The following is a 262248-nucleotide window of genomic DNA, read 5'->3' as shown; positions in this document are numbered from 1 at the left end:
ACAAAATTCTATCAATTCGGTATCACTTCTAAACCGCATGCATGGGATGTCACAAAGAACTAAAGAAATAAAATACAAATAAGAAAATAAATTAAATAAAGAGGGTTTTTTTTTTTTTATAATGAACGTTGATTATGCGGTAGTCAGAGAGTTAATGATTCTGAATGGATCAGTATAATATCAGTATAATAGTGGAGGCAGGTGATTTTTGTTTTTTCTACATGGGTCTCTTTTTCATATTTTGTTATGATTTGACCACTGTTACGGGTTAATCACCAATGGCACAATGTTTATTTATCTTCTTTGAATTTGTAATTTCACTGTAGAGCCCATATTGTCAATTGAATGCATGCTTATTTAAATAAATAAACATTATTTTCTGAAATTATACAGATTGAGAGTTGATCATAAAATATGAATGAAATGAACTGGTGATTTGCTGATCTGTTCCTTTGATGTTTTGAGGGCTTCTAAAGTTAGAAAATCTCATAGATAGTATTGCAAACAGGTGGTTCATTGAAAAATCCCAGGTCTGGAGAATACCTCGTCCATGGTTGGACACTGTATAGTCCTTTCCACTGGAGATATGCTGCATGCATGCTTTAAGTCACATTATTGTTGGGCTAATGATGACGTCTATTCAAATTCAGTGTCTCCAGAGTGATTCTGAATGAAAGAGGCAAACAAAGGAGGTAAAATGGGACCTGCTAATAATTTGGCCTGTAATGAGAAGATGAGGTCTATAATAAAGAAAACAGAAGCACAAGCACCGCACGAACCAACTGGGGAAAGGGTCAGCAGTGTCACAGACAAACTGAGCTTCCACCTTAGACTGAAATGTGTCAAAAGTAGCTATAGAACAAGGTGGGTACCTGATCATTTAATTATAATTTTTTTAAAATGATTTCTGGTTTTATTTTTTAAACGAATGTTATGGGTTATTTACAAATTACATGCACTAGCTTCTAGCTTTGAACATGTCCGCAAGTGAAAACTGGGGCAGCCTTTCAGTGTGTGTCCATTACACATATGTTTGAGCAAGTCTTAAGCGGCTCAATGACAGATGAGAGCAGTGAGGGAGAGATTAGAAGTGACAAGATAGATAGAGAAGTGTGAATACAGCAGCAGTGAGAAGTTAATCACAAGCGCAGTGTGAAGGCAAACAGCTGAACTTTGGCCAGCAGCTGCAGGGGGATCCTCACTTCTTCCCTGGACTGCTATCCCGAGTCTGCCACTATATGAATAGAGATGTTGCCAGAGTCTGTCATACCAGCATGCCATTAGTGACCTGACCATAGTACCAAGCATTCACAAAAGACTAGTTTCAAACGAATAAATATAATGTAGCTAGTTAATGCAGTTTCAACCATTTTGCATTTGTGCACATAATAGAATAGTATCATCTGTGAATTCTCATATTTAGCAGTAATCATCTATGCACGACAGAATGCACAATGGCTAATAAGCTCTAAATAGCTTTCATTATTTGAATGCATTTCATTGAAGCATGCCCCCCCAGGTTTTAAGAGAACACTTTCTCATGTGCATAAGAACTATTTAGGCTGCTAGTGTGTCACATCTGCACCTCAGTGCCATCTGCGATCAATTTCTTGATGTGGAGTTAAAATCAAGCGAGCTACAATGCTAATATAACAGAAAATGTTATATTCAAATGTATCTGGATTAATGTAGACGTAGCCTAAACCCAGTCATTCTACACCCATGAAACAAAACATTGATCATTTGTTTCTTAATCAGTCATTAAAAGTATAAAATTCAAGATCCAGTCAGGACTGGACAGGTGACGCCAGACCACATCATTCTGTCCACTGCATTCTGACAACATTACCAATTTCATGCAAAATGCTCCTCTCAGAAGAAACATCAGATTGTTTTTCATCAGCGGGTAAAGGCTCTTTGAAAACAGCCCAGAGGAAAGCAAAATACATCCAGAGAACAAATCTAATTGTAAATGCGCTGTACTCCCTCAGGAAAGAGAGTAAAATGAAGTTTGATCTGCACTCTCTGTAAAACCATTCCAGGGATATTTACATGATGAACCAAAACACTGCAGCATCAAACAGAATACTCACAAAGGGTCAAGCCTCCTGAAAAAAAAAAGAACATTGCTGAAATAGAGTGGATGAATCTAAACTACCAAATCGTGACATTGCCCCAGGGATTGGCTTGGTCTGAACAATGCAGATTCACAAAGAAACAGAAGTAATAATAAAAAAAAGGAAGCTGGAGGAACAGAAATGCTCATGAGGACAATAACAATCTCAAGCAAACAATAAAGCAGTATAGTGAAGGCTGAACATTGAAAATGAAAGCGAAGAGTGGTGAAAAGCCTCCTTAAAACAACATCCATCCACTGCTGGAAACGGGAGAACCATGTAAATATAACAATGTATAAATGCATATCATTAGGCATAAAAGATTGTCTTAATAAACACATTCACGTCTTTTGACTTCTAATGTGAATGGCCTGTTGCTGCTCTGCTTTTCATTTAGAAGCAATTGCGTCCCGCTCCATTAGTTTGATGTTTTTAGCCTGAATTAGATCTAGCAGCAGGTGAGACCCTCCTGATCATCAACATCAATCAGGATGAGTTATGTGTCAGACTGTCTCATTTACTTTTCAGTCATTAGCAACAGTGGGTGGATAATTGGTTTTCTCTTGATGGGTTTCTATGTCAAAGGACAAACAGAAGAGTACAATGCATCGATATTACAGAGAGACGTTCATTGCCAGCATGCCAAAAGAAAATGTATTTTCCCTTTTTTGAACAGGCCAGGTTTCTCATTTTTTATGTGTGCTGTTAGGGTACAAATTATATAGTGACTTCAGAGAAATGGATTTGGCTTTTTAAAAGCAATTTTAAATGCATTATGGTTGATTACATGTAAATGTAAATACAAATTTCACAAGGTAATCTTTTGAGGTTTGTCTTACTTGTTATATTATTGTGTTACTCAGTTTGTCTTATACTTGCTATGATCTCCTATATACTGACATTACTTGCTGTTCCAAATGCAAAAATGTGAAAAGGATCTATGGAAAGCATGTGAGCAGAGTTACTATGGTATAGCTCCTCTGGCAACTGTGACTTTTGTTGGTTTGCATCTATTTGACAACAGGTGAAATATTCTTACAAATATTCCTTTGGTAAATAGAGCACTGAGCTTTCAAACTTGGACTCTGAACTCAGTAGATAAAGCAAATGATATAAATCCAGCAGAGAACAAGAGTGAATAAAAGCATGCCTGCTTAAAGTTCACCAGCTGAACATGCTGACAATGTCAGAGCAATATGAGATTACATAGTCTAACAGCCTGGATTGTGGGGTGTAATATTTGAGTAATATTTGCAGAGCAATCAATAGCATGATGGTTTAAAAAAAAATCACATTGGGGATTAAAATACTGCTGAGACAGCAGTCCTAGTGATTTTATAAAATAAAAAAAACAGTGCACAATGACAAATGAAATTGATTTTCAAGGAGGCCATGTAGGATATCTCTCTCAAGTCCAGCTGTGTTCTCCATTCTGGGTTTAGCATGTTTAATTTGTATAAGAGATAAAAAACAAGAACGGTCCCATATCTTGATTTCTGGAGATATCTGACTTGTAAACGTCAGTGGGATTAAAAAAGAAAAAAACTTTATTTAGAGTGTTGCATGAAAAGGATCAAATGTTTAAACCTATATTTCAGTTTAACTTAATTCGTTTTCCTCCTAATTATATTTTCTCGACTCGGGCCCTTGATTTCTATTCCTACTGCGTTTGTTAAACAAACCAAAAAAAAAACATTGGACCAAAGTATCGTGATTCATGCAGATTACATCAAACATTGATGAGGACTGATTGTAGACGTTAAAATCGTATGTTACTTGACAAATTCCACAGGTTCCACAGGGCAAAACATAACAAGCATGGTGAATAACAAGCATGGTAAAGTACAAAATTTCTGTTACCAGGGTTTGAAAATGATTGCGGTCTGGGGTGGGGTTAAGAATTGTTCTATTATAACCCCTACAAATACAGCTCATTATATACATGATCATGAACTACTACCAGGACATGGGGTCTGGCTGCCTGTAGGTCAGAGGCTCCCGCCCCTAAGGAGCTATATGGACGCCATTACCTGCCTGCTACGAACTGTCCCATGTACAACCAGGCCACTTAAGAGGTTGGATAAGCTTATCACCTTGGCCAGAATGAAGTTCAAGCTATAGAAGTCAAGGAGCTTCTCATTGCGAAAGGGGAAGAGAAATGACAGAGTCACCTTCACCATCAGCGGGGAACATATCCCCCACATCGTGGATCAGCCCATCCGAAGCCTGGGAATATTTTATACATCTTGTCTCTCAGACAAGGATATGGGGAAAATCATCCTTCAGCAGCTGTCAGAAGGCCTGTCTAAGATTGACGCAAACCAGCTACCTGGAAATACAAGGTGTGGTGTTACCACTTTACTTTAAGAGCAAACTCTTTCATCCGCAAATGGCTCGGCCTACCACCGTGCTTCTCAGCTGCTGGTATGTATGGATGGAATTCACTCCAGCTACCCCTGAAATCCATCACATTGGGCAATAGGCAGGAGAAGGCAAGGCTGGAGATGGAATTAAGGGATTCCTCTGACAGGGCAGTGGCTGATGCAAATGCCAAGAGTTGAGACTGGAAGTAAATCGAGGGATTGGGAGGAGGTGCAGAAGGTGATGGGAAGACTGCAACATCAACAAATTGTGGGCATGGTCCAGATAAGGCGGGCAGGCCTTGGATTGAGCGATCCACCAATCGTATTGTCCAAGGTAAGTAGGAAGGAGAAGATGACCTAGTTGCTGCAGAGGTCACCAGGATTGAGCAGGAGGAGCTCAGAGTAAGGTCTGTGGCACAGGGGCAGCTGGGGCGACAACTTGGGAGGGTGTCGTGAGCCGAGCAATCAGCTCAGTTTCCTCATTAGGGCAACATACATCAACCTCCCAAGCCTTAAAAACCTCCACCAATGGATTGGAACAGAGCAATCCTGTCACCTCTATGGGACGATCAATGCATCATTCAGACCTGGAAAGGCAGCTCCAGTTCTCACAGGAGATTTGCAGCACCACATTAAGACCAGACGTGGTGCTGTGGTCTGCAGCTGTGAAGTCAGTGATACTGATCGAACTGACAGTGCCATGGGAGGAGTGACTGGAAGCTGCCAACGGGAGAAAGAAGGTGAAGTATGGGACTACGGGAAGCCACACTGAGCAGATCCACCAAAGAGCTCTCTGAGGAAGCGGAGAAAGCAAGCCACTGGCTCTGGCTGAAATGACGAGACAAGGCTTGGGGAGTAACATCTAATTAGGTTTTGCTGCAGGGGGTGTCAGGGAGACGGCCTTGTTCACTGCCCCACCACCAGGAGACGTTCTAGGTTAACGGCAAAATGTCAGTGAGCGGTGGTCCCCAACTGAAGAACCTGCAGCAAAACCACTTGATATGCGGTCAGACATAAGCCTGCCTCAGGCAAGAGGACGCCCCTGTCCAGCAGAAAGACCACATCGCTGTAATGAATAACACTAAACACTTTAAAAGAAACAGACATGTACAGTAGATGTTTGTGAAAGATTTCTTTCTCTGTTTTTGAGGGATAAACATTGTTAAATTGTACCATATTTATTGAAACAAAATTGGTTGATACATTACAATAGGGTTGGGGTGGATCATTTTATTAGTAGTTACTGATAGTTACTACTGATAGTTTTCATTAATAACCATCGCTATAGATGATAACTTTGTCTAGTTAGCCTCTTAGCCTCTTATGGATGTTTTTAGCATGACTTTGTGAAAATTTCACTACTATTCCAAATAGCAGACACTAGAGTTTGCATATTCAACTTCATTCTGTAACCTACTTGTTCTACAGATCTGTGTACTAGTGTTAAATGCTGCGTTGGATGATGGTGTTGATAACGCTTCTGACAAATAAATGTTAACAATTGAAAATGTGATTTCATTGGATAGTCTACCTATTTCAATTAAAATGTAATGCATTGCGTTAAGAAATGGTTACAACCAAGAGTTTCAATAACCATTCATTTATTTTAATATTATTTAATATTCTGCAGTGAAAACACATCCTCATGGTTTCCGCGTTCTAGTGAAATTAACTGAACATAATGCATTTATGTTGGCCTACATAGGTAGAAATAATCACTATTACCCAGGCCTGCATTTCATTTCATGTTAACATATTAGGATTGTAAATCATTCCCAGAAGTGACAGAGAACATGATTACAACTGTCTTGTATTTAGTAGGACAAATGGGTAAATGTTTGACACCTATAGCTGGAAAGCTAATCACAGTTTGCTTCTGATGGAAGTTTAGATTCAGAACATATACTAATTGCCTCAAAAATGTAATCACAGACATGTTATTAAATCTTTCTCCCACATTAACAGCCCAGCATGTCTGTTCCTCCCTCTCCCATCAGCTTATCACAGAAAACCAGGCTTATGAGGAAAAGTGTGTGTAAACTGTTAAATTAGTATGATCCAAACAGATGTGGGAGGTATATGAGGAAATTTATATACTGTTTTAAAGGACTATAGAGTGTGTAATATTAAAGACTTAATTTAGTTTTCTTCCCATGCTATTGTCACTAAGGTGAAGGTAACCATTATGAATACCAAAGCTGTAAAACCCAGACCAAGAAGAGCAGTTTTATAATGTCATGAAATAAAGCCAAAAGATTGTCGACAACAGCTCTGCATTTCACACAGTTCCAGAACAGTTGGTGTCTTCATGCTGGGTTCTGAATCTTAAGTTCAGTCACAGCTCAGCAGCTAGAGGAAATCTCTGCAGCTCACCAACTGTTCTCTTGCTCTGCATTCAGATATCTGAGGTTCATAGCTGTAAGTGGATATTCATATAAAATTACCATTTGAAGTAGACACAAAAAGACACAAGTAGTCTAGTTATAAAGAAATATTTTTTGAATGCCCATGGGACTCTGGGTTACTTTTTAACCCTATAATAAATAATAGGCTATTTTTTTTTCCTTGCTCTGTTTTAAGTGACTCTTATTGTGAGATACATGGATTCGCCATTAAGTTGGCGGTAAGTGGCTGCAATTAAAGAGCGAATCAGTTAACCATTTATTCAACCGATTTGTTTACAAACACTGAATCTTTCAGGAATGAAACATCACTTCTGTGAGATCCTCGGATACACAGCGGTTGTTCCTGCTTTAGCTTCGTTTGGATATTGGAATAAAACATGCAGAATATTGTGCCTGAAATGTATGTTACCTAAAATTGCCTTGTTTACTGAACTATAAAAGCAATCAATTTTGTCCAACCTAAATGGCCATCTCTCATACGGTATAGTTCTGGACAGTCTGATTCATTCTAGTGAAATGGTTTGTTAGCACAGTACATTCTAATGAATAATAAAAAATAACTAAGTAAGATTTACTGATTCTACTCTTACGTAACATTCCCTGTCTGTTTAATCTTGAGCCAGAAATTATGCTCCAAGTGTGTGTCCACGGTGTGTTTGTTTGTGTTCACTCACTGCTGTGTGTGTGCACTTCGATGGGTGAAATGCAGAGGATAAATTCATTTCTTAGAAAATATGGTTTTGTTTAGTATTATAATTTAAATTGATATAATTGGATTGTAATATATTTAAAAAGCTTCAGTCTAGCTGTGTATATATCCTGGACGAGCCCCCATCTCCTGACGATTTGGTTATTATTTACATTTGTTTTGTATTAAAAAAAAACTAGATAACTTTAAAAGGATGATATACCATCTTTAAGAAAATAGTATAAAAGTTCCTTAACAAAAACTCCTGTCCTGCCTTGATAATTGGTATTTGCATTATGGTAATCAGTCTTACTTATGCTGACAACTATGGGTAAACAAGAGAACTGTAACATTTCTACCTTATACAATTCATCTCCCCAACTTAAATATATTTACTAACTAATAAAACATTCCTGCTGCAGGAAATTACAATTAAGAAGACACATTGCACCTGTCTACAGCTATCTTCAGTGTTTCCAGTAAGCTTTAGAATGGGATGTACTGTATAAGTATAAAAGTTTTTGCTGATGCCATTGTGCTACAGCTTATTAAAGTAGCAGGTGTGAAATGCATGAGTGTGGATCTGATGTGTGAAGACAATTCAGAGCTCTAAACACATCCCTGTGTGGTTCTTAGTGTCTTAAGTCATCGGCTTTGACTCATGATGCTATTTACTGTGACAAGGTCTATCCAGACAGGAGAGGAATGGTTTGCTGAACTATTCATCTGTCAGCCATGTTCACGGGTTCACTGTCAATGAATGAGTATTATGTCTCAGTGATATTTAATTAAATGTCCTAAATGTTAAAACCTAAGAGAAAAGGAGAAAACCACCTTTACTAACTGAATTAGCTTGTAAATGTAATCATTTTTAAACTAAGCAGTTCACTTTTGCTGATATTCAGACTGGCACTTGTTAAGATGTTTCACACCATTGATGTACTGACACTAAAGGTCTATTGGTTCTCGCATTTGTTGCAAATAAACTGTATATCCAGAATCTCAAATAACATTTGAGGAAGATATACTTCTTAACCATTGATGTACTGTTTTCTTTAGGTTTAAAGGTGTGCAGTTTTTAACTTTTGGAATCTGACAGCTCTTTAGCTCCTGCGGCATAATGGGATGGAAAAGTGTCTGCTGTTTTCAGAATCTCAGCAGAAGCATTAGGTTATCTGGGATTATTGCTTACTGCATCATGAATACTGCATATTCATTTACTCATCCTTTGACTTAAATTATATGCAGGTATAATGGGATATTTATGGTGCTGTATGTGTGAAGGAGCAAATACTATCCCAGCTGTTCATCAACTGTGAGTTTCCCAAAACATCATATTTGTATTTAATTGAGACTTCTTCAAATTAGGCTGAATTGCAGGAGCAGCAATTCAGTTTGAGTTGAATCTTTCTGTTGGCTGACTGCCAGCACCGTTCTCCTATTCAACTGCTCTCTGAGTTGCTATGGAAACTGCTCTCCTCTCTTTCCCCCATTTCTATCCCTCTTGCCTTCTTTTTTGTTCCATTATGGTATCTTTTTACCAACATCTTCCTCTTAAAAAGGGCAAAGAAAAGAAAATTAATTGGGACTGGCGACATAGGCTGTGGACAGAACAGGAAGAGTGGAATGAATCTCTCTATGCCTGTTCTAAAGGCCATGTCATTGGCCTGACTGCTCTGAGCTCTGACATTTCTGCACACAATCACCAGACTAGTGCTGGAAATGTCCTTTCACCCCACACAATGGAAAACTCTTGACATTTTGTATTTACATTCTGCATGATCTATCTAAAGTCAGTTCTGTCAGACCCAGCAATGCAGTTAAAATGACAAAGAGAGTCAGAATACAAGTGATCTTTTGTCACCTTGCATTTTGTTATGCAAAAAATCTGCATGATCCATAGAAATAACTAGACATACTTGTTTATTTTGTTTTTTGTTTTCAGGACTTTTCCATATGATGCTTACGCCAGTTGTAAATGTAACTAGTTTGTAAATAACCCCACACTATTTGTGACACAGACATATGTTTGTAATGTTTACAACTGTATATTTATCTTAAATCTTCTGCTAGTCCACAAACAGTCGAGATGCAAGACAAACACTACTACAATATTAGCAATAAGCTACTGCAGGGGTGTCCAATCTTGCTCCTGGTGGGCCATCATCCTGCAGACTTTGGTTCCAATCTGCCAAAAAAGTTCCAAGAGCCAAGAAGCGGTGAAGTGGTCTAAATCTAAATCAACTATTCCACAGCCCTTCTAAGTGGTCATAACTATGAATTTCACATTTATACCTGTTCTTCAAATTTTTGTGGACAAAGTCCAGTGTATTTCAATAAAGATTTTTGATGAATGTTGCTGGAATTTTGCTCAAATAGAATTGTTCACACGTTTTTTTCCGAAATCTGAGCACACTTATAAAATATTATAAAACAAACATCTAAAGGTCTTGTGTTTTAAGGCTTTAAAACATTTCCTTTAGATTTTTAAAGAGTTTTTCAAAAGATTTTATGAAAGGTTTTCTTCTTAAGGTTTTTTACATAATTAAGGTAAAGAACAATAAACTGTTAAAGTAATTTCATGCTAAATGTTTACTCTCAATCTATAACTAGCTTTATGAAAATGAATGGGTGATACACCCCTCTCTCCTTTCTCACCTACAGCTCAACGAATGCTGTGAGCTGAATTTATCTCAGAGGACTCTTCAGCTTCACACATTTAGTTTTTCCTGGATGATTGTTAATTCGTTTTATTTATTTATTTTAATGAAAGTGCAATTGTATGTTATTTGTACATTCTTGTGTTTCTGAAACAGAGACAAACTAATAAACAACAACCTCAATATTAAATTGCAACTGTAAATATCAGGCCAATATAAAGTCAGCTAAATTTCTAAAGTGGAATCGTTGTAGAGTAGAAGTATGCTTGATTCATCATACAAGTTACATATTATGTTGAAATACAGAAATATTCTCCTTTTCCTGCTTGTACTTTAAGACCTTTTACAGCATGTGTAATATGGTCTTCTGTTTGTTTGTCTCTACATCCTGCAACCACGTCTTTTTCATTAATTCACTCCACAAATAGAACAAAAACATCTCAAGACAAACATTAACAAATATATACACTGTGGTAAAAAGTATGTGCCCCCCATATTTACCAGTGCTATGCATCCAGAGTAAATAAAGTGATGCATAACTTTTTTTCTTCTTCAGCAGACAAAGCCCCTTTGCATTTTCGACAGCTTTCTTGGTTATAACAGGCGAGTTGTTACTGAAATAAGATCTCATGGGTAAGGTGCTGAGGTACTGTGTGATAATGTTCCACAGCACCATCTGTCACACCGCTCACTTGGTTTTAAAATGTTTGCGATATTTAGATGACAAAGTGAACTTGTTAGGTTGTTTCATGGAATAAGGAAGCAAATGTTGCCATATTGTCTTTAAATGCAAACACTTTGATATGGCATTTTCCTTGTCAAAAAAAGAAATGATAAAAAGTCATGCAGTACATATATCAAAGCACGAGAGAATGACATCGAATTCTTAATAGCAATGAACCCAATCGAGATGGTTTAGGGGTGAGCTGGACCGCAGACAGAAGGCAAAAGGGCCAACAAGTGCTAAGCATCTCTCGGGGAACTCCTTCAAGACTGTTGGAAGACCATTTCAGGTGACTACCTCTTGAAGCTTATCAAGAGAATGCAGAGAGTGTGCAAAGCAGTAATCAAAGCAAAAGGTGGCTACTTTGAAGAACCTAGAATATTGCATATTTTCAGTAGTTTCACACTTTTTTGTTATGTATATAATTCCATATATAATTCCACATGTGTTAATTCATAGTTTTGATGCATTCAGTGTGAATCTACAATATTCATAGTCATGAAAATAAAGAAAACTCTTTGAATGAGAAGGTGTGTCCAAACTTTTGGTCTGTACTGTATGTTCTAAAAGGGAGCATCAAAATAAAGTGTAACCCTTTTTAGCAAATCAAAAACAGTGTAGTCCAAATCATCAAAAAGAAATTACTGTTATGAGCTGGTTCCCTAGGATAAACAAAAATGAACTGAAATATGCCCAAATGAATCAGAATTTAATCAAATAGTAAATTCGTAGTAAAAAGAAAAAACAAACAGCAACATTAAGATCAGTAGAAAAGCTCTCAATGGCATGGTACTCTTTCAAAAGGTACTAGTATGTATACATTTAGGATAGGCCTAATATTTTACCCCTTTATTTACCCCTATGGGTAAATAAGAAATAAAGGTGTAACTTTTGGAAGAATAGTACCCCAGGGACAGCTTTTTTAAACCCTTTTCTCTTGGAGTGTAATCCAAATCTAATCAAGAGTATTGGCAATCTGAGGTAAGGCAAAAATAAAAAAATATATATACTTACATCTGTTCAAACTTTCAACACATAAAATACATGTAGATGCCCAATAGAATTCATTAAAACATCACCAGCTTTCCCATGGGATTATTTCTTATGCCTGTCTATGTGTGCACTGCTTAGTCCCTCTTGTTTAATTAAAAATGGTTCAGTGGACATCCATCTTGTCTTTATTTTTCTTTCAGTATCTAATCTTTATTTATGCCCTAGCTCTCTCAATAGGAAGTTTCAAGTTTTGTGATCGGTAATTGTCTTTTATAGCAGATTCTCAACACTCAACTCTAAAGTGAGCTGTGAAAGTCAGGCCACAAGAGATTTGGACTGAAACCAGTTTGGCAGGATAGGTTTATCTTGATGAGCAATTCAGCTCTGACTCTAAAGGCAGACCTGAGGGAATAAGCATGATAATAGTGTACCTTCACTATGCCTGCAGTGCCAACAACACAAACTCAAGGAAAATGCCGCAACAAGAACAACAGATGAACTTATGGTTATGATTTATGATCATGCTGAATGAATTACAACACTGATGAAGCTTTGATCAGACAACATGATTTTGAATGTACATTTCTTGAAACACATTAAAGAAAATAATATCAATATTTGGGACCTAATAAGGGCATGAGCCAAACTTTTATTTTTGTGGGATGTTCAGTGACTTTCAGACATATGTTGGATGAAGTTTGTCCTTGTTTGTTTTATAATATAGTGATTCTTTATATATTTGGGCTATATTTACATTTTCCAAATGACCTCATGTTCGTCTATAGGCTTTACAAAAGCCCATTTCAAACTGTGCCATAGACCAATATTTACCTTAAATTGTATTTAATGTGCACTTTATTGTATTTTTTAAAACTTCTCAACTATCTATTAACTTAATTTTTAAGCAGTAGTGCTATTTTAGTGTATGTCATACTAAATTAGTATTTTTATTTTATGCATTTGATATTTTTATTTTCAACACACCCAAACGACCTGTCATGTGATGCTTTCATATTTTAAGCTTCTAGATGATCTCTCAAATGTATTTTACTAATTTCTCTCACATATATAATAACTTTTAGGGTATATCAATAGCGAGGAGACATGAGGTGTGTAATTCCACCATAAGATTTAATGAAGCACCATTGTGACACAGATGGGCTTCTTCTTCACAGCTGTCCACCATCATTTGGCACATATGCTGCTCTGTCATTTCAATCTATTACACTGTTACAAAACATAAAGCGGTCTTTAGACTTCGAGCTATATTCAAAAGACAAGCACAGAATTGCACTGTTTGAGGTCAAATATTAGAAGAATTTAATTGTGGAACTATAATCTGTTTCTTAGACTATTATCTGTTTTTAGTGCATTTACCCCTAAATGCTACTACATACCTAAAACTACACATTAGCACTAATATTCATATTATATATTATAGCACTTTATGTTCGTAAAGGGTACAGCCACAGTGACAGTTTTGTACCTTTTCTGTAATTCTCACAGCAGTTTGCAACCATTTTCTATGAGTTATGTGTATGGAGCCGCGGGGGGGTGGGGTGGGGGGGAAATCTTCTTAATGTCTCCAAATTGTTTGCACACCAACTGTGAGATTTATGCATCACACTTTAATGTAGAGAACTGGAAGTGATAATTATTTTATTTTCTCAGAAACATTCTGTGTACGTTTATGTATATAATATACACACACATCATTTTTTAATCCACAGTCTACACTTGAATAAAATCTCATACTGGTTGTACATTCTGTGCTTTGCATAGTTAAGAAAATATAAATATAAAAGTATCTCTTGTTTTATGAACTTTTAAAAAGCCTTAAAATGTATTCCTGAATCTGTGTAATAAATATTGAAGAATATTGGATTTAAATTGTATATAACTGTGTAGTAGCCACATGGGGGCAGCACCCATATGACGCATCCTTAATTCAATCTTTGGGTCTATGAGAGAGGTGATCAAAGTCAATTCCCACTCTTTCAGTCCCATTCCCTGAGCATTAAAGTTTTGTATTGTGCATAGCAGTTGCTGCAGAATTATAACAATAAAACCTGTAAAGTGAAATGATTGCATTATCAGGGAGTGTATGTTGTTTAATCCTTATACAAGAGGGCACTGATAGAACATGTCAGGTCAAGCTCTCCTGAGACCCTGAGCATCAAAAGTGGTGATAATCTCATTACAGCAAAGTCTAATGAATTTATCCCTCTAGGTCACCAGACTATTTTGCATCACAGAGGAAGGTAATCTGATATAAGAACTATCCACTCTTATTTAATAAAACATCACAGGGTGACATGTATTCATATATTTTCATCTGTGATCTTTTTATTCATCCATACCCACAGTCCAAAGGCTATGTACCAAATGCTGTGGCAGGCTCAATCTTTGTGCCTATGTATTAGGTAGGCTACTTATAGTGATGCAATTTAGTAAAATATTTGAATATTTAAATGTTTTAGAGTACCTTTATTAATGTATTGCCAGTGTATTTTGTTAAACAAAAAATAAAGATAAATGTTCCTTATATATTTCAATATGCCAATGAGAAGCTTTATTTTTTTAAGAATGAGTACTACCCTTCTTGCTTCAGACTATCACTTCAAGTGCTCTGTAGGGAACAGTGATGCTCACTTTCTAATCGATTTTGTCCCAGATTTTAAATTACTATCACAAATGAATATTTTGTTATGTGCAATTTTAGTTGCAATCTATAATTCTGCTGTAATGGAAGAGGTCTGACACAACAGGTTAGTGTCTACTATAACGTTTATTTAGGTCACGGGTGTAGGATCCTGATATGGTGAGAATATAGTTTGTAGAACAGTTCAAAGGACATGACGAGTGGAATAATCCAAGTCCTTGCCTTTACAGGAGCTGGAATGCACACAGGAGGAGCACACACACACACACACACACACACACACACACACACACACACACACACACACACACACACACACACACACACACACACCAGCTACCTGGGAGCAACAGTAGGAGAAACAAGAGACACTAGGAGGAACACAGATGTTAAGTATTCAAATGGCAGCAGTAGCAAAGTCAGCAAGTCCTCTACATGTATACAAGACCAGACAATGAGAGTGTCTGAGGTGTGTGCTTTTATACAGGCTGCTTGATGAGGTGCTTGAGTGGTGACAGGTGCAGGTGATCAGTACTCCAGTGATAGGGATCGCTGTGACTGGTGGTGGAGCCTGGCCATTCTGTTACACCTGCCAATTACAAATTAATTAATAACGTAGACAAATGTGCCTGTTTTGGACACTACTAAAATATAATTAAAGATTACTGAACTTAAACATTTTTGAAATATTTTCAATATTTAAGTCAAGGTATTCCGATGCTGCAGGCACAGATTTCAGACACATTCACTCTGTGATGCTTTCTAACATGATGATGAGCACCCATATTTTCCCCCAAGTTCGTTTGACTAAATGTGAATAAAACATTATTGAGCACATCAGGCATAAGGCTACAGAATTTCCATAGCTAATGATTGCGAGCATTCTCCCATACAATTATAAATACTTTTCTTACTAATAATTACTCCAATGTCTTCATTATAGAGGCCAGAGGGAATAATAGTGGGTTTTCAGGGTTTTTCTTTTTAATCTTTTCCCCTTATGTGCAGTGGTCTATCAAAATCAAGTCTGAAAAACCCAAACGCCTGTCTTTTGAATTGACTATACAGCGTCGTTCTTCAGGGCAGCTGAAACTGAGCATATTAAGAAGATGTGATTTTCCCTGCATTCCCCGTAATGGTCTCCTTGAATGATAGTAGAGAGCAGCACAAAACATGCACCTAGGGCACTCCACTGTGTGAAACAATCCCTTGTGACAATAAAACATCACAAAGGCCTTGCCACTCACCGCATGATATACAAAGCACCAGAAAAAGAGGTAATGCTGCCTCTGGAGACCAATTTGAGCTTTCTGTATGTGTCAACACATACAGTAATAATCATCAACACATTTTTCTGCAATGGTAATTCTAGCCAGACTGACCAGACATGCCTGTTTGGAGAGGTGTTCAGGTAATGAGAATTGCTGGTTGGCTGAACATGTTGAAATATTTCAGAGTGGTTTAGGTTTTAATTCAGAGATCCCATTGAGGGACATTTCTCTGTGGAAGCGTAGCAACAATATAGGGGTCAGTAAGTCTTCCCTGTGGGGACTGAGGACCTGTTTTCCCTGTTTGATGAATCAAGGTCTTATATAGGCCTCAAAACGCTTCTCTTTTCCAGTTACCCAGTGAACGTACAATAGGAATGAACCGTTGCATCACATTACAAGTATTATTGTTAATTTAATCTATAAATAATAAAAAAAAAAAACATTTTGTAATTAAAATTAAGCTGAAATGTAAAATTAGATAAAACTGGAATAAAATAATGCTGAAAATAAATATATATATAAAAAAATGACAGCACATAACAGAGTTACAAAAATAAAGTCTGAAAATGAAATAAAATAAAAACTGAAATATAAATATAAAAATATAAATATACTGTAATAGCTAATTTAAAACATTAATATATATACACTATAATAATGTATAAATAATACTAAAACAACACTTTCTACTAAGATTGAGGTCAAGGTTTAGAGGAAGGAAAAAAGGAAAAATACATATACATATACTGTATATATTTTAATGCATAAATACCATTCAGTATGTGAAAATACTCTATGTGTGAATGATGTGGTAAAACAGCTCAGTGCTGAGACGGGCCAAATAAAATTCCATCAGTATCCGGGTGGCTGCTAACATTGGAAAATGCTAACTAGCATTGTTTTGCTTCTTTGATAACATCTGCCGGAATAACTGGCAAAGACTTGAGTTGCGTTTGCCATTGACTGCTATAACATATAATTGAATTTGGTGTACCCGGTGTGTTTTTCAATTACAACAATACATTTAGCCCCAAATCAGAAAAGCCATAGTTGAGTTTGCATTTTTCACTGCCAATTGTCACGTCAAAGTAACAATTATTAAGATAACTGCTAAAAAGCAACTTTTCTATTGACATCTTTGCATGTCACAAAGTGGCTTTCATCACAAATTGATGATCATGCACTGTGTTTTCAAGTGATAATAGTCTAGATTGAATCTGTTCAGCTGTCAGAAATAACAGAGGAACACAGAGAGACAAAAACAGAAGAACAGAGAGGCAGTTTAATTATAAGTCATTGGCAGTCTTTAGGCTTAGGAGGATCATGTCAATCCAAACTGGTAGGAAAAATAGTTTAAAATGTAAATAATCATATAATTAAGAAAACAAAATAAATTGACTTATCAGTTGGATATACCTGCTTCTCTTTCATGTATTTTATTATTACACTACATATTTGCATAGTTGCAAGTTACAAATGTTATTTTGTAGCATTTTAATGTGTAATTGGTACCCCAGATGTGAAATGAAAGACATTTAAGTTACTCTGGCAAGTTTTACTCAGTTCGTTTAATGGAATAGTTAAAACAATGGACTCCCCCTCAGGTCATCCAAAATGTAGATGAGTTTGTTACACCATCAGAACAGATTTGGAGAAATTTTGCATTATATTACATGCTCACCAATGAAGCCTCTGTAGTGAATGTGTGCCGTCAGAATGAGTTTAAACAGCTGATAAAAACATCACAGTAATCCACAAGACTCCTGTCCATTAGTTCAGGTTTTGTGGAGTGATAAGATGCATGTTTGTAAGAAACGTCCATCATTACAACTTTTAACTTTAAACCATTGCTTCTCTCCAAAATATGAATCCATTATTCATAATAACACGTCCAAACAAGTTGCCCTCTCACATCAAAATCCACTGACATATTTTTTTAGAACTGTTTTGGACTGTTTTCACTTATAAATGGTACTTAATCTGTTCATATTTCTCTTCTGATTTAGACAAGATGACTTCATGGAAGTCATATAGATAGATGACTCATATTTTGGCTGGAAGCAACTCCAGAGTAATCTTTTTTTTTTTTGCAATAAATGTAAAGTCTTTGTCCTGATGCTAAACTAGTTGACAGTATGTTTGTGTTTTATGAGATTTAGGCAAGCATACAGTGATTGCAGGGACTGATTGCCCTGTGGCGCAAAGTCACTCAGGAGCTCTGACTCTGGGGCACACACAATGTCACTCTTTCTGCCATTCACATGCTACCATTGGCCAGAAAAAGAATATCCCCCGAGGATACCAAATATCCTCTGTCCATCACGCGCACAATGTCTGAAATGTGCATTAAAAAGCAGCTGCCTTTCAGTTGTCAAATTGATGTATAATAATTTCTAACACAGTGTCCTTAGTAAAAAGTAACAGTTTGACATTTAACCAAATTCAGTGATGGCAAAATAAGCTGATACATTTTAGCATTTAAGACAGAAAAATACATGCAGTCATGTGATCATTGTTTGTGTGTGTATGTGTGTATGTCTGTGTGTGAATTAGTAGATTTATCTTTTATCTGAGTCAGCTGCCTTCATGCCTTTAAATATTTTTAAAGACTCAGACTATAAATGGACATTGAGAAGTGACTGAATGAATTCTAGACTGAATGAATGGATTCAATTTACAAAATCCAATTAGCTCAAGTGCATCCCACCAATCATCAGCTACAGAAATCAATGCAGTAATTCAAAGGCACTAATGTATAAGGTGTAGACAAATCCCATTTAAATTTACTTTCATTGCAAACCTTAAGTCAGCTTTCTTATATTGGACTACAAATGCACCTTGCTATCTCAATAAAATGTATATTTGTGATATTTACCTCCCATTACAACCATTAGTGGTATTACAACCATTCATTTTATTTGATTATTTTATTTGTATCTAATTAAGCAATTATAAAAAAAAATACAAAATGACAATTTAGTATACATAGTAAGTAAGAAAGTAAATAAATGAAGGATCAGATTTGGATGATATGGTTGCAATGAGATTTCTAATTTATAGGCCATCTAATTATTATTATTAGCCTATTATTACTACTACTACTATTATTATTATTATTCCTTTGAGTGATTTTTATGCATACCATGCTTAAGGCTTTAGTAATATTGCACGTACAACAATCATGGCAATAAAGCATTTTGAATTCGAATTAAATTTTTAGATAAAAATAACATCTCTTTTAATCACTTTTTCGTATATTTTTATTATTACATGAATATAGTGTAGGCTACATTACTATATTGACGTATAGTCAGACTAGTAAATTAAAGGTTTCAAAAAGCTGTTTAATTTGATTAACGCTTCGCATTTAGCACCATTAAGAAACTGTCAGTTTGGCTTACAGTCTAAGAAGCCTAGTCGTCATTTTGGTTCAAACAGTAGTGCTGGGTTATGCAGGAATACAAAAGTCCTGTCGGAGCCATTATGGCGTTAAGGCAATCCAGTTTCATAACCTTGAGTGGGAGGAGTCTGGTTTTTCTGGAAGCTGGGAGCAGCAGCGCTGGAGTCAGGGGGGACTGGAGCAACGGCAGCCAGCGTGAACGAGCAAAGGGAAAAGCCTCGCGCGTTTCAGTGAAGCCCTGCGCGTGGGAAGAATGAGTAGAATCAACTGAACTGCGCACTTTAATAGCATCCTACGTGTTTTTTAAATCCCAGAAACTGTGTGTAGTTATTTTTTGGACTCGATAGAAATAGTTAGTTAGTTAGTTTAGCGTTTAGAAGACTTAACCTACTTGTTTCCGTGACTTCAACAGCGATTATTTTGGAGTTGTTTTTAACGTTTGAATTACCCTAGCATCGAGTGGCGGGATTAAGGGGGCCGGGAGAGAGGGAAGAGAAGGTGGGGCAGAGTGAGTCAAACGGACCGAGCGCTCACTCCTGTCCACCCGCTTCAACTGAACCACCAACGGATATTTTCTTCCCCTTAAAACCGAAAGGAAATCAATAATTATTTGTTTATCGGAATTTGGAGAGCGATAACTTCGGTTGTCAGCGTTTCTTTTCGCCGCACATTCCAGGTACTCTAATCTACGTTACACTGTAAATCCTCTGATATTTACCGTTTGGACGGATTTTGTTTGGAGGGGAGTGTAAATTCCCCGGTCTTGTTGGACCATGGCCGACGACGACGTGCTCTTTGAAGATGTTTACGAGCTGTGCGAGGTCATTGGCAAGTAAGTGTCACGGTTTGATCACTTTTATTATGACACACGGGTAAATGCCCGTCTGTAACTCGAGCTGCGTCTTTTGCATGTTGTGTCCAGTGTCAGATGAGCGTCATAGTTGTCACTGCATTTTAGGATGTCATGGTGCAGTGCCAGTGCTGCTGTCGAACACATGACAGCTCCATTCATTCGTAACTTCAAAAACTGCATGTTGTCTGAAGCAGGAGATATGGGAGTGGCGTGTAAGAGATGAGAGAAGTCTGTACTTTGAGAATTCATGCAGGTAGATGCCATTCACAACTAGTGTACAAGACTGGGGCATTTTTGCATAGACACATTAATTGCTGTTAGCGCTGATATCCGCAAAGGATTGGGATGAATAAACTGTGTCATTATCAAGGTATTATCGAGGTATTATCAATAAATATGATTAGGTTTGTGCTAGCAGTCATGCCCGTTTGTGATTATGTTATTGGTTATTGTTAATGGCCACTGCATGTCTTTAACATTGAGTTGTCGTTGTTGGATGCCCTTTGAGTTCTGGTTATTATAATTAGTTGTTTGATTTCAATATATTACCATAATGGCCCTAAATGGATGTTTCACCGAATGAGGTGATATTTGTTCCTACATTCATTAGAGATGGACCAATATTTTTCTTATATTACAGATATGATGCAGATTGTTTTTAAGTGTCATAAAATTATATGCAAAAACCAATCTTATTACTATACCTCATTATTGTACCACAAAATAATAAATATTATTCATAAACTTGTTGCTAGTGACGTTCTCATTCTTAATAAAAGATGTTTTATAGTGATATGTAGTTCAACCACATCATTGCAAGAGTAGTACAATTGTAGTCAGGCTTAAAGTAATACGAATGGAACCTTTTAGGAATAAAGCTATAGAGATGTAACACCATAGAGATTAAAGTTGTTTCTGATTGAATGCTTTGTTAAGCCACGTTACGAGTTTGGTGACTTTTTGCTGTGGTGAAGGGTACAGCCCTCACATGTATCAGCAGGCATGGAGCCTTTCATATTAAACTGAAACAGAGTTAGTTATCTTACTATTTTCAGGTTGTAGTTTTACTCATGGGACTATTGTTGTTTTGAGACAATCTTTGTGTTATACAAACAGGTTTTGCTCCAACTATGTTTGCTTGAATTTCAATGTTAAGACAATGGTGAATGTATATTTCAAATTCCATGTAATTAGAGCTCCCAACATGGTACTCATTAGAGTTCTCAATTAGAAGCGTTTTGGTACATGTAGCTGTCTTATAATCAAAAACAACATATAGTTAGCATACACACTTGTGGTGGATTTTACTTATCTATGTTTAGGGCATATTATACATATTATATAAATTTGGGTGTGAAATATTCAGCTAATCAAAGTATGTCAATGCAATTTTTTTTTATAAATAGTGAACAGTTTTGACCTGTAGTACTGTAAGTTTTGTTTACAGGGCCTATATTTTGTTCTGCCATAGACTGGTTCATTTAATTTCAAAGTGATGCACACACACAACACGACACAAACACAAAATTGAAATCCTTTTTGTCTGTCTCTGTGGCTTGTTGCTGTCTGTGATCTGTTTTCTTGTTTTGTGGCCAACTTAAGGCATCATGCTGGTGTTTGGAGGTAAAGAGGATGCTGTCCATTAAGCAAATACACTCCCACTGACACTGCTTTTCTCCTCAGGCCAAGTTCTGTGAGCTCAATAAAAGATATGTGTGTGTGTGTGTGAGCGTGCTGTATTTATGTCTGTTATTATAAATGGCACAGATTGCTAATGTAGCACAGGACAAAGGGTCAAGATAGATGACCAAGCCAGTCTGCAGTGCCATATTTCACTGTTATATTTTGTCTGGCCTCTCGGTGTGTTTGTAAAACACTGAAAGCTGCTACCCTCCTGGCTGCCATTTATATTGTGTTATTCAAAGCAGAACTGACAAATTTATGTTCGTTTTTTTTGTTCTCGTGTTCAGGACAGATGTTATGGAGAATAAAAACTGGAAATCTATTCATTGTTTGAGTTTCTTACAGCCATGGCAGATGGCTTTGCAAATTATTAGACATGGGCACTAGTAGTATGCCAAACTGCAGGGCTGGATTTAGTGGCTGAATTTGGCTCTATATATATTGTTACTGGTCATCTACAGTAGTATTACTCCAATTGGTGGGCTTTAAGTGTAGAGTGAGTGTGTTGTTTTAAACAGTCACTAGTGCTTTAGTAGTCTCAGAATGGTGCCATAGCATCCTAGCAGTCTGATTGAGAATTGCTGATGCATGAAACCGTCATCAAGCAGCCTGAACAAGAGTTTCAGACTACAATGTGCTGCACAGCAGATTTAGCTCTGTTAGACCTGGCAGTGCAGCCTAGCAAAACAAAATTCAAGTGTTTAAAGACTCTTGTGTGATTGTGCCCTGGTTTTCCCCCCCCCCACAAATCCAGGTATTTGATATAACATATTCATCCTCAAAAAACATGTTCATACAGCTTTGTTTTGCCCACTGACAGCTATAGCTATATAACTCTGTCATGGTTTCCTGAAGGTTAGTCCCCACAGAGCTCAAATTAAACCTACCTTCATAAAACCCACAGAATTTTGGATCCTGTTGTAAAAGCACGATAAACCAGCAGTGACTGACCTTCATTTCTCCTCACCTGCAAGAAAAAAGATTGTTGTAACAAAAGGCAAGCTCCCCCTACACTTCACCTCAACCCCACAAATGTGTTAACGTACATTGACAGCATGCTAACCATGTTCTCTTTTATAGTTTTTTTTTTTTTTTTATGAGCGTGGGAGTGTGGTAATGAGGTCATTAAGAGTGTGTGTCACTGCCTTTGATTCAAGTCTCACTGACACACTGACCCAGATGAGAGGGTAAGATCACCAAACCACCTTGTTTGAGCATCTTTGAGCGAAAGGTTGGAAATGTAATTAAGTTTGACAGTGTTGTGACTTCCTTCAGCTTTGTGTTGTTATGAGTTGAATTTTGGCAGTCTGTGCTGTGGTGGAAAGGGCCAACAGGTTATTATTTTAGTGAAAGCATTGTCCCTCAGGTTGTACAAAATATTACAGTGTTTCCCATACATTCATTTATTTGTGGCGGCCTGCCACAACATTGACCGCCACAAATATCCACCACCCTTGCCATCAGCTCCTGCATCTCACACACAAGCTCGACTTTAGCAATATATTTAGCAACTATTAGTGACTTTCTTCCATAAAAGGTAGATACTGACAAGGGGTGTCCATGACTAAGGATTTTCATAGTCGAATCGTAATTTTCAAATCTTGCCGATATTAGACTGATAATCAAATCATATGTTTGAGGGTGGGACAAAATTAATTGAGTCAAGTCAGACGTTCGACAGCCATAATTACTGATGTTAACACAGAGGGAAAATGTGTAACAAACGCCTTGCAAATACAAATGGAGTTAATAATGTTTTATGTTTTGATTAAAACACTAAAGACAGCGAAACCCTAATAATTCACAAGTAGTTTTTTACAGTATTGCTCTCATTGTAACATTAGCATATCGATAGTTATTAATGTTCTGCATTTCTGTTTTGAGCTGCGCGCGGTGAAGATGAACATTAGAGTGAATTTGAAAGCAAGTTTTTAATATGTGACTAAATATTCACTCTGGATGACTAAATGATGTCAATTATTAGCCAATGGCTAATAAATTCTAAGATTTTTTTTCTCACCAGTGTGTGATTTGAAGTATAAGTTTAGCACATATATTTTCACTTGCAAAACACTGACTGAGCACTTCAGAGTTTCACTCTCTGTCATGTCTGACCACAGAAGCCAGACAAAACAAAACAAAAATAGCTTTTCAGCAGCAAACCCAACAGATGGGTTTAGTACAAACACAGATAAAAAGTACCCCATGTACAGGGTTAAATATACTACTGGATCTTTAATGTTGTGGGCCTACTTTACTGCGGGAGATCCTGGACGTCATATTTTGCATGAAGAAATGGTCTCTGATTTGTTATCAGGTGTTCTCCAAACTCTTAAAGTATTATAAGAGAAAACTCAGAGCTGTTATCTTGGAAAAAGGATTTTGCTATAATTGGGTGCCAATAATCGTGGCCAACATAAACTAGAGAAAACATTTATTTCACAATGAGATTTTCCCTCCACTTAATTATTTTTTACTTTAATGAAAGTTTAGAATTTTTAGATTTATTTAATGAAAGATCAAAAGGATAAACAATGCAGATTTATTTTCACGGCTGCCTTTTCTCAAATTTATCGAGGGTGCCAGTAATAGTGGAGGGCACTGTAATGACTGATTATATGATTTATACAAGCTTTTTACGTGATGCGTTGCGTATAGTGCCACATAAACATAAAACCATGTCTGGAGAAACCACAAACAATATGAGCTACTCTATACCGCTCACAACTTGAGTGATGAAGTTTGAATTGCAAATTCTTTAAATCCAAAAAACGTAATTTACAGGCTGTGAGTCAGAAGAGCCAGACTGTTCTTGCAAAGTTGGAACTGAGAAACAGATGGCGGCCTAGAATGAGGAGTAGCTGGAATTTATTTCTAAGTATATATGTACTGAAGATTCTATATATTTAACCCCTTACTAGTAACCCCCCTTTTTTGGCATGGAGACCGAAATTACATACCCAAAATAAAAAGGTTTCTGCTCATGATTCCTTCTGACTAGATACATAATCAACCTTTGTTCACAAAGCTGACACTTTAAAGTTTACTGTTCAGGAATCAGAATCACTCAGACTGTTATGATAATAGAGATATATAAGCTCAAACATAAAAACAAAAATAAAAATATTAAAAACATATGTTTTAAATGTATTTAAAAAAATGTTGATGTAGGAAATGAGTTTGAAAACACAGTGTAGCTAAGGCCACAAGTCTTCCAAGACTTCATAAAAAATTTCATAATCGAATCTGTAAAACTGTGAATTTTATGAAATATTTTCTAAGGCCATGTCATGTGTGTTTTTAGAGAAGGCTAATCAGATTGATTTATGGCCCTTGTCATCTCTGTAAGATCTCACATGTAAACTTTCCTGTGCTCTTTGTGTATGTTTCACTGTTGAAAACTGCCCGAATCATGATTGTATTGTTCTCACCAAACGGTTCTTTCACACCTCCGCCAAGTATGACACATTATCCGCATTATTCTTTTATCATTATTCTTTTGTTTTTATTCCACCTTTATTAGCCTTGATTGTGGTTTTTCAGGCTTTACAAAGCAACAAAGCGGCGATCTCACTTCAGTCTCTCTTTGCATTTAGCCCTTATTTATCAAAAGTCTTACTATAAAAATACAACAAAACATTTTCTTACGACCTTACGTGAATTATTGAGACAAAAATGCATTATGAAGAAGAAAAGCACCTGCTATTAGTAGCATTGGTGCTAACGTTAGCATCAAGCTACATCAGACAATTTATGAAATTATTAGTACACTTTTACTCAAAACTCACTTTAAACCCCGATCGAGTGTTTATAATAACTTCCTTTAGCGATCAGGGGTGGAATTTGGTCGTTTACTGTTGTAAAAATATGTTATTTGTAGCCTTTTTCATCGCTGCACAAGTTAGCATTTCCGATGTACATTTTCGATTTTTTTTATAAAAACGCCCCAGATCTCAAGAAATTCTCATACCAAGCTTTACTATCGTAATCGCGGGTTTATTATTCGGATATTTTGTGTGTACAGATGTGTTTCAGTGTTGTTTTGGCCAGATAACTACCAGGAAGTGTGCAGGAAGCATGTGACACGATGGGGCGGTGTCCAGATATGAAACTCTAAGATTGACGTTTGAAAGACCCAATCAGAGTCTGAGTCACACACCGCACGAGCTGTGACTACTGCACGCACACAGAGATCGCTGGGAGAGGCTGTTTATCATCTGATCGCGTAAATCCGTGGAAAATGAATAGAAATGACGATTCTGTCTGAAGAAATATGAAGTAAACATCAGTAAATATATCCATATATCTCCGCAGATATGCATCTTTGGTCTGTAAATCCTTATTGACGCTGTTCAGTGAGTCTATGTGAACACAAATAAACCGCTCTTGACGTGACTGAATATGAGTGAGTTGTGAATTTCTATTCAAAATGTGGCATAATACGGATTTATTATTTTGCACTCCTGACATAAATCACTAAATATCTGTCACTGCAACAATGTTTTATCAAAATATTGGTCAAATATCGAAGCTTGAGTCTTTAAACTTTCCATTGATGCACAGTTTGTCCAGATGAAGTAAGACAGTGATGTTTAATGTGCTGTGAAAGTGAAACAATAATAAACTGGGGCCGTCAGCGATGTTTGCACGCAAAGGGGTTAACAATGTAAAAGGGATGTGCATTTTAAGCAAAAGTAAAAACCGATAATCGCTGGGTATTATTCGATTAGTATTCGAAAATCGCACCCCTCCCATGCATGCATAAACACACACCCATAAAAAGAGAGAGAGGGAGAGAGACTGTTCAGGCTTTCAGTCTGTATGATAACAAACAGTTTAATTCATTAGAGAATAGTTTATCCCAACCCAAGCCAATTTATGGTTGTGTGATTGCTGAAACATATTTATATAACATAACCGAATGACAGCACTTTTTAACATAACAGTCTGTCGATTATCAACTGCTCACAAGGCTGTAGGAGCCTAGGACATTTCTTTTCTAAAAAAAGACCATGAACATTAATTTAATTAAAAAAAAAAGTTTACAGATTAATTGAGATTAGAACAGATTAATCCAGTCATGAATATTAGGCTTAAAACACATTACGCGCTAAAACAGAATATCATTCTTTAAACACAGTAGGCCTACGCGCAAAAACATATTGTGAACAGCCTGAATGATGGCACTTATGTGAACATTAATTTTAACGTCTGTATTTATAACAAAAACCTATTTCATATTTAGATTTTTTTTTAAAATGAGCATGTCCACATGTTTGGGAAGAAGACGGGAGCACAATCTGTTCACAATTAGTCCGGCCGCAAAGAACACCCATTCTGATGGCTCAGACGTCGCAGGCACACACAAGTAATCATTTGCTGATTTTGCCAGTCGGCGGTATTTGTGGTCGTTGGTTTTCCACCAGTCCATGGGGTTGATGTGGATGGGTGGGCACGTGTCCTGTCAATACTGATTTAATTTGGTTGTGTCTGTGATTTCTGCTTTATAGTCCTCACCAAACAAGACCACGATTACAGATGTAGACATATAGTTTAGTTTTGGTTTTTAATGGCAAAGTGGTCATATTTCGTTTCGATTCTTTATTAATTTAATTGCTTTTTAAATAGCCTACAAAGCTGCCAGTGCAAGACAGGGAGTTGAGAATTTTTGATCAGTTTATCCTTCTCCAAAAAAAATTAAAAATAAAATAAGATTAGCATCATAATATTTTAGGAATAAAGTCATTATTACGATAATAAAATCATGTTACATTGCATAAAGTAAAATATATTACACCTGTATATACTCCGCCATGTTACATTGCATAAAGTAAAATATATTACACCTGTATATACTCCGCCAAAAAATTTATTTAAAAAAAAGTATGTGGTACCTGTCATTCTTCACATTTAACACAAAAACGGCTTACTGACGATTTTTAAACTCAAATTGATTTATTTCATGAGACACTCCTTTGTATTAAATTGTTCTGTACCCAAATATAATATTTATTAGTTTTTATTTTGTGCTGCAAATATTAAACAGGAAAATATAATTGATTTACATGCCGCTTGAAATGAGGCGAATATCTCACTACAGATTAAAGAGTGTAAAAAACATTTATTGTTTGTATTTTATCTTAAAAAGGCGGAGATGTTGTGTTATAATAAAAAGTAAATCACTTATTGCAATTAAATCATTACATATTATTTCCAAGCATTTATACTAGAGCTGCAACTAACGATTATTTTTTCTGTCAACTAATCTAACGATTATTTTTATTACAATAAATAATTAATCTAATGTTCTTTTTTTAATTAACTAATGAATCATTTGGATAACTTTACAAAAAAAATATAAGTACAACTTCTAATATAATATTTCAACCTTTATTCATTTTCAACCAATGTGGTTGAAGTTTTTACAGTATAAAATAATAAAGAGGCAAAGAAAATTATTTTACTATGGTAAATATGAGTTTATTATAGCGTTTATAATTAAACGACAGTAGCCATAAATTTACAGTTGTCTGAGACGTCATGAAATGTTCTTTAGCATTACAAACCATAAAATGTAGTCAGAGTTCTGCTATGGTTTAGCATGGTTTCCAGAGATCTAGAGCTGATTCGGGGTAGCTCGGTGGTTTGTGACTGTTGTCTCACGGCGCGCTGTCTTTTAAGGGGCCGTTCATATCACGTCTTTTGCGCGCTCAAGTCCGTTATTTCCAATGTAGTCGCGCAATAAGTGCGCTCATAATGGAAGCGACGCGGTTGCGACGCGCACGCGGATGAGACGCACTCGTTTTTTCAAGGTGTGTCGGCACCGCATCGAGTTAAAAACATCTCAACTGTTCAGAATGCCGCAAGCGAAAGAATATCAGACCTGAACCAGGAAGTTGGTTACCAGATCACACGGTAACCAGTTAAACCGTAACACCGGAGAGCGCCAAGATGTTTTCCTCTGTGCTCGCGCATCGCAGTTGTGCTGCCGTGGTCCACCATATCGGTTTTGCAAAGGGAACAAAGGGCCATTTTATTTGTCCTCTTTTTAAAGTATTCCCATACTTTTGATAACCGTGGTCTCTGTTTTTGTGATAGAATGCAACTTTCTCCATTCCCAGTATGCCATTACGCGAGATGTAAACAAACAGTGTGACGCTTCGACGCATTTCACGCATGTCGACGTATTTTTGTAGTCGTCGTAATCGATGACGTCGATGCGTTGTTGCAGCACTAATTTATACCATAATTAAAAGCTTGTGAACAGTCAGATATCGTTATTTACTTCAGAAAAATTTTCATAAAAGTCAATTTTTTTTTATATATGGGTGGCAAATGTTTATGGGTATCCACCGGTGGAATATTACATTTTATTCTTTCAACAAATAACAAAAATTTTTAATGCAGCTAGCTCATATTCACGACTTAATACGCGGGAAACAGGAAGTTTCTCGCTCAGCACAGTGAAGTGCATCGTTTTGTTAACTTTGTGGTTCATTATTTTGTGTCGGTTGGAATGCGGTGACACAGAAGACCCTCTCACAACATATTGATTTATAGATTGCATTTGCCGCTCAGAAGTGTTCATGTAATCATGCTGCACGTATCAATATTTCCCTGCTCCGGCGCGGTTAGCACTCACACTGCAAGCGTACCGCACCCTAATTAAACTGAACTGCGCTCTGGCTCACCTCTTCCAACCAAACGGGTCCGAGCACGAGTCAACCAAACCGGGTTTTGGGGGTCAGATGCACTTGTGCATGGTTCACATCCTTAAAAAAATAATCGCATAGCCTAATCGATATTCTGTAATTAAATCGACTAATCGAATATTTGAAAATCTTGATCCATCCCTACAATGTAATAATATTTAGTTTTTTCACATGTAGCTGGAATTTTGTTAAAATTTGTACTACTGTCTGTTCAAAATAAATGAAAAGAAACCGAGCGTAGTAGATTTGACACATTTTCAACTAAAAGAAAACTTTAAGATATAACACATTGTTGTGTATAATGTCTAATCATTAACTTCTTCAGAAATGGTGACACAAATTTGATTATTAAAAAATAACATATTTCTCGTTAAACGTAATTTAAATGAAAGAACATTTGAATATTTGTTTTTTACGAGCTCAAATATTCAAATAGTTTTTGTACAATGTCCAACTTTAGTTCTTAGATATAGTGTATTATACAAGGTATTTTCAGAGTAACCAATCATTAAAACATCTCTCTGTGCATGTCTTTGTAATTGTGTGCCTGTGCTCATGTTTATTTTTTTCTGTTGCATTGCTTAATTGGCCTTAGAAAACCTCATGATCAATGTTGTGACTTGGCTTTGATATTCTTGATATACATTTCTATTTGATTATATCATCTCCAACTGAAAAGACAAAGCCATTCCTATTATATTACTAAACAGGATATTTCTAGCTCATCTTTGAGGCCCATAGTCTCTCTCTTGATTAGAGTCTGCTTTAGACACATTCTTCCCCGTCAATCACTGCTGTGTCTACTGCTCCTGAAGCTGCTCTCTGATGGACACCAGCCCTTATCTCAATCTGGATGATACACACGACACTTACCTTATTGACTCTACATAGACAGGCCAAATTAAACCACTGGATTTGCTGAGGCAGACACTACCATTTTCAGCTTTTATAAACATCTTTTCCTTTTTTCCCTTTCCCTCTTTCATGGTGGGCCTTTTGAACTGAAGTCATTTCCTGCTGCTTTGCCAAGATACACAGCAGCTGGGCTGGCAGCTCAAAAATGGCTGGCTTAAATTGAACTATATTTCCTAGGTAACCACTCAGCCCTATTTTAGTGCAGTGAGTCAGAGGCAAAGTGAATACAGTAGTCCCTGACCTGAAGTGGTGCTTGCTTTGAACATTAATGTGAAACATGTCAACTGCAGGGCATCTATAATGGGAATTGTTCTTTAAGAGGGTAACACTTGATGTTCACACATTACAAGGAAACTGAAAGTGTTTTGGTCTTTGTCCTGCATACGTATGAATCATATTATTAGAGTTACAACTTCTCTCTGAACAATGATAAGAGGAAGCACATTAATGCTGTGCCCTTTGGCCAGCCACAGCTAAGAGGAAGTTAGCAATGTCACAATGTAGTGTTCAATATTAAACCAGTATGATGTGAATCAAATATATACATACCCCACACTTTTGCGTGAGAAAGTTAAAAATGCTAGGTTGTTCATGTGATGTTTAATTCATATAGTGTTCAATTGGGGGAATCATAAAGGACAGAAGATTTAGCAGGGTGTGCAGACTTGACAGTTTATTGTGTTTATTTGCATGTTTATTGTGATTATCATTTATTAATGTCTTCTAAATGACAAGATAACTCGTCAATGGTGTGGAAAGAGTTAAGAAATGTTTTATGCATTCAAATAATTAGACATGCTAAAACACTGAATTTGGTAAAAATAAAAAATGTGGTGAGAAAAAAAAAAAATTTGATAGGGCCCTAAAGATTGATTTATACTTCTGCATCAAACCTACGCCATAGCCTTATACTTTTGCATCATTGTCCGCATCGATGTGCAGTACACAGGAGGGGTTCTAGTAGACAAATCACAGCGTTTGCAGTCCTTGTAGAATTGGGGTGCTGTTACATTTTTGGAGAGGTGCACGTCAGGCTACGCCGTACTACACATAGCCTATGGCGTATCAATGGCATAGTTTTGATGCAGAAGTATGAATTGGGCTTAAACTAGGGCTGTGAATCTTTGGCAAGGCAGCGATTCAATACGATTACGATTCATAGGTTTTCGATTCGATTCAAGAACGATTTTTGCAAATTTAGACCGATTCGATTCGATTCACAATTAAATTAGATTCGATTCGATTATAACGATCCGATTCTGCATTCTTTAAGTGCATTCACGGGATTATTTAAATGCTTCTACTAAATTCTTTAAATGCTTAGTCAGGGGGCAAATTATTATTAGTAGCATTTATGGTTAGAGAACCATAGGTTAGAAAAAAAAAAAAACTTTTGTCCATTGTTAAATGCTAGTTTAATGATGCAACATGGCATACGTAAAAATTTATGTAAGCCAAGTTTAAAAAAAAAGAATAATTTTTATTATTATTATTTTTTACAAGGAATTATCTTCTTTTTAAATTACTTTTAATTAACTGTAATAAATCAAATACACTGCTGGACAATAATCAATCATTTGTAATCGATATTTTTTTCCTAATGGCAATTTTATGATTGTTTCATATACTAGGCTACATTTAATTAGCAATTATTTAAATTTTCTGCACAGAATAAGGTAGAAAATATACTTTATAGTTTCTGTACTGTAATAAATGTCAATTAGCACTGCATCATTCATAAATTGTTTGTGGGTTTTTTTTTTTAGTTTAATCAGTTCATTCTGCTTTTATTCAGTTTAGCTGTAGATATAGCCTGGCACGTCTATGAGAGCGAAATCGCTTTTCTTTCAGTGTGAAAACATCTTCATCTCTATTTAACTTTTCCTCTCCATCACCGAATGATTCTGAGAGAAAATGCGCCAGATGTCTGTTTGCTAATGAAACAAACGCTACTTTCATGTATCTGATTATCAGATAAATCTTGCGCTCTTATTTCAAGGTCGTTGTTAATGCGGTGGTTAATTTTAAAAGTTTCCTTGGTATATTCGGTTCATCCGCATTGTTTAAAAACATTTATCATTCAATGGATCTGTGCGTATGATTTAGACACTTACATTTCTGCTCCGTCCATGCAATAAATACAGCTGTCGACGGCTCCGGCACTGGCCACGAGTCCTATAGATCACACGTCAGCTGTGTCAGAGACGAATGGAGCGCGAGCGCAATTCTGTGACAGTCTCAGGCGGTAAACAGTGGAGCGCGTGAAGGACAGATAAGAGGCACGATTCACGAACACTCTTCAAGGTCTCCATTAATTCGTGCGTGTAGTAATTTAATGTGTATACATTTTGAAAGCATTGAATCGCTATAGAAATCGCGATTCATTCGTTTCTTAGCATTTTGAATCGATTGCTGTTCAAGATCGGGCGATTCACGATTCAAAAATCATGTTTCATGATCGATGCATATGAATCGACAGGGTTTGTAATCGATGCATCGAGAAAACGAGTGAATTTTTTTTCATTTTTGTGAAAATGTTTCGTGGAAATGTTTCATGATTTTAATTCATTAGACATGCTAAATTTAACTATTAAAAAGTAGTCAAAACATTTAAATGGAAAAAAAAATAATAATCGGAATCCAGAAAAATTAAAACGGAATTTGGAGAAAAAAAATTATGGAATTTAGTAAAAAATTTAACTGATTTCATAGGACCCTATATTAGGACACTTAAAAATACCATATGACCTGATCTTTAAGAGCCAAGGGATGTACACTTTTGAACAGGATGATGTTTACATTTTTCTTATATTGTTTTAAAGATCATATTTTTTTCATTTAGTTCTGTTTCCCAGAAGACAAAATTAGGACAATTAACCCTGATAATCCAATTAAAAAAGTTTACAATATCATAAAGGGTTAACCCTTTAATGCATAGTGTTGCCTTCTTGCACATCAGTAAATATTTTCACCTTTTGTAATTGTTATGTATGAGTTTCTCAGTTGTCCTCAAAGTGAAAAGATGGATCTAATGGATCATGCAGTCACTGTTGGAAAGGGTTCAGATATGCAGAAGATGCTGGAAAACCAAAGAATGTGCAGGAGTTAGAAGATTTTTCAGAAGAACAGAGGGCAGTTTAACTGTTTAGGACAAACAAGGGACCCGCGAACAACTAACACAAAATATAAAAACAGTTGCGGGTCATCCAGGAAATGTAAGGGTATGTAAACAGGGTGATTTTTACAAATTTAGTTATTCTTTTTTTCATGTGGAGTATATATGTTATGTGAAATGGTTTATTCAAGACAATACTAAATAAAAAAAATTAAACGCAATTTTCACGATCCCTCTTATTTTGTTAAAATTCTGAACATTTTGCATATTCAGCAAGCAGTATGTAAACTTATGTGCACTACTACAGGCTTAGGTTATAAAGTATATTGCCTGGCTGAAAGTGTCAAATGTTTATCTTTCATATACAGTGGCTTGAAATTCTTGAAATTGCTCTTAAACAGATGACTCTACCTAAAGGTTTGTAGGTTTATATTGCAGTTCTTCATTTTTTTTCCTCTCCTGTGTCCTCTTTTCAAGGAGATTTGTCCAGACTTCATGATAATTGTGAAGTACTGATGCCATGTGATGATAAACAGCTTACTCTGACAATGAAAAATGTGACTTCAGTTCGGTAAAGAGCTGATTAAAATATTCAGTCGGTTAGGAACTGCTTCTTTGAACTCTGAAAGTCAGATAAAGGATGTTTGGATTGACATCAAGTTGCATTATATTGTGTGTTTTGTCTTTCTGTGAATCTGTTAGAATACTCTGTGACCTGCGAGTTGTATTTTCCCTTGAATATAAGTATAAAAATAATATTACAAAACATTCTGTAATTGTACAGTAATTGTGAATACCATTAGCACCTGCAGTAAGACACCAGTTGCACTCTTCAGGGAAAATCCTACAGCTTTTTGTTTATGAATGACTATTTTCATTTTTATATCTTTCTGTCTGTGTAGCACATCCATCTGAGCGCTTTGATCACGCTGAGTTTTCTTTTTTTGTTACCCAATCATGTTATTTTTGGGTTGTTTTGACTGATTCACAGGCTGTTATCCCAAGCAAACTGAATCATGCAGTGAGCAGTGTATTATGGAGAAGTCAATTTGATATAAAAGACCAATTTTAAATACAGTAGTATTTTAAATCTTTAAAGGGGTCATGTGATGCTACATGCACTATTTCAAGTAACACCTTTGCTAACACTTCCTAAAACAGTTCTAAGAGCCCTAACCAAACTGTTTTGAAGTCGCCTTTTATCCTCTCCCCTCTCTGTTAATATGGCTTATTTAGTTGTATTTATCTATTTATAGTGAAAGTGCCCACTGAAATAACTTTAGATCCTCTTACGGGGAGAGTGGACTAAAATGATTTAACACTCATTTCCTGGGCACTTTATTCCTGCCTGAAATAGTGATTCTTCAGGAAAAATGGGCTATAATCTCCTGCTTTACTATCGCCACAATCAGAGCTCAGCCTGAGAGCAGATACTCTAGGACTCACCATCAACTGACTGAAGAATGCTAATAAGAAATTGTGAACTCTTGATTAGTCTAAGATTGTGCCATTTTCCTCAAAAATAATGCAAGCTGATGGCTGACAGAGGTGATTAGCATATTGTAAATTATTATATCACAATGCAATACATACAGCATATTTGTAATGAGACTCATTTATACTAATTTAGACTATTCAAAAAATGCAGTTTTTGTGCTGTTTAATGTTGAGTGACAGATCAATCTGGTGCATCTGAATCCGTAAATATTGTATTATTATTTGCTATTGACAGTTCAAATGTGGAATTTGGTGAAGGTGTAGTATCCTTTGTTTCTATGCTTATAACTGGCGGCAGAAAGATGACAAATGTGTTCTGTTTCACACTATTCATTCAAGCAGAGCTAAAGTAGCACATGCCTGTTGTGATTTCACAGTGCAGGTTTACCACTCTGATATGTTCCACTCAAGTGGTGCTTGCAAAGTTGTTCCTGAACGATCAGCTTGGTCATCTGCATTGTCAGAACTAACTGTTCTCATAATTGCTTTGGAAGTTGAATCTCGTGGCTGCACGTTTCTTTTAGACTTACACTCTTTTTGTGGCAGCATGTATATGCAAATTCATTCTCTGCCAGCAGAAGGCACTAATAGCTGGAGAAATAGAGGTTTCCCTGGTAACGGCTGTACACAAAGCAGTGCTCCACTCACAACCGCTGCTTTATGAGACATTACATGCAAAATGAAATGAAAATTACATCCAACATTTTCTGAAGACAGTCGGTTTCCTTCAGAAATACTGTGATATGAAAACACCCGCACCGGGTTTCAATTTTGAAATGTGCAGTGCTCATGTTTATTCAACGAATTCAAAGCCTTTTGGAAAATCTATTTGTGGCAGTCAGTTTGATATTGTGCCACAAATAAATCAATGTATGAGAAGCACATAATAATAATCATAATAAAAATGATTGAATATGCCACTTTAAAAAAAAAAAAAAAAATTTCCTTTCACTTTGTACAGCACTTTAGCTCTGTGTTTGGTATAAATATGGAGTAGAGGATGTAATGAGACGCCTCCGTCATCCATCTGTTTAACACAATAGTGTGTAGGATGTGAAAGGTCAGACACCAGAGCTTAATAATCCTGAACATGACAGGAAGTGGCGTGACCTCAGTAAAATCATTGTCCTTAGTAGATGCAATAAAAGCAGTTCATATCATAAAGCATTCACTGCTATAAATAAATAAATAAATAAATAAATTAAGGGAAAATGTTCTGGTCATTTTGGCCAGGACATTGTTCAGGATTGTTTATGGAGATTTCTTTTAACCCTAAAATACAACACAATGAAGATTAAAGTTCAAAAGATGGGTAAAGACCTGTAAAAGAATTCTCAATTTTAATACAGTACATTGTGCCCTATTTTTACAGATTTTTTCTTCTTTTTACAGTTTTGTTTTCTAAATGCAGAAAAAAAAGCTGAGCTTAACTTGAAGATAATGCTCCCTCTCATGCAAATATCAGCTCTCCTCTGAACATCTGCATATCAGTTTCATTCATGGACCTTATGCAAATGAAGACTCAATAAAAAAACAACAACAACTACCACATCACATTGGTGAATACATACTTCCTCGTCAGCATTATAGTATTTACATGTCTCCATCAAATATTTGCAGTCTCCTCTCCCTTTGCAGATAGAGAGACAATCTGTTTACAAACAGTATTGAGAGAAGACGAGAGCCAGTGTGCTCCTCATTTTCAAATCACTTACTCCTTCTCTTTCTCTGTCTCTTGTATTGAGACCTAGAAAAAACATGGTGTTTAGATTTATCAGTCAAGATTGAGCTTCTGCAGTCAGTTGCTTCAGGCCTTATTAACCAGCAGATGAACAGGCATAGGGCTGTCTTTAGGTTCGCTGGTTACAGAAAAGGTGAAGGGAAATCATACCCAGCACGGACACTTTAATATTGGAAGTTTGTATGCAAACTTGTAAAGGTTATGTAATCATTAAAATACATTTACCCTTTACAGAAAGCTGTAAAGGATGCTAAAGCAGCCTATTTTTCTAATATAAAAAAAAAAAAACTAAAAACATTAGGTCTGTCTGAAGAATATTAATGTCATCGCTTTTGATTAACTTGATCTGGTTTCATCTACCGATATTAGTCATATTATTGCTTAGTTGAAACGTCCAACTTTCTACAGGTATTTTTCCATCATGTCTTAAGCAAGCAGCCGTTCAGCCCCTTCTCAAGAAGTCTTCTCTGGACCCTTTGGTTTTCACAAATTACGAGCCAATTTCAAAGCTGCCTTGTATTTCAAAAATATTGGAGATATTATATGGAGATCTCAGCTGGGCTCTTTTTTGGCTAATAATGATATGCTAGATGCTTTTCAGTCTGGTTTCAGTGCAGGACATAGCACTGAATCAGCCTCATTATGAGTTTCCAATGATTTGTTACTCATTGCAGACTTTGGTAGTCGAGGAGCTTTAATTATGCTCGACCTTAATGTAGCCTTTGATCTAATAGATCATGATATCCTTATTAAACGTTTAGAGCATGTTGTTGGTCTGAGAGGGACTGTTTTAAAATGGTTTTCTTCCTATTTGAAGGGAAGATCCATTTCACTGAGGGTTGGGGATTTTTCTTCCTCTTCAATTTCTATTGATTGTGTAGTTCCTGAGGGCTCATTTTTGGGGGGCCTATCCCGTTTTCACAATTTTTGCTGCATTTTACGCCTTATTTAAAAAAACAACATAGTATTTCTTATCATCTTTTATGTTGATGCTATTCAGATTATTAGATCTAGACGATCAACTTCTCATTCATCTTTGATATCATGTCTTGAGGAAGTGAATGTCACATCATTATTAGCCAAAAAAGAACCCAGCTGAGATCTCCATATAATATCTCCAATATTTTTGAAGTACAAGGCAGCAAGAAAGCAAGGCACGGTAAACACACATGAAACAACGCTCTCACAAACACAAGATGTGAGACAAGCCATTATATAGGGAGAGTAATGAGTGACAGCTGCTGCTGATGACAATTAACAGAGACGCCCACAAGCTAATCAGTTCTGATGCGTAACACACAGACTTCACCCACAAAGTGCAAAACCCAGAGATAACGGTTTACCAACCGTGACAGTGAAGGGCTGGTTTTACCTTGCCTACAGCTAAATGTGATTAATCTGAAGGTATAATTTTTTGGCCAAACAAGGCTGACAGTGACATAAATTATGTTTTAAGTAGGCCTATGTGGACAACAAATGTGCAGTCCCAAAAAGGGAATCTGGGTGTATTTTTTGACTCAGTTCTAACATTTGATCATCAGATTAGATGTGTGGTGGAAAGTTGCATCTTTCAGTTGAGGGCTATTGAAAACATGAAAGCATTTTTGTCGGTTGCTGACCTTGAGATAGTGATTCATGCATTTATGACTGTTGTACTGCACTTTGTTTGGGAGTAAGCCAATCTCTTATTCCAAAATTGCAATTGGTCCAGAATACAGTTGTAAGGCCCCTTACTAGTACAAAGAAAAGGAAGCATATTACTCCAGTTTTGGAAAAGCTGCATTGATTTCCAGTTAAATATCGGATTCAGTATAAAGTGTTACTGTACGTTTAAAAAGCTGTCCATGGTATGGCCCCAGAGTATATATCAGACTTGATTCATATGAACTCTGGTAGATCAGGGCTGCACACTCACTGGTCGCTCATTTGCGACTAACTTTCTCAGTTGGTGGCACGAGCACATGTTTTGGTCAAATTATTTTTCGTAGCCTATTAACTTTGTGAACGGCAGTTTCTCTTTTGCATTATAAGCTGGGCTTTGGGTGCTTTCACTTTCGAATTAGCAATCTTGTCACTTTTTACAAGAAAAGATAATTGTCTATTTTGCTTACATATACCTTCCACTTTTTAAGACTAAAAAAAAGATAGATTCGTAGTTTTAGTTATTCTTAATTAAAAAGCAAAAAAACAATAAAACCGTAAGATGAAAATGACAAACTAACTTAAAAAACCTTTATTAACAAAAATAAATTGCATACACCACATGCTGTATTATATACCGACTAATAAATTACAAAACGTTAAGCAAACAATGAGGAAATAAATTAAAATAAAAAAAATAAGAGAAACTCTAAAGCTCTCAGTCAGAGTGTTCAGCGAGTGAAAATATGTATGAGTTAAACATATTTAGCCTCCAACTCAGAAACTTGCGAGTCAAATCTGAGAATTTATTAGCCATTGGCTAATATAAGACATCATTTAGTCGCTCAGACTGAAGATTTAGTCGCATATGCGAGTGATTTACTCGCAATGTAGGTGCTAGTAGGTGTTTGCTCATTTCAGTATGTAAGCTAATGTGCACGCAAACAGAGCCAACTCGGAGAGAAATAAATTGCACAGAAATTATTTAACGGCAAACCGAACAACCACAATTCGTAAGTGTTTATTGAACCATAGATCACGTACTGAACGGTTTAATTTAATTATGAGAACTGTGGCATCCCTAGTATACAAATACTTGCAACTGGTGATTTATATGTTTGAATGAATATTCAGACCAACAGTTCAATGGTTTTAAAAGACAGTATTTGCTTTTTTTTTTTAAATCCTAAACCCAAAGTTTGACTTAAGCATGTTTTGCTGGACTATCCTGCTTTTAGTGTTATAGGCTAATGTTTTATTCAGAAATTTCATTTTTTCATCAATTTCATAAAGTTTTTTAAAAAGGTATCGCCTTGTAATATGTAATTTGTCAAATATTTTAATGAAGTTTTTATTTTATTTTATATAGCTGTTTAGAAATTGAATTATATTATTTTCCATCCACCAGTCAATTTTCCGCTGCTTTTCCAGGGCTAGGTCACGGTGGAATCAGACTAAGCAAAGAAGCCCACACTTTCTTTTCCCTGACCAATTCCTCCAGCTTTTCCATATTAATTTGTATATTTGATTTATTTATTTGTTGTTATTTCAACTTTGGTGTTGATATGCTGTTTTAAAAAAAAGTCTTCTGCAAATGTGGGAACAAGCATAACCTTGGTCTGAACCCAAAACTAAGAGTATTACTTGCCTCATGATTTCCATATGTTTTTGTTGTCCAATTTGATTCCAGCATAAGCATAAAATAAGTAGAATAAAATCATCAGTATTTGATATGCACTGTTTGCTATCCCACCATCTGCAGGAATTTTAAACCACTAAACTGCTCAGCATTACACCAAGGTCAGGGAGTGTTTCAGTGCCGTTATGTGGCATCTCTTTACTTAAAGGATACATCCTTGACTTGTTTATTCATGAAGACAAACAGTTCTCTGTTCTTCCAGAGAGTCAAACAGGCGTCGTTGTCTGTGTTTAGGTCGTTTACAGTGAAGGTGGTTTGAGGCTCTCTGGGGTTGCTGTTGAACGACTGATGTTTTGGTTACTCAAATGTTACAGAATCTTCAACATTTCATTTGCATTGCTAAACACAACAGGCTACACATCCCCATCTCCCACCGGGCTCTCTGCATGTGTGTGTGTTTGCGCCTATGTTAGTGTTGCACCACTGCCTGAGATTCATGATGTGGATTCTGCTTATCAGTGGTAATTTAACCTCTCTCGTCCTTACCTGACTTTGTGGAGCAAGCGGTATTATTACCCACAGCTTGTTGTGCACCCATTGACTTTTAAATGGGATTGTTTGAAAAAATATTAAATACTACCTTGCGTTGATCAGATGGATTACATATGGTGCTCTAGGTTGCCCTGTGGAGTCGACCTACACTACAAAAGTGCAAGCTTCAGGTCACATTCACTATACATTAGTTAGTAGGATATCATGTTTTAGTTGAATCATAGTTAGAGCTTATAGCGTGATTGTGATAATCATACAGTTAAAATAATGGGGATGCTTTAAATTGATCAATAGTGACATTTATAATGTTAGAAAAGATTTCTAAAATAAATGATTTTTTTAGGACTTTTATTCATCAATGAATCCTAAAAATTTTTTATCAAGGTTTCCACATGGTTTTCACAAACTTATCAACATTGATAAAAATTTTTTTTCTTGAGCTCCAGATCAGCATATTACAATGATTTCTGAAGGATCATTTGGTCGAAGTTATGGCTGCTGAAAATGCAGCTTTGTCATTAAGGAATAAACTGCATTTTAAAATATATTAAAATAGAAACAGTTATTTAAAATTTTTATACTATTTAATGTTTTTACTAGTTTACTAATTTCAAACATAATTTTATTAAATAAATGTAGACTGGTCATAAGAGACTTATTTTAAAACATGTTTTAGAATATTACTCGGCCCAAACTTTTGAACAGTAGTTTAAATATGTTCAGTGTGACCACAACTGCTAAACACCATAAAAAGTCTATATGACTTGTTTTATATCTTTTTTTGAAAAGCTGCAAGTTTTCAAATACTCATTTAATAATTTTTTTTCCTTTTTAGCTTGACAGACAGTAATTTTATTGGATATTCACAGAAGCTAGCGATGATCTGTGTCCGTTATGAATGTAAATAAGAGGTGAGGATGTGTGAGGTATTTGGTTGTTTGTGCATGATCTGCAGGTCCAGAGCCTTGGAGACCTCTCCTCAAGCCTGCAAGCAGATGTTGTCATGGTGCCTTCACATAGTCTGATTGGCTGTCAAACACCTGTCAGAGCACATCATAGGAGTGAGAACACAGCTAAACATAAAGGAACTGACACCTTCCTGTTAGGGATGCACTGAAATGCAAATTCTTGAGCGAAGCCGAACTAAATGAAACACTGGGCCGAAGGCTGAATACCGAAAACGTTTTTTCAAATGTAAAAATATTTACTTAACACTGAATTTTTTAAAACATTCTAGCAGACATTCCTTTTATTTTGGTGGAAACCTGCAGGAAGACCTCAGGTTGGTACCTTATGTATAATGTGTTGAATATTTCAATGTGTGCTGTAAATATTTTATGAATCTTGTCAGAGTGATAATTGGGCCTTCGTTGATGTGTTCCTTTTCATTGTGAAAGAATTTGTGAACATGATTTTTGAGATGTGAAGGCTTTTCACAGTTCCCTTCACAGTGCCCAGATGTGTGACTGTCAACTATTTTGTCATTATTGAATGAATAATAAACCGTAACTCTAAAAATCTAAGTGAATTCAAATCAAATGTAGCATAGTCTTAAGTAATACATTTGTAATGATACCGCAATACAAGTGAGCCAAAATCATCACAATTAAAAGAACCAAAGACTTAAACTACTTCAGTCTGTGTGCATTGAATTTATTTAATACACAAGTTTCACAATTTGAGTTGAATTACTGAAATAAATAAACTTTTACACGACATTCTAATTTATTGAGATGTACCTGTATATGATGTTTGGTAACTATGAGTTCATATTTTCATGATCTAAATGAGAGTGTATATTTTATGTTGATACCTATGCAACACATTAGTTTTATAAGAATCTTAAAGATTCTTTTCTTGAACCCCCCAATCTAATTTCATATGCAACACACCATACTAAAAACTTCCCTCCAAAAGATACCATTACTCAATGGCTCACTCAAATCCTGAGGGTCTGACATTTTCATATAGAACACTGATCACCAGATCTGGGGTGCGTTTCCCAAAACCATAGTTGCTAACCTGTTATAATACTGTTACACCATATTGTTTAGGTCCGCCCACAGCTGCTGACTAACAGTCCTGCATTACTTTAGTTTCCGTCTTTAGCGAGTTGTGTTGGTTGTATGCTGTCCTCCATTTTCTCTGCGCTCGAGCATCTATGTCTCATAAGCAATCCTGGTGTTTTATGTTTGAATGTAAGCCTGAACATAAGAGTCTTCATTTTCTACCATCATCTGAGTCACTGAGGACACAGTGGATTACTTTTATTTTTGAAGGTAATGCACTTAAAAATCATGTCATTATAGTGACTAGCTAATGTTTTAACCGTATTTGTGTGCGTGAGTTGTTTTGTTAAAGCACATCTTCGTTATCGTAGTATTTGTGTGTACGTGTTGCTCAATTAAAAAAAAAAAAAAATCCTTGGATGGAAAACTGGCTACTGATTTGCTCTGAGAAAGCGACTGGGCATCAATCTTTTTCAGCCAGAGTTGACTTTTTCCACTGAGCTGAGTTGAGAAAAATGAAAAAAAAAAAAATGGTAGTGCAGTGATTCACTGCTTGATAAAGCTGGATACCATGACAGATTAGTATATCCTACTAGAAATCAACAGCATAGTATTGTCAGCAACCTCCAGTGATTTAACCAACATCTGCATGAATGTGACTTTATATATAAATAAGACAAGTAAATGATGGCAAAAAGGACTTAAATATGTTGTTAAATGAAGACTTTACTTGATTTTTACTACACGTTCACAGTAATATAGGAAACAAAATGTTTGTAATTGGCTAATATCTCAGTCTACTTTGTAAACTATGGAATTATGATGACCCATTTTTCCAAGTAATTAACATAAAATATCTAGTAAACATTTATGTAAAAGTATATGTCCATAACGTTCAGTTATTTAAAATAATTATTATTTATATTATTTATAGTTATTATAAATTTTTTTTGTTTTGTTTTACTGTTGGAGTAAATGAGAACACAAAAATAATATTTGCTATAGTTTCCAGTCTACCTTTATAGAATTTTGCTAGAAATGACTAGATGTTTTGAGATAAACATCAGTAAAGCCTTGTTCTGTGATTAGCAGTAAATCTCCACCACCTGCTTTCAGATGAAGTGGCATTTACTGCATAGAGCCGTAGTTCTCCAACAAGCTACAAAAACAATTGCAACCATTATAATTGTACAATTATGAAATCGAAGAAATCGTTTGCGATAATGACAGCTGTTTGCATAGCTTCTCAGTGACCTACGGCTCTGTTTAGTAAATGCTGCTCCATCTGAAAACATGTGAAAATACCACATTAAATAACATGTTTTTACTCCAAACTCGCTTCATAACGTCAGCCGAGTGTTTGAAATAAATCCTTCTGATTAGTGATCGACCGATGTATCTGTTTACCGATATTTTTCCCGATATTTAAGCATTTTTCCATAATCGGGTATCGGTTTTGTAATATCGGATTCGCCGATTTGCGGCGCCATCTTGTGGCCGTTTTGAGATTTCCGCCATTGCAGCCCGGGTGTCTGAGGAGATCAGTCAACAACAACTCAGTGCACAGGTAAATATATGTTCTACTTGGTTTGCTTTAATTAATCAACTTTATTTAACATAACAGACATGCACAAATGAGATCTGAGACATAAATTCCTGATATAGTTAATTTATGCAGCTTGTTTCTAAACAATTGAGACGAACTCATTGAGTCACGTAGTGTAATTCATCATGTCCTGCCCCAATAAAGACGTATCTTTACATGAATTAAATAAAACAGACATGAATGAGTGCATGTTGAAAATAAAAGCGTTGAATTTAATTCTCTATCTGTTGTATTTGCTCACCATTAGTCTAGAAGAGAAAGTTTGTTCATATTGCTTAGCAACTGACGGATGATCTGGAGGCTTAAGCACGGCGACTGAATGAAACTTTTGACAAGATTATCTTGTTTAAACACCCTAGATTATATTATCATTTACTACATAACAATTATTTCGCTAATACACATATAAATATAGCCTACCGCTTTGTGGAAATTAATTATTTATTATCTCCATGCGCGATTGCGGTTGATTAAGTTATAGTCAAACAGCACTTTGTCAGTTGGCATTTCATGATTTAACGTTAGATTAAATTTAGATCATAAAATGCCAACTGACAAGTGCTGTTTAACTTTATATAGTCTCGGGAAAAAAAGTTTGTTCATATTGCTCAGCACCTGACTGGGTTGATGATCAGGAAGCCTCAAGCAATGCCACTGAATGAAACTTTTGACAAGATTATCTTGTTTAAACACCCTAGATTATATTATCATTTACTACATAACAATTATTTCGCTAATACACATATAGGCTACATATACCGCTTTGTGGAAATTAATTATTTATTATCTCCATGCGCGATCGCGGTTGATTAAATTATAGTCAAACAGCACTTTGTCAGTTGGCATTTCATGATCTAACGTTAGATTGAATCTAGATCATAAAATGCCAACTGACAAGTGCTGTTTAACTTTATATAGTCTCGGGAAAAAAAGTTCGTTCATATTGCTCAGCACCTGACTGGGTTGATGATCAGGAAGCCTCAAGCACGGCCACTGCATGACATTTTTGAAGGAAGCAGGCTTACAGGGCAGAATGCTGAAAGACTCTGTTTTCTACACTAAAACCTAGTTCTGCTTAACTGGAAGTAAATAGCTATGCACTCCTAAATAGCCCTCCCGCCCCCACCAATATGTTAGAATCATTTTTGTGCTTTATTTTTTTACCTGTTTTTATTTTTTTACCTCATCAAAGCTTTTATTTTAAAACAAAGACACTTAGTAACAGTGCGCTTAAATTTTTTGGACTCAGACCCCTCTATTTATTTGTGTATAAATATAATGTTTTTTTTTTTTTGTATGCAAGGGGGGAGTGATTGTTATAAATAAAAAAAATTTTCAGCTCATTTGTGTTGTAATAATTGTCAGAAACAGAAGTATAACAGTAAATAAATATCGGTTCTGCGTATCGGTTATCGGGTACATAAACATACAAATAATCGGTATCGGTATCGGTTATAAAAAACCAATATCGGTCGATCACTACTTCTGATGGTGTGGCTTGTTACACAGAATAAGGCACGCAACATATTTCACTGTATTCGAAGCATTGATGAAGGCTATGTCAATTAGCAATGCATTATATATATATATATATACTTTGTTATAATGAAAATCATAAGAAGAAGAACTCAGATAAACCATATATTGCTATAGTAGTGTGATTATTTGTCATGAATCAATGAAAGCATTTAAATCTTGTTTATTCAGCAACCGCTAGTATTTCCTGTGTTTCTTCTGTGGGGCGTATTTGGACTTTCCGTATGAGAGCGCCCTTTGGCCTTCAGATGGAGATTTACTACTGATCACAGAACCGTGCTTCACTGAAAGATGCGCTTGACAATCGCAGATCTGTCTACCTGCGATTTCGATTTCATTTCGATTTATCATGCAGCCCTAGCTGAAAGTGTATCTTTTCATATCCTTTGTGCCAAACTGTTTGACATTTCACCTAAGAAAACAAAAGAGACGTTGTCTTTGATCTGTAGCAGGAAGCTGAGTATTGTGCCAGGGTTCCCTTGGCGTTTCATTAAAAGTCGTGGTTATGGTTGAGGCCATCCTGATTCACCGTGGTGTGACCCATCTGTTGTATATGTGGGCTAATCTTAGCTTTAGTCAGTCAACAGGGATCGAAGAGAAATAAGTAAGCCTCTGCTTCGCCACTGCTCTAGGACTGCAGGCGCTGTACAGCACTGCTTCCTGCCTTTCCAGACTAATTTTTTACTTTTTACATCTACACTTACCTTGGCTTGCACTTCTGTGACTTTACTCTTAGTGCCACAGTTTGTACACAGTGGATTTTTAAAAAAGCCACACAGAGAACTCCCTGTAAATTTGACAAGTCTGTAAAAAATCAATCTTGAGGAATTTGTTTCAACAGAAATGCATTGCGTTTCGCTGCGTGCGTAATGACCATGATCACCTAAGTAACCTTTGACCTTTATCCAACCAGGGACTAAATCCACGGGTCTATATTTGTGTAAACATGCATAAAGCAGGATTAGTCCACTGCACATGTTGGCATATACCTCTGCCACTAGCTTTAGATGACGAAATGGTTCTGGAGTGTAACAGTTAAATCTCATGTTATTGTTTTACTTCAGTCAGTTTATAATATCTAAATATTTTATATTGAGATATATTCTAGTCATAATAAATTACATTTACTTCCTTTTCATTTTGTAGTTTACTATTAATATTAGTTACATTGTTAATATTAATTGCCTGATATGTGCTTATAATACTGCATTTTTAAGGGGCGTGTTTAGATCTTTTAATTTTGTGATAAATGGCAAACCTTTACATGGAGCCTCAATCAAGAGATTTCTATAGTGACTTGGAGTAGAGCAGCAGTATGCAAACTGAACATCAGCTAGACAGCTACTCTTAGTGGTGACTAAGTAGTTTAAATTATACACGCCTTATAACTAATTATTATTTGACTCCAGCCCGGTGAAGACGGGCACAGAGCTTAGCCTTTCATATTCACCTTTAACAGCATGTGTGCATGCTTGTCTTCTCCATAATTAAAATGTGATCTGTTAATTTGAGTGTCAAGTTGAGAATCAGGAGGTTAATATCAGCTGGTTCAGATAAGTGTTGAATCGTTTGGACTTAGAAAAATATAATACGCACAGTTGCATATATATATATATATATATATATATATATATATATATATATATATATTAGGGGTGTAATGATACGCGTATTCGTATTGAACCGTTCGGTACGAGGCTTTCGGTTCGGTACGCGGTACGCATTATGTATACCGAACGGTTCGTTGGACTAATTAATTATATTTGAAAAAAAAAAAAAAGAGAAATAATGATATGCGTTCAACAAGGTAGCCCAATAACCCAAACGACGTAACAGGCAACGCCCCTGACACTCCCGAAGAGGAAAAAAACACCAACTTATATGTTTATGTTAGGCTACACAGTCAGGCGATCGCTCACTCAGTATCTTTTACTGTCTATGCTCAGTATGCGCTGAAGGCTCGTTGCAAAATGGTCAATGCGTTTAACAGACCAGAAATAGAAGATCCTCCAATAACCAACAGGTCTGGTGTTTGGGTGCACTTTGGATTTCCTGTAAGCTATAATGGTGATGGCAAGAGAGTGGTGGATAAAAACAACAACGGTATGTCGCATCTGCTACATGACAATAGGGTACACCAGCGGGAATACAAAAAAAAAAACACCAGCGGGAATACTTGAAACATGTCAACTCATTTACACCGACATCACCTTATTGTGTCAGGATCTGGGAAAAGATGAAAAAAAGGAGAAACATACATGCAACAAACTATCCCCGCAGCATTTAGACACCGGTACACCATTATAGTTTACAGGGAATCCAAAGTGCACCCAAACACCAGACCTGTTGGGTATTGGAGGATCTTCTATTTCTGGTCTGTTAAATGCATTAGACATTTTGCAACGAGCCTTCAGCGCATACTGAGTGAGCGAGCGCCTTAGGGGCCGTTCACATATCGTGCCTAAAAACGCGTGGAAAACGCTAGTCGTGCCGCTTTTTCTCCTCCTTTCCAAAGCGCTCGGGCAGATCGCTCATGAGGCGTCTGTCTTTGCTAAGCAACAATGACGTGCTCTCTCCATGAGAGGCGGAAATTTCAGCAAAGGATAAATGGATTTGCAGCTCTAAAAATCGCTTGCAGTAGCTCTGCTACTAAATTTATTTCAAAATTGCAATCCATATACAACTATGATCAGCTGTTCCTTCATCTTGGCTGAGCTTTCAACGTTGTTACGGGAAAGGATGAAGCAGATTGGTTAGTTCTTGTCACATGACCCGCGGTGCGCTTGCGGCATTCTGAAAAGTTGAGATGTTTTCACATTTTGCTGTATCTAAAACGTACCGAACCGAACCGTGACATCAGTGTATCGTATCGAACCGTGAATTTTGTGAACCGTTACACCCCTAATATATATATATATATATATATATATATATATATATATATATATATATATATATATATATATATATACACTGTATATATACACACACAAACATATGCACACAGTATACAGACATTTGGCAGATGTACTGCACGTTACAGTGGTAGATACTGTACACAGACTTTGTGGTCACAATTATGAATGTGGCACTACTTGGTATAAACGTCTTGTATTTTATATGTATAATAAGCAGAATAATTGCAACATAAAGTGAAGATAAGGGTAGAAAGCATGAAAGCTCACAGTGTCAGAATGCCAGTCTGTCAGTCATGTCTGAATCAAGAATCAACCCATAACAATGTGTTATAACAACAACATCTCTAATGACAGATACAAGTAAATGATAAATGAATGAGTGATTGTTACAAAAGTGGGCATCAAAAAGACTGAACATGGAACTCAACGTGTGTGACATGCTAGAACAGATCTCAATGTTTTTCCCATGTCATAATTGCACATTTGACTGATTTGAGCGTCTTTTTCTTTTACCAGCGTTTGGCAAACCTTTGTCGATCCTCCTGATCTGTTTGTTCTTCTTTCTCCATGTTTCTTTGACAAATGGCAGTGTGTCAGTCTCACACATGCTGTGCGTGAGATAACCATGGCCACTTATTTACATGTCACGGTATACACAGAATAACAAAAATATATACCGATATATACCATCATACCGCCTAGCCCCAGACATGACAATCATGTGCTGTACTGTTCACTTTAACTACTTCTTTACTTTAGTATTCTGCTCAAGGCAAGGTGAAGAAGTGCTGCTTCTGGGTATAAGGAGTAATCCAGTGGTTCAGGGCTATTGTTTTAGGTGAGCTGTGTTGTACCTGTGTGGCTGCACACGGAAATACCGTGTCTTTGCTTCGTTACACTCTTCTCTCTGATAGGGATCGGAGAGCAATGTCCTGCTGCTTTATTGCTGTGGGGCAGAGTTACAGAGTTCCTCTTCTGGCCTCACAGAGTTCATTATTTATGAAGTTTGTAAAGGTGGCTGGAAGTGAGCCTTCCTTCCTTCCTTCCACACAGTTTGGGCGACCTCAGAAGAAAAAGACAGCTTGGTCTTGGAAAAGTTCTTTTGTTAGCACAGTCAGTGATATTGTGCCTCTCCTCGCTGTAGTCTGGAACCTCTTTTGTTGCTCTTGTTCTCATATTCTCATTTGTCTCATTTTCACTTGCTCTTTGTCTCCTTCTCCTTTTTTCGTTGCTGCATTTGTCTGATTAGCCAGGGGACTGCTCTGTGCCTAAACAAAATGGCCTTTATGTGAGAGGAAAGGCACTTCTTCAGTAGCCCATATTGACACAGAACCAGTTTCTGTGCTTTTTGTTAATGGACTGCATTGACCCCCTGAAGAGTGTGATTTATCTTACCAGCTCCTGTGGGAGCTGAGCTTGAGCTTCATGCATAATTTTAGATCAGTAGATTTGAGTCTTTGATTTGGATGTCAAACCCATGACATTTAAAGAGTTACTTAACTCTGAATCAGATTACATGTGCTTCTAGGTTCTTTAGGGATTAGGTCGTACAGGGTTGTTGTGGTTGTGGGAAATGGCCTGGAAAAGTAATGGAACCAATGTTCAAATTAATTATTAAAAATAGTTTTTTCCACAATATCCAGTAATCATGAACAAATGGAGAAGTCATGAAAAAAAATTTGTGGAAATTCACTGGAAACCAATGGATATTTTCAATGGAAAACGCAGCAGCTGCACATCTTGTGGCTTCAACTGGATAGACTAATAAAACTATGAAATTCAACAATAACACTTACATCATCATTACCACATCTTGTGTGCCACTGATAGCGTTCCCTGATGCACACCCAAAATTTTTATACATCGTTTTTGCATTATAGTGCAAATATTTATTTTAAATTCAACTAATATTCCTTTTTTTGATTAACAGTCTCCTCATCTCAGGCAGTCACATCAAGGCACTTATTTCAGCGTATGTTTGTGTGTTCTGTTGAGTGTCTGCTTGTAACTCATAATGTTCCTTTGAAGATGAAATATCATGAAAATCGGACTTTATGCTGTAATGCTGTAGCTCAGGGGCCTCTTGTTATCTCAAGGCGTCCCCTGAATGCTACACACTTTTATAACCAAATGCTATCGGTCAGCCACTCACAGCCTGACCCTTTTGAAGATTTTAAGCCTCTCTCTCCACCACCAAGAGGTGAGACTGATAACTGATCATTTTTGCACCTCAAGTGCATTTTGCACTCCTGTGTCAATGTGACAGTCCAAACTCATGCCAAGCATCTTCCTTTTCTGTATGTGTTTACACAGTCCTCAAAGAGAACATTTAATTAGCATTCTCCCAGAGGAAGCCTGGTCAAGGGACCGGTGCTGTCCCTGGCTGAATCAGTATGAAGACATACAGCATAAGGCATGACTCATTGTGTGACTCCACTGAGAGGGCTGAAAGTGGGCGACCATGACATTACATGTATGCTCTGGTCACATGGATGGTTACTGTGCATCTTGCTAATTTTAGTGCTTTCATCTGCTAGAGCTCATCTCCCTGTAGGACATGAGCTTGATAAGGAATATAACAGTACAAAAAGCAGCTTTAGTTTTAAGTTTTAAGTTTATTTGCTTAATTTAATGTGAAAATTAGTTAGAAATTTGACCTCACCTCTCATCGTTTTGTGTTCTACTACTGAGCCAAAAAATCTCTTAGCCTTGCAGTACAAATTATTATTTATCTTACAGTTGTTGTTTCTTGCTTTGGTCTTCAGGTCTTTAATTATATTCACAGGTATTGTGCACAACTGTAATCTTTCGTGCACATTCTGCATTCACAATGCATAAAATCTAGCTCACATTTAATAGCTACAACCTACAACATGTAGGTGAGAATTATTAAGATATATACGGAGAAGTCGTGGCCTAGTGGTAAGAGAGTTTGACTCCTAACCCTAGGGTTGTGGGTTCGAGTCTCGGGCTGACAATACCACGACTTATGCAAACCTTTGTCGATCCTTCTGAGAATAATTAAAATATATACGGAGAAGTCGTGGCCTAGTGGTAAGAGAGTTTGACTCCTAACCCTAGGGTTTTGGGTTCGAGTCTCGGGCTGGCAATACCACGACTTATGCAAACCTTTGTCGATCCTTCTGATCTGTTTGTTCTTCTTTCTCCATGTTTCTTTGACAAATGGCAGCGTCTCAGTCTCATGCCCGCTGCACGTGAGATAACCATGGCCACTTATTTACATGTCACAGTATACACAGAATAACAAAAATATATACCGATATATACCATCATACCGCCTAGCCCCAGACATGACAATCATGTGCTGTACTGTTCACTTTAACTACTTCTTTACTACTTCTTTAATTATATTCACAGGTATTTTGCACAACTGTAATCTTTCGCACACATTCTACATTCACAATGCATAAATTCTAGCTCACATTTAATAGCTACAACCTACAACATGTAGGTGAGAATTATTTAAATATATACGGAGAAGTCGTGGCATAGTGGTAAGAGAGTTTGACTCCTAACCCTAGGGTTTATTAAACCTGTCATTATATCCTGACAGTAGAATATGAGACAGATAATCTGTGAAAAAAATCAAGCTCCTCTGGCTCCTCCCAGTGGTCCTATTGCCATTTGCAGAAAGTCATGCGCTCCCGGTAAAAAACAACCAATCAGAGCTGCGGTCCGTAACTTTGTTTGTGTTCAAAATGTAGAAAAATTAAGATAATAAGCGAGTACACCATGAATCCATTTTCCAAACTGTGTTTTTAGCTTGTCCTGAATCACTAGGGTACACCTATAATAAGTGTTTATATTCTGACTATTTTAGATCGCTTCGGGAGTACCGCGGCGGAGTAACCCAGTACCTTTGTGATTCTTCATAGACATAAACAGAGAGAAGTAGTTCCGGCTACAATGTTCTTCCGCAAGACGCAAGCAGTTCTGTTTATTAACCGCTAGAGCGTCAAAAGTTCCCTACCGCAGCTTTAATGATTCGTAAAAAAAAGAAAAAAAAAGAAAAAAGGATTCTTTTTCTCATAATTTATCTTTATTCCACACCACTCTGTTCCTTCTCTAAAAAACACGCTGATCATTTCCTTCTTTTATGAAGCCGCTCCCTCAGAAATAGGCGATGGGCTCTGATTGGTTAGCTAGCCCACTATGATGTGATTGGTTAAACCGCCTCTAAACGTCACGCCCTTCACCTCAGCTGCATGTGCTCTGGTTGTCTTGTAAACATGGGCATTGTTAATGTGGAACTTGATTTAGAAGCAGAGTATTATTGAAGATTATTGTGGAGAACCTGTGCAAGCCCAGCTTTTAATGGTAGGCCTATGTTTTTTTGTTTGTTGTTGTCTGATACTTTTATATACACTGTTATTTGTAAATGCTACTTCCTATGTTAGCTTTTCATGTACGGTTTTATCCTGATGAAAGCTTTAATACAGTAGGGCAAATGCATATGCGTCCATGTTTAAGGCTTCTCATAAATATGTGAAAATAATTTTATATTTGGAACAATTCATGATAGGAGCTGAGAGAGGGAGATGCAGAGCATGTGCAGAGAATGGGGATGGGAGGAACAGTATTAAGAACCTTTGCTTTAGAACATTGATTTTTGAAACTTGTGAATCCATTAGAATCGTTAGAAGACAGAATCACGATTCATATATGAATAGATTTTTACGAGCACCTCTAGTTTTCTCTTCCTCTTCTTTAAAGCAGCGCAGCATGGCCACGCCCCTTTTCTGCTTTTTACCGGGGGTGGGGATTATCTTGGTTTGTTATGTCACAAACCCGTGAAGTAGCTTGTTGTAGTCCCTACCAGTCGTTTTTTAGTCATAAAAATGTGATAATTTTGAAAGACGATATCTCTGTTTGCAATGAACTTTCAGCTTCATAACTTTGCAGATATTGTTCAAACAGCAACATTACACACTAACTAACGTTAAAAAAACTGAAATCGCAATGAACCACCACTTTAAGGCTCTGGCTGACACGCTGTTGGATGTTGCTCTTTGAAATCAAAGTGACTGTGGTATAATATGAATGTATTGTGATCGCTTTCTCTTTAGGCAGACCCTGCACCCCCTCCTCTTCCTGATGTTTCCCCTCTCCCTCTAACAGCACACTCATATTAGCATTTGTGACAATTACGGCATCCATTCCTGTCAGCAAAAGAGAGCAAGGGAGAATATATATTATATTGTATTTAGTTTTAATATCTGGATCGTTTTTCCTTCAGCCTTGTTCCTGCCCTATTTAAAACTTTTAAACTCCCTTTCAAAAGGAGGAGTGCGGAGCCCATTGTAATGGTGGTGTTATTGCTGACAAATGAGAAGGGACTGACAAAGACATAATTACTCTCATAAATAAGATTAGAAAGGTTAAGAGAGAGAAAAGTGTGAAGGAAATAGATGTTAGCAATACAAATAAATATTTAGACATTAGAGGGAGTTTCTAGTGCAAACAGAATGTGTGCTGAATCAGTAACGTTTCATCAATAGTTTGGTGTGTAAGATCTTGTATCATAGCAGCAGATAGTACCACCTGTTGGAAATGAGCTCAGCCTAGTTAGATCAGACATCCTTGTCCTGTCAGCACTTTCTTTACTTATTAATTAACAGATCTGGAATTAATTAACTAAGCCCTGAAGCTTCTGTTCTTATTAACCCCTACATGTCACAGAGCTCCAGACTAAAGCCCCTTTCACGCTGTGATTACGGAAGGTAATGTGTCCCAGCTAGTAGGGCTGGGTATTGTTCAAAATCTTTCGATCTGGTGCCAATTTTGATACCTCAGTTTCGATACCGTTCCTAACGATACTTTTCTCGATACCATATGTTTTAAAATCCATTTCAACATCAACACAAATACATTAAACATAAAAAAATTATTTTTCACCTTAATTAAAACAAATTCTGCTAACACTTCCCACTCAGGATAAAAGAAAGTAAATAAAAAAATAAATAAAAAAAAAGAAGAGCAGCTGTTGATTAAGCGACTCATAGTGAGCGATACATGCTCATCAAGACACAAACATTCTTCTAGAACTCACACTTTGCATTCAGTTAGCAGATCCATTCAAATCATGCATGAAATAGAAGTTTATAAACTCAAACGATAGCTTTATGTGGTTTACAAATGAACTTGAAGTCTTTATTCATTCGAGATGTTAAATAATAGATCATTAGAACGATTATTCTTTTGAGTCAATCTTTTAAAATAATCGTTTATTTTGTATAACGAAACCAGTGTTTCACAAACTGGATGGGTCTGAGGTGCAGGGCTCGCAAAATCGTTAGCCTCACGTCCCGGGGCTATTGTGTTTTCCATTCAGATGGGCTATTGTGAATAGTGATGTAAAATTCCTAACTTGGTTCGCGTTGTTCACTCGCTTGAAGGGGTGAAACGGATCGTAGTTGATCGTTTGCGCTTGTTTCTTAAATCTTTCTGATTCAAGCGTTTTAAACAATTCGCGCACGTTCGGAGCTTGCGCTCACTCATTGAAAGCACGCGCTGTGAGTAGCATTTCAGACAATGCGCGTACAGAGAATGAATTCATCTTTAGCGTATCGTAACTTCTGAATGAGCACATACACACAATTATATCAAAATAAATGTCTCTGTGTGTAAACACAATTGGTTATGTTTTAAGTGAGCGTATACAGTGGCCTGCTGCTCAGAGAAACTCACTGTACCGGAAAAATTTGTCTCTCTCTCTGTTATTTAGACGACGTGAAAGGGGGCGTGTTTCAAGATACGCAATGGAGTAGACCAAACTAAACAGGGAGGGAGGGAAAAACACTCATCCAAACAAATGCTTCATTAAATTGGTGGTATTGCCGGCTTTGGTTGCAATGCTCTTATGCATATGTTGCACTTTGCTGACTCGGCATCCACTTTAATTAAGTGTAACCACACTTTAGACCTCTTTGGCATTGTAAAACGGAAACGTTTTGAGAAAAAACAACTACACTTGTGTTGTGTGACTGCGAGTAATCCTCCCCGTCACGTCACGTGGTGGTGGACAGCCAGTCACGGCGAATTTAGGTCCTTACATGCACGTAGGCTAAAAGCTCACACTGACACAGCCGCTTGGCAAAAAAAAAAAAAAAACGGACGCTTGGCTTTTGGAACCGAAATTTGCCACTGAAAGATAAATATTTTTTCGATATTCATAGTATCGAAGTTTTTCGTTCGATACCATAAAGGCATCGAAGTTTGGTACCAGCCCTACCAGCTAGGGATGTAAAATATCGATTAATTCCATGATTGATTGTCATTTAAATTAACGATCAATTAATCGATTGATCATTAACCATAATGCTGCAAAATGCATCTATTGCAGTGGTAATTTGATGTTGTTTTTTTATTTTTAATAAGTGTTTGTTTACCACAAAGTCAATATTGGTCATCCCATTAAAATTTTATTTTTAATTAGATACATTTGGAGCTTTAAAATGCTGTAAATTGTGTGATAAACTTAAATGTTAGGGGTCTAACGATATTCAAAACGAACCAAAAAACTTTGCTACATCACCCACGATGCATACCGCGGTACTATTGGTATCTATTGCGTTTACCCCAACACACCCCTCAGCCCTGGTCAACTTGAGAGGTTGACCCCACTTGCACCATGGCTCATCTCAAATCTGATGATGAATGTAGAATAAGGGCTGTCACTAACGATTATTTTGATAATCAAGTAATCGGTTGATTATTCTGACGATTAATCAGGTAATCAGATAATTAAAGTGAATTCTGTGTGAATGGCACCTGCTGATACATACTTATGGTCTTTCACAGATCGTGTCACATGCAAGTGGTTAATCATGTTCTTTTCGCTTTACTGTTAACTAGGGGTGTGCCGGTTTCAGAATTGGTGATGACGGTTCATAACATAGCCGGGGGTGGGGTGTTGGTTTGGAGGAGCGGATAGCCCGTTTCATTTTGTTTCATATTGTCTCGCCACATGCTAGTGGATCTGCCGTAGAGTCAATTGACTGATCTTGGAGATAGCAGGTTAACTCCGTGTCAGCGCGCGCTACGATCGGTTAAGGGGCAGAGATTTCAGACCTCCGTTTATTAAGGAGATCTCTCACAAAACTCATCATCCGCGCCAAAGTTTTTGGAGCAAATTTCAAAGCCGCACCCGCCCGCCATCCGCAAAAAAGCCATTGTCTGTTCTAGAAAGAATGCAGCAAAGATATTTCATGCTAATGTATGAGGCGTAGGCCTACGCTGAGTTTCATTTACGATGAGATGCGCTCTAGTTCACAGTGCAGTGCAAGTGAACGCGGCGCGCTGGTGCTTCCATGTCACGGTTATCATTGTCTGCTATATTTGCTTTTTATTTATTAAAATACATGCAATTGGTTGATGAAACATTTATTAAAATTAAGATAAAATTTGTTCAAAACGAAATTCGTTTTTAAGAAAGGTTTTCTACAAAGCAAAATTTAATGAAGTGGTAAATATCATGTTTTACAAAACTTCATTAAGTGGTAAAAACCATGTCTTCCGATATATATTGCGCATCTTAAGATCCTATCTAAAAAATGAAAATAATTTTTGATAAAAAATGTTTGTAAAAAATATTTTAATGACACTGTTTTGGCGGTTATAGAGTTCTAATGACGGTGTTCAACTATAACCGCCGGTCTCACGGTTATTTACTAACCGTCACACCCCTACTGTTAACATTTACATATTGTCAAAGTGTCTAATTCTAGCGTTTGGTAATATTTCGATTAAAAATTGTGATTCCTTGATTTGTAGCAAATAAAATCATGACAAAACATGGCAAATTAATCTGTAAAATCAGAAAAGTCACCCAGCCCTTGTCCTTTATGAACCCTTGGCCAGCACTGTCTTCTGCCTGTGACTCACAAGTGAGTTATGTAACTGGATTGACATGATAGCAGAACCAATGGGCTTAGTGTTTTTTTCCCCACTCTGAATTCAAGCAGTCATGAAGCAATGTTTGAGTGTAGGCATGTTCATGTGTGGCACAGATGTGACAGGCACATACATTTACCGCTCATTCAAGCAAATCTGAGTCTGATTGCTTTTCTGCTTCATTAGATTTAATAATGAAATTGAGCTAATAAGTTTTCTCTTTTTTGGTGCAGCTGGTCTTCTTAAGCACAGAGCTCATTAAATCGCACATTAACAATGCTTTAATATGTATTTAGTACTTTCTATATTTATGAGACACACTTAGCTTTTTATTTGTAGGTCTCAATTTTGTGGTACACAATAAGTCCATAGCTTTCACACTCTGTTTGGAGTTTCTCATTTCCCAAGCTTCCCTTACTCTAAGCCTAATAAATGTTTTTACAAATTTAATTATCTGGGTCATTGTTTAATTGAAAACCACACATCTACTGTATCTCTGTCAGTTATTTATATTTTTTTGCTGTAGTGTGTCAGAAAATATCAGTTTACATTTTCAAACATTCATTTTGCCATTAGTTTTAAAAGTCGTCTAGTGAGATTTTTGAATGCACAAGCATATCTCTGTGTGGAGCACCGGCTGTTGTCAGCCTGCTTGTGCATTAAAAAACTCACTAGATGATTATTCAAATTAATGGCAAAATGAATGTTTGGAAATGTAAACTGATATTTTCTACTGACACACTACAGCAAAAGATATAAATAACTGGCTGAACACCATTCTTTGGGGTGAAAATACTAACGTGCCTATGACTTTTTTGCACAGCAGTGTATGTATAAAGTACGTATAATTAGTATAGTATATTTAAATAAGTGTAATTAAAGTATGCGTTCATATGTGTTAAGGGCTAGATTTTCGCTGAAGGAAACAGCTGTGGTGTGATGTGCGGTGAAGAGAGTGGAAACTTTACAGTAGATGAGAAACCGACTGCTCCCTCGTAACCTTTTGTAAACTGTATTTATGACAAAGAACTGCACCGATACAGATATTCTTATTCTACTTCTTTTTCTGTTTGAGACCACTCACGCTGCTCTGCCGCAGAGTGCGCTGAAAGTCGGAGAGAAGACATGTAATGAAATGACATGAAATTTAAGGGGACGGACTCGAAGGCGATCGCAAATTTGTGTACAGTTTATGGAGCTAAATGCTATAGCCCCACTTAAAAATCCTAGTGACGCCCATGCTTCTTGTGTACATTTCGGCGAACCAGGAATTTTTTTTTCAATCGATCGCTCAGGCATTTAAGAGATACCGAAATGAAGCACCGAAATCTGCATTCTTATTCAGTTTGGTGCATACCATATTGGTACCGGGTTTCGGTACCCAACCCTAACTATAAGCAGAAACTATGAACATATGAACATCATTTACACTAGTGCAATGGACAGTAAAAAAGTGCATCGAAAAATATTCCAGTGTGCAAACTGATTATTCGGTATTCTGGATTAACAGACAGTAGTGCAAGCAATAACAAGTGAATTGTTTTTTGTTTGTTTGTTATTAAACCATATGTAGTGTTGAGGAGGGGTGAGAAGTGTGTATGTTTGGTGTGTGTGTATGTAGGAAGTTTTCAGAGGGCAGAGTTCAGCACGGAGACAGCTGTAGGGAAAGAGCTGTTCCTGACTCTGCTGGTCCTTGGAGGGCATGAGGTAAAACAGTCTATGGTCAGGGTGAGAGGAGTCCTTAAGAATGCTGCGAGCTCGACGTGGACAGCAGTTTTCACCACTCTCTGCAGTGCCTTGCGGTCAGCAACGGAGCAGTTCCCACCAGACTGTGATGCAACTGTCAGGATGCTCTCATTCGCACACCGGTAAAAGTTTACCAGGATGGCTGAAGACAGCTGGTTTTTCTTCAGTGTCCTGAGGAAGAAGAGGCACTGATGAGCCTTCTTGACCAGGCTGGAGGTTTGTGGTCCAGGACAGGTCCTCCGAGATGATGGTTCCCATGAAAAAAGGTTATCTGGAAAAGGTTTTCTACATAAAACGTGGTGAATTGATTTCATTGAGTAGCATTAGTACTTTTTGAACAGCATCCTGTGGACTAAACATGAGATAATGTGTATGTGTTCTTAGAATGAACACAAAACGACAAACTTTGATGTTTATGGAAACTCACCCCGTAAGAAACAGAAAAGTATTCTTGCAGATCGCTTTCATCGTCGATCAGATCGTCTTCAGAAACAGTGAGAGCTTGTTCATAGGCATCCGGCTTGTCGAAGAAGTACTTCAAAACATTTTCGGTGTAACGGCTACATTTCAGCTTGTCTGCGATAAGCTTTGTAGCGTCCATCTTCATTGAATTCAGCTAGAGCCGTCAAGAGCGCTGTATAATAAGTAGCCACGCTTCCCTTGGAGGGCGGGGGCAATAACAAAAGAAACAAAAGGCATGCTTATCCAGTATGGAAATACACTCAGACAATGACACTCCCCTACTGCGTGCTAGAATCTTCGAAAAACAAGCCGATTTCAACCTCAAAATGTAAGCTTTTAAATATACGAAATATACTGCTATCTCAAACACTGCTATCTCTTCGTGATCTCAACTAACAGATAAAAAAAAAAAAAACCCCCGCTTCTTTTCTCATTTTGCTCAAAAATTGTGCTGCCGACCTGTGTCACTGGTTTCCTTGACAGGTCACATATTCAGAATATGACTAATGATTTTTTTTCCCATTATTACATTATCGTCATTATTCACTTCTAAATTTCTAAATGCGTTGTTTATGATCACCACATTAAACCTTGTGTGCATTTTAGTAACTCTGCTTGTACTATATTTTTATTCCCCCTTTTTACACTGCTAATGTGTCAGAAAGCATGCCTTTGTTTATGGTCGCCTCTCTTCTTTTATACAAATCTCTTGTAAAGGCCAAAGCGAAAAAACAAGTGTAGCGCCACGGGGGGAAATGCCTTCAGTTGTGTTGTTAGCATGTATTGCTGTGTTGCCAGAAGACAGCTGCTTCATAATGTCAGAATAATGAAGCAATTAGGCCTGCAAATCTGGCAGCAGTCTTGTTGGCTAAAGGCGTCCCTAGATAATTTTGAGTCATACATGTTAGAATCGCATCAATGATGCACGCACATGGCACGCTTTTTTGCAATATAATGAAGTGGCTTTTATGTTTAATATGCTCATTTATGCATTTAAAATCTGTTATAGGTCTAGAAACCTGATGGAAAGGATGGTAAAATAGCTGAAATGATGATGCATAAGACTAAGCTGCCATTATTAATAGAATGGCACTGGCTTAAAATGGGTCTTGAAAATTTTAGGGACTCACTTTGGTTTACAGAATTGTTTCAAAAATGAAAATGTTCTAATTAAGAGAATTAATTTGTGTTACACTGTTGGCCTGTTAACACTGAAGAAAGGAAATCATACAGGTTTGGAGCAAGATGAGGGTGTGTAAATGACAGAATTTTCATTTTTGGGACTATCCCTTTTGTGAAAAGAACTTTTTAACACGTCTAACAGCTGTATTTTTCTGCTGTGTGATTGTAGTCACAGAGTCCTTCCCCTGAGACACTGTAAACTAATTTCTCTCTCTGCTGCTGTTACCACACATGCCCCCCCCGCCTGACGATATCACAGGGAACAAGCGGGAGATGCTACAAGACAGATGATGTGCTCTTCAGTGCTTTGTTAATAGGATCCCATTAGCGAGCTCCTGCTTTATGTATTCATCTCAGTGGACCTCAGATTCAATTGCCTGAAAAGAATTAAACTGAAAGATGTTGCTCAGTTGTTTAGCAACCATGTTACATAACAGCAAATGCTAGTGCTTTTAAAAGGGTCGTATCTGACATTGCTAAAAAGAACATTATTTTGTGTATTTGGTGTAATGCAATGTGTTTATGTGATTTAAGGTTAAAAAAAACACATTATTTTCCACATAATGTACATTATTGTTTCTCCTCTATGCCCCGCCTTCTTGAAATACGTAGATTTTTTACAAAGCTCATCGTTCTGAAAGTGAGGAGTATGCTGATTGGCCAGCTATCCAGTGTGTTGTGATTGGCAAAGAGTGAAAGAGCGTGAAAGAGCGTGACGGAAATGTTATGCCCCCTTAACACTTTGATGCCGTGTCTCTTACACGATGAGACAAAACCATTCAAACCCATTGCAAACAAGGCATTTGTTGCATCCAGTGGGAACATAATTACTGATTATAATTAGTGGTGGACCGATATATATCGCCAAGGCCAATATATCAACTGATATTTCGGCATCGGTCAATAAGTTTTTCTGCTTGGGCTGATGTGTTCGATTCAGGATTTTTATTTAGTCGACGCTGAGAACGACAGCAGCGCCTGAGCAAACAGTGCTCACATTCTCTCTCTTGTTTACTGTCGTTGTTAAAGTGCAACTAAACCCCTGGTCAGAGCCTGACTCCACCCACTGACAATATTTGAAAAATGCTGAAAAGTGGGCAGATCACAGCGGAGATAGAGGGGACGAACCTAGGGCAGGGCTGAGCGAGTGCGGCGTGAACCTGAGACCCGCAGTGACGGATTGATTGACAGATGCTGTCAGAGTCGCTAAAATGGAGAGTGACTATAATGAAGGAAGTAGCTTTGCAACTGAGCGATCATTTGAAGTAGAGGACTTTTCTCACCTACCTTAACCTGAAGTGGAGGATGTCGAGGTGTCTGTTAATATCAATTCGAGCGACTGGCTCAAACTGCGGTCTTAACTCCTGCATCGCGTCGCTTTTCAGCACAAGCTGTGTGGAGAAGCCCATCTCCAACTCCATTGCGTTGGAGAAGCAATCCCGTTCAAAATGCAGTTTGCACACTCCAGCTCTAGGCGGGAAATCACGGTCTTCCAGGCCAAGTGCATGCAATCACTGACGCCTAATTTTAATGTCTGCTGGAAAACTATGCAACACACCTCCGTACCATCCTGACCACTGTACTAAATACAGATAAATCTACGCTAACTTGAAGATCTAAATAACTATATAATTGATATGCTAAATAGATGCTATAATAGTCTTTCCTGATCGTTTTCAATACTCGCAATTCCAACTCCTGACTCACTACATTGATTTTGATGGAACAAGATGGTTTTATAATGCCAGGGGCGTGGTAGCTCATACCAAGGGGCGTGGTGAGCTGGAAACTGCTTACGTCACTTGCCACCGCAACATCCAATAGGAAAAATCAACTGCAGTAGCCACCGTTCAACCTGAACAGGGCAGCACACGTTTTTACACCATATATTGTAGAATTAAAACACTTTATACTCAAATGTCAAAAAAGTTACTCTAAACAATGAACAGCACTAATAAAGCCCCATTCTTATAGATCATTAACTAAAAAAAGTTGGTTTAGGGTTTAGTTACTCTTTAACAGTTCTTTGTAATATAGATAGAAACCGATAAAATGGTTAAAGTTGCAGTATGTAACTTTTTTTTTAGTTAAAATTGATCCAAAATCTATATTTGAGCCAGTACATAACCAGCATTTATTGCCTTACTTTAGCCCGATTCGCAACGGTTAATTTATAATAATGTTTTCTAATAGGAGTGGTTCGGTTAGGTTTTTTGTGGGAAATTCGAGCATGGCACTGTGTCATGTCACGTCTGTAAACATAAAGACGTGCTCCCGGTTATTAGGCTATCGCAACCGCATGTGAGTGGCGGCAACAGCGAGAATAAAAGTTACACCGCCTTTATTTGTGTGAACATTTTGGGCAGCATTATGCAAATCCTCCCACATCGTGACATAGACATGTGGGGGCATGTTAGAATGATGTGTTTTATGTAGGAGTGGTTGACTCTTAACTTTTATAAAGAATATCTCTTTGGATTTGCAACTTTACAGATCATCTTTATGAACCAGGAGCTGGTAACACTCCAAAGAGAAAATATACATTTTAATCGCATTATATGACCCCTTTAAAGCAAGGGCCCCAAAAATGTCACACTATATAACTTATATAAAAGGTACTAGCTAAAAGTTTTACACATTACTCTCAGCTTTGTACAATCCTTGTGGTCTTCACTCAGCTGGTCTGTAACAGTATTTTAATATGACTGATAACAGTCTATTTCTGAATCAGTTTGTGCTGAAAGTTCACTTTAGTAGATGTTGTTGCCGCTATGTCATGGAGACTCTTTGTGTTTCTATGTGAAAGCAAAAGTCATTTTTTTTACTTTCCGAAAGTAGACTCAATTAGGAGTCATATACAACCCTGTTCCAGAACAGTACAACCCAAATGTTCAAGTGTGTGCAGCAAAGCTTCCAAGCACAAGGCTGATGTGCAGAAAGGCTGTTTCTAAAAAATGGGGCATTACAAACTTTGCTAGGACAATCTGGCGCTTCTGAATCAGAGCCCGTAAGTATGTTTTATAATTTGCTATTGAGTGTTCAAATGAGGAGTTTGGTGAAGTGTAGAGTAACACATATTGTTTGTCGTTCCTTCTATCACAAGTACAGATGGAGATGGATTTATGTTTACAAATGTAGTATCCTGTGTTCTTTGGTTATAACTTGTGGCAAAAAGATGACAAACATGATTCACTACGTGTTCCGCTTCACATTGGATGCTCAAGTAGAGAAAAAGCAGGACGCGCATTATGATATAGTTGATAATAACTGTTCTTATAATTTCTTTAGAAGCTAAAGCTCATGATTATGGTAAGGGGCATTACATTTCCGACATATGCTTGAGATGTTCAGCCAATCACAATGCACTGGGTCAGCTGGCCAATCAGAGAACACTGCACATTTTGAAAGAGGGGCATTTTAGAAGTTGATGCATTTTAGAAAGACTATGCATAGAGGATCTGTAATAATGAAAAATATTTGGAAATAATATACAATAATAAAATGTATTTTTTGAACAATAAAGCATGCTAACTTATTCTAATACACCCAATACACAAAATATTGCGCTTTGAAAATAGAAAAATGTTAGTTTTTTATCACAAGTTTTTCTTTATACTCTGTAATCGAACTTTGACAGAAAATGTTTTGGCTACTTTGTTTCTGAAGATGGCTGTTGATGTGCACTTCAAGTAAAATGTAGGCTTGGAGCCATATTCACATTTTCTAATGTTTTGTGGCATCAGAAATGCAACACACTATTTTACTACTAAGCTGAACAGCATGTCACCTCTCACTTATTGTTTCTTCCCTGTGGGAGCTTGTGCACTGCTCATGCTGCCTGTCACTCCATATTCTGTTTCACGATTTACGAATATCTTTTGTTTGACTTGACTTGTTCTGCCCTTTACCTTTAAACACCAAAAAATGTAGAATGATTTGTACATGTCTGAATAGACATAGAATTGTATTTATTGTATTTATTTATTTATTGTTTGATTGATTGATTGTCTAAATGCATTTTCATATTATATTAATTCATTACATTTTTTATATTTCATGTTTATTTTTATTTTAGTAATATTGTGTAGATATTCCAATATATTCCAATATAATAAACATTGAGTATATAATTTATGCAATTTATTCAATTGGTAACACTTTATTTTAAAAAACAATTCTCACTATTATCTAGGTGCTTATTAGCCTTCATGTTACTATTATATTGACAGTTTTTTAGTACTTATAAGGCACATATTAATGCTTTATTCTGCATGACCATATTCTAGATCCCTTAACCTGACCCAATACCTAAACTTAACAATTATCCTACCTTCTTAACTATTAATAAGCATTAAATTAGGAGTTTGTTGAGGGCAAACTCTTAGTTAATAGCGAATGTGTCCCCTAATCTTAAGTGTTAACATTCAATTTAAAATACAAAAAAAATATTGTTTGATTATGTATTGTGTATTTATTTTACTTAATGTTAACATGTTATATAGAAGGATCAGAGTGCCTAGTAGTTTTTTTTTTTTCACCTAACATTGGAGGTCATCGGCAAAGAAACTGAGTGTGTTTTTTCTTATTTATCTAAAGGGAGTTGCCATCAGTTTGCCATATGGCTCTTTACACATTATCCACCCAGGGAGAGAAAATGGCACAAGGCTTGCAGAGCTCCTCGACCTCTGATATCCGTTTCATGACCCCCTGTATGTTAATTCACAGCTGCCTGTCATAGGATACCACCCACATAATCTGTCTTGAGTAGAGTGTTCTGGATGCCTGCCCTGCATCACTGTCACTCCTCTGACCTAAGTAGTAGTAAATCAAGCTTGTCTACCTGTTTGAAAAATTATTATCAGTCCCATCAATCCTTTGACCTATGCTCTGAATGTGATTGAATGGTAAAACCAGGGCCTTAATAGGTCAAAATGAGGTTCGTTTATACTTCTAGGTTGCATGTTAAACGAGAAAGAGGCTGAAATGCTCTGATCTACAGTGACATGATTGGAAGGACTGAGTCATCGGAGTCAATCTGTGTGTTGACAGCTGCTCTGTGTTATAACACTCAGTGCACGATGCTGCTATTTTCACCACTATAGAGAGTCTGGAACTGAGGGAAGCTTCTAAATCCACACTGAATGCTAAATTAAACCTGAGTAGCAGTGCATAAACATTGTTTTAAAGGGATAGTTCACCTAAAATTGAAAATGGTCAGTTTCTCATCCTTACTGCATTCTATTTGCATGACTGGATTTCTTCTGTTGAACACAAAAGGAGATATTTTGAAATGGGATCAAGTGTTGTTTTAGACCCCATTGTTTTTATCTTATGGACGAAAACGGTTCTAAAGAGTATTTTGTGTTCCACAGTAGTAGAAAAAGCATACAGGTTTAGGACTGAATGACAGAAGGTTAATTTTTGGATGGTTCACCTGCCAATTAATGTAAGGGGATTGATTCTGCAGGAATGAGCAGCATTTGTAGATGCGGAAGAATCTTATTAGTACAGGATGTCTGTCCGAAGGCCAGCATGCGGGCAAATTAATGGCCAGCAGCTCTGTCACATTCCATGGGCTTTAGGTTGAACCACTGAAGTGTTTTTTTTTCTCTCTCTGAAAGGGCACACAAAAGCATAAGACTTCTTTCTGAAGCAATAGTTAAGAAATTCTGTTTCAACAGTATTAATAATACTCTGAGGACATCAGCTGGAGTTTAGGCCAACGTTTTTAGCTGATAGTATTAAACTTTTAGTATATATTATTTGTAAATCTAAAGAAACATTAATGGTAAACAATCTGTTAATTCTCATATAATTTAGCTTGAAATTAAGTAATGTAAGCTATAATTAAGTTTTTGAATGTTGACTCATTAAAATAGCTCCCATCATCGGCTGTTAACATACAGTAAATGGCATGGCAAGGCATCGTATTTATACTTGGTTTTCCAGGTGGATTCTCTAATCACAACAAAGCAAGCTCCCTTACATCTGTGACAGGCATCTGTGAACATTCACATGTTCCGCTGTGAAGCAAAGAAGGTGGCATCCTGGATTTGGTCTGACTTAGACACTGAATTTAGATATTTCTTAAATTTGTGAATTAAAAATTGTAGAAACTGTAAAATAGTGCTACTGTTATAAGTATGTATGGCGGTCTGGTTGGAAACATTACATTTAGAAGAGATAGAGAGAAATCAAAATGGAGAGAAGTGCAGGAATGTTCATCTAAATCCCAGAAAATCACTGTTTAATTAAAACTTCTTGTTAATGTGTAGAAAGGCTTGATTAATGATATCCCCTTTTTCAAAAAACAAAAACACTTAAGATTTAGCCAGTGTCTCATTGCTTAACTAATAGAGCAATGTTTAAAGTGCCAGTGTTGACACTTTTCAGGAAGTCATATTAAACTGGGATAGTATTTTAACATTGAGAAAACCACACACTTCACCTTTAAAAAGCTGTCTTTATGTCTCAATTTTCTTTTTCCCTCTTGCACACTCTCTCTCCTCGGATCAGGATCGAGTTTGCATTATTAATGCCTGGCGGAAGACAAAGACAACCAGCCCATAAATCAAGAGCTTCTTCTTCTCTGACTGTATGATTATGAAGGAAAAGAGGAAGTCCTTGTAAAACCATAAAGAATAGACTGTCTACCTTGTATACAATTCACAGTGACTTACAGGAGATAATATAAAAAGATGGCCAGATGGCCACTATCGATAACATAAAGACACCTATGCTGTTTGGTTTTTATAGTTAAGCAGATCTATACATTTTCTAAAGAAAAGGTGATTTGTGCTTGACTGTGTAAACTATGCTAGGGAGTGCTAGAGAAATGTTATGTCCGCATTATTTATATACTATTATAGCATTTTCTAATATTTTGAACTGACTTTTATTTTTGAATTCTCCGTTTTCATTTATGTGCATCACCGATGGCTGATAGACATCACAATGTTGCGCCGGCATCGTGATTCCCTCACACTCCTCCCTCCTTTGGAATGCACAATCGCTTTTAAGTTTCACTGTCACTTTCGAGATTTGCAATCGCACGTACTGTTTATGCTATGGAGCGGCAGTACTTAACACACATTTGACAAGATTATATGTTTGTCAGTGGTAATGAGGATGTGCAGATCATTCGCCATTGTCCTCAGTCATCTCTCCTTACACCGTGTCTACACCGGACAGGACAGTTGTCGTGTGGCGCTGCACCGTATCAGCTAAAGACTGTCTACACTGTATGCCACAAAGCAACTATTGAAAATCATTTGAAATTTCTGTCAGCACGTCATAAATAGAACATGGCAGCAATTGACTGTCAGGGATTTGTGGTGGCATCCAGTGTATACAGCATCACTTATTATAATGAGTTCTATTGCTTTATCTATAATGAATCTCCATTATAGACCAGTGGTTCTATAGTATTTTGTCATGCTGTGCCGCTCGCATCCAGTGTAGACACAGTTTTAGGAATCATTAGTTGTTTTCCCTTATTAGGATTCACGCTTCGGGCACCCCGCACCCCCCATGATGACATCATCCTTCATGATGTTTTACTGTAGACATCGCCCAACCCTAGTCATAATTGTACTAATTTTAGTACTTCAGTGTAAACATTATATGTATTAGTTGCTTTGTCAACTGTTCTAAAAAAATTTTTTTATCTACTATTTATATTTTCATCTGTTTGAAACAGATGATACAAGTGTACAGTTTTGATACAGTTTTGTTGTATTTATCATGTCCATTGTTACTGAGCTCCTCTCAGATGGGCAATATCTAAAGGACAGGATTTCAAAGAAATCCCTAAAGCCATTGCTTCCAGGAGGATGCAGTTTAGCATTCTTTATCTGAGCATGAAAACAAACATTTTCTTTTTTCTCTCTTTCTCTTTCTATTTCTCTTTCTCTTTCTCTCCACTCCCTGTGGCTCTTCGTAGTCTTTTCTAGATTATATTGTGCCTTTTAGAGAAAAATAAAGTGGTATTGTCTAGAGTCTAGTATTGTTGGAAGTAGAATTTGAAATGAAAGCTACTTACTTCAGTGGCCGTTTGTTGCATTGTTCATTTATTAGATTCACATGCTGTTGAATGAGATGTCATACTTACAGTGAGGCAGCACAACACTTGTCCTCTGTGTCTTTCTGCCTCTCTGTAAAAAACAAAAAAATGGGACTTGACCAGCTCAGAAATGTAGACGTAAAGCAGCACTGAGGCAAACTATGTTTCTCTGTTAGCAAGATCAGCACTGTAATCAGAGCGGTTCCATTCAAGCGTTTAGCATTGTAAAAGTGCCATTCTAACCATGTACTTAAATAAGTGATCTTAAGTGAATGTAAACAGTTGGGGGAATATTGAATGTGTGTCAGTATAATGCACCCGTGCATTAGTTGCTGTTGTAAGTGTCGTTAATGTTAATCAAGCAAAAAAAGAAAAAGATAGAGTCTCTCACTGCTCTTGACTGAATGACTTTAGTAATCTAAGTTTATTTATATATATAAATATATATGCTTGAAAGAATGAAGAATGTGGTAAGTTGTTATAAAGAATGCTTATTATATAACTATTGGTATTTCATTGAATCTTAAATCTAAGTGTCTATGTTGCATGATAAAACCTTAACATCATACCTATATAATGAATTCTTTTTATAAATGCTTAAAGGGGTCATATGATGCTTTTTAAAGATCATTATTTATGTATGTATATGTATATGTGTATATGTATATATGTATTTAATGTATACATGTGTATATATATATATATATATATATATATATATATATATATATACATATACATATATTATATGTATATATATATATATATATATATATATATATATATATATATATATATATATATGTATGTATATATATATATATATGTATATAATATATGTATTTGGTGTAACAGAATATGCTGAAATGCTTTAATGTTCGAAAAACACATTATTTTTCAAATACTGTTTATTATTGTAGGTCCAACTGATTGGCCAACTGACCCAGTGCATTTTGATTGGCCGATAACCACAAGTATTTGTCGGAAAGGTAACACCCCTTTCCATAATCGTGAGCTTCATCTTTAAAAAATAACTGTAAAGACAGTTAATAATGTCCTTATTTTTACCATCAGTTCAAGCTCGAAAGTGTAACAGAGTGGCGTGACACACAGTGATGAAGCTCGTATGTGTTTGCAGTCCATAAGCCATGGATGGTTAAGACATTTGACAAGTCAGTAACACTAACTGCGGTTACTGAAACCACGCCTTTTTTCTTTGCGCATTTGGGCAACATTATGCAAATATTTCCACAAAGTGACGTAGAGATGTGGAGGCGTTCTTGAATGAGGCATTTTAGGAGGACATGGCAGTTTTAACTTTTATAATGAATATCTCTTTAGATTTGAGACTTTAGTCTTTGCAACTTCACAGATCTTTTTTATGAACCAAGTTAAATGTTATTTTAATCAAAATAATATGACTAAGACTAAATCGAAATTTCCTGAAAAAAAACAACAACAAAAAACAACGAAATATGCGCATTTTGGAATGCTCAGGTAAGATAGAAATGTAAAATTAACCTCTGTGTGCACTCTTGACAATTTGACATTTGCTTACTTTTATCACTTTCACTTTTCTTCTCATGCTGGTTCCCTAAGCTGGACAACCAATCAGAGTGATGTGTCTCACCAGCTGCCCAACTCTAATTGAACATGCTCACAGCGCCCCCTACAGGGTCCAAATTGTGTTGGCGACATGGAACACGCCGCTAAACCTGAAGAGAGCCTGATATTTGCAGACACTCAGCGTTGGTTTGCTGTGTCACAGCCTTTATTTTAGACCTCATTTGACTTCCAATGTAATAAAAATAATCTTAAAAATGTATTCTATTATAGTAAACACTTTTGTTAGTAAGAAACCACACAGAAAATGCCCTGGCAACTGCCCACAACACCTTAGCATTATTTTTTATTTTGTATGCTCAAGTACCGCTTTTCTAAAGAACATTTTGCTTCATTCATTATGACATTGCATGCTATTTGCTTCACATAAACATGTAATTATAATGTTGGCAATGCAAAAACACAGGGATTTTATTAAGTCTTTATTTTCATTTGCATTTTAGCAGGCAGCTGAATTGATCTTGTGTTGATTGTTAAGTTAATAAGCAGAGTGTCTTGAAGGGATGTTTTCTGCGTCTGAGTGCAGTATTCTCTGCTACACTAATGCTGTTTGCTCAGGTCATTGATGCCCAGCCATGCACAGAGCAGAACCACAGGAAATAACAAGGCACTTCTGCCGCCAGCGCTGCTTGATTCGATGTGTGGCGACAGCCATTTGAAAAACAGTGAGTTCATAGGGATTCATTCTTTTTGCTTAATTGAATAATTATAGAATATGTGCCAGCCTACTTTTCATGTCTCAGTGGCTGACTGGAATTCAGGAGACCCTCATGGAAGATTTGTGTGTTCACTAACCCTCTCAGGCCCTGTGTGGCACAATAATGAACAGTGTCTAAAGTTTGAGGGGGCTTTTTGTGAGAACAAGGGTTCAGAGAGGTTCATTTTTTCACCCAAAAAGGAACATTTTGTCATAATTTAGTCACCCTCGTGTTCTTTTAAACCTGTATAAGATTTAAAAGTTATTAATAAACTTGTACTAATAAAATGCGGTTTTTAATAAACATTTTAAAATGCATTTTAAAAGCACACACGCACAGAAAAAAAATAGCCATTTGCCTTGTTTCTGTATTTGCCATAAGCAACAATCAACATTAGTCATTTCTCGAGAAATGACTAATGTTGATTGTGCAGTACACGGTGCAGCAGTGAAACTGATATGAAACATCTCTGCTAGGCAGATGGAAGCATGCCACATTGGCTTTATTGTGAGATTTCAGGTGAGGTCCTGCTCTTATCTCTGGTTCTCTTGTTCTCCTCCCGTTTCATTTCAGTTTCTAATGTTTGGAGATGTTAGCAATAGGGCAGCTGGTGTACAGTGCTGAAGTGCCTCGGGCCACCTTGCTTGGGAAAATTAAGGCAAAGCTAAATTAATAGGTCACACACAGTCGATCGATGTTGGCAGTGGGGAGTTCATGCATGGCTGTCCAACCTAAGCCATGTCACTTTGTCATTATTTGTTTGTATTTCTTTCTGCTTAAAGAGTGTTTGATATGGCACTGTTTTTTTCTTGTGTAAGCATATTAGAATAATTTCTGAATGATTGTGGGACTGAAGAAATGGCTGCTGAAGATTGGTTTATGAGATCAAACTTCCCCAAGCCATTACTGGCCGATACCGATCGGTAGCCAATAAATCGGAGCACCCTTAGTATTCATTTTTCTCACTTGACTGTATTAATAATACATAAATAATGTAGCTTTTGTAAGTATACAAGAGTTCTTTGAATATAAGTGTTACTTTGCAACCCTCTACACACACCTTGGCAATCCAATCGCCATTGCCCCATACATTTTTTAGTTTACTCGCCAGACTGATATACTATTTTACACACATACACACACACACACACACAAACACACACACATGATTCCAATTAGCTTATCTTTTTAAATTGGCACAGCTTCTTAAATCTTAGCTTCTTAGTCAATCAAGCATTATATAATGGTATTATGATAACTAAGCACAATTTAATGATAGAACTAATGATTATAACTAAAACTTGGTAACCATGTAAAAATGCATATTTTTCATTTTAACTGATGGTGATGCTCAAGATATTGTTAGTCCTTCAGGGTTTCTGTAAAAAAATAAAATATTAGTTATTATTAAAAGATGATACTACTACTAATTCTACTACCATACTAACAGTGTTGGGCAAGCTACTTGGAAAATGTAGTGAGCTAAGCTACCAGTTACTCTACAGTAAATGAAGCTTCACTACACTGAAGCTACCCCCCTGGGAAATGTAGCAAGCTAAGCTACATCAACAGTAGCTTGCTACATCTAAGCTACTTTTAAAATTAAATTTTTATGTTGAACATGTATTATTACAAGTCAATGCTATCTCAGTGCTCAAAACTGTCAGTTAAACAGATAGGCAGGTGTAATTGTTTAGTTTAATTGTTTTTGGTGTTCCATATCAATTTGGCAACAAAAACTATCAAAATACATGTAATTAACAATGTGCGCTCAAGTAAGTGTATGCACCTGTTGTATGGGCATGCTTAATATACTGTAGGCCTTTGCAGAACAAAATGCAAGACCTCCAAACAGTACCAAAAAAACAAACAAACAAAAAAACGAATGTGTACGAGATTATTACACGTAGGATATGGCCAGGCTGGACCCTGTTAATTTTTACAAGCAGCATCTAAAAAAATATTTTCTCTCTGTTATCTCGGTCAGTGTCATGTACTTGTCGAGGTACGGCCACGGCGACTCACTCCTCGGGATTAACTGTTCTCCGACCTCATCCTATGCCATCATTTCATCAAATAATTTTTTGCGTGACTGGCCAAGGAGTGGTACCATCCGGAGCAGAAGGTGGCGGTAATGCATCATAAAGATGGTTGGTTGCTATCCACCATGAACACGAACAAGATGAAGTGGCGCCGTCGCGTCAATACTGAGCAAGGATCAGCGATCTTAGCAGTTGTATTTGAGTTTGAGCTTCAGAAATGCTTGGGAAAATGTAGCTTGTGTGGAAGCTACCACACTACTTGGTAAAAAAAAGAGCTTCGCTACTGAAAAGCTATTTGATTCAGAAAGCAGAAAAGCTACGACCAAACTACTGAGAAATGTAGTTAAACTAGTAGCTTCGCTGCTTGTAGCGACGCTACTGCCCAACACTGTATACTAACAATACTAACAATATACAATGCATTACGGATTGAAGGGGCCGCTGGGTTCCTGAATATTAATCATGTTGTCTGTGTTTGGTCAAACGGATTTGCTGAAATCAAAACAGGGATGGAAATAGATGAGCGCCAGCCAATGAAATTTACATTTGTGCATTAGTTCCGCCCCCTACAGGAGAAACTGACATGTATTCTGTTTGCTCTAAAAAGCTGAATAATTCTGAATGAACTTCATTATTTTGACAAGAAAACACAACAAAGAATATAGGTTACATGTAGCACGTAGATTTAGCGTGGTAAACCCTCTCTCTCTCTCTTTGCATGTTTGAGAGACAGCACTATCAGCAAAGCGATGGCAAGTCGTGCGCCTTCATACAGAGTTTACAGAGCGTCAAATACAGGTGTGCTGTGCATCCATTGAGATGAATTGAAAAAGTACATATCGGAGAGCTATAGAGAACTCTGAAGCGTTCAGTCAGTGTTCAACGAGTGAAAATATATATGTGCTAAACATATAATAGCCTCGAACACACCCACTGGCGATTAAAATCTAAGAATTTATTAGCCAATGGCTAACGATAGACATCATTTAGGTGCCCAGAGTAAAAATTTTGTCGCAATGTAGAGGGTTCTATAATAGAAACTCATTTCTACTATTTATAGTTTATAATATACTGTAAATTGGTATCTGTAACCCTCTAAACATACATGTTTACATGAATGTGACGAATACATTCATTGAAAAGAAAGTGTCTTGTTATAAATCCAGGGGTTTGTAATCTATCTCTATTTTGAATACTCATTGAGGAAAATTGTGCAAAAGTCTTCTGGGAGTCGAGAATGACCGGAGGGTGTCATGACTCTCTTAAAGCCGTCACACATACTGCATCATTGATTTGATCTGTGTCATTCACTCGCACTCACACACAGACAAATATGCATGTGTATTAAAGGAGGACAGAACTAATGGTATTTGTAAGGTTACAGATTAATACAAGATAGCAGTAAAAAAGATGAACATGCGGTAAAAGTGCAGAGTCAAACATCCGTCTCGTGCTGATAACTGAGCCTGTTTGAAGCACAGGTCTCCACACAGGATGAAATACTGTTCCTCTGGCCTTCTTCCAATGAAGAAAGAAAACAGGTTTGCAGTGAAGAGCGGTAAGGTGGTAGAGGGCTGGAAATGTGATTAGACTGTCAGCAGGGCGGTGAGCAGACGGATGGTAATGCTTAAAATGGAGCCCTCATGTTTCCTAAATATTCTTTGGGAGAGGCTTTATGGGGTAATAAAAACTGCTTGTTTGTGCCATAACTATTCAGGTCACACATGCACATGCTTACATGATATTCATTTTAACACATATACTTATTCTTTATTATTGCTAAATTTTAGATTCTGTGTGAATTTTATGCTTCTGTTCTTCTACATTTACAGGTGCTGGTCATATAATTAGAATATCATCAAAAAGTTGATTTATTTCACTAATTCCATTCAAAAAGTGAAACATATTTCAAATGTAAAATATATTTCAAATGTTTATTTCTTTTAATTTTGATGATTATAACTGACAACTAAGGAAAATCACAAATTCAGTATCTCAGAAAATTAGAATATAACAAAGGAAGGATTTTTAGAAATCTTGGCCAAGTAAAAAAGTATGAAAATGAAAAGTATGAGCATGTACAGCACTCGAAACTTGGAAACTTGGGGCTCCTTTTGTCTGAATTACTGCAGCAATGCGGCGTTGGATGGAGTCGATCAGTCTGTGGCACTGCTTAGGTTATGAAAGCCCAGGTTGCTCTGATAGTGCTCTGATAGATTTTCTATGGGGTTAAGGTCAGGCGTGTTTGCTGGCAAATTAAGAACAGGGATACCATGGTCCTTAAACCTGTTACTGGAAGCTTTGGTACTGTGTGCTGGTGCTAATTCCTGTTGGAAGATGAAATCTGCATCTCCATAAAGTTTGTCGGCAGCAGGAAGCATGAAGTGCTCTAAAACTTCCTGGTATACAGCTGGACCAACACCAGCAGATGACAAAGCATTACTTTAATCAGAGCACATAACTTTGGACCACTCAGCAGCAGTCCAGTCCTTTTTGAAGTGAGACGCTTTTGACGCTGTCTGTTGTTCAAGAGTGGCTTGACACAAGAAATGCGACAGCTGAAACCCATGTCTTGCATACATCTGTGCAAAGTGGTTCTTGAAGCACTGACTCCAGCAGCAGTCCACTCTTTGTGAATCTCCCCCACATTTTTGAATGGGTTTTGTTTCACAATCCTCTCCAGGGTGCAGTTATCCCTATTGCTTGTACACTTTTTTTCTACCACATCTTTTCCTTCCCTTCGCCCCTCTATTTTATGTGCTTGGACACAGGGCTCTGTGAACACCCAGCCTTTTTTGCAATGACCTTTTGTGTCTTGCCCTCCTTGTGCAAGGTGTCAGTGGTCGTCTTTTGGACAGCTGTCAACTCAGCAGTCTTCCCCATGATTCTGTAGCCTACAGAACTAGACTGAGAGACCATTTAAAGGCTTTTGCAGGTGTTTTGAGTTAATTAGCTGATTAGAGAGGGGCACCAGGTGTCTTCAATATTGAACCTTTTCACAATATTCTAATTTTCTGAGATACTGAATTCTTGATTTTCCATAGTTGTCAGTTATTAACATCAAAATTAAAGAAATAAACATTTGAAATATATCAGTCTGTGTGTAATGAATGAATATAATATACAAGTTTCACTTTTTAAATAATAAATCAACCTTTTGATGATATTCTAATTATATGACCAGCACCTGTATACTGCAACAATACAGACACACAGAGTTGCCTGTCCTCATGTCTTAATGTAAAGCAGGGGCAGCTGTGAGGCTGGACAACTGATGAAGTATTGTACTGTAATTTAAGTCTTGCTTATTGTCACAGTACAGGGTTAACAGTAGTAAGTTCTCATTTTCTCTCTTAGTTACAGTGCAAGAGTTAGTTGAAGTGAAATTAGATGTCATGGAGTGGTCAATCAGCCTCCTGGTAAGCTGATAAGCACTTTGAGCCTTTGGTTCTTACCCAGACGTGACCTATAATAGTAGGTATAATGAAGCTGTAAAGTGTTACTGCTTTGCCTTCAAGTTAGTAGATGCTGGTTTGAGTTCTTATTTATTTTACTGTAACACACAATTATTTGTCAATTCATCCTGATACCAATAGAAATTCTGAGGGAAAAAAAAAACATTTTATTTATTTATTATTATTATTTTTCTTTTTTTCTTCATCTTATCTTTGTGGCCAATGAATCACACTTGAGTGTTGGGAAGTAGGAGTTTTTAACCATAACTATACAAAAGCATATTTTTGTTAGCTAACATTTTTCAGGTGTGAGTAGAGTGTCTTACTTTCACCTTTTGTGTGGCAATAGTAGCTACACACACTGCATAATTACAGGTGCTGTGTGATATTATCAAATGTGTGGTACTAAAACAACTTCAGCATTTCACTTTTTAGTACCATGGTTATTGTCAATACTGGTATATTGTGACATCCCCGTTGCAAAGTGTGTATGTATATATATATATATATATATATATATATATATATATATATATATATAATATACTTTTTATTTTTTTATTATAGTGATATATAATGTTCTCAAGTTTTTTAAACCCTGAAGAGAGTGAGCATTCTGCTTGCTCTGAAGCGTTGTGATGTCTTAATGTTTAATCCATGCTGACTGCAGCAGGAGATCGAGAAGTGAAAGTTTGAGTCTGATTACAGTGAGGAGGGTTGAGACAGATTACCTGTCTCTGATTGCCAGTGGAGTGGGGTGTCTCTCTTTCTCCCGCTTCCTGTTCCCTTGAAATTTGTTACGCTGGCACAAAAACCTGGACAGACTTAGTGCACATCCCCCACAGTGCTTGCCATGAGACTTCCTTTGTGTAAAAGACTAAATAGAGGACGATAATTGAATTCTTTCTCATTTCGATTATATTCATTCAAAATATTTATATATTTTTGGAGGACTTTTAAACCTAATCTGCTGCTTTTCTCCATTAGCTTTACTGATGTGTATTGTTGAACCAGTCCATACTTGGGTGTCAGTAATCTATAACCCAGCACTGGGGTTGTTGTTGCCAGCTGGAGGTTCTACTGATCTTGTGTGCTCTGCCCACTGCCGAGAGGAGCACAGCAGGCATTGCATTGGGCTGCCTGGGGCTCCTTGCTGCACCGGCAACAGATTTCTCCACGCCTGCTCCATCTAGTTTTGTCCTGGCAGCAGTGCTTTCTGATTAGCTGTGGCAGCTGTGGACAACAGGGAGGTTCGCCCAGCTGGCACAGGTACCTGATGTAGCAGCTGCTCTCAATAAAGAGCTGCTGACACCAGCTGGCCACTAGAGGACAGTGGGAGAGACAGTATCATCACATAGCCTTACACACATGTTGGTTTTGAGTTTGTTTATAGAGCAGGATGACCTCACTGATAATTGTTTTTGAATATACAAAATACAAAGTAGATGTGCACTGGGCTCATGTGCAGGACAAAAAAAGATTCAGATTAATTCAATGCAAACTGAACATCTCTTCTAGTGCCTTTCTGCTTTTTGTTGTCCCTGGAAATTAAGTTTGAAAATGTTCACTCTCTTATACTGTATGTATCATCTTCAGTTATTTGCTGTGGTAAGTGCTTTCTGCAGTACGAGCAGTCGTGTATGTGTATGTGTATGTGTTTGTGTGTGTGTGCATTGGCCAGCGCTGACAGGAAATCATTAGTGCTCTCTGGGAGGAAAGGTGCAGAGTGACGCAGTTCTAATGGAAGCTAAGGTTGTTGTCTTCTCTGCCACAGACCCCAGGGGAGCGCCTGGAGCGTCCATTCGCCTGTCTGTCTGTTGTCCCCTGCTCTCTGCCTGTCTCCCTGTCTCCTGCTCCCTCACACTTAGTCTGTCCCTTGCTTATTTTAATGCACATCTACTCTAGAGCTCAACCACCATGACTTACGCCCTTTGCTTTCTCTAGTTTAGCGACTCGTCACTCTGATCTCACATCAGTTTGGCTTTGCTCACCTTGATGCAACCCTCACAAGTTCATAGATTTTCTGCTTTTGGATTAGATGCTTTTGGTGTTGGATGTCTTGAGGCAGTGCTGTCTAGTTTACAAAGCTTCATCTGACCTTAGATCAGGTCTTCCCCTCCATCTGGAAGCTGCACAGTCATATAGGACAGGTCTTTCCCCTACTGTGAGCTAAACAGGTGTTTGGTTATTGCTCTGTACCTCTGTGGTTTGACGGTTTATTATTGTGCGTTAGCGTGGTAGAGCACGTGCTTGAAGCCTTGAACAATTGCCTCTTCCTGTGATGTTGCCAACAAATAGTTTTTCTTAAACCGCCAATAAAAGGAGATTGGCAGAACAGAGCAGAACAAAGAGATGAGCAAAAAGGCACATTACCTTTGAACAATCGCTCACAGTCAGGCCATATGTTGAGAATAGATCCTTATAGACATCTTTAATATTTACTTTTTTAGCTTTTTCTCCAGAAAATTCAACTCATATATTGAGAATTGTCTCTTTGAGACTGCATGACATTGCATTATTTGATTTTTAAATCAGACTGTGGGTTATTAAAGTCTTGTTATTAAGTGTCAAGCGGATGGCTTAGCCTGTCAGGATGTTTGACAAAGTCCCTGCAAACACATGATGCCCACTTAAAACTAGCAGAGAGATTTACATGAACTGCATGATTTGTCGTCTTCTGTGTGAAATTTGAGATCATATTAAAGGGGGGGTGAAATGCTCGTTTTCACTCAATATCCTGTTAATCTCGAGTACCTATAGAGTAGTACTGCATCCTTCATAACTCCAAAAAGTCTTTAGTTTTATTATATTCATAAGAGAAAGATAGTCTGTACCGATTTTTCCCGGAAAAACACGAGTGGCTGGAGGCGTGATGTGTGGGCGGAGCTAAAGAATCACGAGCGCAAGTAGGCTTTTGCGTTGAGCGCGTCTGGAAGCTGTGACACCGTGAGGACAAAACCAACCAAAACAAACCATGGCTAACAGTCAGATTCAGCGTATATTTATGATCCAGAATCAGATCCAGAGGCTGAAATTTAACAAGAGCAGCATCAGCAACAATGTCTCTATGTGGTATGTACTGAAACTGTATATTTTTGCTTAGCGGTTTTGGAAAATGACTAAGTTCCACTTTGTCGTCTTTTTTTTTTTTTTTTAAGCTGTAACGTTACATGTGGAAAGTGCAGTTTGATGACAACATCGCTTGTTGTTTACTTGATGTGCTTACACAAACACTTGCATAACTCTGTTGATGCTCTGTAAAAATACACTCCATCCACTGGTCCCTTAATGCTGTTTCTCTTTTGATAATCTGTGCAGGGTTGTCTTGCCCTGGCAACCAAAAACACACTCCTTTTGTGACATTTCGCGGCGCTCTCGCTCTGATCAGTGAAGTCTGTTGTGCTCTCATTGCTCTGCTATACGGGAGCGCGCGCTCTTCCGGGAGAAGTGCCCTTAGCACCCATATAAGGAAATTCCGCTCCAACTAACGTCACCCAGAGCCATACTCGAAAAAAACTTTCCGAAACTTGTGACAAACCGGAAGGAGTATTTTTGGAACAGAAATACTCCTTCAAACTTACAACTTAATTTTTGAAACTCTGTCCATGTTTAGCATGGGAATCCAACTCTTTAACAGTGTAAAAAACTCAGTATGCATGAAATAGCATTTCACCCCCCCTAGCATTTCACCCCCCCTAAATCCTATTGTATCGTATTTGAAATATACATTTCTAAGGCTTCTAAATTATCAACATGATCAAAACTGCCCAAAACCTCAGTCTTCTGTCATCTGATTTATACTTTCTTTGAGCAGGTAAAAGGCCTTTTAGTGTAATTATAAAAATGTATCTAAAAATAATTTATAACTAGTAAGATAATCACTTTCTGGACTGAAGCTAGTTTTTGTATTATTTCTTTATAATCCATACATCAGATTATCATGCTTATGTGTATATCTCTCAGTCATTATTGTATGACATTTCATTATATGTTTTCCTTCCGACTAGGCATTTTAATATCTGCTTAGTGATAAATATTATTGGGAAATATTGAGTGAGAATATGATACTCAAAATCAATACATAAATAAACTGTTCTATTTCAAAAAATGTCTGACTATTATTTAGTATGTCAGGTTTTACAGGGTAGAGCTTATGAATAATTCTGAATAGATGAACCACTGTTATCAAAGTGTCAGATTGCTACACTCGGTCAACCATAACCAGTCATAGATAAGGCTAATGAATTACTGTACATTAATTGGCAGCAGTGTTTTTTATTATTTATTTGTTAAATGAGATTGCTGTTGCTACCTATAAAAGCATTAAGCTTACAATTGATTTTATAGACACTTTAGATTTATATGGTGCGATGTAAAAGTCTTCATGGTTAAGTAGAAAAATGAGTCTGTTACAAGAATAAGAGACTAGAGACAGCAGTTATATACTCAGCTAAGCCTGTTTTGTGCAAGACACATTGACTAAGATAAAAAACTGACTGCAAAAGCATTTTCTTCTAAGATCAGAAAGGTCCACTCAACGTCTCACTCATACTGATAAGTCGAAGAACATATTAGGCAGAAAGAGCTGTGTGTGGTGAGGTTCAGTAGCTGTGTGAGATGGAGATGTGGGGCTGTTCTAATGGCTTGAGGTCAGTTAGAGTGTTAAGATGAAATGAAGGTAATGATGTGAACTTGATACAGATTCTCAAACCAGTTATGCTCACTGACACAGGAGCATGAATTATATAGTTTGTGAGTATTTTTGGATGCCTTAGCAGTATTTTTTTCATTTTACAGTCTTTCACCTACTCATAGTTTTGTGACAGATAAGTACTGCTTTAAATGCAAAAAAAAAAAACCCTGTCTAATCATCAAAAATGTATTATGTTTCCACAAAAATATTAAACAACACAACTCTTTTCTACTGTTATAATAACAAATGTTACCCGAGTGACAAATCAGCATGTTACAATGATTTTTGAAGGATCATGTGACACTGAAAAATGAAGTAATGGCTGCTGACAATTCAGGAATAAATTACACTTTAAATTATATTAAAATAGAAAACGGTTATTTGAAATTACAATTGTATTTTACAATATTGAAGTTTTACAGTATCACAGTACAGCCTTGAGCATAAGAGACTTCTTGAACTGTATTTCTAGCATTCCAACAATGCCCATCTGTCTCAGAAGAATGTTCTTGATTAGGGTGGGAACTGTAAAATCTGTGGTGGTCTTATACTGTTGTGTATTCAGTGAACAGAATTTCCATTTGTCCGGAAGGATAAGAAATAAATCAAATCCTTTGTACCACTGACTTTTGATCTGATGCCATGTAATCTAACACAAACTGTAGTAGGTGGTCTTCTTTTGCCTTTAACAACTGTTGGAGTGGTGCAGATTTTGAATACCCTTCTGTTTGTTTTCATGCCATTATAACAGTATGATGAGCTGATGCATGTGTTTGTATGGAGCACCTGTCCCACGATGCACGTGATATCCCCTTTTTTTTTTTGTTGTCATAGAGCTGCGTGTGTGTGCTGTGAGTGCCTTTGCTCAACAGACTGACGATAAGACACTGAGGGGAGGAGAAGTGAAATAAGCTGCTTTATTCTACTGAAAATATGCTAATGAAATTCACTTAAGCGTCATTTCCCAAATGTTTGCACTCTTCTCTGAAGTAACGTTCGATTAGATTTTTTCCCCCCTTCCTCTGAGGTAACTTTCCTTTTATTTTTCTTTAGCTGCAGGGTTTTTGACTGCGACTGACATCAACTAATGTTTTTGTCCACCGTTCGAAGAGAGTCTAAATTTGTGTGTCAGCATACCGGAATTTAATGAGGTCAGAACTGCCTTTTTTATTAGTTTGTTCTATTCTCTGAGGTCCACAATGTTTTCAAGACTTTTACATAAAAACATCATTATAGGCTAGTTTCTGTCCTGTTTTGACCCTATTATTTGTTCGCTCTGTTTGAATAGGTGTGGCAGATTGTAGATTCTGAAGTAAACACCCGCTGCTATGATTGGCTAACAGTTGTGTATGTTTGACAGCCTACATCCTTCATAGATGGCTGCTGTGATTTAACTTAAAAACACATGAATACTCAGTACATATCAAACTATCTGTAATAACAGATAAAGCAATAGTGACCAGTTGCCAATATAATTGCCACAGCATCGTCTTTTAGTTTCAGTCTTTCTGAAAACTTGCATTGAATTGTGCTTTGTTTTGAAACAAATCTGTGGTAAAATTAAGTGAGTTCGTACTGACGCCATCTGGATCTTCATTAAAAATAGTACATTTACTCTCTCCTTAGGATCAGAAGGAAGGCAATGCAAAGTTGTTTTTCCACAACTTGGCACTGCATAGTGTCTTGTTTTTGGAGGCATCTGTATCATTTGTTTTCTGCATGGACCTGCATTTGGCTCTCTCATTATTTATACTACATGTGTGAAACGGTGGGCGATAGAGTGGAATGGCCTTTTCTTTTTTGCGACATTAGGGAAATAGAACTAGGGTCTAATTTTATCGATTTGGTTAACCTCTTATATTCCTTCTTCAATTCCATCAATTCATTCAAACAGCTGATTCATTCATATAAATGAAGCAACTCTCTGTCTTTATTAATGGCTAAATGAATAATTGACATTGATTCATTGAAAAATGCTGAATCATTCATTTACGAAACACTGTTGTGTTTTGCTTGGAGATGTGAGACTTTTCTTTGGATTTGCTTAGAACTATTTTCATTAGCGAAATTGAGCAGAAATGGGCAAAAACGTGTCTAAAATGTAGATCAGTTAATATTAAGTACTGTTGTATAAAATCAGTGTCACGTTTTCAATTATCTTGGTCGTGTGATGTTGCTTACCTATATCATATATTATATAGAATATTAATCTTTTTTTTTCTACTTTAGCATGTTCGTTCATGTTTGTTTCTTTGTGTGTGCTGTTACGCTTAATAGTTTTGATTTCTCTGCGCGTCGGACAGGCTGTGCAAGCCTCAACTGACGCGACTGTCAATACATTAGCCGTTATCAGTCACCATTTACATTGAAAGTAATAAAATCAGAATCATTCTCTCCTAAGTTTCGGTCCTGCTTTAGTTATAATTTGTCATTGATGCTTTAATCAGGTTGTTTTTTTCAGTCAGGCATGATATGCATTGCTATGGACTTTATTTGGACATCTTTACAGGCGTTGCAGGGCGGATCAAGAAGCCACACAGTTCAGGGAGCCATGGCAGATCAGGGAACTCAGGAGGCCATGATTAGGGCTGTCACTTTTAGTTAGAAAATCAATTGCACAATCGATCGGACCAACCAAAAAAAGGTTCGAAAATGAAAATAGGAAATCGACTATAACTACACTATTAATTTTTAAATAAATAAACAATTAAAAAATATAAATGTAACAAAATTCACAAACAAGCAGAAAAAGAAAATAAAGAATTCCGAAAGCTAGACAGAAAATACTCACCTATAAGACCCAGTGACGCCGAAAGCGACCTCTTATGCTGTTGTTCACACCAAAAGCGAATAGAGCGTCTGGCGCGAATTATTTCAATGTTAAGTTAATGTAAAGATGTGTTTACGCGCGTCTGGAAGTCTCGTGGCGTGGTAGAGGCGAATTCACCTCACTCGCGCATCTAGTTACAGGAGATTCTGAGTTATGAAAAGGACCATTGCAAGCTGACAGCGACAGGTAATACCCCCAACTTGCGCAGCTGTACCCGAGTGTCCCTGGGACCCTCTGCATATATATTTTTTGCGAGAATGTTGCACTCCTGTTGCTGTTTGCTATTCTGCACGAAACTTAATGCCAATAAATAAGAAATATTGCTGACTTGTGCATTTCCAGCGCTCTCTTTACGTTCGTCCGTTATTTGATGTTGAAAAAGGAAACGTCTTTTTTTAGACATGGAAAATCGATTTTACAATCGATTCAATGAACACTTATGTCTTAAAAATCGAAAATGTTTTTTTCACAAAAGTGACAGCCCTAGCCTAGCTCTAGCCCTACTCTGTGGCCTTAGCTGAACCCCCCCCACACACGGTGATGGGCGCTCTGGAGTAGCTGGCACTTGAGGGTGCTCTGGAGGAGCAGACGCTGGAGCAAGCTTTGGGGCTGGACTCAGGATCAGAAGCCCTTCCTGGGCTGGACTCAGGATCAGGAACCCCTCCCAGGCTGAATATGGGAACAGGAGCTCACCCTGGGCCCAGCTCAGAAACAGGAGCCCTTCCTGGGTGGAGCTGGGGATCAGGGTACTGCTTACGTGGCTACGTGGTCCTATGTTGGTTATAGGGCTGCCTTAGAAGGTATTTGTTTACAGTATGTTGACAGTGGCACAGCTCTCTTGAAACTGAGCCACTCAGTCTCTGACTCTTTGTACCAGCAGCATAAATAAAGCAGTCAGCAAAAGTAGTCTCCACAGCCCCTCGAGTTCTCCAGCGTGTATTTTTTTACTTAATTTTTTTTGCTGGAGGAAAGTGTGTGGTATGTGAGTATTGATTTGTAATGTTTTGTCAGAGATGCAGGGGGCAGAAATATCGCAGTTTGTCCCCTCACAGGCCGCCAGTTTCTCCACTTTACTGAAGCCTATTATATCCACTCACTGGGCCATGGACAAGCCTGTTGTAAAACACATGACATTTACAGTACTGAGTCTGACCTCCCTTTGTGATTAATTCCTTTTGTAAGGGCACGGAGGGTCGTTTTTAAATCACATTCCTGAGATGGATGGGGATTCTGAACTGAGAGTCTTTTATTTGGGCTGGACTGACAGGGGTATGTGATGCACATAACTCACCTGCTACAGCGTGCCTGTCTCTAAAGGCCTTTCTCACACATGTGGGTTAACTCAGCTGCTTGTATCCAGGCTGACATTGTGATTTTGATTTGTTACGGCTGAGTATTAAGGGCTTTTGTTCCCTGTAGGCCTCTCATGATTACATAATCGACTGCTTGTGATTGTTTGGTGCACTTTAAATGCTAATCATGTATTTTAATCAATACATGATACGTGATTTTTATTTACAAAAAAAAAAAAGATGTAAAAGTTAAATATCATTTTTTGTTGAATGAATAATTTAGCTTAACACATTTTTTTATGCATGGATTATTTGTATTAATTATCATTTATTTATTTATTCAAATAAACAGACCTCGAGATATGTAGTGTTCTGTTTTCCTGCTTGTCAAGTTCAAAATCTTTCGACTTTTAAAAGTGCTATTGTTCATAGAGCAATCTATGATTGCGGCACACTGGTTGCTCTGTCATGCAGCTGCACTCCTCCAAGGTTTCCTGAATGTGCCGGGGAGAGCCAGAGCAGTGACATTTCTTTCTGAGGCCTCCTTTACACCCTCTGCATCCCTCCACCACTGATCATCCGGTCTTCATTGTGGCCTGCAATCTTTATGAAATGAGCTTCTGAGATGTGATTTCCTTTTCTTTTTGTTATATTTCCTTTTTGAATTAGTCACTTGAGCGGGCTTTTATTCTAAGACCACTTTTTCCTTGATGGCAAGCGATTTAAGAGATGATTTTCAGTCTACAGCAGCTGAAATTCAAGTGTTGGAATGATGTTAGCATCTTTGTCATCTAGATTTACATTGCATTCTAATGAAATCTCTACTGCCCTGTCAGTGAAAACAATCAGTCAACCCCTTTGTTGAGTTATGGTTAAATATCAGCCAATTCTGCCATATAGTACAGGAGAGAGCTCTTCCCTTGTTAATGATGTGCCGTTTTTGCGCAGTACCCTTTATTAAAGAAAGCACAAGGAATTGGACAATTTATATATTTAAACATTTTAATTTTTTAAACTCTGTACTCTGAGGCCACACGCATGAATGGTTTTGTGACACTAAAGCACATTTAATGCAATTAGTCAACTAATTCTTAACATTATTGTTGGATCAGGTGTTTCTGTTAAAAAATGATCAAAATGGAATGAAAACAACAAATTGTTTGATAACACTCAGTAACATTATCGAAACTACCAGAAATACCGTATTTTTCGGACTAGAAGTCGCACCTGAGTATCAAGTCACATCAGTCCAAAAATACGTCATGCTGAGGAAAAAAAAAATCTAGAAGTCGCATTTATTTAGAACCAAGAACCAGGAGAAAACATTACCGTCTACTGCCGCGAGAGGGCGCTCTATGCTGCTTAGTGTAGGCTACAGGAGCAATGAGCAGCATAGAGCGCCCTCTCGTGGCTGTAGACGGTAATGTTTTCTCTTGGTTCATGCCTCTTAGTTCATTTCTCTTGGTTCATGTCAAATTAATTTTGATAAATAAGTCGCACATGACTATAAGTTGCAAGACCAACCAAACTTTGAAAAAAAAGGGCAACTTATAGTCTGGAAAATACGGTACTTTTACAGTATTTCGCTAAAAATACATTAAATTCTTTTAATTTTACTTTTTTATTTTATTGAACAGTTTAGATTCATTTATGCAAGACTATACACTCCCACGTCCAGCTGAGCATATTTTCCCCCTATCTTTTGTCCTCTGTTTTACTACCTATAATTACTTCTCACTTTGAAACAATACGAGTTGACTCGGCTTGGTGCATTTTTTTTGCTGTTTGTTTTAAGTGGCTAATGTGAACATTAATCAAGCCCTAAACAAGCTTTTAAGATTCTTTATTTTCCTGCCACATTGCTTGTTACTGAAGTGAGGTCATTACATTTGTCCATCTGTTTTATGCATTGACCTTAGTTACACATATTGACACAGTACATGCACTAATTCATGTAAACACACCTGTGTACACACAAAAACCTTTGCCTAATGTATAATGAATGCTATTCTTTCTTGACATCCTGTGTTCTTGAAGTGGCAACGAGTCTCTTTAACATGGGCAGCAGTGCAATGCCCATTCATATTGAAGGGTTGCACGATTGTCATTGAAAGATTTCACAATTCCAAAATATTGTCAGTGCTGTGAACAAGTCAGCGTTTTGAGTTTGAAATAAAGAGATAGACCAGTCAACTGGCCATCAATTTTATTTAAATTTTTTAACTTGCTGTCATTTCCCCAAATGTAATTTATGTGGAAATATTATAAAGATTGTAAAAAGGACGCTAATGGTAAATGCTAAAGATGTATATCGTTATTGATAACAGAACATTACACCTGTTATAAATTTGTGAGTGTATGTATATATACATACATATATATATATATATATATATATATATATATATATAAAGGGGTGTAAAAGTAAACGGATTTGTACCAAAACTAACCGTCATTTTTACTATTCCACCCCCTTTCCAGGGGTGCGCATTCGTAATAAAAGTCTAAATTCACATGCAAATCAGTAAGATCATGTGACTTTTGCAAAATGGGACGTGCTTGTTTTTTAAAGTTGATTAGGAAAAGCATGTTATTTGTGCTGTTCCTCAGGAGGATTTACTTTTTACGTGTGTAACAGTAAATTGGATCCATGTATTTCTTGTATTACTGACAGTTTAATGGGTTTCAAAAATTTGTGAAGACCCCCCTTTTTTACAACTAATGATCAACATATTGCAGTGGCATTGGTCCATTAGATCATTTTAATACGTCAAATAGCTTTGATATAAGTTATAACTGCATCTGTCTTAGATGTAGACTGCTGAAGAATTACTTTAATATTGATCCCACGCATTAACCAAGTCTGGGGTGAGTTTCCTAAAAGCATTGTTACTCAACTGTGGTCGCAAGTTCTTTCGTTACCAACATGTTTGGACGATTCTGTGTTTCTGGAAACTATAGTTCAAACAAACATTCGCAAACAACGTCACAAACTTATGTGATTGGAAATACAGCTCTGGACCTGTGGTAAGAAGCATAGTTTCTTGTTAGTAAGACATACTTTATTGGCTTAAATAAATATGCTTTTGTGCACAATAAGCAATCTAACATGCAGTATGATCTATTCTATTTAAATATAAATGCATTTTAATCTATATATTTTTGTGCGTCCTCTATAAGTGCCGTTTTTGAAGCGTGCACATGTGCATAAATACCTAAGGAAACCCTGGAGTGTAATAAATCAAACATCAAATAAAAAAAAAAATGACAGGGAACGAAACATAGTAAATTAGTCATGTTCAATACAGCAGCATCTTATATATGTCCAATCGGTTTAATAGCAAAATTATTTGTCACAAGCATAAGCACGTCAAAAACAAAAAAACAAACTGCATGGGTGCCTTATAGACATGATAAATATATCTACAGAATCTTGAATTGTCTACTTTTAAACAATTTTTTATATATTTTTATTACAATTTTGCTTATACTTTGTGGCAAACTTTATGTGTGTGCTTGTGCTCATAATGGATTTGCCTATTATTTTAATGTAATATAGTTAAATGTGTAATTAGTTGAATAATGGTTTAAATGAAAGGCTTTAGTTAAATCTTTAGTGGGGGTAACCCTATTAAATACCCACTAGCATCTATTTTAAAGTTTTTGAAGTATTTTATACACGTTTCCATAGTCTGGAAATTCTGCTTTTAGATTGTCAAGTCCGTAATGGTGAGATGTCACTTCTGTAACACTGATTTTTCAAAATGAAAATTGAAATGTAAAATATATTTTATGTTTTGGGAATAGCCAACCCTTCTCCATTAGACAGATATTGTTGCTTCTGTTTTGTGCATTGTAAATCGCAGAAAATACTAAATATGTTGTCTCCCAAAAACTTGAGTCTTCTTTTGTCACGTCCATAATGCATGTGTCTTTCCCTTATCTAAAATATGAAACACGTTTATAGACTGAAACTTTTCTAATGTCTGGACTCTATTGTCAGGGGTTTATATATACATATATGTAGCTATATATTAGTTATAAATATAAACAAATATATAGAGATAGTTAAATGTATTGGTAATGAATACATTTTTTGAGAATTTATATTTCAAGTTTTGACTGCAAATGTCATGTGCATAACACTGGAATAGCCCTGGTCATGGCAACCTTTATTTAAAGAAAATATATAGATTTAGATTTAGATATAGATTTTACTGGTATGCACTCATTTTCATAACTTTACAATTTAAACATATGTATGTATTTATTTATATTGAAAAGTGCAATGTTGAACATTTCTCTGTGCGGTGTAGCCATGTTTGTTTCACTGACATGCAACCCTGAGCTGTCAGGTGTCCTGAAGGTACCCACGCACACATGCCGTCTGAGGAGTTATCTTCCACAGGAGAAACCCTACACCTACGCCATCATCTCTTGCTCACTGTAACAGATACCAGCTGTCACAAAACACCAGCGTTCTTCCCCTGCCAGCTACTCCACTGTCTGACCGATTCTCTCATTCACCACTGTGTCATTTTCTGTACTTCTCTCTCATCTTTCTGTGTCATGTCTCTCTCTCTCTGCTTTTTTTCCTGTTTTTCACTTTGCATTTTCTTTCTCACCTCATATTTCTGCCTGCCAGCACATCTTCCCCCTTCATGCACTGCTGCAGAGGACATCTTCTCCATCATTATTTATGATCCTTACGTTCAGCACTCTTTCTCAGAAAGACACTTCAAAGAAATATTCACTTACTCAACTTGCTTTAAAGTTATTTACCCAGACTTGTTTATCCTGTGTGTGTGACCAGAACCCCCTTTTCTTTTTCTCATGTCTGTATGGGTCTTAGCTAATCTGCTTGGTTCTTTCTGGCACCAAACACAGCATCCCTGCTGTGTGCTACAGCTTGTCGCTGCTTGTTCTTGTCATCTATAGCAGCTGCTGGGAGCGTAGGGCCGATGTACACTTACTGCACCATTTCGGTTTGCAAAGCCACTCACAATGCTATAATAAATCAGCACAGTAGGGCACCTCACAGGATTCTCTCTGTACTGGTTTTATCTGATGCAGAATTTGCATTATTGACTATCCCTTTGAAGTGGAAGTGAAGCAGTCAGTTAAGTTAACACTATTTAGTAAAGTGATTTCCACTTTGATAAAAAAATATATAACAAACGTGATTACGTGATAACGTGATAATTTATGTTGCATTTTATTGTTATAGCAGACCATTAAGACATGCATTACATTGATTGGTTCACCAGTTGTATATATCGTATTTTATGTTCACCTGCGAATACAATTAGCTTTCCAGCTTCTACGATGTGATAGACCATTTTTTGAAAGAGATATAAATGCGTTACTCAAACACACGAAGCCACAGCTCGGCTCGGACAGCACGTGCGTAGGCTACCAAATTGAGCTTTCTTTCGCACCTTCATGAGCAAATGCACACAAAACATGTCGGAATGACAGTCTTGAGGAGTATCCACAAAAACGACTATTGTTTCCGACCCGCATCTTTACCCCAAACCAGCAGGTTCATGACTTCTTCAACACCTAATAGGTCCTACTGCTCGGCCCCATCGTTGTATATGCTCTAATGCATAACCAATTGCACAACCAATTGCACTTATTGTGGACTTAACAGTGCTTTCAAGGTCATCTTCCTCCATTTCATAACAAGCGTGTGTTCAAATGGTAAAGAAATGTTTATATTACAAACACTGTTGTGTTAATCGATATATAAATAAAGGTGAGTTGACTAAGATATCTCCATTTATTTGTCAGTCCGCTGACTTAAATAAAATGAAACAATGTAACGATTCACTGAACTGACGATGCGATACGTTTCATGACACTGATTTCACAAAACAATTTTTTGTTTTGTTTTATCAAAACAAAGCAAGTTTTTTTTAGGGATGCACGCTATTGGATTTTTGCCAATATCTAGTAATTCTTGACTCTATCGCACACCAGAAGCCTAATTCTGTACTTGCTTTTTCTTATTAAATGCTCAATACTGTGAATTTATTTAAATGCTCAAATCTGTGCATTTATTTGATTGCAAATAAATGCACAGACACTATTAAACTGAACAGAGATGACATCACTGAATTCAGTGATGAACTGCCTTTAACTATCATTTTGCATTATTGACACACTGTTTTACTAATGAATGTTGTTCAGTTGCTTTGATGCAATGTATTTTGCTTAAAGCACTATATAAATAAAGGTGACTTGACTTGACTTGAATGTAATCACTGTTCAGACAAATGTTGCTTAAAGAATGACCACACTGCTGACATGGTCTTATTCATGAGCACATGTGAGTTACTCATTTTATCGGCTAGGCATATCGACATAATTTTTCATATTGGGCTAATGCCGATATTTGTATTTTAAGACATTATCTTCCAATTTCAATAACAGTCTGATAATATCATGCACCACTATTTTTTTTTAGTTTTGTTTTTAACAAAATAAAATTTAATTAAAATTATTGCAGATAAATGGATACCACCTGATGTCTTGAATAGACAGCTCAGCGAAACTAATTGTTTTTTACATTTGTGGTTTATGTTAATACATAATGTCATTTATTCTATATAATTTTTAGGGAACCTTTATGCCAAAAACAACATGAGGACCAACATGAGTAGATAAAGCCCATTCAGATGTTATGGTTATGTATCCACAGTTGCAGCAGTTTAGCATGGCCGAGTCCAGCTCTGAGCCATGTGTGGCTACACCTCGGCTCTCTGCCAGTAAGCAGCTTTGTGCTCCACGCCATCTGCTCTGGCAGTTTGTGTTGGGGAAAACACAGCCCCTCTAGTACCCATATTAGCAAGATACAGTGATAATAATAAGCTCTCAACCACTTCTTCATTTTGCATTCTTTCTTCAGTTTGCCAGCATTATGTTTTTAAAGCTGATTCAGAATAGCCTTGTGCTTTAAATCTCTTTATTTATTAAGAAGTGTCTTGAAGGTCACCAGACTAGCATAAGTCACAAAGGACATAAGGTTATATTTTCTTTAGGTTAGTCATTGAGTGTGTTTACATGCAGTCTTAAACCAATTATACTTAATAATATAACAACATGTAAGGTCATGTTAACACCTTAAAACCACATTGTTTTATAATGTTAACACTGATTTTCTTTTTTTTCCAGCTCCCTGCTTTTATTGGCTTATTGGTGGATTGTTCAGTGTGTCCATGTCTGTGTAGATGCATCAAAATGATGATTTCTATATTTCATGTGATGTGGGTTTTTATAATGAGCCAATTTTTGATTTAGGTTATTTCTCTTCATCGCTTGGTGGAGATTTGTATTGTTACTGTTATGATGGATGGTCTTGTTGTTGTTTTTTAAAAGCTATAAGCTGCAAGATTGATGGTGTACCCATTCATTCTGACATGTCAGACAAGGCCTTTAACCTTGTGGCGTATTGCTTTTGTAAATCTCAGCAAATGCTCTGTTTAAAAACTAATTTACACGTGACTCTTAAGACAGAACTCAAAAACAGTGTGTGTATGTGTGCTTTTTGAATTTCAAGTGTGTAAATTTGAGTGAATGAGAGAGGCCTGATCTGTGCATTTAGCTAGAGCTATGAATGGTTTATGCATGGCTCTCACTTTAACCCTGGATATGTTGAATTTACTTAAAAAAGCAAAAAAATGAGGAAATTGGTTCCCTTAAAAAATTTAACATTTAAATATCGTAAACGTAAACAAACTTTTTAATTTAATTTAAGATGTTTTGTAATATCAGTCACAAAGTTAAATTAATTTAACTCAAAATGTTTTGAAATATCAATTAATTTGCAGTTATTACACCTACTATATTTACGTTTACTTCCAAGTTAAATCTATATCAGTTATTTTTTACATTTTTTAAACTAAAAAAATTACGAATAAAGCAAACAAATAAAGAAACGTTCATGCAATCTTCTGTTTTATTTCAAGTCCAAATGTTAAATTGAAAACGCAGCAAAACATGCATTTTTTATATCCTGAAAACATTTGCCCATAAAACATGAAAGAACTAGTTAAATAAATTAACTTATTGTTAAGCACAAAAACAGTTTATCTCAGAATCACAACAAACAGCATCAAAACTATATAGTTAGTTTCCACTCTGAATTCACAATATTTGCAGTACTGATTTTTAGGTGCCAGCTCACCTTGATCCGAGGTTAAGCATTACCTGCTGAATAAAATATAAAGTGCTTTTTCATAAACTTTTCATAGTCCAGGTGCAGGGAATAAATAACTCTGAAAAAATGGACATAAAACACTGAGGTTGGTCAGTTTATCCATTATAAGTTTTCTTTCAAGATGATTCCCACTCTTGATGGGTTTAGATGTGGACTTGTTTGATCAGCGCTGCGGATCCTTACTGGGGATTCTTACAGAGACCATCATGCAGATCATGGCATACTTAGAGCACAAAAAACTAAATTTCCAGATTCTCATTAATATCATCATATTTGATTTCACACACAATAACAAATACAAAATGGCGTTGTTGACTTGCAGCACCAGTGTGGGAGAAGCGTGGTCAAGAGATAAACTAAATATGAGTTAATTTAACTTAAATTTATTCACAGGTTCAAATATGTAGAATCTACTTGTATCTTATGTATAAGTAATGCAGCCAAACTTACATATTTAAGTATATTTTAAATGAATTGTTTAATTAGATTCGAAATCCGGGCTTACAGTTCTGTCCTTTGCTGGCAGCATAAATATATGTTCATAAGATTTGGTCAAGATTGTTTTTTTTTTATTTTGTTTTTTTTTAAATAAATTAATAGTTTTATTCAGCAAGAGTGCATTAAATTGACTTAAAGTGAAAGTAAAGACATTTTTTCCATCTGCAGTTTGGTCACAGTGTAACACTGCTGCTCTCCAAAACATTCCTCCCTTATACTCTGTCCTCCACATGTTCACTGCACCTGCAGTACATTAACAGTTCAGCCTGAGAAGTTGGATGACTGGAAGACAGCAGCCAGCCTGAAAGTCTTCTCTGTGGAGCTCTTGACCTGGGAACTGTACAGAGAGATTCTGACAACACATATTTCATAAAATCTGTCTATTTTTATATCTGGATGTCTGTGGGTCAGAGTGAACTGGGTCGTCTGTAATGAAATGTAACTTGCGTACCTGAGGAGGAGGCTGAACATTTCTTTTTGACTTGCCAGAAGTAATATAGAGAATAAATGTCAAGACTAAAAATATGGCCACGCTGAGCTTGATATTAACATTTGGATAAAGTTACTATGTTACTATATTACTAAAATTTAATAATTTGTGTAAGATTTATTATATTTGTATATTATGATAATTAAAATGTTCCTCTCTTTTTAATTAAATGTTTCATTTTCATGTCCATTTATGTATTATTTGTTAATTATGCATATATAAATGGGATAATGTACAGCCAGACTAACTGTTTTTTGTTGTTGTTGTTTTTTTTGGAGGGGGGGGGGGTAATCACCGACTGTAGACTGTTCATCATCTTAACCTGTAGCACAGAACAAAAACAGACCTGCTGACACCAACCCACTGCACACAAACAAGTTAAATTTGCTCCAGAGGTCTCTCTGCTGCCATCTTTCTTCAGGCCTGCAGAAACACTCATGCTCACACAGAAAAGGGTTCAAGTCATGTTGAGATTGGTTAAAGGCTTTGGAAAATCAGATCATAGTTGTTCACAGAAAGCCAGCCTCTCTAACTCCTCACTGTTCCTTAAACACTCGGTCCGCACAAAACATTCCCATCAATCTCACTGAATATGTGAGCAATCCTTCATTTCTAGAAGGAGGCAAGGCTTTTACTTTAGCTGCTGATTCTCAACTTGTGGTTATTGAGTCATGTATGGTTCTAATCTCACTTCCCCCCCAAAAAAAGTTTCCATATGAGGCAGGCATGTATCAGTTGTCACAATTGTATAAATTAATATTGGGTACTTTTTCTAGCTACAAATCACCATCAGTGTGGAGGTCAAGGCGTGTGTGTTGTTAAGTTCAATTGTGATTTTTGTCCTGTTGGGAAAAGGTTTGGATTTTAACTGACAATTATCGTTTTTTGCCCACTTGTACACTAGGTTGTTTATTGCTGCTGGCCTCATTGACTGATAAATCAGACTAAATACTCAACCAGCATTTGAACTTTGTAGGGATCATCACCGTTGTTATGAACCCTAAACATGCTACCTGTTTTATTTCATTTTTTATTTCGATATAATATATAAAGTAAGTGTTTATTTCAACAATTTAAAGATTTTTACATCTCACTTACCATCATTAGTTAGCAACATATGTCAGCATTATATTGGCCATTGTTCATCCTGTCTTTATCGATTTCAGCTTTAGCCACTGAAAAACCCAACTTGTGCAGGACTCTAATGTAACTCTTTGTTTCCTTTCCAGGGGGCCGTTTAGTGTGGTACGAAGATGCATCAACAGGGAGACAGGCCAACAGTCTGCTGTGAAGATTGTGGATGTGGCCAAATTCACCTCCAGCCCTGGCCTCAGCACAGAAGGTAAAATGATCATTTTCCTCTTTAGGTAATGATTGTGTAGATGAATGATTGTGTAGAAAATTAATCACTTCTGGCCTTTCCAGAGCTTAGAATACATGTTCAGCATTTTCTCACGAGTAAGCATTGAATTCATTACATACAGCTTGAAATGAACCAAACCGAATGTCTGCGATTATGTTGATTTAATCGACCACTCTCTAATCGGGACCTTTGAAGAGGAAATCTTATATGTTCTAATGCAAAAAACCCCGTCTAAAGTACACCATCAGCTCACCTCCTAAACATTTGTGGTTACACAATAACTAATGCAGCTGATACAAATTTGTTGATACAAAAATAGAACAACTGCTACTTAGCTGTAAGATATGTACATAATGCCATGAGTGGGCAGCATATGTGTTTTGCTGAGATTGTGGATCGGCCTGCTGATCATACAGTAAAGTACATTACAGTGTGATAGAGTAACCCTGAAGACCTGACTTTTTGTAATGTGCTCTGTGTGATCACATATTTCAACTTAAATGGCAGCATAGGGAGGCTTTAATAGCAGTATGCTAGTGTTTTCAATGTGTGTCTTGATTTGCGTGTGTAGCTTAAGCTAGATGTTTCTCAAAGCATCTACCTGACCAGACATGCATTTTTTTTTAATTTTTATAATGATATAATGATGCAGATTTCTATTTTTGATGAGTGATGACTGCTGAAAATTTAGCTTTGCCATGTTTTTATATATATATATAAGTTTTTATCAATTTTCATCTTATTTTTCGAGAAATTGGTGCAATGCTGTATTAGTGCTAGTCCCACTAGTCGACTCAAAACAGCTGTGTGTAGAGGATGTCATACCTGAGGACTGTTTCCTTCTTTATAATGTCATCCTCTTCTGTGCGGATTGCACTGACTGATTTAGATCTGACTAAACTACTTTCACTCACGTTTTCCTGTCACATTTCAACTTCCTGTTTTGGCAACAGATTATCGAGAAGCTTATCTTAATAAGGACAGGAGTAGCACACAAACATAAATAGACTGAAACTGTACTGAGGTTGGAGTCAGTTTCGCTGTACTTCCTCTGCACTTCCTCAGTGAGGGTGTGTGTAAGAATGGAAACATACAGTAGCAGAACAGTTTCAGTGTCAGTTCTCTGAAGAGACAGAATTTCTTGGGTAGGATGTTAAGTAAATGTGCATGTGAGAAAGACATCTTTGCCCAGGGCTTTGTTACCTCAGTCCACTGCTAAACCTCTGTCTCATCTCTCCTGAGTTTCACAGTCTCGGCAAACACTCTGCCCACCTCCCATCTGTCTTTCTCCTATGTGGGAGAGAATACACTCATGCTGGTATTTGAGAATCTACTGTGCAACTCATGAGACTCTGTGATTAAAATGCTACAGTATCTCTGACTTTTGTCTCTGTATTACCTTTCAAATGTCTATTCCTCTCTGAGCTCAGGAAAGAATCAACTCAATGAACTTTTGCATTGTATTTTATTTGCAGTCCCACACACACACACACACACACACACACACACACACACACACACACACACACACACACTGCTTTATCAGTGTTGAAAATAATTGTGCCGTTTAATGTTTTCGTAGAAAACGTTATACATTTAATTTTTTTTTTATTTGAAAGAAAGAAAAAAAAAACTGAATTTATTTGAAATTTAAATCTTCTGTAATACCGAAAATTTTGTTACGTCATTTTTGATCAATAATAAAATAAAATAAATGTAGTTCCCTTTTTTCTGTTTTTAAGGTTTTGAATGATTGTGTACATAGTTTTTGCATTTTTTATTATATATATATCATATATTTTTTTTGATTGTTTAAGATATGGTGTAAGAAAGGCAGCGTTTCCCAGAAATCTTTCATTTTTATGTTTTTGATGCTTTTTTACCATTGAATAACCTTGGCTTTCATTATCATAACAATCATTACATCCAGACCTGTGGAATCTCAGTATAATCTGAAAAATCAGCAGGAGCGCACAGCCTGGTAATGAGCCTTGTAGACAAGTAACACTACCCATAATTAAGTCACATTACTGACTCTTGCTCTGCGTGGCACTTCAGCTAGAGATTCTGCTCTAAGATTTAAGATACTGGCCATTCAATAATGAAATAAACCAGTATGAGGGTTTTGTGGGAGTGGGGTTTTGTTGAGGTGCTGTTGTTTTCTCTGTAGTATCACCTGTATACATAAATCTGTATTAAATGCTGTACTACTGTTGGCACATCCCAAAGCTGATCATTTTGTGTCATCTAGCCATCATTTGGGGGAAACTACACCTTAAGTTCATCGTGCCAGCTGCCAGCCATCTGTGACAAATCCTATCCAAAACTCTATAAAACCCATTCTGTGTTTAGGGCTTTTTGTTTGTGCAAGGCCAGTGTTTTATTATAGCCGCACTTAGGACATCGATACACTGAAGTACGGATGCTTCACGTAACATTGTAGCACTTACCGTAAAGCACAACGCTTATGAAAGTCCATAAGGGTCACTTAGCTTAGATGAGACAGATTTTCTGTTCCTGATGGACAGAATTTAACCTAAAGATTATATTCAGTGTGGTTTTAGTTTCTGAAAGACAGATTGAGGTTGTCTTAATATGAAAGCAGTGCTTAAGTGTGTGAATGAATATGTTGAAAAGCATTTACATACATAGTGGTTATTTATGGCTAATGCGATTCATTACAGCAAGACTAAGCTTGAAATCTGATTGTTTTATAAGTTGATAAGGATGTTGATTCAGAATAAATTCTTGCTTGACAAGTCGCCTTGTGGCATCACAAAAATGATGAATGTTATGAAAAAAATTAATGTGCCTGGCATATATTCAATCTATCATTTTAAATTACTACTCTGCTGTTTGATTTGAAACTCATAGCTAAAGGGTATGCTTCCCTATGACACATACTTTCTTCATTTAGCTTTTTGAATAGTTTATAACAATATAATAGTATATTATAAATCTATTAAAAAAAGAACATTTGCAAATATTTCACACTGTAGTGTATTTAAAAAATATTTTGTAATTTAACAATATATGTTATATTGATATTTTTTATAATCTTGCAATTTGGAAAAGAAAAAAAAAATGTTTTTGTACTTTATTCCTTGAAAAAGAAAATCCATCCCTCAAAACACCAAGCATTCTTACATCTTCGTCGACTCATGCTTATTCGGTCTACTTCAGGACTGAATGAAATGTCCTTCATCCTCCAGCTTCAGAATCATAGATGAAACCTCACATTTAAGAGTGGTGGCTGAACAACTCTCTCTGTAGGAATTGTGGCCAATCTGTAACCCTGTGTGGTAATCTAGAGGGCCACAATCAAACTTTAGTGTGGTCCTAAAAAGAAGAGATCTGTCAGAGAGATGGACTCTCTTATTGTGTTCATTGTGAGAGGTTGAAGTCTCCACCATAGCACATGCACACAGCCGAATGTTAAATGTTGTAACCATTATCATCATCATTACCGCCACTGCAGGGCTCCAGCCGTGTCTTTTGCAACAAGAGGTTGTTTTGAGGTTACTGCTACCTTTTCATTTAACCACGCAATTTATTTAATGCTATTTTTGGAAAAGAGGGTGTTTTGTGTTTGTTTTTCATGCAGTTCCATTCAGGACATTTACAGAGAGGAAAGCCTCCAAACAGCCTGTGGGAAATCCACAATTATAATTTGAAAGTCTCCCTTGCTTTTCATGTTTGCTTCTTCTCAACATTTGTATAACGTCACCAAATCATGACATGATTCACTCAGAAAGCTGCAGTTGCAGAGGTTGTTATCATGGTTGAACTGTTTTCCTCTATATCGGATCAGTATGGCTTATTTTTCCCTTCTTTGTCTTCAGAAGGATTTAGCAACTTTTAAAAGTAGACTTTAGACAGACATGTTATGCAAAGATCTCTTCAAGGTAGTTTATGCATACATCATTTACATCCTGGTTGGTGTCACATTCTAGGGCAGGTCAGATGTTCCTGCTTCTGTTGAAAAACTAAATACTCTTTGGAACATTCTCAAATAATGATCATTCCCTCCACAAGTGTGTCTGTATATTTATATAGTTGGACCATAAAAGTGCAGGACTGAAGTGGATATATCTGTAGTACAGGGTGCTAAAGCCATGCATCTGTATGTAACCCATGTCAGTGGTGAGGTGGACTTTAATTATTACAACACTTAGAGCACAATTAGACTGTTCAACAGCCTGCTGAAATCAGCCAACCTGCCATTGAAGAATGAGAGATAGAGCCAGAGGATACGGCAGTGAGGTAAGGAACACTTTCTAGGCCTCTGCTGGTGATCATTTATTATGCCTTAAAGATTAGGCCATATGTAGCTGCATCCTAACTGGTTTGTAATTGGATATTCTCAGTTTAGCCTCTGTCTCATTGACGTTACATTATTACAGTACATATTGATCATTCTCTTGCTGTCCTATAGACTTATGACCCCTTTACAAAACCTGTGAGTCTACTCAGAGCTGAGTCAGCCATCAACACAACCCTGGAACTGAGCCGCCCACCTCTTTACTGTATGTAGCCTACTCAGATATTATTCGGAAGCTTGGCACCCGACAAAGAAATGTAAAATATGGATTTTCATTTTCATTCTTTAATAACTACAAAATAAAATCCAACAAAGAAGATACTGTATTGATTTTTTGGTCTCCTGTGCCTTTCAAATCATAAATTGAGACAGAACCTATGGTAAATGGCTGTGTTAAAATGTAATATCTTGTCTTGTAATATAAATGTAATATACTGTAGCTGTACCTCAGCATCTTCAACTTGCTGCTGTTTGCCTCCCTATCATGACACTCACCAGAGACTGAGAGATCACGGGAGGTGTGTGTTTACTGAATGTGTGTCAGCAGCTGTGTTTGGTGCCATGTGAGCCGTGAAGGCCACACTGAGTGTGTAGATGCAGCTTGGTGGGGAAACACAGTGTGTCCCAGCCGTCTATCAGCACCTCTGAATCACATGCCGACTGCAGCTTTCTCTCTCTCTCTATAAAAAAACTGGGTGAGTTTTAACAGCCTCTTCATAATTTGTCTCTGGAAGTCATGTGAAATCCATGCCAGTGTGTGAACTCACATGATGAACGCACAGGTTGAGCTTGTGAGTAAGAAATCATCAGTGATGCAAACAGCTCTTTTCTTCAACTACAGCCTCGTATATGTGTCGGGGGTTGATTTTGACTGAAACTAATCAGTTTTTTTTTTTATATTAATAAACACATTACTACATGTCTGTTAGGATTGAAGCCATCTGTTGTGTATACAAATGAATTTCGAACACAAAGCTGAACATTAACAGATTAATAATATATATTTATAAAGATTATGATTGACATCAAATATAACACATGCAAGTGCCCAAAAGTGTTATTTCCACCACAGAAGACTAAACACAATACATGAAATGACAAAATTCTCCTGGAATGCACGCACATACACTGTTAGAAGATAAAATACACTAGTTAACAGTGAGATCTGTTTTTTTTTTTTTTTGTTTTTTTTTTTTTTCTCTAAAAGTTCAGAGGGCTGTGCATGCTACTAGTTGAAGAAACACTAACTGGATGTGCTGTCAAAATGTGGCAGTGCTCTCCACACCGTGTGGCTTTGAGTGTGTAGGCTATCATTTAGAAATAAGCTTTAAATGATTTCCATACATTTGAGAAAAGGCTGTTATTCAGAAAGACATTAACTTGGACCTTCAAACTCCTCTTTTTCAGAAAGACACATGTTCCTCTTCTTTTTAAGAGGGCATAGAAATAGCTGGGTGTTAAGCAGAAGAGCTCCTTCTGCCTTCTTCCTCAGCGATAGCATCAGTTTAACTTATTGTTTCATTTCTCTCTACCTACCCCATCACTGATTTGTGCTCCTGTCCTTGACTGACTGTTCTGAGTGTTGGTTTGAGGTATTTGACAGAGTAGGACATGTGCAGAGTGACTCTAAAGCTTTGCTTGGGGCCTGTGCTTTGGTTTTTGTGGGGTTGAGATGGATGTAATTTTATAAATGCCTCATGTGTCAATCAGGCTGGTTAGTGGAACTCAGTGTCAGGTGGCTCTCTGATACTCTGTTTGATGGATCACTGTTTACTCAGGTTAGTGACAGTGCTGTGTGATAGAGAGAGGCCACATATGCAGGAGTCATGGCCCAGCATAATATTAGCTTGGAATTATTCTCCACCGTGGTCAGCAGACTCATCAGACCTCCTGCGGTCCGGCTGCAGTTTCAGTCCAACTGGCTGAATACACAATTTCCAAGAATGCAATGAACATTTCTAAGAAATAACTCATTAGTGGATTTGGAAAAATGTGAGCGGTTCGTGGAATCAGATCCTGTTTAGTGCACTGCAATGCATTATTTCCTCTTTTTTCCCCCTGAGGTGTATGCATGGTGATGGGTCCATGTGTTTGCATTGAAATGAGTTGCCTATGCTTAAGGGAAATTTGACTTGCAAATGAAGGATTAGGATTTATGGGTAGGGTTATGAAGTGACACTTGTTAAACAGTTTCTGACTGGCATAAGTGCAATGATTTTGCTGCTGTGAAATTAAAAAGCAATACAATTAAATATAATTTTCATTGTAGTCAGAAGACAGGTTAGAAAATGAAAGTACCTTGATTATTTTTAATTCAACAAGTTTGATTTATATTGTGTTGGTAAGCATTTTGATTCTATATAAATGTATAGATTCCATACTTTGCCCAGCCAGTGTTCAGTGCCAAACATACATTGACAGAAACTTATGTTCAACATGTTAATCTGTGGTCCATCACTAGGGCAAACAGCTCTTTTGTGTGTTGTGTTTCTGAGGATTATTTCTGTGAGAACTCCTTTGATTATGTTAAATATCTTTGGGTCCTGATAGAAAGGAAAGCTCTGTCATTACAACATTTACATAAAAAAAAAAAACAGTAAACAACAGTGTCTGGTGATGGTGTGCCAGCCTGAGCAAACAGTGGTATTTCATTCATCTCATTGTCTGTAATTATCTTTGCTGTGTTTTTTCCACTTTGTATCTTCAGGTTCAACAGAACCGTCCACCTTAAGGGCTTTTTAATGTAATTTTTATGGCTGCCTGGAAGACGTTGAAGCTATAAAAGCACGCTGGGACTTAGCAGTTGTATGTTCTTTGGCAGAAATGATCTATCTGTATCTCTCTCTTTCTCTATGAATCTATACATCTGGTACACTTTGGTTGTATTCATTGTTTGATTTGGCTCCAGAATTATGATACTCTTATAGTGACAAAATATGTACACTCATTAGATATTTTATATGAATATGTGTGTGTGTGTGTGTGTATTGTGATGCAATCTAGAATTTTTATTTTTATCCAGATACTAAAATACTTCTGATTTATGAGCCATAATGCAAATAATTGAATCATCAATTCAGTTAAACAGTCTGAATTGATTCACAGAAATTAAACAAAATTACCAATTCTAATGACTATTCTGCTACTGAAATTTCAATCAGAAAATCTGTCTTTATCTCATTGCAAAGGATCACAAAAGTCTTAAAATTAATTACAAAATAAAAGCACATAAAAATCAAAACAGTATTAATGTTGCTTAATTTTATATTGGCAGCAGTGTATTACATACAGTACTGTATATATCAAGAGTGCAAAGTTACATTATCTCTGAACTGTGTTTAGTCACTGTTAATTAAAAAGCTCAAAACTAAACTTTTGTCTCAGTTCATCCTAAATTTCACCTGATTGATGTTTATTTCCTTTTCAATTGATATGGAAGTGCTCATCCTGAGGTGTAGGTCAGAGCACTCATGCACTCTCTGCAACCTTCAAAACTCTCGTCTGCTTTCAAAGAGATTGCCATTCATTTCATTCTTAATAGAGCCAGAGAGAAGGAGAGAGAGAGGCTTTATGGTTGCCATTGAATTGAAGGTCTTTCTTCCATGATTGTGAGAATATTTAACCCATTTATTAGTTATGGTGCTGTGTGAGTGATGGTCCTCAATCTTCATCAGGGACCCCTTCTTTTCCCAGACTATTGTAATTCTGTGTGCATTCTGTTTGATTTGCCTGCTTGTTTTCATAGTGTGCTATATACATCCTCAATAAATCCCAGAATGTTTATCTTAGATTAACAAAAAATATTTATTACATGTAACCAATGTGAAGAAAGAGGAAATAGTCACAATGAAATATTACTTCAATTTATGATATACAATTAATTCCTAATGAATCTCAAATCAGCAACAGTTTAGTCAGTTCAAACAGGAAAGTCACTAATATGGAAATGACCAGGTATATTTACTCATTGGGGCTCTTTATCATTGGTGGACACTTGATATGGCATCAGGTTGGCAACAATGTAGTGTATTTTGATTCAATTGTATTACTCATGAATCCATGTTAATCTGACTTAGCAACAGTCACTAAGTGATTTCCCCGTAGGAATCCCTCCTTGCCACTATGTCAGCCCTGATGAAGGCAGTAAGAATTGCTTTTCCACAATGAACAGTTCAGCTCGGAATTAAAAAAACTACAAAAACGTCAGACTTAACCACAAAGCATTTACTATTTAACAGTTATACTTGTCCTGCACTTGCTGACTACCTGTATGAACCATTATTGAACGATCACAGTCTGTCTCTCAAACGGGGAATGTCCTCATTGGCTAAAATAAATCTTGAGTATGTTACATACACACACACACACGCACGCACGCACACACACACACACACACACACATATATATATATATATATATATATATATATTCTTTTTATCATGGGCACTTCTAAATACCATGAATAATTATGTATTTCAAATTTTTCAGAATTTGCGATGCATTTTATGAATACTTTTCCCATCAACTGGTCAAAATGCATAACATTCACTCTCTGACAGCAGATGGCGCTAAACTGCAGAAAATGCAGCCGTTGTTCTGGAAACCCCATGAATAAAGCATTTGCTACTTCGCTACTTTCTAAAATGTATTTTAATAGATTTAAATAGTCATGGGCAATTCCATGCAAAGATCATCCTTACCATGAAAAAACAAGTTTGGCATACACAAACAGACCCGTTCTTAAAATGTACAAGACGGTATATATTTTATTGTATGTAAACACTCTCATTGAATTTTACACATATTTGTGGTTTTGTCACATCATATACAAGGTGTGTGCCCAATACAAGCTGCATTTTTAAAAAGGCTGTGTTTCTACTGTTTTCAAGAAGGTGAACTGATAGATTCAATGTTTCAGTAAAATGTTATCACTAGGCAATTTCCTGATTAAGAAGGGAATGATAATGCATTATGTACATTACAACCTGTTTGCACATTCTCCTCTTGTACATTCCTGCTCATCAAGTCTACAGTATACTGTCCTGCACATTTTTTTTTTTTACAAGCATATTACCATGTATGTGACAAATAAAACTCTTGAATCTTGAATCTCAGGGGAGTGTCTGTTTTATGGTTTATCAGTAAAAGCATCTGGGCTGGTCAGTCTGATTGATGTTCGCTCTCTTGGATAGACTACTATTACTTTTTGTTCTGGCTGACGGAGAGGAGATTTCCTCAACTCAGCAGATGTTGATTTAAATGTTTGCAGTGGGGTTTTTTTTGCATCGCAACAAGCCAACTTCATGCATCAGACCATATTGTACTCCAGTCTGTGTAGCTTCTCTGTAATCTGTAATATATACGTTAAAAGGCGGTATTTTTCCACACTTGATAACTGGCTCACAGCTAATGAAACAAGTCAGAGAAGGGGGGAGGATTTTACGCTATTGGGGGAAATTTGTAAGTTTTAAAAGAATGGAGAGGAGTTTTAGAAAAGTGTGAAGTACTTGTATATGCATGAACATGTTGTGATGCTTATTGTTATTCCGAGTCATGGCCTTGTGGTTAGCATACATCCGACACTGAGGTGCACACTTCCTGTTCTATCTGATCTGTCTCTATCTGACAAAATTTTGTGTGAAACTTAAGAAGTCGTAGAAGTGTGACCGTTCTGTGGACTGTGGTACGTAGAAGCCCATGCCATGGTAAAACCAGTGTGGTTCACACATGCAGAATACTTATTTATACTTTTTTTTTTTTTCTTCGGCCAGACTCGAATGGATTAACAGATCACATCTGGTTTGTTAAACGACTGTTTTTACTGTCTTCTTAGGGCTGTGTGATTCTTGAATGCCAGCTGTTTTAATTACAGATGAGAAGTGCAGCAGTGTGTGTGTGTGTGGGGGGGGGGGGGGGGGGGGTCGTCTACTAGGGCTGCACAATATTGGAAAAAAATGACATTGCGATATTTTATTTTTCTGCTATACATATTGTGATATGAAATCTAATCTAATTTTTTCTTACAAACAAAAATGTAATGAGCAAACTTACATTCTCAGAGTATTATTTAAATTGGAGTCAATTATTTGTTTGTAACTTTAGGATATGGTTTGATTGTTAACATATTAACTAACATGAACTTACCACGAGCAATACTTTTGTTATTATATTTATTAATCTTTGTTTATCTTAGTTTATAAAAACACAGCTGTCCATTGTTTGGTAATGTTACTTCACAGTGCATTAACTATGTTAACAAATACTGTACAACTTTTGATTTCAACAATGAAGGCTATAGCCTAAATGTTGAAATTAACAATGTTGTAGAAGTGCAGTTTAGTAATAGTACATGTCAAATAATGTAGTTAAATGGTTTAATAAATAAAACATTATTGTAAAGTGATTTTTTTATACATCAATTCAGACGTCTTGTGAGTTCAGTGTTGGACAGGTCAGTTGTTTAAACCATTCATTAAATTGAATCGGTTCAAAGGAATCATTAGTTTGCGAATCAGACGTGTTGTGTAATTATCTCTGCAGTTTAGGATATCGCACAAGATTTGACAACACAGAAAAAATTACATCACTGGTCACTTATTTTTTTTTTTTTTTTTTTTTTACACCATCGTGTCAATTGATTTTGATTAATATGTGGGAGGGAGAGAGATCAAGACAGCGGTTGTGTTGTTTGAAGATGGATCAACTACGACAGCTTACATCCCACATCCTGCGATGTGACTATCGTGGATTCCTACATCGCGATATCGATGCTTAAACGACACATCGTGCAGCCCTATCATCTACACAGATTTGTGCAAAAACCTGCATATAAAAAATAGTTTTAGCAGTGAAATATGCAGATGAGATGTATGTGCTGAGTTTGGCTTTTTGAGATAATTTAGGACAGTGGTTCCCAAACTTGTCCTGGAGTACCCCCAACACTGCACGTTTTCTTTATCTCCCTAATTAAACACATCTGATTCAACTCATCAGCTTATTAACCCATGTGATAATGAGCTGATGAGTTGAATCAGATGTGTTTAATTAGGGAGATAAAGAAAACGTGCAGTGTTGGGGGTACTCCAGGACAGGTTTGGGAACCACTGATTTAGGTTATAACAGACAATTGGCCTCATTCATGAAACCCGAACAGAACAAATTTTTTTGTAAATCATTGGGAGTGTCGTGCTGACGTAAATTTCCGGATTCAGGAAAATATTTGTATTTTGAAAATGTTAGTTCGTACAAAATAAGTGTACACCTGCTCCCTACCATGTGTAAATGGTGCATAAAACATTTACACATTCTGTATTCTTTTAGACAAACTGATGACATTGTATTATAATGTTATTTAACAAGGTCATTTGCCTAGGTGATTTTTTTGGGTAAAACAAAGAGCTTGTCACTGTCTCTTTTACAGAACCATCCAATCACAGTGGAGGAGGGACAAACACTACATTGACCAATCGTCGTAATTGTAAAACACAACAATGAAGAAGTTAATATTGCTGGTCACTGAATTTTTACACTCAGTAATATTCTTCAAAATAAGATACTCGTAACGTTACTGCTGTAAATGTATTTTAGCAAACAACACGTCACTCCAGAAAATTAATGATTGAAATTCATTAACATACACACGTTTAACTATCAAATCTGACCTTTACGAAGTATTTGTGAATCTGGAGGAGAGTTATGCTTAAATTACTCAGAATTTGGTCATATATTTATGAATGTTTCATGAAAAGGTCCCTATAAGCATCTAAACAAAATGACATCATTCCTTATGCTTGAATTTAGCATTGTTATAAAATCTTTGCATACAAGTGTTTTTTTGTTATGTGTTATAACAAATAATGTTATGTTGCTAAAAATAATACATCGTTTTGTACAAAATTTAATTAAACTGAAAATATTCTTTGGTCCTTTATTAAGAATAGTAATTCTCAGTGACTTCAAGGATGAAGCCAAGGATGAAGAGTGATCTTAAACTTGTCTTGTTTTGAAACTTTAGATATGCCTTTTTGTCTTTCTGTAGATCTGAAGAGGGAAGCGAGCATCTGCCACATGCTGAAACATCCTCACATAGTGGAGCTTCTGGAGACCTACAGCTCTGATGGGATGCTCTACATGGTGTTTGAGTTGTAAGTCTTTTATTCTGAGCAAATCTTACAATACACTTTTGTTTTATCATTTCATGGCCTGAATTTTGTTTGATAGAAAATGGGGACTTCCCCCATTAGGTGACTCATGTTTTTTTTTTTTTTTTTTTTTTTTGAGTGGGGAGTTTTTTTTTAGAAGTTTTTTAGACATATTTTTAAACTAAATGTTTTGTCACCCTGTGTATTTGTGTTTTAATTATATTGTGAGGAAGATACTTCAAATTGTAAGACTTAAAGGCATGTGCAAATTATATATTCTGTCATCTGTCACAAGTGTTTTTCACGCTGAAATATTTGCGGGAATTTCCAGCATTACAAGAGCGTTATTTGGTCAACTTGCTGTTGTCTATCCTTAGTAGCCTGTGTCTGTTTCTCTCTCAGTAGGGCTGTAGCTATCGAATATTTTAGTAATTCGAGTATTCTACCAAAAATTCCATCGATTAATCAAGTAATCGGATAAAATTTGTTTTTGCTTAATTAAAGTGCAATATTAATTATACAAGAGAAAATAAGACTCCTGGGTCTCTTAAAATGAACAACTAAGTTTCCTTTTTTTTGAAAAAAAAAATATTTACATTTTTTAAATGCATAGAATGCAATGCATACATCAAAAACAGACATTTCATTATTACCCATTGTTTCTCTGTCTGTACTTGTACTGTGAACAATGAAAATAAGGTTGACAGATGAATTAAGTGGATTTAAGTGCCATTCAATTGGGGTTTTAAATAAAGCATTTTCTGAGATGCACATTAAACATTTATTGAATTTATCTTTTAATTATTGAAAATTAACTTAACGTTTTGGTAAACAAAGGAGATTTACTATTAAAAATAAAACATGGAAGAAATATTGTGTGATTAAACCTTAAAAAAAAAAGTTAGCATTTTTTTTTTTTTTTTTTTTTTTTTGTAGTAGGCTACGTACATTCTGCTGAACAATAGTTTTTAACCTGACTTTTATTTTGACGGGTTGAAGTACCTTTACAGTTCTGTGTATGCAATAGTTTTACTCAAATCTAATGGTCAAATGCTCTTGAAGTGACTGTTAGAGCAGTTCTGGAGATGTTGTTCATGTGTTCACGTCCTTATTTAGTGAGACAGCAGACGCTGAAATCACCGCGAGCGTCACACGGGCTTCAGTGTGTTTAATGAATGAAGACGCGCTTCTGCTCCATTCATTAACAGAGACACACAGAACATGCAGGATTCATATTTAAATAGACTGTTCCGGCTTAATATTTACAGATACCAGTCCATATCGTGATTTGATGTAAGTGCAATGACCTATTTTTGATTAATTCATTCAAAATTTGGCAAATTCCGTGCCATTCCGCGTAAAACTGTAAATTCCATTTTTAAGACTGGATTCCGCGATTCCCTCCGCGTTTTCTGCATCGCGGAAATCATAGTTGTGGTAGTATATGCCAGCTCTATCTTGCAGTGAACACACACCACGGCCCATGCCCTCAAATCAAAACACTGCTGACCCCTTGCAGTATGCGATTTCAGACTCAGCGCCTGTGTCTCCTTCCGCTTTGTGGGTGACGTAAACGCATTTAGAATTTATGTTATGTTGTTATTTAAACAGATTAAAATTCTGAAAAAAGTTAATGGATATTCTGCTACATGTTCATCCTCCACAACACTTTTTAAGGTTTACACCACAATTTTTTTATTTTAAAATAAAATTAATTTTGAATTAAGCAACATATGACAGAATCTTCAAAATAGCAACAAGGTAGGCAGATCTCTTTATCTCTTTCCAGTTAAAAATTATCTTGTTAGACCATGTACACAACAAATTGATTATAATTACTGAAACAGGTAGTTTTCCATATTTAGAAAAATATTAGATGAACAACTTCATTAATGTCTGGTTGTGTACATTGAGTAAAAAAATGGCTAAATCATCATGGCTTCTCAGTTGTTAGCAAAACATGTTAAGGCACCTCATCCTCCGCAACACCATTCTCACTCAGGTCCGTTGTAATAGAGAGAACATCTTTTTGCAGTAATTAGAATTTAATCATACAGACATAATTTTTTAAGTATATAATGAGATATTAACTTAAATGTTATTTAATAACTGTTGATATTTTTGATATGTCCTATTTCATTGTTGATAGTAAGCAAGTGAGGCTAGGGTGACAAATTTCAGAGAAAAAAGTTCTCACCGACTCCAGGAAGGAGATAGAGCTTATGTAGTCTCAGCCTCAGACATCACGCCCACTAACCGTTGGCTGAACCTCTGATGCATATGGGCCAAAAAAGTGGAAACACTTCAAGGGTGTCGAAGTCGTCATCAGATGGTTTAATTATACAGGATTTCCAGTAAACAAAAATGCTGTGGTGCCGAACCACTTCTCGAAAAAAGGAAGCCATCGAGTTTACCACTGTGACATCGAGCGCTTATCAGGATCAACTAAACGCTGGATATTCAAAAGTATGTCAAATATTTAAAGTTTGCGTTTAAAGTTTACGTCTGAGAGTTTTACTCACTGGTCTGTTATTGTGGCGACATTTCCACAGCCCAAAATGTGACGCTGAACAAAACAAACTGTGATTGGTTGTTTAACATGGCAGTCAAATGGCCTCATGGGCAGGCTTGGCCAGTGAAAGCTGCCATAGATTCCAGACCTTCAGCCATCAGACTGAAGGTCTGGCAATGTGGGACAGGAGCATATGGGTTCGAAGTTAATGACTGATATTTTCCCCAAAACACAGCCCTTACAGAAAGCCATTTTAATTAATTTTTTTTTTAAAAACACTGCATGTTAATATAGCCGTTTAATTTACGGGGACAGCTGGAAGAGTGGCTGAATTAAGTGATGGAAATAGCGGATGATGGGCGCAGAACAGTAAGAAAAGTCTGAGACCTTTATTCACAGTTGTAGTAGTGTGCAAACTGTTCTTTTAATGTTTATTTAATAAATAGAAAATGTTTTAATTTTAAATATATGTGCAGATTCTATATATGATGTTGTTTCAGGTTTGCCACATCATTTTGAAAATATGTCAGTCTTCAATAAAATAGTAAAAACATTAGGTTGCAAATTGCAGAACGTGTTGTGGTAAATAACTGAAAATTAAATAAATGTTAATTTTAAAATATATTTTATTTCAGAGTTTCAGGTAACTGCATGACTGTTAATGATCATAAACTATTAATAATCCATAAAAATGTATTAGTTTTCCTAATGGCATTGATGTTTTCAGACTGTTATAGTAATGAGATCTTTGAAGACTTGTTTTGGAGAACTTTACAATTTATGCTCACCAACATTCCAGACCTTGCTCTTAATGCTTGAAAAGGAAATTTGTTGATACAAACATTTAAAAAAAGAATAATATTTTAATTCTTTGTAACTTAAATTTCATGAGAATCACCCATGTAGATTTGGCTCATATCTTAGATTTGTAATTATTTCTTGTAAAGTTCAGTTAGAATTAGATTTTAAAACTGATTGTACCAGTATTTTAACTTTATATTGCTGATGAGTTTCCTGTCTTGTTCTGTCTTTCAGCATGGATGGAGCAGATCTCTGCTTTGAGATTGTGAAGAGAGCAGACGCTGGTTTTGTTTACAGTGAGGCAGTAGCCAGGTAAAGCCTGAGGACAATTTAATAGTTTACCCCAAAATTCGAAAATTATTCACCATTAGGAATGCAACGATTATAGAATTTGTTTGTACTATTACATTCTGAAGAATAATCACTATTTCACAGTTATCACGATTATTATTTAACACTACACATGTATAAAATCACATGAACACCTGTTATTTATTGCTGCCTTTTGAAACAGAAATAACACTGCAATTAAATGGCACAGCACAAAATAATAATAAAGACAAAAAAGTCCATCTCTTCCATTAAAAAAAAAAAGATGAAAAAAAGAAAGCTCTCTAAACATCCATGTAGTGTAACCAAAACAAAATGAGCATTTGAAAATTTGAAGTTAATATGGGTTTCTCTCTTTCTCATTCTCCCTGCTCTCCTTCTGTTTTAGTCACTACATGAGACAGATCCTTGAGGCCTTGCGGTACTGCCATGACAACAACATCATTCACCGGGACGTAAAGGTACTGTAGCCTCAGTGGTGTCTTAGTGATTCAGATGAATGTAAGGTTTTCCAAACTCTAGTATCACATAGCCAGACCTTTATACTGATAGCATTAGGTTTGGGAACCTAAGAGCCCACATGACTGACAGGTAAAGTAACTAATCATGTTTCGTTTTGTACCACATCATGTTTAGGGCCGTGGAAATGTCCCAACAATAACAGACCAGTGTGTAAATTTCTTGGACATATTTTGAAGAGAACGCAGCAAACACATTTCCCAGAAATCTTGTATACTTCAACCAAACATGAAAAAAACTTTTTTTTTTTTTTTTTTACACGTTTACATGTCTTAGCAGTTTTCACACTTTTGCAACTTACACCTTCTATCATATGGTGCAAGCCTACCATCACACTGCAAGAGTAAACTGCGCCAATTTCTCATGAATATCCTTCAGCTGTCGGTAGAAGGGAAACTAATATAAAGTGCTGACAATTGCTTAAAAGCTGAACTAACCTATAACTCAACCTATAACTACAGAACTATAGAAAACATGTCTCCCAAAAATCGCCGATGTTTACAGGAAATAATCTTCATATATTCTGCTATGCTAATGCAATTTATTATCAAGCCAGGACATTTGGTTTACTTATATTAATATATAGGTTTCTTTTTTTTTTTAAGAAATCTTTATTTACAGTATTTGAATACAAACCTCAAACATATACAGCAACAACACTTCAAAAATAAATGTGACAATTAAAAAAGTTAAACATGAAAATAAAATGTTGCTACATTTATTTTTACAGCTCAAAATATGTTTCACTACCAATAATATTTGCCATTGATCAGACATAACAATCGCTGGTTTAATTAATAATTACATTCTGTGTATCACTGAACTGTCATCAATAAATGCAAACACAAACTTTGGTGAAAATTTAGACAAAGTGTGTAATGAGCAGTATCAGCACTGTAGATTTTACTTGTGTTACTTTACTTATGTATGTATCTGGCTTTATACTATATATGTGATTTGAAAGAGAAAATTAGGTATTTGCAACTTCAGTGTGTGATGCCTCTGAAATGCAAATCTACCATCACCATTTATAATACTCATATTTACCATTGATCTTTGTGAACTGCTTTGTAAGTTTAGTATATGCACCATTAATTTGATACTACACAAAGCAAATGGTTTCCTTTTAGCTTTTAAGTTTTCTGTCTGGATACAATGAGACTAAGCTTTGCCTTTTATATCACTGACTATATTCTGACAAAATGGCTTTATAGAGCTAGCTACAGTTGCAATCAAAATTACTCAACCCCTCAGAGACTGCAGTACTTCAAAAATACAAGCTTTTCTGAAGATCCAGGTTTAAAAAAAATTGCATCTATAACAGTTCGTTGGCATATTAAAAGTGATATTGTCAATATATAATGTAATATTGTTGAGTCATAAGATTTTTTAATAATACTGCTATGTCTCAATTATTCAACACCTATTCAACCTTGCTGTTTTTAAATCACTTATTTGCATGGTGGGGAATTAAAACAGTCTCAAAACACAAGCCTTTAGAAACTCTATTAAAAACAGGGTAACACTTTAGAATAAGGTTCCATTAGTTAATGTTAGTTAATGTATTAATTAACAAGAACAAATGAATAATACATTTATTACTGTATTTATTAATCTGCGTTAATGTTAGTTAATGAAAATACAGTTATTCATTGTTAGTTCATGGTAATTCACAGTGCATTAACTATTGTTAACAAGCACAACTTTTGATTTAAATAATGCATTAGTAAATGTTGAAATTAACATGAACTAAGACTTATAAATGCTGTAGAAGGATTGTTCTTGCTTAGTTCATGTTAACGAAAGTAGTTAACTAACATTAACTAATCAAACCTTATTCTAAAGTGTTACCAAAAACAGAATTAGCTTGAGCTGTTACACATACAGTTTAGTAGCAAAAATGTCAACAGAGATCTCACAAAAGCTAAAGAGAATACATATTGTACTACTTTAGAAAGTCTAAGGCTATATGAAGATTTCCAAGACATTGAAAGATCCTAGAGACACAGCTCTCAGCCTTATTCCTAAACTTAAGTGTTCCTAAGTGTGTTTTACCAGAAAACCTTTGAGGGTGCTGAAGAAAAAGCACAATATCATAAAATGTTTAATCAGAGCAACTGAGAAGAACCTGCAATGTACAGCCAAATACTTGCAAGGTGACCCGATGAAAGGAGGAAAACCATTTCAATGCAGTGTGTAAGAAGAACACTAGACAAGTATGACCTTCATGTTGAGACATGACTGTATGAAGGACATCATGGATTCTTTGAAGTATCAGGCCATTTTGACAATATAGGTAACTATAATCTTGCTATTTTATAGGAATATGGATGCAGACGTTGAAGCTCCTGATAGACTCTAACATTTACTGTCTGTACAGTAATGGCCTTTAATGCTGCTGTCATTAGAAACATAGATGGATACCTACTCCATCATGCATCTTTACCTGTGACATATAAGTGTGCTGCAGAAAAGTAAAAGCACCATTTGCAAGCACTCTTGTTAACAAAGCTAGTACAGAAATTATAAGGCCATTACATTTACCACAGTAACCAGCATGCGAATAGAAACAGGAAAGTGAGTAAATGTAATGTAACAAAAAAGGAAACAAGCTGTCCTGCATGTACAACGACCTGTAACAGTAACATATGTTTGAAAAACAGCCTGACATGTCAGTACAATATTTAAAAGTAAAAATGTGGCATGCTGTAAATATGTGAAAAAACACGTCAAAGGTACACTGTAGTTCAAAAAAATATATTTTTTCATTCTGTTATAATTTACCCCCATGTCATTCCAAATGTGTATGACTTTCTGAAGTTGTGATGAAACATAAGTAGCAAAAAAATACATCCAAATGAAAAATCTGATCAAAGAAGGAAAAATTTATTACAGGTACTTAGTTCAAATAGTTGGTTTGTGATTGGATGCAAACTGACTGCAAGTTTCTTGTCAGTTGTAAGAAAGAGAGGTTTTAGGTGGAATAAATGATTGGAGAATTTGTGAATTTCCATTTCATGCTGACTTTATTGACAAAAAAAAAAAAAACCACTGAGACAAAAGAAGAGGGAAAGCCATTAATGTTTAGATTGACAAAAATGATGACAGAAATTTCAGGTCTTGGTGTCGTAAAATCAGATTTCAAAATGATTTCTCAAGCGCTGAGTGAAACCACAGAGTTGACTATAGTGCTGTACAAACAAAAACATAAATAGGAAGGGAAAACATTTAAAAACCATAACCAAATATCTACAAAAAAAAAACATATATATATATAAAAGGCTAAATATATCCTAAATAAGGACAAAAATACTTATTTAACCCTTTAGCAACCTTCACACATATCTCTGATCGAACGCTACCATAAAAAAGGTTTTTTAAACTCAAGTGTTGGTACATCCCTAATATATAGCGCAAGCTGTTCCATAGTTTAGAGGCGCGACTGCAAAGGTGCAATCCCCTCTAGATTTCATTTTTGACTGAGGGACAACTAGAAGTTTCTGTGACTGAGATCATAAGATTTCCGTTGGCTTTTGTTCCTGAATTGGATCTGAAATATACGATAGAGCTATACCATAGAGGTTTAAAAATAAGAAATAGGATTTTAAAATTAATCCTCCAAAAGGAACCAGCAACCAATGCAATTATCTTAACACCGGGTTATATGATCTAATTTACAAGTGCCTGTGACCATTCTTGCAGCTGCATTTTGGACCATCTGCAATCTATCTAAAATTTGATTTGGCGCACCATAATATAATGAGTTGCAGTAATGTAGTCTCGAAAAGATAAACGCATGAATAATAAAAAAGGCTTAAGATCTAATTCAATTTGAAAAATCTCATTCTGACGATTTACTTTACCTTTTTGTAAAATTTTAGCTTGCTATCGTAAATCACACTGTGTCTCCAGGTTCAGAAGGACCAAAGAGAATCAATTCTGTTTTCGATTCATTTAGGTTCCAAAAATTTGTAGACAACCATGCTTTGACTTAATTAAAACAGGTCAACAATTTTTCCTAGGTGGTGGAGTCATTTGGTTTGAATGGTACATACAATTGCATATCGTCTGCATAGCAATGAAATGACACATTGTATTTATTCCAAATCGGACCTAGCTGGAGCATATAAAGAGAAAAGCAAAGTGGTGCTAAAACAGAACCTTGAGGAATGCCACATCATAAAAGTGCTGAAGCTGATGTACACTTCCCCATACGAACAGCAAAACTTCTATTTAAAAGGTACAACTTAATACAATTTATGGCATTTCCAGAAATGCCAGCACGTTTCAAGACGGGAGATCAGTTGTATGAAACATTGCCATTAGATCTAAAAGCAAAAGTATCATCACATTACTAGCATCCATTGGCAAAAAAAATCACTATTTCTGTACTATGGTGATTTTTAAAACCTGATTAAATACTTCACAGATATCATTTTTCTCAATTAATGACTCCAGTTAAGTAAGAACTAAATATTTTGAACAGAAAAGGAAAGTCTGAGATTGATAAACTATGTCTTTAAAGCTACATAAAGTACTCCAGTGATTCAAACCAGTGTGGGAGCGGAAGCACAAGTCTGATTTGTGTCAGTTTCTCCCTGAACCAGAGCTAAATATTTAGGGATCACCGCTCACAGTGAGACTCCTTTATGTCCGTGTATAGTATCTACTCAAGTAATGTCTAAAGACACCCACTTGTTACCAGAGATAACGGTCCCATATTAGACTTTGATGACTGACTGTCTTTTGCACTAACGTGTAATCTCAGCAGGCTAAGCGCATGGTTACGAAACATCTTGTCCAGCAGGAAGTACATGATGGGGTCTGTGCTACACCGCAGAGTTGCTAAACAGAGCAGGATGTTCTTCAACTCCACATACATGGATAGTGGATGACAAGCGTCATTTGGTGGTGATGCAGACCCAGACTGCTCGTTTATGATATGAATGAAGATTGCTTTATAAATGTGGTGCGGCAGGAGACAGACCACCAGCACCACCATAATGACAATAATATTCCGAAACACTCTTGCATATACTCGCTGGTTGTCTGAAATGACTGTGCTTCTTCTGGACCTCCAGATGTGCCTGATCACGGCCATGTAAGTGCATAAGACCAACAGGAAGAAGACAAAGAACATTGAAACAGCCACTAATGCGAAGACGTGAGATCCTTCCCCACCAACCTCCACTGCTATGCTGTAACACGTTTCATTGCTCTCTTTCACACTGATCGAGTACAGCACCACAAAGGAAATGACCACTATGGTTACGATGGTCCAGGTGACCAGGCACAGAGCATAGGCCAGTTTCACTTGTCGTTTTCGACAGAGGAAGGCACCTGGTATAATTTTTAGCCACCGGCTTGGACGGTCAGCATGGGAATGTTGAATCAATGAGGCGAAGCGACTGAGTGCCACCCAGCTCAATATCATCACGCCAATGCAGATATTGATGTGGATCACTGGAGTTAGACCATTTATTGCCATCTGGCACATGGTGTTGTGCTGGTGCCATTTGGTCCCAAGTGAGTAGTATATGGCCTGGAATGGCATGGTGAGGCAGAGTAGCAAGTTTGAGATTCCTAGATTTATCAGGTATATGTGAGTAGACGTTTTGACCGCAATTTTGCGCATGAACACCCAGAGAGAAATAGCATTCCCTGGCAGGCCAGTGATAGACATAATGGTGTAGATAATGGGCAGGACTACGCTTGTAGTGGACGTTTGGCACAGGTAAGATTCAGCATGTGAATCGTTTGCCATTGAGAGCTCAGAAAAAGAGATCCCCAGTAGCTAAGGGTAGAAAAAATGTAAATAGTTATATTACTGTTAAAATGAGTTAAGGATACAACAATTTAACTTAATCTTAAGGGTTTACTGTTAGTACATACTGTAAGTGAAAATTACATGCTAATAAAAAAACTGTGCTTCCTGTTTCCTGTATTTACAGAAGTAACTAAGAATATTTACAGAAATGTAAACGATATTCAAAGCCAATTGCAGAAGCTGATAAACCACTTTCACAATAAGTCAGGGTTTTTTTTAGCATGCAGACATGCACTATTATCAGGAAAACAGGAGATTATTAAGCTATTTGAAAAATATTAAGATATAATTCTATATATAATGTATATAAAGTCGTTAATCCAGCAGTTTTCTCAGCAGTAAAGTGTGCTTGAGTTTTTACAGCATTTCACAGCAGCAACAACAGCAAAAGTTTTGCCGTTTTATTTACTTGGTTTTTGTTTTTGTCTTTTTCTTATCTTTATCCTAGTATTTGATCCATAAATTTAATAGGTGGACTTTTCATTAAAAAAAATACTGTCGAATATTTACTTGAGTTTCCAAGATAAATAGACTTTTAGATTTTTATAATAAAGAAATCGGTAGTTGAAACTAATATTTTAGTGTTTTGGTTTTAATTCTAAATGACTAAACATTTCTAAATAACAATATAAGAGTAAGAATATAATGCATAATAAATACAATATAATACACTTACCTCTCCAAATGCAGTCACTGATATGTTTAACAGGCATCTGTTAAGTAGCTGCTGTATGTTCTGGACCCCCTCCCTTGACTGGCTGTCTAAAGGAAGTGACAGTCTGAGCGTGAGTGTCTTTTGCGAGGCTCCTGATTGTAGACTACTGTGAAACTGTAAAATATGATGCTTCATAAATTAGCTTATAAACAAATGTTTTATAGAATTGTTAAAATAATTGGTACATGGAGGAAAACCTAGGGTATTTTTTGGACAAGTCATTTGAGTATCATCTAGACTTTTTGTAAAACTTCAAGTCACATCTGCTCTTGAATACCTTTGAAGGATTTTTAATGGTCTCCTCATGACCTCTTATGAAGGACCTCTTAATGAAAGGACTATACAAAACAAATGTTAAAATCACATTGATGCTTATATTGATTTATTTTATGAATGCATTTTTTTTTAAGAAACATAATTTATTGTAGTTTTAGCACACAACAATACCTGAATGTAGATTACAGAGCTGGTTTCCCCTATTTGTATATATATATATATATATATATATATATATAAACACAAATATATATGCTGGGTGGTTACGAGTTAACATCCCAGTGACATTGAAAACAAAACAACAACAACAAAAGAAAAAATGTGTGTACGCATAATCTGAGTAACAGTACATCTACTGTAATGCACCAATACATTCATCAGATTTACCTGTTAGATTAGTAAATGATACTTAAAAAGACATGCTCTTTCTTTTCCTTAATAAAACAAATCCCTTCCAAATGCAAAACCTTGCCCAAATCCATGATCCACATATCAAAACTTGCCACTGCCTCGGCAGGGCTCCAGACTAACATTTGAGAGCACATAGTTCTACATAGGGTTGCACCAAGAGCATTATTTGGTAGGTCTGGAGGTATTAAAAATAAAGATTATTTATCATAAAATGAAAGTCGTTTTGCATTCATAACTGCACTTTCTAATAATATTACACACATTTATTTCTTGTTACATTATGGGGCTGTGGAATGCTTGAATCTGATTGGCTGACGAACGTTTTAAGATCTGTGATTATTTTCAGGGAAATGCACGGTTAACGTAGTTTCAGTCAGGTCTTGATCGCATTACATGGCCATATCACTTCACCAAATTATTTAAGTTATTTCAAAGGTCTTTACAGCCTACAACAGCAAAATGACTAAAACCCACAATGATACTGGCCAAGCAAATAAATATTATAAACAACAATACGTTTATTCTATTATTATCCATTCACATGCCTATTCTCTCTCTCTCTCTAATAACTTTATTATTAACTGCATTAGTCTGCATCAACGGCTCATGTCTCTGTTACTACTGTAGGTTTAAAATGACGTTTTGGAATGCAGGCGTTGGATGAGATGCATAAGGAATTAACTCTACACTCAAGGGTTTTTAGGACAAAAAACGGAGGAATGCCTTAAAATATATCAGTTAAACGGTGTCCTTAGGTGTGTAACCATAGTATAAATGCAATAATTAACTCCGGCCCATACATCTCGGGTGTGCATTATTACTCCTTATGTAATACACATTGTGTCTGGGGGTATTTTATTATATAAATTATTATTGTTTTGCATTAATAACTGCATTTTCTAATAATATGAATGTATCATTATTCGTCTATAGCATTATACGGAACTGACTGACAGCTTAAGTTATTATAAAAGGAGTACTCTTGCTTTATGTGTGATTCTTATTCTAAGTTTGTTTTTCAAGGCATTTTGTGACTTCATAGACAAATGTGTGCAAAATTTTGAAGAAATTAGTGACTTTATAATATCAAATTATAAAGCAAAAAGTAGAAATGAACAACCAATAAATGTTCCTCTGCTTCCATCTGCTGGTTATTGTGGTAATTTGATGCATTTTTGTTTTTGTTATTATTTTACACAAGTGTTTGTTTACCACAATAACTAAAAATTACATTTAAAATGATTTTATTTTTAGAGCTTTAAAGTACTGGCTAGTTGTGTGAAATACTTGAAAGTCACAGAAAATTACTTGAATTTTCCTCCTTAAAAAGGTTGTACAAACTCTGAAATGAGTAATGCAGTTAATAACATCTGACTGTTTCTGCCACAGCACCATGTGGGTTACTACTTCTGTTTTTCTGAATTACCTCAGTGCTGTTTGATCTTTTCATAACAGAGAATTCTGTGCAGAATTTGAATGTATCTCAGCTCTGTTGTAAAATCAGACATTTTGCAAGTAACATGCTGAGGGGTTCCTCTTGTACTACTTTGTTCAGACCCACTGGCACCGCAACAAACAATGCATTGATAGGATCAGCCTTTGTAACTCTTTTAAAATACCCCAGAAAGATGACCAAAATATAATTTGTGACATGTGAGGAACTGATGGTTACTGATGGTTAAGCCTCACCTCTGCTTCTGGACATTTTAAGTGTCGGTTATATCTCTGGAGAAAATTTAGACAACCTACTTTGAGAAAAATGGTTTCTGTGAATAACATTAAATTGTACTGAATGCAATTTGCCTATGCAAAGTATATATTGTGTGCCTGTAATATTTAATACATAAATTAATAAATACAAAAGCAGATAGCACAATATCAACACAAAGCCTTACTGAAATAATAGTTTAGTTGCCATTAATACAGAAAACGTTGCTTCAAGGTAGTCAGTTAGGACTGTTGTTGTATAGTATGTACTGTATATTGAAAAAAAGTACTAAAAAGTAACTTAATATGCTGAGGTACCATGCTATCATGTAAATTGGCCAAAACGTTTGCTTCTGCCGAAGAGTAATGATTGCAAAACACATTTCCCTGAGGTTAGCGTGTTTCACAGATCACCGCATGCATCACACAGGAAAAGCAAAGTTGCAAAGCATTTTTTTTTCTCTCTCTCTCATTCTTCAGTTTGTTTGCAGCTTCGTTCAGTTGAATTTCTTTTTGCCTCTTCAATGTGTTCTGTCACATTTAAAGTATGTATCTGAGGTGTGTCCAGGCTCTTGGAGTAGTCAGGTTTGGGTTTGGCCCTGTTGTTGCGATTGGCCCGACAGCAGCGGGAACGGAACACCAGCTGGAGGACAGGATGCAGGCAACAGCTGAGAGCTGCTATGAAGATGGTACACCTTTTAATCCTGAACTCTGCCTGACAGTTTTCATGCTCTGATATTAATAAGTTGATCCTTTGCACGTGGTAGGGTAGGAAGCAGAGTACAAACATTATGACCGAAGCCAGGATCTTCCTACGAACCTTTAGACCTCCCCCGGGCCCATATCCAGCACCGACTAGACTTCCTCCCCTTACTTTCTGCAGATGGAAGACCAGCAGGCTATAGCTGACCAACATCAAGCACAAGATGAAGAAGAATGCTGACGTACCTAAGCAGTGGATAGTATTAAACCTATTTTTATAGAAAATGTAACTATTGACAACTTGGTCAAAGCAGGTCCCATTCATTTGTAGCCTCAGTTTAACCCCCATACTAGCCCCCACAACTGTGATGACAATCAACCAGGTTAAAAAGCAGAGGATCCAACAAGACTGTGTATGTTTAAAGACCTTAAATAAGGCGTAGCCTGGTTTTACCACTGTGGTATAGCGATTAATGCTGGTCCACAAAAGAAAGCCCATGTTGCAATAAAGGTTTATGTAGAAGCAAGAGAAAATGATCAGTTCTGCTGCTTTGCATGCTGGAGTTCCAGACTGCCAGTTGGTGTTTTCTTTGTAGTAGGCTATTCTGATGAAAAAACTGAAGCACATCAGCAGGTCTGATATGATTATGTTCAAAGTGAAGATGATAGTGGGTGTCCTCTCTGATCTCCAAAGATCCACCAAGACTATTCCATTGGTTGGAAGGCCCAGGACGGCCAACGCGAGATAGAGCCAAGGCAAGATGATTTTATGGCTTTCATCAGGTTTTATCATGCATGTGCTACAGAAATAAAAAAAGAAGGAAATGAAAATGAGAAACCCACAGCTTCACATCTCTGTATAGAAATAAGCCATTTTTTTGTGTATCCTGATGTGATGAGTGGGGCGGGGCGAGACTGAGAGCCGTGGGAACGGAGCGAGGCCGGTGGAGTGATTTGGAAAAGAGCGACACCGGCTCCACTCACTGGTCTACGACAGTGAAGGACGAGAGAGGACCAGGCCTGTTTTGTGGTTATTTTATTTCAATTCAAAGGACACTTTAAAAATAAAATAAACGCAAAACAGCGCGACAGCCCCTCACAGACAACTGCCATGCACAAAAAAATAAAATAAAACCCAGGCCTGGTCCTCTCTCGTCCTTCACTGCCGTCGCTCCTCTTTTGTATCCTTCCAATCTCCTCCGTGGGACTCGAGACCGGTGGGTCAAGCAGGTGTCGCTCATTTCCAAATTACTCCACCCCCCTCGCTCAGTTCCCACAGCTCTCGGCCCCGAGATTTTTTTATTGTTTTTTAAGTTTCTTACCCTCACCAAACATGCATTTATTTGAATAAAATAAATATATTGTGATTATATTAAATTATATCATTAAAAATAACTAATTATTTATAATGTAAACAACATGAATATATGGTATATTTTAAATGTATTTTAATGGTATGTTTATACTAAATTGCCTATTAATGAAGACCAGTATCACTGATATCAACGCTGCTGCTGATGTCTATTAAATGCCTTTTCCCTCATTTATTTGCCATTAATTATAGCCATTCAATTTTACAGTATAATTTAAAGCTATTATTTGTAACATTTAAAGCTGCAGTAGGGAACTTTTGACGCTCTAGCGGTTAATAAACAGAACTGCTTGCGTCTTGCGGAAGAACATTGTAGCCGGAACTACTTCTCTCTGTTTATGTCTATGAAGAATCACAAAGGTACTGGGTTACTCCGCCGCGGTACCCCGAAGCAATCTAAAATAGTCTGAGTATAAATACTTATTATAGGTGTACCCTAGTGATTCAGGACAAGCTAAAAACACGGTTTGGAAAATGGATTCATGGTGTACTCGCTTATTATGTTCATTTTTCTACATTTTGAACACAAAAAAAAGTTACGGACCGCAGCTCTGATTGGTTGTTTTTTACCGGGAGCGCATGACTTTCTGCAAATGGCAATAGGACCACTGGGAGGAGCCAGAGGAGCTTGATTTTTTTCACAGATTATCTGTCTCATATTCTACTGTCAGGACATAATGGCAGGTTTAATAAATATGTAAAAAATATTTTTTTTTTCAAAAGTTCCCTACAGCACCTTTAATAGTCTTTGAAAAATATAACAACTTTTAAAGTGAACTTAAAACATACATAAACTAAATTGTACTGCATGTAAATAAACTTTAAATTGAATATAGATGAATCTTTATTCAAGCTATAAAAGTCAATCAGTCAGCAGAGCAGTGATGGATTTCTGTGTTTCTTTTTTTTCTTTGATTTACGTAGACTTGCAGCAGGTTTCACAATACAATTCATTGAAGAACAAAAGAGAACTCAGTATGCACACTGTCTGAATCAACTTTCTGTGTGCGGGTGCCAGATGCCCATGTTCACAGAGAGCTGCTTCACAGGCTGCACTCTAGTACCAAATGAACTTCTCTTTTGTCTCTTATCATGCTTGATAGCACGTTTATGTAGTCTACTGTAACTGTAGCCAAAGGATGGCAGGAAAAAAATGGATGCAACATTAATTGAATTAAATATTTTAATGTTTTTATTAAAAAAATGAATAAATATTTGCTTAATACTTCAGTCTTCAGTAGCACATGATCCTTCATAAATCATTCTAATATGCTGATTTTGTTGCTGAAGTAGCATTTCTTTGTTCACTATGTCATCTTCACAATGTTTAAACCAATTTTTGCTGCTTAATATTATTGTGGAAAACATCATACTTAATTAAAAAGTTTTGGGTAAGAAGAAAAAATTAAACTTTCATGAAGCAAGATGCAGTAAATTGAAGAAAATGGCATGTATAATGATAAAAGCACATTTCTGTTTCAAATAGATGTTATTTTAAAATTTCGATTCATTAAACAATCCTAAAAACATTGCTATAACCGTAGCCCAATTTTTTGGTGTTTTATGAACAACAGCCTTTATAATTATGATCATGGACACAAAACATTGCAAGACTGCATCAGCAAAGAATAGAGCATCACAGTCCTGCCCACAGCCCGAGAGAGCTTTGGTGCCGGAAATAAATTTCCCATTCATTTCTCATATTGACTTTTGGAAAAATCTGTATCTAAAGAGTTTTAGAGCATGTCTGAGGATAATCAGCTACGGCTCAACTCATAAGCATACAACGTATCACTTCGAGTGAAAAAAGTAAGAGAAAAATCCAAAAAAAGTCAAAGGTACAAGACTGTGTACATATTTTCATTTTGAGCGAAGGAACTACTCATTCCATAAACCACCGCGCCTCACTGAATTCGACTGAAGCCCACAACCGTGAACCTTTGTACCTGACTGCAATCACCGCTCAGTCGTCAACACGTCATTGCCATTACACAAATGTTCAGTAAATGCTCAAAATGCCTAGGCTAAATATTGTTTTGACAGTGGCATCATAAAATGCTTGATATGACTCATACCATATGAAGGCTACAGTAGCCTAGCTAAAGTGGACGATAATGCTAACTAACGTTACCAACCTCCCGGCAAAACTCACCAAAACTTTGTAGGTCTTGTCCCTCATGCTGGCCCTTACAAAACCCACAAGCTGACCGAAGGACACGCTACACTCAACTAACATTACATGACCCTATCTAAAGTGGTTTTCACCCCCTTGAACACTTGTTTTCCTCTTTGAAAAAAGCCATCATGGCAGCCAATGAGCTCATGATTGCACTGATAAGTCTACTGTGCAAAAACGCAACACAGGTTTTAATTTAATTTAATTTTTTTATTAATGATCTTCAGTCGTCACGGACCTTTGCGGGGTTTAACCAGACAGTTCCACGAGTTCCACCAATCAGATGCATTACTGTGGGATTGTGGGATTGTTCAGGGTTGTGGGTAATGAAGTACTTATCCAAGACATCACGAATAAAAGGAATTTATTTCAAAACAAGGTTAGTGCCCCATGAACTTTTGGCATTTATATGAGCATATACTATCGCTTAGTACAGCCGTAGCTGGTTTTAAGTCTACCATGTATGGCTATGTTTTTATGGCTTATTTCCCAAATGTCAATGCAGAAATTGTATTGAATTTTTACTTCCGGCACTGGCTGTGGGTGGGACTGTGATGCTCTATAGTGGGTGAATGTTAGGGACCATCAAGCACTAAGAAGGATTGTATTAAACAACATGCTAATAACGCAAAATGACACTAAACCCCAATATTCACCTTGAAGACCACATTGACTAAGCCACCACCCATTAAAGAGCTGCAACTGACAAAACTAATCCCACACATCACTTCTAAAACGATATTATCAACCAACTGTTTTGGAGAGAAGAGTGAGAAACTGATTCCCTTCTCCAATATTGCTGAAGCAACTAGCCGATGTTGAAATAGCTGTCACTTGCTTTATGAACAGTAACTTAAATAACACTCGTACTCTTTTTGCCACTGTTGAGAGACTGACAACCCCCCCAAGTCAGATTACAAGTGAAATGCTCTCAGACAACAAAAGCAATCAGTTTGCATCCTTCATTCTGAGAAAATCATTAATATCAGGAAGGCGATTTGCACATCCTCAAGTAATGCAGAGGTCAGAAATATTTGCCTACAATATCAAAAAGATACTATGTCTATTTTTGAAGCCATTGATAGCAAAATTCTGGAAGTCATAGTGCAGCATCTAAAATCGTCAAACTGCTATCTTGACAAACTTCCCACATTTTTTCTTTCAAAAGTGTGCTTAACGGTTTAGAAGCAGATCTTTCAGAAGTAGTGAATGCCTCACTTCTTTCTGGGACATTTCCAAACTCCCTGAAAACTGCAGTTGTTAAGCCCCTCCTGAAAAAGAGCAATTTTGATAACACTATTTTGAGCATTTTTAGACCAATATCTAATCTTCCTTTCATAGGCAAAATTATAGAAAAGGTCGTTTTTAATCAGCTGAACAAATACCTAAACTCAAATGGATACTTGGACAATTTTCAATCTGGTTTTAGACCACATCACAGCACAGAGACAGCACTCATTAAGATAATAAATGATATTCGTTTAAATTGTGACTCTGGCAAAATATCGGTGCTGGTATTGCTAGATCTCAGTGCTGCGTTTTACACGGTCGATCATAACATACTACTAAAGAGACTGGAAAACTGGGTCTGGCTTTCTGCGATGGTACTCAAATGGTTCAGGTCATACTTAGAAGGCAGAGGCTATTATGTGAGTCTAGGAGAGCATAAGTGGACGTCCATGACATGCGGAGTCCCACAAGGCCCAATACTTGCACCACTCTTGTTTAGCCTGTATATGCTTCCACTAAGTCAAATAATGAGGAAGAACCAAATTACCTATCAAAGTTATGCTGATGATACCCTGATTTACCTAGCCTTATCTCCAAATGACTACAGCCACATTGACTCCCTCTGCCAATGCATTGATTAAATTAATATTTGGATGTGCCAGAATTTTCTTCAGTTAAACAAAGAAAAAACGGAAGTCATTGCATTTTGAAACAAAGATGAAGTTTTCAAGGTGAATGCATACCTTGACTCTAAGGGTCAAACAACAAAAAATCAAGTCAGGAATCTTGGTGTGATTCTGGAGACGGACCTCAGTTTCAGTAGTCATGTCAAAGCAGTAACTAAATCAGCATACTATCATTTAAAAAACATTGCAAGAATTAGATATTTTGTTTCCAGCCAAGACTTGGAGAAACTTTTTCATGCCTTTATCACCAGCAGGGTGGACTATTGTAATGGGCTCCTCACCGGCCTTCCCAAAAAGACCATTAGACAGCTGCAGCTCATCCAGAACGCTGCTGCAAGGATTCTGACTAGAACCAGGAAATCTGAGCATATCACCCCAGTCCTCAGGTCCTTACACTGGCTTCCAGTTACATTTAAGATTGATTTTAAAGTACTTTTACTCGTATATAAGTCACTAAAATTAACTGTGCATTTATTGAATGAGCACTGTGCGATGTCCGAACTGATTGCACTGTATTTTCACTGTTTTTAATTTATTTATGGAAAATCATTTTCTGTTTCGAACTGTTTTTAAATTCATTTTAAATAAGTAAATATTTAAATCATTTTAAAAGTTAAAAAATTGCTTGTTTTATTTTTGTTATTATTTTTCTTCATAATTATTTTACTTTGTTGTATGTAAGGCACTTTGAATTACCATTGTGTACGAAATGTGCTATATAAATAAACTTGCATTGCCTCGCCTTTAGTACTCATTTATCAATGTAAGAAAATTCAGGCATTTTTGTTTTTGCAAGTGTTCTGACAACTTATTTGTTGAACATGTACTGTAGTTGTAATTGTAGTTGCCATTTGCATTATCTTTGTGCGTATATGATTGAAAAACAAAATCTTAACCCCTACGGTGAGAAAGTGTAAGATGCAAATCAGTGTACCTTTGATTACTGTCTGTATTGTTGACTCCTGAGGAATAGATTGAGAAGTTCCCTTGCACAGACATGATGCTGATTCCTCTCCTCGTTGTCTTCTGATACTCATGTTCATTATTTCATTTGTAGAATCTTGTGTGTGTGTGTAAGTGTTTGTGGGTGGGGTGTCTGTATGTTCACTTGTGACCACATCCTGATAGCATTTCATTTTTAGTGGCAGTTCCCACAAAACTCAAGCGTTTCTTTTCTTTCGTTTAATAGTATAATTTTTTATCTATTTTTTATAATTATTTAATCAGTTAACAATTCATTTAAAAAAGATATAACTAGAATAAGACTGACATAAAAATTGTTAATCTTTTTGTGTATGCATTTAAATATTTTTCTGTTGACAGTGAATAAGCATTTTTGAATGAGCACTAGTTATTTTTTCATCACATATTAATCCATCTTATTGTAAAGCATTTCGTTCCCTCTTACTGTGCCCTACTCATGTGAATGGGAAGGTGTTTTTACCACTAGGGGGCACCCAAAGTGATGTGCTGCTTTTTCTGCCTGTTAACGCCCTTTGATTTTCTCAAGGTACTGTAAGGTGTAAAAGATCGTATCAGTAGAATCAGTTGAGTTGCTGTTAAATCACTGTCAGTTGGTATGAATTTATTAGGTTTCTCCTATTTTTACACAGTATGCACAGAGGATGCAGTCCATTACAAATGATCCTAGCTGTTATTGCAGTACATAGAATATGTGTTTGTTCATAGACGCATTAAGTACTCTTTAAATAGTAATACAACGTAACAATTAAATTACATGCTTATTTTATTTGCAATACTAGGTGTTGATGGCGCAGTGGATAAGACCCATGCCTTTGGTGTTAGAGACCCAGGTTTGAATCCACTGTGAGAATGTGTCCCTGAGCAAGACACTTAACTCCTAGTTGTTCCAGAGAAGTGTGACCTCTGACATATATAGTAATTGTAAGTTGCTTTGGATAAAAGCATCAGCTAAATGTAAATGTACTATGTATAGAAGCAATGCAAACACAGCTACCACATTGTAAATGAAATGGTGTAATGTTAACTAACACTTTACAATAAGGTTCAGTTCGTTAACATTAGCTGATCCCTTAGATGTACTAACAGTAAACAATTATTTTACTGCATATAATAATACTGGTTAATGTTAGTTTTTTATATATATATATATTCTAATACATTTTTAACATTTGAAGCTGTATAAATTAAAATGAGTTAATGTGTAATAAACAAACATGAATTAACAATGAACAATAATACTTATAAATATATATTTTTTATTTATCATGTTTTTAAATTATTTAATTAACATATCAATACATGCTTTGAAATTTTTTTGTTCTTTGTTAGTTCATGATGCAGTAAGGGCATGTAAATATTTTTTATATGATTATTCTGTAAAATGTATGAACGTAACTTTTATTGAAAGTTTTAAAAAAGTGATTACCGAAAGTAAATGCACAGATATACTCAGCACAGTTCACAACACAATAGTGCATTTCCTTTAACGTTCCATTGACTTTGATGTGCACATGTAAATATAGTCACATTCTATACTTGCATAATAATAATAAAAATAATAAAAATAAACTTTCCTCTACCTTTGGACATGGTTTATATTTTTTAAGAGCAGTCATAGCCCCACTTTATCTGTCTCTGGTGTGTGTGTTTGTCATAGGCACAACTGTACTGATATTTTGCAGCTCTTGTGGAGTGTCACTAGAATTCTTCAGTCCTCTTGCATTTTGTTATGACAGATTATCTTCAGAGTCACTTTGCGAATAGAACTACAGAACAAAAAGTACATGACTGGATCCAGACAGCTGTTAAAGACAGACAGTAGCTGAACTTGAACTTCAGATAACGATCTATACTAATGAAGCCTAGTAAGACTATACTCATGTACATGTTCATGTAAAAGATAATGCCCACCATCGTGCACAATATTGGCGGCAGCACCCACCGTTCATTGTTTGAATGGTACACCACTCGGAAAGGCAGGCAGATCACAAGGAGTAAGTCAGCCAGAGCCAGGTTGATGAGGAAAATGCGAACAGAGTTTTTCTTTTGATGTACTCGTAGAAACACCCAGATAGCCAGCAGGTTCCCAAACAACCCGAACAGGAAGAAGAGTGCATAGAAAATAGCCAGCAGGACCTGCAAGCTGGTGTTGTCCGTCTGGCAGTTTTGTTGGGGAATTTTTGATGTGGTGTTCAGCGACGCAATGGGGACAATTTGAGTGTTGTTTTTTGTCATTGTATGTGTATATATATCAGACCTTAGGAAAAAATGCTGATGTCATTAAAATGCTTACCAAAGACATTAAGTTTTAATACCTTGAAATGCAATGGAATGTCTGATGCACACTTAGGTATTGGAGAGTTACTTACCTTGTGACTTCTGTCCTTCAGAGTACTTCTCTGTTGTGTTTCTTTTTGAATGTCTCTGTCTAATCTCAGTTTAGCTCTGTCTTTGCAAACTTCCTTTTTGAAGAAGCTCTTCCTTTTTTAGGTTATCTAAAATCAGGCTTACCTCAAGGCACAGCTGTGCACCAGTTAGCATTAAAACAAAGTGTGCAGGCACTTTTAAAGGGTCAGAACCGGATTTCGACACCACCTTACATCACGTGATTACTGAAACTGATAGATGAGAGCAGTTGAACAATTAAAACAATGAATAAATTGAGCGTCAGCGTCAGTTCTGGCAGGCCAGGTAGTCAAGACGCTGCTAATGCTATTTATCAATAACACTGTCCTGTCAGCTGATCTGCTCCAGCTGGTTAACTCCCCTCGCTGCTCAATGGCCAAAGCTCAAACAAGGCGCCCTATTTAAAGCACATTCAGTTGCTCACACAGGCTGCTGCTGCTTCTGCTGTCCTCTGACTCTCTGCTATTTCATGGTGCTCATGAAAGGTCAGAGGACTCCCTGAACAGAGCCATACCGCCAAATTTCAATTCAGGAATATCAACTGTTTGCAATCTATTCAATAAAATTCTAAATTTATTTTTGTTGTCTGTGTTCTCTTGACTTAATGGACCTGACAGAAATATTGTTTCTAGATTTTATGTTTAAGTTAAAATCAAATTGATAAAGAGGAGTATTTCTTCATTGTTTATTGAAATGGGAACACACACAAACACACACACACCTACACACACACACCAGGGCTCTAGAGTGCGACCAATTTGGTCGCACATGCAACCTAATATCTTATTGGAGAAAAAAAATAAATGAATAAAAATAGCCGTTCGAGGGTGTAAAAAAGTCTTTGCGACTCTGAAAGTCTCCCTTTGGTTCAACAACAGGCATTAGAGCCCTGCATTTCAGCCCGAGTCTGAAGGTTGTTACTGCAATGGAGGATATGAGCCATGAGATGTTCAGTTTGAAGCCCTTAAAACATTTAAATAAAATTTTATTTTTATTTTATTTATGTTCAGAAGTTTATTTTCAGCTCAGCGAAGCACTTTAAGCACCAACTCTTTTTCAGTAAGTTACCTTTCTAGTAGAATTGTGCTTCAAATAAATACTTGTATGTTGACCAGATTGTTAGTTAATCATTTAGGCTACAAGTCAATATTGCCTATATGGACAGTGATAAAAAAAAAATAGTGAACTTGTAAAATGCCATGCGGTCGGAAATTGGGTACACCTAACTTTTGTGCACCAGTGCAAAAAGTTAGAGCCCTGCACACACACACACACACACATATATATATATATATGTGTGTGTGTGTGTGTGTATATATATATATATATATGTGTGTGTGTGTGTGTGTGTGTGTGTGTGTTTCACTTCTCTAATGTCAATTCCAGTGTGGTCTGTACAGCAGAGTAACTTGTCTTTTTTTTGTTTTGTTTTTTGCAGCCTCATTGTGTGTTGCTGGCATCAAAGGAGAACTCTGCTCCGGTGAAACTTGGTGGCTTTGGTGTGGCTATACAGCTGGGAGAGTCCGGATTAGTGGCTGGAGGTACTTGGAAAAATCCTGTTATAGGTTAAACTTTTATCATACAATACATGGACATTTCCTATGTATCTGCACTGCATGCTAAGGGCTTCAATTAGAGCCCTGCATGGGCATCAAATTTAAGCCAGAGGCCAGCCCTGGCCCTAGATGCTCAGGCCTGAGCCCAGCCCATTTCCGACAGCTTATTAGAATTACTGGCCCGAGCCCAAACCAAGCCCGCCTTTTTCCCCCACTTCTCCCAAAACTGTTTATACTACTGTTTCAGCTATATTTTAAATAGTTCAGTTTTGTATGTAATGGCAAAGTGATTATATTTTGTTTCTTCGATTCCTTGTAAAATCATCACGACTTGCCTAAAATTAAGTTTATAGATATACTAAAACAGTTCAAGCATATAACAATGTTTAAACGTTAAACCTAGATAAATTTGCTCTATATATAATAGTTGAGAGAGGAAGCTGGGCTCTTTGCAGGACATGGAGGCGCCAGCAATCAATAGCATGTTTTCCTCAGATACGATGTCATTTTTGCCCACAAGGTAAGATTAATTCATCATTCGTGACTGTAAAGGGTCTAATTTTATTTTTGTTCACTCACAATATCAACAAAACATTGTGCTTTTATAAAATAAATTTAAAAAACATGATACGCTTTCTTCTGTCTGGTCTTGAATAGGAGTGCTTCACAAAAATGAACCAAAACTCAGCGAATACATGATAGACAAAGACATGATAAATATTTCTGTAGAAAGCTTTAAATTAGTACTTAGCTAAATTCAATTCAATTCTAGTTTATTTGTATAGTGCTTTTTAGACGATGAACACTATTAATAGCAATTATTATATGATGCAATCACACTTGTAACAATATTTGTTAGTTCTGTATGTTATTACAGGGTTAGCATCATCTGAGGTCTTCTGAGGGGTTGGCAATCATCTTTTCTCAGGTGTTCTGGATCCAGACTGATGCTTGTGTAAATCCTAGTTACAGTACCACGGGATTTAAATCAAATAAAGACATAATTAGCGTAGCTGCTGTTCCAACAAAGTAAAATTAATTAGTTTAACCCAAGCTAAAGAATAATAATGCGCGTTTGATCAGATACAACTGCAGGTAAAGCCTGCCCTTGAATACTTATATAATTTTCTAATCGATCTATGTCATGATCTATGGTGATCTATGAACGCAGCACTAAGATCAAGTAAAACTAGCAATGAGATGCAGCCTTGATCTTATGCAAGAAGCAAGTAATTCGTAATTTCAACAAGTGCAGTTTCTGTGCTATGGTGGGGCCTGAAACCTGACTGAAATTCTTCATTTAGATTTTTTTGCAGAAAGGAGCACAATTGAGCAGACGCAAGTTTTTCAAACATTTTAGACATAAATGGAAGATTTGAAATGGGCCTATAATTTGCTAGTTCACTGGGATCTAGTTGTGAACTAGCAAATAGAACTACCGTATTTTCTGGACTATAAGTCACACTTTTTTTCATAGTTTGGCTGGTCCTGCAACTTATAGTTAGGTGCGACTTATCAAAATTAATTTGAGATGAACCGAGAGAAATGAACCAAGAGAAAACATTACCGCGAGAGGGTGCTCTAATGCTGCTCAGTGCTCCTGTAGTCTAACCCTGAAATCATAGAGCGCCCTCTCGTGGCTGTAGACGGTAATGTTTTATCTTGGTTCTTGGTTATAAATAAATGCGACTTATAGTCCAGTGTGACTTATATATGTTTTTTTCCTTGTCATGACGTATTTTTAGACTGATGCGACTTATACTCAGGTGCGACTTATAGTCCGAAAAATACGGTGATTGTGATACCTGTATCAGTATTGGTGCATCCTATCGGTGTTAGTGCATCCCTACTAATCATGCTTTCAGTTCCTTATTTTATGCATAGGACGTAACTCTCTCTCTCAGTATCACTCATAAATCGAGTCTTGAATCATTCAGGCAATGATTTTGTTTTGATTAATGAGCTCTTTGTCACTAATGCTGTTTGTGATTGGCTGTGTATGCATGATTGTGTTTAATTGTTCAGAACTTTTATCATCAACAGCTTTTTTTTATGTATTTGAATGGATGCTCCCATGTGACATGTTGTCTGTGCTGCAGGACGTGTGGGTACTCCGCACTTCATGGCACCTGAGGTGGTGAAAAGAGAGCCCTACGGGAAACCTGTGGATGTTTGGGGCTGCGGAGTCATCCTCTTCATTCTTCTGAGTGGCTGCCTGCCCTTCTATGGCACCAAAGAGCGCCTGTTTGAAGCAATCATAAAAGGGAAATATAAGGTAAAAGTTTAATAGCAAGATAACTGTAAATAAAGCCATGCTGGAAATTTCCTCAATGTGTGGTGAAAGTGGCAGTATATACTGATTTGTTGGTTACACTTTATTTTGATAGTCCACTTTAGACATTCTACTGACTATAAGTAACTTTGTAACTACATATCAACTAAATCTCAGAAATTTGCAACTACATGTCTACTAACTCTCAGAGTAGATGGTTAGGGTAGGTTTAGGGTTAGTGTTAGGGGTAGGTTTAGGCTTAGTTTAAGTTGACAAAGAAAGTGTTAGAAGATGTTTAGCAGACAGTCTACTAATCCTCTTTTAACTGCTAGTTGACATGTAGTTGCAAAGTTACTTACTGTTAGTAGAGTGTCTAAAGTGGACTATCAAAATAAAGTGTTACCGATTTGTTTAAGGGCTGAAGATAGACACCTTAAGACACATAAAGCACTTTCCATTTCCTTTGTCTAATCTGCTATCATCAAATTATTCTCATCACATAAACTGTTCAAAAAACAACTTCAACAAGTTCTGATTCTCTAATTTGGTCAGAGTTAAAGACAATTGATAGTTTTTTTTTTTTTTTGATGAGTTTAGATTAAGATTGAAGTTTTAGATTGTAAACGTATCATAAAATTGGAGAGTTCTAGACCAACATCCCAAGTCTTCTGAGTCCATATGTTGAGCTTTGTGTGAAAAAACAAAATGTATTAAGTACTAAGCATTGGTGCTAGTGCCAGAATCATTGTGTTGCTGGTATCAGAGGATCTGGGTTTATCCTTAAATGTATGTGTTTGCTGTAAAGTTGAATCCTCGGCTTTGGGGCCAAATCTCAGAGAGTGCCAAAGACCTGGTGCGCCGTATGCTGATGCTGGACCCTGCAGAGAGGATCACAGTGTATGAAGCTCTTAACCACCCCTGGCTCAAGGTATCGACAGCACTCAAGAAACACTGATCTTAATCATGTTTTTCATGTATTAATCTGTTTTCTATACAGTATTGTTCAAAATAATAGCAGTACAATGTGACTAACCAGAATAATCAAGGTTTTTCGTATTTTTTTTATTGCTACGTGGCAAACAAGTTACCAGTAGGTTCAGTAGATTCTCAGAAAACAAATGAGACCCAGCATTCATGATATGCACGCTCTTAAGGCTGTGCAATTGGGCAATTAGTTGAATTAGTTGAAAGGGGTGTGTTCAAAAAAATAGCAGTGTGGCATTCCATCACTGAGGTCATCAATTTTGTGAAGAAACTGGTGTAAATCAGGTGGCCCCTATTTAAGGATGAAGCCAACACTTGTTGAACATGCATTTGAAAGCTGAGGAAAATGGGTCGTTCAAGACATTGTTCAGAAGAACAGCGTACTTTGATTAAAAAGTTGATTAGAGAGGGGAAAACCTATAAAGAGGTGCAAAAAATGATAGGCTGTTCAGCTAAAATGATCTCCAATGCCTTAAAATGGAGAGCAAAACCAGAGAGACGTGGAAGAAAACGGAAGACAACCATCAAAATGGATAGAAGAATAACCAGAATGGCAAAGGCTCATCCAATGATCACCTCCAGGATGATCAAAGACAGTCTGGAGTTACCTGTAAGTACTGTGACAGTTAGAAGACGTCTGTGTGAAGCTAATCTATTTTCAAGAATCCCCCGCAAAGTCCCTCTGTTAAAAAAAAGGCATGTGCAGAAGAGGTTACAATTTGCCAAAGAACACATCAGCTGGCCTAAAGAGAAATGGAGGAACATTTTGTGGACTGATGAGAGTAAAATTGTTCTTTTTGGGTCCAAGGGCCACAGGCAGTTTGTGAGACAACCCCCAAACTCTGAATTCAAGCCACAGTACACAGTGAAAACAGTGAAGCATGGAGGTGCAAGCATCATGATATGGGCATGTTTCTCCTACTATGGTGTTGGGCCTATTTATCGCATACCAGGGATCATGGATCAGTTTGCATATGTTAAAATACTTGAAGAGGTCATGTTGCCCTATGCTGAAGAGGACATGCCCTTGAAATGGTTGTTTCAACAAGACAATGACCCAAAACACACTAGTAAACGGGCAAAGTCTTGGTTCCAAACCAACAAAATTAATGTTATGGAGTGGCCTGCCCAATCTCCAGACCTTAATCCAATTGAGAACTTGTGGGGTGATATCAAAAATGCTGTTTCTGAAGCAAAACCAAGAAATGTGAATGAATTGTGGAATGTTGTTAAAGAATCATGGAGTGGAATAACAGCTGAGAGGTGCCACAAGTTGGTTGACTCCATGCCACACAGATGTCAAGCAGTTTTAAAAAACTGTGGTCATACAACTAAATATTAGTTTAGTGATTCACAGGATTGCTAAATCCCAGAAAAAAAAAATGTTTGTACAAAATAGTTTTGAGTTTGTACAGTCAAAGGTAGACACTGCTATTTTTTTGAACACACCCCTTTCAACTAATTGCCCAATTGCACAGCCTTAAGAGCGTGCATATCATGAATGCTGGGTCTTGTTTGTTTTCTGACAATCTACTGAACCTACTGGTAACTTGTTTGCCACGTAGCAATAAAAAATATACTAAAAACCTTGATTATTCTGGTTAGTCACATTGTACTGCTATTATTTTGAACAATACTGTATGTAAATTAAATTTTATAGACAGACTGTTTCGCTAATTGGATATTATTTTCCAGCTTTAAAGTTTTTATGGACTTAAGATATCATTCCTTAATGAGAATAAGCACCATTTGGAGTGTGTTTCCTTTTAGGAGAGAGACCGCTATGCCTACAAGATCCACCTTCCTGAGACTGTGGAGCAGCTGAGGAAGTTCAATGCCAGGAGGAAGCTAAAAGTGAGCCATCAGCACTTTACAGTCTTTGCATATTGCTTTAACAGCTGTTTCACACACGATTCATGTGGATGTTCTGGAGTGTAAAATAAAGACCACGAATAAAAGTTAGAGCACCCACAGGAAATTGCAGGACATGAGTTGATTAATATATGTATGGTTTGACAGGGCGCAGTGCTCGCTGCAGTATCCAGTCACAAGTTCAACTCTTTCTATGGCGACCCACCAGAAGAACTGCCTGACTTCTCTGAGGACCCTACTTCATCAGGTACTACAGCAGAGTTGCAACATCAGCTGCCAGTCACTCTGTCTTCCTGAAGAGATGTTTTTTGTGATTTGTAATCTCTCATCAAACAAGAGAATCTGGTTAATGTTTCCTGTTTAGTTCTCATATCATCTTTTGTAACTTTCCCTTTTTTTCTGCAACACTTAAAATTGTGTCACAAATTTTAATAAAAGTTTCACAAACATATCCTTAAAGATATGCAGTGCTGTCACTGGGGTTGTACCCGAAGGAACAAAAGCTGAAAGATACATCTTTGTTACTTATTTACCCCTAACTGGTACAAATTAGTACCTTAAAGGTAACACCCCAGTGACAGTTTTGTATTATTATTTTTTTTTTGGTAGTGTAATATATTTTGAATGTGCATTTTTAAATTATTATTAACAAACTTCTCTAACTGATTGTTTTAAGAGTGTGGGTGAAACCTATCTCTATTCACATTACAATCAACTTTCTATTGTTAAATACTGCCTGTTGCTTGTTTCTATGCTGACCACCCTGCAGGACTACTAGCAGCAGAAAGTAGGTGTCACCATCTGTGTCCTTACAAAGTGCTACTTTCAAATCAAGTTAATGCTTTTCATGAGTATTTAAAGGACAGTTGTGTTTGTGTGTACATGTCAAGGGGCTGTGTCACAAGTGCTAGACAGTTTGGAGGAAATCCATGCACTGACTGACTGCAGTGAGAAAGACCTGGACTTTCTACACAGCGTCTTCCAGGACCATCACCTCCACACATTGCTTGAAGTAAGAGACTGTAGCATACAGGCAGACACTAACATATACTCACCAATACAATACTTCCTTTAGTAAACCACAGAATCTGATGTCTTGAGATTCTGTTAAAGCTTGCATTGATAATCTTGATTTGAAAATGTCACATCATGTGATGTATGCCACTAGTTTTTAGCCAAATCATCTTCCAGTAAACTCATTGCCGTCACACTCCACAAGAACCGATTTGATGGTAATTGCACACCAGTAGTAATTCAGAATTGATCTTGGTGACCTGCACAGTGAGCTCCATGCTAAAGATATTGATCTACTTGAAATAATTATCCATAGCTAACTTGAAGGTTTTTTTTTTTTCTTATCTGGGTACCTCAACTGATTCATTCACAAATGTCAGTAGACGAATTTCAGAATTTTCAGTGACATCATTTTTGTTTATTTGAGAACTCAATGGAAATATTCATTCATTGTTCTTTGTTCATTCATCGCATCTTTCACTGCGTGTCCAAGCACACGTCAAACGAGTCTTTCAGTATCATGGATTTTTGCTGTTTTTGTCTGTGTGAATAAGTGCAGCTGTGGACTCTCCCTGCTTTTTCTATGTTTGCGTGTGTGTACCAAGGCCTCTATAGAGAGCCGTACAGCTCTGTGTAATCCAGTGTGGATGATAGGGCCTGTCTCCATAGCTACAGGCCAGAGATAAGCAGAGAGAAGGGGAAACGCCTCTTATGCTAGTGCTCTGTGGGTAAGATTATCACCAGGAGGCTGTGAATGCACGTTGTCCCATTGAGAACTCAACTGAAACAATAGCACCTATTGTCAGCCTCCATAATTTTTTACTGTTGCAGCTCCAGCAGTATCTGTCTATTAGAAGAGCTGCTCCAGGCATTAAGACTTTGCCATCCTCTCTATTCAAGCTCTGTGTGTAACTCTACTTTCGTGAATTCTACCTATCTGGACCTACTTTGTTTGAAGTTTAAATTTTGGATGGTTCTTCTTTTGATGTGGTGAGTAACATGGTGTATTTTCTTAACCAAACACTTTCTTTCTTTGTTGCTGGAGATATAGCAATTTTTCACCCTGAGAGTTATGTTCTGTGTGTTATGTTGTGAAATGCAGATTAAGATGTATAAACAACTGATACCCTCTGTACATCACTTATAAATAGCATACCATGCATGTGTGTGGTATTTTTTTGTGACCTATTTTGTCCTATGAGGGTTGGTACCAAGTCTCTGAAGAGTCACGTATTAACGGATGTGGTTTGCAAGAACATTTATTTTCAAGTAACTCACAACATGCTGAAGCTGACTGATGTGCAGAAGAAAGCGCCTGCAGAACACTGGATACATGGAAAACATCTGTTAATATAAAGAGCACTGTGTGTAGATGACAAAGGGTTCAATTCTTATTTATTCTCTTCAGTAATATAACATATTACCCAACATGTTTTGTTATTAAACATTGATTATATTCAATATTGTTTTGAACAAGCATGGGTTTTAAAGGATCCTGATCTGTCCTCGCATGCTGCAATAAATCTTGTGATTGTTCATTTATCCATTCTCTCTTTTTCAGCTGTATGACAAGATAAACACCAAGTCTTCACAACAAATTAGGAATCCTACAAGTGACGCAGTTCAGAGAGCCAAAGAGGTGAGTGCAGGCTACAGTTACAGAAAGATGCCTTTGTAATTGTACAATTATTAGGGCCTATTAAGTTCCTAGCACAAGTTTAATTGAACTTGATCATAGTGTTCAATTTAAACGTTGATTTAAAAGAAAAATTAATAATTATTTTTTCTACTGGTCCAAACATTCTCTAATTTTGAAATGTAATGTCTCTTTTCAATATCTTCAACGAGAAAGTTTGTTAATGTGACTCAGAATTGAATGGAACAATGTTTAATTGGTTTGTCTTATTTCTGCTATCTCGGATGTGTTAATTCAGAATTACATTATACGTATGATAAATAGAATTGTTGGTGTACGTTCTCATTTTTAAAGGGGTCATTTGATGCTTTTTTTAAAGATAACTATTTTGTGTATTTGGTGTAACAGAATATGTTATGCTTTAATATTCATTATTACACATAATATTTTATATATTTTATTGTAGTTCCTTTATGCCCCGCCTCTCTCAAATGTGTCGTTTCCTACAAAGTTAGTCTGCTCTGATTGGCCAACTGACCCAGTGCATCGTGATTGGCTGAACACTGCAAGCACTCGTCGGAAATATAACACCCCTTTACATAATCGTGAGCTTCATCTTTCAAAATAAATGTTAAGACAGTTAATAATGTCCTTAGTTTACCATCAGTTCAAGCCCGAAAGGGGAACAGAGTGGTGTGACAGACACAGTGATGAAGCTTGGTACACAAGCCACTGACGGTTAAGACAGCTGACTCCACTGTGTGACCGTCTCTCTCACACACACATATTTATAGAAGCAGATTCAGAGGCACAAGATTGTCATAGCAAAGTCAGAATTACCCTTCTCTCCTAGGTTCATGAAATGGTCATCCATAAAATGCATTGCTGTTCTGTTGTAAGTAAAAAGATTCCTAAATGCATCAACTTTCGGAAAACCAAATAAAGTGCTTTTACTTTCGCCTAGATACACACAGCATGTCCCTGACATGGCTGCTTCAACACTAACTGCAGTTACGGAAACCACGCCTTCTTTCTTTGCGTCAACATTTGGGCAGCATTACGCAAATATTTCCACAAAGTGATGTAGACATGTGGGGGAGTGTTTGAATGAGTTGTTTTAGGGGGTGTGGCATCTTTGGAAAGGAAAACTTGAAATCGCATCATATGACCCCTTTAATATTCTGTCTATTCTGTGTTTGAATTTTAATACAGCTCATCAGGATGTTCAGAAAAGACTCACTGCATGACCTACTCACTCCTTCGCTTTCCTATAAACAGAATTTCCTCACTGCATATTTCTGTCTTGTTTTTTTTTTTCACTTCTGCTCTGACTGTAGTTTAGTGCAAACAGTCATTTTAAGAATTAAGCCGCCTTTCCACTGCACACGACATTCGGACACGATTGTCGCATTTCTCCCTCTAGCGGCAGTCGCGCAGAACTTTCAAACTGGTCATGCAGCAACCGTCACCTTGGCATATTCACCATGGTAAAATTAATCATTTTAATGAACATAGTTAATTTATGAATGCATCGTCACAAATCAGGTGACCCCCAAAATAAAAACAGGTTTTATGGGGCTAATCAACGTAAATAATTGTTTAATAATTATTAAATAATTATTTCTGCCATAAGTATTATAAACCACCATTTTACAGAAATAGTGTTTAAAGGATAATGTTAATGTTAACAAAATATTGGCAATTCTGACCTCGCACCGATAGTTTTGATTAGAATACATCACATCCGGTCGGGCGTTCGCATACGGTCTAGTCACAGAAGTTCAAATATTTGACCGTATCCGAAGCTCAAATCGGATTCGAAATTATCGCGTACGCATGTGATCGGAACTCCACGCAGCTCCCGCATTACTTTCCATTGAAAATGAATGACTTCCGGTCTGTCGCTTGTCGTTCGTCGGAGACAGTGGAAAGGCGGCTTTAGTATCTATAAAACAGGAAATTTGCTAAATTGTCATTACTAAAAGCTAATTAAATGCAACAAAAAGACAATTTCTTTGTTAACAAAAAAAGTATCTTACAAATGTCACGGTGCAGGGTGCCGTCTCAGCTTCCCCTGCAGTCTGACAACAAATGATGGTCTCAAAAATGTTAGCTTTTCAGATAGCAAATCATATGGTTTTATCATCACGATATCATGTCTTTTCATATCTATTTTTCTTTTCTCAAAAACAGAAGTTCATGATTTTATATAGTTTAAAAGAAAAGCTCAAACAGAGGTCTGATTTGTACTCCATGCCTCTAAGAATTTTAAGCTTGAGTGTATGATTTATGTGAAATTTACAGATCTCTAGTGGTCTATTGCTCGTATAAAAACATAGCTGTTTTCTTCCTGGTGAATTATAATACATTTGAACCAGCTGCAGTTAGAAATCCACAATAACAAATGAATGTCTTTGCTTGCTTTTACCGAAATAGTAGATTAGAAAAAAATATAAATAACAAAATAATGATTGTGTGGTGTTTGACAAAGCAGCTTTAACACCGTTCATACATAAATGTGGAAGGTTGATGAGAGTAGACTGACATGACACTTCTCAAATTACATGAAAGTCAGTTTGAGAGTGAAAATGCATTTAGTTTGGTGACTGTCTGTGTGCTTGCCTCAATGTTGGCTGAAGCGTTTTGCTCTCTTCATTTGCACAGAAACCAGTTAAAATCATCACTTACAACACAAACGGTGAATAGAATATGGAAATGGTTCTGTTTTGTCCATAACGCACTAAATGAAAATATAGGCGCAAGCTATCGAACAAGTTTTCCTCCACAAGTCCCCCATATAGTACAACTTTTTCTGAAGTTGTTGCTTAAAGTTGATGCTTAAAGTTGATGATCCAAACTGATGATGACTTATCATATAGTAGAGTTGCGTCAACAGAAGCATTCAGAGTATTTTGAACATATGTAAACAAATCCTAAATTGGTGCTTCAGATAAGCTTGATCTAACAAAAGTTCCCAGAGAAGTAACATAATGTCATTTTGAAAAGTTCAAACCATCTGCATACTCTTAAGATAAAAAAATAATTAGATTCAAGCTAGTCTTGATGGTTGCTTTTGGTCTCAAACTTCCTCAGTGGTCCTCTTGGTCCTGACCCCTCTAAAACAAGTCTGTCTCAGTCACAGGTCACACAAACTATAAAGCTCAACCATTTCCTTTGCTGATTAAATAGCTGTGCTCCCGAATAACCCTTCTTGGCCTCTTGCTTGTGATCACTGGCAATGGTGAAATGCTTAAGGATTATCCTCTTTGTATTGCTTAGAGGCAGCGGGTGGAAACTAACCAATCACCTCTCACTGATTACCCTGAGAGACTAAAACTTGCAGAGACGACATGGTGCCTACATCTAAAAATCCAGCCTTCGACTCTGCTGCTTCTTTTACACAGACTATATGTATCACATGTTATAAAACTTTCCTGTGTGTGTGTCTCTCATGCTAAGACCTACGCCGAAGACGGGTCGAGCACGGCTTTGAAACATCTGGAATATGTAAGATGCAGACATTTTCCAAATCTTATGTCCACTTATTTTTACCACTTTTGTAGAACATGGACGTTCTTTTAGGGTTCTAGGATTCTTTTAAATGTCTGAGCTTTACATTAAGTGATGTTGACTGGCAGTGAGGAGCTGGCCAGGTGGATTTGAACATTGATTAGAGCTCATTAGAGATGATTAGTGTGGTTCAAAAGACGTTCTGGATCCGGCGCTCAGCAGCATTCAGCAGGGAGTTATGACATATCTGCAGTACTCTGCCAAATCACCCCCTCCCGCCTGGACCGTCCCACCCTGCCAATGGAAGGACCAAATGAGACCAGACAGCAGTGCTGATTGGTCACATGGGGTCTAAGGGTCATGCCAGAAGTGTTTGCGTGTGTGTGTCTTTCCTGATATATGATGTGTGGGGTCTCAGCAGTCCAGCTCAAAGTTGTGTTGCAGTGTACAAGATTAAGAAGCAACATCTTAACTTGCATCAAGAAATATATGTTGTGGAGATGACACCTTGAGGAAAAGCCTGAAGACTCTGTCTGTCTGTAGGTACTTGAGGAGATTTCATGCTACTCGGAGAATGCAGACGCTAAAGAACTGAGACGGATTTTAACCCAACCCCATTTCATGGTGAGTCTCACAGTGCTGATTCTTTTGTGAATCTCTTTACAATACACCTTAAAGTCAACATGAAATCAAAATAAACTCTGTTTGCTTAATGCACATCCTTGTCTTGTTGTGAATAATTAATTTGTGCATGTTGTTCTTTGTAAAATTTTATCAAAATGTTACACCTTGTTTTTCCTCTTAATCTTTAATGCTGGTGTCACTTGCATTGGCTTTTGCATAAAATAGTAGCCAATAGCCAAATCTCTTTAGTCATTGTTTGAGCAAACTCACATTTGCGTCTGGTTACATTAGGGTACAAAATACCCTCTTTTCACCATCTAATCAATTCCCACCCTAACTTTTAGTATGTTGTTGGAAATACACTTCATTAAACATTGTTTTATTAATTTGATTTATTTTTATTAATACTTTTATTCAGCTGCGACATAATAAACCGACTTAAAATGAAAGTAATTCAATTTATATATTGTTTTATTTTATTTTTATAAATGCTGTTCTTTTGAAGTTCCTATTCATCAAGGCATCCTTGTGTATCATGGTTTCCACAAAAGCATTAAGCAGCACAGCTGTTTTTAACTCTTTCAGCTGTTCAACAGAAGTAAATGGTTTGTTAGAGGAAATTCAAATCGAATTTAAGGATCTCAAAGTGATTCTCATTATCACTTCAGTGTATGACAACACTGCTAACATCAGGAAGTACAGTCAAACAACAAAAGTGGAGTCTTCAAGCTTGATTACATTTCTGTCAGCAAAACTATCTTTGAGAGCTTAACTAGAGCACTTGTACTTAGTCTTGATGAGTTGGAGCTGTTTAATCGAAGTGTTGTCAGGAGCGTTTCACCATCTCAGATTTTGCATTCCTTTTCTGTAATCCTTTTCTATAATCAATGAGCTGTTTGTTAGTCATTGGCGTTCATAGCATTATTTCTGTGTTCTTATCAATTGGACAAGTAACCTCATGATAGATGAAGCAAAGAGTTTGCCCTTCGCTCCACACTAACTGTTTGTTAATAAGGTTCATCTAGAGCAGGGGTCCTCAACTAAACATGCCTGAAGTCCAGTAATGAACCCTACTCACCAGCCACGGTCTGGACTATTAACTGGACTATTTATTAAATGTCTGCAGGACATTTATGCTCACATTTAAGACTTTTTTAAGACCTGCACAAACAAAATTAAGATGACTGTAAAAAGCATGATTTAAAGTTCAGTTAGAAGTTTTCACAAAATCAAAGCTTTTTTTAAATGATTAACTTCACATCTCAGGGTTGGACTTTATTTTACAGTACGTGTACTAACATGTACTTATAGTATACTTGCAGTGTATTTATCTAAGAAAGTTCTGGTAACACAAGGTAACTACATGGGGTAGGGTTAGGTTTAGGGGTAGGTTCAGTCTTAGTACCTAGTTATTACATAGTGTTTGTAATTACTATAATAAGTACATAGTATGTTCATGAGGAACAGGACTGTAAAATTAAGTGCTACCCATTTCAGCCTTTAAACAATTTTTTAAGAAAATTGAGGCAAAAGTATCTATTATTAGATTAATTTAAACAATTCTCATACATTATTATAGCTTTTTTAATTAAACATTTAAATATATATTATAGTGTCTTAATTGTTCAAATTTTTATAGTGAATCATCTGCGTGTAGATCTACTAGTTCACATTTACAACTCTATGTGTTTGCTACATAAAAACATGGGTTGATTTTCAAATTGGTCTGAACAAAAATAACAGAAGATTACAATTATTTTCTTATGGGAGTCCCCCGGCGTTTCACACTCATAATAAAGTTTATTTAGCAACAAATCAGCATATTAGAATGATTTCTGAAGGCTCATGTGTCACTGAAGACTGGAATAATAGCTGCTGAAAATTCACCTTTGCTATCACAGGAATAAATTACATTTTAAAATGACTGCATTTTTTTATCAAATAAATGCAGCACTGGTAAGAATAAGAGACTTTTTCAAAAACATGAAAAATCTTATCGCAGCCTACCTTTTCCATAATAGTGTACGTACATTTCCTCAAGATAACATGAGGGTGTGTGCACTGTGATTGCTAATGTGATGTGAGTTGATTTATGTTAGTGTTACTCGCTCAGGTCTATAATTTGATATTATTATTATTGTGTGTGTGTGTGAGTGTGGGATCTCACTCTGTATCACTTTCTTTCAGGCCTTACTTCAGACTCATGATGTTGTGGCGCATGAGGTGTACAGTGACGAGGCACTGAGGGTCACCCCACCCCCCACATCACCATATCTCAACGGAGACTCACCTGTGAGCATGAACGGAGACATGGACATAGAGAATGTTACACGAGTGCGCCTAGTTCAGTTCCAGAAGAACACGGATGAACCAATGGTATGAGTTACAACTTTACTGAACATTTACACACAAATATATAGAACCTAAAGACTTAAATGCATAGCATGAACATGACATTAGTTTCAAGTGGTTATGATACCCCACTTTTTCAAAGTGTGCAAATGCTAGCGCTGCAAATCATATATCCTGTGTTGTGAGGCTTGGCACACATCTTGTCACCTTTAGATGATGGTGTTGTTGATTTAAGAACTTGTAGCGGTTAAAATCTATTTCCACATGTTAGTCAAACTTCCTGAAAGCTTCGTTCTCATCACTGTGGCTTTTAATAAGTTTGTTGTCACTGTTTCAGGGCATCACACTGAAAATGAACGACTTGAACCATTGCATCGTGGCAAGAATAATGCATGGAGGAATGATCCACAAACAAGGTACATGCACCAGATAAGTTTTGTCTTCAAAATCTGTTATTTTCACCCAACACTGCTATATTGAGATCCACTATCCTTCCTTATCTCCATAAACACATCTCAACCCATGACTGGGAGCAGTGTGACACTGACGTACAAGCCACCCACATCCCACACACACATGCCATCATCAAGTATCTCCTACTTGCATCCTGCTTGCGGGACAAGCTTATATTAATTAAGATCTCATGCAGTTAATGTAGTTAAGTTTTCAATTTTTGAAGGTTATAAGACTAACGACATTTATTGTCACATTTAACATATTGCTTTGTAACAAATCAGGAACTTTGCATGTTGGAGACGAGATCCGGGAGATCAATGGCATAAGTGTAGCAAATCAAACGGTGGAGCAGCTTCAGAAGATGCTTGTGAGTAAGAACTTAGCGTATTTCCAGCTGTGCCTAAAATAGTTTAAATTTTGTTGCCCTTTAATCATCCTTATGCTGTGTTAATTATGATTTTTATTCTTTCATGGAGATACCTGGCAAAATGTCCAGACTCACAGACCGCAACTTGTAGCAGGTGTCTACAAGTTGTGTTCCATTTAAACATTAGTGCCCTGCAAAGTGGACTTCGCAGGGCATTCCAACAGCTGTAAAGTGTAGTGTGTGAGACACGACTGTTACAATGGAGCTATCATCATAACAGTTAAATAAGACAAAAGACACATCTAAAAAAAACAAATAATGTCAATTTTCATATAATAAATTATCACAGATATTTATCACTCTGATTAATGCAGAATAACACAGAGAGAATCTTTTTATTGTCTACTTTTTACATTTGTATTCCTTGAAAGAACGAACATGAGTAGATGTCAAAATTTCAGGAATTAAACTTTTACTACCATTATGCAGACATAACCCTGTAAAAATTCATTTTATTTTTCTTTTGACAGCGGGAAATGAGAGGCAGCATCACCTTTAAGATTGTGCCAAGCTACCGCATACAGCAGTCGTCCTGTGAGGTAATGGTCCTGTGCTCTGTCTCTTCCAGTCTCCTCTCTCTGCAGTGCTGTGGTTTGTGTCCCTGGCCTATCCTGGCCTTCTGTGGTGGGGTTTGATTGCTGTGGATTCCTGTGTGACTAACTGCCTGCCTGATGGCTGCGTGTTAACGCTTTTCTCCCCAAAAGCCTTCATCCTGCTGGACCAAAAGGCCTGGCTCAGACATTACCGCACACCAATTTCACAACCAAGATACCGGAACCCTTGCTTTCATATTTCCAGTGTTGAGGGCAGCTTAGATGTACGATGTTGGAATGTTTTACAGGCTGTTCATAAACGGTGTTGCAGCATTAATCGCAATTTAACAATGAATCTGTACCATGTTTATTACAGAAATACATTTTCATAACACTCACCTTCCACATCACACTACTTAAGAGGATGTTGGCATTAAAGTGACTAGTTTATACTTGGAGTTCCTTCACACAGTAAATCTTCGAAGGAAGATGTTTAGATGTAGACAGTTGTGTCGGCTCCCTCTTTTGGTGTGAAGCTGCAATGCTGTCTGATGATCAAAATGTTCCCTTTCACAACAGTAATCTTGCCATACTATAAAAATATATTTTTAATAACTGTAATCTCAAGCAAATCTTTAGGTTTCCCTTAAAAGATGTCCCCAATTTTTTGTTGGCTAGTGTCCGTTTGCTCTGCTGTTTCGCTGACCTCTGTATCTTATTACAGAAAGAATCCCCCCCCACTTCCAGACAGTCCCCCGCTAATGGCAATTGCAGCATTAACAGTTCTATCTTGGTAAGGATCCCATGAAACCCTCAAATAACGACCCCCCTCCCACCACCCAACAGTCTCATAATGTTGTTTGTGATTATCTCACCCCTGTTCTTGCAATCATATGCTCTTAATTTGCACCATATGCTATTACATGTTGTTTTGTTTGTCCAATTTGTTTTTATATATATTACACTAGAATATTTTAATCTCAATACACAAATAACATAAATGCAAAGACTGAACAAGACAGAGTTCCCAAGTTTCCGTTATCTCAGGTCACAAATTGGTGTGCTCTGTGCTGCTGTATCTTACTCACTCTGACTGCCCGTGTGATTACAGTGGACGTGGGATCTACCGTTGTACTTTGTAATTAAGTATTGCTCTTTTTTAGTAAAAGTTATGTATTGTGGCTGACAGTGAGCACAATGAAACTCAATGGAGGCATCCATAGTATTCTCAGCTTAAATAAAAACATGCATACTTCTAACAAAATGCAGTGAGATCAACATTAGTGCTGCATATGAATTAGGGATGGGCGATACAGAAGTTGACTTGATAAATCAATGGGGATTTGTCAAATAATATACATTTTGAGTTGTGTGCTTTGCATTGGCCACTGCATGGCCAAGAATGGGACTCTGCTTAGCCCTGTCCCTTTTTAGTTAAACTTTCCTACTAGTTCTTATCTTATTCCACTGCTGGTAAACAAGGAGAAAAGACTGCATCAAATTTGGAAAAAAAACTAATAATCCTATACATAATTTTATATATATATATATATATATATATATATATATATATATAAAATATATATATTCTTTCAATATGTTCTAAGCAGATTTTTTTCATGTTAAAATGTTAATTTTTTAATTTTAATTTTTACAAATTAATTAGGTAAATATAATATATTTTATATATTTATTAAAATATTCCTTTTATATATCAACATAGAGTACTGTAATACATAATAATTATTAATAAATATTTGCTCAAATTATTTTATTGAAATGTTCTTGCAAAAAAACAGTTATTTAAATGTAAGATAAGCTGATTATACCTGTTTTTAAGTCTTTATATTCTGTAATTCTTTTTTTTGTGTGTGTGTGTTTGTCTTCAGTAATATTTGAATAAATTCAGGAAATATATATTATCACTGGCCAAAATTTTAAATAATAACATTTGCTAATATCGCCCACCCCTGATATGGACCCAGTGGGACCCTCTAAGAGGAGGGTTAGTCTCCATCTCATGAACATGCTTGAATGGAGGGTGGTGCTGAAGCTGCTTGCTTGCTCCTTACTTTCCTGTGTGATGCTGTTCAGAAATGTATCCTCAACAGTCCTTCTTTTCTTTTAACACATGCATACACATACAATGAAGTAACATTTGTGCTCCTCCCTTGTGGAGATAGCATTGACCCCAGTGGTTTTAAACTGAATTTTTTTTATGTTTTTTTTTTTTTTAAATGTATGTATATTACTTTTAATTGTTTTTTAGTTGTTTCATGAGTCAAAGTCTGCCTTTCCTTTGTAAATGGTCAGTCTCTCCTTCATTGCTGGGTTTTGCTTTACAGGACTTGCCGTCAACCATCCAGCCAAAAGGACGCCAGGTGAATAGAGCATCCATCTATTGACTAGAGCTTTTCCATACTGCTTTTGTGCTTGAGATTGAATGTACAAGTTAGTGATTCACCGCTATTAACATCCCGCTTTCTCAGACAGTTCTTCCATTAACACTATTCACCATCTGACATTGTGATTTTTACATTAGTGATCGTGTTTAGCTGCTCTACAGGCAGACTGACTTGGAGGGTGTAGTGTTATTGCGTTACAAAACAAGAAGACTCTAAATGTAAAGGACTGGTTATTAATGCCTTTGTGCAATTACTAAAAAAGTGTAAGTAAATTTCAAGGGCGTTATCATTTTGACATTGATTTTTTTAACTTACAGATGAGTTTTTCTATGCGTTGAACCAGTTGAGAAAATATCAAATACAAGCTTTGATTTTTGAATTGAATGTAACTATTTAGTAGCATTTTACCTCTATTCCATTTTAAAATAAACAAGTTAATTAAATAAGTTATTTTATTAATTGAATTATTATTTCATATATATTTATTAATGATGATGATTATTATTATTATTATTATTAATAATAATTGTGATTCACAGACAGTAGATAACACTAAAGACTATAACAGCTAAGACATGAAGTTACAGAAAGACAGTTTTCTCAAAAATACCCATTTGAACCAACTTTTTAGACAGTATATCAACTCTTAGACTTTTTTATTTTTTTACTTTTTTTAATGCTTTATTCAACATAAACCATAAAACTGTTGGCAAATAATGTCATAACTATTATTGGCACACTGTTAGACTTTTAGCTTCTTTAAAGAATGGATCAGGTATTCCAGATTGGTTGCTCTTTCTTATCTTTACCCCATGCAGTCTCATGCGCTTTTCTACTGGCCCTGGGCTACAGAGTGGTGTGTGTTTCCTTTAACATCCCACCTAGATTACCCTGCAAATCAACAAAGCTGACAACATGAGGGATCAAATCAGAATTTGTTTTCGTAATCTCTACTCCTTGCCTTGAAGCATTGTGTCCTGATAGGATGAACAGTAGAAAGGGAGACAGGCAATCAGCAGAGGGCACCATCTGCCAGCACACATGGCTGAAGTACGTCACTGAGTGCTGGAAATGATCTACTGTAACAAGTGATGATAACACAGTGATGTGACTGACTTCACCACCCTGCTTTGTTCCTTTTTATCAACCCATAACTTTTCCAGATATTAGCCTATATAGATGCATTCTTCATCTCACCAACCCCTCTCACACTGCTGTACTAATTGCCGCCGCAGTGCCGTGATATTGCATGATGTTTTTAATACTCTCATGCCCTAGATCGCCAGACCTCCAATCAAGGATACATATTCCGTCAAGGTAAGATTTTGAAGAATCAGCCCAATCCACTGAACTGAAAAACTGTTGAAAGTGAAGTGACATGTGGCCAAGTATCGTGTCTCATACTCAGAATTTGTGCTCACCATTTAACCGTCCAAGTGCACACACACAGCCGTGAACACACACACACACACACACCCGGAGCAGTGGGCAGCCAATGCTGTGGCACCCGGGGAACAGTTGGGGGTTCGGTGCATTGCTCAAGGGTCTCACCTCAGTCAAGGTATTGAAGGTGGAGAGAGCTCTGTACATGCACTCCCCTGACCGACAATCCCGCGACCTTCGGGTCATAAGTCCAACTCTCTATCCAGAAGCCTACGAATGCCCCACAAATAAAACCATTTAAGTCTAAATGTAGCAAGTACTCAAAAACAATTACATCTTCTGTGTGGTTCTTTAAAAATTTAATGTTAGGCTTTAGTTTACAGTGTTTGTACTTAAAAGCCCCTTTTAATCACTTCTATGTCATTTATTTTTAATCCGGGAGTCACACACCACTCTACCCTCAGGCTGCCGTTCAGTACTCTACTGCACTAAATGATAACCGAGGACTGCGTCACATAACTCACTCTCCTACATGCTTACATGCATCATCTGTGTGCAGCCATGCTGTTTTCATAGCGTGCTGCTTCAGCCAAGCATGCTTCTCATTGCAACCAAAACTTGTACCCTGTACACTTGTACCCTGACCTCCTCTTTTAGTCAGTCCTTTGCTTTTGTGATGTCTGTCTGTGTAGGGCTTTTCTGACTTCCACTGCCCATGTCTCTTCTCAGATCTTTGTACGGGCACAGTTTGAGTATGATCCGATGAAAGATGACCTCATCCCATGTAAAGAGGCGGGGATTCGCTTCAGGGTGGGTGACATAATCCAGATTATCAGCAAAGATGATCATAACTGGTGGCAAGGCAAGCTGGAAAACACCAAGAATGGCACGGCGGGACTGATTCCCTCACCTGAACTTCAGGAATGGTGAGTTTAGTTCTTTCCTAAAGCAGAATGACCACTTGAATCATTCCTTTTATTTGTATGATGGAAACCTGAAGATTGTGATTGGCTGCTGCTGAGGGTAGAGAGAAAGAAGATACAGTACTTGCAAATGGCTCTCTATATAATTTTAAAGTACTCGAAGATGTACTATCATTAAGGCTAACAAATATATGCTTCACGCTAACCACATGTTCATTAAATAATTGATCTTTTGTTTGTTTTGTTCTAGGAGGGTGGCCTGTATAGCCATGGAGAAAACCAAGCAAGAACAGCAGGCAAGCTGCACTTGGTTTGGCAAGAAAAAAAAGCAGTACAAAGACAAATACCTAGCAAAGCACAACGCAGGTAGAGTTTCCGATGGGTTTTCTGCGCCTTTCCTCTCTGTTCATACAGGCAACGGCTACATATACTGGTCAATCAGCTCAAAAAAGTAATTGTTTCTCATGGGGACTCTTTTTAACATTTACCTGGGTTAGTATGGGATTTTATTGCCATCCAAATCCATATGCAACACAGGTATGCAATACAATGTTAAAATATGTATTATATACAGTTAAATGCATAAAATATAAACCTCGCAGCTTTATGTTTACCTTATGCAAAGAATTTTAATGCTGAGGTGGCATGTACATTTATTTTTTACACACATCCACAGTAGAAACAGCAACTGTCCAAATAGGGCTTTTGTTGATGATCTAATACTACATTTTCTGATTTATATTTTTCTACATAATTACTGTTGTCAGATATTCAGAAACAGTATATGATAAGAAGCACAAGAGAACACTATGTTGTGATGGCCATTGCTAACTCAGTCCAGGAGGAACACTGTCAGGAAGAATGCATGTATGTGACAGTCTATGATTAATATTATGTTTATATTGGTTCCTGGTTTTCAGTGAAAGCAGTCTCATGGGAAGGTTGTTAGCAGTTGTTGCAAGAAACAACTTCACTGAATGTTTCAGACTGTAGTTGAGAGGCTGTAGGGAGTCTCTGCGTGTCTAGTGGTAGGTATGGGCAGGTAACAGGGTCCTGTGCTGTCTAGCTCAAATAACCCAAGGTCCTGACTGCAGCATTTCCACAAATAGCAGGGTGACTTGTGCTATGTGTCTGATTCTGCTTGCTCTCCCTGTCCAAACAGTCTAATAAGAGTGCACCAGAGTCTTTCATTTTGCTTCAAGTACCAAAGGGGCTCATTAAAGCCAGCTACAGGGGAAACCTGGGTCGTTATCGCTGATGAGCACACCTGCATATGTATATCACTATGCAACAAGTGTGTTTATGCATGTGTCCTCACGGGAAATGCACAGGCTGTAAGTGAGATGCCCATGTTTTCAGTAAGAGTTTGTGGCTTCTGGTAAAAGGCCGGGAGAAAAAGAGTGTGTCTTTGCTGTGAGGAACTCATATGTCAGTTTATGTGAATGGATGAAGTTCATGACTTCATCATGGCTTTAGTTCCAAACCAACACACAGACCTCCACTGAAGATGCACTCCTGTGAAGTTGTACTCTTGCTGCTCTCAGATATACTGTGACTCTACGCAAATTTTACAACCTCTATATAAATCGATCCTGACATTATGAATGGCAGCCATTATATGACCTCATTCATTTGAAAGTATGGTGAAGCCCACCGCATATAACATCTTATATAAGCAAGTCATTTAGGTCCTGGATTCTACATTATTAGCTCCTGAGAAAACTAGATTGTTGCTGGAAGAGGTGCTAGTCAGGCCAGCAGGGGGTGCTCACCTGTGGTCTGTGTGGGTCCTAGCGCCCCAGTGTAGCGATGGGGACACTATACTGTCAACAAGCACCGTCCTTTGGATAAACTGACTATGTAAAGTGCTTTGAGTGCTCAGAAAAGCATTATATAAATGTAAGGAATTATTATTATTATTATAGTTATTGCACGTTACGCCCATATATATATTTATAGTGAGAAAGTTGTCAAAACTGGCAACAGTGTGTCAAAAATGTGTTGGCCCCACATTTAAATCTGCGTTTTCCTGCTTGCATAAAGTGTTTCTGGCCTAAGTAGGCCCGACCGTAGATCTGATCAGATCTGGGCTGCTGGAATCACAGTGTACTCTGAGCACCCAATCATTTAGGTGATCAAATAGGCTGCTGTGTTGAGCATAGCCCCCTCAGCCATCAGCGGCAGGGAACGCAGATCAGACATAATCCCTCCTGAGCCCTGTGCCCCACTTTAGTGAGTCTGATTTGAGCTCACTCAGCCAGAGAGGCAGGAAATGGGATTCTTCAGGATATTACGGCCTTTTTTCAGTTCTTGTCCAAATTCCTCTAGGATTGTTTAATTCTGTAAAACGTTCTGATTATGTAGGGTTTGTCTAAGGCAAGGGGCTTTGTTAGAGTTTTGCTTTGGGCATTTCCAGCTATAATGCACAGGTTCAGATCAGGTTAGGAAGGGAAATAGGAAGCATATGATGGGGGATTTTTCAATAGGAAGCAGTTGTTAAGGACTTGTCCTTCACAAGGAGAATTTCATCTTTGGGAGACTGGGGACACAAAAACAACAACAACGTTACAGCAACAGGTTTATTAGGAAAATAGACCTCTATTTAAAGACGTGTGTATCTACAGGTCAGGGAGTTCTTCTCTCAGTTATTTGTGAAAGCAGAAGGGGGTCATTGGTGGCTTAGCTCAGTGTGTGTACAATTTTAAAGTCCTAATAGCCCTACCTTTTACTCTGTTTCATCCTAGTCATTTCAGCATTGACACACATGATCTAAATCCACTTTTCATTGTATCATTAAAAACCTGCTAGATTATGTTTGTTTTTATTTTGTATTGTTTGTTCATGCTGCCAGCCTGCACAGTTTGTGCTACATACATGAATGATACATAAAAATCATGAGGAAAGCATTGCGGAGTGATTGGATTTATATTTTCATAAAAATTAAGATAAAAATTAAACTGTTTAAAAAAACAAAACAGAACATACTTACTCTTTCAAAGGTTTGGGATCAGTAAGGATTTATTTTAAAAGAAAATAATTTAATGTTTTTATTCATCAAGAGTAATTTAAAATGATTAGCCCTTAAAATTTAACCCATACCTTTGTGACAGAGAGCCCTATTTTAACGATCTAAACGCAAGTGTAAAGTGCACGGCGCAGGTGCACTCAGGGCGTGTCCAAATCCACTTTTTGCTATTTTAATGACGGAAAAAAGGTTGGCACGCCCGGGCACATGATCTAAACGGGTTGTCCCTATACTCTTAATGAGTAATGGGTGTTTTTTGGGCGTAACGTGCAATAAACCAATCAGAGTCTCATCTTCCATTCCCTTTAAGAGCCAGTTGCGCTCGTGTCATGAAGGATTTGCTATTTACACGGTGAAATTTGGCAAGTGCAAAGACAGAACGTGTCTCCAAGATAAAACGGAGCTGCTCGTGTGCGAGCAAATAGATAGCCTAAATTCTGATACATGTGATTACTATCCATTATGACATGTAGGCATATATATATATATATATATATATATATATATATATATATATATATATATATATATATAATTATCCTACAAAAAAATATTATGCATTGCAATCCTTTAATTTTTTATATTTGGCATGTTTGTGTGCTGCTGTGCGTACCTGTGTTTAAAAAGGCATCGTGTACGCGCGTTGTGGACCCGCCTATACTAACACGCTCTTTAAATAACAAAGAAAAAACATCGCAACAGACTTTAGACCAGGTTTGAGTTGATCTATGGCGCAGTCTGTTTCCAGCTCCTTAAAATAGTAATGTGCCTGAACACACCTCTTTTGCTAATTAAACGACGTGTCACTGGATGGGAAGATGCGAACGGTGCCGGACTGAAACTAGCAGACACACTTGTGCTGCGCCTTGCGTTGCATTGCGCCTGGTGTATGATATGGCCCAAAATCTTAACGTATATGTCAAAATATTATTGTACATGATATCCGCTAAGGGAAAACTAAGTTTGGTACAGAAAATTCCAACAAAATTATTCTTTATTTAGAGAAATAAATAAAGTAAAAGTTAAAAACAATTATAAATTATGTAAAAAAAGAGGTACTAAGCTTGTTTCTTGAGCACCAAATTGGTTTAATAAAATGATTACTAAAGGATCATGTGGCACTGGAGTAGTGACTTCTGAAAATTCAGCTTTGCTGTCACAGAAATTAGTTCTATTTTAAAATAAAGTAGCAAGCAGTTTGTTTAAACTGTAATATTTCAGAATAGTTTTTTTTCTGCATTTTTTATACATAAATGTAGACTTGGTGAGCATAAAAAACTTTTTCAAAAAATTTAAAGTGAATTAGATACCCCAAATTTTGGAATGATAGTGTATATACACAGAAATAATAAAGGATGTGGGTTTAATGGTTGACCCTTGAATTGGCATTTTAAGAAAACACCTAACAACATTCTAGCAGCCGTATAGCAAGGGGAGACCTAATGGCACAGTGCAATGGTAGAAATGTGTCAGACAATAGAGATTTTGCTAGTGCATTGCTGTGATTGTCAGAGGCATGTTTCATTGTTCAGAGCAGCGATGTCTCTCACGCTCTGAAAGCACCCCATCCAGAGCAGCCCGAGCTCACGGATGGCCATCATGTCTCTGTGCTCCGAGCATCACAACTTTGGGCTTGCTTGTTGTTGTATTTGTTTACTGATGTTCTGTTAACTGAGCCATAACTCAATGACCCCCTCCCCTGTTCATTTTACATGCTGTCTATCTACCAATGGCTTCTGTGCATGTAAGTAACTGTTGCTGTGGCATACAGCCTCTTTGCTTAATTCTCTCTTTTTCTGTCTTTCTCTCTTTCTCACTCAACGCCTTTGTTGTGTTGATTTTATTGACCCTGAAACCATCTTTGCCTATTAGCAGTGTTGGGGAGTAACTAGTAAAATTTAACTACTACTTAAGTACAAAATATATGATACTGTAATCTGTTTAATTAAACTACAGTTACTTATGAAAATGTTAACAATTACAAAGGGTGTTACATTTCTTTCCCGAATTACATTGACTGCTATAAAATATGAGACCAATGTTTCAGGAGTTTAGGACGTCACATGCTTATTTGATAACTGTTTTATTTCCTATTTGGGTTTATCCATAAACTTTATTTTTTGATAAAATAAATATGTTCCTGTCGCCATGCAAAGGATTAATTTCAAAAACAGTAGCATAGCTATTAAACTATCTTATGATTTTACATCAGTATTTAAACCTCAGAATGACCTCAAAGAAAAAAAAGCTGCTAAAATCAGATTTTAAGGTGGCTGTGCTTTATAATTGAATAATAAGTGATGAAGGATTCTGGAAGTCTGACATTAATCAGTGTTGAGTACTACTGTAAGGTCAACCCTGCTTGGTTTAAATGTTTCCAAATGATTAATAGTTCGAATGTAATCAGTTACATTACTTTAATAAAGTAATTGAAATAGTTACACTACTTACTACATTTTAAATAGGTTAAATTGTAATCTGTAACCTATTACATTTCCAAAGTAACCTTACCAACACTGCCTATTAGCAACCTCCATTTTTTTTTTTTAATCAACAGAACAAAGATTTTATGCAGTGTGTGTTTGAATGTTTGTGTGGTATTCATGCTGTATTTTGTTGTGTTGTACTTTTTTGTTTTTAGTTTATTTTTAAGTCTGTGCTCGCTGAACACTGTGCACCGATATCCACTGATCCACAGCACGACGTGAGGCTTCTCTGTGTGCAAATCCATTAAACATCCTACATATATAGAGCTGCATACACAAGGTCATGTGAAAGAGGTGTATATGAATCATTTAAGGCATCTATTCAGAGAGGGAGATGAGTACTGGAATCAAATTTCACGTGGAAATTACACAGATGGCTCACGTTTCCCACAGCCAAGTCAACTCTTAGTCTCCTGCAAACACAAATGCTATCTCCCTCAACACACCCTCGCATGCACACTGCAGCCAGTTTTACTCATTATGCAACCATAGCACTGAGTTAGAAAAGACTTTGTGGAAGTTCACAATAGCAATCATACTTCGTTCTTCAGTGCAGTCAAATTTCAGAGGAATCATCATTTTTAGCCCAATGAAATTTAACAGTTGTCTGTTGCATTTTTGTCTGATGCAATCATGTTCAATTGTTATAATATTCCACATTTGTTAGTGTGGTTACTGTATCTGTATACAAATGAATTCAGTTTAATTCAATTTAAGAAACATTCCCAAATCACTAACAGGCCATGTGATTGGCTACTGCTGAACTGATAACCACCAACTCTCTGCCCCGACAGACACAACCAGACCTCCAAAGAAAGATGAAGAGAACGGCAAGAATTATTTCTTTGTATCCCATGACCAAATGATGCAGGACATCTCCAACAATGATTACCTGGAGTACGGCAGCCATGAGGATGCAATGTACGGCACGCGGTTGGAGACAATACGCAAGATCCATGAGCAGGGACTCGTAGCCATACTGGACGTAGAGCCACAGGTGACCGTTTAACTGTCCTCTGCATCTAATAATGAGAGAAGATCATCATCATTTTATTGCTTTGCAGCCTGAAATGAAGATGGACACAGTTTTTGTTTTATCCAGCTGCTGTATTTACTCAGTGCAACTAATGACATCAAAGTGAAAGATATAACACCAACATGTCAAAAAAAAAAAAAAAATACAACCCAGAATCACAGAGTTGGAAAAAAGACCATCCCCTTGTGTCAGTATTTTGTTGAACCAACTTTTTTTTTTAACTACAGCTTTTAGTCTGTTGGGATCTGTCTCTGTCTCTACTAACTTTGCACATCTAGACATTGCTATATTTTCCCACTCTTCTTTACAGAACTGCTCAAGTTCAGTTAGATCTGATGGTGACCGTCTGTGGACTCCAGTCTTCAAGTTATTCCACAGATTTTCATGGGGTTGATTCTCTAACTAGGCCATGCAAAGACATTCACCTTTTTCTCCGTCAACCAATGTGTGCTCAGTTTTGCTGTGTGTTTGGTTCATTGTCATGTTGGAAAGTAAACTTTCTTCCCCACTAACAACTTTCTGGCAGAGGGCAGCAGATTTTCCTCAAGAATTTGACAATATTTTGCTCCATCCAATTTTCCTTCTATCCTGACAAGGTCTCCAGTCCCTGCTGCAGAGAAACACCCCCAGAACAGGATATGACCACCTCCATGCTTTACTGGAGGAATGCTGTCATTTGGATGGTGAGCTCTATCGGATTTTCACCAGACATATAGTTTTTAGTTGAGGCCAAATAATTCAAATTAAGCTCAGCAAAGCTCAGTCGTGGATGCATGTGGAATTGAGAAGTGACCATTTTCTTGCAACCCTCCCATACAAGCCACATCTGTGGAGAATTTGTGTTCTTGTTGTCACATACACACAGTGACCACTCTTTGACATAAATCCCTGATGTAGGCCTCTTGGTCGTCTCTCTGTTCAGTTTCCTCCGGGCTCTTTCATCCAGTTTAGAACTAGTCCTGATCCAGGGAGGGTCTGTGTTGTACCAAATATCTTTCACTTAATACTTCACAGTGCCTCTAGGCATTGATAAAGCCTTTGAATTTTTTTTGTTTTTTATCCATATCCTGACTTGTGCCTGTCCACAACTTTATCCCGGAGATCTTTTGACTGCCTTACCACACCCACAGCTGATTGTTTGCTTCAGTTACACAACCAATGACTAAAATGCTCCAGGAAATCTCTTTTCATGCTGAGTTAATCAAAATGATCACAGCTGATATGACAGTCAGATGGTTTTGTGTGCTATTGAGAAGATGATTAGATACTCCTGACTGAGTAAAGTCATTCTAAGGAAGGGGGTGCTCCTTTTTCCAACTCAGTGACTCTGAATCTTTTTTTTTTTTTTTTCTCTGACATGTTGATGTTATATCTTTCACTTGGATGTTATATGTTGCACTGGGAAAATACAGCTGGATAATACAAAAACTGTGTCTTAATATCAGGCTGCAAAGGAACAAAATGTGATTTATTTTAAAGGGGGGTAATTCTTTTTTCTTTACTCACTGTATGATGGGGGCATAAAAATGAACTGCAATAACTTAATCTTGTTGTGTTCAAATATTCTCAGGCTCTGAAGGTTTTACGGACAGCTGAATTTGCTCCCTATGTGGTTTTCATTGCTGCACCAACTATCACTCCCGGCATGAATGAGGTGAGATCAGGATCCAAAACATGGAGTTCTCAGTATGCCATAGCAAAAGAGTGATCTGCTTTTCAAATGACAAATTCAATTAAATCTACCAACTGAAAAAAAAAAAAAAACATTAAGAAAAAGCTTTTTGGGATCCACATATGAATATTTATATTAAATTAATCTAATAGTTAATTTTAAAATAACAATGTTCAGTTTTTTAATATTGTAAAATTTGAACATTACGTTTAAAACACCCACACAATAGATTGCGATAGCCGGGTCTTTATCTTATTGTGATGATACTTGCGCTGAATGGAATCAGACCATTTTGCTTAATCTGGGCAGTAGCTCTGGTAGCTAAACTCAAACAAGCCTCCAGATTGTCATCAGTCATGGCAGACCGGTGTTTTAATGTGGGAAAAGGCTGATTCACATAAATAAGCTGGGCCAAACAATGCGGTCAGTGAGGTATGGATTATGAATTATAAATGGCCTATTTTATATAGCCTAGAAATGTGCAAAGAGCGCTCCCTTTTTCATCACTAAAATGTTGTCACTCAGTTCATCATGATTTCACAAAGTTCTGTTATAATCACTGAATCTCTATTCTGGTCATTCAGTCTATTATTTAAAACATCTATAATGAACAAAGCTCTGATTGGCCATTGCATTCATGAAATTAACATACTGTATATGACTGTGGTTGGCTACACTGCTGAACGCTATAAAAACATGTTGTAAATAGAAACCTTTTACGCATTCAAAGCGCAAACACAACTACAAGGGTGCTCTTGCTTTCTTTTGAGCATGTAGTACCCCTGTAGAACTGGGCCTGCATTTAACTGAAGCATATTTAAATGATGTGTGAATCTAAGCACCGCCTTTGTCATTGACCTATTGGGCAAGCACCCATGTCGTAGCATGTCACCTCACTGGCAGAATAACTCCACCTGACTTCTCCTCCTCTTTTCATTTAGCTAAATCTTTATTTAGCCGGTCTTTCTTTCTTTTTGCATGCACCTTTTTTAGCATGTTTATTTAATTTCTTCTACCTGTCCTCACATCACGCTCAGCTTCCCAGATGGTGCAGGAAGCTGCCTGTGAGTATGCCAAGAAGTCAACTAGATCCTAGTGCCTACAAAGCCCTACCCAAACAAGTTTCACTGCTTATATGAACTTTATAACTAAGGTCAATTAGACAGATGGCTGTTTTGAAGAAAACCCTGATCCACATCTTAGTGCTTCCTACCATTTTAAAGGTTAGGATCAGTAAGATTTTTTGTTTGTTTGTTTGTTTAAATAAATAAAGACTTTTTTTCAGCAAGGATGCATTAAATTGATAAAAAAGTGACGATAAAAAATAAATATAATTGTACAAAAATATATACTATACATATAATGTTTCCACAGAAATATTAAGCAGCACAACAGTTTTCAACATCAGCATATTAAAATGATTTCTAAAGGATCATGTGACACTGAAGACTGGAGCATTAGCTGCTGAAAATAGAAATCAGTTCTTCTAATTTGTAATAATATTTCATAATATTATTGCTTTTAAGTTTTTTTTTTTTTTTTCAAATATATATAAAAATAAATGCAGCCTTGGTGAGCCTAAGAGACTTTTTTCAACAACAGCAAAAAATCTTACTGGCCTCAAATGTTTGAATCATAGTGTTCTGTGTATCTACACTAGCACCATCCTTCCCAACTCTCCCGTCCTCTGTTTATTCCTTAAGGATCATAAATCAAATCTTCCTAAATGGGCATATTGTCAGAGTTCATCCATTATCCTTTCAAAAGGCCCTTTACTCTTTGACTTACTCTTTTCTTTCATGCTGCAGGACGAGTCATTACAGAGGCTGCAGAAGGAGTCCGAGATCCTCCAGAAGACATATGCACACTATTTTGACCAAACCATCATCAATAATGAGATTGACGAGACTATTCGACTCTTGGAGGAAGCCATAGACCTGGTCTGCACCACCGGCCAGTGGGTTCCAGTATCCTGGGTCTACTAAAACAGCGAACCCATCAGCCTGTAACCTTACACCCTTCATAACCTCACACTGTGCAGTGCATCTCTGCAAGAAAAAAAATGATTCAAACAGAAGCCCACCAACAACATCCATGTACCTTAAGTGAGCCTAGCATTGGCCCCTCACACACTACCTAGATGTAGTGTTGTATTTATGAAAAAAAAAATAAAAGAAATACTAAATATTGTCATGTCTATATAGCTAGGAGGCAGCATTTTGTAGCCTGATTTAAAGAGACAATATCCTACATGATGCATTTTCTTGCAATTTTTTTTTCTTTGTTTTTCTGTCCATTTTTCTGTTATTACCAGAGCAGAAGTGCAGTGTCTCTTCAGCAGAATCCTCACAGCTTTCATCCGGCCATTAACTCAGCCATCATACATAATCCTCACATTATCCATGCGGCAGAGCCCAGCTGCTTTAGCACAACCTTCCCATTTGCCTTTTTTAGTTTTGTTTTTCATCTTTTACTCGATGGATACTGTCTCTAAAGATGTACATAAATGTTTTAGAGATATGAATGAGATCTCATGCATGTGAACATTCACAAGCGTCCATGCTGTCAGTGTTAGCTGTGTTCAGACTGTCACCCACAGCAGAAAACATTCCATTCGTCTGGATGAACACATTCAAACAAGAGGGGCCGGTGATGAGGAGGAAAAAAAGAAGAAGACCTATGCACATCCCTTGCATTTTGGCAAATTTGTAAACAGTTTATTTTTACCAATCATGTAGTAAAACGTGTTTGTAAATGGTCTAAATTTTTATTTGTTGTAAGATTAAGGGGTTCAGGATGAAAATGAGTTCACTGAACTGTTCTGTCGTTTCTGAAATGTGTGCTTTCTGTGGAGTTGTTTGAGGAAGAGGTGCGTCTGTGCAAAGCGAAGGACAATGTCTGTTCTGTACATGACAAACGGTTTACTCTGTGTAAATGGCTCTGCCGGTGATGGAGCAGCTCTTCGATATGAGTGTTTTTAAAAAAATATATATTTCCTTTTATGTGGTGAAGATCTCCTCTGTCTTCTGCTCTGTGTTGCTCATCATCTCTGTGTGAGTTGGCAGAGACGGGGCCAGTGGAAAACTGTTGGTAGGTCACGTCCTGCCCACTTGACTTATGTGTCTGAGTGTGACGCAGAGTGTGTGTTTGCTGGACTAACGGTACTCTTTCATATTTCTGTATGCATTAGAAACAAAGAGCGAGTGTGTAAAGTGTTATTTTAAAGAAGTCTGTTCTTCAAGGCTGCATTTATTTAATTAAAAATAGAGTCAAATGGTAATATTGTGAGAGATTACAATTTAAAATAACTGTTTTCTATTTTACTCTATTTAAAAACGTGAATTATTCCTGTAAACTTTACTTCAGTTTTCAGTGTTTGAATCTTAGGATATTATTCTAATATGCTGATATCATGTGATCAACAAACATTATTAATATTATTATATTTTTTGTGGAAACCAAGATACATTTTTCCTATGGAGCCAAAAGAGTCTCAATAAAGATTGCACAAACTACATTCACATATGCACACACAGGATTCATACATGCACACACATAATTCATAAATACACACACAGGATACACAAATGTGCACACAATTCACAAATGCACACACAAAATTTAAAAAGCATAGAAGATTCACAAATACATACAAAATTCAGAAATGCACACAATTCAGAAATACACACAATTCACAAATGCAAACAACATTTACAAAATGCACTCAAGATTCACAAATGCACAGGACAAGATTTAGAAATGTATTTCTGATGCACACACACATATATCTTGATTTACAAACTGCTTGCGGTCTGTGAACTTCACTGCATTTGAGACTCCCCTGACTTGGCTTGACACACAAATGCTTTTTTTGAACAGGGTATGAGCAGCAACCAATCAGATGTCTCCCTTCTTTTAGCCAATCACAAGAACGCACTCCACGTGGGGGATTGTTTACTTATAAGCCAATCACATGAACGCATTCACACAGTGCGATATGCCTGTGGTGCAGCATATTATAGCCCACTTATTCATGAAATTGTATGAAAATACAAAAAACGTGAATCTTGTCCTGTGCATTTCTGAATCTTGAGTGCATTTGTAAATGTTGTTTGCATTTCTGAATTGTGTGTTTATTTCTGAATCTTGTGTGCATTTCTGAATTTTGTATGCATTTGTGAATCTTTTGTGCTTTTTAAATTTTGTGTGTGCATTTGTAAATTGTGTGCGCATTTGTGTATCCTGTGTGTGCATATGTGAATGTAGTGTGTGCATTTATCTTTATTGAGACTCTTTTAGCTCCATTTTTTCCAGGATTCTTTGATGATTATCAACATTATGAAAATCATTTGAAATTAATTTGATGATTAATGCTGACTTCCAATTGATCAAATACACATGACACCTGCTGAACCACAGTTGACATATAGAGGAATAAAAGCGGTTCAGCTGTCTTAGTTAGCCATACACAAATGTTTAGAACAGTTCAACTGAGGAGACTGACTCTTCAAAAACAATGGAATATGAAACCAGGGCCAAAATTTAAAGGTCCCGTTTTACGCACTTTTTTTAGGCTTTGATTGTGTTTACAATGTGCAATATAAGATGTGTTCATGTTTCGCGTGAAAAAAAAAAAAAACAGTATTTTTCACACAATTCACCTATCTGTCCGCTGTTTTCACGGTCACAAAAATGGGCTGATGACTTCCTTGTTCTATGAAGCCTCTCCTTCAGAAATACGTAACGGGTTCTGATTGGGCCAGTGGTACCTGAGTTGTGAGTTGTGATTCGACAGCAGCTGAGAGCAGGCTGCCCATCTGGTAATGTGATTGGGCTGGAACGCACGTGCTGGAGATGTATTTATAGTCACAGGAGCGTTTTTACTGACGAGATGCGCATGAAAATCGCATTCGTTTTTTTGCACAGCCCTAACATCTAGTTAACAAAGCTAAACGGCGTTGCCCTTTGTGTAATAAGTTACAGAAACTGTTAAACGCACCAACTTAAATAATAAAATACACTTACCGGTTGTGGTTCATGAACAACACCTTCTCCAGACGAATCCGGCATTAAACTGATTTGAGATTGAGAAAGTTGTCCTCAGCAAGCTGTCCTCAGCAAAATCAGCTGCACATAGATTTACATGTGGATTATAATTTTCGGGAATGGAGTTAAACATAAATTGTAACCATTAATCTCAAAGTACAGCGTTCTGATTGGACTAAAAAAAACAACAAAAAAAACTGGCGTTTCAACGACCACAAACACAAACAGCTCTTCCTTCTTCTCCGTCGCAGCGCAGCAAGGCCACGCCCCCCTGTTTGTGTATTCACGTGGGCGGTGGTTAGTCAAAAAACTGTTTTAGTGACCTCATTACTACAGGAACTAGAGGGTTGTAGTCCAAACGGGTCGTTTTTTGTGGGCAAATTCTGCTTGGCATTGAATTTTGAGCTTTAGAACTTTACAGATATTATTTATACTCTAACAACAACATTACACACTAACTAAAGTTTAAAACATGGGATCACGAAGAAAGGGACCTTTAATGGCTAAATTGTTTTCCCTAAAATCAGGCAGAAATGGCGAACTTCATGTTATAAACAATATGAAAAAAATATATATTTTTTTTTTTGGCGACTAAATAGTCAACTGTAGTCTCACCACTAACATAAAATTACACAATCTGGGGGAATATATATATATATATATATATATATATATATATATATATATATATATATATATATATATATATATATATATATATATATATATATATACACACACACACAAACACAAGGCTGCATTATTAACTGCTGCAGTACCATGAGAACATCTCAAACCTTTCACGTTGCATAAAATACAGGAGCTAAACTTTATGAATGCATTTTCTGAGACTAGGACAAGGTTAACCTGAAATTTAGATTTCATTTTAAGCACCATGCTCAATGTGAAAGGCCATAATGCTACCAGACTTGCACTGCAACGTTTAACCTTCATCAGTACACTTTCAAAACTTTGCACCTGAGTCATTTTACTATTTATGCAATGATTTTTTTTTATTCAAAGTATCTCAATCACAAGTGAACAAAAATCAGTATTAAAGCACAACAATTAGGTCTCTGCCACAAATACTTTATATTTAGTAGCTCAGAAGCTCATGTCACGATATGACTAAATCATTCTGTGCACGTTGTGCTCTGTATAGTGAAGATTTATGATCATAACAGAGAAACACCATGATAAAGCCAATCCCATTTGGTTACAATATGAAGAAGCTTATGTTACCGAGTGCACTTAAGCTTTAGAGAATAGAAGGACTAATGCATTTTCCAGAACTGGAAACTTAGCCGATTCAATGATCCAAACAAAGAGGACAGCGTGTTATGCCTTCTGGTGAAATGATAGCGAGACACTTTATCAGATAAACCTCCTAAACAACAAATGTTACAAACTTATGAAACAGAACACGAACAAATGTATTTGCACTATAGATACGTTAAGATGTTTTAAATCAAATCTAGATAAAAAATAATGCTATAAAAACATTCGTGCCACTAGTTGCAGTTCTCAGAAAATGGCCCTCAGTTACACTTTACAGTCTCATTTGCTTAAAACATGCTCCTTTCCCTTCAAGACCAGTTTCCATTAATTTAAAGAGGTGGTCATCTCCAACTCCATTATATCTGCCAGAATTCCATATTCAACATGAGAAAACCCACCGCTCATGGCAAGATAGATCAAACATTTCATCACGGCCTTAAATCCAAACATTTCCCATACTGGAAAATTACTTCCACTCTTGGATGCACTTCAATCCCTTTTGGTATTCACCAGACTCTCAAGAGGCATTAATGCCGTAAATCTGGAGTAGAAAAAGAATCACAAGAAGAGACGCAGTCTGCAGAGCTCCGAACAGTCCACGTCCAGAAGAAACCTGACTCTCAGCGAGGTCCTGCTGGGTGCCGTTCCTCAGACCATCCGTGACGTTGACCATCTCGTCCCTCAGTTCCTGTTGTAGAAGTCTGGAGATGAGGCTATTGAACTTGTTCTCCACGGTGGAATACTCAGGAGGAGATGTGGTCAGGTTGAGCTCCGGGGGATCCAGACAGGTGCCGTTCAGGTGAGCGTAGACAACTTCACTCAGGTCCAAGCCAGCCACGGAGGATGGAGATGCACATGGAATGTCCCTCACCAACTTATAACTCTCCATCCACTCCCTCAACCACTCCAGGTCACAGGTACACTCCCAGGGGTTTCGAAAGAGATACAGGCGGCCGATGAAATAGATGGGCTGGAAGACGGAGAAGGACAGAGACGTCAGATTGTTGCTGTTGAGGTGCAGCGTGATGAGGCTCGTCAAGTTCTCAAAGGCGCCCTCCTCGATGTAGGACAGCCGGTTCCGATCCAGGTACAGCACCTCCAGCTCCACAAGGTCACTGAACCATGTTTTGGACACATTGCTCAACAAGTTCCCACCCAGATTCAGCATTTTTAAGTTGCTTAGACCCTTGAAAGCATGCTGGGGCAGGTCGACCAACAGGTTATCGTTCAGGTAGAAGTTCTCCAGACGCACTAGATCTTTGAAGGCCTCATCGTGTATCACGTTTATGCGATTCTCCTGTAAGTTGAGGTACTTGAGGTTGGTTAGGCCCAACAAAGTGCTGTAGGCCACCGCTTCAATCTTGTTGCGCTCCAAGTAAACATGTGTGAGGTTTTCCATCCCCCTTATGGACCCGGGAACATGTCGAAAGTTGTTTTGGAAACACAGCAGTTCCTTCAGGGAGATTTGCTCCAGGAAGATGCGGTCTGGCATATTGAACAGGTTACAGTCGGAGAGGTCCAGACGCACCAAGCGCTTGAGTGCCGTGAAGGAGCGAGTGTGCAGGTAGCGGATGTGCTCGTTGTGGGACAACTTGAGTTCCTGCAAATTGGGCAGCCCTTTAAACGCTCCCGGTGTGATGAAGGAGATGTTGTTGTGGTTCAGCGAGAGTGTCTTGAGCGAAGGCAGGGTGCCAAAGGCCCGCTCGGATAGAAACTTGATGCTGTTCTTGTCCAGGTTGATGGAGGACGCCTCGCAGGGGAACTCTTTGGGCAGGTCCATCATGTTGACGTGGTCACACAGGACGCTGCAACTCTTCTCATGAGTACACGTGCAACTGGGAGGACAAGAGCGCGTGCAGGCCCATAGTGCCAGGGCATGACGGGGGATGACAAGGAGGAAGTACACTGGCGAAAAAGAAAGAGATTTAGGGTTAGGGTGCCATTTAACTAGACAAACTGTTACCTTGTCAATGTTTATTAAGGTTTTGTTTTGAAATATTCAAACTAAATATCAGTCGCACATTGCATGCAGGTCATTCTACCAAAATGTTGACATTCCGTCTTTCACGCAAACATTATTTAACACCGATGACAGATTTAAATGAACCATATTAAGAAAATAACAATTCAATGTAAATATGGCAATTAATAACCTTTTTAACATGGTGTGAAAATTACCATGTTCACATCTGAACAGCATTTTCAAAATACCAATTTTTAACATTTTCAAGGCTAATGGCAAAAAAAAATTGTATCATTGGACAAGGATTCTTTTTAGATTATTTATATACAAATGGCATAAAAGATGTGTACCGAACCTACTTGGTCAGTAAAAAAAAAAAAAGTATTTCAAAAAATGGAAAGTCAATATTTTTATAATTTAAGAGTGAATTTTCATCACTCAGTCCTATTGATGAATCTTTATTGAAAGCCCCACACCACGGGTTTATACTAGAACTACATGGTCTATAATGCAGATAAATATTGATTCGACACAAAAAGCCTTTAATGAATCTTTAGATAGAACTTCCAGGACTCTATTTTTAATTATACAGAAACAAAACGCTAGTCATGCAGCATTAGCAGTCACTTTGCAAATGAGTCGTGCTCGTTCTCCCAACAGTTAGGGGAAAATTACAGAGAGCACAACCAAACACTGGAGGAATAATTTAATGTGTGGCCTCCCTCCCTGTGTCCTGTATCTGCTCCACACAATGAAAATATGGTGATTAAGAAAGGACAGATTAGAGATTACAAAAACACAATCTAGGTCCTGTTAGTTCCCTTAAATTTCTATCAGTAGAGATACTGCATTTCAGGAACATACTGTAACAACGCTTTTATATAATAATTTATATTTTATATATAATTTAATAAGTAAAAATTGATAGCCTGAATTTACTGTAAGTCACTTTGGATAAAAGCGTCTGCTAAATGCATAAACTTTATTTTAATTTAATTTAATGTTCTCAAAACCCATTGAGATCAGTTGAATTCAATAGATAGCACAGTAGCTTAATTACACCTGCTCATATTGAAGAAATTGACAAACATAAAACAGCAAAAATCATAGACTTACCAGCAGTTAGGATGAAACGCATCACTGGTTCCGCTCAACTGTGGATTTTTTAAGATAAATTAACTCAAGCATATCCTCTAAAACTAAACAATTAGGAGATCTTGTTTTCAGCAAGAGAGGACAGAACATTTTATTTGACCAAATAAAATAAAATAAAAAAGCAATGGCTGCAAACTGCTTACCTGTCGAGCATGTTCGGTAAAGGTTCTTGTGCACAGAAAACTAATAAAAGTTCATCAACCATGACTTGTCTCTACTGCTTCTCTCCTAGAGAATATGAATGTTTGTATGTGCACACATCCACTATCATCAGCACTCCCCTTCAAAAAGCCATCACTTAATGGCAGAAAAATCCTGGGATTATAAGCGTTTAAAGCAGTACTCTGAAATCAAAGCGAGCAGAAATGACCCGCTGGGCCTCAATAGTACATACAGATTACAGGCTGCAATCTCCTTATATAAACCAGTGGTCATGAGATACTGCACCATAATGTCAACGTTTCAGGAAACATCTGCAAGTGTGTTAACACCTTGTCTTTAGAGACCCTTCTACCACCTGCATTTCATACTAAGGGGCACTTTTCGGTTGGCATTGAGAAAGAACAGAATTTTTCATTCTCTTTCCTTTTTTAAATAGGACTTGTCAGGCTTCAGCAATGTCATGTTTAAGATGAATTATTGCTAAACACAAGGATTTACGAAAAATTAGAATGTGTTTATACAGCAGAAATATAAAATTGCTGTCCAGTCCCAAAATCTCATTTTGCTATAGATTATAAAAATGTTCTTAAAGATATTAATAAAACACCATTCATCAATATGTATAATATTTATACATATTTTCAGTCAGTCTAGTCCTTAACTACTAGTCTGTTATCACTTTAACTATATGAAAATATGATCTGGGGCGAGCAAAAAAAATATAATAATTTGATTAACACTAGAGTCCCCAATCCCCAGCACATGAAGAGCAGATGCTTGTCCGAATTTCTGCAACATGAAACGCTTAAGAAATCATGCTTGATTGTAAGGAATTTGCATCAGAAACTTTTATTTTGGTAAAATCATACAATAAATGCACAGCTGAGTCATCTCATGCAGTGCAGAGCCTAGAAGCTACGACATAAAGCAAATACTAAATCTAAAGGAGCTCTGGTGTCCTCTCAGGAAGCCAACTATTCTCCTATTTCCATCTGGGTGGAGGGCAGGGGATGTGATTTCAGTGTTTCCAATACACTTTAAGACTTATTGCTAGCGTGGATACTTGCAGCTTCTCCTGAGTGGACTAATACCAGAGTCGCTGTATGTGTAAATACAATAGAGATCAACCACATGTTCAAGGTTGCCATGTGCCAGACACTGACAGAAACAAAACTTCAACAGAACCAATGCCAATCTGTAGGACAGAAAAAAGCACACATTTGGAGAATCTGGACACTTTTTGCATCGATATTTATTTTGATTACTTTTTTTTTTTTTTTTTTAATCCAAACCTTGGCATTTTTTTTTCTTCTTTTTTTTGTTTCTGTTTCCAATTCTGAGAGCCAATTGGTAGTTCCATAGCGACGTGTTGCCATTAGGCCTTTAACAGCTGTGGAAACTGATCAAGTTCATTACGTCTGAAACATTAAAAAAGCTCACGCTACCCCGAAATACAGAAATTTTCCACGCATACAGGTGACATTCAACATTCAAGTGCCAGTGTTCAGGTATTGTCTTTTGGTCAAGTTACTTGAAACTTTCAAAGAATCACTTTGAGGCTTATAAAAATAAATATTTCTCAAAAAATGCTTAATAACTTACACAAAACTAGCAGCAAAAGTAGAATCTAGAAATCTGTGTGCAAATAGCTAAATTCCCCACTGCTGATTGCCCTGGTCCCAAATAAATCCTGGTAAATAGTGAGAACCCTTCCCCTTTTGTAAACAAGCTGCGTATCCTGACACAATATTTGGAAGCTTGAGGACATGCGCTCAAGACACGTATATATATAAAACTGGAAATGTGCAATAAAAGAACTTTGTAAAACTTGATGGGCACAACGTACACGGGCCTAGACCTAACTAAAGTAGCACCATTCAACTCGAAGTTCTTAATACTGTCAGTGCATCTGCTTGAATTCATCATAAAAATAAATAAAAACTAAAACAAAGAAAGTCAAGGCACAACTCACTTGAGAAGAAAATCTATTGCACTTGCGATAAATGCCTTATTTCTCCTCCACTCGAGCGCTTCTGTCCTTTACAAGAAAAGAAGCAGTAAACTGGCTCCTCGGCCAGTGGTTTAGTTCACATCTAACCAGATGAATTTCAGGAGCTGACAGCATCGGTAATACCTGGTGTCCAGCCTCGCACACAACAGCGGGACTCCATACACAAGCTAAAATGGTGGCCTGTCTAACTGCACTCGCGTCAGGCCCAACGCAAACAAACTCCTGGGTTTGATCCGCCAGTGCCTCAAAATGAACTCCCATGCTGCCTCTACCATGAAAAAGGGAGCCATGCCTGCTGCGCAGCTTGAAAAGAGAGGACGTTTGTATTAAAAGAAAGCCTGCAACAGTTCATTTATCTTCTCTCCTTGACCAAAAAACAAAACACTAGCATGCGTATTCGACCAAAGCGGTCATGTAGCAAAGACACGGCCGCTTTGGTTCTGTGGTCCGTTTGTAGCCATTTGAACTTCGCTTTCAGGATGGCAGCCATTTTTTGTTTTGCTGACATTTGTGAAGAAACATTTTATCAAAAAACCTCGGAGTTTTTCAATAAAATCACATCTGCTTCTCTAAAATGTTGTTTAGAGGAAGAAAAGTAGTAGTTAACAAAAAAAGCTGCCCACTTCGAGTGGCTAGCATGTGGTTCTTACTAGCTGCCGTAACACCGTCAAGTCAATTAAAACAAGTGGAGTAAGAAGTTCCAGCATTTTGAATTTTCAAACACTGAGTGTTTCCAATATTTCGTTATGAATATCACAACTGGAATGGCCTTTTCAAGACAACCATATCCCTAAAGAGGTGTCTCTGCAGGATAGAGTGAGCAAAACAAAAAGTCAGTCAGACCGATTTGTCCCTTGTGACCCAGATGCTTCACAGAACGGTTCTAGCAAAGCGCCTGAGATGCGTTTTACTTTGCGACTTGTATTGTTGGCTTCATGATATCGGTGATAATTTGAAGTTCAAATGGAACAGCGACTCGCTGAGTCACGTTATCCCAGTATTTGCCAAGGTTTGATTGAGTACAAGCTTTCAAATACCTTTACAGCAAAAAAAACTAAAAATACATTGCTCCTGGCCAAGTTCACTCAATGAAATTAACGAAAGTAAATTCCTGTCTATATTCAAAAAGGCACAGTACATTCACATAGAAATGATCCTCTTTTTTTTTTTTTAACAAAGAAAAAGTCAGAAATGAAGGTGCTGTAATAGATCAAATACACAAGTGTTTGTTATTCTGCTCCAGTTTTTCCACAGATCAGCTCCCTTTAGAATGTGGGCAGAGAATCACAGCGTGTAATGTACCGAGTTCATAAAGCTACACGGAGGGGAAGAGTCTGGCTATGATAACATGTGGTTTCCGCTCAACTAGTTTGGCAAACGTACATTTAGTTGCCCCACCAGTCCACCTGGGCATAGTTTCCTCCATAGTTCCCATAGTTGCCCCCATAGCTGTCACCACCGAAACTGCCAAAGCCACCTAAAATGGACAATAAATTCAGGACTGCTTTCAACAATTTCAACTGACTTTTGATTGTTTATTGTTAAGTTTATTCATCTAGGCTACACGTTAACATTTATACACACGTATGCATGCATATTATATATAAAATCAAATCATAAGATGTGGTTTGAAGTGAAACTAACCCTTATTGCCTCCAAAACCTCTGTTCCCTCCATGGCCACCAGTGTTTCGAGCGCCACGGTTGGTGAAAGCACTGCCGCCCCCAGCCACCTGGCGGTAATCCCTGGCCCCAAAGCCACCAGAGAACCTGCGGAGCAAGAGTAACATCATGAATCTGGAAAATACACAAACCCGTTGGGGAGATCTGAAGAGCTCGGATGCTTCCGTACCTCTTGGGGCGTCCACGGTTGGTGCTCTTGTGCTGGTGCTCGTAGGCTAGGTTTTCAAGCCAGGAAGGCACCTCCTGTTTGGCCTCCACCAAGATGTCCAGCAGATCTTTTGTGATGTTGCTGTTCTTATCATTGTAGAAGGATGTGGCCAGACCTAAACATAAATCAAGAATTCAAACAGATGTTCTGGCAAAAACTTCAGGATATTTTTGAAAACTATAGCAAAATTCACCAAGGTTTCCCACACGGCCTGTACGACCGATGCGGTGGACGTACTCCTCAATGTCACTAGGCAAGTCAAAATTGATTACGTGTTTCACGTTGGAGATATCAAGGCCACGTGCAGCCACCTATCAAGACAGAAACACAACCAGTTAAGCAATCAGGAGGAAAACCACAGGCTTCCAGTGAACGCGCAGACTCTACTCACAGCGGTGGCAACCATGATAGGGCAGCGCCCAGAACGGAACTGGTGGAGCGCTTCCTCACGGTCACGCTGAGAGCGGTCCCCATGGATACTGGTGCATGCATAGCCCTCGCGATAGAGGAAGTCCTCAAGAGCATCAGCACCCTTCTTCGTCTCCACAAACACCAGTGTGAGAGAATCCTTGCCTGCAAAGACAAAAGGTAAATCACTCTGGATAAACATCTTGCGAATGCAGAAATACATTTGTGCTTTTGTAATCTTAATTATCTGCACTGAATGCAATATTAGCCACAGCTTGCTTCTTTACTGTAGTCAGGTTTTGGCATGATGTCAATCAACACACAAGGATGAAACAATAGAACGCAGCTCTAGACTCATCCCATATCATTATTTGCAGTACTATTTTTAAAAACAAGTGCTACAACAATAAAATCTATACACCCACATATACCCTCACACTGAACTTGACCAGGTATTTGTTATTCCAGGAACAAGTCATCGAGGATCCCATGACACTGAGAAACAGTCGACGAGTAAAGACATTTTTACCTGTTGCATTGAGCAGGTCAAGAAGGAAGGAGCGCTTGTCATTCTCTTCCACCCAAACCACCTTCTGAGTGATGTTCTCTGAGGTGGAGCCCACTCGGCCCACAGCCAGGAAGATATACTCCTCCAGAAAGTCACGGGCCAGAATCTTAAAATAAAAAACAATTTGAACGCATGGAAGCAATGAGTTCTTTATTAAAATCCAAACTTTTATCCAAGTCCATAATGAGACCCACTGGTTAGCCTCGTATACCTGGATCTCTTTCGGGAAGGTGGCACTGAACATCATGGTCTGGCGAGACCCTTTTGGAGGCATGGTGTCCTGCTCCACGATACGTCTGATCTGGGGTTCGAAACCCATATCGAGCATTCTGTCAGCCTCATCCAACACCAGGTATCTACAAAGAACGTATAAAGTCATTTTTCTGAACCAAGATGTATTTGAGGTCAAAGAAAACTTAGAATCATACTAGCTTCACTTACTTGCAGTAGTCTAGGCCAATCTTGCCCCGCTCCATCATGTCTACCAGACGGCCTGGTGTGGCCACTAACAGGTGACAGCCTCTTTCCAAATCCCGGATCTGCTGGCCTATATCTGCACCTCCATACACCACACACGGGCGCACTCTGGAGCGGTAAGAGAACTGCAGAAGATGGCAAAAAAAATTAGTGAAGACGAGCTTTAAATTGGACCAAATTTTGCTAACCTAGAACTGGTTTACCAGAAAGATATACCTTTCTGGCCTCGTCATAAATCTGAAGAGCAAGTTCTCTTGTAGGAGCCAGTACCAGTGAGATAGGAAATTGCTTACGACGGACGTACTTCCCATTCTCCTGCTTAAAGACCAAAACAAAATATTTTCATGACAGAAGCAGAAATGCTTTCCCTCACAAGGCTCTTTGTACAGCTTTTGGCCAATAAAGAGATGTATAGTAACCTGGGTGCTGGCTTTGGTGGCCTGCAGTGCCTCTCCAGGTCCATCGTTGTAGATCTGACTAAGCACAGGAAGTAAGAAGGCTGCAGTCTTCCCCGAGCCTGAGAGAATAGAGCATACACACATGATGAACCACACTCAAATTACTCTCTACTAATCATCCACATGAGCCACCCAAAGCCAGAGTTTGCTCATTCAACCTGGTAAACATTGCGGTCTACAGAAAAACATCAGTTTATCATTATTACTATTTAAGAATGATACCATTTACTACATTTATTTTCCTAATAAAGTTACTGTAGAGTACTTTTTTTACATTTTACTTTGTATTCAAGGATCTGTCAATGAACTCTTGAAAAACATTCATTCAATTATTTAATGGCATGAACTTGGGCTCACACAATTACTCATTTTACTCAAGTCAACCAAAAAAAAAAAAAAAAAAAGCATTCACTTAATCAGAGGGTCGATGTTTATGTAAATGACCCACAACACATAACGCAGCATCAGCGGTCTTTGCTAAAGCTACTGGCACTGTAAAACTGCAAATAGTTTTAACATTATAGTTCAAGTGGGATGCAATTTTAAACCGTTTTTCTCCCACCTGTTTGAGCACAGGCCATCAGGTCCCTCTTGGCCTTGACGATGGGGATCGCATACTTTTGAACAGGAGTAGGCCGTGTGTAGCGGCTCAGGGTGATGTTGCCCATAATGATCTCGCCCATATCCACATCATGGAACTGAAAAAAAAACAAAAACATAGAAAACATCATCCATCCGCTGTAGCAGCCTCCTTCTTGATTCAACAAGGCACTATGATTATTAGGCTTACACTCTCAATACGCCCAGGACTGTTTGATCCAGTGGCCTCCACAGGAATGTCATCATACTTCTCAAAGTTAATCCCAGTGTTGCTCGCAGCGAACAGCTCCCTGTCAATTGGAGGGGGAGACAGAGGAGACACAAGATCTTAAATCACACAGACAGATGGACTCAGGAGACAGGACTAGGGCTGCACGTTCTCAAGTTTTTCATTAACCGTTAACCGAGGCCCTTAGCGGTTAATACTCGGTTAACCATAGTGTGCCATAGTAACCATAACCATAGTAATTTCCGGACATTGGCCGAAAAAAAAAAAGGAATGTCCGACAAAATTTAATCTCTCCGGTCAAATTGTCCTATTAAAACTGCCTAATAATGCCGCCCATTAACACAATCTGAATTTGAGAATAAGCCTAAAATGTATAAGGCAAAAGGTAACAAGCAGACTCCGCGGCCGCCTCGCTAAGGCTATGACTATGACTGTTTGACACGTACAATATTTGAAAATCGATAATTATTTATTTATTTATTTAAATTACATTTATATCTGAATTTATGTCAACCTATAGACTTTCAAATATCAAAATGTCATGAATTAATATGTATTTTTGTACAAAATGACATATAAACATATTTTCCTATTATGCTTTGCCTGGAAACGCTTCCAACAAGGCGTCGGTTCTATTTCTAGCATGCACGCGTCGAGCCGCGCCTGAGCCGCGCGTCTCACGCAGGCAGTCGGCAAGCTCTAACCCGTTAACATGGGAACCGAATTAAAAACAGACACGCCACGCAGCTGAGACAGACACTACAACAACGAGGTTGTACTTGAAGTATATCTAAGCACTGTATTGCAATACTTGCATTTTGCCCCGTCACTCGTATCAGCCCACTTCATATTAGAAAAATGACTTCTTCTTGTGGACATTACAAATGTCTGGGAGCGCTCTGGCGGTCTCTGGTGGTGCAAAAATGTATTACAACTAAATTCAATGCACGCCATTGACGTCACTTAACCGAGCAAAATGTTTCACTCGGTTACACAATTTTTAACGGTTAATCGGTTAACCGGTTAACCATGGACACCCCTAGACAGGACACATGGTGCAATTAGCAGTGGACCACTTACTGTTCCAGACGCTCGTTGGGGGGCAGTGGCTTTGACCAGTCCTCTTCATCTCTGGATTCTTCAACCCAACGACTGTTCCCTCCTGTTCCTCCTCCAAAGCCTCCACGTTCATACCTGCTAGGAAACAATTATTATTTTTATGAAAACACTGTAGCACACCACCATAAACACTCGACTTTTACTTAATCTATAAATCTTGCCAAATCAAATGTCAAAATGCCCATCATGACGTGTAGACTCAGTCTACACATGTAAACACAGTGCTTTATGGCTTAAGTGAACGTAAACAGTTGGGAGGTTGAGAACTTTTTAATTACAAGGCTAGTATTAGATTTTGCCGTTTTATTATAACAATTGTTCAAAATTGGTGAAATGTCAATGGTATCTAAAAGATAGTGTTACTGCACTCTTCCTCACCTTCCTCTTGAACCAGCTCCTCGATCATTGAAGAACGCAGACTTCCCTCTGTCAGAACGCCCACCAAAGCTAGTGTAGGCATCTCTGTTCACCAAAGAGTTCCAGCCTCCATCTTTGTTCTCAAAACTGACATAACCTGCAATTTCATTGTGTTAGAGGATTAAAAACATGTACATCTTGCAAAACAATCATTATAATTTTAAAACTCTGTAAACCTCTCACCTGCATTATGCATTGGCTGGTTAAAGGGACCACCATTCCTGTTTCCACGAAAGCCACCACGTCCACCTCTGTCATTACGAGGAGGTCCACGGCCAAAGTTTGCAGTCCCATTCACACGACCATCATGGTACCCATTGACAAAACCATTGCTACGTCCGCCGTCCCACCCTGGAGAATCTTTCAAAAAGGGACAGACAGGTAGAGAATGTGAGGGTATTGAGGGAATGGCTCTAATTTATAACTTAGCTCCAAGCCAAGACTGATATCAGTGATGCTTGGGAGTGAGCGGCAGATGTGAAAAAGCCAGTAAAGCAGTTTGCTTCTACGGCAACAAATAGACAAGTAAGTTAAGTGAACCAGACAAACAGGTTCATGGGACTGCTTAATTTTATTTTTTTATAAAAAATGCAGATCAAGCACACAGAAAGAACTATGGGGATTCTTTGGGCAAAACCGGCACTCCTAGTGCTAACAAAACCATATGAAGAAAAAACAACCAGTTCGGTCATCCCAGTGACTTGCCCAGCAATTCCTTTCTGATAAAAATCCAGTTTCAGGAACAAAAAGCACACACACACTCCAAAATTTATAGACCAATGTACTTTATCAAATGAGGTTGTGATCACACACAAAAAAAGAAAAATCTTACAAGCACTGGAGCATATACAGATAAATCACCACATAAATGGGTGATCATTTTCTGTCCGAAATTTGCCAAAAGCAGGCCAAGCCATGCCACAGTCTGAGGCTCAAATTTACCACAGCGATCAGCCCAGCTGATAACACTGGCTACATCCTCTTTTCCGTCAGTTGCTACACTGCTGTCAGTACGCGCAGGAGAGGCTGCAAGTGACACACACAGAGAAATTAACCAGGACTGCACCCATGCATATGTATACCCACACTTCATTACTCCAGCATACAGAAACGGGCCAAAAACACAAACAACTTGCATATCTGACTTCCTCAGATGTGGTTAAACCACACAACCAAACATTAGCTTTCCAATCTTAATTGAAAAGAGCACAATCACTGCTGAACTACTTGCTAATCAGAACGCCAAGGCATACGGTCAAAAATATAATGAAGAATCCTCAAAAATACCATTTGTAGCAGGCAGTAAATGCTGAAAAATTCAAGGTAAACGGCAAACAATCCCTTAAGTAAAATAAATATTTGCCTATAGTCTTGCTACAAAAGTGAACTTGAGAAAAAAAAACTAAAAGCATCAGAGTTGGTGTCTCTTGGCAAGTATGAAACCAAACAACTGACGTGGCAGCAGTGATACGTTAAAGCTCAGAGCACTCGATCTTGGGCTAATTGGAGAGAACAAAATTACGTTGTGGTGTAGTTAGAAATGTTAACGTGCATCGCTTAGTATTTAAAAAGAACACAGACACGATTAAGCATGCTAATGACATGTAGCATTAGAACATGTCAGTGGCAACGTCACAAACTTCAAGGTCTAGTTAAAATGTAGTGATGTCACTGAGGACAGACAAGGAGAACAGAGGGATGATGCAGAAATCCCATGCATAAAGATATACCACATCGGACTGGCCAGGCACTAGTGTACGTGTGATAAAACGAGAGCTCCTGGGATGGATATCTCTGGGAACCTAAGCAGAGGCACAGGGCACTTAAAAGACAACCATTCCTTCACATCAGAGGAGTGTAAAAGCAAAGTCGTTTTGAATAGTTACCGGTCCTAAAGTCATTCCATCCAGTCGGATAGTTATGTCTGTGTCTTTGGTTTCCCTCAGGGTGCCAACTCTGAGGATACTGTTTGGGAGAAACTTGATGGACAGTTTCACAATGTCAGGAGATGGCGTAATATTTAAAAGTACTCAAAGGAGTGTGTGTGCTTACGCTATTGCATTCAAGCTTCTTTCCTATTTGTTCACATTTAGAGAGTCAGTTAGAAAAGAGAAGAAAGGAGAGAAATGCAAGCAACCGCAGCTGCAGGATAATCACATGGAGCAGTTGGACAAAGCCACTAAAGCTTTGTGGACTCAGAAATGGCTCCTTCAGTTTCATAAAGTGTGAGGTTCACTCAACACTCTGGGAACTGACTTGAAATGCCTGGCCCCAAAGTACTGGCTCTGAAGGCATGGAATTTAAATTTTCATGCATCTTGGAAGCAAAGCACCTTCAGAAGAACCTGACCAAGACTTACAGCTCTGTACTGGTGCCACTGAATAACCGCTCTGTCTACCAGAGGAATAAGCATTTCCTGCTGTGAGAAAACATGAAGTCAAAGTGCAGAAAAAACAGTTGATCATAAAGCATTGATTCTAAGACAGATCTAGAGATCATTCTTAAGTAATGAGATGGGGTGGCTCACATCAATAAAAAGGGGAAATGATTTACTGAAAAAAAAAATAGTTTGTTGTTTGCAATAGTCCAGGTTTTTTTTTATGATACAAACAAGCCCAGAAACAAATCATTTTTGTCTGTCAAGTATTTTCACATGACAGTTATTTTGAATTGTACACATCCAAGGAAATCGCTAAAGATATCCAATAAAATTTACAGCAACTCAAAAGGCCAAAACTCAATATCCAAATTGTAAATATTTGCCAAATTTGCATGCATCTGACCCACCTTTTAAAAAGTAAATCAGGTTAACATACCATTATTTGAGGCGTCTTTGTTTCTCAAGTGAGGAGGAATGTAACGCCCTGAAAGAAAATAAAAAATCTTTTCTTTTTTTTATTAATTTGCATTTTAAAATGTGCACTTTAAAATTCAAAAATACTACAAAATAAATAAAATTGGGCAAATACAAAAAACTATGAGACAGCTGTTTAGGCTTTTCAGCCATTCAATCTGAATGAGGTGAAAGCTTTAAATTAGATAAATCACTTACGACCAGAGCCAGGACCCTGTCCATCAGCTGAGTTCAAGTCTAAAACAGCAAACTGAAAGAGAAAAAGAGCAAAGTGGGCCACTTAGTCCACTACCAGCTACATACAATGTATTACATACATATATACATACATATACACACACACACAAATATACATATATACATATACATATATACATATATATATATATATATATATATATATATATATATATATATATATATATATACACACACATGTAGTGTAAACCGAACACAACACTGGGCAGGTTTATCGTATGAAGAAAGAGGTTTCAGATGGTCTACATTAAACAACTTAGGGCGGCATTACAGCATAAAAAGAAAAATTATTACAAATTATAATTATAAAAGAATGGTTATTCCACATCTGCATGAGGTGATGTTTAGACTCGATCACGTTTAATATTTAGTCCACATCTTACTTTTCCATGCAAGGAAAGTAAAACATCTGTCTAAAGTTATCTTTTGTGTTCCACTGAAGAAAGTCGAAAAAGGTTAGAACAACATGGGATTGCATAAATGACAGTGGACAAATCTTAAAAACAAAACAAACAAAAAAAAAACTAAGTTTCCGATGTACCAAATTTGAAGTTTTAAACTCTGTCACGAACATTATCTTTCATAGGGCTAAAGCATAATTAAACCGCTCTGGTCACGTGAATGTTTACATCGACTATGTAAAAAACGCAATTAAGACAGTTTGTACGGTAATTTATACTTGACAACTGTATAAAATACAAAAACTCTTTAAAATCTTTAAACTAACATTTGGTCACAAATGTAGCCGCTGGCAGAAATTTAGCGAATCAAATTTCAACAGCGCCTGCCACAAATGTTTGGCAAGCCTTCATGGCCCTAGTCAACCCTAAAGCCTATGATCATTGTACCAAGAGACACTTCGACATGGTCATATGGTGAATGGTCTAAACAAATTGCTTAATAATTAAAACAAATAGAAACCATCATCATCAGCGTGATACATGTACAAATGATTAACTCAGGTTGCATTGAACAACAGGCCGCAGACTCAAATCTCCGACAGATTCCGACGTCATGCGCTTTTTAACTGTATTTCTAACAAGACTAACTATTTTCAAGGTTTTACATGACTGATAGGAACTATGTTTACTGTTAAGGTGACGGAAAACCGTCCAATGCTGATGTTGATACTGGTAAGCCTGCTGCGAATGCTGAACATAAACAACAGCGATAAACAGACAAATGCGTCGGCTGTGTCTCAAAAACACTTTAAACTCTAAATGTGGACAGGAAAAAATGACTAGCTATATATCTCCTGAATTGTATATTTTCAATGAAGAAAGAGATCATAAAACGAGGAACTGCGGCTGCGTTTCAACACCTACTGAGGTGGCTTCCTTGACAGCATCTTTGGGTCAACGCAATGTTAGGAATGTTGTCTACAAAGGCAGCTCACTAGGTTTTACGACGCAGCCTGCGTGTCAAAGCCAACTGATCCGGAGCGATTACAGAGCTAGCACATTTAAACACATATTCACAGCCTACCTGCTGCTCTAGACCGTGTGAACCGTCGACGACCACATGACTCATAACTAAAGAGAATATGTGAGGATTACTCCTTTATCGCCGATAAGCTGTTTCTTTGTTGTCTGAAGGATTTCAGCCAAGTCTCCTTTTATAACGACGTCACTTGCTCTTTTGTAGTCCTGTCCTTCTTCAAGGGCTTTTTGTGCCAAAGCCACGGTAAGGAAAAAAACAATTACACGTTTAAGTGTAAATTATCCTTCCTGGGGCCTTATACTGGCAACAAAAATATTGAAAATGTGAAATTTCTTTCACGATGTGTGTGTGTGTATTCTGGCCGCTGTGCTGAGAGTAGCCCAGTGTGTGCTGTGCTTGTTGGCTCCAGGCTAAATGCCATTGGATCGGCAAACAGAGGAAAGACGTCACAGCGACCGGAATATCGCGAGATGTAGCCGGCTCGTTGTTGTTGTGTTTTTTTTTTTTTTTCAATAAAAATTCTAAAGCTATTCACATTTAAGAAACTGCCACAACATTATATAATATTACTTTTTTTTATCTGTTTATGTTAATTTTATGTTATGTTGTTGTTGTTATTGTTTTACATGCTTTAAACCGTACAATATTGCCTTATATTTGCCTTGTACTTATTGTTGCCTTGTACTTGTATGTGATGGAAAACTTAAGTTCTGAACTTGGATAATTTTCCACTTTGTATACTTTGTTCTTAATAATAAATAAATAATTTTATGGAAGTTTCTTCTACTCCCGGCTGACATTTTTATGTGGATTTTTATTAACGTATGCATCATTTGTTTATCGATAATTTTTGCTGCTTTTCAAATGCATTTTATATACGAATCAATTTAGATATAACTTGTGATCAGGTCATTTTCAAATTATGTAAAATGGTAGAAAGTTTTTTTTTATTATGAAATTATTATGCATTAATTTCTGCTACGTTTCAAATTGGATTCTGTATCGATAAAGGTAAATATAATTCGCGAACATATCAGGTTGAACAGGTTTTTTCTTCAAATTAGAACACTACTTGTGTGTATTTATGATACATAAAACGAATTAAAGAATTAATCAAGGTAACGTTAAGTGACTCTGAAATTTCAACCAGAAAATACCATGAAACACGATATAAAATTAAAGAGGCGATGAAAATGACACTGATAGGCCTAAGGATTCTGTGACTGTTGCACATTCATCGTTGGAAATTGTTAGTGGACAAATTAAACAAACCAGTGAGAGTGTCAGAGCCATTGTTGTCCAATGCAGCACAAGCGATTGACCCGATGCTGCCTCCTCATGGTGTCTCTTTATTCTACCTGTAAGATAAAACGCTCGTTGCTTTAACTTCAAACGGTTCCCAGCTCAGCCTCTAGGGGGCACAACGCTGACTGAACACACATCCGGGTACCTGAGCACCCTCTTATCCAGCCCATTTCTCCGGAAGAAAATCCGCACGCTCCCTTTTACTTCCTCTTTCCGTCAACGGAGTTTAGGTATGCGAAACAATCTCCAATTTCTCTACTCAATCTGATTACAATCACCGCTCAAATTCACCATCCATATACACAAAAAGACGCATAATGTCAGCATATCACTTAAGGACACATCTTTACCCTTTCGGGTTTGTCAGTGTTGAAACTGAATGTGATATTTATGGTTGAAGCGATGGTGTATTCGTGGTCATGTTGTGGCCTCAAGCGCCGGTGAGACTAAAGAGTCTGCTGAGCTAATTTCAATTAAACGAGTTTAATAAATTGTAAGCCAACGAATTATTATGCATTGTTTTTAATTGTGCGTTTCGTCAGTGTGGGTTACTTTTGTCTGTTGGCTATTTATGATGATAAACAGACTGACAGATGAATGAATGCTTTTTCATTGCAACCTTTAAAATGTAAATGGTGATCATATGAGATGTAATGCAGAATGAAATAACGATTCTATGTTGATATTAAACTTGTAATGGGTTGTGTCTACAGGCCACAATGGGACGTGTGATCAGGGGTCAGAGAAAAGGTGCGGGCTCCGTCTTCAAAGCCCATGTCAAGCACAGAAAAGGTGCTGCTAAACTCCGTCACATTGACTTTGCTGAACGCCATGGCTACATCAAGGGGATTGTGAAGGTAAAGTGATTAAATGGTGCCTTGGAATGCTCAATTCAATTGTCATCTAAAGTGGGAAATTGCACACAAAAAAAATCCTGCTTTTGTTTCTCTAGGACATCATTCACGACCCTGGCAGAGGAGCTCCTTTGGCTAAGGTGATGTTTCGTGACCCTTACCGCTTCAAGAAGAGGACCGAATTGTTCATTGCTGCTGAAGGCATCCACACTGGCCAGTTCATCTACTGTGGCAAGAAAGGTAATGCATTTCATGTTGAGAACTGTTCAAACAAACATCCAGTCTTAAGTGCACATGCTGATGAAAGTGATTGGACTGTTACAGCCCAGCTGAATATTGGCAATGTGCTCCCCGTTGGCACTATGCCTGAGGGCACCATTGTCTGCTGTCTGGAGGAGAAACCCGGAGATAGAGGCAAACTCGCCCGTGCATCCGGAAACTACGCCACAGTCATCTCCCATAACCCAGACACCAAGAAATCCAGAGTCAAGCTTCCATCTGGATCCAAAAAAGTAATCTCTTCTGCAAACAGAGCTGTCGTTGGTAAGCAAACATGGTTTGTTAATACCGAGATGTTTTGGTTAATAACCTGTTGTTTTCTTGCATTGCATATACATTAGATTTCTTATTGATTTTAATTTTGTAAAATCTTTGGGCGTTTGCTTTTCCTTATGTCATAACAGAACAATTTTCTTTGTGGTGCTTACCACTGAATCTCTCCGTTGATGTATGTTGTGTGACCTTGGGAATTTGTAGTTTTGAGTGTGTATTTCATGGCACAGTGTTTCTCAAACTCAAATGGGTTTGTAACTTGAGCTAATGTCACACAAAATGATAGATAAAAAATTTTAAATGATGAAAAAATGGTTATTTTAAAAATATGTACTATAGATCAAAGAGGCTTGACTGACAAAAGGTTGGGAGTCTGTGCTGTAGCAAATGAGAAAAAAGGGGTAATTGTGTACTTTATTTAGAATTCCTTTAAAAGTCTTCGTGAACTGAAGTCTGTTGTCTTATTAAAGGTGTTGTTGCTGGTGGTGGTCGTATTGATAAACCCATCCTGAAGGCAGGACGTGCGTACCACAAGTACAAGGCCAAGAGGAACTGCTGGCCTCGTGTCCGTGGTGTGGCTATGAACGTAAGCAAACTTTTCTTTGTGATTACAGGTTATTTCAGATTCTGAATAGTTGCCTAAATGCTGGTTTTAAATCTGACCCGTTGTTTGCTTCTCCAGCCTGTTGAGCATCCCTTCGGTGGTGGTAACCATCAGCATATTGGCAAGCCCTCAACAATCAGGAGGGACGCGCCCGCTGGACGCAAGGTCGGTCTCATTGCTGCCCGTCGTACTGGCAGACTGCGTGGAACAAAGACCGTCCAGGACAAGGAAAACTAACGTGTATATTCATAATAAAATCATCCAAACAAAGTCATTTGCCTCTTGACGTCTTTATCAGCTTTTGCCATTTCTACACTAACACTATCCAACATCACAAGCACAAAAATGTTAGTTCATTCAAATTACACACAAAAAAATCATATTAGAAAGGCATATAGGATTGCAATTGTTACACGTTAAACCCTTGTTATGAGGGAGACTTTTTCTTGTTAAAGTGGAAGTGATGTTTATTTAACTACTTCAGTTCTAACATCGAAATATGAAGGTGTTTTTTTTTTTTGATTAGCCCCAGGGGTTCCATGAATAAAGATTCCTACTGTAAGGAAATACCTAAATATATTGGGACTTTAGTTGTATACTGGTCATTTTAAATATGTAGTGAATGTTATAAATATCTAATTGTTGTTGTATTCAGATCAACTAGAAATATTTTTTTTATAAAAAAGATTCTAAATATTTTAAAATCATTCTCACTTGTAATCATGAGTGACAAAAATATGTTGGAACGTTAATTAAATCTAGGGTTTAGAAAATGACCGAATCGCCCACTGGTCTCGTAAATGACAGGATGGTTAAGAATAGCCATGCAACCTATCCATCAGGAAGAACAATCGTGTTCACAGGAATCTGTAGAAGTATTTGCTTGGCCTTGACCAGATGGGTTTAATGGACTGATGTGTCTCTTCTCTGATCACAGACTGAAAAAAAAAAAAAAAAAGCTTAAAGTGGATTGTTTTGGAATAGTAGTCTAAACTGGTTTAAAACCATTTTAATATTAAAAACGGGTAATTCGGGTTAATAAGCATATTATAGCCATTTCATAGAAATTCTCCCATTTACTTAGGCAACCTGAAATTCAAGTGATACCTTATTCCAGCAAAATCATATGGATTGATATAAAGCATTTTAAAATCTTAATATCTGACACACCCACACATGGTTGCAAATCTATTTTTTTTTTTTTGTCATTTTTGTGGCTATAGAGCTTTGCACTCTACAGGATCTTCACAACAGACAGACATTTTCCAGATTTCTTTATTCTTGAAGGGCGCAATGCTTTTCTCTAATAGTTCTGTGCACAAAAACCTCACAAAGTGAAAGTCAACATTGTGACTGTGGCTTCAGAATTCAACGTCACATCATGGCCAAAACAAAAGTCGGCAAAAAACAGGGCGAAGAACTCTGTACAGTCAATAATCTTTAAAAATAACACAAGGACAAAAATGTTCCTCTTAAATCAAATCCTAGTCTTCCTTTTAGTGAAATACAACAAAATAAATTCTATAAAATAAAACTGCAAAATATTTAAATATATGATGGGCTGAATATTTTCACTTGCAGGAGTATTTGGTATCTGTCCAACAAAATTCAAGAGCGAGAAAAAAAAAGCATTCAAGTTACCAATTAAATACATACAGTATCTACTGATGTTTACTCCTTTAATCCAAGAGACTTTTAACTGAAGTTGCAACATGACTAACCAGCAGTTATTTTATGGTACAACCCTGCTTTTACGTTCGCTCTCCTTAAATGAAGAATCCCCAAACAGAGCTTCAAGTACACTAATGTGAACCGGGATCATGAAGCCAGGAGGTCATTTGTCTGACACAAAGGTCAAGACAAATAAGCAAAACGCATCGTCCACTAATGTTCCAGACATCCTGGCATGAACTGCTGCATCTCTTTTCTCTTTCTAAAATTCCTATCATCAAAACCTAAGCATTTATCTCATCATCAATAAAAAAAAAACGCGAGGAAATGTGTGCAATTGTAAAGCCACTTCTTACATTTCTTCAAAAACATCAAATCTAGAAGAGCATATGGAGTAGGAGACCAAAAAGAGGGCTCTTCTGAATCGCTGTGGAGTAAGAAACTGCAGATTGCCCTTCGGCTATACTAGTTTGATGTGAAGCCATGCTAAGGTGTCACAGCGTGTCAGTTGGAGCTTTCGAATTATTGAATTATTACCAGAAAAGGAAAAAAAGGCAATAGGAATTTCCAGAATAAAGTTGCATCACCCCATCCACATCAACTAAACATCAAGATCATCACCAAACCGTCCCATCGTTTACAAACTATGGCTAACTCTTGCTCACGAGGTGCCATAGCTGGTTAAACTTCGACATGAATATAATGTATGATCAAAAGCAGAATGACCCAAACGGCCCAAACCTTACTACTGAGCATAGGGTAAAACAGGGATTTTTTTTTTTGTCTTTCACCGTTGTATTTGCATCTTTTTTTTTGTGGTTTTTCCATTTTGATAAATCTGCAGTCTCCCAACAGCAATCACACACGCTGTTGCTTCTGAACAGTCAAAACATTAACATAGTATGTACACCTCTGTCATGAGACAAGTGCGACAGGCCCATTTTATTATTACAAACAATATACACAGTCCACTGCAAGTTACACATTTGACAGTTAATACTGTCGAGCAGACGGTGAAGAGACTCTCCACTCCAAGGTTAGAAACTGAGGGAAGCTTAATGTTCTGGTTACACGGGCTGTGGAGTAGATCAGCATGGTGGGGCCTGGCCTTGCTCTGGATTCGAGTATCTCTTCTGGAGAACTCCGATGGAGGACAGTGTGACAACATGTTGTTAGTCTTTAGTCTGACTGGGCGGCACCTCCTCAGGGGGCTCCCAGTTCTCTTGTGCTCGTGGGCCTGGACGCTGAGGGTTGTTGACGTGCTGTGCTGCGGGGCCAGTGTACGGCTGCGTATGCGGGAGGTTATTCTGCTTAAAAGACAACAAATCAAATGATTACATCACAACCAGAAACTCATTTGTAGATGCCAATATATAACAAATGGCACTTATTGAAAAGCTGACTTGTATAACAGATTCAGTGCATTTAAAGTTAGGGGAAAAAAAGTTGTAATCATGAAAGCCATTATTCAGCAATGTAAAAAAACTTATGTATTTTTTTTGGGCAATGATGCATTAAAATCAAACTGGAATTATTATTATTATTATTATTATTTTTTTTTTTTATAAATCAGGGCTGTCTATTAATATAATTAATGGAAAACAAAATAACATGTTAAAATTAATGTAATTAACATACCCACCCAACGTACATTATTTTACATTTCATAAACATGCAGAGACGTCGGTTCTCGCTGTACTGTGGTCTGTGCAGCATCACTTCAAGTCAAACACACCCATCCACTTTATTTTTTTTTGCGAGAGTGGGCCATTTGTAAATGTAATTTGCAAGGCTTCCAGTGTCATACGTTTCCAGCTATTTTTAGCTGTACAAAACAGCTCATTTTGCTGCTTGATATTGCAAACTAGTGTGTCTTGCGTGTTATTTTAAATGTATAAGCTTAATTAAAAACACACTGGATTGTAGTGCAAACCGTTTTACTGCACTTTGTTTTTCTCAATATTTCCTTGCAGCGGCTAAAAAAACAAAACAGATAACTGTTTACTTTTAAAAATAAGGTGGATAAGTCGATTGGTGATCAACATGATACAAGGCATGATGTAGCCCCGTAAAATTCATTTTGCCACTGCAAATATTACCTATTAAAGCCACAGCAGTACTGCTGTGGAAGAGTCTTAAATGAATCTGGTGAACCAATGATTCAATGACTTATTCAGGACTGTAATAAATGGCTCTTTCTGAATAAGTCGTTTTAACGAACCAAATGAATTAATGAATGACTAAATGACTCAAGACATTTACTGCCACCTATTAGCAGTTTTTTTTTCTTATTTTGCAGTAAAGAAAGCTTATGAAACTCTTCAAACTGGTACTTCTAATTCACAAATACATTATATGGTTAAAGAGAGGTTGAGTAGTATGAGGCTTGTGTGACTGAAGCTCAGTACCTGTTGAAACTTTGTGCCTGGAGAGTGAGGGTACAGAGCAGTGTCCTCTGGAGGAGAAGTGTCCTGCTCATCAAGGGCCTCCTGCTCATCAGGCTCCTAAAACCACCATCAGAAATAATGTTGAGTGCTAGATATACAATATATCTGCATACAATATAATTAAATGTAAATCTGTTCGTGTAATACTATCTAAACCATGGATGTGTGAACAATGTCCTCTAGAAAGAGTCCCTTTCATTATAAAACCCATTAAACATACAAAGTCATTACAGCAGGAAAGCTAAGGGCTTTGTAGGCTTGATTTAGACGAACAAGGAATATAACTTGGGGGATTTCAAGACAGATGAGGGAACACCATAAATGGACGCGCACACTCCTATACTTCAATTTGACAAACTTTTCCAAACTAAAAGGAAGCTTCTGAAGACAGACAGGAAAATGCCCATGGATGAATTGATTAGACAGTGGCGTGAACATAATGCTAAACACGTCCTCCTGAACATTTTGTTCTTCCTCAGAAAGTTAATCATCAGGATGGAATATAAAACTAACACCACTTCCAAATTTGCAGTCAAACAAACACTTCTCAAAAGTGCAGGATGTTTTCAGATCAGATGACCAGAACAATTCACATTCGCAAAAAAAAAAAAAAAAAAACCACACACACACACACAACATTACCTCCGACTCATCTATACACTATAGTCAAGGCTTAGAGTTTTCGATCACTTAGTTACCACATTAAGACTTAAAATTGCGTAGAAAGAAACAGTTTGGACACACTGAGATGAAGACGAAATAACAGTTGATTTAAAGTTGTTTTTAAGGGAGGTGGAAGACGGTTCTGCCTACATCACACCCTGTGAACACCAACAAAAAGTAACGCAGATGGCAACAGTGTGGCCGGGCTATACAAGTCTTACGGTGTGCTGTTGTTGGCCTGTCACTTCCCCTGGCAAAAGTTGCTGTGTCGAGGACGGATTCCGGCCAGCGTCCTCTTCAGATGCCACCTCGTGCTTCGTTAAGTGACACTATTTTGAAACGGCAGTTAATATTGCATACTGTTTCAACAAATTATGCATCTATGGCTGAATACATTTAACATTTGTGAAAATCTGCTATTGATTAAAGCAAGCGATAAAAAAAAAGAAATGGCATGAAATCAAGCGTAAATCTTATTAAACTTAAATGTGCAAATATCAACAGTATTTATAATTGCTTTGCGTTATGAACATGAAAATCTGTAAATAAAAGTCGAAAACTCAAAGCCCTATCTATAGATAAACGTGGCTATTAAGCACACTAAACACTTCTACATTCTTCAACATGTTCAGTATTTACTGAAGGGGTTCTATAAAAAGCAACCATGCAAAAATTTTAATAACTTAATTAATAGTGGGCAGAAGCACACATACATGATCAGACTTTTTAAACTGAACATACCGGCACTACTGTTGCAGACAATAAGGGGTGGCATATCATCACATACCTCTTCTGGGCACAGCTCACAGGCCTTGGCTAAAGTCATACGCGCACTGTGGGAGCGCTCCAGGAAGTATCCATTAGAAGTCTCATTGCTCTGGACAGGAGGGGACCAGTTATTATACGTGTACTGGGTATTTCCAGTGTATGGTCTACGTTCCAGCTCGTCACCGAGCCACTCCACTGCCCAGGTCCACTTCCTCTTTAAATCGCCATTACTCTGGAAAACAATCAATCCGTTTTTGTATATTGAATCAACAACAACAAACCCATTTGCATGCAAAGCCTTTCATTCTTAAGCTGAAATTCTCACCTGGAGAATCTGATAGGCCACTGAGCAGTTGCTGAACAGAGCCACCATGCATTTGATACACTGATAAGCTCTCTTTTGGTAGTGATTTTTGGAGCGCTGAATGGTGTCAAAAAGCCCATCACGGTCATCAGGGATTCCCTTCAGCACATTGTGGATCCTAACAAACCATAAAAAAAGAGAGCAGACCAGGACATTATGCAATCGGGAATATAATTAATCTTAAAAGAGAGGTCAAGAACCCTAAAGATTAAGGACTTCACTCCAGGAACTAAATTGCAGTCCTCAATTACAATTGTGCTCTTAAGTGTTTCGGGTTGTTTCCATAAAAGATATTTACTAAATATGAAGTGAAAAGATAGACTGACCTGTGAGTCTGCCATGAGTCCTCAATAAACAAGATCTGAAGGAGCAAGTCCAGGTAAGGCCTTAACTCATACGTGTATGAATATGCCACCTACAAAAAAAAAACAAAAAAAACACCAACATAGAACCATCTTTAGACAAAATAAATACTTAGAAACATGGCTAGATTATACAGCAAAAATGTAATGTTTTATATATTTAACATCGTCCATGTAGGTAAACTGAAGAGTTCTGAATTCATGAACAGACCGTTTGCACTGAATCACAGACCTTTCAAACTCTAATAGCATTACACTACTCCAGATTAAATCAGATGCTATTAAAATAGTTTTCTTACTTCTCATTCTCACAATTTGCAAGAAAGGGAGATAGCAGAAAAATACTGAATGTCCAAATAAATTGTGCATTATTACAAAATGTAACTGCAGTATTCACAAATATGACTTAAACTGAAAAGTCTTTTGAAAGACAAATGCTGGTAAATCCTTCTCACCTGCCACAGTAGTTCACTCAGCACAGTGGAGGAAAACTGAGGGTTTTCCCAGCAGCAGAATCTCAGCAGTTTGATAGTGTCCTCTGAGTTACTGCAGTCCTCAATAATCTTCTTCACATAACTGGTACGTACAAAAAGGATGTCCACCACCACCTGCTGCAGAGGCATGATGGGTGCGGTGATGTTGGGGTCTCCATATGGGTTTGGCAGGGGAGGGTTTCCTAAAAAAAAATTTCAACATGTGGAAATGTCAGCTCATATCCTTGCTTGTGGACTGGGAAAAAGTGGAAGAAAATGTTCTTTTGCATACAAAACATAAGTATCAAAAGATCAATCGTAAAGCATAATGGATTATGTTGAAACACGTTGTATTTGAAGGTTGTATTGGCTTAAAAAAAAAAAAAGAGAGAGAGAGAGAGAGAAAGAGAGAGAGAGAGAGAGAAAGTGCATCTCGTTTCTGTAAATGCCCTCAGCTCCAAGCCATGCCAACCTGGCAGATGCCTGGAGATGGCTGTGTGTCATTCAGGAAGTCCTGAGCAAGGATGAGCATCTTCATTGGGCAATGTGGACCAAAACTACATGCAAAATCCTACAGACCATCAGAATACACACATTTAGCAGCAAGGTATAAAAACCCTCACCATTGATTGAGGACTGCATACGTGATGTCACATCACAGCAGCGAACCAGCTGTGAGACGACAGTATAGAGCTTTCCAAGCTCAGCGTACTGGTACTTAATAGGAGGACCGGGGCCCTCATCCAAAGCCACAAGCATGAAGGTAGCTGGTACCCCAAGCTTCAACAGCTGCGTCTTCTCTGCCAAGCCTGAGAGACAGAAATGGAGTGAGACAGGACAGAACTAATGCATGCAAGCCTGTACGGATGCAGACCTTAAGAGTGTTGAGTGGTTCTTACCAAGGTTGGCATACATGACGAAAAGGCTGAAGTACTGCTGCAGGTGACGGCCATGCTCAGACACTTCCCTTCTCAGCAGATTGAGTATGGCACGGAACAAGTGCTCACTCAAACTCAAATTATCACAGCTCTGAGACAAAAGGACAAATAATGTAAAAAGTACAACAACCTATGCAAGTTAACAGGAGTTCAAAATTTCAGAGATTCCATGATTTCCCATGAATGAGGGAAGCCTAGATTGAAGAGACGTACCTGACTTGAAGGTCCAGGTGAGGCAATCGGTGAAGGGCAGGGTCCATCTTGCAGGGAGAAATGTGCAATAAATACAATGAGTTTGGAGAAGGCCCCTCGAACCTCTGCACTGGGACACTCAAGCAGGTACTCAGAGAAGCGGTTTGGATATGCAAAGAGGACGTTTTGTGCAAACCAGTAACGCACATTCTTACTGTGTCGCAGCAAGATGCACAAAGCATCATACCTGAAATAAAAGAAACATTGATAAACAAGGATCAACTAACTGTTGAAGGGAGACATGTGCCTGGTAAACAAATAACATGCTTACCAATCACTAGCAGGGCCACGGACGATTTTTTTTGTGTGGAACCCAGTGCTGAAGAGAAATCTAGCAGCGAGCTGTATACTAATCATAGCCATTTCTTCTGCTTCAGGCAAAAGGTGGTCTTGACCTAAAAGCCACAAATAATTGTAAAATAAGTGTTAATGCTAGAAATAGTTTTCTCCATCTCCTAGAATAGATTTTGCAACAACAACAACAACAGGAGCCTTGTGTGTAATGAGGAAAAAGGAAATCAATTTCCCAAACACACAGTTAGACATCAACAGCAACACCGATGAAGCTAAAATAATATTTTCTGAAAGATCTGAAGGACTGGAGAAATAGCTGTTGAAATATCAGCTGTGACATCACAGAAATTAAATTATAATTATAAAAAATTAACATAGAAAAGTCTTTAAATTGTAATATTTTACAATATTCCTTAAATAAAATCAAATAAACGCACGCTTGGTGGTGAACAACCGACCCCAAACCTTTAATGTGAATATAACTAATTACATTCACTCAAATTTGAGAAATAACCAAATAGAAATTTATATTTCAATTTAATCCTAAGGTATTAATACAATTTATTTTAAATATCAGGTGAATATTAAGACAGACATGGAGAAACCTTTTCCTCAATAAGATACAGGTAAAATTCTGTTTTTTATACATTTATCAAAAAAATGAATTAATGAAATGATTTAATCACGTTGCAGCCCTAATCCCATCTATGACAGAAAAGAACAGAGCAAGGTCAAAGACTGGATTTACCTGGTGGTGAGTTCAAGTAGACACTGTTACATGTCAGCAATTTCCTGATAAACTGGAAGTACTCCAGGCTGTACTGCATACGGTTGTGCATAAACTGCACATTTTGTTTGCGCACGCTGCGTTCAATAGCAGAGGGCATCTTCACCTGGTGAGGTTTGCTGGTCACTGTCAGCTCAGTGATGTATTTAACTAGCTCGCTATCCTTGTCTAATGTGTCCATTCGCTCATAAAAGAGAATGTAGGCGTTCCACCAGCGCTTCTGTCGCCTGTAGGACATGCGTTTCATCATGTGGTCGAAGACCTCGCCCATGTATTCTCCACCAAAGCACTGGTTCTTCATCTCCTCGTCATCGTCCATCTTGCATTCAGTGACGTCACCATCGTCAAACTTGTACCAACGGTTCCTTTCTCCCTCGCAACCACTGCCGTTCCTCTGAATGATGTAGGAGTAATAATGACCTCCACTAGCCTGGCCTGAGTGGACCAGAACTCCCACCAAACGATAGCGAGAGCTGCAGGGGGGTTCCGGCTCCGACGGCTCATTCTGCTGAATCACCTGCTGCTAAGGATAGTTTCAAAACATCAGCTATAAAAATATTTCCAAATGACATTTATATGAATTAGACCAATTTAACACCAAAGTAAGTGTAATACCTGGTTGTCTGGATGCACATCAGACCCCTCCAGCTTAGCTACTCCAGCTACTGTATAGGGCTCCATGTCTAACTCCCGTGGGAACTCAAAGTAATCATTGAACTTGATGGCACACTCTCGTTCCCAGTCATAATCAAAGCGTTTCAGCTGGATGGCCAACACCGGAGGAAACTTCTTAATGAGTAAACGCTTCACTGTGTCCACCTGTCATGTAGACACACCAGCTTGAGCTTAATCGTGTTCTCTTAATTAACAACAAAATACATCCTAAAGGTAAATAAAACACACCTTCTTGTTGCATTTTTCACAATGATAGGCATTTGCACCCTCGAGCAAGTCTCCTTTCACATACTGCTCCATAGAATCAATTAGATTTTGATGGTTTCTGATATCTACATTCAACGTCGTAAATGATTCCTCACATTCATATCTGAAAAAGACAATATGGAGCGTGTTACTCTTGAACACAAGCATAAAAACAACAACAACAATATTAGCTTTCCAATGTACCTGTGAGGACAGCCCTGACATATTTTCTGGTCAGCAAAAGAGCCACCCAGTACTTTGCTCAGCATGGCAGGGTGACCCAATGCTTTCAAAGCCTCATCTAAACTGTCTACCAGTGAGTTAAAGAACTCCAGGGCATCATGCTGTTCCCTTAGATTGACTGGTTCACCCCACAACCTGCAGAAAGAATAAAGTTTAGAGAATTACGACTTGCTCGGTAGTCTTAAAAGAAAGGATTACATAAAGAGAAAAAAAAAAAAGAGAAGATGAATTTACCGAAATTGCTTCCAGAATCCCCTAGGCACGTAATATTGCAACCTGGAGGCAGCCAAGTGTCCAAAAATGACCTGCAACTGCCGGAGAACCCCAATGTTGTATTCCTTCCTGTCTTCCGTCTTGCTGAGAGAAGGTTTGTCTTCAAACTGGTGCTGATAGCCAAACACCTCATCACGTGGATCCACATTACTCTGCTAAATTAAAGTGTAAAATTAAACTTTTTATAAAATGCCCTCAGCTCCAGGAAGTATCAACATGACATATACACTCCAGAGATGGATAAAATTGTCAGTCACTTGGTACTGAGAAAGGATGACCGTCATCATCAGGCATGTACAACATAATTTTAATTTAAATGATACTAACTAGGGATGTGTATTGCCAAAAATCTGCCGATACGATATGTATCACGATACAGGGGTTGTGATATTATATGTGGCGATACATTGCGATATCCTTTTCCAATTCAGTGATATAAAAACACCTGCATCGGGTTTCAGTTTTGAAACATGCAGTGCTCATGTTTATTCAACAAAGTCAAAGCCTTTTGGAAAATCTATTTGTGGCCCTGACTTTTAAATTTCAATATCTTATATGGACCAAAAAGTGAGTAAATTGCATTCAGACTGTTTGTTGAAATTGACTTCAAACCTAAATGGCAAAAATATGCAATACCCCGAATTAAACAAATTATGTAAACTTTGAGCACTTTGCGTTCACACTGCTCTATTTGAGAGTATCATACCCTGACCTCCTCTAGATATATTTGTTTTGCTTTATAATCCAAGCTTATTCGAAACTTTCACATATTGGGTAAAATTCTCATGAACACAACACAGTCAGAGACTGCGGGAAATGAACCATGTTAGGCAATACCTCATTATCTTGCTTCTCGTCTCCAGACATATCATCTTCCACATCACTGCCCGTGCCTTCAATGGCCAGGATGCCATTCCTGATGGGAGGAATCATGTAGAGCTGCTGGATCACTGAGTTCATGTAGCAAGTCGCACCTGCATTTTTCAGACCCACAAACCCCTTAGTGGGCCTTGGGCCAACTGGCGGCAAATATTCCCATTCTGTAAGTGGTTCACAACCTAAAAGGTACATAAAAAAATGTTATAAAAAAAATAACTGAATATATATATATATATATATATATATATACAATCATTAAAACTGATGGGATTGAGTGCACGGTTTCTAGGAATCAGTATCTGCAACACTTCTAACATTAGCACACACACCTAAATAGTACATATCAGTTAGTGTGTCCACAATCTGCTTGAGATTTCGCACACATCCGACAGCTAATGCCACCAGGAGTTCAAAGCCGGCATTGATTGTGGCTGGGGTGCAACACACAGGTATGGCCTGCTCAGTGGGGAATTCTCCACTCTTCATATATTGCAGGTACACATTAGATGCTGGGAACAGGAAGTCATCCATTAACTCCTATATGGTGCATGGAAAACAAAGGAAGATCAATTAGTCTGATATGGCAATGCAGAATAAAATAGTTTTTTGTTGTTGTAATTAAGCAAAAGTGGCCAATGAGTTTACCTTGATAAGACTAGCACCTCCTTTTTCACAGCCAATGTAGAACTTCTTCTCTGGGGTCTGGAATGCTAGTAGCTCTTTTGTGACACCAATGTGACCTTCCAAAATGGTCTCCTCAACCCCAGGCTCTCCGGTCCTCTTCACTTCATCCTGGGCAAAAAATTAGATAAAATAAAATTTATCACACACTTAAGTTTACACCATTTTAATTCCAAAAAGAAGTTTAAGTAAATGAACATACCCGTATGCGCTTTAACCAGTCAATCTCATTGTTTAAGAGAACTTCTGCATTAGGAAGATTAATGTTGCTGTTATATGCATAGTTGAGTAAGTGCCTAAGAAGAGTGAAGTAATCAGCAGCATGCTTTGCCCGCTCTTTTGCAGTGCTCTGGAACACAAAAAACAGGATAAATATGACTACAAATAATGAGATGTTCTGAATTTTAAAAAAAAGAAAAAAAGCCCAGCTGTGTCACACAGAAATATACAAGACACTTACACCTAAAACTGTGAAGAGGAGGGTGATGAAGAAGAGAAGAGGCCTATGGCCCATACAACATCGGGTGGCCATGAGGAAGAACTGTTCTTGAGCCATTTGACGAACAGACCTAGAAACAAATAACAGTACGCACTGAATTAATTTCAAGTTCAAACATTCAATTCCTCAATAAGCACTGGTGAACTTTAGGACCATACTGTAATTTTATTTTATTTTTCACTATTTGAAATATTTAAACACATTTATGCACCATTTTAACAATAAATTAAATATATATTAAATATTAATTTTAGAAACAGAATAAAAAACATTTCTGAAAGTCTGGTATAACTTTAAATAAAAATACACAAATTTCAAAAGCAACAGCATAACAGGAATATCTGTACTCTATTTTATGACAACTCACTTGTTTTGGCAGTGCAGCAGCAGATCTATAATGAAGGTCTGCCAGGCCTTTTCTTTGCTAAGTGCATCTAGTGCAGTGGGCATAAGGGCAAAACACAGGGTCATGACCTCCAGAGCTTCACAGCACACCTGCTCATCTTCTGCATCCGGCTCATTGCCAGCATTTGTCTGCAGGAGATCACACATTACAGGCATAAATACTGAGTCTGATAATACTAAATCTGAATCTAATGAATCACACATAGGGATTTTTTTTTTCAATACAGCACCTTCTCGTAGATCTTGCTGATCTCCTCATTAGAACTGAAGACGTGCTGAACAGAGCCACTGCCAGAAGCCCAGACTATCTTCTGAACTGCTCGAATGACACAGATATCTGGGATGTACTTAGAGGCCTGGAAGAAGTTCTGGGTACAGGAAGAGAAGGACAAACTAAGAAAACTGACCCTGAAACATGAGGTGTTTCCTTTGTACAACTCCGTTACACACAAAGCAAAAAAAGGGGTTTCAACAAAACACTTTTGATCATAATATACATTTCAGATATTTTTATTCAAAGCAGCTGAGGACATTTATTCGAACAATGCAAACAAACCTGTTTCTGTAGGTGATGACAGCGTGGTGTTTTATAACATACCTCATCTGAGATCTGCTGGGCGAGGCGGATGGCCACGTTCCGCAGCATGCACTCGGCGGAGGGGTTGGGGATATTCTGCAAGGCGTTCTGTAGCACTAGAGCCTGGTCATGTGTGGTCTGGTTGATCTATGAATCAATTAGAATAGTAAAAAAAAACAGATTCAGGCTAGGTCTCTATATCACTTTCAGTCTCTCTCTTGCAGTTTATTTGACCAGGATAAATTTTATCAGGAGTCTTGAAAATATTTGAAATTGAAATCCTTTGTAACATAAGGTCTTGATTTTTAATCAATTTAATGCAGTCCAGCTAAATAAAAGTATCAATTCCTTTAAAAAAGGAAATTTTGAACAGTAGTGAATACACATGAAGTTTATCACAATGTGAATTGTTAAGTGAGTTTAATGCAGTTAAACTCTAATGCACACATACACTAATGCAGTTTAAAACGTAAAAATGCAACATTTGGGTTTAACAATCCTGTACGTGCAAATTAAGAATCTGTGAAGTACTGTTTAAATGCAGCAATCTCTACCCAGCATCAGTAAAAACTTCAAATCATGTTTTCTTTTTTTTTTTTTTTTACTGAAACATTCAGTGCTTTAACAGAATATATGAGCTCCACATTTCAGCTTGTGATGCAGTCAAAATCATGGTCAGTGTTAATTTCCAACCCTATTAGTCATATAAACATTGTTCCACCATATGCATAGAAATAATAAAATACAGTAAACAAAAAAAAAAAAGTTGCATAAAGTACATTCACCTTTCCCCTTTCTCATGGTTATTACTCCCTCATGTAAATGCTTCTGGAGTCTGTGTGAGTGTTTCCTCACAAGACACTGTACAGCCTTGACATCTGTGAAGCTACACAGTGAAAGCCATCCTGGTTCTATTGATTGTTAAAAATAATGGAGTCTGAAAAATTACGGTCTTAAACAGAAATTAAACGCTCAGTGCCAAACCTATAAAATCCACTCAGTTAAAAATGGAAAAAAAAAACTAAAAAACACTTACAGCGTTTCAAACAGAATTGTGTTTTTGCAGTAAGAAATCTTTACTTTCCCATTACCCCATAATTTGTCCTAATTAAAATACTAGGGCTGTGCCAAGTGCACTTTTATGAGATGCGGTTCTAAGCCAAGCACACAAGTGAACGCAGGTTCACTTTTATTCCCCGAGACGTCAAGTCTCTGTTTTATACCTTAGCTTCAGCTTTAAAGTCTCAATATGATATGGAAATGTATTAAATAAACTGAGGGTCTAAGTTTTGGTCCTTTCATGAAGGTATTGTGCTTCTACTTTTCCTGGAAAGGAACCGTTAGGAGCTAAAGCAAGGGCAACTTACAGGCGATACAGGGATAGTCCCCTCCACCACAGGCTGGCAGGCCTCCGCCACGGACTTCACATGGCCAAAGCCTACAGCTGTAAGCAGCAGTTTGGCTATTTTTAGTGCATTGAGATAAGCTCCCCGCCGGGTCTCCATGTCAGCATTTGGCAGGAAGTTATTTCTGGTCAGCATGCTCAAAACGAGGGGCAGCCCACCACTCTTCAAGAAGTTGTACTGGAAGTCACTAGCATCCTCGCCCAATGTCCCACTGGCAGGCATGAGCAAGGCGTACACAACCTGAGACACATAGAAACATTTCATATAGCAATAACCGATGCCAGACAAAAAAAAAGCCTTTTGGGACAATTTACTGTACCCGTTTTTGCAAATTAAAAGTATAAATATAAGATGACAAAAACATGAAAAAAAAACTCCTAAACTAAAACTAATATAAAAATGAAGCTAAACATACAAACATACATATATATACACACACACATACACAATACACCAATTATCTGTATTTCTAATCATTGGAATGTTTTCAATCAGTTCAATAAAATAAAATAAGCTGATTCAAAATATGAATAAAATCTGAAAAAAAAAAAAGTACATAATCCTAAAATTATGCTGCTTTTGTGTAGTATGCACAGTGTTGGATAAGTTCATCAAAAAAGTAACAGATTACAAATATGTATGCTGGCTTAACTGTGTGAGCATTAAAAACAGAAAAAAAACTTACACTGAAAATGGTTCTGATAAAATTTGAAAACAGTATTTATGAACATACAGTGCATATTTGATTGCTAAAAAATGTATCTAGCTTCTTTGTATACAGAGGTGATGTGGGCTTTTACAGGCTCGCTCGTCTCACGTGGATGATTACAGTATGAACACAGCACTGCACATGTGGGTGTGATCACATTACAGATAATGAGCTCAGATGGGAAAAACTGGACCTTGCGTTGGCTTCATATGGATTACTTCATCAGAGAACATTCGTTTTAGATAAGGCTTACTTCATTTAAAATTTGACACTTTTTCAAACTTTCTATAGATCCGTTTCTCATGTTTGTGTGTGAATCTTTTAATGGAATTGTGAGTGTACACAAATTAGACAAAGTACACCCTTCACAGATTAAAATGATGTATGGCATTTTAAAGTCTATTGCTGTTCTCAAGGAAAAAATGCAAGTGATGGCGCTGGCACCTCCATCAGCCTTGTGTAAAATGTGATTTTAAAAGGAATATAATATTTTTTATTTAACACTACATTTGCAACGTAACGTTACTGTGTAACGGGATATACTCAACTCTAGCCAAGCATAGACATATGGTTATGCATACCCAGTTTCATAAAATATTTTCATATTGAGAACCAAACAAACCTCTATCAAGTAAAGCACTTGAGATGGTGATGGTCCAAAGAAACGTGAATCCAATGTGGGGCTAAGGCTGTTTTCGCCAAGTTTGGCGTGATCCAGACAAATGGCTCGCAGGTTTTCCACTGTGGCATTATCTGAAAGGCAACAACTATGAGTAATGAACAGAGACGGCAGATTGGTGCAGCTAGATGTCTCAAGCAGACATCTAATGAAGCACATAGAGCACCTGGAGGCATGAGCTTCATTAGAACACGAGCTCCATCCCGGAGGAGAGGCATGTTGAGATTACAGCCCAGGTCTGCAACTTGCCAGAGGAAAGAGATGTAGCGCAGGTGCAGGGACATTATCTAAGACGATAAGAATCAGAGGTTACACTTAAAATTGGCAAACAAAACATTAAAAACTGTTGTAATAAATCCAGCAATAAATGAAATACTAAATCCAGACATTTAGCAAATGGGTTGGTGGGGAGTGTGTGTGTGTGTGGGGGGGGGGGGGGTAGTGTTGGGCAAATTGTCATATTGCCAATACATGACATATATTCGGAAACAGTCATACATCGCTATTATTGGATCACGCATCCTGTGACAGGTTCGCCTCTTCGGCACATGGAGGTTATCAGTCAAAAAGGTCTGCAAAATCATTCAGCGGTTGAAAATCAAAAGTAGATTTATTTTAAAGACCAACAATTTAACCCTAAATATTGAACATAAACCAACACATTAAATATAAAGTATTTAAAATAGGCCAGCTCATATATACAAAGTTATAATAATTATAATAAATAATTAATACATTAATAGGAGAATGAGCCTAATATTGTCTTGAACATCAAAAAAGATATCTGCTATTGTCAATACAAAATACTATTGTCTGGCAACGATTCCTATTTCAAAGAGAGCGCGTGCAGATGAGGAGTTATTGATCTCGCTTGGTGGCGGAAAAGTAAACCGGACGCAACACCACCGCGACGCAACAGGTTTAGTCTGTTTAGTCTCTACACAGGACATTTGAACTCTGTGTCAGGACGGGGATTTATCATGTCCTGTTGTGCTGCATCCAGTGTAGCATCACTGACTAAAATGAGTATTTTTTCACGCTGCGCGCTCGCGTCCGTTAGTCAGGGTGTATTTAAATTTTCTTATTTAGGCGTCTTCTTTCTTTAACTGAATTATTTCTTTGATATTTATTTTAGTGTTTTGCAGGCGGCGTTTACTGACAGAAGTTCTCAAATAAACACGAACTGACGAGTTAAATAGAATGTGTTAGATGAGTGAGACAGTGCTGGGCTGATTTCATAGACATGTGCATACATATATATAAATATATCCTGTATATAATATATATAAAATATATTAAATGCATGCACAGTTTAAGTCAGCTTTAATCACCTTTTTTGGTAATTCCATGAATTAACTGACCACAACACTGCTTGCACATAGTTTATTTCGCAGTTTGATATGAAAGTATATGCATAAAAAAAAGCGCGCACCGGCAGGACCGTCCACGCTCGCTTAACTTGCACCTGATAATAAAGTGAAGAGGAGCGCGTGTCTGAAACGTCTCCTGTTCAGTCATTCTGCGACTGAATAAATTCACGTCTTGTCTTGAGAAAAAGTGACAGAAGCAGCAGTTGTGAGTGGGTGGCCATCCAAGCCCCTACGTTAAATATTTTTAATACAAAAAAAAAAGGGAAAAAAAATGATCGCCTTGTTAACGAGCACATTTTGACACCTATATATATATATATATATTTTTTTATCTACACCGCGCCACTGGCGGTTGTTGGTCCATAACTACCGCGGTGGTAAAAATCAGCCACCGTCACAGCCCTAGGTATCGCATCGCCAGCATCAGGGTAAAAAATATGGGAAGCCAAACACAGCGAAAGTGGGATGAAACAGTACGGTATTAAAGTGTTTGTGTTTGCGGTCATTGGCGCGGCTCAATGGACCAAGCTCCGCGACTGACTTGACAGCGCAGAGAGGACGTGTTTACAAGCGTCACTGAACTGACAGCACGGAGCGAATGAAATCGCACCAGCGCGGCGCCAATCAGTTTCAACAGTGCAGCATGAAAATTCTTCTTCTATTAATGTTTTATGGCGGATGGCAAACAAACTTTTGGTTTGCATGAGAGAACATAACTATCCCACACCAGCAGGTGGCAGAAGTCTGTATTCAGCTTTCCAACAGGGAAACCAAAGAGCTAGAACTGTGTAAATACAAAGCAAGCAGCGCTTTACCACTGTTTACACCAGCTGCACTCATTACCAACGGATTTGTGTAGCTTTTTTCCAATCAGGTCTGCTAAATTGCAAATGGCACTAGCATTGTTAGTCTTTAGTGGTCTTAAGAAAGAAAGAAACTGACAGAATGACAACAAGTGTCTGTACGTTCCCTCTAAACTCCATTACTGGTTTGTTTTCGTCAGTGGCATTTTTTTTCTTGCGTGCTCATTCGCGAAGCTAAATAGCCAATCGGAGTCCTCCTTCTCTCCGACAAACTCTAGCACCAATTAGACATGCAGAATTGTCCAAAAAACAGCTGATGATGTCCGACTAGATGCTCAAAAACCGCCCAAACATTGCCTGATGGCCAACTGTAGGCTTGGTGTGTTACGGGCTTTAAGCGACTGGAAAATATACAGATCTCTCAGCAAAGCACCATGGATGGATATACACAATCTATCAACATAGCTTCAGACATAAATTTTTTTCTGACCATTAATGCACTCCCCTTTCAATGTATGCAATGTGTAAATAAATAGACAGATTGGTTCAATTGTGTGCCTGAATGGCAAAAAGCTCACCACGCCGGGAAGACAGCTCTCCACTTCAGGGTTTGGCCCATCACTGAAGTGATTGCCATGATTCCCAGGGGAGCCAGTAGAGGAGTCTGAGGAGCTGTCTGGACTGGAAGGCATATTGGTGCTAACCTGGGTGAGCTTGGCTGTGATGAGCTAGAGAGAGAAAAAAGAAAAAAAAGGCTATAACTTGTAAACTATAACATATCCTATTTAAACGACCTCTACAAAAAGTGATGTTTAATGGGAGGCAAAGGTTGCGTGGGTGAAATTCCATGCTGAGCAAATTGAGAAAAACAGCCAAGGAGATGCCTACAGTTTTATCTTTGAGGTTTAGCTGCCCGATTAGCTTCCTGTCATCTGCTGGGTCAATGATCTCTCCCCCGATGAACAGCTCAATTTTGGTGTGTGTGCTGTTGGCCTTTATTCGATTCAGAATGCAGCGCCGCACGGAGCCAATTGTGTCGTTGGTATGTGACCAAATATCCAGATCATCAACCTGTCGGCCTTGGTTTGGGAAACGCACAACTAGCGTGATATGCTTTCCTCGGAAAGCCCTTAAAGAGAAAAAAATATATATTTAAATAGAGTTTATTAGAATCTGGCCATCACAGACTGGCAAAAATTACAAAATTATTGAGTTAATTTATGACAGGTTTGAATGGGTCTACCTGGACATGGGCAGGATGGTCCTCTCCTCATGGTAGTCACTGTCACACTCCGTTATATACTCCCTGAGCACCGTCAGTACTCTCACCATACGGATGGCCTCCTGTCTGGCACAGTTAATGCTGTCTTTATCTCCATCCAGCACACACAAAGTGTCATAGGAGGCTTTGAGCCGGTCAAAGCAAGACTGAATAAAATCCTCATGGATCTCCACCTGCAAACAGTCATTTGACACATTTTAAAAACAAACTCAAGATCAGCCTAACATTCATTACAGCAAGTGATATGCTTTTCCACTGTATTATTACCTGATTAGCTTGTAATTTTGGTCCGAGGTTTGTATAAATCTCTTTAAGCAAGTCAATTGCTCGACTAGCAATATCATCACTTCCTTGAATCACAACCTGTCAAAGTAAAATAGATGGTTTAAGCTCAGGTTGACATTTAGCTTTAAAATACTTATATTTATTATATTACAACAAAATATATAACTGTGATGAGATGATCCAAAATTTCCATCCAAGGGCATGTTCCCAAATGTTCTACTTGACATTTTATTAAAATACATTGACTTATATTAAAAGACAGACTAAGGCCCAATCCCAATTCTACCCCTTAGCACTTCCCCTTAGCACTAATAAAATAGAATTGGAATTGGGCCTAAACTAAACAGACTAAAAAAAGAAGGCATTTGAGACAGGCAGCTTTAAATATACCAATGAAGATTCAGCAGCTCTAATTGACTCTTACCCTCCACAGGTAATCCAGCCCTATCAGCTCCAAGTCGTCCATCATGTATGCCCGGCGTTTTGCCACCAGCTTGCCCTCCCTGCAGTTGACTGCCTTAAAGAATCGTTCAAAGCATTTCATCCCGTTCTCTGTCAGCAGCGAGGGGTCAAGCTGCAGTACGTTGTTCTCAAAAAAGTCCTTGTTGATGTCAGGGTCAAGGTCGGGTTCGTCCCCCATAAGTTTGGAGTACCATTTGAAGCAGGCCTCCCGATCACATAAGAACACTGCGTTCTCCGCCAGGCACTTCCAGATCTGCTTAGCCTGAGGTGCACACAGCCAGAGTTGTCCATCTTTCAGTAAGAACCTGAAGGATGAGGATATTTAATCATTTGTTATTTAGGGGGTCTTTAGAGAGTCTAAGAACTTGCCGTTTTAATAAAGACTTAGTGGTGAAGACCAAATCCATTTGATGACAGAGCTTGATTAGTGTGAAAGCTGTTTTCTGAAATAAGGGTGACTGAAATTGTCTGTTCCTTGGTGTACAAGAAATTTACCATAGATGACAAATAAAATAGCCTTTTATATAACAATAGTCTAGAACATTCGGTGTCTGTTCAGGTTTGCCATTACAATCAAAAGAATAGAAACCAGAATAAAAAAGTGAAAATCATATATATAAATCATATATCACCTAGCTACAGTGATAAACAGCTTATTCTAGTACACTATAACACCTATTGTTGATGACAAAAATGAGTAATGTTTAGAGCCAAATAATGTGAAGAGAGTAAATAATGGAACTGAATTTGGATTCTGCGATCTATGCAGTGAATAGGAAGGTTGTTATATACAGTATAAATACCTCAAGAAATTGAGCCGCTCCTGGACCTCCTGAACATGACTATACCGACTTCCTGGTCTAACCGTCTGGGGATCAAAGTCTGTGTGCTCTGATAAAACAGAAAAAGTTAGCACTGGCAAATGTTTAATACTTTGGCCATAAAAACCAAAAATATATGTTAAAGGGGTCATGACATGCAGGTTCGAATTCTGATGTTTTTTTGTACCAAGAAAAGTCCAGTATTTCTAAATACAGTAATTTTCCACCCACGTTTTCACTCTCTGATGAAAAACAGAAGTGAAAGGGATGTTACCTCTTGTAGAAATGGAAGTAAACACCCACTGCTGTGATTTGATAACTTAAATCGAACCCTATCCATGCCCTCCTTTACAGCATGTTGCTTTTAAATACTCGAAATGGCAACAGGGTTCCAGACAAAAGTAAAAAAATATATATACACGTTTATATATATATATATATATATATATATATATATATATATATATATATATATATATATATATATATATATATATATATTTTTTTTTTTTCAATGCTGTCATATGGTCGTGTTTATGTCTCCTTTTACAGCATCAACATTTTAATCCATCTCGTAGATGACTTTGGAAACAAGGTTCACTTAAAGTGGGAACTGAGGCACTCTGAGCTATCAATCATGCCCCATTAAAGAGTACCAAAACGGATTTATTGTTTGCATTGCCATGTCAAGGAGAATCGCAATCTACTTTTTTGTACAGTAACCGGTTATGTGTGTAAATATCAGGCACATTTTGATTCTCCATTTCTAATGAATAAATGGATATGTCCATATATACACATAATGTTAGCCACACAAACCTTTCGAGAACTGCCTCATATTCTCCATGTATGCAGACAGGTTCTCCGCTACAAGAGTGACCAGTGCATGGTTGTGCTGCAGTTGGTTGATTAGGTCATGTCGATAGAAGACATGCGGGCTCCGTTGCGTTTGACTAAAGAAAGTAAGAAAAACACATGACTGGATTATCCTTCCCATCGTAATATCCTAATTATATTGCTTTTGTTTTCTTCAAACTAAATTGTATGAAAATTGACTTTTAAGGTATATAGCTAATCAAAACTTACATTTACATTAAAGAAGCAATATCCCGAGACTATCACGACAAATGCAGAAAATTTATTTTATATCATATTAAAGGTGTTGGAAAGTATTAGAAAATTTTAGTTCAGGCTTCTGCGATTTTATTTTCTCCAACAGACTCACACATTTAAAGCATCCCAAAGGAAGAGTGCACTAAATCCAGACCATATACCAAGGGTATGCATTTGTAAGATTATGAAATGTAACCCACAGCTGCACTCTTACTGTGAGAAGCTTTATATGCATGAACCTCGTCCACAGGCACTGATTGGTGATTTGATTAGATGGTGCAGGAGACACCAAGCAGATTTTCATTAATTACAGATTTACTGAAAACCAAAAAACAAACTTTAGCTTTAAAATTAGTTATAATAATGATGATGATAATATTTCCCAAAATTGCTGTCCACTTACCCCTCTAAGCTCTTTAGTAAGTTAATAGGTATTTTCTTTCTGAAAAACAACAGGGATGCGTACGATACATTTGCTACATTTACATGCTCTTCCTAAAATGTGTGGGTAGTTTTCATGTAAATATTCCTTGAATAGGAGCAAAAATGCTTTTTTTTTTTGTTAATATATGTATTTTTTGTACTGAAATAAGTATCAATGTGACAGATGGTTAAAGTTGGCTGAGTTGAGCTACATTACCTTAAATTCTGGGGGGCTTCTCCAAAGAGGCTACAGATCTCCCGTATTTGCTTCAGTGCAGGAATCACCCATTTGTCATTAGTTCTTAATTCTTCTATGAATCTGTCTATCCACTGCATCTTCTGTGTGTCCCTGTCCTACAACATTAAAAAAAAAAAAAAGTTTTTATTTCAGTGTCCTCAATGGTTTACTCACTCTCATGTGACCAAAACATCTAATAAAATGACTTTTGTTCTGCACAAAAGAAAGAAATTCAGTCCATTTTTAAGTTCTAATTTAAAGTGAACTATTTAAATAAAGCTGATCAGAATACCTGGGAACAGCTGTAGTCCAAAATCTTAATATGAGCACTAAGGGCCTGGTCCATGATATCCACAGGAACATCATCACTATGGGCCAAATTCCACAGCAGATTGAGGACTTTGTGAGCCATCACACCATCCTTGTCATCCTCTGCCAGTCGACGAATCAATTCCAGTAACTTCTCTCTCTGCTTTTTACTTGCATTAGTCCAGCTTTCCTATAAACCATAAAACGATTCCTTTGAGGACAGAGATTCTGTAATCGTCTGGAATGCTAGTAAGGCACACATAGCAATCCTGAGTCTTAATGAAATGCCTATAATTAATGGTCTCTACATTAAGACAATCTTTTTTTATGAATCAAATTGCAATTGCCAGTTCATTATGAATAACCTTGAAGCAGTCAAAGAGATGGTCCAGCTGTTCAGGTGAGAAATCCCATGCCAGCTTTGCGAGGAGATCATGAACATTCTTGACAATAGCCTCATGTTTCCCTGCCTGAGGACATAGATAGCATTATTACGATTAAAAAACCTGTTTGAATGACACGACGCCGCAAAGTTTACTAATAAAGCAAAAATTCTGCAAAAGGTAACATGTTAACAAATTAACTTAATTTAATATTATAGCCATGTGATTATGTTGATTGGTTTATCGTGTTTAATTGTAGGTATTGTATGACCTTGCATGACAATCTTGAATGACAATAATAATATGATTAATCATTTTACACAACAAATATTAGAATCACACAGAAACTTGAAAATGGCTCACTTGAGCGGCCCAGATGTTGTCCAGGTCCTGAAGCGTTAGGGCCTTTTCTTTGATGACAAATCGCAGGATCTTCTCCAGTTTCTCCACATACTGTGGCTGATGAAGGCTGTCTCGCAGCACAATAGACAAAATATTGTTCTGCTGAATCCATTCCTGTGGGAAACGTATGCATGTTCAGCTAATGTGTAGATACAGATTTGAATCAAAAAGGTTACTTCCATTGCCTCTAAGGCCTACACATACCTAAATAACACACCAAGTTTTGTTAGCCTAGTATAGTCAATGCTAATAACTGGAGAATGTTACAAGCTTTGCAGACTAATTCAGTTAAGTACTGCAGCATGACTTACTGCCATGCGTTCTGCGGTCAGCCACTCTTCCTCTTCAGGATTGCCATGTCGATGCGTGTAGTAGGAAACACTTGAAATCACCTTGTTCACTTCATTTAGTGCATTCATTTTGCCATTAAAAGAAGAAATCTGCAATAACCTGTAACAAAAAAGGACAATGATAAAGAAAAATGTTTTCATATGCTGAAAACAACAACATGTCTAGTTTTAGCTGATGTTCAGCTCACCTAAGTATCATTTTTAACCTAAATATCTCTAAATTCTTCACTGTTTCCTCTTGTCCTGGTACTCGGGAAGCCAGGTTCTTCAAAGATTTGATTATCATAGACAGGGCATCGTTTTTGGCTTCGTTCTTGGCTTCCTTTTTCAATTCCTCATCTGTGAGGTTTTCTAGAAACTGGGGAACCATTTCTATGATGGGAAGGAAGTACTTCTTTACTGTGTGCAAAGTGAGAAACTCGTAGCACTGTCCAAAAGGCCTGCAAAATAAACAAGTAAACCAAACCTTATTAAAATAATTTCCAGGTTCCAGGCAAAAAAGTTAAATATGCTTAACTGTACTTACTTAATGAGTGCAGCAATGATCTGAACATTCAGAGCTTGGCCACTCATGAATCGATCATGCAGAATTTGAAACCCGTTTAATGTGCCAAATTTGTTAATTAAATCCACCAACCAGCCCTGCAGGAAACAAAAACAGCAAGTTTTCTTTGAATAGACCAATACAGCAAAACACAATAAAACACTGAAATTAAAGCGGATTCATAAACAGGTCATTGATGCATAAGACATCTGTGGATTTAACGTCTGGCACAAACACCCACTCACCTTAGGAGAGCGAGGGTCAGGTGGACGGGCAAAGAGCTCATCCTCAGCTAGCTGAACCCCAGCAGGCACGGACTCAGAGGGCCGAGTACCATTGTAGATGTGGAACTTACAGTGGGGGTTGGCGGCCATCGCCAAGAGTTCTAGCAGAGGGAACCAGTCCTGAGAGAGCTTGGTCACACACAGCTCCACCAGTCGGTGGGCATTATTAATGATGCACCGCTGCCGAGAAAATGAGACACAGATTGACACGTTAGGCCAAACACACACCATCCTTAAAGTATTGAGTATGTTGTGGCTTTAAAATAGACTGAAAGGCAACCATAGTTGATGCAGTTTGATTTACATTACATCTTAAATTGTAAAAAAATAAAATCTATATTTGCAGTGCCATTGAAGCTGATCCTAGAGCAGCCGTGGAAGAGCTAAACCAAGCCTCATACGAGAGCGATGACTCAGCTCTGTGTCCTAATACTGCCTCTGTTTTACTGAAAGGAGTTCTTTGATCAAAGCTTTGGCATTTCAATCAAACAGCCAAATTAGATGAAGGCAACCAAAATAAACAATGTTTCTTCACAGTCGCCCAAAGTAGTAATCAATACTTGAGACGACAGACCTGACGGCCAAACGGTTGGTAAAACCGAAAATTGTGCAAACAAAAAGACAAAATGTGCTGCAGAAACGAAAGGAGTGATGAAAACGGCACCGACAAACAAGTTGGAGGACTTACATGGATCTCAAATTTCCATCCACTAACAGCTTCATCTGTCAGTATTTTTGTGAAGGATATTGTCAAGCCATCTCTGAAAAACCTCTGGCATGCTTCACACTTTACATCAAGTCCTGGAGACAGAAATGAAAGAGCAAGACATTTACACAGGCTGAAGAATTCCTTCAAGAGCAAAAGAGAACGCTTAAGATGATGCAGATAAAGGAAATAGTATTTCTGCCACTACTCAGCAGAATTATCGATGAAAACAGAAAGAATATTAAATGATGAACAAGGCCAAAAAATAAAGCATTACCTTTTTTACAAAGATCTATAGCAGCTTCAAGGAGAACTTCTAATTCACCCTTTGGCAAAACTGGAACGACCCAGCGAGGCCTGTACATATAAAAAACAAACATAATCAACATAATAACATCGCTGATAAAACACAGATGTGTAATCTCACTAAATAAATGTCCTTTAATCAGTTTCCTTGTAATTCATCTCCAGTGCTCTTGATTTAATTATAAACATTATTAGACCACATATAGGATACGAGCCCTAACCTGTTGATCATATCATCCAGCTTGGCCAGTTCAGTGTGGGGGAAAGCTGGCTCCTCCTCCTCCAGGGGAGTGGGACTGCCCCCCTGACCCTGGTCATCTGGTGGGCTCACTGGGGAGTTCTCGTTGGATGAGTTGGGAGAGGATGTCTGCAATGCAAACAGTTCACAGGTTTAGAAAGTATGTGATATGAAGATAACATTCAGGGTCATTACCATAAAGATGGAGAACAATATTAAGTGGCCTCATAACACAAAGTCTGCCACACAGGCTATTAATGATGACATTAAATTATATTAATAATTATAATAAATAAATATATAAATAAGTTCAGTAAAAGTATTGTATTTAAGAATAAAATGTTTTATTTTTGTCTCTGAACCCTAAAAAAAAAAAGTTGTTTCCACAAAAATATTAAGCAGCACATCTGTTTTTAACTTTGACTATAGGTAATGTTTCTTGAGCACATGAGAAAACCATTATTTTAAAAACTGAAATAATATTTCACAATATTATTGTTTGTTTTACTGAATATAAACTTATACACTATGTACCTTTTACACTGTAAACAATGTCAATTTTAATGTCATGATGCCTCATATATATATATCTATCTCATGTTATTTGATGCCAAGTTAGCATCTGAGACTATTCATAGTAAGAACAGGGTAAAATTAGTTTTTAAAAGATAGGCAAATCTATTAATAATCATAAGCCATAGACAAACAGCATAAATTCAAGTCGACAAGTAATATCTGAGATTAAAAGAAAATTCTAGACATTCTCCTGTTAACACTATGTTGTATAACTGACAGTAAAAAACAAGAAAGCCACACAAGAAACGTAAACCACCTTAATGACCTGTGTATCTTAGTGACGGGATAATCCTTCAAATAAGCAGGCATAAAGTATGTATCCATGTAAGGGATTAGAAGAATGAAAGAAAGCGTAAGAAAGATAAAAGCAGCTTTAAGATGCTCCGAGTCAGTTTCCTGTGCCATGTCAATGGATGCGTGTGGGCTGGAGCTCTGCATGTAGAGCTGAATGGAGCCTGCAGAAACTTGGGAAATGTGGGGGTGTGCTGGAAAAGGCTCCTTCTGCTTGGCTGACCTACATAGCCAGTTTGCTTCTCATGTCTAGGCGCTACACATTTCTAACCAACTGGTGTGCTTTTCTCTGCCAGGCGTCTCATCCTCATTGATTCCTGCCTTTTAACATGCACTTGGTGAGCGCAGGTGTAATAGATAACACTGCTGCAGTCTATCCCTGGAGAACGTAACAATTGCCCTCTGCAAAATAATCAAAGGGATCCAGCCGCTTGTCTTGTCTGTTGTCATAATCTTTTTTTTTTTTTAAACCACAAATGCATTAAAATATTGTTTAAACATTATTCAACCAGAAAACACAATGTTTCTGGGAAATCCAAAGTCATGGTAAGACCTCTCAAAAGACACCCACTTTTTTTTAATCTTCTGAAACTAAATGTCAAAGTAAATAAAAAGCCACTAGGGCTGCACGATAAATTGCATGCGATATTCAATGGGCAAATCTCCATCACCTGTACGCTTTCACATGGAGCAGCATTTACACAGAGTCGTTGTTCACTGACAAGCTGCGCCAAACCACCATCATATTTTGCACGTTTAGCGCAGCTTGTCAGTGAACAACGACTCTGTGTAGTAACTGCTACTCCATGTGAAACCGCGCAGGTGATGAAGATTTACTGCTGATTACAGAACCGGGTTTACTGACAAGATGCGCATTAAATATTGCATGCAATTTATTGTGCAGCCCTAAAAGCCACACACACACAAATAATAATAACAACAACTCGAGCTTAAAAAAGTTTATAAAGTCATCAAGAAAGAAACCCATTTGAATCAAGTGGTTGAATCCAAGAGACATGCTGGCTTTATAAGATGTTAACAAATTAACATTTAGGCTTTTATTTACATATAAATACTAATTAGCGTGCACACACACACATAAAGCACATCAAATATGATAATAAACTGAAGCAGAAACATGCTTGTTAGACCTGATAACCAATGAACTTTTTCTCATCAAGGACACATGGTTGAGCCTATATTTACCACAGTTGTTGATGAAATATGATATACAAAAATGGACTACATTAAAATATCTGCATTTGTTGGGTGAACTATCCCTTTAATGTCTCACTGAGCTAGACTTTTAACTATCTGCATAATGCAAGGTCAACTTTACGGCATTTCTTGTACTAGAAAGGAAGAAAGATCTAAGAGTAATGCAAAAGCAAACACAGTGTGTGGCTTGTCACTTTACATGCCATTTAGTGGCAGGTAAACCTGAAATTAAGGATATTACAATATGAGGCCAGAGAGCAATAAAGTAATAAAAAATAAAAAAAGCTGCAGTAGACTGCAGTGGAAAAACTGTCAGACAACCCTGAAAAAAAAAGAAATGGAAAATGTGTACAGTTTTTGTGATCAAAGTGTCTAAAGTACTGGTTATTTCACAGAAACTCCTTGATTTACAGGGTATAAGGTTAATATTGATATAATAACAGGAATGTTAAATTCAATTAATTATTACAAACAATCAAGAAGTAAGCTCATGTTTATCTTTTAACCAAAGCATGAGCGCAACCATAAAAATTTTTTGAATATATTTTGTGATATGATATGGGAGAGGTTATTTTATCTTTTTTGCCTACAGTAACCTAATAACATTACCCTCTGTTGACATCTGTTCCTTCCAGTGCAGAGCACAATTACAGAAACACATTAGCATTCATGGAAGTCAGCTAGTTTTTTTTTTTTTTTTTTGATGGAACTCAAGTCAACTGTCAAATTGGATCAGATGTGGTTTGAAGAACATAAAACAGCACAACACAAGGACACTGCATACCTTATTGATGATAAAAATTCTATTTGGCAACAGTTTGACTTCAATGACAGTAAAACAGCAGTTGTGTTTCGACAGGGATCAGAATGGTAAACTCAAAATGGAGCACTGACCTGGTTCTGGGGCAGGGGTGGCTGGGACTGGCCATCCGGAGCCTGGCCCTGACCATCATTCCCTCCCACAGGAGAGCCACGGGTCGTGGCCGTCATACTCGACACGGGGCAGATCTTTGCAATCTTGTCTGCTTATGTCGCGGGCACACCAGAAGAAATCAGTTTCTCCTTAGGAGCGACGGAGAACCGGCACACTTCTAAAAGTGAAAGCACCACCTGGGGGACTGGATAAGTTGCAGAGACCATTGCATAACCTGAAAAATAAAGAGAATAACATCAGAATCTTTAAAACACACCTTTTAAAAATTATTGATTTGTGTGTGCATGATTACTGCACACACCATTTTATAGAGACTGCACTCACAAAGAGCCCATTAAATATTTTAGTGCCGAGTATAACTAGAAATAAATGTAATTAATATTTCAATCATTTCTATGCCATGTCCAGGCTTAGACCTCATATGTTTTTATAATAAAATCAATGTGAAAGTACTTCCTTTTCTAACATATTTCCTAGTGACCAGAAAAAAAGGGGCAGTATTTGATTTTATCTATCGAGAATTGGACTGTGAAAAGTAGGTGTTGCACATCGGAAGAGAGCTAGACCAAAGGTGAGAACTAAAACAAGGTCTAAATAACTTTGGCTCAGTGACACAGTAAGGCCTAAATGACAACTGCCAAAAAGGAAGAGGAGGAGCAAGTTTTCACATTATGATTCAAAATCACAAAGACAAGAAATTATTCCTTGAATCTTGTACAACAAGACCAAATATGTGCATTAAAAAAAGTAAACTGTGCCATTTTTAAATTCAGGCTTACATTTAACCATTCATAAAGCTCTTTATCATGACATTTGTATACATGTCAATTATTTGGCATAGTATATTTAACATTTCATATGTTCACCGAGTTCAAAATTGTTTGCTTCTAAAACTGAATGTCTTGACATTTTTCATATTTAATCGCACAGACATGGTAGCACAGATTTGCTGTTTGGAAACCATGTTAAATTTCAAAATGAAAATTCTTGAAGATCCAATTCTAGTGGACTTATATGGTCATATATCACCACATACAGTTCGGCACGCGCTGGGACCGCGGTTCAACATAAATTGAACGAGCTTGCACACGTAGTGAGAAGATTTGTGCGTGCGCTCATCAGAAGCACACAAACTCACGCAAATTTTAGGCTCTCTTAAGTATTGTGTTTAAATGGACAAATTCTGTCAAAAAATTGTCAAAATTCCCCTCTTGGTAAGTATCCTACATCAGACATAGCCGGCTGAACACAGGCCTACTGGATCAGTACACTGGATCAGTGCATTCTCTTAAAGTGTCTCAATATGCAATGCTGTTTTACATTTGATTAGTTTGTTCAATAACTTTACCTAAAAACTTATGCTAGACCTACCAAAAAAAAAAAAAAAAAAAAAAAAAAATCACTGTTTATTGTTTGTATCTTTATTGTATTTATTTGTGCTGTTGCTTGTAGTTGGATAGAATATTCTTCTTTTTTTATTAGAAAGTATAGTTTTTCCATAAACATAGCACATACCGAACTGTACCGAAACTGTGAGTCTAAAACCGTGAAACAAACCGAACCGTGAAAAAGTTGAACCATGCCACCCCTAATATATATAGTGCAAAACATATAGCAGTGGTTTAACTTCTATTGCACGTTATGTTTCCCAGGAGGATGCTGCTGGCTAGTGCAAAGTGCATTAAATCACAGCATACAAAACAGGTACATAGATACAAGGCCAAGTAAAGAAAAAGCAGTGCAGGGCACACAAGCACACTGAGGACATGACACATTAAAACATGAAGGAAAACCAAGGGATCTTTCTCATCAACACTTCTTAGCTAGCTGGACGTTTTTCAATATGCAAAGTATAATCGGATATATAACAAGAAGCTGATGTTAAAAAAAAAGTTTAAAGATTTAAAATTAAGAATACATTTCAGGAACTGATTTCTGTAACCGAGTGGATTTTTCGAAAATAAACTTCTTACATCCTGGCTGCTGATCAGGGTGTGAATTCCTAGTATTTCATTAATAAAAATAAATAAATAAAATAAAATCAATATTGCAGGATTATTGAATTTAAAAAGTAATAAACAAGGTTTTAAAAATCTACTGAAAATGTGATATCAAATTAAACTATTTATAAATTCACACAATGAATAAATAAATTTAACCAGCATGGTTCAATAAGGTCTTGCAGAGACCTAGTAGATTCTGAAATATCAGAAAAAAAATTAAGTGTAATTTTCAAATTGATAGCTGGTTGTCCAAATAACAACACTATAAAACACAGAAGCATTCTGAGTAAAAGACTGTTTGAGACTTTTAACTGACCTGCTGGTTTGGTACTAATTATGGACTTGCTGCTATAAGCATAATGAATACAAAAACATTTCTCTGAATCGATATGCACACATGACAGAGACAAAGCAATTATCTAATATAATATAAGTCGTTATAACAGATATTTTCACATTTGTAATAATAACTCGACCAGATGCCCAGGCATAAAAAATAAAAAAACATAAATTGATGTTCTCAGATAATGGGAGGAAACTAATTTTACTGTCACTTAATGACCAAATATGGGCGTTTCCCATACTGTCAATATAAATATTGGAGCTACCAGAAATCATTTCCAAATTCCAGAAAATATTATTGCATAAAAGAGGTGATACTGGCTGTCTCTCAAAACACAGTAAGCTGCCTATATATTCAGCATATGACGGCCCAAAATGCTGTCAAGTTAGGAAGCTAAATAGGTTTGAGGTCTCAGTCAGTTTGAATTCTTCAAACGTGCCTACGATGCCCAAAAATATAGTCTGGGTGGGCAGCACACTTGCTTTTGAGACACAGCCATTATGCATTGGGCCTAGTTTGAAACTGGCAGTTCAGGCCCGTTTCCTCCTTTAAACACAGTCAGTGTTACAACAGGTTTATCCATGTAGCCAGCCATGCCTAAAATTGTATTAAAGCTCTGGGGCTTCACTTGAAACCGTTTTTGAATATACAATATTATTTTAGCACTCAAAAGCAAGAGTGAAAGTGAATGTAAATACAGCAACAGAAACAGGCTAACTTGCTAACGGCTAACAGCTGGACACCACCAAAACACAATCAGCTCGTGACAGCGAATTTAAAGCCATTTAAACATCAAAAAACCTCTTTTAATTATCCAACAAGCCCATATTACAACTCACAACTTGGCAAAAACGAAAAAAGATCAACTAGTGCCAAAAACAACCGACCTGCCCACGTCAAAACCACTTGTTTAGCCACAAATCATCCACCTCAAACTGACCTGCCCTTAAACGCAAATGCTAATTAGCGCGAATAGGTCATAAAAGCGAATATGCAGGTAAAACGTGAGTATATAAATATATAAGGGATGCTAAATATCCAGACGTCTTTACATTCGCTCATTGAGCTTTTCGAGCTAAGCTAAGCGAGCACTGACTTGCAAATCATCTGCTATTAGCCGCTAGCTTCTTTTAGCTTCGTACACAAACCCACTTACCGAGAATCAAACTGGATCTTTCCTCCATACGACCCCAGATCGGATCATTTAAGTGCTGTTTAATAATTACTCAGCCGAGTGCATGTGTTGGATGTCCCGATTATGAATAACACGTCTGTGTTGAGATCAGATCATTGGTTTATTGTCTGCTGTTGGGTGTTTTTCCTGCGTCACCAGCATCGACTGCTGCTGCCCCCCTCCCTCAAACTGCCTTCAGCCGCTCGCTCTCTCGCTCTCGCGCTCTCTCTCTCTCTCTCTCTCTCGCTCGCTCGCTCGCTCTCTCTCTCTCTCTCTCTCTCTCTTGTGTCAGACTCCAAGTCACCGTGTTATGGGATGGAAGTAAATGAGAAGTATATCCGTGGCCGTGCACAAACTGCCTGGACTCAGCTGAGCATGCGCGCTTTTGAGGTCTGCTCGCCTACCTTTGTGACATTCAAACGTGCATAGTAACATTCTTCTTACAACAAAATTAACGTTGTTGATTCTCCTGAACACATTTATAACTAGAAATGTTGCTTAAAATCATTTGTTTAGTCATAAAACTGTAATATATCTTTGGACAAAAAAATGCAAAATGAAGAATACACTTCGTATTAATAACAACCTAACAACCTTAATAACATAATTCTCTTAATAAATTATTTATATTATTATTTATTGTCTAATCAAAATGTAAATTGAATATATATATATATATATATATATATATATATATATATATATATAATTTTTTTTTTGTTGAGTTTCTAGAAGAATTTGGAAAAAGTATATTTTAGAAGTGTAAAGACTTGTTTGCTGTATTTTGAAATGTTATTAATAAAAGGCTAAGATAAATTGGTAATAAAATGTAGTTAAATAGTTAAATACCATAAAAACAGACACAGACAGACTGAATTGATCACCTTTTGGAAATAATGTTAGTTTTTTAGAATAAATGCACTAAAGAATTGAAAAGGCTGAAGTTTAGACACCTGACCTAAAGAGTAAAGCCTCTTCAGTTCCAAGTCACTGCTGAACTCAAACAGCATCAAAGCTGCTTTAAATATTCAAGATGAAAACTGAAATATTGTAACTCCATGTATTCTATTCAAGTGCTTTTATAACAAAAGATAAACTGTGAACGCGTTAAGTTGTCGTGAATGTAAAAGTCTGTATTAGGACCATTTTTCAGAATTATTAAAACGTGCCCCTCTCAGACAAATAGCAATGATATTGGGGTCAATAAAACAAAATGCATTTTAATTATAATTAAAATTACAATGTGTACACAAAAACAATCAAAAGTCAGAAAATTACTGTTTATTTATTTTTTTGTTTTTGTTTTTACATCTGTCAATTTGAGGCGTTGCTATGGTTGTGTGCATTTTGCTTGACTGAAACTTCATGAAACTATTATAGTTAATGAAGCCCAAGTACCACCTACAGGTTATCCTATGTGAAGTGTAGGCTGGGTGAAATGGTCACGCGAAAGGACTTTATTATATTTTTGATAATTATGCAGCATTATGAAAGCATCTTAAGCACATCAAGCCTGCATTTATTTGATTAAAAAAATACAGAAAAAAAGGTAATAATCTGAAATATTATGGCAATTAAAAATTATGTTTTTCTATTTTAATATACGTTGTTATAATAATTATATTTTTCTAATTATAATTGTTGTGATGCAAAGATGAATTTTCAGCATCATTACTGAAGTCTACAAGTGTCATATGATCCTTAAGAAATCATTCTAATATACTGATTTATTATCAGAATTAGAAAGATTTGTGCTGTAATATGGTCTGTAACATCTAGACAGACCGGGGACTTATGTGAGGATATTGTTTGTGGACTTCAGCTCGGCCTTTAACAATATCATCCCGAACCTCCTCCTGCCCAAACTAACTCAGCTCTCCATGCCCACCCTTGTCTGTCAGTGGATCAAAAGCTTCCTGACAGACAGGCAGCAGCTAGTGAGGCTGGGAAAACTCACATCCAGCACCCGTATAATCAGCACTGGAGCTCCTCAGGGTTGTGTTCTCTCCCCACTGCTCTTCTCCCTCTACACCAATGACTGCACATCTAAAGACCCCTCTGTCAAGCTCCTGAAATTTGCAGATGACACCACACTCATCGGCCTCATTCAGGATGGTGATAAGTCTGCTTACAGACAGGAGGTTAAAGAGCTGGCCGTCTGGTGCAGTCTCAACAACCTGGAGCTGAACACGCTCAAAACAGTGGAGATGATTGTGAACTTCAGGAGAAACCCCCCTGCACTCTCCCCAGTCCCCACTCACTGTCATGAATAGCACTGTGGCTGCAGTGGAGTCATTCAGGTTCCTGGGCACAACCATCTCTCAGGACCTAAAGTGGGACTCACATTGACTCCATTGTGAAAAAGGCCCAGCAGAGGTTGTTATTCCTTCACTGGCTGAGGAAGTTCAACCTGCCTCAGGAGCTGCTGAAACAGTTCTACTCTGCCATCATTGAATCTATCATTGAAGCACCAGAACGGCCAGACACAGGAACAGTTTCTTCCCTCAGGCAATCCATCTCATGAACACTTGACAATAACTGTCGAACACACAACACTATTTATACACACAGACACTTATTTATCTAACACACATACTTAGTATAGACTTCAAATTTGCATTTAATTTACCTGTACAGTACATACAAAAATGTCTATTGTAATATAACTGCACATACAATTGTCAATTTATAAATTGTTATTCCTTATTTACTTGTTCTATTTATTTTTATTTTTTATTATCTTTGTTTTTGTTCTGTCACTGTCATTCTGTTGCACTGCAGAAGCTTCTGTCATGAAAACAAATTCCTTGTACAGTATGTGATAACACAGATGCTGGTCATATATTTAGAATATCATCAAAAAGTTGATTTATTTAACTAATTCCATTAAAAAATTGAAACTTGTATATTATATTCACTCATTACACACAGACTGATATATTTCAAATGTTTATTTCATTTAATTTTGATGATTAAATTGATTGGAAAATCCCAAATTCAGTATCTCAAGAAAATTTGAATATTGTGAAAAGGTTCAATATTGAAGACACCTGGTGCCACACTCTAATCACTAAACTCAAAACACCTGCAAAGGCCTTTAAATGGTCTCTCAGTCTAGTTCTGTAGGCTACACAATCATGGGGAAGACTGCTGAATTGACAGTTGTCCAAAATACAACCACTGACACCTTACACAAGGAGGGCAAGACACAAAAAGTCATTGCAAAAGAGGCTGGCTGTTCACAGAGCTCTGTGTCCAAGCACATTAATAGAGAGGCGAAGGGAAGGAAAAGATGTGGTAGAAAAAAGTGTACAAGCAATTGGGATAACTGCACCCTGGAGAGGATTGTGAAACAAAAACATTCAAAAAATGTGAGGGAGAGTCACAAAGAGTGGACTGCAGCTGGAGTCAGTGCTTCAAGAATCACTACACACAGACGTATGCAAGACATGGGTTTCAGCTGTCACATTCCTTGTGTCAATCAACTATTGAACAACAGACAGCGTCAGAAGCGTCTCGCTTCAAAAAGGACTCGATTGCTGCTGAGTGGTCCAAAGTTATGTTCTCTGATGAAAGCAAATCTTGCATTTCCTTTGTAAATCAGGGTCCCAGAGTCTGGAGGACGAGAGGAGAGGCACACAATCCACGTTTCTTGAGGTCCAGTGTAAAGTTTCTAGTCAGTGATGGTTTGGGGTGCCATGTCATCTGCTGGTGTTGGTCCACTGTGTTTTCTGAAGTCCAAGGTCAACGCAGCCCTATACCGGGAAGTTTTAGAGCACTTCATGCTTCCTGCTGCTGACCAACTTTATGGAGATGCAGATTTCATTTTCCAACAGGATTGGCACCTGCATACTGTGACAAAGCTACCAGTACCTGTTTTAAGGACCATGGTATCCCTGTTCTTAATTGGCCAGCAAACTCCCCTGACATTAACCCCATAGAAAATCTATGGGGTATTGGAAAGAGGAAGATGCGATATGCCAGACCCAACAATGCAGAAAAGCATTGCTGCAGTAATTCAGGCAAAAGGAGCCCCAACTAAGTATTGAGTGCCGTAAATGCTCATACTTCATGTTCATACTTTTCAGTTGGCCAAGATTTCTAAAAATCCTTTCTTCGTATTGGTCTTAAGTAATATTCTAATTTTCTGAGATACTGAATTTGGTATTTTCCTTAGTTGTCAGTTATAATCATCAAAATTAAAAGAAATAAACATTTGACATATATCAGTCTGTGTGTAATGATTGAATATTATATATAAGTTTCACTTTTGAATGGAATTAGTGAAATAAATAAACTTTTTGATGATATTCTAATTATATGTCCAGCATCTGTACCTGCCAACAAAGCTCATTCTGATTCTGATGATTTTTTATTGATTGATTTATTTATTTGTAATCTGTGATACTTTTTGGTGGGTCATTGATATATGAAAAGTTAAAAAGAACTGGAATATAGATGTTTTCTTACAATATAAATCTTTACTAACAATGTTTCTATCAATTTAACAAATCCTTGCTTAAATAATACTAATTTCTTTCAACAACAACAACAACAAAAATACTGACCTCGTGCTTTTGAAAGTTACAAATGTTATATTTAATCAAATGCTATATATATATATGGCCTACGTTGCTATAAGCCAAGTTCTGACCGTAATATTGTGATGTTTCACTAAAACACCAGACGTCGCTGTGGTTCCATGATCTAGACTAGTGTTTCTCAACGGGTGCGATGCGATCGGACATGGACAAACGACTTATTAGATCTATGTGCTTTGACGCAACATGTCGTGCCGTTCGCGCCCGATATTGTTTGTTTTTTTGAAACTGCAAAAAAGGGCAAGCAGACACGATAAAGCACAGTAGAACTATGATTTTTCTTATTTAGAAAAATGTATAAGAATGCTTTGTTGTTTGCTGATTGGCTGCAGTTGGCTTGATATTTAAAGAGTTTATTTTATTCAACGCTCAACCGAATTTATAGACCATTCACGTGGCTTTTTTGCTCTTCAGGATAATGATAATAATATTTCAAGTCTAGTGAAATCAAATGTCATGAATATCATGTGGCATTCAAAGACATTTTTAATAATAAATGGGGGGTTAATAAATGTGGGTTGTTATATATGTGTTAAAATAAATGATTTGAATATATATGTATTATAAATAGGCTACACCACAAAACTACACTACAAAACAAAAAAACAAAAAAAGAAAGGAAAAAAGGTCAGTAAGATTTTTTATGGTTTTGAAACAAATTTCTTCTGCTCAGTAAGGTTGCATTTATTTTATAAATAATATAGTAAAAACAGTAAATCTACAATAAAAAGATCTGCTTTGAAAATATGTTTTTCCTCTCATGCTATAGCTCCATTACTCCAGTGTCACATGATTCTTCAGAAATCATCCTGAATGCTGCTCAAGAAACTTTTCTTATTATTATAGCTGGCACACCACACTGACAAAAATGCAGTCACATCCTAATGGTTACAAAGTCTTGTATCCCGAAGGTTGTGGGTTTGAGTCTCAAGTCTGGTAGGAATTGTTGGTGGGGGGAGTGAATAACCAGGGATCTCTTCCATCCTCAATAAAAATGACTAAGGTGAGACCTTTGAGGGGTCTCAGGAACCAAACCCCCAACTACTCACCGGGTGCCTGCTGCAGCAATATGACTGCCCACTGCTCCGGGTGTGCGTTCACGGTGTGTGTGAGTGTGCACTTGGATGGGTTAAATGCAGAGCACAAATTCCAAGTCACCACTATGCCACATGTCAATTCACTTCACTATGACAAAGATATAAATCAGTAACTATTACTATAACTATTTTATATATATATATATATATATATATATATATATATATATATATATATATATATATATATATATATATTACTTAATTGTTTTAAAAATAAATGAAACATGGTAACTATTTAAAACATAATTCATTAAAAAAAATAATTCCCATCTTTCTACTTTCTTTAAAGTATTTGTAAGCAAACTTTGAAACATTCTCACAAAATCGTGAAATACAATAAAGGAGAGTTTGCATTTCTTCCAATTGCATGTGTATACAAAAATGACCATGTCCTCTGTGTCGGAAAAAAAATGAAATTCAATATATTCTGATTCTGGACTTCTCCAGAATGTCCAGATGGCTAGTCCGCCCTTGGCTACAGCTACTGATCTAGATGAGCTCACTGACACCGTGACATCCTACATCAGTTTCTGTGAGGACATGTGTGTTCCCACCAGGACTTCACTCGAGACAAAAGAGCCACAATATCTTTTGCTCAATCACAACCTGGAACAATATCCATTAACAGTCCATGCAGAAAAAAAATTAGCCACTGCTAAAACATAACTATTATCTCTGCATGAAAAGCCAACACAAAGTTCAGTCTGGATCAGGGGAGAAGTGTCTGAACTGCCCCAATATCCTCTTGGTCTTCAGGCATGCTCTCACAAACGAGCTACAGGTGGTGATGGTTTGCCCTGAGGAGTAGCAGAGAGAGAAAAGGGGAGAGACGGAACAAAAACACGGGCATTCAACCACATCCACACCCACATCTGTTAACAACAATGAAACAAATTCAAGAACAATAATGGTTTTAAAAATAATAATAAATATATGTCCCTGTGGACGTAGCATGACATGTATATGTGTATGTACCAAGAGCAATTCCAAGACTCCTGCACCATTTATATGCAGACAAATCCAGCTGAGAAAAACTTTTCGTTGAGTGCAGTTGTGACGAGGGGTGAAAATATCCATGTTAACCAAGGCCATCTGCTTTGCGTGACACACGTTTGCACGTTTAAAACAATTTTAGCATACAAATATTTAAAACAAACATGTCATTCAATGTTGACTTTAACAAATAATATTATCTCCGTTATCATTGATTGTCATTGGTGAATTACAACTAGCATTAAAAAAGGTTTTGTTGGTCTTGCTGCTTTTCATGTGAATGTTTTCCCCTTTCTCAGTTTCCTTGTATTGTAGAAACAGGCGGCAGCTCTGAACAAAGAAATTAACCATGGTTTTATTTGTAGTAAAAGTGTAATAAATAATGTTGTTTTTAAAAAAAATATAAGTAGACCGTGTAGCAAGGTTGGTTAAGCAAGGGTGCAGGGTTTACGCAAACTTCACAGCTACTTCGTCACTCAAAATTTGTATGTTTTGTTTTCGACAATGGATTGTAAGTAGATATCCAACTCATGCCCTCATTTTGTTTTCATTCTTAGAAAATACCCTATTAAAATTTTGGTTTGATAACCCTCCTCAAACGATTAAAAATTTTGGTTTGATAACCCTCCTCAAACGATTAAGTGTGTCAGTGTCAGGGATGGGCAGTAGCTATTTTAGATATATGTATTTAACCCTAAAAATGCAAAACCTTAAAGAGACATCAAAAAATTTATTTGCTATTTGCTATTTAATGCTATTTTCCATCTTATACTCAGATAATACAATCTCATTACTTATTCTGACCTTGACTCTTATATATGATTTTAATGTTTGTATCCACCATTTTTTTTAATGTAAGCATAAAAAGGTATAAAAAGTTATAAAAGTTTAAGTTTACAGTAAAGACAATGTACTATACTAATTGTTTTTATTTAATATAAATGTAAATAAATATTTTAAAAAATATGTTGCACTCTAAAATTGCTATAAAATCAAAGCCATTTATCTAACCCATTTATGTTCTAAATTTGAAGTTGATATCAAAAATATATACCAAAAATAACCATTGGGTTACACTAAAACTCTATTAAATTTTTGTAATGCAGTATAATGTCAGAAATCAATCATTTTCGGTCACAATATGACTTCTATTACAAAACATTCACCAAATATGGAATCTTCACTTTCATACCTTACCAACAATATTTGTTTCGTCAAGATTACAAAAAGATTTGATTTTCTAAAACACAAGCCACAGTCACACAGTTTATATGCAAGTTTTATATCTTGATTTATATTCCTAAACGGGTGAAGTATACCTGTGGAATCACCGCTCATTTCCCTATTTCTGTTTTACTGCCCGTCTGCTCCTTCCTGTACGAGCCTTTTATATGTGATGCGTTTGCCGCTGTTGTAAAAAAAAAAGTAATTGTTCTCCAAACATTTAGGAAGCAGCAGTGGGAGAAAGTATTTTGCCGAGTTGTTTGTCAAAGAGCCATTTTGTGAGAAGTTGAGAAATTGATTTTTTTCTCATATAAACTGATAAGGTTGTGGGTAATTTTGGAGAACACATGAGAAAAATTATTTTGGAGTACACTTCTTTTACCCACAAAAAAGAATGTAAAAAAATCATGTAAAATGCAGTGTGACTCTGATTTGTGACATAAGAACTGTCATGGAGCTACTACGTGACAATGCACAGACTGGGGCGCATTCCCTCTTTTCACACATGCACACACAACATATATTTATGTGTACTTTTATGATGCTGGGGAGGCATAAAAGGGTGGACTGTGTAATATGTGGTTATCGTGTGTATTATGTCTAGTGTAAAAGTCTGTTTTGTTATATATTCTAACTAATTAATAATTTACCAATTTAGCATATGAGTTTACGAATAACTATGGGTCACAGTAATACAGTTAGATAAGTAAAATAGATAATCTTATTAGTTGGAAGCATCATTTGTTTAAACCAGTGCTGTTCAAACCATGGTTTCAGTGGACCTCTTTGGGCGAATCCATGTTACATCTGTGAACAAATGTGTATCTGATTGTTTCTTGTGTTATTGTTTTTCTTATAGGAAAAAATGTGTTGATATTTAGGTTATGTCATGTGTAGAATTGTTTTACTAGATGTATGTGAAATGTTATGTTAGATTTACTGATAGTATAGTATGTTCTGTAGGTGGGTCAAGACATTAAGATGATGACCGTAGCAATCAGTAGACAGGTGAAGGTCTGGTGAAAGTAGCGTGAGCGTGGTCGAAGCTCGACGGCCAGAAACAATGCTGTTAGCAGCTACAGTAATCCGTTTAGTGCAGGAATAGATTGCTGACTTGAACATGTTTGCTGTAAATATTGTATAGATTTTGTTTATTTCTTTTTTGGTTATTTTTGGTTTGTAGCACTATTTTATTCCTGCACTGTGGAACTTTTGACACTTCTTGCCTAATAAATTTGACTTCAACGGATTCCTGCTTGTTCTGGACACCCTTTTATCTCCAACCGCACGGGTCATCGGGAACAATAACATATGTATAACACTAAATTAAGTAATGCTTTCTTATATGTTTTTTTTTCATTCATTAAATATTTTATTTTAGTTAATGTTTGTATTTAATATGGAGCATTACTTTATTCATTACTATTTATATTGCAGGCTCATTTTGTAAATGCAAACATTTTAAGTTTTAGACAATGGACACTTGGTGCTTAATGAAAAATTGACAAAATTCTGTTCGCACATCTATGCAAATATGATAAAACAGCTTGTGAACATTTATGTAATGTTATTTACCTCAGAAAAGACAACAATGGGGCATTGAAGGGGTCATATTATGTTGCTAAAAAGAAGATTATTTTGTGTATTTGGTGTAATGAAATGTTACATTATTTCATAAATAATGTAATACATTATTTTCACATTATTTTCCATATACTGTTCATTATTGTTTCTCCTCTATGCCCTGCCTTGATTTTTACAAAGCTCATTGTTCTGAAAAGCGATGTGTGCTCTGATTGGCCAGCTATCTGGTGCAGTATGATTGGCCAAATACCTCAAGCTTGTTATGGAAAAATGTTTTGCCCCTTACCATACTGTGATGCCGTGTGTCTCGGAGCGCTGACACAAAAAAAAGCAAAGCCATTATAAATGAGGCATTTGTTGCATCCAGTGGGGACATAATAACAGACTATAATGACTTATACTGTCTTTTTTTCATGCTGCATTGCATTGTGCTGCGTAAACATAAAACCATGTCTGCATTTGTGATCGGAGAAACCTCAAACAACAAGCGCCGCTCTACACTGCTCAAAAGTTGCGTTTGAATCTTGATTAAATATGAAAACGTACTTTCAGACTGTGAGTCAGAACAGCTGATATGTAGTCTACTATCCCAGAATCAGGAAACTGTCCTCCATAAAATGCGCTGCACACATCTGAATTGTTGGGTTGACGAGTGGATGAGTCTTCACTTTTATAAAGAATATATTTTTGGGTTGGAGACTTTAGTCTTTGCAACTTTAGGGAACTTATCTATTCACAAACAGCTTGTAACACTCCAAAGAGAAATGAATACTTGAAATCACATCATATGACCCCTTTAACATATAACATTTGGGGAGGCCCAGACAAATGTTTTTGCATATCGAGGCTGACATGTTACACCACTGAAAACCAAGGTGAGTTTTTGAGAAAGAGATCTAACATACTGAATAACCTTAAAATACCCTGTACATTGTCTTTAAAACATATTGAGAATCCATGGATGACAGAATCAACATGGCAATGTAAAAAAAAAAAGGAGAAAATCTGCTTATTTTCTTTATGTTCTTTAATCTAACATTTATTTGTAAAACCTATCATTCTATTTTAATATGTTGTTGTAGCAAACAATATAGAAATAAATATACATTATTATTCAGACTAGTATTTACATAACAATAACAGTAATGATGTGAATATCATAAAGACTAAAATTTATGCACTGAATACAGCTGATAGTCATTGGTGTCAAATTTCATTTAACAGTTATACTCCTTATAAAAGAAGAGCTATTATATTTTTAACAGAATGATTAACTCATGGCTTATATTCAAATTATAAATATTCAAAATAGTAAATAATTATTTAGTTAACCTAATATTTAATTTTTTAAATTTAAATTATTTAATTTTCATTCGCCCATATTTGAATTTTATGTGTACACATCTCCACAGATCAAACAATCACATGCTGTATGATCCTCATGACTTATACACACTTAACAACAAGTAAAGTATAAAAGCAGCTTCTTTCTGGAACTTCACAAAATCTTCCTCTGAGATTCTGAAGCCAACATTTGGAAAACCAAGGTGAGTTTTTGCCAAAGAGACTTGAATAACCTGAATACTACTGAATAACCTTTCTATATAAAATATCCTTGTGCTTTGTTTATAAAATACATTTAGAATCCACTGTGTGCAGTATATGATTACAAACATTTAATTTTTAGGTTCATCATGGCAATCCTGAGAAGTCTGCTGCTTCTTTTCATTGTGTTCTCAATGGGGAATGCAGATGGTAACAAGACATTTATTTGTAAAAACCCTTTTTATCCCTTTCTAAAAACCAAACCTTTGACATTTTGTAGTTTTATGGAAAGGCGTAGCAAGACATATTATAATATTTAAGAGATTAAAAGACTAATATTTGAATGATTAATGAAGGTCGAGACTAAAGCACACATTTTTTTAGCAAATGATCACACAAATATAAAATAAGCTTCATAAAATAATACAATTAAATACTTTTTTGCCGTGAATATTACAAGAGCCTTAATGTTTGTACTCTATGCAGTTGAGATAGCTGAAAGATGCCCCAATGGATGGATAAACTTTGGAGTCCGATGCTTCAAGTACTTCTCTCAGTCGGTTAACTGGATCACAGCAGAGGTAAGGTGTTGATGATTTTTATTATTTTTAAAGTAAAAATTCCTTTTCTGCAAATAGAAAATAATCAATCAGACCAGGTTTTGTTTTAAAATGACTTAAGTCACTTATGTTTTATGCTAAAACGATTATATTATGGATTACCATTAATTTTTTTTTATCTTTTTAGAGAAACTGTCTAAGTCTGGATGCAAATCTCGCATCTGTGCACAGTAAAGCGGAAAATGAGTTTGTGCAGAGTCTGTTGCCCTCTTCCTCCACACGTTGTTGGTTTGGTATTCAAGATGGGGAACAAGTAAGTTAGAGACTAAAATTTCTAAGGAAGATCCATAAACATTTTTAAAGCCAAACTAAATGGCCTACTAAATGAGTACAGCACTCCTATAATAAGTGTCTTTGCCCTGTAGGAAGGACAGTGGGTGTGGAGTGATGGAACTCCATATGACTATGCCTACTGGTGTGCTGGAGAACCTAACAATTCGGGTGTCGAAAACTGTGGGGAGGTCAACATCAACCAGAGTTGTAAGAATGCAGTCTTTTTTTTTTAAAGTACTTAATGAACATAAGTACTTTTTGAAAATATTTATTTACATTCTTATAATTTAGTATCATACAGTAACATGAAATGGCTCATTTAGATGTCACACAGTACCTTAAGTATACATAGCATTTTATTTAGATTTTAACACCACTGACCAATAACTTATTTTATTTTTTCACCTTACAGCTAATCGTTGTTGGAACGATCTACCCTGTTTGAGTCAAATAGGCTATGTTTGTGCTAAAGTCCTGTGAGATCACATGCAGTCATCTTTCTCCAATATTCTGATTTCATCTTTAAAAAAATGTAACTCTTAAATTAAGCCTTTTAGAGATATGCTCTCAACTTTAATCTCTCCTCAATACTGATACATTTATCAAATCAATAAAAGCATTGATAAAGCAAATATTGTGTATTGTGGCATTAAATCAAAATTATGTAAATTGTTTTTTACTACATTGTGTGTGTATGCATACTGCATTAAATATTTGAACAACACTTTTAAATTACAATGAAATTACATTAAGTGACTTACTCCCAGATGTTGATTTACGATGACTCAATAATTCAATAATATCTAATCGTCAGCCTGCCTACAGTGCGATATCAAAAATGAACATTGGTTATACCATGTCTATATGTTTAAATTTATATCAACCTAAACTGCTTGATTAAGAGAGTTTGGGTTCCTTGGCACATTCGCCTTGCTTATTTGGGGTCTGAAAGACACATAACTTTCAGAAATGTATCATTATAATCTTGAATCCAGTTAGGTCTGTTACTCCACCACCTGTAGGTGTGACATCATATGTCACTGTTACGGATTTGTACAAACGGAAAGGGTTCACAAGCAAACAAGTGGTGCCAATATACACTAATGGTATACTGTAATACTACTAAAAATCATGATTAATTGTTCAAATAAATAACACAAGCCTAAAGACTGTAGTTGTAACGTTTCGTAATATTAATCACTCACCCCATGAAGAAGAATAATAGCTTTTGATAACAAACTCAGAGAAACATTACCAAACACTATAATAAACAACAACGGACAGAGACAAAGGTAGATCTAAGAGAAAAGTGAAAGTAAGTGAAAGTGACATGACATTCAGCCAAGTATGGTGACCCATACTCAGAATTCGTGCTCTGCATTTAACCCATCCGAAGTGCGCACGCACACACACACACACACACACACACACACACACACACATAACACACACATAACCTAATATTTAGGTTTTTTTTTTTGTAAAAGCTCATCTTACCACATTCTGCCATATTTGAATTTTATTAAGTCCACAGATAAAACAGTCATATCCTGCATCCTTCTTGTGACTTATACACACTTGAAATGAAGTAAAATATAAAAGTAAGGCTCTCTGGAACTTCACAAAATCTTCCTCTGAGATTCAAAAGGCAACGATCTGAAAACCAAGGTGAGTTTTTATTCAGAACTACTGAATAACTTTTTTATATAAAGTATACTTGTGGGGCTACAAAAACAATCTTTTCCCATTCAAAACAAGAGTCATTTGTTCTTTTAATAGTTTTAATATATGGCTACAATCCTAAAACAATTGTAAACCACATCAGCATCTTGTGCGGGAGCTACAGTCATGCGTTCATGCAATGATGTGTCTGAGAAGGTTTGAGAATGGCTTCTTTCTTTTTGCCTTTCAGCAGAGTCAACTGGGTTTCTAAACTGACTATTTTCTTAAGTAAATCAGGGTAGGATCAGGATCTTTCTTTTGTGTGAAAAGTGATTGCCCTGTGTCTCATCCGTCTATGTGCAAAATAAACAGCCTCCTGGTCTTTTCTTCTTTTCTCCCAAAAACATCTTGCAATGTGACCTTCCTTTCCACATGCATGCCAGACAATGCCTTGATTAGGTCTCTATTCTCTGGGCAATGTCACCACACGTGTCCACATGTGTAGTGTGGTAGATATTCACCTACACACCTGACTTAAGTTAAACCAGCTGTCACCCAACACCAAAATTAACCTCAGGTGACTTTTCTGACCACACAAGCCTTAGACAATTCTGATAAGAATAACAGCTATCCCCACTTTGCAACCAGGCCTTAGACCAGTGGTGTCAAAACGCTGGGCCATAGCTCTGCAGAGTTTAGCTCTAACCAGCTCCAACTCACACCTGCTTGGAAGCTGGATCAAATGTGTTTGATTAGTATTGGAGCAAAACTGTGCAGAGCTGTGGCCCTCCAGGAACTGAGTTATAGACCAATGTCTTTAGATAGTTCAGTTAAGAATCATTGGATTGATGAGTTTATTTGCTGAATAAAACAAAAAGATTGGTCAGGATTGGTCAGGAACTCGTACAATTCAACTTCAATTCTCTGGTATACTGCGCGTGCACTTCAAGGCACGCTCCTTTTTTCTGTTGCTCTCACTACCAATCACAAACACTGTTGCTCTCGCAGCCAATTACAAACGAGATCAAAAGTCAACTCAAATGAAAAGTTAACAGTATTCAAATACAATTATTAATACACAACGACAATGCTTTGCCCCCTAAGAACACTCTCACTTGGGACTATGATCTCTAGTGTTCCACCACAACAGTAACGGTCTCCGGACGATGCCTTTGAATATGCTTTAATCACAAACAGGAAGACCTCATTCCAACTGCAGAGAATGCCCCAGCAAAAAGGATACAACCGTTTAATAGGTACATGGCAAAAGTAATATCACTCATTATATCATCTTTGCAACACACCAACTTTGGAGGAAAAAAAATGTTAGTAATGATTAATTAAAAACCTTACTCTTCTGAATTTCTTTGGTCTGTGATGTAAACCATTAGATAATCTAGAACACTCTATCCAACCAAAGGCAGAAACTGGAGATCATGTTTATTTCTTCAAAATAGGATAAATGGATCCTCTGCAGTGAATGGGTGTCACAAACATAACACAACAACATACACAATACAGAACAGTACAGAAATAAAAATGTGCATTACAATTATTTTGCTGTAAATATAAAACAGAGTATTGACTCATCACACACACACACACAAAAAAGACATTCAGTATTCACATAACAATAAATACATATTATCCTTAATTTAAAGAAAATTATATGTTGTTTTATAACAAAGTTCGGGAGGAACAGTCGCAGTTCATTAACCTGATTAACACAAGCGGAGACCAATCAATAATCAACTCATGACAAAGTCAGGACAGCAGAACCTACCTCTGTTCATTGACAGTTTTCAGCATCCCTCCTCCACCCCATTTCTCCTCACTTATAGATCCATCTACTCTTACCACAACCGGGGGGAGTACTCTGGGTTCGTGCCACATCCCGAGCTCGGAGACCTCCACCCAGACAGCACGCCAAATACGCATAAACTTACGGTATACGTAGATGTGAACTTGTGAAAAAAGAATAAAAGAAGATGCCAGTACTTGGAAAACGCATAAGGAAAACGGATAAAGAAATCGTGTTAATTAAAAAATTATTCTTAATCCAGAATTATTTCCTTCTGTGGAACACAAATGAACATATTCTGCAGAATGTCTATGCCATATTGTTTTCAATGCAGTGAGAGTGGGTTAGAATTGCTGATCTATAATATCACCACTTACTGTTTAGAATTCTATGAGCAATCCAGTCAGATCAGTGGTTGTCATTTTTTTTTAATTGCCAAGCTCCACAAAAGAATAGAAGTGGAATAAAATCAAGTAAAAAATAGTCCACATGAACTGTGTGCTATATTTCAAGTCTAAGTTAAAGAAGTGTCTTATGCTCACAAAAGCTGCACATATCTGATTAAAAAATAATATAAAAACATTAATGTGTTAAAATATTATTTCAATTTAAAACAGTTTAAAATTCAGTTTATTCCGTGATGGCTAAATTGAATTTTCAGTGGCACATGATCCCTCAGAAATCATTCTAATATGCAGATTTGGAGCTCAAGAAACATTTCTTATTATCATTATGAATAATAAAAACAGACGTGCTGCTTGATATTTTTCTTAAAACCATGATACTTTTTTCATTTCAGGATTATTTGATGAATAGAAGGTTCAAAAGAACAGCATTTATTTCAAACTGTTTTTAAAAAAAAAAAAAGTTTAAATGTCTTAACTGTCGCTTGTGATGAATTTAATTCTTCAGTTTCTATAAAAATCGGACTTACCCTCAAACTTTTGAACAAACTTTTGGTGTGTTTTCTCATGAAGTGACATACAGCCAAGTATGGTGACAGATTATGACTCCAATACAACAATGGGCATTATACTAAAAGCATATGTATTTTAGCATAGGTTGCCATCATGGTCATCTTCATCTCCCTGAAGACAAGACTTGAGGCTGTGCTTTCACTTCCAGGTTTCGACTCAGCCAGCTAGTCTGCTTAAGAGACGAGCAAGCCACAGCTCCCACTGCTTCTAGTATGCTCTGGCTCACTTCCTGTTGAGGGTACGATTACTATGTACAGTACTTTAATAGGTAGGCCAAGAAATATGTTGGGTAAAGTTTTGCTCATGCTTAGCAATCCAGACAATAAGCAGTAAGATATTATATAAACTTTTAGTTTTCACTTACTATATAAACAAAATACTGGTTTTGCTGTCACTCACTGTACCGGTCTTACCTGCAGTTCTTTAGGATCCCTCTTGTTGTCGATATTGGGATGTCTATTTACACATTCATTAAGGATGCTGCAACAGTGAGATTAGAGTATCAAAAGCAGTTACTAATGACAACTTTTTCATTTAATTAATAAGATATCTCTATAAGAGTTTTCTTATCTCTTGAAATCATCTTAGATCAAACAACTAGGCGGTTTCATACTGATCTTTTTGCACTGGCACCAGTTATGCACCAGAGGTTAATATTCAGAGGTAGGGTTTGTTCACATCTCTAATCCTCTAAAGTATGACAAATAACAGTGACCACATTATTTTACTTACCTGAGGAGCAAGAAGTGTCCAGGAGGGGCAGTTGGACAGATTCTCTGAGCAGACAGAGGAGAGGATTGATGTTCTCCTGAAGAACTTGTAAAAGACTGTAAAAAAGGCCATTTAGGACATTTCCATCAACATTCCACTAAAAACAATAACCTTTAAGAACAATATAGTTGAGGGGTGAATCTTTCATTGAAAAGAAATGTTAGCCATTGGCATGAAATGGGTTGCAACAGTTTACTGGAATTTGGTTGTTTTAAAATAAATGAAATTGTATGCTAGCAAGTAAGATAAAATACAATTAAAAAAGTGTGCCTTTTTTTTTTTCAATTTTAAAAATGCCAATGTTTTTTTCTTGGGGTTGGGATATAGCATTTTTTTATAAGCTTTATATAAAATCAACAGATGTTTCTATGGAATGTCACCATTTAGATACATGCAGTACCTGGTCTCCTTTGATCTGATGGGGTTTCTTCACCACTTCTCTGATGGGCTGCAGTATGGTGTCTGTATGGAGTGTGTTTAGTGCCTTCACTAAATCCAAGGTCATTTGAGAATCATTAGCATCTGGTAAAATCTATGTATGCATACACAAACATCCACAAAATGTAAAAACATAATTCAGTGCATCCATAGCACCATGATTGGCTTATTATACTGACAGTGTAATCATATTCATAAATCTGCAAATCAGCCTGAATGAGTCAGACTGGTGCAAATGGATGAATTAATTGTAGAGCAATGACTCTGAACATAACCAGTATCCATCAAAATGACATAGTGACAAAATAATTGCAGAAAATGCATCTGCATTATTCTGTGTTGGGCGGCTCAGAAACAGACATTGCAAATGAATACACACCAAATGCAAAAGACTGTAAGATAGATTATAGTCTCTGATTAGATTTGGTGACATCTGTTAGCTCAGCAGTAATAAAAGCCTTGAGAAAACACATAAATGCATGCAAACACACACTGTGACACCTACATCTGTTCAATCTGATGCCATGAGCATCAAATGGGCATTAAGAGATTTACAAAGGATTTAACAGACAGAAGCAAACCCCAAAACACATGCCTGTTGAACAATCTGATTCATGTCTAGCAGTACTATTAATACTTTCTGTTTAGCTTTCTGTTCTTACCACCCAGAAATGCACACTGCAACTCCTATGATGGATTTAGACTCATTACAGCCGAATTAGTATAAGCTGCTGAATATAAGTTCCTGCACTTTATTCACACATCAATGGGATTCTGTATCTGGCAGAGGGAGGCACAAAACCAATATAGCAAACACACACAATATAGCAGCACTCACACAAATATCCTGGATTAAGCTCTTAATGCCATCAGCAGCTTAAAGTCATTATAATAGCAGTTTATTAAAAAGATTACAAGCAACAACCAGCCTTGAATTATGATGGTGGTTAGTATAAAAGTTTCTGGGGTGGTATGGTACCTTTTCAAAAGGTAAAACTATTTTTTATTCATTTTTTACCTAGGGGTGCTTATTGGTACCTTACATGTTAATACCCAAATGTTAGTACCTGAAAGGTATGAAAGTTTTGAAAAAGGTACTACTGCCCCAGTGGCAGCGTTTGTACCCTTTGTCTGAGAGTGTACAATGTTGTTATTATCAAGTTTCTAATCTAGATCTTATATACACACAGTTATAAACACACTTTTTTTCAGGATTCTTTGATGATTAGAAAGTTAAAAACAGAACAGTGTTTATTTCTGTAACATTATAAATACCTTTACTGTTACTTTTGATCAATTTAATGTGTTTATGCTGAACAAAGATTAGCAAAATTATTACTAGAAGTAAAAAAAAATAAAACTTACCGACCCCAAACTTTAGAACGTTAATGTAAATGTCAATGTTAGTGTAAATGTCCATTTCCACTCTACAAAGCATATCCATAACCAGCTCTCCCTAGGCCATGTACTTATGGTACAAACAAAGTTGTGTGTAATGATATTGGTCTATTGATCTGGTCATTAATAGTGCTCCTCATAGCAGCATACCAGTGAAAACTGTGCACCGGGAGCCAGAGAAATGTACATCAAGTGGCTATAGATGTGCATTTGATAAATACATAGGCCGGGTATGGAGGAGGGGTCTCTGCTATACTTCTTTCTCAATGTTTGAGTACAGTTCCATTCAAGAAGCAACATGCAGAGACCTGTTATGTAACACAAATCTGTCCTTGTTGCATCCATTGACTTCATGGCTACCACACAGAACATCATATCCATCATATGCATATTCAGCCTTAAAAGAGTATTAAAAGTGGAAAACGTGTGGCATTATGCTGGTTGGTTAAATGCATTTAAATAAAAAGAATAAAAAGAAATACACATTTTAACAAAACTTTTTCACCTACTGCTGGGGAAACAATAAGTAGCATCCATCATCACATATACATCTTCTGTTTGAACTACAGTCATGATTACAGATATACTATTGGTACAGTATTTACAATAAACTACCCATTAAAATTGTATGGAATGCATAACAACATGTCATATGTTTGTTAGAACTGAATGACTCATTCACTGCAACTCACTGGATGGTCGACAGTCTCGTGCCAAATAAGATCATGTGTTTAGAAAAGTCGAAAGTTTAAAAATAGTTAAAAGCTGGCACGAGAGAGGAAAGATGCGTCATATTTATATTCAAAGCTGTAGCTGCTTCACTGTATTTTTAATCAAATAAATGCCACGTTAGTGAGAATAAAATACTTATTTTATAATATTAAATAGTATAGCACTATAAAAACTTAAGGTTCCTGGAGGCACCTTTAGGCTTTACGTGAAAGAGCATTGATGAGTATAGCACAAGCTGACCCAGTGAGATAACCTGCAGATACTAGAATATATTTTCACTGTTTGCTGCAGATTTATAGTAAACGCTGGCATAATTAAATCGCATAATTAAGTTATAAATTATACTCTCAGTAACAAAACACTTTGGCAAAAAAAAATGAGTCTTTATATTTTTACTTAAATGCTAAACCATCCAAAAAAAAGAAAAAGAAAATCACTGTTTATTTTATTTGTATCTTTACCTTTATTGTATTTATTTGTGCTGCTGCTTGTAGTAAGAATTATATTTACATACTGGTATATATTTTTTGAAAGTATAGTTTGTCCATAAACATAGCACTTACGGAACAGTACCGAAATTGTGAAACAAACTGAACGTTGAAAATGATAGATGCATAGGAAATAGTATTACAGTATGTCATTTAATTGAGAAATAATAATAAAGCTTAATCGTTACATAATATTTATTTTGAACACAACTAGACAAGGTCATAGAACTACACAACAGCAGAGAGGTCGTTGTTTCTTCACCACTGAATCTTGATTTGATTAGGTATGGTCAGTCCACAGGACTTAGGTCTCCCTGATCAGTTTTGTGAGCTTCTGGACCTTTGTCTTGGTAGACATGTCCACATACTTATCACCAATGCTGACGATCATGCCCCCAAGGATAGAGGGATCAGACTGTGGGAAGGAGGAAGAGAAACCCATTAAACATCTGTATTACATTACAATAAATATACCAATAAACAAAACCTATTTGATAAAAACAATCATTTACTTTTGACTAATTCTAATTCAATGTGAACATTTTAGGACTCTTTCTTGGTTTCGACACATTAAAAAAAAAAAAATCAAAACATTAGGCTGTACCCTCTTAAAATTTTTTTATTTTAAAACGAATACTAAAATGAAGCCCAGCTCCTGGAACAAGCCGTTTTGGCCCTTCTGGACAGCTGTGGCCTAATGGTTAGAGAGTTGGACTTGTAACCTGAAGGTCACAGGTTCGAGTCTCAGTGCTGGCAGGAGTTGTAGGTGGGGAGGGATGAATGAACAGAGCTCTCTTCCACCCTCAATACCCATGACTGAAGTGCCCTTGAGCAAGGCACTGAACCCCAAGGTGCTCCCCGGGCGCTGGATATAGCTGCCCACTTCTCCGGTGTGTGTTGACGGTGTGTTCACTACTCACTGCTGTGTGTGCACTTGGATGGGTTAAGTGCAGAGCTCCAAGTATGGGTAACCATACTTGGCACATACAGACTTTGACTTTTTTTTTTTTACCTTGGTCTCAAGCTTGATGGACTCTCCCTTTGCCAGGAAACCATTCAGTGCCATCTTCAGCTCTGCAAGATTAGCTTCATCCAGAGGCTGTTCACAAAATTTAATTCAAAACTAGTTAGACGCAGATCAGAAATCTTTTAAAATTAAGGTTTAAAAAACAAAATAAAACAAAAAAAGGGTTCAAACAAATGTATACAGTACATGGCTTACATGTGCGGTGGTGACTGAGCATGTGACCTCTCCTCTGTGGGCACTCATCATTTTGCCAAAGGCTGTGATGACATCAGGGGTCAAGGTCAAGCGGCCATTTTCTGCTAGGACATCTGTAAACAAAAGTTATTACTTATTCATATACAATACATTTTCAAACCCATAAAATGCTCTGAACTTTCTAAATGAAACTATTATCATCATTTTCAATAGCACTCTTCTACAGACTTTTCACTTAATATGTGCAAACTCTACTTGCACATTTATTTTGATCACATCATGGTTCTCACTGAATCAACCTGTAGAGAGATGTAAAGAGAATAATGACTGGTCAGAAAACTCACTGATGAAGTTGATGGTGATGGGGGAGAGTTTAGCATTGGTCAAAGTATCAGTGAAAGTCTTCTGTTTGACACTGCGCTTGACATGGGGGTTCATCACGATACTTGACAGCTTTGGATCCTTAATCAGGCTCTAGAAAGATTAGGAAAAATTAAAGAAAAGCCAGAACTACTGAAGCTTTGTATAAAACAAGCACAAACAAAGAGAGGGAAATCCAAAGTGAAACTCACAAATACACGACCAAGCTCCTGTTCAACCTTATCAAGGCTCTTCTGCTTGCTGGCAGCAGAGAACAGGGCAGTAGCATAACGTCCCTCCACCCCATAGACCTGGATAGGGGGCTGAAGAAACATACTATGGTAAAAATAAAGCCTGCTGTGCAAAAAAACGTTTACACTATTATGGACATCTGAACATCTGAAACCTTATGACTCTGGCATCATGTAACAGTATATAAAGCAAATGCATCAGAAATAAAACGTGCAGTTAAATCAACACCAGAATAACTTATTAAATACTATTACACAAAGAAATCGCTGTGCATTTCACAAAATATTATATAGCTACTATGATTGTCAGTACTGCAGAATTGTACTAGTAAAATGTTTTCAGAATATGTCATGGTAATTTTTTTTCGTGGTATCTGCATATAATGTTACTTAAAATGAATGACTTTTCTTTGTTTTATTGGTTTGTTTACCTTGAGAAGTTTTGCTACTGGTCGGATCACAGAGGTGCTAAACTGACGCACCTGCACAGAGATAAAGAAAATAACATGCAGGAAGATTGATCAAATATGAGAGACACAACCTGGTTACAAATATCAATTATAAGCTTTTCATGTCAGCAGTGTCACTTTTTTTTTTTTTTGCGTCTCAAAACCTTTATAACTGCATCCTATGACTTCTATAGCGGTCTCACTTCTATATGTTTCAAAACGTTTGTCTAATCTCATTTCCAGTGTTTAATCTTTCAGAATGAGCATATTTGGAAAACAATTTAATCAGGTCCTTTGTTTCAAAATTTTATATAGATTGACCTACACCAAGTCTAATATCTCGTGGTTTTCCGTGCAGATACCAAAGTTTATCAGAATGTTATACCTGCAGCCCCACTCCAAGCGCTGACATTTTCTCCTGCGACAGTGTAGGTCAGAAGCACTGCGCATGCGTGAATGTCTCGGAAGAAATACGCAGGAGCTGCGCTCATGCATTGTGGGAAATATGGTTAGTCATATCAGTGGAAAATTACACTGAAAGATTACGGGATTCTTAACAAAGAAGACGTTTTAGAAACTTATTTAAATAACTTCCCCTATTTATTTATTTTTTATATTATATTATATTATATTATATTATATTATATTATATTATATTATATTATATTATATTATATTATATTATATTAATGTCTCGTATTAATCAACGCGTGTAAAAGCGTCTTAAATTAAAGTCGCATATAGCATTCATCTTAAATCTGGTGGTCAGTCCAAAATCAAATAAATGTATTTTTACCGAACCTGATATACTGGTATAACAGAGGTTTGGACGCATACTTAAAGATCACAGTTCTTAACTTCCAGTCTTCTGTTTATTATTGTAAAGTGATCAAGGTCATCACTGACTGCAGGCAGAATATCTTTGTCAAAAAATAAATATATAAATAAATAACAAACTTACACTTACATGGATGCAGTTTACTTAGACTGCACTCTTTCATCTGTTCATTCTGTGAAGACAGATGCAGCTACGACTATGAGCAAGAAGGTATATAAAAAATAATCTTGATCCTTTCACCCAGATACAGACTATTGAGATATAACCAATGAGTATTTGTGTTTATTTCATCTGTAATGTGTAGGTGGACACTCTGTTGGCACCTGTGGGATGACCAGGACTCTGTTAGACTTGAATTCTATTTATTTACTTAACGAACTCCCGATGACAGAAAGGGCTGTAAAATCTATTGTTATGCTGGATGAAATTATAGCATGCATACATTTAAACTAAGGTAAACCAACTTGGTAAAGAACATTCTTTATGAGAATTATAACAAGGACAGGTGCATTTCCACATCGTTCTTTTGACTGCAAAATCTAAGAAGCTTAGAATGAGCCTTTCCACATACTGTCTCATTGAATCCTGAAGTTTTGATAGTGACTAAAGTGGGCGATTTCTAGTCGTTTCCATTACTTATTAAGGGGTTACGAGAGGTGATAAGTCATGAAACAAAGGCTCGTTTAGAATAGACCGTGTGATCTGACAGGCGTGTCTTAATATGCAAATTGACCACACATCGTTATGACACGTTTACGCACAAACTGTACAAGAAGGGCGTCGCCGTTTACGGCGGAAGATAAAGAATGGAGGGACGTTTATAAAAGGCGCGTTTGGGGAACCATTCATTCTGAAGGAAATAAATCTTCCATTTCTGAACTTTTAAAGACCTCTTCTGACATCGAACATATCCTGCATCCTTCCGCGTTGAAGCTTTCAGAAACAGTAACGTTAGATGATCACTTCCCTTGGAGTCGTTCGATCAGTTTTTGATTTCGTTATATCATGAAAATGGTAAGTTGTATCTCAAGTGTAACCAGAATTTTTAAGTAAATAAACCAATGATCTCAAACTTGGGAGTTGTAAAGAGACTGTATTTGTTGCGACGTACAAATGCGCCGTATGTGAAGAATTTCGTAATTTAGTAGTAAGTTAGTTTAAATAACTGCAATATAAGCCCAAATAATCAATAAACTTTTAAAATGCTGTTTTTGAAATGACGTCATTCAAAATACATCTTGAGTTAAACGGATATTTCATTTAAAATTGAGCAAGGAGGCGTGACAGCATTGTTGTCATCGTCACCCTAAGTATTATTTAGCATCTTTGAAAATGAATGCTGATGGAGGCTGCTCGCAATAAATGTTTTGAGGGTAAGTAAATAATGACGGTCTTGGTCGCTATATTACAGCGAGCGCTGCTTCTAGAAATTTCGCAGGAGTCGCAGTGGGTTGGTGTTGTAGCTTGTCCTGTCACTCAGAGTAAAATTCCACGCAGAAAGAATCGACACATTTCCCAACACGATATGAGTGTCAATGCGCAGTTTAATAGGACATTGTTTTTAATAGGGTCGATTTAGTCACCCGTGCTTGAAGAACTAGTTCTCTTCAGATATTTACTGTCATGTATGTATGTTATATGTTGAAAGTCGTTGCCACTTGTTGCTAGAGCAAATTTGAGGTTGTAGTGAGGTGCTGCAAATGGAAATTTTTTCCCCCTTGGCCAACCAGATCACCCATAAGCAGATTATCACAGTCTGGCTGGTTGTTATGCATCTGATGGTTCTTTCAAAAATCAAAAGGGACACATAATTTTCAATGTCATCATTCACTCACTTACCCTTTTTGAATCTTTCTTGGAGATGTTAGGCAGAACATTTGTGACAGTCGAAGTCATCATTCACTTTCAATTGCATCGTTTTCACGTTAAACCCAATGATTACCAAGACTTACATTATGCCTAACATCGTTTTTTGTGAAGGTCGTATGAGGCTTGGAACGACATGAGGGTCATTAAATTATGTTAGCTGTCTCTTTAATACCTAGCTGACTTAGTGTTTTGTTATTGGTGATGTGTTGTCAGTTATGCTAAGTTTATATCAACACTGATGAGCAAATGCAACCTGATAAGTCCTGTCATACGATTAGTCTCATGGTATCATGGTTGTGCCTTGATATACAGATAAGGCCATGGTAGGTTGTAATCATTCTTTCTTAATGTGTTTTACAGTAATTCTATGTCTCAGTGCATATACACATACAGTATCTGAGAAAACTACAAGTGAAAACTTCATTAAATACAGATGGAGCATAACTTACCCGTTTTATAAAAAGCATGGGCTATGAAAGGGAAATCTAAGGCACTTTTTTTTCATGATGTGAATTTAACCTAGATTGGTGATGAGGGATTTTGTTTGGTAAGGTTTGGTCTCCTGGCTCCCCATGTTGGACTGTAATGTAAGAGGAACAGAGTTGGCATTTCTGACAGCATACATCAGATACAAATGTGACAGCATATCGAGTGAGTTATAGGAGCAATTTCACAGTAATACCAATAGGTGGCAGCAGTCACTCCTTATTTACATTTCTTGAGGATTTTTTTTGTTTATTGGCATAAGCATTTGGTCGTGTATTTTACCATTGATTACGTTTAAATATTTGTTTCTCATTTCCATTTTAAACCTCAAAAGTAATATGATTAAACTGATTGGATAGTTGGCAGGGCTGTTGCAGTCTGACCTTTAGCTTGCTGTTAGATATCATAGGATGTTAAGCTAGCTGTCAGAACCAACCAGTGTAGTGTTATGTAATAATCTGCCTTATGATTCACCCAAGGAATTAGTGCCTAAAGTCTGAGCTGGTATAGTTTCAAATGGCAGAGCAATGGATTGGGAAGTGTTGCGACACATTTAAGTTATGCAAACATAAAAGCCAGGCAGTGATTATTGGAGACAAAGATGTAACAAGTAAAAAATAAATAAAAAAATTCCAATCCATATTGAGCTAAATTCTTATACATTTTAAAAGCGAGGTTTAATAAACTTGGGATAAACGGTTGTTTTAATAAAGACTGAAAGATGAATTTGAGAAGCCATTATAATGTACAGTTACATTCATTTTAAAATGTGTTATTGGTGTTATAATTGTTTTAAAATATTTAGTGAGGGAAGGTTAATCTAACTGTAAAATAAGGGAAATGTGAATGCACAATTAAATATCCTGTATTGTTGAATACCAATAAATTAGTCAAATGTTTCAGATCTTCCAATTACTAATTTGGTAACATTATAAAAACTTTGCATTATTTCTATTTTCTGCATTTGTAAATCTGTACAATGATATAAATAAAATCTTTATGAAAATGCTATTTTCCTGTTTTGTGGTGATAATAGTCCATGGCTAGTTATAATAAATGGCATGGGGAAAATCCTTTAGTCTTTTGATCCACACATGATCTAATGCATGCCCTGTCTCTGTCTCTCTCTTTCTTTCTGTGTTTGCTGTCTTGCAGGAATGTAAACTCTTGCCATTTCTAGACCAGAAGCCAGAGACATCCTCCCCAAAATAACTCTTGTGCTTCATGAGAGCACCGTTGGATAACCAATCAAATCAAAACCAAACACAAACCAAATAGAAATTCATCTGACAGATGGTGGATGCTTCCGTTTCCTTCTAGAAAGACAGCAAACCAAAGGAATAAGAGATTTTTATTTTGCTTGCATTTTTGCCCAAAAGAGCCTAAATTATTTCTGACAATTGCATTTTGAACCGTTATAGTAGCTCAAACATGTTAAAAACGGGACCAGTGATGGAGGCAGTGGATATTGCAGTGGTTGCACTTTATTTTGTCCTTGTGCTTGCAATTGGTCTCCTCTCCATGTGGAAGGCCAATCGTAGCACTGTCAGCGGCTACTTCCTGGCAGGTCGAACTATGAATTGGGTGGTAATCGGTGCCTCACTGTTTGTCAGCAACATCGGCAGTGAGCATTTCATTGGACTTGCTGGTTCTGGTGCAGCCAGTGGTTTTGCAGTGGGTGCCTGGGAGTTCAATGCCCTTCTGCTTCTGCAGCTGCTCGGATGGGTGTTCGTCCCAGTTTACATCTACTCTGGAGTTTACACCATGCCAGAGTACCTCTCCAAGCGCTATGGAGGCAGGCGGCTAAAGGTTTACTTCGCAGCTCTCTCACTTCTACTGTACATCTTTACTAAACTCTCAGTGGACTTGTACGCAGGAGCTCTTTTCATCCAGGAGTCTCTTGGCTGGAACCTCTACCTGTCGATCATCTTGCTTATCTCCATGACCGCCTTGCTCACAGTAACCGGTGGACTGACGGCTGTGATCTACACAGACACTCTGCAGGCCGTGCTCATGATTGGCGGTGCATTAACCCTTACCATCATCAGTCTGGTCAAAATAGGCGGTTTGGAAGGAGTGCGGGAAAAATACATGGAGGCGATCCCCAATGTCACAGCCATCCTTGCTAACAACAACTTCAGCTTTCAGTACACAAACTCCTGCAGAATTCATCCCAAGCCAGATTCCCTCAAGCTCCTACGAGGGCCGCTTGATGAAGACATCCCTTGGCCAGGCTTCCTTTTGGGTCAGACACCCTCATCCATTTGGTACTGGTGTGCTGACCAGGTCATTGTCCAGAGAGTGTTGGCTGCCAAGAATATTGCCCATGCTAAAGGCGCCACACTTATGGCAGGAATACTTAAAATCCTTCCTATGTTCATCATTGTTATACCAGGAATGATCTCCCGAATATTGTTCCCTGATGAGCTAGCATGCATCGGACCAGAGCACTGCATGGCTGTGTGTGGCAGTCAGGCTGGCTGTTCCAACATCGCCTACCCTCGGCTGGTCATGAGCGTGATGCCGGTGGGTCTCCGAGGGTTGATGATGGCTGTGATGATCGCTGCCCTCATGAGTGACCTGGACTCGATTTTTAACAGCGCTAGCACAATCTTCACATTAGACATTTACAAAATGCTGCGTGGATGTGCCTCCTCCTTTGAGCTAGTGGTCGTCGGCAGGTTGTTTGTGATAATCATGGTGACTATCAGCATCGCTTGGGTGCCTGCCATTATTGAGATGCAAGGTGGCCAGATGTACTTGTACATTCAGGAAATGGCAGGATACCTCACACCTCCCATTGCTGCCCTCTTTCTGCTTGGAGTCTTCTGGAAACGCTGCAATGAGACCGGCGCATTTTGGGGCAGCATGACTGGGTTCGTACTGGGCACCACCCGCCTCTTCCTTGGGTTCATATATCGGGAGCCAAAATGTGACCAGCCAGATGAACGCCCGGCTTTCATCACACATGTCCACTACATGTACATTGCTGCCGGGCTGTTTTGGATCTCTGGGCTGGTGGCTGTGTGTGTCAGTCTGTGCACATCACCCCCAGAAGAGGAGAGGATCAAGCGGACCACAATCTGGGGCTTGAAAAAACTTAAACGCCTTCCTATGACAGAACGAGAAGAGATGTACAAACTCACTAATGGCAGTGGCGACAGTGTTCTCAAGAAAGATGTTCCTGAAGACATCCAGAAGGAGAGATGCCTTGATGGGGCTGACATGAAACTCCTTATGCCCTCCTCTTGTGACCAAGATCCCATGACCCCCAGCACTGAGGCATCCACACCGATGGATCTTATTGCCAATGGTCATACAAATCTTGTAAAACAGAAGAATCAAGGCAAGTGTGATGAAAAGAGCTGCCTTCAGCGGTTTGACTGGATCTGTTGTCACAAAGAGAAAACGTCTGTTATCGAACCCAAAGTCACTGAGGGAGATGAAAGAGCTGTACGTGAAATGCTTTATGAACCTCCTAAGATCAAGATCTTACTTAACGTAGGCCTGGTATTCGTCTGTTCACTGGGTGTTTTCATGTTTGTGTACTTCTCCATGTAATATGCTGATCTTGCAGTACTGTAAGGCCTGTGTGAAAGACCGCATATTTATATGAACTATTTGTTAATACAAGCCATTTAGAGTCTGTAATATTTACAGTGTGGTTTAACTTCCTTTTAGGGACTCTAAGCATTTTTAATCATACTGATGGAAGTTATTTGTTCTTTGCCTTGACTCTGTCACACCTCCTTAAAAAATAATCAACTCTTCTTTGTGGTATGTTGATGAACAAATGTGTTGTTGAAACGGTAGCTTTTTGTATAGTTTTTTTGAGCTAAGCTAATGACATTATAATATTTTTTGCCTTGCTGAATTTCGCCTTAACGTGTTCACTCCTCCAAACCAAAATGGTCAGTTTTTTCCCCCTCAATGGACCACTCAACTTCACTGTGTAAGGAATTTGTCTTTTGTATGTGTTTGTAATTGTAAGCACACTCGTAGGAATACCAAATTTCTAAAACTTGACCTCACTTGTAAATGTGTCACCCGTGTAACTGGAAAAGTCTGACCGAGGTTTAAATGTTAAATGGAAATTGTGAAAATAATGTTGTTCCATCTGATTAAACCTTCCTAAACACAAGTATTTATGTAATAACAATGTAAATTGTAACTGTAACTCTGTATTGTAATTTTCTTACAACTTTTTGGATTTGTCGCTCCTTTCATCCTTTCCAAAAAACAAAAAAAACAAAACACCAAAATGCCTTTTGTGCAGAGCATAAGCTGTAAAGACACTGCTTTGTTTTCATTTTGGGAATTTAACAGTTAATGTGAAAAGACTTCCAGAGGTTTTCACTACAAAACAACGCAACTGTAAACACAAACTGGTTATGTGGATGTTATACTAAATCAAAACCGCCGCAGGAATGACTTGCTAGCTAGAGAACACTATCACTAATGTGTTAATAATGGATATTATGATATCCTAAAAAGGGTCATTAAGACTGGGATGTCCAATTTTGATTGCTGCGCAAAATAGTATCTTTTTCTTCTAGAAGAAGAATTTGATTGTGGCTGCAGTAACAAGCATTGCCTGTTGTTGATCTGCTGGTGAATGCACTATTTGTTCAGACAAAGGGGAACTGCAGGATGGCCTTATCGAATATGAGATAAGATGAACTTCTCATATTCTTGTACTTCTTTTAAGTACAAGTTTACAATCGTTGTATTAAGAACTTGAAAAGCCCTCAATTATAATTCAATTTGAATTCCAAAGTTATGTCAAAAGAATTATATGGATTATTATTTTTTTTAAATCATTCCAAATAAAATTAGATCATTAGATCTAATTAGATCATTGGAGGGCTTTTTACATTGAAAATGTAATATATGTTAATCACTCTGTGTAGTAAAACCCATTTTTATACAAATAATCTTTTTGTAAAAGGCACATTAATAAAAGAAAATGTTCAATAGAGATTTGTTCATTATATTAATTGATCCAAATTAATGGTTTGGTTTGTGACTGCTATCAGCTATAAGCTCATATTGTTTTTATCTGTAGATTCATTCTCGGTCTCAGAGTAAAAAAAATCCCAGTCATATCACTGCCTAAGTTGAAATAAAATTACTTTAAAGTAAATGTACAATGTTTAGGAACTGTTGTGATTATCTGAGGCTTAATAAATTCAGATTCATTGTTCTCAACATCCAAACCTGACATGATATCCTTGAAATTACAAAATAAATGTTCCGTTTTCATGTGTTGTATAGACTTTATGCTCCAACAGAAAATCTTTTTAGCACACAATAAGCACTTGCATGCATGTTCTGACAGTGCCATACTACTTGCTTAAGGGCGTGGAAGTGATTGTTGGTTTTGGGTACACCGCAGATTTTCAAACCAATACCCAAAGTTTTTAAATATTTATCCATGCATTTAATAGTGAAATGTTTTTATTTATTTTTTTTTTTTTAATCAAAGGTACTTATACATTATGTTGTTTGTTTGTGTTTGATAATGTGAATTTAAATGTACTGTTACATTTTATTTAACATAACAAAAGGGTTTTGTGTTTATTTGGTTTAATTTGATTTGAGTCGCTTGTTTTGTTTGAATCATTTATTACTGAATAGTGTATAGTTTGCAGATATTTCTTGTTGTGTGATTTAGAATGTGTACATATGGCAATTACTTGTGTTGCAGAAATCTGGCTTTATCGATTCATTGGGATGAGTTCCAGGAGCTAAAAAGATGCATATGGAGTTTATTGCTTTCAATCTTTGATCTTATCAAAAATTCACAAATGATTTGTACATTGTACATTTGCTACTTTTATTATCAGATGTTGCAGATGAATAAAAAGACATTCATTTGAGAAGAACAAACAGTTTGAGCTTGGTTATTTGACATTAAATCTTGTATATTTTGTAATTTACTTGCATGTTGTTAAGCTTTTAATTCTTTAATTAATTTGTCCTCTTCCAAACAATTGACTAAACCACCACAGTTTTACAGTCTTGTTTATCATGTCATTCATGGCTCCGTAATGTCATGTAGAAATTATAATCATGTCTTGTAATATGATATTCCAATAACACACCACCAATACTGCACAAATTTATTTAGTCCCTAAATGAATATTCTGCATAAATATGATAATCCACCTAAAATATAAAGACAATTACTCTATACACATAGTCAGTATCAACCATTTTAATAATATACACAAGTTAGCTGTAAAGTCACTAAGTAGTTTATATAAGCAGAACTATATAGACACTAGTGGTCTACATCAAATATAAATTTGTTTTTGAAAGAATATAAAATAAAGATTTCAGATTATGCATTGCTTTGAAGTGAACTGTAAAGGGAAAAGTGCTCTCTCTCTCTCTCTCTCTCTCTCTCTCTCTCTCCCACCAGAGCATGACAGTTTGTATCTGTGCACAGTAGTTTTCCACTTACAGCTTCCATTTAATTTGCATTCAGATTGCATGTTAGGAGGTGACTGAGTGGAAAACTTTCTTGAGGATGAAAATGTGTAGGTGAATAAATGTCTGCAAAACCCTGCAGGTTATTAGGGTGTGTCTGATTTGATGTTTATAAGAAATCAAAAAAAAAAAAAAAAACCCTGCAACAATGTTCCAAGAATCTGTTTTGACAAGGTTAAAGATATACGAAAACCGAATCTAAATGCAGGGAGCTCTTTAAACTGGGCCATGCAGTGTCCTTTGGCTTGGCGTTTAATCTGCATGGGAGATTCAGAAATACTGTACGAATTGAAGGGATAGCCTTGTCTAACCTGAGTCTGGCGCTAATAAGAACAAATTCTCTATCCATATCTGGTTTGAACATACTTGTCCATCAGACTTTCCGCGATACACGGTGCTGACGGTGATACCGCAACACCTCACGGTGGCACCGACTCCGCACCGTCGTTTAGATTTTTTTAATAGTAATAAAAATCATTTAGTTCAGAAAAAGAACAGACACTACAATTAAAAACTGAACGCAGCTACTCAATGCAGCGTGCAGAATGACAGTCGCATCACAGATCAGATTTAATTTCTTCAGTGAGGAGAGCTGACTGACAAGAAGAGGTGAGACTCACGAGACGATGACGAATGATTTAGTTTCGAAACGAAATGCAAAAGCGCCTCTTTGGCAGTATTTCGCCGAAGTTTCGCCGTTTATCTAAGTGGTATTTTTGTATTTTAGTAAGTAGTATTATGACAGGACTGTTGGACTCGAAACTGATGTCCAATGAATAGTAGCCTACTGTGCAGTGTGATTGCATCCATTCAACAGGCGATACTTTACCTCTTCCGTATCACTCAGCCTAACAGCATCTTATAAGATAATAGAGCAACAGTATTTAATAGGAAAACATACCCTTTTATTTGCTCCACTGTTTAGTTAATGTTACTGTGACCTCTTTTTCTGTATTTCCTCCTGAGGCTGGTGCTGCTACTACAGACAGTGGAAAAGTACTGGCAAAACAATACTGTGGGCTGCTCTTTGTTCATTGTTGCAGCAGGAGAGCAACAGTGAAAAAACAACAAATCGATTTCAGAATGTATTAGACATGCACATTTGGACTGACCACTTAATTTTTACAACTAAAGGTCATAGTTGTGTGAATTGCACTCATAGTAGAATACTTCACTCCAGTTAATGACCAATTTAAATAAAAGACTTGGCATGCAAATAAGGTGCAAGCATGGGGGATTATTGGTAAATGTTATTCAGAAAGCATATTTGTCTATGTAAAGGCAATTTAGCGAATTGTTTCTAAATACATACATTACAGACCAAAATTTTGGACAGACCTTCTCATTCAAAGAGTTTTCTTTATTTTCATGACTACGAAAATTGTAGAGTCACACTGAAGGCGTCAAGGACTATTTGACCAAGAAGGAGGGTGATGGGGAGCTGCGCCAGATGACCTGGCCTCCACAGTCACCGGACGTGAACCCAATCGAGATGGTTTAGGGGTGAGCTGGACCGCAGACAGAAGGCAAAAGGGCCAACAAGTGCTAAGCATCTCTCGGGGTCTGTACTGTATGTTTTAGAAATGTATTGCTGAAAACACTTTACAAAGACTGCGTGAACGATGTCATACTGAATTGTGAAGTTAGAACGTTAAATAGTTCACCATTTTGGTGTTCAGGACTTTTTTCATTTAGAAAAGAGCACTGCAGTGCTTTTGTTTCCCCCATGTTGCTAACAACAAATCAGCTGTCCTGTCAGTCTAATCAAGGATTATAAAGCGAACACTCTAAAATCTGGTTTGCTGTCAAGAAAACTGCCATGTTAGCAGAAACGATGGCACTTTTCTACTACACAGTACCAGCTTGCATCAACTCGACTCAACTCGACTCACCCTTGTTTGGTTTTCCAATGTGTAAAAGTTGTACCTGTACCTGCTTCCAGTTTTTTTCATATCACCTCCGGCGATGTTTTGAGCGAGCTGAAGCGATACTAAAATGTGACGTGAAAACACAACAGACTGCTGGTTGGTTATCAGATATATTAAAAAGAAATATTAAAATTAGTCATGTATTAGTTGTACTACCTGTTTTTTTTTCATTTAAAAAATATTTTGATGCAAAGTGTAAAATATTAAAATATGTTGTGAAAATGATGAAACTGATGCATGTGCACAACTGAGAAGAGGACATTTATGAACATAAATCACAGCCCATGTCTCACAAGGTTAATATTTCATAAAAAAAAAAAAAAAAAAAAAAAAAAAAATCCATGTATTACAAACATTTTTGAGAAATAAATAATTTGTACATTTACGTATTTGGTAAGGGAAAAAGACATTATGTAGCTGTGAGTACACACCATGAGTTCAATATAATATATGTACATATACAGTATGTACATTTTATAACATTTGGAACCTTAGTAATAATAATAATGATAATAATAATAAAGTAATTTCTAATAATTAAAATGTGATATAAAAAATGAAACCCCCCCAAACACAATGTTATGAAGAAAACAAAGGAATAATCAATATGGAAAATTCCTTCATATTAATGCAGTAATTTTTCTTTCTTTCTTTCTTTCTTTCTTTCTTTCTTTCTTTCTTTCTTTCTTTCTTTCTTTCTTTCTTTCTTTCTTTCTTTCTTTAACAGTTTATTTATTGTTGTGTATATAACAGTGTAAATACTGTCATATTGTGAAAATCTTTTTTCTTTTTCTTTTTGTAACTCTTTGAGCTGTTTTAAATGTTATGTTTTACAGTTATGGGACATTCAGTACTGCTTGGATGTTTGTTAAATGTCTTGAAGAAATTGTTTTGCTTTTGTCCTTCGCAACTCAATACTGAAAGGTATTCATCATGCTTGTGTTGATATAACAAGCTAGTTAACTGAATCATATAATGTGAACAATCCCTCAAAGATAACATCCCTGTCAAGCCTTAGGTAACGTAGTAATGTAAACCTGTCACAAGCAATTACACACCAGGGAAGAGACACACGGAAAACAGCATTGTTCAGTATCTCATATGATGAATCATGCTGTTCTCTACCACAACCCACAGCAAAAAAAATACGGATGCCACACATTCCCAAAATTCACTATAGATGCCTGGTTAAACGGTTCCACTGTGCAAGAGATTCCTCAACTAATGAAATCATTCCACAAAAAGGCATCTGAATGGAAAGGGAAATATTTATGGATGCTGGGTTAATCAAGAGGCTTTAGGAGTGAGTCCATGCCTGTGGTAACACACCCCAGAGGAGCCACACTGATGATCTGTCATCAGAGGACCAAACCGGTTTTGCACAAGGTGCTGAACACATATTTAACTACTGAAATGAGATGAATCATGAAATCATGTAAGATGAATCATCTTACATCTGCTCTTGCTTCCTAACTGACGTTCAACCCATGACGAGTCATTACCATTAGTTCTCCGTCTCATGCTGCTGTTTTTCTGCTCCAGTACTTTGGAATGTTATATTGCTCCACACCCCTCAGGGCAATTTATTGTGTTACATGTTATTGTGTACCCTTTTGTTTCTAATCATTAGCTGTCCTCCAATGTATAATGCAGCTGCATACCTGATTTTACCCATAGCTAATATGTTATTTTCAGGAAAGAAAAGTTAAAAATGGTAATAGCCAGAAGGGTGGGGTAAGAGGTTGTCACAGGTCTAGCAACAGAAAAGGGCTCAGGCTGAGGCATTATGACACAAGAAGAGACAGACTTAATGGAAAAGTACCATGCTCTCTTTGTACTTTTTAATTACTCCCTGTAACCTAAGAATTTTCTGAGAAATCCCAAATAAAATATAGTATAATATAACTTGGAACAACAATAAATGTTTTAGCATCTAACCAGAATCTAAATATTAAAAAATATAGTTTACAAATAAATGATGGTTAAGTACAAATGAGAGTATTAGAAGCGATCATTTTACTGCATAAGATTTATGGTTCAGAATAGTACAGTACCAGAATGTATAAAGCAATATGGCTCTAATTGGAACTTCTATTTTTTTAATATATTTGACAGTCTGAGGAGAAGACTGTAGAATACCAAGTTAACACAAGCAGGATATAACAGCTCCATTAATATCTGTGTATCATTAAATCAGGTACTCAGGCAAACATACATGCAAATGACACGGCTTAAAAATTAACTGTGATTTATAACAACCTCTAACTTTAAGGAATAGTTATGAAGTAATGTATCTCAGAAATAATGTGTCTCAATGCAGCTTTTTGGTTACAATATACTGAGATTTTTTTAGTAATACAACATAAATTTTGGCCCTCTATCATAAAACGGAAAATTACTTGCAGAGAAGCATTGTTTTGTTAATTTTATGAGTTGTAATATGGCCCTGTTTTACTGGGTGGATGAATTTGATGGTTGGAGGTGGATGTGCATGCTTACGTGTGATCGCAGTAACTGTATATTTAACAGGAACTGTTATTTTATACCCAACACCCCTCAGGTCACTTCATTGTGTTACATATTAAAATGTCCTTTTGATGATTCTAATTAGTAAGAGTGCTTTCTAACATCATAAGTGTTCTTATGATGTTAGAACGTTTTATTTTGCATGCATTTTCTACACAGGTTCACTTAACAACCCCTTATGTGAAAACCAAATAAACAAGCTCTTGAAAATGTTCCTTTTTTTTAAAGAAAGAAAAGTGAGGATACGTGATGCACTGATGCAGTGAATAGCACATCTCACATACTTGTATTCTTCTGCCTTAGTTTTTTTGTTTTTTGTTTTTTTTTTTACATTTCATGTTGCAGTGGAAAGTCAGATATTTCCATCAAGTTCTCTCTCTCTCTCTCTCTCTCTCTCTCTCTCTTACTCCATTTCTCATACATTTTCCTCTTTGTCCTTGAGTATGTCTTAAAGAACAACGTCTTTCTATGCCGGAAAGTGAGAAAATATAGTGTGTATCTGAGACAGGCTTTATTCTGTATCCGAAAAGATTACCCGTCTGTCCAAACTTATTCATTCATTCATTTAACTAGTTACTTTTATGAGTATGTATTCATTGTCATTCAAATGGGATTCACAATCATTCATAGAGTATCGCCTGGTTCAAATCTGGAACTAAAATGAACCAAGAGAGAAATTATGACATTACGTAAAGAGGCAGTTTGAGAGGTTGTACATTCAGTGTTGCCAGTAATGTGGACACTTAAAAAAATCCACAGCATTCCAAAGCAGTACTTGAAACAAACCACAATCCTCTGTGTTTGTGAGGTATGCGTAATTGCTTTAAATGTCAGTGCTAACAATACAGACTAATGCAGTAAACACTTAGAATGTGTCAAATTTAGGACGTTCAGTTTACATTGCTTTGTGAAATGCAGAAACCGTGGAGAATTGGTTTGTACTGCAATGGAACCCTATTCAATAAAGATAGGATATGAGTTACTATAAATGAGTCTGACATAGGACACGCATGCCATCTGGTGGTTTTATTTAGCAACTTCAATTGAGACAAATATTGGAACAGAGAACAAGGCAAAAGTTCTCTCTCCAGTGTTTTCTTTCTGTGAATTGGCTAAATCTTAAAGCCTCCACCTGTACAAGAGACAGCTGATCCTAATAGGACATCAGCATTGCTTTGAAGTCAACATACTTCAAAGATTCAGTTATAATATGTGATTTTGATTTAAACGTAACAAGTGGGAGGACTAGAGACAAAAGAACATTTATAGAAGCCTGTGGGCATAATTTGATTAATTATTCATGTTTAATTAATTCATTATCTATTTATTCATTTATCTATTTAATTGATTTATTAGTTTGAAGTAATGTATTTATTTATGTAAAAATAAATAAAAAAAATACAAAAAAAAAATATATATAGTATAATGCAAGTTTAATGGTGCTCTTAAAAAAAATCACACACACACACACACACACACACACACACACACAAACACACACAGGCATCTAGTTACAGTACAATGCACTACTTTGCACAATGACGTTGTCATTAACAGTAAGCTGTTTTCCATCTCGCAAACATGAACATACAGGAAAGAGTGCATTTCTCTTTTTCACACCTGTCTTGCGTTGCAGTGAAGTCTTCATATCACTCTTTTCCCTTCTCAGCATCAAATGTCATTAGCTGAGGCCTAATCACTCTTCTTTAGTGCTCTTGTTCCTTTGCTGTCCAACTGGGGTATTTTTAGCTCTGAAACAACTGGGCTCCTAAAAAAGGGTTAGAGGAACACTGCTATGTAAGGTATCCTGCCTGCTCTCTCCCCCATCCTATTACCAGCACAATCCACCAGCCACTCTTTGTCTCTAGTCAGGAAAGAAGGCATTGAGCCAAGAGTTTGCCTGAAGAAAGCTGAATTTTTTAGAAGAAGGGTACGCAAGCCCTCAGAAAGAGCGGTGGAAGAAGGCCTGGACTGTTTCCACTGTCATATTTTCTGTTATCAACTCCTGACCCATTTTCTTATTTCTCACTCTACTAGACCAGAGCTCTCTTAAACCTACTGGAGCTGCATGAAGAGCCACCGTTTCTTTTTGGAAAGGACTTAAGTTACTAGTATAGACCATGCAGACCACCTGGATCCTGCTGCTTGCCTCTCTGGGTCTCTCTACCATGGCCGGCACTGAGAAAGGCCTAGAATTCCCCCATTATGATGGCAAAGATCGTGTCCTGGACATAAATGAGAAGAACTACCGCAAAGCCCTGAAGAAATACGACATGCTGTGCCTGTTCTACCATGCTCCACCGCCAGCAAAAGAGCTGCAGAAACAGTTACAAATGACTGAATTAGTGCTGGAGGTAAGACAGGACAAGACAAGAAAGAACGGAGAGTGTAAGATGTAAAACTGAAAGGATTTCAGAGAGTGTTAATTTGAGCTTTTATATGATTACTGTACTATGTTTTTAAATAATAAAAAATATTCAGTTTTTAGTATGACATTTTGGAGTTAATGGGTTGCAGGTGTTGAAATGTAATAATAAATATAAATGTAACAGAATATAGGTTGAAATATATTTTTTTGCATGTCCTATGTAATAGCAGCTTAGATGCCCAAAGGCTGCAGCTCACTCAATCTTCATATCCCATCTATAATTATCTGGATTAAAAGAGTGGATATCATGGATCACCATGTTAATCAGGCACTTCATGTTCAGTACATCTGATAGCCTGAAGAGCCTTCTGAATGTGTGCAGAAGAGAAATGACTTTTAAAATTCAGCCATTTAAACTACTCTGATAACCATGAAAGCAGAACACTGAGGGTATTTATGGAACAAGAACACTTCTAAAATGATTACATAAGTGTGCCCTCCTTAAGTCTAAATTCATGGCTCGCAGATTCACTATCTAGACAACAAGGCCAGTGTGACTCAGTGGTACTCAGTGTACTTCGAATATTAACTAAAACATGCATACATTTATGTATATACATAGGTTATATAGACTTTAATTTAGTTTATTTTATTGCACACACACACACAAAGAAACAAACAAATAAATATATTAATTACTGTTAGAGGACTAATCATGATTTGTTTTTCCACAGTTAGCTGCTCAAGTATTAGAGGAAAAGGATATTGGCTTTGGAATCGTTGACTCCCAAAAAGATGCTAAGGTTGCCAAGAAACTAGGTGAGGCTAATACTTTAGGTGGGATCATTGAAATGTTAATGTACAAAATTAACAGTAAAAATAAACTAAATTACCTTATTTGAAAAATGTTTAACAATTATTTTGGCTATGAATGTCTAACAATTATATTGTTATTAATGTATTTATGGAATTTACAGGCCCCATGAAGTATTAAGATAACATGTCAAACATTTTAAACACTTTTCAGCCATCAATCTTCATCACATTTTAGTCCAGGATAAGCATTGAAGTGTAGTGAAGTGACATACAGCCAAGTATGGTGACCCATTCTCAGAATTCATGCTCTGCATTTAACCCATCCAAAGTGCACACACACACACACACACAGCAGTGAACACACAAACCGTGAACACACACCAAGAGCAGTGGGCAGCCATTTATGCTGCAGCGCCCAGGGAGCAGTTCGGGGTTCGATGCTTTGCTCAAGAGCACCTAAGTCATGGTATTGCCAGCCCGAGATTCAAACCCACAGATTCAAACCCACAACCCTAGGGTTAGGAGTCAAACTCTCTATCCACTAGGCCACGACTTCCCCTAATTGGCTTAAAACATCTCATCTAAAATCCTCACTAAATATCGCAGTAAAACAAATTTTAGAACAAAATCAATGACGTTTTTGGAGATTTACACGAATGGATGCTGATTTCATTGTACAGTGCATGTTTTACTGCAATGATGGATGTCCATATGTTTTATTGGAAGGTTTACATGAGGAAGGCAGCATCTATGTCTTTAAGGAGGACCGTGTGATTGAATTTGATGGCCTGCTTGCTGCAGACACTCTTGTGGAATTCCTTCTGGATGTAAAAAATATGTTTTTATCATAAATCTAAACATCTAATTGTCGTAGTGCTTTCATATGTAATTTGAACATTCTGCCACCCTCTCACCTTCATCCTTTAGCTGATGGAAGATCCGGTTGAGATAATTGACAATGCTCATGAATTGCGAGCGTTTGACCGTATGGAAGAAGACATCAAAGTCATTGGTTTCTTCAAAAGTCGTGACTCTGAACGTAAGTATGTGTGTTCAGCTGCGGTTATCTGATATCTGCACCTTCCAAACACATACCTACATAGTATGCAATAAATTAATACCATGCAATAAATGTTAACACATTCATTTTTAAACGTCTCTACATTCCAGCTATGCTCTTTAAATGCACAATGAAATCCTATAAGCTCTCTTGAGCATTGTAGAGGTTCCAGTTACGAGCAAAAGGGAATTTACAGTTTTTGATGCAGTTGCCTTTTAGTAAACAAACAACCAATGTTTGTTTTTAATTATTTTACGTTTCCTCAGATTATCTTGCATTCCAGGAGGCAGCTGAACAGTTTCAGCCTTTTATCAAATTTTTTGCCACCTTTGAGAAATCTGTGAGTATTGCATTTTTTTTATATATATTTTATGTGTACGTTCAGATGATCTTTAGGCTATCATTGTGCCAGTCTTGTCTTTTGGGGACTGGATAATTCTCTGAAAACCACTGATGGTAGACATGTTGCTTTAACTGTTGCATTTCAGGTTGCAAAAGAGCTGACTCTGAAGATGAATGAGGTTGACTTCTATGAGCCCTTCATGGAGGAACCAGTCACCATTCCAGACAAACCAAACTCAGAAGAAGAGCTGGTGGCCTTCATAACCGAACACAGACGGTAATCAATAAAAGCTAATCTAATGATATTCTAAAGGATGGATAGACAGATGCGTGATACAGATTTCATATACATACTGATGATATCTGTTGACCTCCACAGATCAACTCTAAGAAAGCTCAGGGCAGAAGACATGTTTGAGACCTGGGTGAGAAACATTTGAAAAACTTTCTTCTGAATGGTCAATCGCATTATCTAGTGGTTGGATACTTCCTAATAATATCCATGGCAATTCACTATATCAGTCTGTTCATGTCATAAGTTGAAGAGTGAAAGTAAGCTTCATAACAAAATAAAATCCCGTTGTGAGCAGAGGAATACCTGTGGATATCATAAAGCATTGATACATTGAAATTAATGTTCTCTTTTGCAGGAGGATGATTTGAATGGAATTCACATTGTAGCCT

The 262248-nt window shown here is 37.1% G+C and overlaps 10 protein-coding genes across 60 annotated transcripts in view; 5 read left to right on the top strand and 5 right to left on the bottom strand.

Annotated features, from left to right (window-relative positions):
- Positions 1–19376: 19376 nt before the first annotated feature.
- On the top strand, positions 19377–164833 carry LOC128019945 (peripheral plasma membrane protein CASK). Of its 13 annotated transcripts, none has more exons than XM_052606342.1 (27): positions 19377–20115; positions 96137–96249; positions 108631–108736; positions 112281–112358; positions 112765–112837; positions 132826–132928; positions 135043–135218; positions 136021–136143; positions 137970–138053; positions 138219–138318; positions 138841–138858; positions 138962–139083; positions 140647–140724; positions 144181–144228; positions 144775–144855; positions 147043–147231; positions 147545–147623; positions 147945–148030; positions 148561–148629; positions 149348–149416; positions 150969–151004; positions 152307–152345; positions 153141–153337; positions 153585–153700; positions 159640–159842; positions 161452–161535; positions 162591–162720. In XM_052606342.1, the coding sequence occupies exons 1-27, from the start codon at positions 20057–20059 to the stop codon at positions 162690–162692; spliced, it is 2631 nt and encodes an 876-aa protein (XP_052462302.1). In that variant the 5' UTR covers positions 19377–20056; the 3' UTR covers positions 162693–162720. The 13 variants fall into 13 exon arrangements, 12 of the variants coding, with proteins under 12 accessions (XP_052462302.1, XP_052462296.1, XP_052462301.1 ...); XM_052606336.1 differs by lacking the exon at positions 162591–162720 and adding an exon at positions 163362–164833 and having other exon boundaries at positions 19409–20115; XR_008185260.1 differs by lacking the exon at positions 162591–162720 and having other exon boundaries at positions 159650–159842.
- Positions 66711–187471, top strand: LOC128019951 (60S ribosomal protein L8). 3 transcript variants are annotated; one of them, XM_052606379.1, is made up of 6 exons: positions 66711–66721; positions 185905–186048; positions 186144–186285; positions 186370–186588; positions 187068–187183; positions 187280–187471. In XM_052606379.1, exons 2-6 carry the CDS (start codon positions 185911–185913, stop codon positions 187436–187438), a joined length of 774 nt encoding a protein of 257 aa, XP_052462339.1. In that variant the 5' UTR covers positions 66711–66721; positions 185905–185910; the 3' UTR covers positions 187439–187471. The 3 variants fall into 3 exon arrangements, with proteins under 3 accessions (XP_052462339.1, XP_052462338.1, XP_052462337.1); XM_052606378.1 differs by lacking the exon at positions 66711–66721 and adding an exon at positions 185288–185421; XM_052606377.1 differs by lacking the exon at positions 66711–66721 and adding an exon at positions 185454–185631.
- Positions 112853–129079, bottom strand: LOC128019950 (probable G-protein coupled receptor 82). 2 transcript variants are annotated; one of them, XM_052606375.1, is made up of 3 exons: positions 128932–129040; positions 119399–119484; positions 112853–118689 (listed from the first exon to the last, which is right to left on the bottom strand). In XM_052606375.1, exons 1-3 carry the CDS (start codon positions 129038–129040, stop codon positions 117577–117579), a joined length of 1308 nt encoding a protein of 435 aa, XP_052462335.1. In that variant the 3' UTR covers positions 112853–117576. The 2 variants fall into 2 exon arrangements, with proteins under 2 accessions (XP_052462335.1, XP_052462336.1); XM_052606376.1 differs by lacking the exons at positions 112853–118689; positions 119399–119484 and adding an exon at positions 119731–123333 and having other exon boundaries at positions 128932–129079.
- Positions 167628–171833, bottom strand: LOC128019949 (nyctalopin-like). 2 transcript variants are annotated; one of them, XM_052606373.1, is made up of 3 exons: positions 171139–171833; positions 170957–170994; positions 167628–169782 (listed from the first exon to the last, which is right to left on the bottom strand). In XM_052606373.1, exons 2-3 carry the CDS (start codon positions 170976–170978, stop codon positions 168395–168397), a joined length of 1410 nt encoding a protein of 469 aa, XP_052462333.1. In that variant the 5' UTR covers positions 170979–170994; positions 171139–171833; the 3' UTR covers positions 167628–168394. The 2 variants fall into 2 exon arrangements, with proteins under 2 accessions (XP_052462333.1, XP_052462334.1); XM_052606374.1 differs by having other exon boundaries at positions 170957–171833.
- LOC128019947 (ATP-dependent RNA helicase DDX3X) lies at positions 171981–184308 on the bottom strand. Of its 21 annotated transcripts, none has more exons than XM_052606350.1 (22): positions 183932–184308; positions 182387–182438; positions 182151–182198; positions 181694–181753; positions 181221–181313; positions 181065–181136; positions 180277–180360; positions 179518–179694; positions 179296–179431; positions 178879–178995; positions 177760–177859; positions 177532–177667; positions 176931–177028; positions 176728–176826; positions 176476–176636; positions 176246–176390; positions 175996–176140; positions 175450–175631; positions 175252–175369; positions 175020–175173; positions 174813–174937; positions 171981–174645 (listed from the first exon to the last, which is right to left on the bottom strand). In XM_052606350.1, exons 1-22 carry the CDS (start codon positions 183974–183976, stop codon positions 174554–174556), a joined length of 2439 nt encoding a protein of 812 aa, XP_052462310.1. In that variant the 5' UTR covers positions 183977–184308; the 3' UTR covers positions 171981–174553. The 21 variants fall into 21 exon arrangements, with proteins under 21 accessions (XP_052462310.1, XP_052462312.1, XP_052462311.1 ...); XM_052606352.1 differs by having other exon boundaries at positions 178879–178992; XM_052606351.1 differs by having other exon boundaries at positions 176728–176829; positions 181694–181750.
- A 987-nt stretch (positions 187472–188458) lies between the features above and the next one.
- LOC128019944 (probable ubiquitin carboxyl-terminal hydrolase FAF-X) lies at positions 188459–220622 on the bottom strand. 14 transcript variants are annotated; one of them, XM_052606325.1, is made up of 48 exons: positions 220333–220622; positions 216791–217044; positions 213795–213940; positions 213545–213624; positions 213250–213362; positions 212523–212741; positions 212260–212375; positions 211922–212173; positions 211695–211833; positions 211345–211497; positions 210964–211068; positions 210582–210788; positions 210269–210405; positions 210032–210070; positions 209335–209468; positions 208498–208585; positions 207657–207999; positions 207215–207310; positions 206909–207120; positions 206554–206794; positions 206244–206393; positions 203659–203779; positions 203436–203566; positions 202066–202344; positions 200720–200845; positions 200352–200489; positions 200084–200250; positions 199678–199786; positions 199420–199566; positions 199182–199328; positions 198866–199073; positions 198495–198715; positions 197619–197809; positions 197346–197519; positions 197124–197265; positions 196836–197039; positions 196182–196740; positions 195411–195534; positions 195101–195326; positions 194849–194978; positions 194573–194758; positions 193932–194152; positions 193441–193529; positions 193076–193232; positions 192770–192982; positions 192204–192311; positions 191281–191376; positions 188459–190182 (listed from the first exon to the last, which is right to left on the bottom strand). In XM_052606325.1, the coding sequence occupies exons 2-48, from the start codon at positions 216884–216886 to the stop codon at positions 190045–190047; spliced, it is 7818 nt and encodes a 2605-aa protein (XP_052462285.1). In that variant the 5' UTR covers positions 216887–217044; positions 220333–220622; the 3' UTR covers positions 188459–190044. The 14 variants fall into 14 exon arrangements, with proteins under 14 accessions (XP_052462285.1, XP_052462284.1, XP_052462282.1 ...); XM_052606324.1 differs by having other exon boundaries at positions 197619–197812; positions 220333–220620; XM_052606322.1 differs by having other exon boundaries at positions 196182–196743; positions 220333–220620.
- Positions 220623–231377: 10755 nt separating this feature from the next.
- Positions 231378–232847, top strand: LOC128020339 (ladderlectin-like). Its single transcript, XM_052607170.1, has 6 exons — positions 231378–231399; positions 231540–231607; positions 231884–231978; positions 232145–232270; positions 232383–232497; positions 232703–232847. Exons 2-6 carry the CDS (start codon positions 231547–231549, stop codon positions 232768–232770), a joined length of 465 nt encoding a protein of 154 aa, XP_052463130.1. The 5' UTR covers positions 231378–231399; positions 231540–231546; the 3' UTR covers positions 232771–232847.
- Positions 232848–240691: 7844 nt separating this feature from the next.
- On the bottom strand, positions 240692–243320 carry LOC128019943 (ATP synthase subunit O, mitochondrial). The gene is made up of 7 exons (XM_052606319.1): positions 243225–243320; positions 242822–242872; positions 242352–242462; positions 242124–242253; positions 241780–241892; positions 241570–241656; positions 240692–240972 (listed from the first exon to the last, which is right to left on the bottom strand). The coding sequence occupies exons 1-7, from the start codon at positions 243249–243251 to the stop codon at positions 240862–240864; spliced, it is 630 nt and encodes a 209-aa protein (XP_052462279.1). The 5' UTR covers positions 243252–243320; the 3' UTR covers positions 240692–240861.
- Positions 243321–244437: 1117 nt separating this feature from the next.
- On the top strand, positions 244438–251921 carry LOC128019942 (sodium/myo-inositol cotransporter). Its single transcript, XM_052606318.1, has 2 exons — positions 244438–244691; positions 247188–251921. Exon 2 carries the CDS (start codon positions 247464–247466, stop codon positions 249591–249593), a length of 2130 nt encoding a protein of 709 aa, XP_052462278.1. The 5' UTR covers positions 244438–244691; positions 247188–247463; the 3' UTR covers positions 249594–251921.
- Positions 251922–258792: 6871 nt separating this feature from the next.
- Positions 258793–262248, top strand: part of LOC128019939 (calsequestrin-2-like) — a 4516-nt gene continuing 1060 nt past the window's right edge. Inside the window, exons 1-9 of one of the 2 annotated variants that reach the window (XM_052606314.1) lie at positions 258793–258908; positions 259016–259332; positions 260081–260165; positions 260889–260989; positions 261090–261201; positions 261489–261562; positions 261711–261841; positions 261944–261989; positions 262215–262248. The exon at positions 262215–262248 is cut by the window's right edge and continues 21 nt beyond it. In XM_052606314.1, the coding sequence (XP_052462274.1) occupies positions 259099–259332; positions 260081–260165; positions 260889–260989; positions 261090–261201; positions 261489–261562; positions 261711–261841; positions 261944–261989; positions 262215–262248 (817 nt within the window). In that variant the 5' untranslated portion in view covers positions 258793–258908; positions 259016–259098. Of the gene's footprint in view, positions 259333–260080; positions 260166–260888; positions 260990–261089; positions 261202–261488; positions 261563–261710; positions 261842–261943; positions 261990–262214 lie in introns of both variants that reach the window. The other variant, XM_052606313.1, reaches the window with a different exon arrangement.

The sequence above is a fragment of the Carassius gibelio genome, chromosome A9, assembly GCF_023724105.1.
Source record: "Carassius gibelio isolate Cgi1373 ecotype wild population from Czech Republic chromosome A9, carGib1.2-hapl.c, whole genome shotgun sequence".
Lineage (NCBI taxonomy): Eukaryota > Metazoa > Chordata > Actinopteri > Cypriniformes > Cyprinidae > Carassius > Carassius gibelio.
This window is presented reverse-complemented; position numbering and strand designations above follow the sequence as displayed.

Excerpts from the sequence above, each read along its gene's own strand:
- LOC128019945 (XM_052606336.1), top strand. The coding sequence starts at position 20,057 with ATGGCCGACGACGACGTGCTCTTTGAAGATGTTTACGAGCTGTGCGAG. Across the intron at positions 139,084-140,646 it reads ACCTCCACACATTGCTTGAA|CTGTATGACAAGATAAACAC; the intron begins GTAAGAGACTGT and ends TCTCTTTTTCAG. Across the intron at positions 151,005-152,306 it reads TCCAGCCAAAAGGACGCCAG|ATCGCCAGACCTCCAATCAA; the intron begins GTGAATAGAGCA and ends CTCATGCCCTAG.
- LOC128019950 (XM_052606375.1), bottom strand. The coding sequence starts at position 129,040 with ATGAACATGAGTATCAGAAGACAACGAGGAGAGGAATCAGCATCATGT. Across the intron at positions 119,485-128,931 it reads AATACAGACAGTAATCAAAG|ACAGCCAGTCAAGGGAGGGG; the intron begins GTACACTGATTT and ends CACTTCCTTTAG. Across the intron at positions 118,690-119,398 it reads CAGTGACTGCATTTGGAGAG|CTACTGGGGATCTCTTTTTC; the intron begins GTAAGTGTATTA and ends TTCTACCCTTAG.
- LOC128019949 (XM_052606374.1), bottom strand. The coding sequence starts at position 170,978 with ATGCGTTTCATCCTAACTGCTG. Across the intron at positions 169,783-170,956 it reads GCGTTTCATCCTAACTGCTG|TGTACTTCCTCCTTGTCATC; the intron begins GTAAGTCTATGA and ends CTTTTTCGCCAG.
- LOC128019947 (XM_052606349.1), bottom strand. The coding sequence starts at position 183,976 with ATGAGTCATGTGGTCGTCGACGGTTCACACGGTCTAGAGCAGCAG. Across the intron at positions 176,141-176,245 it reads CCTTCCCGAAAGAGATCCAG|ATTCTGGCCCGTGACTTTCT; the intron begins GTATACGAGGCT and ends TTTTATTTTAAG. Across the intron at positions 174,938-175,019 it reads AACCGTGGACGCCCCAAGAG|GTTCTCTGGTGGCTTTGGGG; the intron begins GTACGGAAGCAT and ends CTTGCTCCGCAG.
- LOC128019951 (XM_052606377.1), top strand. The coding sequence starts at position 185,611 with ATGTTGTGGCCTCAAGCGCCG. Across the intron at positions 185,632-185,904 it reads TGTTGTGGCCTCAAGCGCCG|GCCACAATGGGACGTGTGAT; the intron begins GTGAGACTAAAG and ends TTGTGTCTACAG. Across the intron at positions 186,049-186,143 it reads ACATCAAGGGGATTGTGAAG|GACATCATTCACGACCCTGG; the intron begins GTAAAGTGATTA and ends TTGTTTCTCTAG.
- LOC128019944 (XM_052606320.1), bottom strand. The coding sequence starts at position 216,886 with ATGACGGCCACGACCCGTGGCTCTCCTGTGGGAGGGAATGATGGTCAG. Across the intron at positions 207,311-207,656 it reads GGCTGGATTACCTGTGGAGG|GTTGTGATTCAAGGAAGTGA; the intron begins GTAAGAGTCAAT and ends TTACTTTGACAG. Across the intron at positions 193,233-193,440 it reads GACTCATGGCAGACTCACAG|GATCCACAATGTGCTGAAGG; the intron begins GTCAGTCTATCT and ends ATGGTTTGTTAG.
- LOC128020339 (XM_052607170.1), top strand. The coding sequence starts at position 231,547 with ATGGCAATCCTGAGAAGTCTGCTGCTTCTTTTCATTGTGTTCTCAATG. Across the intron at positions 231,979-232,144 it reads TTAACTGGATCACAGCAGAG|AGAAACTGTCTAAGTCTGGA; the intron begins GTAAGGTGTTGA and ends TTATCTTTTTAG. Across the intron at positions 232,498-232,702 it reads GGTCAACATCAACCAGAGTT|CTAATCGTTGTTGGAACGAT; the intron begins GTAAGAATGCAG and ends TTCACCTTACAG.
- LOC128019943 (XM_052606319.1), bottom strand. The coding sequence starts at position 243,251 with ATGTCAGCGCTTGGAGTGGGGCTGCAG. Across the intron at positions 242,873-243,224 it reads CGCTTGGAGTGGGGCTGCAG|GTGCGTCAGTTTAGCACCTC; the intron begins GTATAACATTCT and ends ATCTCTGTGCAG. Across the intron at positions 241,893-242,123 it reads CATCACCATCAACTTCATCA|ATGTCCTAGCAGAAAATGGC; the intron begins GTGAGTTTTCTG and ends TTTTGTTTACAG.
- LOC128019942 (XM_052606318.1), top strand. The coding sequence starts at position 247,464 with ATGTTAAAAACGGGACCAGTGATGGAGGCAGTGGATATTGCAGTGGTT.